Raw genomic sequence first — 288358 nt, 5'->3', positions numbered from 1 at the left:
TCCTGTCTGTTCCTATCCTACACTTCGCTCTGTTCTTCTGTCTCGGCACTGGGTCTGTCTTTCCTCCCTGCCGCCTTATGTACATACATTATTAAACAATCTAAGGAGTGAAAATGCTATAATAGAGTGTCTCAGCATCCAGCTGGACCACAGAGACATGTTATTTTTACCAATCTCCTTCGCCCCATTCAGATGGTTAAATAATGTATGTGTTAGCAGCACATCCACTCTGCTGGATGTAGGGGGATGCAGATGGGAATCATCAGTATGCCAAGTGTGTCATTAGGATGACACCATCCAGTGGCAGATTGCGGATTTCAGACAAATTTCACCATGGAATGCTTGCAGAGAAAATGAGATAGGGTGGGATAGGGAGTTGGTGCAAGTATCTGATTTCATTCCCTTTCTTCTAACCCCCCTCCCTAACTGTATATTTATTTTGTCTCCAGAGCTTGTAGTCATCGCCCTGTGCTTTTTAAAAAAATTTTATTGAATACTGTCAGGGTTGAGGTTGCTTCTCACCCAGGAATTGTTCCCTTTAAACAATAAGATTCTTCAACATCAATATAGAGGAATGTCATGCTTCTCTGCTTCACCCCATTTTACAGCAATAACGTTCGCTATCACTGTCACCACCCACTGTTATCCAGACTCAAAATGATTTTATCTCTGCACCTTCCATAAAATTGGCTGAATTTTCTCCCTGTCCCTTGCTCCAAAACACCTGCATTATGCTACATTTAAATGAGAAATGTTTGCAATATAAAGCATGTCACGCTTATTACTCTGCAATGTAAAGAATAAATGAATAGTAATGCTAAACTTGGCTATTCTCAATGATAAACATGTTTTACTTCTGTTTTAAGCATTGTGTTTACTATAACATACAGTCCAAAGGTATAATTTTCTAATATACTATGAGTCCCCAGTAAACTGTAATATGAGTTTTCCAACATATTTGATGTAAGAAAGACAAACTGCTTGTGTTGTTGTGGTCGTTTGATGTCCTTCCTATGAGTCTCCCTTAAAGGACAACGCTTCCTGATCTTGTGCTCTCTGGGTTTGTTTGTATTGTCTCATTAAAATGTTTGCTGAAATAGTCAAAACTGTTTCCCACCTTACTTCAGCATTTATTTGCCAGTGACATCAGTCTGTCAGTGTGTGCATGCAGTGTGCATACTAATTGAAAATTCACATTTTAATCACTATAATTATTTGTCTTTGTCGCCAATTATTATTTCCTGAAACAGGTGTGAAGCATTTGCTGACATAGTTGTGGAATGGTACCATTAATACTAAACAGTGTGATTAACACAGTAGAAAAAATCTAACCTTTTAAAAAAAAATCAATTTAGCGATTTCAAGTACTTTGCTCTATGCATGGCTCCTCATTTCAGAGAGAGAGAGCTTGTTTGTTTGTTTTTATGAAATGCCCCTTGACCCAGCAGATATCTTGAAACCCTATATGCTATAATAATAACACATATAGAACCATTACGCCAGTGCAAACTGAGTCCATCCATCCATCCTCTTGTCTAATTCAGGGTCACAGAGGGGCTGGAGCCTATCCCAGCTAGCATAGGGCACGAGGCAGGGGTACACCTGGACAAGTCGCCAACCTGTTGCAAGGCCAGCACACAGACAGAAAACCATTCACACTCACACCTAACAGCACTGTGTTTGTAATGTGGGAGGAAGCCAGAGTGCCCGGAAAGCCACGGGGAGAACATGCACACTCCACAAAGAAAAACTCCAGGCAGATGGTGGATTCAAACCCAGGACCACCTAAGGCGACAGTGCTAACCACCCCACCACCGTGCTCCAAAGTGGGATTTGGCATGACAAAAGTACTATCAATATTTAAAATGAGGTGGAAGCTCAGCTCTTTGGAATCGACCCTGTTGCATATGTATTCCAGGGTGTTCTTTCATCAACTTACAAAATATAGGGAGAAACTGTGCCTGTCTTTACAAAATGACCCGTAAAACTAACCATAGCTATGAGAGCTATTTGTGGATTGCGCTCACATGCTGTTTTGTCCTGTTTAGGAAATCTAGACCTCTATTTTTATTTGGGCTTCAGTCAAGCTAAAAAATTTGAAGCTTATACAACTTTCTATTTTTTCCTTACTTTACGACATAATGCTACAGTACCACAGTATAAAGCATTTCAGAAAATTAAATGAAAATGAATACAATTGAAAAAATCTTAGTGCCAATTAAACCAAATCCACAAGCAGATGACTGGCGTATAATTTTATAGGGATTGTATGTATCATAGATTTGTAATTTCATATTAGATGGGGGGGTTTTTTGGGTTTTTTTGGGTTTTTTTGTTTTTTTTTTGAGGGGGTAAAAAAAAATATTAAATACAAAAATATTGTTTTATAACCCTGTCAGACCAATGGCGCTGTAAGATTTTAAAAAAATCCACAACAGTGCAATAACACAATATAATTTGGCATATGCTAACAAAGACATTGATTTTCAAAAATATGCACCCCAGGCTTGTGGGATTTACAAAATTTGACTGAAGAGAAAAGCATTAAAAGTAAAGAAATGTCCTGTAAATGTTTATGTTAATTGATTTTTGTTGCCTTAAATTTTTTTATTTATTTGGGGATTTGTTAATTGATTAATTCAAATTGCCCATTGGTGTGAATGTGAGCACGAATGGTTGTCTGTCTCTCTGTGTTAACCCTGCGACAGACTGGCGACCTGTCCAGGGTGTACCCCGCCTCTCACCCTATGACAGCTGGGATAGGCTCCAGCGCCCCCGCGACCCTGAAAAGGATAAGCGGAAGCGAATGGATGGATAATTTTTATTTCATTTAATTAAATGAATCACACTCAGTCTAATAATCTTTCTACAGTATTATATACCTATTATATATCACGCCCTTTTAAATACATAATTAAATGCATTGTCCCTAGAAGTAATTTTGTTTAATAAATCTACAATAAGACTTGAGAGAGATGTCTTGACTTTCCAATCATAAACCTTTTTTAGGGGTAGTTGTGGCTCAGGAGAGCAGGTCGTCTACTAATCGGAAGTTTGGTTTTTCGATCCCTGCCTGCTCCAGTCTGCGTGCCAAAGTATCCTCGGGCGAGCTACTAAACTCTCTCGATGCGAGTTGCTCTCGATGTGTTCAACGGACTGTGAATGTTAGATAGGAAGCACTTAGAAAAAGGAAAAACATTCTCGGGTGAATGAGACATGTTTCGAGTGCTCGAGTAGAAAAGCACTATATAACAGCAAGTCCATTTACTAGTTTTGTTTAGGTCACTTTGCTGTTATTGGACAATGAAAAACGGGAAATGTGGGGCAAAAACAAAAACAGGGGTATTACTTGCAGTAAAGGTTCAGCTTGCCTGGAATTGAATGGGTCAGTCACTGGTCATGGCATTTGCACCCATGAGGTATGCTTTGGAGAAAACCACTCTCTGTTTTGGGTAGCTTCCAAAGCTCTTGTTTAAACAGCGTGCAGAGCATCACAATGAACACAATAATTTGTACTAACATGGGGATTGTCCTAACCCAGCTATTCATAGTGTCATAGCCCTCCAAATATTAATTAAAGGTATTTAAAACACAGACGAGCCCACTCATGACACTGCAGTATATACAGAGTAGGCTGTCAGTTTTTATTAATACCACTGATCAATCTATTCTTATTATTATACGTGTCGCTCTCTGACAAATACTCTTAGATACAATATAATTTGATTTGTATTTTTATTTTGAAAAGCTGTGTTCCCCTTTGAAGCGAAATGCACATCTTGAACAGTTGTTTGTGTACTAAAACTTCAGTCTGTCCAACACTGAGGTTCTTTGAAAGGCTATTTGGGGCATTTTGCACATAGTGTCCTTATCACAATTTACCCGGATCCAACTGTTATGACACTTTGGGCAAAAACTGAAAATGATAATGAAAATAATATTCTATTTAAATAGAATAAGTAGTAGACTTTATTAGTGTGTTTTGAAGCACTATAAATCTTAAACCCAACAGAATATAAACAACGATGAGCAAAAAAGGAGCAGTAATAAAGAAGAACTCTTCATGTGTTCCCTTATGTTTCAGAATCCAAACGAGCCTCAGGAAACTCAGCAATTCTAGCAGAGCGAGAGGAATAAGCTCTTTAATCGATGGTTCTCTGGCCTTTGTTGACAACGACAAGTGTCACATCAGGTGTCCTTTTGAGGAAGATTTATTCCTTATTCCAAAAGAATTGGACAGAAAAATCCAATTAAAATGGAATCTGTCAGGACCACAATCTCTTTAGATTGAATATAGGGATGCAGACTCCCTCCATATCTCAGACATGCCAGATAACTTGCAGATCACACAATTTCCTCACAAGACACGCAGGCGAACCATCCATTCTGTGTGTCCTCCCTTCCATTCCATTTATAAGTCGCGTCTAATGGCCGGCGGCCATCCACAGAAGTTCAAACACCAGAGTCTCTAAAAAACTTGTAGGAGTTATGCATTTCTAATGTTCATAATCATGTAAACCAGACAAATTTATTGGGTGACAGAGAGGGTGGGATGAGAAGTCAGAAATATGCACCTAATGCACTTTAAGCACTGCCATAAATTAGTTAGCATACATTTCATGGTTGATACATATTTAACTTCCCCTCCTATGTTGTCAGTGGGAGCAGAGTTTATTTTAAGGCAGATTCTTTCTGGGAGAGTCTCTCAGAATGATGATGGGGTAAAAATGATGTGACCACACTGATTACACAAAAGTTAAGTACAGCTGCATGCCTAATGAAGTTGACATGGTGTTAATGCTCTTGATACAGTTCCATTCACTTCAGCTGTCAATGTCATAACAAGCTTAAGTTCATTGTGCTACTGTATTCAACAGTCTAATTCAAACCCAAACTGCAAAGCAGTGTTTACATGTGTTGTGAAGGGTCAGTGTGGACGCTATACTGAGCCATTATGATCGTGTAATGAAGGCATGCTTTTGATTTAATACAAAATTTTCTTCTTTTTGTATACTGAATGTAATATTTTGTGCTTACCAGACTCTAAATTAACAATTAAATGTGCAACTGTGAGGTTTTTAAAGTTGTTTCTAACATTTCTTGACATTGCGAGTTACATTAGCCTTTTCTTCCACAATCATCAATTTCCTTCTGAGGATTTACAAATTGGACTGATAGATAATTAGATGTTTGCCTGAAAGCAGTGACAAAATTTCGCTTGAGGACAGTTTTAAGAATGTTTCTTCATTTGGCTTTTAGTGAGTTCTGTGGTGATTGTGTTACAGAAGCAATAAAAAAACAGTTTATTTTTCTGTGCTGAATGGATTGTTTTAAGAATGTGTTGCTACATGTGGTCGTATATAAAGGATAACATGATAATACCTCAGTGGAGTCTGTGTACCTTTGAGCTTAAATTTGTTTCTTTCTTAAAAAAAAAAAAAAAAAGGTTTAATCTGCGGTGTGTTAGTCTTCCCACCTAAACTTGCTGAAATGAAATGTCTGTTTGCCTGTTTGATTACAAAAAGCTGAAATAAGACAGATTGTCTACGCTGATTGCAGATTTTCATTGTGGCTGTAAATCAATGCTTTACAAAAACAAAACAACTTCACCCTCAAGCCTGTAACAAATCCACTATGTGAAGTCACACTTTTCCCCACAAAGATGTAATATTTCTCATTTCTAAGCCCCCACTCTCTTGTGTTGCGCATCTAAAAAAAGTGACAATAAAATCACAGCATCCAGTTGCAATGCTTAAAGAACAAGCAAAAGCAATTTGTGAATTAAGAGAGTTTTTACATTTTTTCCCCAAATGCTGAAAGTAAAACATAAGTGCACGTTTAGGTTCATCTAAGCATATATCCCTCGATTATTTGCATTTTAATATAGTGCCATATTTTTTAAAATCTCCCATTAGGATATGACAATGATCAAATACCAAAGAGTAGCACTTTTTAATGAAGAAATTAGATAGATAGATTAGATAGATATAAATTAGCAATAGAGGGAAAGTTTGCTCATTAATTACTTCAATAATGTAGATGACCTTAAAACATCCAGATTCATGAAGCAAGGTTGTAGGACAACATCCCCCTTCTCAAAAACAAACCTCAAAAGCTGAATATTTCAGGATTAATTTTGTGCTGATTGTAGTCAGAGTGGTGCATAGGTGTGCATAGTGGTGCACATTTGTAAAATATAGGAAGATATGTGATCGATTTGATTTAATAACGTGAAATGTTTGAATATTCAACTGACTGATTATTAGTTACAATGAACAGTTATCAAAGCTTAACTGCTAATCTTTCACTAGTAGAATTCCTGCAGACTGCTGAAGTATTTCTAATATTTCCTAGATTTCTGTGTATACTTCCAGGTTAGTTCAGATAGGTGTGGTCTTCTTTTAAGTTCCAAAGTTCACGTAGGCATCGGGGTGGCGAAGTGATTAGGGAGACCTCCCTTCAATGCAAAGTCAATATGAGCATGACCGGGTCCATGAGTGCAGCTGTGTAGAAGACAAAGCTTTGACCTCGTTGTTGAGGTGGGATGGTAGAAGGAGTTTCACACAGTGACGCATGTAGACGAGTGTGCTTATTACCACTGCTTGCTTGATTTTCTGTGCCATTTGAAGTGAACATAAATTCACTCCTCAATAAAAAGCCCTGTTCTCTAAACTTTGCTTTATAAAGCCTTTGAAAGATCAACATGCTAAACTAGCTCAGGCAGCAATTATTAATTGAACATTTTTAGCAGCCTGGAAATAATGAATGTACAGCTACAGAAGATAACCTCAGAGAATACTGCCACTTGATTAAATGCTGTTTCCAAGAACTGAGGGCTATGCTAAAGTTAAACAGAAATGGAATAGAGAAAACACAAGAGGACAAATTATTGTGCTAGTGTATATTTATATTTAATCATATATATAGTCATAAAGTCTTGGATAGTTCTTGATATTTTATTACATGAGAAGTAGTGGCAAAAGGAAAAACTTAAATTCAAAAATTATATTCAGAACCATGTGCCCGATTTAAACAAATGATTCTTTATTTTTTACAAATAATTTGACAACACAGCCAATAAAATTCTTCACATTAGGAAATGACGGTATATCTTCCAAAAACAGAACAAAGGGAGTATGTGGATTGTACCTTTTCTCCAGTTTTATTTATTGAACACACCATATTATTTTATAATTTTTATTTATATCACCAAATCAAAACAAAGGTCATATTAAGGAGCTTCATATTGTAAGGTAAAGACTGTAAAATAATGCAGAAAACCCCAACAATCTGGCAACCACATGCTTGCTCCCCCTATGAGTAAGAGTGACAAAGGGAGGAAAACCTTCCTTTTTTATGTGATTTTATGTGATACACTGCGCTCAAAAATCTGTTAAAATTTTTTCTAGTATGACTTTGGTAAGCTACGAAGCCGCACCGCTTGATGGATTGTCGGAGCAGTGTGGCTACCGTAGTCAGGAGCCTCGCGGAGTAATCAGCTTAGCTCACTAGTTTACACCTAAACATGATGTAGCATGTTCTGACTGAGGGATTTCTGAAAAAATTAAAACGTGAAGCTCTGCTATCACTCCCAACATAAATGAAGACAGAAAACTAAACAGCAGTGACGTTTGTAGGGTTACTGAAGTTGGACTAGCTGGTATATAATGATGTGCTACAGTATATCACTCACTGAGTGAGATGACAAATGTGCTTCAGGAACACAGCCCAGACATAGAGCTGGATTAAGGTCCCTCCATTGCAGCTAAAGGATATTGAAGTTGCAGCTGTGCATGAGTGACAGACAGTGTCTCAGTTGCGAGAACAAGTTCTATTTTTTGTGACCAGTATCGTCCATCTCCCAAGTGATACTTTGCAAAGGTGGCAAGAAAGTCATGTACTCTTACGATGTGTATGAATGTTTGAGATAAATATCCTTTTGTTAGAAGCTTTCATCATGGCAAGTTGTGCATGGTCAAATGGAAAGGTCCTAGTGGAAAGAATTAACAGGCCACTCTCAATTATGTATCTCAAGCAGCCAGTGTGGAATCCCCATCCATTATAAATCCAGAACCACATCCCAGAGGTTACAGCCTCTGTTTCTTAATATCTACTCTGACTCCTTATGTCATCAATGGATACATGAATGAGGGGTTCTTTGGTTTGCTTTTATGTCTGTGTCGGGATGATATTGAGAGTGCTTACAGAGAGCAGGGATTGTATCTGGTCCTTTGAGGCATGGTGTGAGGAATAAGCACAGAACTGGCCAGGGGCTGTAAAACAATTGCAAAAGATTCAATTGGATTTAAGGTTAGCCTCTGTTCATGGATCCTGCCATATCCAATCCCCTCTACAGGCTCAGTTTCATTCAGTGGACTATATAAGGCTGAGGCCTCTGTGTCTTGGTCACACGCCACGCGCTATTTTGCATGTATACATGGAAGTCATCCACAGTTTGCTATGAAAGTGCTATGTTTAGCAGATTTAAACACCCATATATCACTGTCAAGATAATTGCAGTACCTCTGTAAAATCACCCGTAACAAATGAGAGCATGTCTGAAAGAATTTCTCACACCGGCGGGGGCATTGTTAATCAGAATCAGAATCAGAATCAGAATACTTTATTGATCCCTGGGGGAAATTATTTTTTGTTACAGTGCTCCATTTTAAACCAACATTAAGACAAGACAGACAATACACTAACTAAGAATAGTACAATATATACATATATATACATACATACATACATACATAAGTCACTCATAAATAAATAGTTGGAAAAGAAACATGTGTAGCTGTAGCAGCAAACAGTGTGTTAAGTGGATGCGTTGTACAGGGAGATGGCCACAGGCAGGAATGATTTCCTGTGTCGTTCAGTGGTGCTTTTCGGTAATCTCAGTCTCTCACTGAACGTGCTCCTGTGACTGACCAGCATGTCATGGAGTGGGTGGGAGGTGTTATCCAACATTGTCTTTATCTTGGACAGCATCTGCCTCTCCGACACCACCTTGAGGGAGTCCAGCTCCATCCCCACAACATTGCTGGCCTTACGGATTAGTTTATTAAGTCTGTTGGCATCTGCGACCCTCAGCCTGCTCCCCCAGCATGCAACAGCATAGAGGATCGCACTGGCCACAACAGACTCATAGAAAATCCTCAGCATTTTCTGGCAGATGTTGAAGGACCTCAGTCGCCTCAAAAAATAGAGACGACTCTGGCCCTTCCTGTAAAGTGCTGTGGTGTTTTTAGCCCAGTCCAGTTTATTGTCAATGTGTACTCCAAGGTATTTATAGTCCTCCACAATGTCAACACTGACCCCCTGAATTGAAACAGGGGTCAAGTGTTTCCTGGTCTTCCTGAAGTCCACGATCAGTTCCTTGGTCTTTGCCACGTTGAGCTGCAGATGATTCTGCTCACACCACGTGACAAAGGAGTCGACCACAGCCCGGTACTCTGTCTCATCATCCCTGCTGATGCATCCAACCACCGCAGAGTCATCAGAAAACTTCTGAAGATGGCAGGTCTCTGTGCAGTGGCTGAAGTCTGTGGTGTAGAGGGTGAAGAGGAAGGGGGAGAGGACAGTCCCCTGTGGTGCCCCTGTGTTGCTGATCACCTTGTCAGACACACACTGTGGGAGACGTACATATTGTGGTCTTCCTGTCAGGTAATCAACAATCCAGGACACCAGAGAAGCATCCACCTGCATCGCTGCTAACTTATCACCCAGGAGGGTCGGCCTGATGGTGTTGAAAGCACTGGAAAAGTCAAAAAACATGACCCTCACAGTGCTCGCCGGCTGGTCCAGATGGGTGTAGACACGATTGAGCAGGTAGATGATGGCGTCCTCAGTTCCGAGACGAGGCTGATAAGCGAACTGAAGGGGATCCAGGTGTGGTCTTACTATGGGTCGCAGCTGGTCCAGGATGAGCCTTTCCAGGGTCTTCATGATGTGGGAGGTCAATGCCACGGGCCTGTAATCCTGGGGGCCACTGGGACGTGGCGTCTTTGGTACAGGGACGAGGCATGATGTCTTCCACATCACCGGGACCCTCTGCAGACTCAGACTCAGCATAAACAGTTTATGAAAGACTCCACACAGCTGGGGGGCACAGGTCTTGAGGACAAGGGGACTCACTCCGTCTGGTCCAGCAGACTTGCCTGAGTGAAGTCTCCTCATTTGCATCTCAAAACAAGTGAAAAAGGCTGCAAAGTGTGTAGATGCTCAGGGGAATCTCAGAGATTGGAATGTGTGCTCATCTTTTCAATGACATGTAGTGATCATTTTTTTAACACTAATGTGACATTCGTAGGTGGACTTGTAGCAATAAATTTTATATGATAACTTCAGTGTTCCAAAATGAAACGTATTCAATTTTAAATGCTATTCTGGCTCTAAGCTCTAACAGGAGTTGTGTTATCCTTCATGGACCAGTAGCCTCCTCATCTGAATTGTTGACAGTGGTTTAATGATCCGAGAGGCTTTTTTGGCAGCGACTGGTTTAGATTAACTTGCAGAAATTGAGTCAGCCAGAACTTCGCCTCGAGGCACCTCAAAGCCCCTTGGCTCCAGGATTGAGTGGTTATCGCCATCCATACTTAGACTAAAATATTCTCCAGATATAAATCACACTTTAATGTCTGCACAACAAATGTGTAAATCGGGGCCAGTTTTGAGCAGAAATCCGAAAACTCGTTCAAATGGGTCTATTACAACAACAGTTTGGAGAATCCAACATTTCAGTTTCTGAGAAACAAAATCGGCATGTTTCAGAAGCTCATACACTCCAAGTAGTAAACACAGTTATCACAATGACAAAATAAATTCTGTCAGTCTGCCAGAGGAGGACAGTATATGCCACAAATGAAAGGTGCAAAGAATGGCAGAGAATGAACAACGCCGATCTTTTCAGAGAGCTGGGAGCTGAGCTGACCCCTGTTTAAGACTTTATTCTTATCAGTCTAACCCACTCGTGCAGTGGATGGCCTTCCTTTATAAAGGACTGGCATTTTTGCTCACTTACTTCCTTTATGACTCTTTCCTGGCTGATTGTAGGCTATGCAGCGCAAGAGATATTTTCGCTAGGTGATCTTTAGGTCAACATAAATGGTAGTGTGTGATTTAATTGGTTCAAAAGCAGCTACAAAAGGTCTCAGGCACCTTACAGGAATGAGGGATGTATAAATTGTATAAATCAGAACCAACTGTGACACCATCTTCTTACAAGGTGAACTGCTATGCTTCAGAGATTATCATGACCAACACATTGATAGCTTCCTAGCACCTCTTACAAGTAGCTTCTTTGCTGACCAAAACTGATGTGAGCCACATATGTATATCACTCACTTTATTGGTTAAGAAAATAAGTAGGAGAACAAGAAAGACAGAAGAAATACAGCCTGCTTTACACAATGGGGATGATATCATTGAACCAAAAACAAAAACCAAAAAGAGCTGTTCATAAATTCTGTTTCCTACTCAGGATAGAATTCAGAAATATTGTGATATTTTCACTGTTATTCGTGTTCTTGAGCTTCACAGCAACGCAGTGGGACGTTTTCTTTGAAATATGAAACAAGGTGGTTCGTGCAGTACGTGATCTTCATTTAGAGAAACGCTAGCATTAAGTGAGTCCCCTTGTCCTCAAGACCTGTGCCCCCCAGCTGTGTGGAGTCTTTCATAAACTGTTTATGCTGAGTCTGAGTCTGCAGAGGGTCCCGGTGATGTGGAAGACATCATGCCTCGTCCCTGTACCAAAGACGCCACGTCCCAGTGGCCCCCAGGATTACAGGCCCGTGGCATTGACCTCCCACATCATGAAGACCCTGGAAAGGCTCATCCTGGACCAGCTGCGACCCATAGTAAGACCACACCTGGATCCCCTTCAGTTCGCTTATCAGCCTCGTCTCGGAACTGAGGACGCCATCATCTACCTGCTCAATCGTGTCTACACCCATCTGGACCAGCCGGCGAGCACTGTGAGAGTCATGTTTTTTGACTTTTCCAGTGCTTTCAACACCATCAGGCCGACCCTCCTGGGTGATAAGTTAGCAGCGATGCAGGTGGATGCTTCTCTGGTGTCCTGGATTGTTGATTACCTGACAGGAAGACCACAATATGTACGTCTCCCACAGTGTGTGTCTGACAAGGTGATCAGCAACACAGGGGCACCACAGGGGACTGTCCTCTCCCCCTTCCTCTTCACCCTCTACACCACAGACTTCAGCCACTGCACAGAGACATGCCATCTTCAGAAGTTTTCTGATGACTCTGCGGTGGTTGGATGCATCAGCAGGGATGATGAGACAGAGTACCGGGCTGTGGTCGACTCCTTTGTCACGTGGTGTGAGCAGAATCATCTGCAGCTCAACGTGGCAAAGACCAAGGAACTGATCGTGGACTTCAGGAAGACCAGGAAACACTTGACCCCTGTTTCAATTCAGGGGGTCAGTGTTGACATTGTGGAGGACTATAAATACCTTGGAGTACACATTGACAATAAACTGGACTGGGCTAAAAACACCACAGCACTTTACAGGAAGGGCCAGAGTCGTCTCTATTTTTTGAGGCGACTGAGGTCCTTCAACATCTGCCAGAAAATGCTGAGGATTTTCTATGAGTCTGTTGTGGCCAGTGCGATCCTCTATGCTGTTGCATGCTGGGGGAGCAGGCTGAGGGTCGCAGATGCCAACAGACTTAATAAACTAATCCGTAAGGCCAGCAATGTTGTGGGGATGGAGCTGGACTCCCTCAAGGTGGTGTCGGAGAGGCGGATGCTGTCCAAGATAAAGACAATGTTGGATAACACCTCCCACCCACTCCATGACATGCTGGTCAGTCACAGGAGCACGTTCAGTGAGAGACTGAGATTACCGAAAAGCACCACTGAACGACACAGGAAATCATTCCTGCCTGTGGCCATCTCCCTGTACAACGCATCCACTTAACACACTGTTTGCTGCTACAGCTACACATGTTTCTTTTCCAACTATTTATTTATGAGTGACTTATGTATGTATGTATGTATATATATGTATATATTGTACTATTCTTAGTTAGTGTATTGTCTGTCTTGTCTTAATGTTGGTTTAAAATGGAGCACTGTAACAAAAAATAATTTCCCCCAGGGATCAATAAAGTATTCTGATTCTGATTCTGATTCTGATTGTTGTATTGGCTGTGCAGAGCAAAAAGAAGAGTGAATGTTGGACTACCATTCGTCAGATATACAGAAACTTTCCTGCAACTCTCAGAACTTTGTAAATAGGCAATTGCTTTTCTGCTTTGGAAAGCAATTTCTTTCTTTAGCCAAGAAGCGAGTTACTGTAGATAAAGGATTTTACATCAAAACACAGAGTAGAGAAAACAATTGTTACTGTAGAGCCAGGATTTTGAGTGAAGTGTGAGCAATACTGGATTACAACCTGTGCACAGCAGCTAACTTTCATGCTGCCCCAGACACTGGGACCCGAAGAGGCTTGGAGCTCACAGTATTCCAATCAGTTTGTGCACATTTGATTAATTGCAAATTTGTTTGTAAATATGGCATGGAAAGTAAAAGGACGATATGATTGGAGGTGATGATAGGGAGCTTTAGGTGACACATTTTATTGCATTATCTCGGGCTGAAGGACAGTTAATAATAGTGTGAATAATTGCAGTGTGCATAATTTGACATAAACTGCATCCAGCCAGTGTAGACTTGCTACTTGGGCTTTGTAATAGCAAAACAAAACCTGGTGTACTGTGAGGAGCACAACCTTAGAACAAACAAGCAGTAAAAGAAGCTTATAGAATCAAGTTCTTTTGCTAGTAATGTTCCCTTTCGCACAGGTTTGATGTGAGATGCATTCAAACTCACTTTATGGCTTCAAACTGGAGCTTTACTGTAAACAAAATGGGGTCATGATTCAGTGAAAGATAAACTGAATGTGAACAGAGAGGGCAAAAAATATCTCAGTGGGATGCGCTGATTGTGTTTCCTTTTGAATGTGGACATGAGCGTGAAAAAATCTCTGTAAAAGAAGCACTTTGGCATTGTAAAGATTGTTTACACAAACTGCTGCTGTACTTGGTGTGTTGGTCTTTTCGCCATTAGTATGCGAGGGAGTATTCTGTAGCTCTGCAGTGATTATCAACTTGGTGAGATGCAGGGCCACTTCAGGGTCAAACAACGAAAGAAGACAGGGGTAGTGGTTTAACCCGTTTGGCCTCATTAGTTAATTAGGGTGCAGACCGGCAATTTCACTCATACTGGCCTTTGGACATACAGGCGCTTATGTAGATATTAGACGGACTCTTATTATCTGTCTAAGTTAAATGCATTTTTACATGTACAGTTAACCAGTGTTGGGAAGGTTACTTTTAAAATGTATTCCACGACAGATTACAGAATACATGCCCCAAAATGTATTTTTTTAATGTTCTCCATTACGTTACTCAATAAGTGTAACTCATTCTGAATACTTTGGATTACTTAATATATTATCATGCTTTTTACAACTTCATGAATGTAACATTGCTGTGTGATTTATTACTATTACTGAAGGCTATACCATACCAATAGCAACTAGATTTTTAAATCTTAATATAAAATGAGTAACAGTAGGGTGGACATTAGGTAAGGCTGCACTTTTTGCAGCGATCTCGTATAGTAAACTATTCCGCGCGTATATAAAACAGGGTCGTGGCTCCGAACTGTAGTAAAGGGACCTCTGGCTAATACATTGGGATTGTGTCGGGCTCGTAGCCGAAAACTAGCTTTACTTTGTTGTCTGGGTCAACTTTGCTAGCGAGAGAAAGAGAGAGGCGTTGAAAGGCTGCTCCAACGGAACTTGTTGTTTCGCAGGAAAACACGAACACAGTGTACAGCCGAGTCTTAATAGCTTACTTACAGCTGGGCTCGTCAGGCACTCTTTTTGGCTGCAGTGGTTATTATTATATTTACATGCTTCCATTTCCCGTTTCTGCTCGGTGACAACTTGTACTTTTCTACTCTTTATCTCCCTCATCACACTCTCAGACACATAACGGGTATGGCAGTCCATGCTCCCTGCAGCACGGACTACACTGCCCATGAGGCTAAAATTCGATGCCTGTAACAATTCGATGCCTGTAACACTCTGCCTATTGCCTTCATATTAAATAATTTTTGTGAATAATTTTTTAAAATATTTCTTCACGTCATTATGCGGGCCACAAGTCCAGGTCACATTTTGATTGAGACACAGGCATTAGAGCCTCTTAATGCGTGTTTTGTTTGGGTTTCCACCGGCGTGGAATTACATAAAATAGAGAGGGCATAGCCTTATGAAACAGGAAAATATGTCGTGTAATCCATTCATTTCAACAAAGTAACTGTAACGGAATACAGTTACTCATATTTTGTATTTTAAATACGTAATTTAAAGTTGAATCTTTTCCACATTTCGTCTTGGGTACCTGCCAATGATGCTAAATAAAAATGCAACAAATACTCAAATTTTGTCCTTTAGAAGGAATTTGTGAGTCCATTTTATGTTTGCTGTACTTTCCTGTAGACCAGTAGCTCTTCTTCTTCTGTTTCTTAAACTTTTACTCAATGCTGGCTCCAAAAGGAAGTTAATTTCTACATCTGTTAAGTATCTACATGTGCGCCATGCACCCATAAAGACTATGGATCCACCATGCTAACTGAGCTTGCTGGTGATAAAATGGTCACAGCCGTAGAGGTACAAACCAAGGGGTGTTGTCACAGTTACTAGTTGTAATTACAGGTGATGCCAAATTGAAATAGTAAGGGCTTTTTTAATTACTGGAGGGAACTTATGGCTTCCAGGAGTCAGGAAAAAACAGGTCACCAAAATTGCATTTGTTCTTGGGTTCTTGTGCGCTGATTGAATTTTATGTATCTGTTTTTTTTTCCAGAGGTTTAGTTTAAAAAAGTTACAGCGACTCAGTAGAACAGAAGTTATTGTAGGGATGGTGTGTTCAATAAAGGATATACAGTTTGAGAATACCTGGTAGAATTCTTGCTAGAAACATGGAGAGAAGTTTCTTCAACTTTGCAAGGGTCTCAATAGAGAGCACAGGTGTGATCCTGTGAGCTCTATAGAAACGTTATTCTCTTATCAAGCGATATAAGTAAACTTTGCTTGACTGACAACGCTTTAAGTTGGGAGAAGAAGGCTTTGTAGACAGACCAGAGATATGCGGGTGAGGTTTTATCTGACATTCGTACTTCCTCAGTGATTAACACTTTATTTTTTTCAAACCTTGGCAGGATCTCTGCTCAGGAATTCTGAGCCTGAACTCTTCTTTAAATCAAAGCAACATATCCACTACTTTAAAGGCATAAAAGCCTGTAGAAGTACCTCATACAGAGAACTAAAACCTGAAGGGACGAAAAGGCGTGCACGTCACTCCATGGCTCTTTTTTTTCCATTTTAATAAAGCTTGGATTTTTTTATTTTAACTTTGAAAGAAGACATTGCAAGATGCCAAAAGAAAGCACAGTAAGACTTCAGAATGGCCTAGAAAGACCAGCGCTAGTGCAGACAGAGTATTTTCCTTTTTCAAAAATGCTCTTTTGTTACTTGAACCCATTTTTTTATGCTAATGTAATTATTGTTTTGTTGAGAAAATCTGTTATAATTTCTGCCCTCCCTTCACCTAAAACATATTACATTTTCTTCTTCCGAATTAAAGCTTGGCCTCACTTGTATTGCTTTTAATTATATTGCACCAGGGGATTTGACCTTGTGACAGAAAGACCCTGCTGAAAGTTAATTGGTAGGAGCTGTGGCATATTCAGGTCAGGCCAGATTCAAATTACTTGGAAATACTTTTCATGATCTGCTTTAGCTGAGAAGTGCAATTGGTTGAGTGTGTGAAATGTAGGACAATAATCTGAAGCTTTGGAGAGCTAACCTTTGAATTCTGCCAGTCTCCACGTAATAATCGGGATGACCACTAGTAATGGTATATTGTGCGTGTTATAACAATTATAAACAAGCTACTAATAGTGTAATGGAATTATTACCATGTGAGACATCCAACTTTTTCCTATTCCTGATCCGATACAGAAATATTAGCTTAAAGTATGTACTGATGCTAATTATTGATCTGATATTATTATATATTATTAAGCTGTTTTCCTAAAATACCAGAAATCATTCCGGTTCAACTCAAACATACCCAATTTAATAAAAAAAAAATGTTGCAAAAAATCACAACTATAGCGTTTAAATTGACTGAATTTGTACTTATTAGTTAGAAAATAAATGTAAGCAGGACTAAATGGATAAAACTAAAAATGTATTTGTGTTATCCACCTGTCATCCAGCTCACTGTGAGTCATAGACTGCTGTGTACTGCTGTCATTTACGGTCACGCTACTTTCTCCTTTCCTCCTCAGTCTGCCACACACACGCACACACAGACACACACGTGTATCTAAGTGACTTCAAACTGGTGTCACTTTGCCATTAGCTTCCTCCGTGCTACGTTAGCTCTCCCAGTAGCAACCCACAGCTGATGATGCACGGTTGTTTCCTATCCAGCCTTTCGATTGGACCGATACCTGATTGCACAAGTCCAATATTTGGGTGCCTAACCATTACAGAGCTTTATTAATGCTGATCCAAGTTTGTTCTGTATGCACATATAGGTTTGTGTAAATATTCATGGCTCTTTAGGGGGGCATTGTCAACTTTGGTCAACCTGTATAAGTTCCTCTTCACCCGGTGAGGCGGATGTGCTGTGAATTTTCATGTTGCCCTTCAACATCCTGAGAGATTGACTCTAGATGAAAGAAACCTGCTGCTTTTTCTATAGCAAAATGTCAACGCTCAATAAATACATATTTAACCACAGCTATCAGAAGATGATCAGTTTCCTTTGTCGATCCTTGAAATCTTACTTTCCTACTTGTATGCCAGCATAAAGCTGAAATTCCAACTTTGTTCACACAATATTTATAAAAATGGTGGGGCACAATGCCAAGCAACTGCTGAGCACAGTCTTGCTCCTCAGTGAATGACCCCTTTCAGTGTTTTAAATGACCATATCTCCTTTCCTTAGGAACCACCCAAGAGCTCTTTAGACAAACTTTTTACACGTTTTTACTCCCACTGCGGGTGAGGCCAGCTACTCGGTGGTGTAATGCATACCGCAGCCTATAGCGTTGATACAGAACTGTAAATGTTTGCCTTGTGTTTTGTAATCTTTAGCCATTTCCCCTTTTATTACCACAGTCGGCTTTACATGTAATCTCTTCACAGCCAGACCTCTTGCCGTAGCCGTTTTCCCTTCGACTGCCCTCTCCAGCCTTTCAGCCTCTTGCACAGCATTCTCCTCACGATTTGTAATTAGGTCCTGTCAAAACGAGAAGGCTTAAATTAGTCAGATCAAAGAAGGACATACTGGCCTCTGTTTAATATCCAAATATTTATGAGGGAAGAAGAGCCTTTATTGGAAATGTATCACGGTGTTGTGTATTTTAAGGAGGACAGATTAGACTACGCATTTTTCATCAGAACTTGAGGGCAAATATAAAGTTTGAAGTTGGAAGTAGCCTTTGCTCACACAATAGTTTGCCTCAAACTTTAGTGCAAAAACAATCTGAAACGTGTGAATTCTGCAGCACACGTTTGTGCTCTTCCACAATGACTTTTCTCCACTTAAAATGCACTTGGAAGGCAACTCAAGTGCTGAAGGGTTGGAGGGGATGCTGGTAACAACCATAATCCCGACAAAGCTGATGCGGTGAATGACTGAAAGATGTGAGGAGAAGGAGCTTAGAAGGTAACACGTCTATGTCAATTTGATTAAGGCCTGACACCCACACGCAGCACATGGAAACAGCTGCTTAGTATTTTGTGCAGTGCCTCAAAGTGCAGCAGGTTAATGATAAGTGGAATGTGCGTCTGTAAGGCTAATTTATCTGCTACTGAAAAACAAATTAGAAGCATAATGTTCAAAGTTAGCTGAGGTAGGAAAATGGCTTTAACAACTGTTATGTATATTCATTGTTTACTTGCAAAACTCGTTTCCTTTTGAAGTTCCAGTAAGTGTTTAGAATTACTTCTGGGTTATACTTTTACTAATAGGAAGTTTAAGCTATAGCCTCAAACGTCAACAAATCAAAACACCAAAAGAGGGACTATATTTTATCAGAATATAAGAGACAACATGTACAACATCTGGCTTTAAGTTCTACATATATATTGATTAAATTTCATTTTACTAAAATGTAAAAGTACTGTAAACGCCAAGCTGACTGGAGTCTTGCAATAGAAATGCAGCTCGCTTAGGCTTTCTTTCAATCAGTATACACTGCAGGAAAGATCAGAGAGGTTGTGTTTTTCAGGGCAAGGAAAGGACAAAAACAAAACGACATTGATGGAAACTAATAACAGGCCACAACCCCCTTTGTGTAGACATCTTGTAAAGGTTATCAGGGTGAAAAACTGCTAGAAGTAGTGTGAGTTGTTTTTGTGGATTGATTGGCAAGTCAGAGAAAGTCAGAGAAGTAGAGTGAAAAAGTTTTAGAGTGTTTGAGGAACTGAAACTGAGAAGTAATTGTGGGAATGATGACTTAGATGGACTTATGGAAAGAATGTAGGTTTTGACAATTGCTGCTAGAACTCTTCTCGAATTTTGTAGAGAAGTTTCCTAAAGTTTGCAAAGGGGTTCAAAAGGGAGCTTAAGTGTGGGTTTGTGAGGTGTATAGAAATTCTATTCTCTCGTCAGGCAATACAAGCAGACTTGACTGATAAAGCTCTGAGATGGCAGAAGATTTTAGGCTAGATTTTATCTGACATTTATGCTTCATCATTTAATATTTTAGAAATTCACTGTTGCTGCTAAATATTGTGTGATGGATGAGAAGTATCATTGACCGATTTATGATGATGGCATGATGCTGTTATCAGCTGATATTAGCTATTTGCTGATCAATCACTATAGGCATTTAAAAATTGTATAAGGGGCAAGAGAAACACCCTTCAACCAAGCTGACGTTCCATACTTTATCCACCAGAGGGCACTATGCAACTTCCCTGTTGGTAACAACAACCAGCTAATCCAATCAGATTTAGGCTAAGCGTAAACAAGTAACTTAAAAAGATAAATTTGTTTGTTTTAGAAATATTAAAAATTAAATTATAATCATATTAATCTCTGACTGACAAAATAGTGGCTTAAATAATTAAACTCGCTATATAAATAATATAGCTATACTATAATATAGCAAATATAATCTTCCTCCAGTGTATCAAGAAGGATGCTGCAAAATGTTTTTTGCAAATTGCAGTTTGAAAAGCAACCAGAAATCCTTATGCCTTAGTTTAATAGGGCATATCCAATAACAGTTTCAAAATAGAGTTTGACACTTTCCTGTCTTCTTTCTCTTTCAAATGGAAAGAAAAAAGTGTCCCAAAATATTCATATAAAATGATGGAGCTCTAATTTGTGATCAGAATTGCCTCGTAATATCTCAAGAATTCAGCTATTTCCTCCTCCAAACAGCCAGATGGGAATTAAGGATTAACCTGTCTAACCAATTTAGTATTAAATTAAGGAATACAAAATCTCAGAGAAATGTGTTTCCAGTTGGAAAGCTTTGAGAGGGTAACATTATGTGGTTGGCGTGTGCTTGGAACCTTCATGGCTGACATTTTGACATTCTTCCAGCCGCAGGAAGAAAAGAGAAATGTAAATCTTGGACACAAATGACGACATTTTCATCTGTTCTTGTACGTCCCCAGCATATGTGCTATTGATGTGTAGCCCTACACAGCACTGTCTGCTCCATAGTGTGTGCTTACTCCGACATGACTTGCATGTTAAGCACCAACAGCTGACTGTTGTAGCCTCCTTGTAATGGAGCCAGTCACCACAGGCTGCCAGGCTGCAATTAGGCATGCAAACCTCCTGATCCAAGACGGGACAGAAGCTGCTTCAAACTTCAGGTTTTTTCCCAGCCAACCTGACAACTTCTTATTTGTTCTCTTTTCAAATTTGCACATCCTAAAATGAAGTAATGACAGCAATGTGGCCGTGTATAGATACTTGTGCTCTTACATAATTTGGCATTAAGGAACTCTGTGGTTTAGATGCTTAAAGAATGTTTACCAGCAACAGGCTGTAAACTCCATAATCCTCTTGCTAGAGAACAGTCAGCACTGCCATTTTAGTTTTGGTCATTGTTACTAAAGCCTCACAGGCATATTTGCTTCAAAGTATGGACAGCTTAGCAGTAGATTAATACACTATTACTAATCTCGCCTCTGAGCTTACCATAAGTAGCTCAGCTTTTTGGGCTCTTCCATCTAACTTCTTTTCTTACTTTGTCAAATTAATAGCATAAGTGGTCAGCACGGTTGGCAAGCTGTTCATGCGTGAATGGGCATTTGTCTATGTGTGGAAGTGTATGTCGCTAAAGAAAAGGTGTATAAATACTGTAACCCTCATGTATGGTCCATGACAAGGGAGTAACCTGCAACATGAGCACTGAGGTTTGAGTGTGGAAGCTGCCATGTGTGGTTAAACAGTTGGATACAGTAGAATAGAAAGGCTATGCTAAAGAGAGATGGGGTAATTTTTATTTATGCAAACTCAGAGGTCGAAGCTGAGCTGCTATGCTGTGGGTGATGTAAAGTGAGATATTCACCACCTGTGCACAAACTGTTCTAACGCATTACAAATATTTAAAACAGCAATTTGGCCATCGGTGCTTAAAGAAATGTTGTATTTTTGTTGTTATTTTCCTGTTTGTGCAAGAGAAACAAAGAAATCGAACATATGAAAAAGTTACTCAAGTCTTTTGACTCGCTGTAAACTAAAATACAGCCGTTGCAATCGATACATAGAATCTGATGACTGACTGAAGTTAAGCCCCTAACTTCTCTGGTCTGCTCATTAGCTACAACATGCTTCTCTAAAAAGGGACACAATGCTTAATTTAGCTCCGAGATAAAAGTTGTTGCTAGAATGGAAGACATGTGTGCATGCTGCAGTGCATCTGATTGCAACTGTGAAAATTATACAGCATCTTTCTGCCATCTGTGTTTCTCTGAAGTTTAAATTTACATTCATTTATAGAATTTTTTTCTGGCCCAGCTTACCTTCAGTATACTTTTATCTCTGTGAAAACATGCGGTTGCAGTGACAGTAAATTCTGTTTATCAAAAAGCAAGGTGATGTGGTTATTGTGCATGTGCGTTAGGAGTCGAAGGAAGACTAAAGGGAGACTCTTCAGAGTAGACAGAGAGGTTTATGAGTCTTTAGAGGACTGGAAGTGAGGGACAGGCTTAGAGGATGGGTATTAGATTGGTGTCATGAGAGAGCATGTTAGGGCAAAGATAGCTTCATCCTTTATCTGAGCTCTCTCCTCACAAAACCAAGCACTTCTTTCTTTCCTTGCTTTTAATCTACAACACATCACTTTTGCTTTTATGCTCCATGCTGTATATTTAGCTGTGAGATGCGTGAGGCAGATTTCTTTGTTTTTTTTACCTGCTATCTTATGCCACTAAATCATGCCTAAATATATAATTGTTCCCTTTTTCCATTGTGCTCATAATTGTAATGGAAGCTAATGTTGGATTATTTTAACATTAAAGTTTTTTATGAAGAATATCTTTTATGTTTTTACAGTCTTAGGGCATCTGGATCATATCATTAGATGCAAATTGCAAATGCAGTTAAAATTCCCAGGAGCATTTCATTTGAGCCCAAATTGCAGCAATCAGATACTTTTGAGTGTTCTGGGTGTGCTTTGCATTTGTCTCACCCCAGCATTGATTTAGCATTAAGTTACTTGTGTAATCTTTTGATCCTTGCAAAACGGTTTAATCTAGGAACCGCATCCAACCAAAATCCCTATCTGAAAACTCATTACACCTTTCAAAAACAAGATCTTTAAAAAAGCAGCTCTTCAAAATCACACCTTTTTATTTTTGTTTGTTTAAATAACATATTTCAATTCTTTCACAGTTAGTTTTGTATACTATAGATCACACCTGGAGTCATCCCCCTCACTTGAATTTCTTTGCCAGTAGATTCGTGACTGAAGCAGGGCTGCGCTGCTTTTTTATTACTCTGAGCAGAAGCTTAACATTACCCATCTGGCACCGGGGTAATCAAGTTTTGATTTCGATTCTGATTTGATTGATTCTCAGAGCTGGCTCTCATGGAATATTCAGCTTCTGCCTTATATTTTGATGCTGTTGAGATGAATATGAATAATCTTAGGTACGAACTGCTACAAAGAGAAATAATTCACTTTGTAGTTAGTTTGTCAGCAGCTTTATGTTTGTGTCTTTGACAACAATAGTGGGCCTGGGGAGATTCTTTACAATACTGCAAATGACAAGTGAGACAAATGATCAGCAAATCTTTGTTCTGTTGTGTGCAGCGCAAAGTGTTTGGTGTGTACTTACTGGTACCCACTTTTGAAAGTGCAATTTCCTCTCAGTCGATCTCATGTCACAACTCACATTTGTGCAGTGATTAAACCTGATGGCTTACCTTTACTAAATCTTTATTTTTAACTTCCATGGTTGGCTCTCATCAAAGAAACAGTCGCACTCGACACTTTCAGCCACCACTCCATCCTGGAGATACTGCACAAGTGCCCATGTAGACACACAGACTGAGAAAGTGGATCTGGGAATAGCTATCTTTCCCACACTGCCTGAACTCCTTTTTGTTGTCTTTAGTGTTGCAGATATGATCAGTTGGTTTTGGGCCAGTGTTTTTAGTCTTAGGAGGCATGGGTATAGCATGGTATCTGGGATCGTACTAGATGAGAGAAGGAAATGGATATGTTGTTGTCTTTGTATCTACCTCCAGCCTCTAAAAGCAAACATAGTGGTTTTTCATGCCTCTGCAGCCTGTGTGCTGGCTTGGAACAAAGGCTGGTTCATTCATGTGGCAGATGCAGTGTTTTACTGCAAATCAATATTTGTGTGAAGGGAATATTATTCACACTTTGAACACATGTATGAAATCAATACTTGTGACTGTCCTTGACCATGATGATTGCAGCATTTGTTTCCGGTTCAATTTAAGAACCAGTGTTTACATTTTTTTTGACGAGTAGCATAGTTATGCCAGTACCTCTCTACCGATCTATCTCATCTACACCATTGCCTAAATGCATCAAGTTGCTGCCATGTGATTGGCTGATTTGCGAACAGGTGTACCTAATAATTTAGCTGTTCTTATTTGTGGCTTTGCACTGTTCATGTGGACCATGCATTTCACAGTGTCTTACAATGTGTGTAAATATGATGAAAGGGACATTTTGGACCCTTAACAGCATTCCTGAAATGTTTTAGTCAAGCATAAAAAAAGAAGAAGAAAATACGGTTGGCCAAAACACTGAGAACCATATTGGTTTCAAAATGCTTCTAAACACAAAAGCACATTGTGTGTCTGGATGCGGTGTTCACTCTCCTCACTCCAGAATTATGGCTGGGGTAAAGCTTCACACCATAATGATGATGACTTTACACATAAAATGTGTATAGGAGAGAAAGAGCAGCAAAGGTCTTTGATGTGACATTATCTTCTTAGTCATGCAGGTTTTTCTGCAATGGCGAAACTGTAGCATTACGAAACAATGCCACATTGTGCTGTGATGATAGTTGGCTACCTGTCTATGAATGGCAAGTCCTCGCAAACCCATGAATCTCCTGGTGAGAATTGAGCTGAGACTGACTCACTCATTTGTGTGAAGTGGCGACATGCTGGAGACTCCGCGGGACTTCTCTGTCAAGCTCCGATCACGATTCTGTGGTATTTCTACTTCACAGGCTTTGCTTTAGTCCTGTGCCACATATCATTGAAGATAGGAGTCATATATTAAACCATGTCACTCTAAAAAGTCATGAGATCCCTTGTAGTACAGTGGAGCACTGGCGAGTTAGGATTAGCTGATCAAGCCTTTGAAAATCAATTCAAATTTGTTAGGGTGCATGCAAGCGTTTCTCTCTGCTCTTTTTAAATCTCATCTCTGTCACTGTAGCTTTAGCTGATGCTGAGAGAAGATGTGCATTAGAGCCTTTATGGTATTATGTATTCTTAAGCGTCTGTAAACAGAAGTCGGGATGCAAGAATGCTTCGGAGTGGCTTAGTTAGGTCGTTTTTATAAGGTGAGCAAACAAATGTTAAGTCCGCGTCTCGCCTAATTTAGTTAGGATTTGTCCTTCTTTAAGAGTTCAGTTTATCTTTCACTCTGCTACTTTTTCTTTTATGCTGCCTTCAGGTGCCAGCTTTGTGCTTTGAGTGTCAAGTGTCACAGAGGAAATCAGATACACAATTCACTAACAACAAAAATGGAAGTGTTGGTAGCAAAAGGTACAGTTTTGCTTCCTAGGGGTAAATCGCAAATTATAAATAAGGGAAAGCAAATTCCAGAACCAACGTGTCCTTGCTCAGCAGTGCAGGTTTCAGTTCACAACATGGTGCAAAATAAATACATACGCCACAAAAGACGCATATTATTTCTTCTGTGAGTTCCTTTGCTTTGTGGGTGCAACTTTAAACTCAAACACATTTGCACATTGAGATGTTGCACTCTAGTGAGCATAGAAATTACATACAAGTGTTTGCCTGAACATGGTTGTTCCTTTGAGCAGGCATGGCCATTTCACTTTGAGTCTTGCCTTATTGTGTCTCAGCCCCGTGTCACCGTTCCTTTCGATTGAACCAGAGACTAATTTATATTTTGTCCTGTCTTTTTTTCTTCGCCCAGCTGCCATTCAGGTGGAAATTACTCCACCACAAGGGGAGATCAGCGTAGGAGATTCCAAATTTTTCATCTGCGAAGGTAAGAGTGATCTTCCTACATCCCTCATTTAACACGGCTTGATGCAAATGTCACCTCATCTAGCAATATTGGCAGTATTTATTGAGGTAATTTGATGAAAGTAATACAAGTTAGGTTAAATAATGAGATTGGTGTACTGGTGGAGGAAAAAAGAGAAAAAGATCACAAGGATAAATTGACGGGCTTATTCTGTGGAGGTGGTGGGATGATGAGATCTGAGTCATGTAAGAAATAAGACATAGAAGAGGTGGGAGAGAGGTGCTGTATGAGAAGATAATGAGACAGAGGTCTTACATTCTCTCTGTGCATTTGTCAGCCTGTCTGTGATACAGATGCTGCTTACAAAAGACAGATCTGCAGTCTGCCATTACACAACATCTTCTTACATTTAAATAACGTCCTAATTTTCTGAATAGAGATTATTCATTCATTTGGTCTTATTAACCCAGGTTACTTCTACACTACAAAACAAAGCTGATGGGGACTGAATTAACAGCATACCCATAGCCCTTACGAGGGGTCGTCCAGTATGAAAATTCAAAGCATCTCTCTCGTTATCCCGTTGATGTGAGTTACAATCATGCTGGACAATGAATGAATTGCATTTTCTTGAATTTGAAATAGAAACTTCAAAACACTGCACAGCTACCTTCATAGGACTTATGAGTAAATAGTTTATTGAACCACCTGTAGCCGGACTAACTTGAAATAATCATTTCCTACATGACTTTGTCTCTCGACAGTTGTTCTGAGGTGTTTGTGCTGATAAGCTGCGGTGCATTATGTCAAAGCATCTCCACTTCTCAGTTCTCCAAAGAACACTTCCAAACATCCCATACTTGTACTGTCATGAACTTTAATATTTCTTATGTTGGCTGAGACCTGCTGAATCCGAGATGCAGTTTCTCTGAGCATTGCACGGTTTGATCTTGGGGTGAATTTGCTGAGATGTCTGCTCCTGGGAATATCATGGCAATGTGTTAATTTACAGCTGAATGCTCCAGAGCAGCAAAGTGACAAAACTTTTCCTTTTACAGAGGTGCTCACACTTGCACACATCCAAGTCAACAAGTCTATTTGATTTTCAGCACCAGGCAGCTACATACCCAATTGTTATGGAAGGAGTAGTGGTGGACTGTTTTTCACAGGAATTACAAAGTCCAGTCAAATTTTTCTTTTGCATACTACATGCAATCAATGTTTTTTTTTTCTTTTTGAAAAAATAACCACTTCTCTCCCACTAATGACCTGTTGTTTCACTGCTTTTAGCAGAATGTTTCTGTAAAAATGAAGCCCTAAAAGCAAAGATGGGTGTCTGTGTGTGGAATATGAAGCCTTGACATTAAGTACTAAGTGATTTCATTCTTTGTTCTATGAAGAAATTTTTGCATTCGTTTGAACTCGAATTCCTCCGTTTGAAAAGGGTGTCAAAATACATTTAGAGCTGTTTGTGCTCCTTGAGAGAAGAGATAGTATTAATAATTTTCAGGGAAACAAAAAACTGCCTCTGCTTGTACTACTGTTTATAAAAAGATGAATAATGTTGAAACGTTGTTTGATTTTTCTTTTAGTCAAAGTTTCCTCCTACTGAATAATCCTACTGAGGAAACAGAAATAATTCATATCTCCCTTTTTATGTTTTGCTGTGTCTGTTTAGTCTTTGGCTTTACATAACATACACTGGATGAAAACAGATTGTGATTTCACAGTAATGCTTCCAAACCATCTTCAAACCAAGAATTCTTAATTTCGTTTTGATATATTCTGTTCAAATTACGATTCATTTTTAACAATTTTTATTCACATTCTCTAATGAGAACAAAGTCTAGCTCAAACCTTAATCAGCTCCACATATGCATTCATCAGGGAAATAAGGAACTACAACTACTTTATTCCAACATGAACAGATGTGAAGAATATGAATGCCAGCAATGACAGTTCTTCCCCAGGTCATCACACAGTGCAGTGATCGTTGCAGTAAATTAAGTTTGAATTTTAAATTAAGATGCACACACTAGCTTTGTAATGTGATGTAACAGGCCCATGGCATCCTCTACAAGTTCATGCTCAGAGTCATATCTTTTCTTGCAAAGCGGGAGGCATATCTAAGCTATAGCAAAACATCAAAAGCACCAAACAAGATAACAGATTTCAGTTGCAATCCTATAGGTTCTGACTATTATTTACAGGCCACTTGTGAAATTCTTAAAAAAAAAAAGTTTTGCTTTTCTATCTCATTATTTACTTTGTTATTTTCAGTGGTAGGAGATGCTAAAGACATAGACTGGTACGCCCCCAGCGGTGAGAAGATCCTTCCCAACAGGGCAGACATTTTTGTGAGCCGCAGTGATGAAGCCACGTCGACTCTCACCATATACCACGCCACCGTGGACAGTGCTGGCATCTACAAGTGTGTGGCAAAGGATGGAGACAAGGAAGCCCAGGCCACTGTCCAAGTAAAGATCTTCCGTAAGTATGACCTGGTTTTGCAGTCTTTACAGACTTTACCAGTGAAGAGTGTTATTTTTTCACATGTTGGTAGTCAACATTACTGCATAAACTGTAGTAACTCAGCCACTATCAACGCTCTCTTTGAGTAATGCATTTCAAATAGAGAGAGCCAGTGTTTATGTTATTAAAGGTAACCTGATTTCCAGCTCCATACTGTTATTCTCAGTCTAGCTTGGCAAGCTGGACTTTGGTGAGTTTATCCACTGTATGAAACCAGCCGTTTAAGCACCGTCCCTTTAAGACAGCTTTCTTCCGACTGGCTGCCCCTCTCATAAACAGAAGATTTAAACAGCAGGTGTGAGGGGTTGCTGTTCTCCCAGCCAGGGCTGTGTGAAATGACCATAATAAGAACTGAACTATAACATACTGGAAACTGAGCATTTAGCTCACTCTGAAGTTTTTGGCTCATGGGGATTATTTCAAATATACTGACCTAATTATTGGAAACTTTGGTATGTGTAATATAAACACCAAAGTGAACCACTGAAATTGAAAATGTGTAAGTTTTCACCTTTACAAATGTCACTCTCTGTGTTAATACATATAAAAATGTGTAATATGTCCATTCCCCCACAGAAAAGATCACGTTCAAGAGTACTTCCAACCCGCAGGAGTTCATCGAGGGTGAGGATGCTGACATAGTCTGTGATGTTGTCAGTTCACCACCACCCACTATTATTTGGAAGCACAAGGGCTCCAAGATCCAACCTGCCAAAGATGGTGAGTCTGTTCAAAAAAAAGAAAAAGAGGGGAAAAAACACCCCACTGCTTAGCTGCTTTCTCACATCCAACCTGCCTTTCCATTCCATCTTCTTAACTCTGTGAGCAGCCACCTTACCTCCCTGCCAATGCTGTTTGCCAGTTCATGCTTTCCAATCAATTTGCCACACTATTCCTCATCTCCCTCTCCTGCTGCCCATCATCTATGAACAAAGCCAACCGTTTTCCATTGGAAAGTAGTTTTAGACCTCATAGATGATGCGTGAACATGAAAATTGTATTTTTAGGCCTAGCAAGAGGTGGTTATTGTCACTAGAAAATGTGTCTGAGGGCACACCTGAGTTTAATTTTGCCAAATAAAGGAAAACTATAGTTGGAAAAAAAAATCTGAAAAACTCAGCATGGTTTTTTTTTAAGGAAGGAAAGTGTAATCTAAGAAAGCTTCTGCTGTCACTAACAACAATAACAGCAAAAAAACCCTGTAATAAAACCTACCCAGATTTGCTAGTTTAGAATCAGATTTTTTTTGTTGCTTTGCAAATCGTAATCATAGCATCTGTTTCGGCAATGATGAAGTAAAGTTCAGCCACAAAAGCAAAAGTTGCTTAAGTCTGACCATCGTTGGTGCTCTGTGCATAAACAGTTTGCAAACCACCTCCATCTCATGTTCTGACTTCAGGTCATACCTGACACATTTGATGCCTTCTCTTTCAGCAGAGCTTCCCAAAGTGTGGGGCCCGCCCCATAGGGGGGGCACAGAGCCATTGCAGGGGGGGCGTGGTATGAAAAGGGAAAAAAAAAAAAACGCGTGGACACTGCTAGCATGGGGCGCCCACACAAACGCAAAGCAGGAGGTGAAGCATAGCTGAATAGGTTTCCAAACCAACCTCATTCTAAGCCAAAGACTAGAAAATATGGTGAAGCTTATCTTCCCTTTGGTTTCACCTGCACAAGTGCCAAGGTAGGTCTCCCCTGCAGAATTGGTTTTCCCTTCGTCGGGAGCAGCGCTGGGCTGTTTAGATCACGGACAAACAGTATCCCACAGTTGTTTATGTTTTTAAACCCATTTTGCACAGAGAGGCATTTTTTTGAAAAATGTATTGATAGCAATGTTGAATATTATTACAGAGGAAAAAAACAACTACATATAAAATAATTGCACCGTGACGCATCTGCCTTTGTAAATGGAGGGACAGTAACTGCGTGTGTATATGTAAGCGTGTAAAACCGGAAGATAGTCAGATTAACAATATTTTGTCTCTATCTGCCATTCTGCAATTCATCTCATGTAAACAATAACGTGCGCACAGCATGATGTGAAAAAAGGCGCATACCTTTGACGTTGCGTGACGAACTCTGTATTCCTCGTCCACAGGTAAACGCAAAAAGGAGTTTTTAAAAAAACATCTCCGTTTTCAGTGATTCGAAACGCCGTTTACGTGTGGACGAAAGGTCCAAACGCATAGAAACAGCTGCGTTTTTAAAAACACCCGTGTAGGTGTGGACGTACCGTAAAAGAGTTGTTTATTACTACCTGTAATTTATTGCAGTTTACTTGTATTTGCTTAATTGTTTACTAAATGTTTGAGGTATGAAATACATTTTCCTTGTAAAACAAAGGGGGGCCTAGCAAAAAAAGTTTGGGAACCACTGTCTTTCAGGGTGGTGAGATCTTACTATTGCTCCTCATGTCTCACTCTGATTTTGTATGGATTGCAGACTTAAGGACCCACACCTAGGACCCGCGAGAAAGAGATCTCAAACAAAAAGCGAGCTTTAATCACTTATGCTTTCATATAAACAACAACAGATAATGAAAGACGATTTAAAAGAAAAATGATGGAATCCAAAAAAGCCAGAGAATGAATCCAAAGAAGAAAACAGACAGCACGAGAGGAGAAAAAGAAGCATAAAAAACACAGGCAATGCAACAAAGAGAAGGAAAGGGCTCTTTATACACTGCACAGCGATTGCGGATCACACACACGGCAAAGGAAGGAAATGTAGATGAAAGTAATGCAGAAAAATCAAACAAACAGAGGCTCAAAACCGAATTGAAACACCAGAGAAAATTAACTGTTAAAGTAAAGCAGGAAACAACCCTAATCACACAGAAGAGACAACTAATAGTAAACACATTACAGAGGAACAGTGGGGAGGCAAGAACAATAATAATAATCATAAACCCACAACAATAGAAAAACTGGAAGCAGGAAATCCTGAAACGCATAAAAAAAGACCCTCCCCCCCCAGCTATCAGGATCCTCTTATCTTTATAAATACACACATACATTTTAACAACATTTTTAACCTCTAACTCTTTCTTAGTAAAGGAATTTTGTGTTTCGGGAGTTAGAGGTGTTTGATGTACACAATTGGGTCTCGTTCTCACTGCGCACGGGCGATCAGAGATGTAGCTTTGATGTAATTGAACATCTATTTTATCCATATGTCACATTAGTATATCAAAAAACACTATAAAAACTTTTCAAACTCTTCTTGTATTATAATCCCTTTATCTGTTGTTTGTCCTGGGTTTTGAACCATTTCTGCTTTGCCAGTAAGCACACAGAACAAAGGTGTTTAGCTCGGCTGTGGAGGAAACTGTGAGCGTGCACATACCGAACATATAAAACTGTAAGTGTTGCTGAACACTTTGCCAAAAAAATCTAATCTAATGTAGCTGCTGTGAATCCAAGCTGTCTTCTGTGTAAAATGAAATTATGAGCTTTTCAGCATTTGGTCTCTTCTGCCCAAAAATATGAGGAGGGCCTAAATTCATGTACAATATTTGGTAATCATTTAATCTGGCAATAGCTTCCTTCTTGGGAGGAGCATTGACCAAATTGGTCCAAAACAGCCATGGCTTAGCAAGTTCAGTGAAAAACTAGGATCTAGTGTGGGAGCTGGACATAAAACAGGAGTCTGGGTTTTGTTTCACACTTGAACCGGGGACTATTTTAACCTTGAAGTAACCCCTCCCTCGGTGACCGCTGGAGAGCCTGGAGTCACCACACTGTTGTGCTAAGCCTGCCTTTGTTCTTGGATTCTTGTCAAGGAATGTGTTTTTCACTGGAAAAGCCACTAATTGTAACCAACACTGAAAACTAAAAACTGCTTATGCAATTTTCTTCAGTGCAGTCGCTGACCTAACCCTGTGCTGCAAGCTGCAGAGTTAAAAATCCCAACAGCAACTCTTCCTTGTAAAATGTGTCACGGTGACCTGAATAAGAGCTGTTTAACAAAAGCGTTGTTTCTTCTTAACTTTTAGACTCCTGGATTAAACTTTAAAAGCTTTTCAACATTTCAGTCATTTATTTTTTGTACACTACGTAAATGTTTCACTCCCATGGATGGTGCGATGTGGTAGGAGTCACTGAGGTGGAATTGTTTGTTCAGTAAACTGTGTAACTCTTAAACTTGATAGGAAGAACACGTCACTTGATTGAGGCAACAGTCATTACTAAAATTAATGAGTCCCCTGTGTAAATTGTGGATTTTAATAAGTGCTGGATAGTTTTTCTCAATAATGTGTGAAAAATAACACCAGGTTTCTGTTAAGACAGCTCGCTGTGTTACTGTGCATTGTTTAATTAGAGCTGCAACTGTTTGTCAAGGATCTGGGTTTGATTAAAACATTGATAAAATATGTTTACTGTAGCCAGAGAGTCATGAAGCTCTCTCATCTAATAATTTGATTACCAGGAAGGATTTTCTCAATCTTGCCCCAACTGATCATCTCTTAATTCATAGAAGACTTATTAAATCACGTTTCTTTTGTTCCACTGTTTTGTTGAGAATGTAATCTTCACAATCTCGAACCTTTGTTCTTTTTTCCTTTTTTTGTAGTTCGATTTAAGATCATGGATAATGGCCACCTGCAGATCCGCAGCATTAAAAAGACAGATGAGGGCAACTACACTTGTGAGGCTCGTGTCATGGCCAGGGGAGAAATTGACTTCAAGACTATGAAGGTCATTGTTAACGGTAAGCAGTGTATACACCACCTTCTATGCTCTGCCTGCCCTGCTGTTTCTCAATGTGTGGCTTAACAGAGCAGGGTTCAGTAATGAGCCAGATGGCTCTAAAACCCTTAAAACTTTTTTGTTGCTCCAATGATAGTTAGATAGTTAGTCAGATCATCTAGCCATCTTTTTCAAGTTTCTGGTTTAGAGAAACACATTCAAACAACTACAGACCAGAATGACGAGAAATTGGTTTTAAATTTGTGGATTTCTCAGAAAATGTTGCAGATGCTCTGACCTTTAGTAGCAACATTATCCCCAAATTGCTTTTAAATATCAAAGTCCTTTAACTATCAGGATGAAGAATTTTGAAAAATCTATTTAAAAAAATGATTTTGGGCAATTTTCTTGAGGAAATATCACTTCTTAAAAGCTACTCTGTAGATTTTCAGGGATAATTGCATTTTTATTTTCGAACCCTTTGACTAAATTAAGAAATAGACGTGTAACTATGGGAAATATCGTTATATGTGTGTGAAATATGTTCATTTCAGCTATGTTGAAACATCCAGTCTGTTTTATCACGACTCAATGGAGGAAACTTGAAGTGCATTTTGGATAAACTTTACTACAATTACATTATCCCCATGTGGGTTCGGTAGTTGTTTAAAACAAGTCAAACCAAAAAGGTTTTGTTTTTTTTTGTGAACGTTTTTTCAGTGTTTGGTTAATTTTATATGGAATGTGCAAAAAGAAGTAATAAAATCATTTATAGGTTTTGAATCTACATATCTAGATTAAACCTCTTTAAATATAATTTATAAATACACATTAGTTACTTGAAATTCAAATTAATCTTGTATCTTTTTCAGTGCTTCCCAGCATCCGTGTCAGGCACCCAGAAGTCAACGCTACAGCAGACGTTGGTAAATCAGCTTTACTGGCTTGTGATGCAGATGGCTTCCCGGAACCCACCGTGACTTGGGCACAGTACGTCATTCAATCTTGTTATCTGGCTGTTGTGACGAGCAGAGTTCAGATTTACCCCGGATCACGTCAGGAGAAATTTTGAGCTTCCACAAAAAATGAAGCATTTTATTTATTCTTTTTTTCATCTTCAGATCCTCTTGTTCTTGACCTCGAAACAAGCAATATTAGTTAGAGCAATGAAATGAATAATTATGAATTACAAACTGTTATTCTTGGTGCACAGTAATCCTTCTCAGGTCCAAAACTTCAACGACAAACCAAAAAGAAACACTGACGTCAATACAAATGACCCCCCACCCCACCCCCCCCCCACCCCCCTAAGTGGCAATCTGCCAAGCAGGTAAAAGCAGCCTGATAAGATTAAGCTGAGATGAATGATATTTGCAGCAGAGCAATGGAAGACAAACTATGCACTATACAGTGTACTAGTACTTAAAGCACATAGAGGGCTTTTATTAATTCCAGCTTTTCAATAGAAACTCATTATAAGTCACACTCATTAGTATTCATTAGCGAGCGGGAGATTTATATACTGTCCATTTTATGACACAATGATATGGAGAGATATTCTGATGGCTTTTTACCTCAATGATCAAAATCCTTGTAATAACATCCACAGTAAAAGGGTAAATGAGTCATGTGTTTTTGCCTCTTACTAGATAAAGGGTTGATAGGATGGAGCTACATCTGCATAAAATTAGTCTTCCTGAAACTTCATTCCATGGCAATTAGGAATTTGTTATGCTACGCTAATGGCTGCAATTTATATTTACAGGTCAGTTCAATTAGTTACAAACATTCCTAATCAAAAAGTACCTCGGGGTTTTTTATCTTTTGTGCAGCAAGGAGCATCAATTTAACGGGGACATTTTTATAAGTTCGAGGCTACCCTTTAGCAGGATGTGCGCTACCCGAGGCAGCTGTCGGGGTATCTCTGTTGTTTTTTCTCCAGCTCTCCAGCTGCTGGACACAGTAATAATAAGGAAATAATACATCTCTGCATACAGTAGCGTGACCAGACCAGATTTGTGACTTTGCTGTTCATAGCTTACCAGTCAGTCCCCTTTATTCTTCTGTCCCTGACTCCTTTCATGCAGGCTTGCTTTTGATAAAGTTAATTTTTACATGACACTTGTTAATATATATTTATAGGGATTATGAATAGGTCAACAAGCAGAATAAACCAAAGTGAGAACAAGGTGCATATGCATCTTAGCAACCGCTAATTGGTAGTAGTTCAAAAATTGGTACCTGAAATGTGTTTAATTAAGTAAGTTCTGTTGATTAAAGAGGAGGTTTACTGAGTTAGTAATGATTTTAAACATTAACTTACCAATACACCAAGCATGTGCGTGCTGGAATAGGATATTTTTGTTTGACGACCACCGACTTGTGCAAATGTATGCTTTCGGGAGACGAAATCAAGGACGTCAGCCCGAACGTGTTTTTTTTCTTCATGCAGCTGTTTGCTCAGTGCACGTTAATATTCTTGGTGCATCATTCATGTCTGAATGCAGCAGTGAGGAGAAACCTTTAGACAAAGCATGATTGCTGCTGCATGAGTAAATAAGACGACTGAACTCAAATCCCGCTCACAGCTGTCTTTCATGCAGCAGATCTAATGTGTGATCCTGAGGAAGAAGCAGGCCCTGGCTAGAAGAGGGTTAAGATGGACAGGAAGGTTGTTGGGAGGATAGATGTGTGAGGCGGTGAAAAAAACATAGGGGTAAAGCTCTATTTGTTCTAGTCGCTGACAGGCCTGTCATTCACTGTCTGGCTGCTGGAGCAATGCTGCTACTCCAGGTCTACGAACACTTAATTCACTACAAAAGAAAAAAGAAAAAGAGAGAGATTCTAACCTCAAGTGAAAGTTTGGCTCCTGAGAGTAGGAGTGTTTTCTGAAATCTAAAAGAAGCATCGTCATCATACAATCGGTGTATGACCTTCTTAAAAACAAGGCTGAAGGAGACCAAAGGCAAACAGAATCTGAATGTTGGAGGTGTTCTTAGAAGCACTGAGCACAGGACAGCGTTTTTTGGTCTGCGAGGCTTTGTTGTCTGCGAGCTGCTTGCTTCAGTAGATAAAACCCCAACAGTTCTTTGTCAGTGAGTTTAGAAAATTATTCGTAGGCTCCTCAAGTTGTGCAAGTAAATACATGTGACGCGGACACTTCTCTTTTCCTCTTTTTTCCCCCTTGCTACAGTAACGGCGTTGTCCTTGAAGACGGCGATAAGTACAGCCTCAATGAGGATGGTTCAGAATTGTTAATAAAACATGTCACCAAAGTGGATGAAGGAGATTACACGTGCATCGCCAAGAACAAGGCGGGAGAGAAAGCGGAGGAAGTCAGCCTAAGCGTGTTTGGTAAGAAAATGACTCCATTTGCTGATGGTTTGCTTAGCATAAAGAACACGGCGGCTGGTTTTTTTGTATCATCTCTGACATTTCTTTGTTGTACTTTGTGCACTTTGCTGCACACTCTTACGCAGCGTATCCTTACGCAGCTGTGAAACATAAAGTGCAGTAACTCTTTATGAGGAAATTATGTAGTCCTGTGGCTCTGTTATAACTCAGTGGGGTATGAAACCACTCTGTATTCCTTGCCACAGTAATACTGAAACGTCTCTATCAGCCATGGATCAAATGGCCATGTCAAATGTGTCATTCACAGTGACGTGATCATTTGATCGCATATATTCATCTGTCAGCAGCTGATGAGTTTATGTGGTGATTTGAACCTAAGAATTTTTCCACCTCTACTATCAAACCCAGTTAATAGAAAAAAGGCAGGTGGATTAGTGGTAATAGCTGTTGATAAATGTCAAGCATCTATTAGCTGTTTAAAAAAGAATAAAGAAACAGATTAAATATTTGAAATTACCCCGCTGACTCTCGTTGGAGAAGGAGCTTTAAACCAAAGGTACCCACATTTATGTGTCTAGAAAACCAATTCTAATAACAGTTTCTGTCCTGCTTCTAGTCCAACCCAACATTACCTACTTGAGTAACCAAACTGCTTCGGAGTTTGATGATCAAGTCACCCTGACATGTCAGGCTTCCGGTGACCCAACACCTACAATTTCCTGGAGTTTTGGAAACAAGGTCTTCACTGAAGGAGAACAGGTAGAGTTGCTGTGTGGTCATGCACCAGAAACCATTTTTTTCCAGTTAATAGAAGTGTTTTAAAAAGCCAGTGTTTTTAGGAAAAGGGGTGCTAATGACAGAGAGGTACCAAAAATAAAACTACAGTTGTTTGAGAAATTTGCCTAAAACATTTCTGCTCTTAAGGAACAACATGGCAAACAACAAATTAAAAAAAAATGTCATTTAGAAAAGATAAAGTGGATGAAAGCTAGAACAGAGCCTCCACATAATTTGTACCACTTACATATTATGACCTGCACTGTAATATACAATACAGCACATGCTCTCCAGATTTGTTGGCAGCTGTTATTAAATACAATTTTCAGAAAAAGGCTTCAATTTCAATTTTCAAAAACTCACATGGACATTTTTAAGGAATTTTGTCAGCCATTCACTGACTTTCATTTTTTTAAATTCAGCCTTGAAATCCCACCAATTATTTTCACTTCCGTCACTTTTCATCTCATGGCATTAATAACTAATCAGCTGGCTATTCAACTCCACCCACGTGCTGGGAATGCAGCTAAAAGTGCTTCGTACATTTCTCATTGTTACATGAGTTTGAACTTTGCACAATGAGGTTTTGATGTTGCTTCACGATCTCTCTGAGCTTTTGACAGCCTTGTCTTATACAGCCCGAGTTGCTTTAATGCTTTTGTACATTTACATTGTGACTGATAGAGGAGAGAGAGTGCAGACTTCTTATGTCTCCCCACATGTTTTTAACAGCGCATCTGACACGCTACAACATCTTTTATTCATTGGCTTTTAATGGAAATTTCTTTCCTTTTTTTGTGAATTTACTATAAAAAGTGCTCTTTTAAAATTCACAGGAAATCAAACAAGAGTTTAAAAAACAAAGTGAAAATGATTTAATTGGCATTAGCTTAATTATTGCTATGAATCAGATTGTTGTGATTCCAGTTATGCCACTCTGGCAAACTACTGTGATAATCCACTTTGGGAACGAGTGGGCACTTTTTTCCCAGGATGAACACAATATGAGTAAAGCAGCCACATAAGGGTTATGCATCTTTGTCATGCTTTGGCGTATATCCTAGTTTTTCCTCTTCATGTCCTTCAGGAGCACTGGAGATAACGCTGGATTAAAGCTTTGCTTATAGGATATGGTAAACGGCTTCTTAGGATGTGTAAGCTATGAACACCATTCCTTTCCTTATTTTCTCCATTGCAGTGGTCACAGCATTCTGGCAGTTGCCAGCCTAGTGAGAGAGTCTCATCCGAAGTCTATTGTTATGCTCTTATCAGCTCATTAAAATTGTATAATTTTGAAAAATCCATCTTAACGGTCTATTCTGACAATGCACATGGTGCTAGCAGCAAACAGATTAGTCACTTCAGAGGGGTAATTTTCTGTGAATGCAGTAAACAGTATTAAGATAATTACCTCGCTGCCTCCACCAGGTTTTTGGATTCGGGAAAAACATTTCATGCACTGGTTTGTGATTCAGCTTGCGTTACATACTGCCACATGTTTATATTACTTCTAAAAGCACTAAAGTTGGACACTGCATATTTCCCTGATACACAGAACAGCTGGGTTGCAGACTGGTTGCTGGCCTCGGGACATTTGCTGTGGAATAACAGGAAAAAAGCACAATTTGGCATAAAACTTGTTCCTGCCAACAATATGCTGGCATTTAATTAGGCATAAGATAAGCTGTACCCTGTCACTACAAGCAGCATTTAGCATGAAAACCCTGAGTCCATTTTTTGTTTGACTGTTGAGAGGTATTGTAACTCCTGTGAAATATGTTCCCACACAAAAATAGTTCAACAGTGTTTGTTGTCCTGCCATAGCAGACACAGTTGTTCTTCAAATGACACAGGTGTGTAAGAACAATAGAAGAACTACTCTTGGAGCTACACACTGTAAATGCAATGAAAGCACCTGTCCTGTTATTTCCCACAGGGCATAAGAGAGTCAGCTGCACAGTATTTTGGGCCATGCTGGCCTACTTCATTTAACATGCTCTGTCAGCTGGTGCATTGTGATGAATTATGTCTGAAAGTTACCATGTAGCTCATTTTCACATTAAATATATCTCTGTGAAATGAACTATTGATTTTTGGTGGAATAATATAAAACTAAAAAGACCATGGTAATGACTGTCTGACAAACTCTCTTCTAGTCATATTGTAAACATTCTCTATACTAATAATTGTAAATATCGTTGATACAGTTGTTTAAGCATTCAGACGGCTAATTGGAGAAAATATAACATTATTGTGAGACTGTGCACCAAATGTGGCAGTTATATTTACAGCAGCAGGATGATTTAAATCAATTCAGTTTTATTTATAATGCACCGAATCCCGACAGTCACTTCAAGGTGCTTTTTATCATTATTTATCTATTACCCCACAGTAATAGAGTGAAAGCTCCAGCATTCAGATGACCCCATATGAGCGAGCACTTAGTGGCAGTGGGAAGGAAAAACTCATTTTTAGCAGGAAGAAAACTCCAGAACCAGGCTCAGGGAGGGGGCAGCCATCTGCTACGACTGGGGAGAGACATGGGACAAAAGACACACTGTGCAAGAGAGCCAGAGATTAATAATAACTAATGATTAGATGCAAACAAGAAACACTTGAGTCCTAATAGTTAAGCTTTATCAAAAACGGAACGTTTTAAGCTTTACTTTTTAAATTTAATTTAGAAGTTTACACAGTGTGTGTCCAAAATTTAAGCTGGGAGCTGGTTCGACAGACGAGGGGCCTGCAGCTGAAGCTCCCACTCTACTTTTATATCCTATGAAGTAAGCCTTCAATCCAAGAGCAAAGTGTTATAATGGGGGGGGGGGGGATATGGAACTATGAGGTCTTTAAGAATGGAAAAAACTGTAGGATATTGTTGTTTCTGAACAACATTGTACTAAAGAAGAATGTGTTATTTATTCAGTTCTTATAATGCAGACATCTCGTTAAGTTGTTCTTAAACTGAGACGGATTTTATTTTAGACTTAATGGCAAACTTGTGCAAATTATCCGTTCACCACTCCGGTTGTGCTGGAAAATGATCAGTCTGTACATTTGAGTCAGTTAAAATATTCTCATATTTTCCTATTAACTGTGCAATTCATCACTGCCAATCAGCTGCGGCAGCCGTGACTGTATTGCGACTTTCTGAATGTAATCTTCCACCTGCAAGACAGGACTTGCATGTCGTATTCACAGTTGCCAATGAATGTCTTCTATTCACAGGCTGTCATCATCCCTCTCCTCCCTATCTATCACTGTCAGATACATTTTGATTTAATGTTGCTGTAGTCAGAAAATCCCGCTGATCATTTGGTAATAGCTGTCACTAATTTTCATTGGATCTTCATTCATCATTACTTTCCTGTTTGCCACACTCTGTCTTCCATTCACATTCTAGTTCTACATTCATACCAGCCAGGGTACGAGAGCACAGACATATTCATAATGATGTGCAATGACAGAACAGGAATTTTTCTGTCTTCGGCTTCTTCTTTTGAATATTACTGGCTTGAGAAAAACACAGCTAATGGCGTCATTGTGTAATGTATGATTAAGACATCATCTCAGTTCAGCTGAAGGTCTTTGTGGTTTGAACGTTTATACCACATGATAGGAAACTGTACGTAGTTTATATTAATAGAGGATAAGTGGTGGAAGTCAATGTTCTGTACTTACATGAATGAGTTAATCAAGATACATACAGTGGGGCAAAAAAGTATTTAGTCAGCCACCGATTGTGCAAGTTCCCCCACTTAAAATGATGACAGAGGTCAGTAATTTGCACCAGAGGTACACTTCAACTGTGAGAGACAGAATGTGAAAAAAAAATCCATGAATCCACATGGTAGGATTTGTAAAGAATTTATTCGTAAATTAGGGTGGAAAATAAGTATTTGGTCACCTCAAACAAGGAAAATCTCTGGCTCTCACAGACCTGTAACGTCTTCTGTAAGAAGCTTTTCTGTCCCCCACTCGTTACCTATATGAATGGCACCTGTTTGAACTCATCATCTGTATAAAAGACACCTGTCCACAGCCTCAAACAGTCAGACTCCAAACTCCGCCATGGCCAAGACCAAAGAGCTTTGGAAGGACACCAGGAAAAGTATTGTAGACCTGCACCAGACTGGGAAGAGTGAATCTACAATAGGCAAGCAGCTTGGTGTGAAAAAATCAACTGTGGGAGCAATCATCAGAAAATGGAAGACATACAAGACCACTGATAATCTCCCTCGATCTGGGGCTCCACGCAAGATCTCATCCCGTGGGGTCAAAATGATCATGAGAACGGTGAGCAAAGATCCCAGAACCACACGGGGGGACCTGGTGAATGACCTGCAGAGAGCTGGGACCAAAGTAACAAAGGTCACCATCAGTAACACACTACAACGGCAGGGAATCAAATCCCGCAGTGCCAGACGTGTTCCGCTGCTGAAGCCAGTGCATGTCCAGGCCCGTCTGAAGTTTGCCAGAGAGCACATGGATGATACAGCAGAGGATTGGGAGAATGTCATGTGGTCAGATGAAACCAAAGTAGAACTTTCTGGTATAAACTCAACTCGTCGTGTTTGGAGGAAGAAGAATACTGAGTTGCATCCCAAGAACACCATACCTACTGTGAAGCATGGGGGTGGAAACATCATGCTATGGGGCTGTTTTTCTGCCAAGGGGACAGGACGACTGATCCGTGTTAAGGACAGAATGAATGGGGCCATGTATCGTGAGATTTTGAGCCAAAACCTCTTTCCATCAGTGAGAACTTTGGAGATGAAACGAGGCTGGGTCTTCCAATATGACAATGATCCAAAACACACTGCCCGGGCAACAAAGGAGTGGCTCCGTAAGAAGCATTTGAAAGTCCTGGAGTGGCCTAGCCAGTCTCCAGACCTCAACCCCATAGAAAATCTGTGGCGGGAGTTGAAAGTCCGTGTTGCTCGGCGACAGCCCCAAAACATCACTGCTCTCGAGAAGATCTGCATGGAAGAATGGGCCAAAATACCAGCTACTGTGTGTGCAAACCTGGTAAAGACCTATAGTAAACGTTTGACCTCTGTTATTGCCAACAAAGGTTATGTTACAAAGTATTGAGTTGTATTTTTGTTATTGACCAAATACTTATTTTCCACCCTGATTTACGAATAAATTCTTTACAAATCCTACCATGTGGATTCATGGATTTTTTTTTCACATTCTGTCTCTCACAGTTGAAGTGTACCTCTGGTGCAAATTACTGACCTCTGTCATCGTTTTAAGTGGGGGAACTTGCACAATCGGTGGCTGACTAAATACTTTTTTGCCCCACTGTAAGCCATGATGAGAAAATGTGCTGATTAGGAAACAAAGTCCCTAGGTGCCGGTAGTGGTTCTTGTATAATTAGTTGCAGTGCCTTGTTTTCCTTAGTGTGCCTCCAAATTCTCTCTTATTAGAGTACATTAATTAATAACTGGCCCCATGCAGCTCTAGGAAAATGTGCTCGAGTTTGGCATTTTGACCATTTCTGTTACTTCCTTGATTGCCAAGTTGGAAAGCCTGGCCCTCATCATAACAGTCATTTTCACATCAAGAAAACCTTGAACTAGACAATGCCAAATGTTCAGCTAGCCTTTAATACATCAACAGAGGGATATAATCTATTTATGACATCATTGGTCTTAATTGTTTAATTATAATAAATAAAGCTTTGAATGAAATTATTCAGCTGAATCCAATCTGTAGTTTTCATAAACAACATCAGAACAGTGCCAAGTCCCGCTTCTAGAAATCTTGTAAAAAATCACGGCTGTTTGCCTGAAAGGCAAATCGGTAACTACCCTTGATATTTGCATTTGGTATTCTATCTTTTTTTAAATTCTAGTTACATTACTGCAAGATGGCATCACCGATTTAATACAAATGCAGAAATCTTAGATGGTTTATAAAAGAGCGCCTAAGGTCTTTACCACTCTGATGTCAGCCACTGGTTTATTAAGTCCCATTTTGAGTATTTGGCTGTTCCCATTTGGCATTTTTGGAATCACATATGATTAAGCAAGAAGTAATCTGAGAAAATGAGGATACACGTTCATGCGTTTTTAACTTTTCTCCCACAAGTAGCTACACCTTTAATCCCTCATTCCTCTGTTACCTATTTTACTCAAAATGTGAATATTTTATGAGCATTTCTTATTAAGGACAGTGCTTACTGAAGTCATTATGTGCAATCTGCTTACCTCTTCATGCCTAGAGGCTACTTCCATCTTTAACATGTTGTGCGTTGCAAAAACAAAGTAAACTATGATTGATAGCATTTAAAAGACAGATAAAAACCAGAAACTACCAAGAACGGAGAAAACGCGCTTGTAGATATTCTGGAAATTAATTGGCAACAATGTATTTGCTTGAGTTTGCTTTAACAATCTAAAACAAAACCATGGAACGGTATTTAAAAGATTCAGTCATTGCACATTGAAGCCAGTCTGCATTCGTTCTATGTGGGTCATTTCCAAAAGCTCACTTTGTTCCACTGTGTCGCTGTTTGTCTTTGCCTCTTTGCTTCTGTCCTCTCTAGGCCTCTTGGACTCGACCAGACACATACGAGGTATGGCTACCAAATATCGTAGCCTGATTCTAGATGTACTAGCCCAGACTTGCATCATAGACTACCACTTTTACCCCCACCACCTTTTTTTGTTTTTGTTTGCAGAGCAGAAGTGTTATCACTCAGCCCACATTTAATATGCACCATATTTAGTTTTGCGCTTAATGTGTAGACTAATAGCCACGTAGTACAGTTCATTTAATACATTTAGTTCCAGTATGCATTTAGACTTGCTCCATTAGTTTATCACTGTTTATTTTTGTCAACAAATTTCCATGTGAGACGCAGGCATCTCGGTCTAGACCAAGTAGCTCCATTCTTTGTTTCCTGCTGCACAGTGTGGTGAATGCTCAGACTTTGCATGAAAAAAAGATAAATCCTGTATTGTTGATTGATCAGCAGCTGGACACCAAAAAAAAACACACTGTCTGCTCTGCTGTAAGCAAACTAACTCTAACTCACCAAACTCTAGCAAATAACAGAATGGATTTTAATGGTGTAGCCTTCTGTCATGGGCCAGGGGCCTGCATGTTTTTGTTTCAACTGTGCACTGAAGTAGCTGCCTCATTCAGTCACCTTGGGGCCTCATTTATACTGTGGTCTCACTAGGTCAGCTCACCCAAATGGGAAAAAAAGTCTTCCTTGCCCCTGATCATATGTAGCCAAGTAGAGAGTTTTGATTTTGTTTCTCCAGGATTTGAGAGGTTTTTTTTCAACCTCTAATACAAAGAAGGTTGACAGAATTCTGTTTGCATTGTCCACTTTTAAGGCTCATGTTTAGGTAGAACTCTTAGAATGGCATTAACAAGCATTTTTACAGGGTAAGCTTAAGGATGCCAAGTGTGTTTGCATTTTTAAAAAATCCCAAAGCACTTGAGCTTCCTGTTCTGTTGTTTGGCACAAAAGAAAAACATGCAAACTTTTGGCCTGCTGCAAAAACAATTACTACCTTTGGATAGAACTGACACAGTACAATCAGCTCACTTCACTCACCACTGTGACAAGGAACCAAGCTAAGAATTAACTGTCATATTCAGCATCCATAACACACAGATTCAGAGTTTTGACAAGTTTGTCCTAACTGGCTTCAATAACGTGCTTCAATCAGTCATAGCACTCATTTCCTGCTGATGTAATGCTGCAAAGTTTTTTCCCACACGCCTGTTTAACATAGCCTTATCCCAGCATGTGACAATAATCACGTCACCTTGTTGGGCTGTTGACTGGGTTTTAAGTTGCGTTTTATGGATCTACTGCTGTGACCTATGCACTTTCACATTTTTTCTTACCTCTCTGAGCCCAGTCTAATCCAAGGGTCACTACAGATTTTTCAGTACTTGACATCCTTGACTGTGCACTTCATTATAGAAGTTCAATTAAAGACTACTTCTTTGGTGTTTTTATTGTTGCTATTACTTTGTTCTAGTGATTTACTGATGCTTTTGCTTGCTTGCTTATGTAGGAATACATGTGAGCAAAGAGGTAAGGCTAAAGACTGCATCTCAGTTGAAAGAAGCTTTTTTTTGGCTTTGTATGATGTCAATGAGAGCAGCTATTCCTTACGACAGACCTATGCAAAGACCTATATGAAGAAAGCTATCCTAAAGGGAGGAGTAAGGGATCTACATTTGCCTGTTTTAGACTGAGGGGCTGCACCTAGGCCCAGGTACTTTGAACTGTGAATCATGCAGACTACTTCAATAAATTCCAAGAATAAAGCCATAGAGTTAGATGTGAACAAACGAGCCCATTAAATATTTTTCTTGTAGGCCCACACAGAAAGTCAGCTGTCAGCGAATGTACTTATTGCGGCACAGAATGGATCGAACAGATCTTCAGTAATAGCGTCGGCCTTGCTTTCATTGGACGTTAGGTGAACAGAGCTGACAGGTGTTAATCAGCAACCCTAAAAAGCAGTCATTAAACAATTAGTCATAGAAGACAATCGAACATGAAAGGTGAAATTATGCTAAGGACAACAGCAAAGCCTTTTCACTTTATCTTTATTTCATTAAGAAGTGCACTTTGGAAGACAGTTTGACACTTAAACCAGATAAAAGTCTGATTATTATAACCTGCCTACTGACTGATTTTCAACTCATAAGAAGATCATATGACCATGTTGTTGACTGCTTGTTTTTCTTTTAGCAACTCGATGCATGTTAAGTAAAGACAATTATAGATAAAGGAAATGGTTTAATAGAACTCTATTTACCATTTGCCTTTTGTTAACCGACGCCTTAAATTAACCGTTGTCTTAAAATCGTAACCTTTTTCCTGCCTCAACACTTTGGAGGGCTTGAGAATGCCAAGTAGAGAAATTGCACTTACTTTTCTTGGTATACTTCTCCTTGATGAAAGATTTGACAGTGGAGAAATTAAAAGAATTAAGGACAGAAATAGATGGGGAATGATAAGCAAGCAACACAAGTCCCAGGCTGGATTAAAAGTATGAATAGCCTACCCCTTTGTATATTCATGTTCTGTTCCTTAAACCCCTGGGCCATCAGGGTGCTCCATAAATCAACATTCTAGAAATTAAAGTTGACAAGGACCACTCCCAGTAGTTTCAAAGTTAAATTTTTGGAGGAGGCACAGGTTTGTCCTGTCCGTCAGGTGTTCTCTACAAATATATATCTTCATGTGCCACGTTGTGTTAAAGGATCCTGATACCAAATTGGGAGACAGTTACTCATGAGCTGAATTCTTGATGTAGCAGAGTTCATTTTTTTAAACTGTTGGCTCAGCTCGCCGACATCTGCTTTGTTAAAAAGTTCTATTTTTAGCTGCCTAAACTGCCTCATTTTTTTCAAAGGAGGAGGTGGTTATAAAATTTCAGCATGTTATTAATACAGCGCTAACATCGTTTTATTGAGCTAGTATTTTGGGAAGATAAAGCATAAATGGCTCTTGCACCGTGATTGCTGAGAATAGCAGATCTACATCTAATGAATACACAGACAGAGCCTGTGCATGTTATGCCTGACAGTCTCCCTCTTCATGTAACACTTGCCGGACAGAATGTACGACAAGCAAAACACGTGTACAAAGATTTGCTCTGCAGATCAAATCAGCAGTGACTGCAAAATACAAGACACTGAAAAAATCCTGTCCATACATCGCCTTACAAGTCTACCACCATAATTCATTTTTGTAATTAAAATGATTTGGTTAATGAATGAATCCTGTTCAAAGGTCTCCCCTCTCCCTGCTACCTGTGCTGTATCATTAAAGCATTATTCTCTATTAACCTTTTTTCCTGTTTATATTCCACCAGTGTACCCAGTACAGCTCTTTCCTGTGTTACTGCAGTAAGACAAGATTAATGCTGCCCTTTCAAAATGTTCCAGGACACTCCCTCAGATCTTCCGTAAACAGCAGAAATATTTCTGCCACATCTGCGTCACCCTGCTCTGCAAAGAAAAGCTGTTTTTGACGTAATACTTACTCAACAAATATGACTCGGTTATATACTACATCTATATTCTAGTTTACCGGCCAGAGCTTTGCACGCCGAAGCTCTAGCTAGAATGCCTAAAATAAAAAGCAAATACTATGGCACCTAGAACGAAGATGTATATCTCCTTTTTGTGTCGCCTGTGTCCCCCAAAGGGAAGATAAACTGTTACAGGTTTTTTTAACAGCCATGGGTTTTATAGGCTTGCAGTTTTGTTAATCATTTCATAGGGCTTCTCTTTATTACCGATGTTGTTTTTTTCACCTACTGACTTTCACCATGCGATTTCAAAACAAATATACTTTTTGTCTTCGCAAAAACGGTGCAGAACTTGAAGCCCCCCCTCTGCTTTGGGCTTGTATTTGCATCAGGTTACATGCACAACAGAGAGAAGCTAGGATCCACTGCATTTGTTAAAAAAAACAAATGAGGTCGTTGGGCCACTTTTGATGTCAGCTGCACAGCTGTTAAGAGATCACTCTAAGTAAGGCATAACACATGCTTGGAATAGCAGTATTAGCTCAGTAGGCAGGCTAATAAATGTGATCTCTTAATACAAATACAAACCAGATTTAACAAGCTGTTTGTTAAAAGTGCAGTTATACTGTTCCAAGTGCAATTAGACTGCCTGTAACCCTGCAACCAGACTGCTAAATGGTAAGGACAGCAATCGAGTTTGCAGGTTATTAGCCAGGGCTCTGACGCTGGTTTAATAGTTATCCCAGCAATAGTTTTTCAGAGGCCAGGATGTCCAGTCTGTTGCTGTTTATATATATATATATATATATATATGAGAAAAGAATAAATTTTAGCAGCATATTTGTAAGATTTTTATAACTAACGTTATTTTTTTTAGGATTTAAAGGAAGGATTTGTTTGCTCCTGTGGCACTCACTTCACACAAACAAAAAAAACATAGAATAAATTTAGCCTTATCAGCTAATAGCATCCAAGGAATACTAAATTCTCTCTCAGAAGAGTTCATTGCAGTTGTAGCTTTTATGTTGTCTCCATCCCGCTGTTCTTGTGGTATTTCTGCACTGCAGTTCACATGGCTCACCTGTCAGTCAGTCGTCACATTTTTTTTCTTTTTTTTAACTCTTGCTTTCTCAGTTTATAGTTCCCACTTTATCTTCTACTCATTTGTCCCATTTGCGCTAGCAAAACAACAAATACAGACTGACCCTTTAGCCCTGTTTTATATAAAACTACCTGTTTATAAGTGAGAATAATTTCTTTCTCTTCTTCTTTATAGAGCCTTGATAGAAATGTGGTGGTGCGCAGTCATGCACGGGTGTCCTCTCTCACCTTGAAAAATGTCCAGTTTACATATGCTGGACAGTACCTCTGCACCGCCAGCAACTCCATCGGCCAGGACGCCCGGCACATGTACCTGGAAGTCCGCTGTAAGTCACAAAACTCTGCCTGGCCGCACGCTCCAGTGGTTTATCTTTGCTGTCAACACAGATAACCATAAGTTTGCACTGTTATATGTACAAATATGAAACTGATAAGAGCTGCTGTTGCTGCTGACATCTGCTTAATAAAATGTCATCGTTTTAACGTTTCATTTTAGTCTGTTGGAAACGGGGTAGGAGTAGTGTCTAAAAGAATTCTTTTATGGAAACTCTGTTGCTACATTTATCTTTTATAAGTTGTTGCATCAGCCAAAAAACAGTCTTCAAAGAGCATGTTAAAAGTGTTAGTTACTATTGTTAAATTACGAAAATCTGTTAACCGTGATACAATATACTGATTTATCAGGCAGTGAAGGTCAGTTTGTTCCTGCAGTAATTCATTTCTTTCCATATATGGAGCCCAGATGTTTTTTTCGACTTCTATCTGTGCTCAGGCACTGGATCTTTTTTTTTCTCTGTCTCCAAAAATGGTTTCTGACAGCACCTAGAGAACTTTCTCGGGTTTTGTTCTTTAGCTGATGGTTTTAGCTGTAGGCAAGGAAATCTATAGCACTAGCAATTTAACAGTAAGAGCAAGAGAGCATGTCTCTCCAGTCAAGAATAACTTGATACTCATGACATCGATTTAAACCACTGCTGCCTTGTGGCTGCCTTGCATGTGGAAATCTTTTTCTCATCTCACACAGATATTTCTCCTCATATGCATGTTTAATGCTTATTCAAAAAGGTGTCTCTAGATGGAAGGTCTCAGTGTGACACCAAAACCTTGAGCTGGTTTCACAAAGAGAGGATAGAAAAGCATTTAGACATTAAAGAGGCAATGTGTGCTGTCAGGTGTAGCAAACATTAGATAAACTGTGCTTGGTTTGTCTAACATTACTTCATTATTATTTAATTTATACCAAGCTGTTGACAGTATCAATTTTCAATTCAATTCAGTTTTATTTATACAGCGGCAAATCACAACACCAGTCGCCTCAAGGCACTTTATTTTGTAAGGTAAACCCTACAATAATACATACAAAGAAAAACCCAACAATCATATGACCCCCTATGAGCAAGCACTTTGGCGACAGTGGGAAGGAAAAACTCCCTTTTGCAGGAAGGAACCTCCAACAGAACCAGGCTCAGGGAGGGGCGGGGCCATCTGCTGCGACCAGTTGGGGTGAGAGAAGGAAGACAGGATAAAAGACATGCTGTGGAAGAGAGCCAGAGATTAATAACAAGTATGATTCAATGCGGAGAGGTCTGTTAGCACATAGTGAGTGAGAAAGGTGACCAATGTTATCGCAGATAGTAACAAGATCAGTTAAAGTCCTTAAGGGTGAGGGTATCATCTTCAAGCCCATTCTCAAATTAGCTGATGCATTAAAAATGACTTAACAGCACAAAAGAAACAAAAGCAAACTTCCATACGTCTAAATTTAAAATAACATTCTTATAACATTGTGTCGTAAGTGTTTTTAAATGTACTACAGCAGTTACAGGTAATTAAGAACAACTCTTCAGGAAATCAGGTATCAACCCTGCTTTTGGATCCTAGTTCTTACTGATGTCTTTTTAATATCTATCTTCTTTTATTTCATATGAAGAAGCCTCTAAAAACAATCTATGGTCATTGTCAGCCTCTCTGGCTTTCCATTAGCACTACTCATGTGCAGTGTCCCTTTAAGCTCAGTTTTTAAAACCTTACAATGTAGCTACAGCCCATTGGCTCACAGTTTGCCACACATGAAGAATCAATCAGAGGCGAACTAAGATTTCAGTTCAGAATCATCCAGAGCGCACAGCAGCATATCAATGACTAACCTCGTGTTGTGGATGGATCATCTCAGATGTTCTCTTGACTGAAGTTTGGTCATTTTTCAGCATCTTCCTTCTGTCATATGGTTGCATTTGTCTCAGCCCATCAGGGACAGTCACATTACCTTTGATGGAGAGTTAACATTCATCATCCATCTTGGCATGGTACCAGTCAAAAGGTACACTCAGGGGTACACAGCAGATTTTAAACTTCCCTTTATTTTTGAGCAACAGTATTTGAATATACTCCATAGTGTAGCTGACGTTGTTTCACGTAGGACTAAAAATAAGTTCTGGATCTTAATCGTGGGCATTTTTCACATCTGTCTTTGCAGGACTGGACATGTTCTTTGAAGCTTGCAAGAAATGCTGTAAAGCCTAAATTGTACTTTCTGCAGCTGGTCAACCGTGAGAGTCTGTGACACTCCAAGTAAGGGTCAACAGTGCGAGACTGTTGGCCCCTTTGATCTTTAGGGCGGTGTACCAAGAGAATTACAATTTCAACAAGTTTGATTTTTTTATATAGACACTACAAAGCTCCAGTGTGCTACAGCAGCGGTCCGGTTTATGCCCGACAATATTTTTCACGGACCAGCCTTTAATGTGTCGCGGATAAATACAACAAAATAAAACTAGTACCGGTACCGAAAAAAAGAAGATTTATTCATAACACACTTGAAAAGACCCAGGAAAACAGAGTTAACGATCAAAACGATAACAAAATAACGCTGAAAACCGATAAAAACCCTGAAAACCATACATTTCACATCTGAGCCTCAACTCTCGCGGCCCGGTACCAAACGACTCACGGACCGGTACCGTTCCGAGGCCCGGGGGTTGGGGACCGCTGTGCTACAGCACCAAGAAAAAACAAAATGACCCTAATAGTACAGTGTATGTACCCTGGTGATGGTTTAATGCTCCATCAGCACCAAACTATAAACTAGTGCTTTGATGTGTATAAAATTATACTTGATCTCATTTTGACGCCTATCAAATGTTACTTAATTAACAAAAAAAAAGATAGAGAGAGAGAGAGAGAGAATGAGAGAGGGAAATAAGGCCAATGGATGCTTAATTGGATTAATATGCCCCTGTGCTCAGTGCGCTTGTAATTTGCTTAGAGATATAATCACAATTCAGCATTGATAGAGATGTTTAAGGGCTTGCTAGAGTAATCATCAAATTATCAGGTAGCTGATTTACTGTTGCCAAGCAATTATCGATAAGAAAAGGTGCTTTGTCGTGGGCACAGCTCTCACTCACTGTCCCCTCTATCACCGCTCACCCACTCACACAATGGAGACGTTATCGAAGCATGGAAGTTCCTATCTGCCTCACAGCATGATCCCATTAGCTAGGCTGAGCATGTCTAGGTTTGTTCCTGAAGGACTGATAGGAAAGTGTTAATGTCCTTTCTGTTTGACTTCCATTTTGTCAGAGGTTGAAGTTTGTTTAACATGAATGTCTAATGAAAACACTGTTTGAGCTCCAAGCAGGTCACCTGTTACATACTCTTTCTGATTCTCCTAGTCCTGCTGGATGGAGAATTAGAAATTGTAACTTTAGATTTTGCTTTTTATTACAGACTTATGCATGGCTTTTTTCCCCTGCGGTTGTTAAGAGCTGAATATCAGCAAGCATGATGATATTTTAGTATTGAAGCTGCACAGAGCCATTGTTGGCTGCCTGTAGTTCTATTGAAGAATAACCCCTGCAATAGCCAATTATTCATTCAAGTTAGGATGTCCTGATAGCCAAAGACAAGCTAATTCACCTACTTGGTGTATGGGCATAAGACAGCATTTCTTTCTGCGATACTGATATTGATTACATATTGTATGAAACTGACAGATCAATGAGAGAAAGAAAAACTAATTCATACTACAGATTAATTCCCCAAAGAAGCTGAACAGGAAACACTTTGAATGTAAAATAGTTCAGGGGTTTTTGGTTGGGAGTTTTATGGAGTATTATTTCAGTGTTCCACTAAAAAAGACTAAATTCCTTCTAATAGTAATGCAGTCTTTAATAGTAATGCAATTATGTGTAGTAAGTATCGCTGTTGCTGCCACTTTTGTATGAATGTACTAGTCATGCAAATGTGACGCTGTCATCTTTTTTGTATAACTATTGCATTTGTATGCACTTTGTTATATGATATCATTATGGGCACTGTGCAGTCTATTTAATATACATGAGCTCTATGCAGCCTACTTGATATGTATGAACCCTATGTGGCAGATGCATTCCTCCTATGTTCACCTATACCAGGCTAGCAGCCTGCAGAAATCAAACAGGCAAGTCGCAGGCCCTATAGAGTCAATGAGACCAAAAGCAGCACTGACAGAAAGAGTGAGAATCTAATCAGAGCTGCAGGAGATGGAACATCTATTGACTCAGCCTTGTCCATCAATCCCAGCCGCAGCATGCTGCAGACTTTTAAAGGATAGGGTCAGAAGTAAAGCCCTGGCAGTGTCAGGGGCCACTGCATTTTACGGCACTCGTGAAGCAAAGCATACTTCACTGAATTTAAAATCAATGCTCAGTGATTTGAGCAGGAGATTTTAAAAGGAAACAATGAAGGGAAGAATTAATTAACTTTACCGTCCGTTACCTTTACTCTTGTCTGTTTTCCTGTCAAAAATTGGGGTGCAGTGTAACAGGTTTGGCTATATGGTATCAACTCATTTCATGTAGGAAGTGAAAATAGCTTGGTCAAACTGTTGCTTGGTTTCAGTCGTTTATTTGATTTTTGCTGCATAATCCATAAGTATGCTACAGGCACATATAAGATTAAAGAAATCAAAGAAAAATAATCTGGTCATCAAACCCCGAGCAGTACTATTTCTTTAAACTAAGTGGTTGTGCTAATTTATAATTATTAGTTATAATGGTTTTTTTTTATTTGTAACACATTCATAAACTCTCTGAAGCATTTTCATGTCTTATAAAACCAGCACAAGTTGGCTGTAAAACATAAATCCATACCATAAAAGGCATTAAATTTATAGATCACAAGTAAAGCATTAGAATTCATTTAGCATCTGTTTACCATTCTGTAAAACTGTAGCTTTTGTCACCATTGCCACGACTGCTTTCTTTTCCGTAGTGAGTGTGTTTTACATGTCTTTTTTCTGCTGCCATGAATTCTAAATCGAGTATTTTTACTGGTAGCCTTGATTAAAGCTGCTAGAAATGTGGAGAAGAGCTTCAAGGATGAAAGGAAATACTGCCATTCGTGACAAGATATAATGGCCATATCCAACTGACTGATACCGTTCTGTCCTTTAGACTTTTCAACAGAGCTTGGAGTTTTTATTATACCGCACATACTTAAAAATCAGTGCTGCTTTTTACAAGCAGATTCCTGTTGGATTCAATTTAGACTGTTGTAAAAGTGAACGTTTTACTCACATACAGCTGATTATATGCAGTATTTACATCTTGGCTGTTTCATCTTGCAGATATTTTGGGTCATTATTGTGCTGTTTGATGAATCCTACATCACCCAGAATGTCTTCTTTTGTTTCATCTGTTTTTCTCCCCATTGAGTATCCAGTACTACTTTCTGCACTACCTAATAATGCATCACATGTGTAGTAAACGAGTTTGTTCCACGGGTTTGTCAGTCATCTGCATAAATTTGGCCAACCATAAGAGTTGTTTTCTTTAACTTGTCAGATTCAGTTTATTTCCACTGAGTAATTTCAGTAAACCTTTGACAATCTGCTTATCTGTTTCAAGTATCCTCACTCCCCTGTCTATTCCTTCAGATACTCCAAAGATCCTGGGTTCGGTGACAGTATATACATGGGAGGGAAACCCGGCCAACATCAGTTGTGAGGTGGAGGCTCATCCCGGAGCCTCGGTGGTTTGGTTCAGAGACGGCTTCCAGCTGCCCACTGCCAACAGCACTAATATGAAGATCTATAACACACCATCTGTCAGCTACCTTGAGGTGTGCTGCATCTGTCTTCTTAATGCTGATTTCTACTGACATAAAGAGGCACAAAATACACAAACATGCTCTGTATATTTGACATAGTTTGGCAGATTACTTAGAACGCAGCTCCGTTTTTTTTATTGTTTTTGAGAAGTATCCAAAAACGCACACACAAAAAAACAGTCGTAGCTCACAAAAGGCTTTCTGTTTGTTACACAAGAATGAATTGTGGCTAATATAAGCCACTGTTTTAGTGAGATTAAAGAGTAACGTGAAAGATTGCATTAGAAGCTAACAAGTAGTTCCAGACCAACTTTAAATGGACTATAATTATAGGCCTAGTGTTGAGCACACTCAACTGCTAGACACTGTGTTAATGAACCAATGGGTAATGATTAAAATCAAGAAATCTGTGCATCTGCATAACAACCAGGCTCCAGATCTAACACAAATGCTAAATAGCAGAAAAGCATTAAGTGAGACTACACCCTAATGATCTACACTGTGTTTAAGTTCGTCATGCATATAGTCAGAGTCTTTTTTTCTTTCTTTTTTTTTGTGTTCACATCCAAAAACTTGAGACATAACCTGATATTTCTCGGTGTTTTTGTCTCTTTTTGTTTCTTTTTGTCTTTCAGATTACCCCTGATTCTCAAAACGACTTTGGCAGTTACAACTGCACAGCGACCAATGTGATGGGTTCTGAATCCAAGGAATTCCTTCTTATCCAAGCAGGTTTGTTAACCAGAAATTACTCCCATTTAGGTGAATTTTTTAGTGTCTTGGGGAAACAAAAGAAACACTCTAAATAATGAAATGACGAGACTTCACGTTTCCAGGCTGGCCAGTGTCTTTTATGCAGAAGTGAAATAACAACTTCACAAACCACTGCCATGGACTGAATTTTAGAGTCATATTCCCAATATGGATCTAACCACCTAAAAACAAATGGTTTGACAACTCACCAGTAAAACCAAGAGAAAGGTCGATCAGTTTAGCAGTAAAAATGTAAAAGTAATTTCTGAATGCAATCAGAAGCTATTTTAGGAAGCAAAGGTATAAAAAAATCTCCATCAGAAGTTCTAGCAGAGCAGGAACAAATGGAACCACTGCTGTATGCAAGACAAGTGGTAATGAATGAGAAGTATGAATGAAAGATTTAGAATTTATGATGAACTAATTTATCTGCTTTGTCTGTATTTAGAGCAACAGTGCGCAGATCTGAAGCATCTACTTGTGAAAGTGTAGTCAGGATGGTGTGAATTGACTTCAGATGATTAAAAGACTTCTAGCAAAGATATGCGTGTATTGCCTGGATACAAATGAAAAGTGGCATTGTGTTTGTGTATGAGGAAGCACAAAGGCATCCTGCAGTATAAATAGGGAAGAAAAACAAACCAGGACTTGGAGACACTCAGAGCACAGGCTAGACAGGCAATGGAAGAAAATTGAAATCACAGCGGAACTGCCCTTTAAGTCTTATTTTCTCGCATTAGCTTCATTTGGTATGCAAATTGCTTTGGACCCATTAGAAGTAGAAGGTCGCTCAGGACCTTGTCTAAATGCAGGGTGGTCAAATTAATTATGGTAACACCCTGTGCTGACATTGTGTAATATCCTGTAGGCTTTTTGAGGTATTTTTTGTAATTTGCTGCATAACTCGTCTGTATGCCTAAAGTGACTGCTTCCAAACAGAGTTATCCTAAAAAGAACCCTGTAAATAAGTCTCCACACCTTTTCTCTGCAATTATGTCCGTGAGAACATTTTTGCATGTAATGTGAGGCAAAGAGCTCGACCAAACAAAGCTATTTGAGACACGGTACTCAGTCCAGAAAAGGCATCATTAAAGAAATCATTGGGTAAGCAGATCCAGGACGCGTGCAGACATATGCAGATGAGCTTATAATTAGTTTAATCCCTCTTGACAGTGACATAGTCATCCCAGTTTGCTTTTTTTTTTAATTATCAGCAGATTGATATCAAAGAAGATTAACGTGCTTCAGCCTCGCTAGTGAACCTGTTTCATTGCAATGTTCATTACACCAAACAAATGAATTAATAATAACGTGGAATAATTGTTTAAACACATATCTTAATCATGATTTTAGTATGTGGCGGCAAATGTCAGCAAAGTCAAAAGACTTCATCCCCCTGGATCCATGTGGGTTTATTTCCAGTAAGGCGATACTCTGTGCATTGACCTGATCATTTTTCTGTATCTAGATGTTTTACCTTGACATGAACATGCAACAAAAAGGCTAGAATAAAAGAAACTGTCACTTTTTAACCAGTGATTTACATGGGACACAAATAATAGACCAGTGTACCACAGAACTAATATACTGATTAGCATCGTAAAGGCTTCCTACTGAAAGATTAAAAACAGAATGACATCGTCCACAGAGGAAAGTTTCATTTTGTTATTAAATCAATCCCAGGGATGAGCTGAAGTTGTACTGTCCCTGCAAACTTTGAGTACCGGGCACACAGTTAGCACGGCTGCAACTTGGTGTCATAATTGTTAATTAATGAATGTGAAGCATTTTCTCTTAAGTTTGATAAAAAAGCCTCGCAAATGAAAACAGTTAATGCTGATGATGTCAGTGAGGACCTTTGTCATAGTACTCACAGAGGTGGGTGTGAGGACTCAAGTGAGGACTGAAATTGCACTGTGGTAAATACCATCCTATGTTTAGCCACAACGTGAGCACTTTTCCAGCATGGTAACATTTTTGTAGTAAGCTGAAATGAGTTTCATGAAAAGAGGGAGAGAGAGAGGATAGAGATGCAAATACAGCCAGAAATATAAAACCGCTATGATAAGAGCTGCTGCTGCTGCTGCTAGATTTCAAATTAGTCGATTGAAGAAGAGTTTATGAAGCTCTGAAACCTATTTTAAATTAATCAAACCGATTCCTAACATTAAATATTAGTCCTTTTTTTGTTGTTTTTCTTTTTCCCCACACTGCAGCAGAGCAAAGAACATAGTGTGCACAATGGAAGCTAAAAGCAGTTTATGAAAAGCTGTAATTTTTTTTTGCTTTTTAAAAAGCTTTTGAAAACTGAAAAAAGTATTAACACATTATTTTCCCTGCTTGCCGTTGCAGAGGTGCCGTCATCGCCTGTAATTCAACAAGTGGAGCCTTTCTCAAGCACAGCAGTGGTAAAGTTTGAGGAGCCTGATTCAATGGGTGGAGTGCCAATTATCAAGTATAGAGTGGAATGGCGTTTGCCTGGCCAGGACTGGACTGGCAAGGAGGAAGATGTTGAGGATGGTGAGTCGGTCATAACGCAAACTAAATTTGCTGGATTATCCCTCCTTGTGTATAACAAGCACATGTAGAAGTGGTAGCCTTTACAAAAAATGCCATTATGGAAGTTTAGGGCTCGTATAGCCTCATTTAGCCATTAGCAGGAGATTGAAAATGACTGCTGGGACAAAGATTTCTCTGTATGATTTAGGTTTGCTATGATTCCTGAGTAGTCATCTCTTCCATACATTTCCCCTTAGAGCCCTGAAAAACATACTTTCAGTGAAGCGCAGTGGATGGAAGGGTTGTTATTTACCACTTTCCGTGTCGGCATCAGCTGCATCATCCACACCTTAGTACCACTTAGGCCACTTTAATTCTTAGCATCCAACTGATGCATCATACTTTAAGAGCCATCCTGAAGGGGAGGACTCTAGAGTCCATCTTTGTCAGCAAATCTATGGAATTATTCATTTCTGCCGTTAGGTAAAAAAGGCTCAAGGCTTGAGATTTTCTTGTTAATCATAATATTTAAACATTAAATTCCAGTGTAATCCACTGTAAAGTTTGCGGTGCAAAGAGAAACACAGCACAGCGTTTCAGCTCCGCGACTGTTATGTGTTTATGTCTAGTTCCTACATGCCGAAAACAGTTCTGCGACAACATTTAATCCAAACATGACAGTAGCTGATGTCAAGAAGAGATGTGGAACACAGTATAGCCTAAATGACAGTCAGCTCCGACACTGACAGGCCCTAGATAATATCCCCGTCCCGCTGAGGGTTTGTGGCTCCTGCAAATCTGGATGGTTTTCGTCCTGTCTGCCACATGGGATGTATCAGTCAGTGGCTGACAGGCTGTGCTGTCAGCTCAAGGCCCATGAGCCGCCTGACATGTGAGCGTGTACACAAAACGAAACGCATGGACCCACACGCAAACAGTCAGTGTTGTCAGAAATATTTCATACAGCTAGTTAAACCACTCTGTGTCTAATAAATCTGAGCGATTTTGAAACACACATGCTGTGAAAGGACCTTGCAAAACACATCGTATTTCCTAAGATACTTGTAATATCATTTTTTAAAGGTCTAGCTACTGAAGCTACAATATGCCATGAAGGGAGGCAGTATATTGTTACTGATACTGAATTATCAAGTGGCTGAACTGTGTCAATAAAAAGGCTTTTGTGTCTGTCACAGTACTGTGACCCAGAGCTGCCATCACATGTTTAAAAGCAGTACTGCCAGATATAGATACCACACCCATATCACTGTGGGTCCATGCTATATAGGTACTGATGCTGCTGTGTGCACACACATAAAACAGCCTTACTTCTGCACTGTGTAAATATTTCTGCATGTACTAACAGATCATATGTAGCTTCATGCATTGTGTATCCATATAGTCTGTAGTAATTTCTGTGTAAATATAAAATACTCACATTTGCTTTCCCATAATGCATAAAATATACAGTGCAGAGTAGATCTTAATGGTAATCTACCTCAGTGCTTGACTGGTATTTCTCACTGATGTGTTTTTGATGGCAGTGGTTTTGGGGCCATGGAGCATTCAGTTCTATACATGAAAATACTCTTTTTCTTTTAGTGTTTTTGTCTTTAGTTTGGGATTTATTGAAGATATACGAGCTCGCACTATTGATAGGCTGATGTTACTGTCAATTCAAATAAGCATTAATTAAAAACACATCATTTTAGGACCTATTTCTAAAATCAGTGAGCATATCAAGTAATATTTCACATTATTTACCTACCTTTTGACTGAAAATTATTAATACTAATCGGTACCTGGATATTATACATTTTTATAATTAAATCTAATCACAAATCCTTAATACTAATAATCATTTTCTCAGATACCCAGTATCTGGATGTCCTTTTATATGTTTTTAACCAAATATTGAATTTTAGTCCTTACTGTTTATGGAAATAACAGTAAATTTTTCACATTGTACACGTAATTACAATATTAGTGCTGCAGTAATGTTGAAAGACACTGACTAAGATGCACCGAATTTAATAACGTTTTATTTGTGGAGAAAACCTTTTACATAAGCAGAGGCAACCAACATGCCCCCCCCCCACAGGTATATTACTTTGAGCTGGCTGTAAAAATTTTATCTGACCATTAATGGACTCAGCAAAGACATCAGTTTTATGCTGCTGCTAAAAGCCCAGTTCTCAATTCATCTGCTCTAATGCTTGAAAGCTGTATTCATGCAGTTTCCCCGAGCAGCCTTATGCTCAGCTCTTTCTGCAAGTCCGTCTCACTGATACATAAATTTGAGACATAAATGGTCACAGTAATGGAGAGATGTTTCTCAGTTGGTTTTCACAGCCTAAATTTGTACTCATCCATGAAATTACTATTCTTTGTATAGCACACTGAGAGATCAGCCAACTCAGTTTTATAACAAATGTCAAGACCGTGAATGTGTATCGTGACTGAAATCTCAACTGTTCCTTGGAAGGAACAACGTGACTGTCAAAAGCAAATTTTAAACTTAAAAAAATCTTAAAACTGAGTTTTAGAAAGTAATAATTTTATAAGATGTATTACACTTCAATGTAGATTATTGAATATAGATTGTTGTTGTTGTTGGGAGATTATTGGTTATATCAATGGAATTTACCCTGAAAAATGGCATTTAAAGATCACTGCAATGGCCTTTAAAAAAAATAATACACCTGAGAGCTCTTGTATAACAATAGATCTTTGATTCCCCCCCAACAATAGAACCTGAAATATAAAATCACAGAGCCCCTCTGCAATTACAATTTATGCCCTTCTTGGGATTTGTTTTTCACATATACAATTAAAATTAATAACCCCTCTATTGGTCATTGTGGTTGCTGTTTGTATGCAACTGAGTCATTTTTATAAACTCATTAAAATTGTAGTTCACCTGTGGGGTCCTGGCATCAAGTGTCATGTACATGTACAGCACTTTGTAACATGTACAGCACTTTGTGAAACTCTGGTTTTATGTTAAAGTGCTTTAGAAATAAAGTTGGTATGGTATGGTATGGTATGGTATGGTCAACAAAAAGCTTTCAGCATGGAATTACTGCCTCGGTTTTTTGTAGTTCCAAGGTTTCATGTAGGAAATATTCTTCTCCTAATATGGATCAGGCCACAGCAGGCATCCCGCTGAATCATTCTGAGCAACTTATAGGAGAAATACCCCATTTTTATTATATTGTGGTGAGCTTAAGCGAAAGGAGGAGACAGAGATCTCTACTTTGGGAAGCAGAGCAAAGTGTGAGTGTAAAAAACAAAATGAAAACAATCTTGAACGGGTGGACTAGTGCATTACTCTACTGCGGCCTATGAGAAGATAAGTAGCACGCAGGCAGCCACACTGACCAACCTCACATAAATTGGTAAAAGCCAACATGATTGGGTCACATATGAAATGTTCCCAGTCTCAGTTCTGAATTCCTCGGGTCACTGTACACCTTTATGGAATAACACCACCTTGCCTCCAACAGACATGACTGGGATCACCATCACTAATTTGAAACCAGAAACTACATACGAGGTCAGGATGTCCGCCATCAATGGGAAAGGTGAAGGCGAGAGCAGCCAGGCCAGCACTTTCAAGACTGAGCCAGTCCGTAAGTACTCCCCTCGCTTCTTGCTCCTGCTCTAAGTGCTCCTCTGACCCAAATGCTTTGAACCTAATGCCGTAGCTCACTCCGCTGCCTCCCCGTGTCTAGCTGTGCCCAGATGCTTTCACCCTTACGTTCCTCTATTCTCATGCCAAGCCCCCAGCGCAATCCTTTTCCATCCAGGCCAGAAGAAACGATAACTCACGACGACGCCGTCACTCCATGATCCAACTTTGTTAATAGGGTTAACGATGCAATGTGTAACCTACCTCTCCTTCATCACCTAGCACTTTTATGTACCTCTTTTTTTGGTGAATGTTTGCAGCGTGTAAGTCTGAATGAACCCTCGTCTTCATAGCCCACAGCTCAGGTGATTTACTGAAAGCTTTCTGCAAAGTACGTGCACATTCTTAAAGCTGATTTATACTTCAGTGTGAAGGAGTGTTGTCTCTGTATTTATAGTTCAGTGACAGCATGCATTTTTAATGTAGCAGCCACACATCGAGTCCTGCTGAGAATTGTTTATATTTTCTGATAGTGATGGCAGAGCATGATGAATTACTGGATATTTTAGAAGGTCAAGAACATTTTCTATTTAACGGCGTTAAAGCGGGTTTGGTGGATATTCTGGACATATTTGTCATTGCCCTTGGTGCTTCCTATATATCACAGCTTAGTTAGTTAGACATATGGGGCAAACTTTACATCAAAGAGCAGGTATGTGACACTTGTCATCACCAGGATGTGTCGGCCTGACATGAAATGTGACTTTGAGTGTATTTTTGTCACACGCTTCTCACTGAAGTATAAATTGGGCCAGATAGTAGTGTAAATACACGTACATTCTGCATTTTGATTCTCTTTCAAATCCAAATCATATAGCAAAAATGATCCAGTAACTGCTGTTTAACATGATAACAAGTGATTGCACATTGTAACATAGTAAAAAATAATAAGGATGTAAATTCACGGGAGAGGAAACAGAGCTTTTTATCAGTCAGCATTTCAAACCAAGGTCAGGAATAAATCTTTGTCTTATTTTGTGCCTGCCTTCATGTCACACTTCCATTTGTGTGCTTCTTCACCCCCCCCCCCTTTAGAAATAGCTCCTCAGCATCCTCTTATTTTGCTTGCAGTAAGAAAAAAACAAATCTCTTCCCTGTGTTCATTATGCTTATTTTGGAAACCCTTTTAACTTGAAGTTCAGCTCAGACGTTACAAAAATTGACTAAAATTTGATGGAGGAATCATATTAGATGCTGTAATCAGTTTGTTATATTGCATCAGAGTGGGGGGAGGGGGGGATTATCAGCCGCAAATCCAGATTCCTTACCTTGATCGACACCTTGAAGTCATTAAAAGTATTTTCTACTGTAGTTGCTGATACAGTACCAGTATTATCAACTGTAAAACAGAGAGAAGCAGAACTTTGTGTGAACAGAATACTCAGTAAGGCACAATAGACAGTGGGTTAACGATTTGACAGGGCAGCTGGCCTCTTTCATTGATCATATTTCTCATTTCATTGTTTTTTTCTTCTCTTTGTTTTATTGTTTTCTCATCTGGTTTTTCATCTGTTCTCTCTTCCATTGGACTTCTCAGGGTATTCTGTCACAAGTAAGTTTCTGTCCTCCATGTCTTGGCTGCTTTATATTCGTCTGCATTTTGTCTCCATCCTCCCGTTGTATTTTACCCTCACCGTTCTCTGTGTTAAAAAAAATGAGTGGTTACTAAATGATGCTACAGCCAACTGGATGTAAGAACTGATCACACAGTGTTCCACAGAATCATCATCCAGTGCCCCAGAACTATGAATTTTCTTTTTCCCCCCAACCAATCAGCATTAGTTTCTTCTTCTTTTTTTTTTCCTAATATAGCAAATGGAATACTTTTATGCAGTGTCAGGATCATTTTAGAGATATATGTGTGATGGTCTTAAAGAGCAGGTTGTTTTCTGCAACAGTCCTGCTTGTAATTCCTGTTTTTTTTAGTGTTTTTTGTCTCATGACGCCTTAAAGGTGGGGTTTTTTTTTTTCTTTAAAAAAAAATTATGTACTTCTGCATTGCAGTAGTTCAGTCAGGGAATGTTATATAAGGAATATACTCTCTTCAGACTATGACGTCGCCTAAATTAAAGACTATATATAGTTGCATTATCCGACGATGTATGGAATCATTTCTGGTAATTATTTTAAAAACCAGGTGTCTTTGCATATATTTTACTTATATTCCAGTCTTCAACTGCCCCAGATCTTTTGGGTTCCCATTCTTTTGATATTAGATGTTTTCAGACACAGAGATTAATATCTGGAAAGTAAGAAAATAAAAAAACTACTAGTTTGCAGTAGATTACTGGAGGAGGGAGGTGTAGCTTTCTTTGAGAAAAGACTGTGCTTACTGTTACACAGGAAGAGGTTTTAATATCTCGTATAATACAGAGACCCAGAAGCTCAATGCATTGTATCTTCCTTAATAGAAAAATACACACATACACACACAGAAAAACATTTCACCAGTTCACTTTATCTACAACCTTTAGAAGAATGTTGAAAAGTGAAAAAATACAACCAAATACTGAAACACTGCAGTGCAAGTAAACTTCAGCAGAAAAGTTTCCAGTCAGAACTAAAAAGTAGTGAAAACAGCTCGACATGCTTGCCAATTACATTTCAACACAATAGTGTTGAAATGTAAATCGGATTTGAACCTAGGACCTTTTTGTCCTGAGGCAATAGTGCTAACCACCAGTGCCTCATATTAAGAAGGTCCAGGGTTTGAATCCACCAGTCTGCTGGGACTTTTTTGTGTGGAGTTTGCTTGTTCACCGTTTGGGTTCTTGAGTATTTTGGCTTCCTCCCACGGTCTAAGGACATTCTAAGTTGGCCGTAGTTGTGAATGTGATTGTGTGAATGGTTGTCGGTCTCTCTGTGTTCGCCCTGCGATAAATAGGCGACCTGTCCAGGGTGTACCCTGCCTCTCGCCCCAACGTACCCAGCTAATCGTGATTCTAAATTAGATAATCAGAAGAAAGATGGATAGATTTTCTGATTACATTTTCTTCAACACAGTGCACTGACTTCATAGTACCACTGTCAAAAGCTTCAGTTCCAGAAGCATGACTGGGAAATGTGCAGCTGTTTACATTGTGTGTATGTTTTCTGCCGTATAATACTTTTAGGGACAAATAAGTTGCGTCTTTTTAAAAGAGAGTTAAAGAGAAGAATTTAATTAACTTGGTGTAAAGAGTGTAATAGTGCTGTAGCGCCTAAGTGTTTGGGTGAGTGTGTGTGTCTGATTGTTGTGCTTATAATTTTGTTAAGCGAGTAATTGTATGTTGTTGCTGTAAACAAAACAAAAGGCAGTTGCCATAGGTATAGTAAGAAATCAATATGACATGTTACAGTCACTACTGTACAAACAAGAATGCAGCTTTTTCCTCAAAAGTCTTACAAGCGCTGCAAAATTTTGGTAAATCTGGCCATAATTTTACTTTCATAAGAACTTAATTTAATGCTACAGGCCTGAGCTTTCAAAAGATAAAGGAGCATAATTTCTGTCAACTTATAAGTTGTTCATTTCAGCCTTTTATGCATTCTAAATATCGAGGCGCTATAAGCAGCCACGGTCTTAAACCCAGGTGGGCTGTCAAGACCTGAGCCCAGTATTTCAGGCAAGAAAATTCTAAATCTGTTTGCAAATATCTAAAATGCATGTATGCATGCAATGTGGGAGGAACCTAGGAAACCACAGTTGTGAACCATTTGGCTTCAGTTGGATCAGTGGGAGGACATGAACAAACCTATTCCTGTAAACTGCCTAAATGTTATGATTCTTAGTGTATTTGCAGCCCACTAGTTTACAATATCTAACACTTGAAGAACTATGAGCTTTTTAAACTCTTAGATGAATAGCTGTCAGTGGTTGTCAGCAAGAAGAAATGATGTCTTAGCAAGCGCTCACATTTCCATTGCTGTTAAAGAGCAAAGATCTGAGCTTAGTGAGCATGTAAATGCTACTGGTTGGGCCAGAATTACACAGTAAGTTTTGTGTTCTTATAAGTGGCACAATGCACCCTGAGAGAACCAGTATATAATCAGTATGAAAATATCAAATGGAAATATAAAATTGCATTTATTCATATCATTTCATGTCCATATTAACACATTAGATTTGATTTAGATTTGTCAGTGATCCAGGCAAATTCTTTATGACCAAGAGACAAAAAGAAACAGTCCCATCCTTGAGGGGGTTTTTTTCTGTTGAGGACTCCAGCGCCTCTCATTTTGTTTTCACCATCTTTCAGTTTCATCAGAGATACCACCCCCTATTGCTGCCACCAGTATGGCCCGTAGTGAGTATGCCAGTCCAGCAGTGTGCGCTGTGTCTCTTTACCTCTCTTACCTGCTTGGCATTGCATCTAGTTTTCATTTATATTTGTTGTGGGTCATAGGAGGGCTCATAATCCCTCTACAGAGTGAAAATTGACAAAGAAATCGAATAGCTTTGCTAATTGTCTCAAATACTTAAAAATTTAGATTTTTACTAACACTTAAAGGTTAACCATCTGACATAGTGTTGTGTTTGCAGAATTAACACAACTTGCCTGTTCATTAATATTCAAAATTAGATTCTTGAGACCGTTGTTGTGCAGTTGGAATATATGAGTTTGTTTTACCAGGCCTGCTTTATCTACTGAGCCGCTTACTTTGACAGGTGTAGAGGATACTTACTGTAGTTTAATTGCTATTTGTAGAGGTATCATGCTAACACCTTAGTATAAAGTTAGGTGGTTTATAGAAAACTCATACCACTACATCATACAAATTGTTTATGCTATTATTTGCTATAAACATTAAGGTAGTAGGGTCCATGCTAACACCTCATATTCTGTTTGTGTCATAACAGAATGCTGCAATTTCTATACTTTTACTGAGTAAAAACATTCGTAATTTAAGCAAATTCTAGTGTACTTACATATTTAGTTGATCTTAAAGTAGATTCAGTGAACATTTATTTTGCACCATTTTTTCTCCTAAAAACAAAGCTAAACATCAAATCAGCGTATGTTCAATGTGCCATTTGTTCACGCTAACGGGCATGGCTGCTAATGACAAATGAAAGCTAATTTTCAGATGTATCTGTTTATTTGTAAAAAAAATTAAATAAAATAAAAAGCGTGCAAAAAAAGGGAAGGCAACCGCCCAAAAAATGATCAAACAATTTACTATTAAGATCTCACATACTGAGAAGCTATTAAAGTATTGAAAGCTATTTCTGGTTCTTACCCTGTTATCTGTTTAGGTGAGACACAGCATATAGTTAAGCTGATCTGACAGTTGTTAAAGTACAGTTTGGTTGGTCCCGCAGTGTTGTTACATTCACAGTAGAGCTGGGCGATATGAGATTTTTTCATATCACGATATGTTTTTTTCCATTTCAGGCGATAACGATATCTATCACGATATAAGCCAAATAACTATTTGTAAGATTTAAATGTGCCGTTGCTCACAAGTAAAATGTGAAATAATCAGCAGCTTGTTTTTATTTAAATATTTATTTCCCATAATAAGTTCAACAGGGTAGATGTACTTAAGGAACATGAGACTTTTTCAGATAAATAAAGACAAATATTGCAAACTACACAAAAGGCAGCCGCTAAAGCGTTTAAGTTTCAAAATAGAACAAACGAAACAGACTAAATTGTCAATTCCACTTAGAAACAAAATATTAATTCTAAAAATAAATCTTAGTTTGTTTTACAGAAGAACAGACAAAACTGACTAACTTTTGTCAATATCAAATAAACTGAGAACAAAAAGGAAATTCTCAATCTCTCCTTCTTGTATAGCTTAGCTTTTCTAACAGTTTTAACAGTTACTTTAGTCTGACAAAAGCCGAATGACGAATTAGCGCTTCCAGTCAGAGACTGAGGCTACGTCCACACGTACACGGGTATTTTTGAAAACTGAGATTTTCCGTTTCCATTTTAAAAAATAATCCCGTCCACACATAAAGGGAGAAATGAAGGAAAACGCTGCTATGAACATGCCAAAGCAGCAGGTGGCGCTAGATTCCTAACCGTGCAGAAATGTTGGCCAATCAGAAGTCTAGAAGCCTCGGTGGGAAAAAGTAAACAAAGCTGCGGCATAGAAGCAGAACCGAGTCGTAAGTGTGGAGGGACAGTAACTGTGTGTATATGTAAGCATTTAAACACTGCAGAGAGTAGAATTAACAGTAACAGTATTGTAGAAATTCATTTCACCGAAACAATAACGTGGCGCACAGTGTGACGCATGCACCAGTTTATTGTATTTCCAGACTTGCTTTCGGCACAATTTACAGTGCACGCTACTCTGTTTTTTGTCAGACTTGAAATAGCCGAAATACCTTCACACTACGGAACTTCTATGGCTCTTCCGTTTGACAATCTCTCCGGCATTGGAACCATCATCTGTTTTCTCTTCGGTCACGCTCGGTTGATTTTTCTAGTCGGCACACTCATTTCCTCCATTACGCGCTGGCTCCATTACCCGCTGGCTGCTTCCCAAACAAACACACGTGCGGCTTGGCACTTGTGCTGTACGTAACAAGTCACGCGACGTGACGCTGCGGCTGTGATTGGTTCGGCTCTGCGCTACTTAATTTGGATTGGCTGACCTTTTTTTTTTTTTTTTTTAAGAGGACAAGAGCAGCGAGGTCTATCGCGATAGCTTAATTTCTCTATCGAGTAAAAGTTATATCGCGATACATATCGTTATCGTTCTATCGCCCAGCTCTAATTCACAGCTGAACGAACCATGAGGAGCCATTCTTTAAAATGACAGAAGGATATCTGTCTTTTCGGTGAATCTTTCAGTTGTTTCATCCACTCAATTTAATCACAACTTGTTTTCTCCCAGATCGCTCATGAGTTGAATCCTCCCCTTAGTGTGCATTCACTCCATTTCTCTCTGAAAAGCCAGACAGCAGCGTGTTAACAGCATCTCAAAATCATCCTTCATGTATTGACTGGCTACGCCAGAGCATGGATAGCCACTGCCAATTGTTCTTTATCTGACTGGGACTGAAAGCTGTGACTAAGTAGGAAGCAGAGACCAGGATTTTCTAATGAATGTTTTAAGGGAATGGACCAAAAATAACTTGCTCCTCCACAAATACTTTTTGTGAATACTTAGCCCGTTTTCTGAAAAACAAGAAAAAGGGAGATCGCTGACACTGATCAACAAAGCCCAAGCAGACCCGGGTTGAGGTTTTTAACGTCATTGTGTGCAGTAAAATTTTAACCAGTAGCACTGCTAAGTGACTAACCTGTCTGACTGCTTATTGCTGTCATTTGTGGTTTTCACAGACCTTAAAACGTCATTTTGGTTAACAGTGTGCAGTGTGTAAAGAAGCATAACATGTGTGTTTGGTCACTGGAGTATTTGCTGTGTAGTTGCTCCTTTTAAGTTCCTGATGTATGATGTGTCTGCTGTGTGAGATCTGTATGTCTCAATATTGTTCTTAACAAGTCTTTCCTTTTTGACACACCATTTTAATAACATTTGTCTAATGCAGTTGTGACTATTCATTAGCTTGAAATAGGATGCAGCTGATGGCAGTGTATCTGCTCAGTGCTTTTACAAATGCATTCCTCAGAACAAATGCCACATGTGCTTTTTTAGATTGTCGTAGAACTTATTTCTTCAGATTTTTCATGTGTTCCTATTGTTGTCTGCTGTGTTGTGTATCATACTTAGTTGGCATGGTTTTATTCCCAAAGCTGCAGAGTTTCCTCTGTTTTCATTTAAGCTCTATTGTTACCAAAAAAAACACAACAACAACTAAAATTGATTTGTATTGATTTTAAAATTGATTTTCTGTTCGACATGTCATTTATTTTCAAAGACAATCAGCCCTACTAGAATGGGTACAAGTTAAAATTCAGATCTGGCCAAATTGTTACCAAAATAAATAACAGAGGGAAAAAAATGCCAGAGGAAAAGCTGTCAACTGGATGCATGAGGCAATTCTGGGTGTATAGTTTTGGCTGAGTCTTCAATATCTTAATTAGTTTATTTGTTTGGTTATTTACTGATATTCTCAGTGTTGTTAACAGCCATAACTAAATATCCAGTACCTCATATATTCAATAACATATTTTTTATATGTTCAAAAACTTCTGTTTATCAATTTACGATTTGTTTTTGTTATTCTGTTTTGTCATTATGTCTTTAACATTCTTGTTTTTGTTTTTTTATTATTATTTTGACATGTTTTCATCATTTCAAAATGTTTTGTATGTTTCCCATATGCCCCCCACCTGTCCCTGCTACCCCCCACACTTTCCCTCTTTTTCTTCTTCTATGTTATCCTTTCAACCATTCATGTCCGTGACATCATGTGACTTTGTCATGTGGCTCTTGCATGGTGCTGATGATGTCGTCTTCGCTGACCAACAGAAGGTAAATTTCCTTTGTTTAGTTCGAGACCATTACATCAGCAATAATCATGCGCAAGGCCTTTGTTAAATTAGGCTCATAGAAGAGGCATTAAAACATTTTCAGTTTTATTCATTTAGCCATTTGTTTCATCTACGAGCCATTATGTAATTAAGTAACAAACATTCACTAACCATGACTTTCATAATCAAAGCGATTACTAATAATAATAACCACAATGATTATTTTCCCTTGCATTTATAGAGTAACACCAAATTTACTCTTGGTGCCTTGAGTATTTGTGTGTGGGTGTGTGTGTACAGAACTTTGTAGAATGTGTGTGTGTGTGTGTGTGTGTACATATATGAGTACATATATGAGAGTGTGTATATATATATATATATATATATATATATATATATATATATATATATATACATATATATGATGCCTGTCAGGCATCATATCGGCTAAGATGAACAGGCACATGGGTCAATACATGAGCGGGACACAGAAAGGAATTGGCAAGAATACCAGAGGCGCAAAACACCAGCTACTGGTAGACAGAACAATCAGCCGAGACTGCAAGACCAGACTGACAAACCTGTGCACTGCCTGGATTGATTACAAGAAGGCCTATGACTCAATGCCCCACAGCTGGATACTGGAATGCCTAGAATTGTACAAGATCAATGGGACCCTAAGAGCCTTCATCAGGAACTCAATGGGGATGTGGCGTACAACACTAGAGGCCAACTCCAAGCCCATAGCACAAGTCACCATCAAGTGCGGGATCTACCAAGGAGATGCTCTGTCCCCACTGCTGTTCTGCATAGGCCTGAACCCCCTCAGTGAGATCATTAACAAGACTGGCTATGGATACCGACTACGGAACGGAGCAGTTGTCAGCCACCTCCTGTACATGGATGACATCAAGCTGTATGCCAAGAGTGAACGAGACATCGATTCACTGACCCACACTACCAGACTATACAGCAATGACATTGGAATGTCGTTCGGACTGGAGAAGTGTAGTCGGATGGTATCAAAGAGAGGGAAGGTAGTCAGAACTGAGGGGATTGAACTACCAGAAGGCAACATTGCAGACATAGAGGACAGTTACAAGTACCTGGGGATCCCGCAGGCAAATGGGAACCATGAAGAGGCCGCTAGAAAGGCTGCAACCACCAAGTACCTGCAGAGGGTCAGGCAAGTCCTGAGGAGTCAGCTGAATGGTAAGAACAAGATCCGGGCCATCAACACGTACGCCCTACCCGTGATCAGGTACCCTGCTGGGGTAATAGGCTGGCCAAAGGAGGAGATAGAAGCCACTGACATAAAGACAGAAAGCTCCTTACCATGCATGGAGGGTTTCACCCCAAGTCCAGCACCCTGAGGCTGTACGCTAAGCGGAAGGAAGGGGGCCGGGGACTGGTGAGTGTCAGCACCACAGTCCAGGATGAGACAAGGAACATCCAAGAATACATTGGGAAGATGGCCCCAACTGACCGAGTGCTCAGTGAATACCTCAGGCAGCAGAAACCCAAGAAAGAGGAGGGAGACGAGGAACCATCATGGAAGGACAGGCCCCTGCACGGTATGTACCACCGGCAGATAGAGGAGGTGGCTGATATCCAGAAATCCTACCAGTGGCTGGACAAAGCTGGACTGAAAGACAGCACAGAGGCACTAATCATGGCAGCACAAGAACAAGCTCTGAGTACAAGATCCATAGAGGCTGGGGTCTATCACACCAGGCAAGACCCCAGGTGCAGGCTGTGTAAAGATGCCCCAGAGACAATCCAGCACATAACAGCAGGGTGCAAGATGCTAGCAGGCAAGGCATACATGGAACGCCATAACCAAGTGGCCGGCATAGTGTACAGGAACATCTGTGCCGAGTATAACCTGGAAGTCCCGAGGTCAAAATGGGAGATGCCCCCAAGGGTGGTGGAGAATGACCGAGCTAAGATCCTGTGGGACTTCCAGATACAGACGGACAAAATGGTGGTGGCTAACCAACCGGACATAGTGGTGGTAGACAAACAGAAGAAGACGGCCGTAGTGATCGATGTAGCGGTTCCGAATGACAGCAATATCAGGAAGAAGGAACACGAGAAGCTGGAGAAATACCAAGGGCTCAGAGAAGAGCTCGAGAGGATGTGGAGGGTGAAGGTAACGGTGGTCCCCGTGGTAATCGGAGCACTAGGTGCGGTGACTCCCAAGCTAGGCGAGTGGCTCCAGCAGATCCCGGGAACAACATCGGAGATCTCTGTCCAGAAGAGCGCAGTCCTGGGAACAGCTAAGATACTGCGCAGGACCCTCAAGCTCCCAGGCCTCTGGTAGAGGACCCGAGCTTGAAGGATAAACCGCCCGCAGGGGCGTGCTGGGTGTTTTTTATATATATGTATAGCTGAAGCTGAGCTTCAACTAAGCTAAAATTAACACCACAAACAACACTAATCTTCATAGAGCCAGCAATGCAAGAGTGATGTAAGTTTGAAGAATTAACATGTAGAATTTAGTTTTTTTCTCTGTAGTGCCAAATCACAGCACAACAGTCATCTTAAAGCACAATAAAACAGAGAAAATAGACAAAAGATTTTATACACACGCTAAATTGATGCATAAGATCAGGTTCAGATCTGTTAAACGCACTTAAACAGCCTATATCCTAAACTTGGATCAATAAGTAGACCACTGCGTAATAAATAATGACACGATTGTGATATTTTCTCTTTCTGTAAGTGTAAATAACTACATTCTGAATGTGAAACATTCACATTTACAAAACAGTCACAGCTTGAAATGTCTTTTGAAAAAAGTCAGTGCGTTTTCAACAATGCATGTTAAAATTTGTAGATAACGGTGGGCCATTACAGGCGCAAAATCATTCCACACCCAGTATTCTGGAAATAAAACTATAATAGCGTTTTACTTATTCCATTCAAACAGCAAGCTGCAGAAGTGCTCACATTTTTAAACTTTGCAGACAGTTTCGCTCCTGTGTAGTAATCCTGGTACAACTGCATCAGTAATACCAGTGCATTTTAGCAACAAATTCAAGATATTAGTGCAATTTTTAAACTTTGCAAAGCCATTGTGCAAATTTTCCAGCTATGTCTGACACCTAGGCACTATTGGATGTGCTGCAGAGCAAAGTGCTACTGGATGCATATGCTTAATTTCATCTTTCTTTTTAAACATAATTTTTGAGTTCTCACCCTGGTTAACATAGAAGTTATGACTATACTTATGACTAATTAGAAAAATCTTTAACAAAGTCACACATAATTGTGTCATATTATGTTTCATGTAAAATGTGTTGTTGTTAACATGATTTGCCTTTAATATGGCCAAATGCCTTCACAGATAGCATTGCAAAGCATTTTTTAAACCCCACTTTTCCGGTTTTGTAACAAACCATTTCATTATGAATTCTTTTTAAACATCATACGAGCAGCCCCACAAAGTGCCACTAACCACAATTTGCATTGCATGCATTGTTAAATATAGTCACCCACAAGGCTAATGTTTCATATTCTTCCCCTGGAGAGCTACATAGCTCACACTGTTTTACCGGTTGGACTCACAACAATCCTTTGCATTACTGCAGCATGCAAGTTTACTTCCTTTTTCTTGTTGCATCCTCTTTCTTGTTGTTCAGCTGTTCTTAAAGAAAATGTCTGTCCTACCTGCATGTCTCTGTATCTTTGATGTAATGTCTTTCTAGTAGTTTGCATATGCAGAAGTGCTAACATTGGGTACATCTTTTTAGTATTGGGAAGTCATTGAGACGATTGGGCAATGTTAAAAACATTTATCTTTTTTTTTTTTTCATTTGACCTGAACAAAGACTCCAACTTTGAGACATTTACTATTTTCAAAATTCACCTTTCTTTTGTATAATTCATACTGTTAATAATCGCTCACATACAGCACTTATGAGATGATTTTCCGTTATGATCTATGAACTCGTAAAACTTAAATGAATTTCTTTATTCTACAGAATGTTTTTAATAACTTTGTTGTATACTGTCTTTGTGATTAGCTTGGGCTGCATGTGGAACCACACCATCACATGCATGTTAGGCCATGGGTGGTGTTTCACACGATACCCTTCTGAATTTACAGCAGTGGGCCAAATTTCAAGCTTTGCATGTGTAGTTTTTTTCATTCTAATCTTCCACTTTCTCTGTTTTAGCCTTCAGAAATATTCACCTAACCCAGAATGATGCAATGCTGAATGTATCAATGTCTGCCTGTCACAGAGTTACTACTGCTGTAACTAATACCGTCTGATTCACTTTCAGCCTGTGTCATGCTCACTTCTGCCTGGTGGGATGCAGTTTTTAGAAAGTGTGCTTATTTGATTACTTCAAGAAAAAGTGCCTTCATGCATATCCATTTAATTAACTACAACCACTAACACTGATGTTTGAAATGTTAAATACTGAATACGTGACTTTTTTTTTCTTGTGACTATCACAAAATGTATATATATATATATATATATATATATATATATATATATATATATATATATATATATATATATATATATATGTAGAGAGAGAGAGAGAGATTTTTTGGTTTAACTCCTTATTGAATTTCTATCAGTAGCATGCATGTAGAAATTGCAGCACCACTGAGCCTTTCTGTTACCTGCTGGTGTGGCTGTTACTTTTAAGATTGTTAGCACAGGGCAAAGATTATAGCATCACAAGGTAGGGGATTTAATAACATATTAACAAGGCTAACTGTGTGTAACCAATATGCACATAATTGATGAGTTTGGGTTGTTAGTCTCCACCCTTATTGCCTTAACAGTGCCACGAAGAGCTACAGCACACACACACACACGCAAAAAACACATTGACCTCCTTTCGCACAAGACTATGTAAATGTTATTAAAAGTAATAGAGGAACATGTCCAATCAAGGCCTACAGGCTCATTATCCAGCGACCCAGCAGTCATTACTCAGGAGGACAGAGCAGATAATGAGGGCCTCAAGGAGAACAACACCTCCGCCTGTGGTTCTGAGGCAGCCACGTTGACCTCTGTTGCTTCTAGTCGTCCTGGAAGTAATATTCCACCTAAAGTCTGTCTTTAATTATCAGATACTCTTCTCATGGAGGTTATATTTCTTTCAGTGGGTCCTCCAAACTTAACACATAGATGTACTATTTTGCAAATCTTTTGATGGGTGTTCCAAAATTGTTGCAATTTTGTGTGCCCCCTGATCTGGCACTGCTGTGGTTAAAGTTTAAGTTTAGGCACAAAAATGAATGGCTTGGGTTAAACAAATAGTTCAAGGGTAATGAAAGATTTTGGTTGTTGAGAAATTAACATTAACTAAAACTTACTAACCAAGTTATTATTTGAGGTGAAGGCTTGAAAATTATTAATGTTATTGATCTGCTCCTGGTAGACACTGGTGAAAAAAATGTGTCTATTGTAGCGCAGTTTTCTTTTCTTTTAAGATAAAAAATTTCAGACATGTTAATTAATGTAGGCAGTTGGTTTTTAAAGGTAAACATGTGTTGATGCAGTAACCACCGTTTGTCATCTAATCATCATTCCTTGGTTTCCTGTTTAGGGGAACCCAGTGCTCCCAAACTGCAGGCCAAGGTGCACAGCCCGGGCAATTCTCTTAAGATCAACTGGATCACGCAAGATAACGGTGGTTCCAAGATTAAACATTACCTGATCAGATACAAGGCTGTGAGTATTTCTGGCAATGGGGGTAACTTTTTGCATTTGATATAAAAACAAAAACAACATAAAAAAAATAATAGCAGTTACAATAAAGTAGTCAAATCTGGCTACGGCTTTGAGCAGGGGTAAATCTACTGGAATCTGTCAAAATATGTGCCTGCTAATGACTCCAAAGCATTTTAAGCCACCTCATCATCCAAGTCATTTCCCCCTTTCAATTTGTATCTTCTACCTCTTTGGAATTAACAGTTGTCACTAGGAAGAAAGGGTGACTGTAATTAGACCAACCAACCCTTACAGCAGACTAGTTTTCCTGCAGTGGTGGTAATATAAAGTTATGTTCTCATGCAGCACTTGTCCACTGAATTATAACTATGTATTCAAAAAGAGTCATTACTAACCTGATGGAAAAGATAAATGCTTAAACACCACTTTCATTTATTCTTATAAGATCTACTTGTGTACAATTTGTGCATAATAATTGGTGAGTACTTTATACATTTCATTATTTTCTTGTTTTTCCCTCATTATTAACTGTTTCGGACCAGGTTAATCTCTTTGGAACGGAAAAACATGTTGAGAAAGAACATGTACTGCTTTTATGTCAGCTCAAGAACAGTTTGAGAAATCGAGACATTTGTAGATGATCTAAAATGAGCTTTTCCTTTGAGAGTGTTGAATTGTTCCTTTCTAAATCCATTTCTCAGAAGCGTGTATCTGACTGGAAACCAGAGCTCCGCCTTCCCAGTGACAGTACCTATATCGTCCTGAACAGCCTGGAATGGAACACGGAGTATGAGGTTCATGTGGTGGCAGAGAATGAGCAGGGCAAATCTAAGCCTGGCATCCTCACCTTCAAGACAGATACAGAGCCCACAACTGTCCCAGGTACTGTTCCCATCATACCTACCCTAAGCATCCACACACACCAGCCACAGTGCACATAGGCTTCTACCGTGACCAGAAAATCTATTATTTGGATCTTTGACTTTTGCTAGGTGCTTATTCAAAGCTTGCTGGCTGCAGGGTCGGTCATGAATAATCTATCTCTGTCTGTCGCATGGCAGAGGTGTATTGTTTTTACTGTTTTCATATCTGGTAACCAAAAGGAAATGCACGATGCAAACCCCATTGATGCGTAAAGCAAAGACTCTATTATAAGCCGAGGGGCACGTAGTGGTGTGGCCTATACAGAGTGTTTGAAATGAGCACAAACTCTAAATTTCATTCCCATTGGAAATGTGTTATTTTCTATTGTGAAAATATTTGCATATGTTTCAGTAAATCACACATTTTTCATTTTGGGGGGAAATTTTAAAGAAAAAGTGAACCTGGTGCTAAACGTTTGCACAGTAGTGTAACTGTAAGGTTTATAATCCAGGCATTATATATAATATCACACAAAGACTTGATCTAATGGTGTATTTTGAAGAGCTACTTTTTGGGAGTTGGGGATTTTTTAAAATGAGATTTACATTTAAGGAACTAAACTAACTTGCCCACAAAGTTTACTATAGTAGATAACCTTAAAATGCCCAGTGCAACTAATCTAACATTGTTCTACAATAGTTAATAAGCACAGGCTTTGTCCTTGTAGGCCAAAATGGGTTTTTAAATGATAAACCAAACACTGAACATGGCATGTGTGCACCAAAAGTTTGATGTCAGTAGAAATACACAAGTGACTGCAAGCTGGGTCATTTGAAATCTATTTTCATTTTACCCCCAGCCTACGCTCTTTGTTTCTAGTTCTCAGTCAGTGCCACACTTTTGTTTTCTTTAATAATGTCATCTCCACTAAATCCTCTTTTCCTGAAGGAATGAATTTCTATGCACAGAGCACCTTTTTAAAACACTGCACTCGCTTCAAAAAATGTTGAAGCCCAGGCAGCACAAGATCAAAAGTAGCTAATGAGTCCATATGACATGCAGAGGCATCCTCACTGCATTTCTCCTTGGATATCCGGCTCCTCCAAGTCTCATTACTTCTTATGAGGTGACTTCAACTCCTCAATCTTAATGTCCAATGATGTGAGAACAGACTACAGTCAGACCCAGAGAAAACAGAGTTTTGTCCATTTATTCCCAAATACATCGTCTACACAGGTGGTCACGGTCGGCCTTTGCTCTGTTGCTGTGTTGTGTGTAGAGTGCACTTTTTAACTTGGGCTGCCTCCCCACTTGAATTAGCTAACAGTTTAAAATTCTTTGACATCTTACACTCTGTCTGTGTTTCTTTTTTTTGTTTCATCCTGTTTTTCTTCCATTGTCACCCTCCCTTTCACTATTCGCCTGCCCTTTTCTTCTTTATGAAAGGAAGTGTTGATTGCCTCAGTCATATTTTCTTTTAACTGTCAAGTGCACACTGTGAAAAATATTTTACCTGAAAAATCGAAATCACTTATAAAATGGCCCAATCTTTAAACTAATGTGCCCGAAAACAGCCCACAAGTCATAAACACAAATTAAAATCTGTGCCTTGCTATAGATTCAAAAGTACTGACAGAACATTTTTATAAAATAATACACAAAATTAAGCCATCAAGTAGTAGGACAATGCTGTAATCATTTCCTACCAGTCAAAGCAGACAACTACACTCATCGGCTAGTTTTTTAAGTTCACTTTGAAAGTGCTGAGCTGAACCCTGTTTTGTCTCTAAGAGCATCTTAATTCTTTGTGGCACACAAAGTTATGTAAACTTTCCTCAGAGATTTTGTACGTATTGACATGATAGATATAGACATGATTTTAGTTTTGTGGCATTGGCATCCTGCTGGAAGCAACCATGATAAGATGGGTGCACTGTGCTCATAAAGGGATAGACACAGTGAGCAACAATATTCAGGTACGCTGTAGTGTTTCAATGATTCTCAGTTGGTACTAAAGGCTTTTCTCAGAATACATCCCCCCACCATCAGCAGCTTTTGATACAAGGAAGGACGAATCCATGTTTTTATGTTGTTCAGACAAAATTGTTACCCTACCATCCAAATCTCACAATCAAAACTCACAGACCAGGCAACGTTTTTCCAATTTTAAAAAAACGACCTTGCAAATTATAACCTCAACCTCCTGTTTAACTGACAGGAGTTGGCACCCAGTGCAGTCTTCTACTATTGTAGGGGAATCTGTTGTTTTTCTGAATAACTTGCTTGTAACGAGAGGTTATACTGTTGCTACTGTATCAGCTCGAAGGAGCGTAGCCATTCTCCTCTGACCTCTGGCATCAAGAAGGCATTTTCACCCAGAGAACTGCCGCTCACTGGATTTTCTCTTTTTTAAACTGTTTTCTGTAAACTCTGGAGATGGTTGTGTGGGAAAAATCCCAGCAGATCAGCAGTTTTTTGGAACAGTCTGACCAGCCTGTCTGGCACCAACAACCTTCTCACATTCAAAGTCACTTAAATCACCTTTGCTTCAACATTCTGACACTTGGGTTGAACTTTAGCAGATCGTCTTAACTTTGTCTGTTTGATATTTGCACCAACAAGCATTTGAACAGGTATACCTAACAAAGTGGCCAGTGAGTGTTTGTTCTTTAGAGAGCTATCATCACACACATAGCTACTCATTCAAAATTCTGTGGGTCATAGTCACTGTAGTTGAGCTTTATTATTAATCGGGATAGATTACTGACGTTTTACATCCAAAATACAAATGTTGAAGAAACTATTATATGCATGCAATCTAAATTTCATCACAGTTTCAGCTTTTGAAGTTGAGTAAGTCACTATTTATGAAAAAAATGAAGTTTAATGAAGCTTGCAGATTCAGTTTTTTCCTAAATCATTAATGACCATACTCCATAATTTCCTATCCTGCCACATTTTATACACCATTCATTGTTTTTTGATTTGTTTGCAGTCTCTCTCTGTTTGTATTACGATATCTGAGCCTCTATTGCCTCTATCTTTGTTTCACATTTTCTCTGATTTTCATTCTTTCTGTCAGCATCTGTCTTCCCTTCTGCTACCAGGTTTAGTAGGTCTCACAGTTCAGGCTCCAAGACTGACCTGAATTGAAATGTGTGGCCTAGTTAGGTGGGGATGCAGCCCATACAGTCTTTGCATGGTGCCTTTTCCAGCTGGATTAATGTTTTTCTGCTCTTTACTGGAGTTGTTAAAAGGCAACTGCTGCCAGTGCATGGCACATGAAAAAACCTGTTTGGTAGTTTGGTTGGTTTTTGGGAGTTTTCGTATGCTGTAATTGTTTTTTTTTTCTTTTTCATGTCCTTGCTGGGCAACAGCCATATAGCAGTGGGAGGTTTGGATCACATATAAATCTACCAGACTACAAGTTAACCTTAGTATCATCCGAGTCAGCCCCCCTTCAAGTCTTCTAATTACTTTTTCAAGTTTTTATTTTTATTTGTTTTGTTTTGAGATATTTTGGTATTACTTCCAAGCTGCTGTTGTTTTTCTTCACTTCAGGGAGCATGGGCTATTGCCGAGGTTTATTTTTAGCTACAACATCTGCATTTAATTCCACTATTCCCTTGCAGTCTCACAGCTGTTCTTTGTACTGCTTGATCAACAGCTGCTCCTTTTTTATATGCAGGACTCTGCATGCTCAATTTTATCTGAATCTCACATTGGGAGTCCAGTGCGGACGCAAGGTCGAGCTTCAGCCTGTTTAAATTTCTGTTTTATGTTCAAAAAAACAACCATACGCACAAGAATTCATTCAGCCCAGTAATGTGAATGCACTTCAGCATAAAAGATCTCTGAAAACATATTGGAGTTTGTTGTCCTTTGAATTTATTTGAATCGGACGTGTGAAAGGGTTTGTGTATAGCTAATTTTCTTTAGGTTTAATGCACACAGGTACAGCTGAGCGGCAATTGTTTGCCACAGTCTCACGGAAAGTCAAATGCTGCCCAAATGTGAAGAGATAATATAAAAAACAAAGTGGCACATCTTGATCCATCCAAATCTCCCCAGCTAAGGTTGACTTAGGACTAAAACTATAAAGCTAATAACATTTTGTAACATGAGGTCATCCATTCATCCATGTCACAGACTTTACCTTCATAACCAGCGTCTGCTTTGGATGTTTGGTTTTGCATGGGCCATTCCCCCAACCATGACCAGTGGTGTAATGCTAGATGAACAAGTGGTACTATTGTGAATATTTGCCTATGCTTTCTTTCCGTATGTGTCCATACAAACACAAAAAAGATGTCCATACATATTTGAACTTTGAACCACGAGGTCTGTCAACAAGATAATTTCCTTTTTATTTACCGACAAAAAAGCTGCCATATTGTTTTTAACATTTCTTTTAAGTAATTATCGGGTCCCTTTAGAACCCAAATTCAGAAGCCATTTACAATTGCAACATCCAATAGGATTTGAAGGTAATGTCTTACGTAATGTAGACAAAAAACATTTTAATTAATCCATCTACAATCTGCACTGCCTTTACTGATAAGTCAAGAGCAACAATAGTAGCTAAGGCTACGTGAGCAAAGCAGCCCAGCTTCTTTCCTCTGCAGGCTCAGAGAGCTGCTGATTGGAAACCCATGCGCCAGTTTTCTGGCCTTTAGCTCAAACTTTCCAAAGACACACATAATAAAATATAGAGACGCGTTGCTGTGTTTTTTTATTACTCCATTATTACCGAATCTGTGAATTAATGAGACTTTGGCATTCAGTTTATGCATCACTGGCAAGCAAGCTTGTGCTTGCATTTACTTTATATTACACCACTGGCCATTAGGAGTGAGAGATACTAGCCTGACTCATGTGGATGTGTTCTTGCATTCAGGCTGTCATCTATCTTACCCTAAACTTGGCCGCTGCTCTGCACCATGGCTGATTTAAAACTCCCCTTCTTTATACTGAACCTTAAGGTGAAAACAGAGACTGTGCTGCAGTGTGTTTGAAATGTCTTCCTTATCGATGTCATCCCCCATTACCTTCCTTTGTGTGACCCTCCACCCATGCCTGCCATGAACCATGTGTCATTTGCTGTGATACTAACATGCTATAACTTCTTTTTATTTTTACCCTTTAACTTAGACTTCCTTTTTTATTCTTCAAGTCAGTCTTGAAAAGAAAAAACAACCTTCCAGACTTGTATTTCTGTATTTCTGACCTATTTTTCTATCTCTCTCCCTCTTTTCCCTCTTTCTCTCCTGCTTCTTTTTTTTCTCCGTGTCCTTCCTGTCCCCATGTGTGATCTTCTTGGGCACCTATGGACCATGACATTGCCATACACACAAATTTCTTTCTCTGTTTGTGTTTTTACTGTGTGTGTGTGGTTTTTTTTTCTTGTCACACTTTATTGCTGTGATTATCACTCAAAATACTCTGTTGTGGATATTTATTTATTGTTGGTCTATAACTTCAGCTACCCTCGGTTGCCAATGTGTGACGTGCAGTCTGGCAGCTCTTCTTCTGTCCGTGCTGACTGTGCTCTGGCTCCCATAAACTGATTGCATTCAAGGAGAAAGAGGATAGTCTGAGCCGTTCAAATCTTTGGCTCCAGACCTTTGCTTTCTATGCCTTTTGACCCTTGTGCAGCCACACACAAGAAAAAAAAAGTTGAAGAGTCAAGACATTGGTTTCATGACGTTATTACAGGGTGCTCAGTACTTGCATCAATTTCAGTTTTCTGGTTTTTAGATTCTGTTAATATTTTTTTTGTCTGTTTTCACTGTAATGTCATCTTGTGTACGAATAGATTCCGAAGGAGAGAGATTTTTAGGGTTTTGTCAATGTTGCAAGTTGGACGTCGGGTGCTCTTTCAGGATACAATGTAGACAAAGTATTGTAGCTTTGTTTTTGATTTGATTAGTAACACATTCATAATGCCTTAATGTGATCTGAAGAGGGGGTGATAAATAGAATAATTACACTGTTTAATTTTGTGTCTGCAGTGGTTTAATCAGACACGGAAATTGTAAAGAGACTTTTATTTTGGACTTTACTGCCTATTAAACAAACACATCCATTCCACTGTTATGTCACAAATGACATAAAAGCATGAACACTGCATGAAAGCTGACACAAGGCATGATCCAGTATTCATGAATGTGCTATGCAGCTGCTTCAAAGCTCCCCAGTCAAGCATTATGAATGTGTTAACCAGGAGATGAGTACAAATGCTGTGCCTAAATTCTGGCTGTTTTTTTTTTTCTTCTTCTTCTTTTATACAAACTTGAAATGTCCTGCTGTACAAATTGAGGGGAAGATAACATTTGCAGAGAAATTTAATATCGGTTATGGTCAGAGAACTCATTTTTCCCAGACTCATTCTTAATTTTCAACATTATATTATGCTCATTTTCAAATACATTGTTATGTAACCGCCTTGTCAGGAGAGAACAGAAGGATGTGCAGAAAAACTAATGTTTTGTGAAGAAGTGTACATACTCTTTTCAAACTGATATTCGAGAAATCAGCTGTTATTTGGAGGATTCATGCTCTCTTTTTACCTGAAAGCAGTGAAATGTCTAAAAAAAGAAAAAAAAAAACCCCATAAAGAAACAGCTGTTAAACACTAAAAAATTTTGTTTAATTCAAAAATGTGGAATTATTTTCTTCTCTATTCCTGAGACATTTTTGTAAGTGCTTATCAGTGTATTTCCATGTAACCATTGTAGGGTTGAAATAAATTGTTTCTTTTTCTTTCATGAAAGTAATGACTTTGAGGCTTTGGCGACTAAACATACTAAGATATCTTTGTCTGACTCTTCTGGGAAGCTGATTGTTAAGCTGATTTTTGCCCTTTTTTTCTCTGGAGCTTTAACAAAATGTCTGTATTCTGCATTCAGTGTTGCTTTACATCAAACATGACTGTTGAACCCAGATGTTTTGAGGTCAGGGGCTTGGCTGTAGCCTAAGTGAAGAAGATAAAGTATGCATTTTGCATAAAAAAGGAACAAATGGTAAACTGTATATTGTATAGAGGCCTTGCAGCAGTGTAAAACAGCACAAAAATATGGATATTAATATGCAAACATTAGCTAAACATTAGAATGAAACCAATATGCAACCCTGATGGCGCCGAGTAGATTCTTTTGGCTGTTGTTAGCTGCTACGATCTAAGCAACAAAATAATGTATCCAGTGTTTACACAACAAAAAACACCGAAATTTGATTTCCTTATTAAATGGCCGACAACATTGTTTGTAAGTCTTTCCGGACCACCTTTAATTTTTGTTGACCTGGTAGCCAGGCAACCTAGTTTAAGCTATCAAAGATATGAAAATCCGCAGTTACAGAAGGATTCTTACTTGTGTTTTGTGATCTGACAACACTGTGGTTATGTTTTGCAAGGGTGGAGGTTATGTATTCTGTAGCAGTATTTTTTTTTTAAAATACTTCACTTGAAATATGGTACTTCATAATAGCATGTCTAATGGCTAGCTAGCTTATTGCTAGCTTCTGTTTCCACGCTCCTGTATGTTTAGTTTTTTTTTGTTGTTGTTATAGTTTTTCATGGAGGCCTGGTCTGATTGTAACACCATGGAGAACGGCCACACTAGCAACTCTACTGGAGTTTAAATGTTTTAACTCTCAGTAATGCCTCAGTGCTTATTAGCTCTTATTAACTAACGGAGCATTTGGCTAAGAAATTGCTAATTACTTGAGACTTAACAAGGGAATAACCTTAGGCCAATTTAAATGTCCGTCTTTAACAGTGGCAATGACAAGCTAAAGATTTTTTAAAAAGGCTGTCAGAGTTTGGGTTACTTAAAGTCCTCTATATAGTTTCCATTTGTTCCAACATTTGTTCATCACTCTGCTGTACAACTCATTAAAGTTTGCAGAGTCATGAGAGATGACAGATTGCAATGCATAACTTAAGAGATTAAAATCACCTGCAGCCATGATCAACAGCATTTTAGTGTGAGAGAATTAATAAAGCATTGATACATTTTCAGTAATCACACATATGTGAATGGTCATTGTTTTTATTCTGTCTTGATGAGCATTTTCCATCATAGAGGCCAGACATACAGAAAGTCAGTTTGCTGTAATGAATACAGCTAGCGTGTGTTTTAAAACCACTTTTCTCTGATTTATCACAAATTCCAGCTAAGTGGTACTAAGACTTGTGCTGCTGCTGGTAATTTGAGCCATATGGTCCTGATGGATTGGAGTTGATTATGTCTGTATTAAAAGTCAGATTCACACGGATATACACGCACTGTGTAAGTGCACGTTTCAGTAATACTAGAAATACGAAAAAATTTATCTTCCCATCAAGCGTGCTCTTGTGGCTAGTGAGTGCTTTAACATCCAGCACAACACGTACCTAACTAAAACTCATAAGAAATCATAGAAAAAGTGCAGAAAAGAGCACTTGAGTTCCAAGTAATCAAATGTCACAGGCTTTTCCACTGAACGTATGATCTTTGATGGCCTTTTGATGGGACGCTAAGGTGAATCTATCCCCATAAGCTCTCTGCCTGAGCCTTAGAATAGGCAGTATCATCAAACCTGAATAACATCAATATCTGTAACACCCCATTTCTCTGAACAGGAATGAAGGAGAATTAGTTGTGAGGAAGAGCAGAAGAATTATTAGCAAAGAAAAAATAAAAGTTAACAAGGTTAGTTTCAAATGTTATTGACTTTTTTTTCTCTGAGCAGTTTTCACTTTGGTAACGTGGCACCCCCGCTTTTTTATGAGTTGGGGTCTAAAATAAGATTTGTATTCCCTCCATTTATTATCCCTGGCACTGCGGTTTAATCTCAACTAAGTTCTGTCACAAGGAAAATAAGAGCTTACGACACCCTTGAGGTGTTCTTTGTCACTTTGTCCCCCCAGTTGTTCATCAGTGCCTACCGAGTAATGATAGTGCTGATCAGTGCTGAGTGATTTTCATTTTTGCTAATCAGGATCTCCATCTAAATGTCTGCATCAAACTTACTTGTGTTGCATATAAACAGAATATTTCTCTTCCCTGAAGCAAATGGTTCAGGTCGCCCACTGCATACAGATTAAAGGGAAAGCTGCCATCTCTCTTTCTATTGGATTTTTCCTTTTTTGTATAGCCTGAAACGTTTCTTCAGCTGGTTAGCTTGGTGTGATTAATGGCAGAAACTTCAAATCAAATGTTGGAGCTTAAAACAATCCACAGAAGCGTCATCGAAATCATCGCTGTGTCAAAATATCTATTGTGTTAAAATAGATGCATTTTTTTAAATGAATGATTCCCCTCTTTCCTCTATAAGCTTTACTCTATGGAAATGAGTCCAGAGTTCCTAACTTTCAAGCCAGCATGCACATCAGTTTGTAGCACTTGTTTTCATAGCATCTTAATTTAAAAAGGGCTGAAATCCCATCTAGCCACACACCGCTCTCTGCATGAAGAGTTTCCAAGGATCTTAAATCAGTCAGAGAGGGAGTCGGTCGCCGGTTGAGCGTCACCCTGCCTCCTTGTGCCCCAAAAGAAAACTGATTCTGGAGCCAATTTTATTTTTAATGGTGGTGCAGTGCCACACTGTGGCAGAGCTTTGATGGAGGACGCAGACATGGGAATTACTGAAGAAACTTTTTTAAAGCCAAATAAGGTCAATGCAGTATCCAGAAATGTGTCATAGGTGGAAAAATAGACCCAACGAAGGAAAGGAAAAGAAGAAAATAAGAGTCATGGGGAGTCTGTGATGGTGTTGTATGAACAATTGTAATGACAGTTGTTACATACAGTTGTAGTGCTGGTTGAAAAACGGTGACAGCTTACACATTTTTACACCTCAGTCAGACAGTCTGTATTCCCCGTCTACAGTATAAACAAATTTGTCCTCAACTGGGCTTCTTCCTTTACAGATGAGGGGGACTCTGTGTTTGCTTTTCTACAGTCTGTTGCATGCATATGGTTATTTTAATCACTGCAATGTTCAGCATTCCACTGAATCTCAAACACAAACTGTTCTGAGACTATTATGTGGGCCCTCTGGTGAAATAAATGTTGTTAAAATGTCTTAAACTGTATTTCTACTCTAAAATTAATATTTTTTTATTTAGATTTGGCTGTTTTACTTATGGCTGAACCAATCCATCAAATGTAAAGCAAGTGCTGGAAGATTTTTTTTATTGCATTTCTGCGTGTTTTACAGCACAAGTTTTTAAAGACACTGCAACCCATGGGCAGAGTTGCACGGTTGGACTCAAATCTAACTCCTGATATAAAGGTGTTTCATCAGAGTACAACTGCACATATCTGGCAGTCTTATTGATTTCTCAGAAATGTGTGTAGTGAAATATTTTATCACATGCGGTCTGTTTATCAGCAGTCGTCTGGAAACCTGTCTCAGTACTGTACCCGACAAGCCCGTAAAGAGAAATGTTTGTGTAGTCCACCCTGACAGGTAGATTTGTGCTTTCTCCCTCAGTGAGAGCACTCGGTAAGAAACCCCCCCTCAGCACTGAATACATGGCACATGATTTATTGTGCCTGTTAAAATGCAAATGAAGCAATGGGCAGAGAAAAAAACAAGTGTTTTCTGCACCACTGTAGTCACCTATAAGTACGCAGAACTCTGGCATGTTCTTGCTATTTTCATCACAACCATCAAAGAAATTGAAGGTTTACATACCGGGCCAGCCAGAAAGAGGAAGATAGTGGATTTGAATTAAACGTCTCAGTTGGCCCAGGGCAGTGCTTTCACTTGTGAATGCATCAGAGTGCAGTAAGCACAAACATAACATCTTTAAGAGGCATAAAATGTTTTTTTCCTGCAAAGTCTGCAGCATAGCTGTCCATGGGGTGTGCTCCCGTCAGCATTTAAAGAGTGTTATGTGTGTCAACAATTGTTTCTACTTCAAAGGCCAAGAGAATTGGAGCTTTCATTTGGTCTAATTTATGTGTTTCAGTCTCCTTTTAATGGCACATTTACACGGTGCTTTTATAAAATACTTACATTTGACATATTAGTGGCATAAACTGGCCCAATGAGGTTTCATCTTCGTTATGAGCATTCATCACTCTGTAGGCAATTTAAATCACTGGCAGAAAGTGTGATGTCATACTATGACATCTCATAAAGTAAAGCTGTATGTTAACAGTCAAAGATTAGCATGGCAGTTATTCGTTGCAGGGTTGCATACGAGTAAATTGGTTACCCCAAATGACTTATATGTGGTTTAAGATCCAGTGAATTTTTGTAAAGAGCGTGTTAACAGTTCTGCTCGCTCTTTACCTGTCACACACATTTAAGTATGATACTTCAGTGTGGCAGTTACTGCTTTGCTCCATTTGAAAAAGACATTGGCTTTTTATTATATATATATATATATATATATATATATATATATATATCCCCCACCCATGTGATTACTCAGCTGTACAAAATGACAGTTTTAGACGCCAGTGCACATGGATTTAATGGAAGTGACACTAAATCGTCACGTTCGTTGTGGTTACTTCAGATCAAAGTCTGTTTTGCTGGAGTAACTAGTGTATACTGATGTGGCAGTACATTATCTATATTTGGCCTTTTATCTAAAGAGTAGGGAATGTGTGAAACCACAAAATGGGCAGAAAACTGAAAGCGCAGCTCACAGTGCTTCCTTACAGTGGTAACGCTGCTGTCATTTATTTATACTTTAAGCTTTTAGAATACGCTGCAGGCTGTGCAGAGGCCATTATAAATAGGGGTTCGTTCCGTAGTTCCAGTGAATCACGACTGCAGAACATATTTGTCACTGGCTGATCCTTTCCCTTTTTCCCATATCCAAGGCTGAGGGTATAAACAGTTAACATAAAGATGGTCCTCAAATTGCACAGTGCTCACATTCTCCTCAGACACTTTGATGAGCCCTTGATCCTTATCAGACCCTGGCGAGCCATTACAGCAGTCTTTACTGCCTGAAGCAGAGCCAAATTGATACATGTAAGAGAGGCTTTAATTTAACTGAAGGTCTTCCAATTTGATTGCCTACTGGCACGGTAGACACCATAATAACAAACATAACAGGGTTGGAACTATAATTCTGACTTTACACGCTGAACACAAACAAACATCTTTTCAGCTTTGATTTTAAATCATCTTCATATTAAATGTAAGCCTTGATTGGGAAACATTGTGTTAATACATGGAGCCAATACAGGATGTTCTGATGTTATCAGATTTTTTTCCAGGTTCTCCAGTCCAGAGGTTGTTCATTTGAAATTTGCCTCAGGTATGGTTGTGAGGCTTTCACTAAACTTCGGTGTGAATGGGTGAATGTTACTTGTAGTGGTCAGTAAGGCTACAGTCACCCTGGGGAAAACCGTGGCTGGAGACTGTGTGCAAGGAATTTGTGATTTTGTTGCCTTTGAAATCATTGCTTCAAGGACGGAGGACGGGGTCTGCGACCGCTCACAGTCAGCTGTCATCTTCACAGTAGCTTTAGTGCATCGTGACAACTTTAAAATGGCAATAAGATGGAGTGAGTCTGTTATCAGGTTTGTCAGTGGGGTCAAGTTGGCAATTACATGCAAGCTGTCATAACACAGTAATTATATTTTTAACAAGTCAGCAAAAATGATCTGCGTGAACAGAAATTTAATTTAACATAATTTCAAACGAACTACTTAGATTCAAAGTCAAGCTAAGACGATAGAGATTTGAAACACAAGTTCAGAAACGTCTGAACAAATAGTGATGTAGCTGTGTAGGTGCTCGCAGCCTTGCTTTAGGAATAGAACCAGAATACAACCAGCTGAGTCGAGTCTCCTACTGCTAACAGACACATGGGAGACGAGGTTCATTCACTGGAGCAAACTGACTCAGATTAAGTACAACATGTTTGTAATCTGTCTGCATTTATAAATTAGACTGCGGTTATTTGCAAATTTTTCCTTGTCTGTCTGAGAGTGACTGCAGCCACTCCAGGCCAGACCAAGATTGCTTGGAGACACGTTGCCAGGTGACCTGTCTCAGAATCACCAGGCAACTACAAGTGTTTTGCAACACCAAGCTCCCTTACAGCTCACTCCAATGTGTGACTGACCCATAAGACTAGAAGTGGGCTGCAAAAATGATAAATACCACACCTTTCTGATGATAAAGTAGAAATAGGTCTGAGTTCGGATACACCTGAATGTTGTGTTTCCGTTGAACAACATTAAGTTCATTGGATGAACAAGCAGAGATTGCTTTTTGTTTCTCACAGTCTCAGTAAGAAGCCAAATGCGAGTTGAGGGAGGCCTGTCTTTATGTCTTTAAGTGTCCACTGACTATTACAAGAAATCTTGTTATACCTGGTTACCACGAATCCTGCTTACTGTGATTACCTCAGTCAAGGAAATATGTGGTTTTTTTTAAATTATTATTTTGTCTTTTCTGTTTTTTTCTGTTAGTTTAACTTATCCACATTTTTTCAGTGGAGTAGTGAATCCCTTTTATTCTTTATTCTTTTATTTATCCAAAGCATTACAGTTTATTCTTTTCTTAACAATTATACAGTTTCTCCATTATTCTGTTGCTGTTATCAATCAGATCTATTGTTTCTTCCAGAAGAACGTTGAAATCCAGTAAGTCATAGTGTGCAGTGAAGTTGCACTGGCATGAATTCTGTGGCTCTAAGTTGAATCTCTGAAACAATTGCAATTTACATAAAATGTCAATCAATTTGTTAATTATTAATTAAGCATTAATAAAAGGTGTGATGCGCTAATTCACAGACTGAGGTCACTAAGACAATGCATGCTCCGTGCTTTTTGCAGCAGGTTGCACACAATGATAAAAAAGGTAGTAAATGTAGCTGTCTAAGCTGGCCTTGACCTCCAAAATCCATCTTTATACCATTCTCTCTATAATCTGCATGTGCGTTTGTTTATTCAAATAATCTGTAGGAGAAAATGACTTGTATTTGTACTCTGCCTTCAGAGCTGAATTAGAAATGTGTTGGCTGCTCACACATGCTGCTCAGGTAACCCTTCATAACCTTCACATTTCCAAAGAAAGTTTGATTGAAACTGGTAAAATGATTGGGCGGGTGTTTAAAAAAAATGTGAATTGCTAAAACTATGAGTACACATAGAATATTCTGCTACAACATTGTTTTCCTGTGTTGTAATATATCCTAGTAGACTGTCATTGCAATTTATTTGCTCCTCATGCAGTTTTCGAGGCATTTTTTCTTATTGTAAAATATGTATGTAATGTAGTGTATTGCATTTATATTTATATTTAATGGTGCCATATTGACACCTCAGGCACAAATATTAATAGTCAGTCCACAAATGTCTATAAATGTGTTACAAGCCTATTATGAAACGCCTAGTGACAAGAACAAGAATATGCCTAGAAGCCCTTGAAAGGCTACCGATAGTTTTGTTTGTTTGCATTTGTTTTGATTTGTTTTTGTCTTTGCAATTTCTGTGATTCTGTATGAAATTGAACATAGTGTTTCGGCCACCGGGGATGTCAAGAACAGATATAAAGTTGTTAGAAATTATGTTGGTCCCTCTTGCACCATTTCAGCTTTCCTCTGAAAAGAGCGACACACATCTGAGGTTTTGACTGAAACCTGAAGCACTGTATTAAAAGCCTGATTGCATTCCTCATCATCTCTCTCTCCCTCTCTCTTTCTAACTTCCTTCCCATCCCCTCTTCTCTATATTTGAACCCTCTTCTCCTCTTCTGCCTGTTTTGCTTGTATATCCCCTCTACCTGTCTTTGTCCCTTCAGACGCCATGGGTGGTGGCTCAGGCATGGGCACCGGGGCCATCGTAGGCATCCTTATTGTTGTCTTTTTCCTGCTGCTGGTGGGCGTGGATGTCACCTGCTATTTCCTCAACAAGTGCGGGCTCCTCATGTGCATTGCTGTTAACTTCTGTGGGAAAGCTGGCCCAGGCGCAAAGAGCAAGGACATCGAGGAGGGCAAGGCGGCATTCACGTAAGCAAGCGTCATCTTTTGACTGGAACACAGATTATTTGTGGTGTGCCTACAGAGAATTAGCACATTTTCAAAAATACCCATCATCAGAGAACCTAAGTTAGAGTGTAGCTGTTGGACTTGCAGCAAATATCAACATATTTCTCAGGAGCTGACTGAGAAGAAGGCAGAGCTAAAAAACAGAATAAATACTTAAAGGGCTTAAAGTTATCTTTTGAACCATAAATACAAATCAATGCTTATTATTTATATAACTTTAGAATAAAGCCAGTAAAGATGTGCTTATTCAGCTCACTTTACTTTGGTCGGCATTGCTGGCATTTTCTCTTCACAAGGTAACCACTGGCTTCAGTGCCAAGTCCACCTGGTTACAGCAAAGATAAGAAAAGTCTCTGTTCCAATCACACGTGGATGCCTGTTTAAAAAAAAAAACCTCGACTATTGTTTTTTCAGGGTGAAGGATTCATTTTATTAAGGAGCAGAATAACTCTATGTTTTAGTAGTTTTGGGTCCTAAACCTTACCCAGCAAGTATTAAACTGAAATGGAATCAGCGGGTGAAAGCACAATAAAATGTCAGTTACAAAAGAAACCAGTAATGGAGTGATAACAAGGCAAAACAAAGCAGGACATGTCTCAGAGCTGAGAAACTTGTAGATTTTATCACTCTTTAACAGCTGGATTGTTAACCAGTGCACTGAACACCCATCCTAAAGCACCACTAATGTGTATTTCTGTGAGGCCAGCAGTATCTGACAGAACAACAGTATCTGATGTACTACGATGAAAAGACATTGGTTTAATCTAACTAAGCAGACTGAAACTACTTGTTTAAGTCAGCCAAATTTCTTTTTTTAACTTATACAAATCTGAAATAATAGTTTTATTTTGCGACCAGGTTATTAAAAGAGCTGTTAGTACAGGGAGTGCAGAATTATTAGGCAAGTTGTATTTTTGAGGAATAATTTTATTATTGAACAACAACCATGTTCTCAATGAACCCAAAAAACTCATTAATATCAAAGCTGAATGTTTCTGGAAGTGAAACCAATATAACATCTCCACATTCACAAATATACATTTCTGACATTCAAAAACAAAACAAATCAGCGACCAATATAGCCACCTTTCTTTGCAAGGACACTCAAAAGCCTGCCATCCATGGATTCTGTCAGTGTTTTGATCTGTTCACCATCAACATTGCGTGCAGCAGCAACCACAGCCTCCCAGACACTGTTCAGAGAGGTGTACTGTTTTCCCTCCTTGTAAATCTCACATTTGATGATGGACCACAGGTTCTCAATGGGGTTCAGATCAGGTGAACAAGGAGGCCATGTCATTAGTTTTTCTTCTTTTATACCCTTTCTTGCCAGCCACGCTGTGGAGTACTTGGACGTGTGTGATGGAGCATTGTCCTGCATGAAAATCATGTTTTTCTTGAAGGATGCAGACTTCTTCCTGTACCACTGCTTGAAGAAGGTGTCTTCCAGAAACTGGCAGTAGGACTGGGAGTTGAGCTTGACTCCATCCTCAACCCGAAAAGGCCCCACAAGCTCATTTTTGATGATACCAGCCCAAACCAGTACTCCACCTCCACCTTGCTGGCGTCTGAGTCGGACTGGATCTCTCTGCCCTTTACCAATCCGGCCACGGGCCCATCCATCTGGCCCATCAAGACTCACTCTCATTTCATCAGTCCATAAAACCTTAGAAAAACCAGTCTTGAGATATTTCTTGGCCCAGTCTTGACGTTTCAGCTTGTGTGTCTTGTTCAGTGGTGGTCGTCTTTCAGCCTTTCTTACCTTGGCCATGTCTCTGAGTATTGCACACCTTGTGCTTTTGGGCACTCCAGTGATGTTGCAGCTCTGAAATATGGCCAAACTGGTGGCAAGTGGCATCTTGGCAGCTGCACGCTTGACGTTCATGGGCAGTTATTTTGTGCCTTGGTTTTTCCACACGCTTCTTGCGACCCTGTTGACTATTTTGAATGAAACGCTTGATTGTTCGATGATCACGCTTCAGAAGCTTTGCAATTTTGAGACCGCTGCATCCCTCTGCAAGATATCTCACTATTTTTGACTTTTCTGAGCCTGTCAAGTCCTTCTTTTGACCCATTTTGCCAAAGGAAAGGACATTGCCTAATAATTATGCACACCTGATATAGGGTGTTGATGTCATTAGACCACACCCCTTCTCATTACAGAGATGCACATCACCTAATATGCTTAATTGGTAGTAGGCTTTCGAGCCTGTACAGCTTGGAGTAAGACAACATGCATGAAGAGGATGATGTGGACAAAATACTCATTTGCCTAATAATTCTGCACTCCCTGTATGAGGGCTTATTAGACTCCATTGATTCCTGGGTAGATGTATGTAAGTACACACTAAAAACATGTTTTTAAGTCTTTGCCCACGAGTTTGAGACAAAAGAGCAAATTCCCAAGGTGCTGAGCTAAAGTGAAAGCAGGCAAATCTTTATATTTTATCCTTAGGGAAATTCCCTCAATTATTCAGCACCAACTGCGTTATTTAGCACCCTGCGTTTAAACAGGTCAGTCCCAGCAATGCACACAGCTCAGCACAATCAGAGAGCAGTGTGATGATAACACAAGGCCTCAGGGAAAACCACCAATCAGAGCTTACAGGTCAGTGCAGGTGGAAGATGATCAAAGAGGATGATAGGGTGAGTGCGTTTGACGGGGTTTTGTATGTTTTAGTTGACTAAAATTAACCTGTTCATTTGACATTGTTACTGCCAGATTTTTCTCTTTGTAGGGTTGAAAAATAACACACCTAGTTAAGTGCACTTAATTCATTACCCTGGTAACAATATTTCCTTTGGATAACAGCAAAGATGAGTGTAAGGAGCCTATTGTTGAAGTGAGAACAGAGGAAGAAAACACTCCAAACCAAGAAGGAGGAGGTGCCACTGAGCCCAACGAGACCACGCCATTGACAGAACCTGAGTGAGTGTCAAGAGTACAGAGAGATTAAGCAAATCATTGGTTTGCTCTGAGCAGAAACATTTTACAAATATAATGTTGGTCCGGCCCAGCTTTCATTCAAATATTGACCCAGTTCTCTTGTAAGGACTGTTATACATACCACAGAGCAGTGCTGGTAATTTACACTGTAAGCATTTTTATGCAAGGCTAAAATGTCCCGCTGTCTATACAGTATGTATGACCATGTATGACGCATCACACTTAACTGCCTACGGTGAACACTCAATAGAAATTATTCTGCAAGTGCTGGTCTATATGCACGGCCACAGAACCATGATGCAGGCTGTAGGGCGCTGCATTTTTGGGTCATCTCTTAACTAAGACTTTCCAGATTTTGCCATTTTATATTGAAAGTAATACATTTGCTTGACTTCCTTTTTTTGGCACAATTTCAAACCATTCAAATGTTATTTTTGCAACAAGAAGCAACAAGCGCAACAACCAACTTAACAATTATCACAGTACATTGTCGTTGAAACTTCAGTCGTCTCATTTCAAAGCCGAGCGCTGTCGAATCTCCTTCTGAGTGAGTTTGCCAAGGTGCATAAATCATTCAGACACATTCAAAGCAAGAACAAACACCGCCTTCTGCTGGGAAAACTGCTTGTGAAAGACATCAGAGCATCTTAATCCTGAAACTCCCTCCATTCCCTTTATAGTTTATTGTTGGATTGTTTTATGTTTTCCCCTTACAAATATTTTGTTGCTAACATTTTGATTGTGTAGTCTCTTTTTTATTTTACTGCAGCACAATAGAAACCTAATCTGCTTTGTTTATCCCCCGACGTGCACTCTCCTTTTACCTCTTTTATTTTCCTTGTTGTCCTTGATTCCCTCACTTTTCTGCCCTCTGCTTCCTCCCCTGTGCCAACTCCCTATCTTTCCCTCTCCTACCTTGTTTTTCCCACTTCTCCCCACAAAACAGGCCTGCTGCTGCAGACACCACGCCGATGGTGGTAAATCTGCTGTCCTCCACAGCTGCTAACTCAGTTACTGAGAGCTTTAGCACGGCACAAAGCAGTCCTGCTAGTGAGAGAACCACACTAACAACCAACACCTCCAGCCCAACCCAAGTGGCCCATGCCAAGTCTCACCCTAAAAACAGCCCTACAGCCAATTCGCATAAATCTAACCCCCAACCTGATGTTGGACCTCTGGTTGACCTGAGCGACACCCCTAAAGTTGCCGCATCTTCCGACCCAACACCCCTTGTATCAGAGCTAGTCAGCCCACCCTCTGCTAATGCTGATGGGCCACAGAGTCCGCGGGACTCAGTCAAAGCCCCTGACAGCACCCAGAATAAGGACTCACAAGTAGACGGCCCGACCAAGGATGTTCCTAATGCCCCGTGCACAGACTCGACCACACCAGCCCAAAATGAGTATGAGCACCTCCATATCTGTATTTTTCCAAGTATCTCTTTGAGCCTGATAGCATCCCTTTAGCTCATAAGTCTTCCATTTCAAAGGAAAAATTCCACTTATGTATTATCAGACTTCCCCAAGCAGTTTTGCACTCATCAGGCATGTGGCAGAAAATAGCAGGCAGCTTTAGATCAAGATTTGATTCCTTAAAACTTGTTAATTAGTTTAAATTTATTTCCTGGTCTCGATATTTTCCTAAAGTCTTTCCATTGCTATTTATTTAATGACAATTCACAGTCATAAATATAAACTGTTAGAGGCCAAAGCACGGAGCCAAATAGCAGTCATAGTGGAAATGACTGTACTTGTGTTTATCTTAAAAACATTATTCTCAAAGCCTCAAACCATCATGTTTCTGAGATTAAAAACTTCTTTTTTTTTCTTTATTATATTGTGAAAGATCCCACATTTATTTATTTTTTTAAAAAAAAGGTAAATCTAAATGACTCAGTGCTTTTAAGTAGTTCTCCCCTACTGGAGGTTTTGATGGGTCTTTTTATTCCCTAAAAATATTCTGGGCTGTTGTCTGGTATCAGCTGAGGTTAAAAACATTTCCAGCAGCAACAGTTGCAGCACACCTAGATTTCAAGACAAAAACTGTTAAAATAATTATCCAATTTAAAGAAAGAAAACTGCTTTGGCTGTAAACATTTTCAAACATTGCATGAGTAGTAAACCTAAGTCTTTTTTAAAACATGTACCCATTGTTTTTAACACTATATTGCACATTATTCAAGAATATTATGAATTTTAGGAGTATGCAAGAGTGGAATTTTCCTTTAATGGTAGCAAGGATAATGATCTACTGGGATGCTACCAGTGTAGCATGCTACCAGCATGCCTGTCATCAATCAAGATCCACCACCTTCCTCCACCTGTTTGTTTATTCACGTAGTAGAGACAGATTTTCTCCTACCATACATCTAAGCCATCTCATATTCCTCATCATCATGGGCAGATTGTAGGAGAATGATGCATTTTGTTCACCTTCTGGGGCATCTAGCAACACCCACTGTCCTAATATACAAAAAATATATTCAGTCATTTTAATCAGTTCATTAAACCGGGCTTTTATTTTTATTGGTGCCGACTGCAGGTATTTGAAATATTCATAGCTGGACGATGGTAAATGGGTTAGATGGTTAAATTTACTTGAACATTGTAGGCACACGTCTTTCCTGCTTTAAGCTGCATGCACATGAGTTTCCCACTCCTTAGTGTTCTGGTTTTTGGCTTCTTCGTAAAAGCTGAGAAGCAGTGCACTCAACATGGGTGAAATGGAATCAAACAAGATCAAGGCTGGAACTTACATCTAATTCTTTTTGATGTACAGAAGATTACAACTTAAATTAAATTAGCTGATGATGTAAACATATTGCAAAATCTGTAAAATCACAGTATTTAAAATTGCTTTAAAAAGTTTATATTTTTAAATTAAAAGGTTTTCTTTGCTCTAAAGCCATTTGTGAAACAGCAAAATGCAAGTTTGAGTGAAAAAGACTTACAAGTACCAACTTACGAGTGCTAGACTCAGTTTAAAACAGGATTTAATTGTTTCCTTAGTTTTGTGCAAATATCGGGACTCTAAATCTAGCCCTGAGTGCTTGTTTTATCATAAGCAACAGAAAAATATGATCAAAAGCTTTAAATTCATCCCTACGGTGTTAAAATCATATATCACATGTCAGTCTTTGTAAGTAGTTTTTAATTGACCTCTTAAAACAAGCAGCAGTAGGTGAATGCCAGAGACTACAACCTAAGCTAGGTGCAATTAATAGACTGTAAGTGATACACTTAATGGTGCTTAGTTTGCCATAGCTGGGGTTCAAGTCCTGCTGCGCCATAAGAAATCTTCCTGTAGTGAACTCGGCAGAAGAATTTTCAGTTGAAATCGCTGAAGTAAATTAAAAAATTCACCAAGCAGCAGCTTTACTGTGCTCTGTCCTCTTCATTGTGATAAGATAATAGATGGTGAAGGCCAAAAGAAAACTGTCAGTCCCTCAAATTTCTCCCAGACACTTCTGTTTTCTGTCTCAATTCTTGTAGAAGCTGTCGTTTCAGTGGCGGTATGACAGGTTATTATTTGGAGTTTTGGCCCTACGAGTTTGCAGATTCTCCTGATTTTTCTGACAGTCTGAGTATGGCGAGGAAGCTGCAGAAGATAAATTACAGAGGCTTGCTGACAGCCACTCCTCTTTCTCTGCCTTCTTCATCTCATACTTTACTCACTTGGATGGCCAGAGGAAGATGTCAGTGATGAAGTATGGGGAGTTGAGAGGTAGTTGGAAGCAGGGCTCTTGTCAGCTCAACATCACCTTGATAAAACCAAACTTGTCATCAGGGGGATTTTTCTTCATAACTCTGACAGGACTGAAGCACAGCTCTCCCACTGATCTATGTGGTGATCCTTCTTCAGCATCCCAACACTAAAATGTCTTGTCAGACTTCTTGTGGGTTTATTGGATATCTGAGCGGTAGAGCCCTCCTCTGGACTTATTTTAACAGAAGAGACGAAATAAGAGCAGACTATAGAATATGTACCTTTAAGAATTCATTATTAATAGATGTTTTACACTCATTATTATTCCTAGATTTTAAATGTATCTTTAACATTGATCTAATGATGTGTCTAATGTGACCTTGACTCAACAGCCAATACAATTGTGCACTTGTGAGTAGTTTCTGATGATGTAAGAATGATTTTAAAAAGTGACTAATACCCTGCATAGCTCTTTAGAAGCTTGCACGTGCTTGAAATACAGTTAGACTCACAATGATCAGTAATTTGGTTCTCAGTGAAGTTGAGAGTAACTTGAAACTGGAGTAAGTGCATAAATGACTCACAGATGTGAATTCTACTGCATAAAGGTCAAAAGTTGAAGCAAGTTGATTATAGAAGAGAGGGTTTAAGTGGTTAGCATTGTCGCCTGTTACTAGGAAGGTCCTGGGTTCAATTACCGCAGCTGGCATGTCAAGCCTGTTGTCCCCGTCCCCACGTGGGTTCTCTCTGGATACTCCGGCTTCCTCCCAGAGTCTAAAGACACACTTGTTAGGTTAATTGGTCATTCTAATAGGATAGGCAGAATTTTGAATGAGCAACAGTACAGTGCTAATGTCAAACAATGGACTGCAGCTCTGTGTGGAATATTAGTATAGTGAAAATGTGGAAATAGATGGCAGAAAATACATCGTTGTTTAAACCTTTTATATAGTTAATTGCACAACGCAAACCTGTATAGTGCAGTGAAAAAGTATTTCCCCCTTCCTGATTTCTTCTTTTTTTGCATATTTGTCACATATTTAAAATCAAATACATTTCGATATTTGACAAAGATAAGCCAGAGTTTGCATGTTCTCCCCGTGTTTGCGTGGGTTCTCCAGCTTCCTCCCACAGTCCAAAGACATGCAGTCAGTGGGGTTAGGTTACTTGGAAATAGGGATGGGTATCGTTTAGGTTTTATCCGATACCGGTGCCAAATCGGTACTTTTGAAACGGTGCCGGTGCTCAAACGGTGCTCGAACCGGTGCTTAAAGAATGGAGAACACAAAATTGGTCCAAAAACCTCTCATGTTCAGCTGTTTTTTGTAAAAATATAACAATGTTAGCCTTTTCTGCAGCTATGGGGCATATATGGTATCACTCTTGGCTGGAAGCAGTGCTTAAACAATGGAAAACACACAAACTTTGTCCTAAACCTCTCATGTTTAACTGTTTTCCACTTTTTCTTTGGTCATTTTAGCCTTTTTAGCCAGGGTGAAGGGAGTATCTGCCATCAAACAAGAAGACAGCGGCATGTAGCTATGATGATGTTTGCTAGTTCACCTTACATGCATTAATGTAATAACGTGGTTAGCCTACTCAACGTAAATTACACGAACAACATTAAGCTACTCACGCAGAGAAGAACGGCTGCTGCTGCCACCATCATCCGTCATCATTTCTGCTACACTGGCAGGGCTAGGGGCCAGGACTCTCCTCTTCGTGTTTTTGGGGGATGTTGCATAACAGGCAACCCACCCGCAGTAGATGTGCTAGGTGTGAGGTCTCGCAGCAAGCTATCAAATACGGCGCATTTCTGGGCTTTTAAAAAAAACGCTATGCGTCGCCAGGTGTTTCATCGGATTTGAGGTGTTACCTCCTTTGACAGTATCACAGTATCAGCTTAAAGCACTTGTTGCTGCTGAGTTTGCATATTTTGCTGTGAAGTACAGCCAGACTTTTGACCGCTTCGCCTTGGGCATTTTTAATCTGTAGCTCTGCTCTAACAGAACGTACGTACCTGGCCCCGCCTACTATCCTCGGAAACGTAAAATGATTGGCTAGAATCTAAAGTGTATCACAGCTCAGGAAAAAAAAGCACCGAAATAAAGCACCGAAATGTGCGCTGCTTTTCGGTCTGGTTACTACCGTTTATGTCATGTTTATGGACACCGGTACCCATCCCTACTTGGAAACACTAAATTGCCCATAGGTGTGGGGGGGGGGGGGGTGAATGTGAGTGCGACTGGTTGTCTCTGTCTATGTGTTAGCCCTGCGACAGACTGGCGACCCATTCAGGGTGTACCCTACCTCTCGCACTATGACAGCTGGGATAGGCTCCAGCGCCCTCCGCGCGTACCCTGAAAAGGATAAGCGCTAGTGAATGGATGGACAAAGATAACCCAAGTAAACACAAAGTGCAGTTTTTTATAGGCTTGCTGGTGTGTCTAGGATCATTGTCCTGCTGAATAACCCGAACTCATTTGATGGCCAGACATTCTCCTTCAGGATTTAATGGTAGGGAGCAGAATTCATGGTTGCATCAATTACAGCAAGTGGTCCAGGTCCTGAAGCAACAAAGCAGCTCCAGATCGTCACACTACCACCACCATGTTTGATTGTTGCTCTGATGTTCTTTTGATTCCTTAGGGATCATCAAGATGTTTGGCGGGTTTTTCCTTCTTTTGTTCTTTTTGGTCAGCAGTGGTTTTCACCTTGGAACTTTCCCATGGATGCCATTTTTGCCCAGTGTTACGACCCGTCTAGGGCCAGGCAATAACATGAGTGAGGCACTCGCTTCCCCCCCAAGACCCAAGCAGCCACAAGAAACAAATCCGTTAGTTACAATGTGGTTTATTTACAATGTGAAATAAAGGAACCAAAACGGGAGTGTCAACACTTCAGGGTGAGCCAAGGCCAAAACAATAAACAAAACAAATCTACACAAATCCCGCACCCCTGACCTTACCAAAACAAAGTCAAAAATAAAGACAGAGTCTGACCTCCTTAACTAACTCAAAACAGGAGAAAACGGGTGATCAAAAGAAACAGCAGCTCACCCCTACCCACTCCACTTCCACAACTTCTAAGCGCACTGCAGCCAGCGGCTGCCACAGGAATACTGCTGGGTCATGAGGAGAAACGCGAGGACCTCTTCCGCTGTAGTACTCCAGCCTCCTTTTAATGGGCGGGTCCTCCAGCTGGAACCAGTCACGTCGAGGCAGTGTATTCACGCACCAATCGGAGCAGGGCCCTGGCACAGCTAAATTAACATAAAAAGACACAACACCTGCACAAACAAACACATGGACATGCAAGTTCGTAACACCAGTTTATTTTTTTATTTGTTTAATCGTGAAGACTGAACTTAACTCTTCAAGATGTTATTCTGGGTTCTTTTGTGACCCTATTTTGGTTGTCCAGCCAGTCCTGGGATTCTGTTATGTTGTCTCCATTGTGGACAATGGCTCTCACTGTGGTTCTCTGGAGTCCCAAAACCTTAGAAATTGCTTTTTAACCCTTTCCAAACCGATAGATGTCAATGACTTTGTTTCTCAGCTGTTTTTCTTTAGATTGTGGCATGAGGTGTTGCCTTTTGAGATTATTTTTTTTTAGCTGACCTTATTTTTTAAGCCACAGTCACACAGACACGCTGGATCCAACAGGTCTGGCAGTAATCTTTCCTGGGTGTAGCTAGTGAAATTGAACTCAGCTTTCCAAAAAATGTATTTAATCAAAGTTAATTCAGGATTTAACAAAGGGCCAAAATTACATTTTTCACATAAAACAAGGTAATACATGAAAGCATCATTAAAATACTATATCCTGGACTTACTCGGGTTGTCTTTGTCTAATATTATGTTTTGGTTTTAGGTTTTTGATGAGCATGTAAGTGCGAGAACTGTGCAAGAAAATGAAAACTCGGGAAGGGGAAAATACTTTATAAATTGATTTCACAATGCAGTTCTGGCTTCTACAACATAATAAATCTCTTTGGGGGAAAATAAGTCTTGATTCCACAAACACAAACAAGAAAAGATGCTTTTTGTTCTCCAGGAGTTGTCGGTATATTTTCATTGGTAACAAAAATGGAACAACTGAATGAATCATAAAAAGATGCCCAGGGATAAAGAGAGACAGAAAACAGGACCGAACTTCAATCGGACACTGACTCAGTGAAGAGAGCTCCAGAGAGGGTTTAAAGCAACGTCCAGCTGACTTTTTTCTAACAGACCGAAAAATTTTATAAACTGTTGCAATTCAGTTAAAAAATTGAATTGCAAAAATAGCTAAAAGAAAGATTCCCTGTGCAGTTTAAGACTGTTGAACCTGAGCCAAAAGAACTCAAAGCATCCAACAGCCTCATCTGCACCATTCACAGTTTCCCATCCCCATAACTCTTGAAAACTAACAGTAACATGAATTTAAACTGAACATTTCCCTGAAGCTTTTGGTCATCCCCCCAGGACACAAATAAAATGTAAATTCCTGTAATGTGCATTTATATTATTACATTAAAAAAGTTCTCCTTCTTGGAACACTGGGGGGAGAAAAGTGTCAAGTCTGCAAACATTTTTTTTCTTCATAATCTCACATCCTGCTGACAGCATTTATTAGCCCAAGAGGATACAGGCTATGTTTACCTTTTTGTACATTCTGAGTGACTGCTCAGCAAAAACTTAATTGTGTAATGTAATAAGCAGTTCAGCCACTGGGGGATGCTAGTGGAGCTTTACAGTTTATATGAATAATTACACCATATTTAAAGGAGTTGACACCAAAAATTTATAAGATGACATCTAAGAAGGCGGTCAGGTTTAGATATATTTACAGATCTTATATATTGCACTGTCCCTGCCTTATTTTTCTAAGGCACAGTAGGAGCACGGTACAGAAGACATAAAAGCAATGCCCTTAAAAAAGAAAAATCCAAGCCAGAACACCAGAAAGTTTTCAACTTAAATGATGTATGGCCCAAAAGTCTCTTTCCATTGTATCTCAGCTCAGTCCAGATGGCATGTAATCCTCTTGTGAATTGTAGTTTGTGTTGTAGGTTATGCCTCAGTCTTTCATTCCCTCATCCATTGTGGCTACTGTACCAGCCCTGTCTCATTCCACATCAGCATTCATTGTTCCTTGAAAGTAGCTGTGACATCCATGTACTCTTATTTGATGTCTGGCTAGGATAGTGAGCTTGATCCCATTATGTGTGAAATGCATTCAGTTCCAGGAGGGAAAACAAATTCCCTCAAAGCATCTTGCATGTTTTCCCCCAATTTCCCCCTCCCTTCTTTCTTTGAAAAATGATACAAAAGGCAGCTCAGAACAGACCGTTTAGCTGTGAAAGAGAGACTTAGTGATTTGCTGCTAACAGAATCTCCTCTCTTTTTGTCTTTCTGTGTCTCTCTCATTCTTACATTTGTGCCTGTAGTGGTAAGACTGTGAAGGATGATAGCACTAAAGGCGAGGCGGAGGTGAAGAATGCCACAGCCGAAGTGAAGACCGTTCCCAACGAGGCTCCTCAGATGAATGGCAACGAAAGTAAAGCGTAATCTTCTTGGCCGTGAGCAGCAAGAAGAAGAGGGCACGTAGGGTTGGGAGGGTTCGGGTTGTTGGGTTTTAAGGTTAAAAGGGGTTGGTCACAGTCACTGAAACCTCAAAGCAATTTCACACACCACCCCGTTGCATTAGAAAAACCAACAAGAAGCAACTGAAAAAAAAAATTAGAAAAAAAGAAAACCATTGGTCTCTTTCTCTTTCTGCAGTGTCTTCTGACCAGGAATATGTAAAGACCTCATGCACTTGCCTTAGTTCCTTTACATAAGTTTACCTGTTTATTTGTCACAGAAAAAAATTGATCTCTTGTAATTCACCTTCTTTCTTTGACTTAATATTAAATTGATCAGCGGAGAAGAATCGACATTTTCCTGTAGATAAACATGGTTGGACTGTAGCTTTACTTCACTGATTACTGCCTTCATGATGTACACACATGTAAGTCATGTACATTACCGATGCTACTATTCTTTATGCAGTATGGTCATCATCATGGTAATGCATTATGAAAAAATGGGTCTTTTTTTTCTTCTGTCGATATTTTTTGTGTTTGAATAATATGCAGATAAACTGCCTATTTAGCTTTTTTTATGTGTTATTTCCAGTGCTAGAGATTAGAACATTAGCATGCCTGATTTTGCAAGTTTACTGTATTTCTGTATGTGTTGCTGTCATTTGGTTCATATTCAGACTTTTTTTTTGTTGTCTCTGTGTGTTTCTGGTCCAGATGTATCCTAAGCCATGATAAATGAAAGAAAACACCAGTGAAAAATGTATCATGCTATAAGTACTACTATTAATTGGTTTCAACCCTGTTGTCCTAAAAATGACATTTATATACAGCAATCTAATGGTTTTTTACAAGACACGTAGCTAATGCATGCTTACAAATTATTTTATAGATTTGCTCCGAGTTAAGGGCAAGTCTATAAACAGTGCATTATTTGAATTACACGCATCAACACGTTTGGGGTAAAACACAGAGAAGGTGATCATGCATACATTTTGACTGAATGTATTTGTGCAACCTATTATTATGTTGCTTATTAAGTGTATATAAACTTAAGTTTCAGGAGACAAGTTGGGTTTAAATTAAGTGGTGACAGTGAAGAATACCGAAGAGTACAAATGTGTTTCTTTGCAGTGATTACATCTCTTAAAGTCCAGCTTTCAAGGCTGGATGAAGTCTTGTTTCAAAGAAGAATTGCTACCTTATTTTTGTCTGAATTTGGTGAAAACTTCTGTTACATACTCGATATCATCAGTATCCTAAAACCCACTAGTCATTTATTAATACTGTTTTCGCTCTTCACCAGCTCAAGCAAGTTAACATGTGACCAAATGTAATAGACGGATTGATCATTGATTATATATTAAATAAATGGGACCAATGAAATGGGATGCTACAGGATGTAAATAATGGAAATCTGACTTATGGCCACTATTTCTTCTGGGTAGTACTTCGGTAAATTAAGCTATATAGATAGATCTGCAACTAATATTTGACACTGTCTGCTCTCTACCTTACATTGAAAATAATGCAACTTCCTGTGTATAATTTTTGGTCTCACTGTTTGACTACAGCAAACCATTAGTTTTAGTCCTTGTGAGTTTACCTTGGAAGCAGTATATAACAACACAAACCCATTAACGTTTTTAGATTAATGGAGGAAATTTACCTTTACCTCCTTTTCTCTCACATGCTGTCACCTCAAAGTCTCCTTCTAGAGGTCTCCTTTAAGCATTCTTGACCAGCTGTTTACATGACAGCTTTGGGCTTAAATGTGAATCAGAGGCCAGATGTGTTCAGTTCAGTTTGTTTGTTTGAACTTTAGCTTAGGGTTGTTGAATATTTGACACAGATTTGTCTTGACTGGGCTAACCTCCATCACTCACCGGGAGATTCAAAAGCTCAGCTTGTTTAGATTCGCTTACCTGTCAGTGATTTAACCGTCTAATCGTCTCAGCTGTTGTTTTTACACTTGCACCACAGCTGCACTCAGTGTGAGCTTGTGTTACCACTGCATTTACCAACAAAGTCTAGTTGCTGGAAACTTTATTAAAAATGTCCGAAAGTTTGTAGATGAGTTGGTTAAGTGATCATCTTGAGCTTTTTGTGTAACCAGTCTATAATTGTAACTGCTTCTTTCTATTAGGAAACCTAATATCAACCATTCTCTGATCATTACAGAAATTTGTGAGCATGTACAGTACAAAGACATAAGCTGCTTGTGCATAGAAACCCATACCATAAAGCTCCCGGTGCACAGATTTTGCGTTAATGCCAGAGGAGGTTTTAAATTCTGCAGTTATTGAGTCAGCAGAGCATTGGCAGCATTTACACTCTATGCGTCTCAGCACTCAGCCACTCTGCTCTATAACTTCATAGGGTCTGCCAAGTCATGGCTGAGTGGCTGTGGTTGCTAAACCTTTCCACTTTGTAATACCACTTACAGCTCATTGGGGGAAAGGGAAGAAATTTCGCAAACTGACTTGTTGCAACGGTGGCATCCTATTACAATACCACGTTCAAATTGAGTGAGCGCTTTAGAACGACCCATTTTTTCACAAATGTTTCTAAAACCAGACTGTGTGGCCAAGATGCTTGATTTTATACATCTGCAGCAGTGGGTCTGAAAACCCCTAAATTCACAGATTTTTTTTGAACCAATAAAAATATCCAATCTGTCACAGACCATAAGGATTTCTAAAGAAAAATGTGATTAAAAACCTGGATTAGTGACTTGAAATGAATGTACACTCTAACCTTTTCAGCAAATCTTAACGAACTTGGCCTCTTTTAAGCAGGAATTAAACGTATCCTTGGAAATGAAAGATCTCGTCATATGTTTAGAAGTTCACCGAAAACATTTTTTCCACACTGCTATGGATTTGAAAGGTAATGAGACTATGTGTGACCTTTTTTTGTACAGTGTTCCTCCTACTTTAGGCTGCAAGCTAGTACACTGAATGTGTGAAGCCATTGAGTCCTTTGTCATAGAGTTGAAATAGCTTGTGAAACATGTAGCTGATAGTATGCGACAGAATTAGCAACACCGATGTACAGAAGTCTGACAGCAGCAAACTGGAAAGACACAGTGCCTTTAAATATGAAAATGTTGGCATGCGATCAGTTTCTTTCAGTGTCTGCATTAAACATTTCACATCTCCATTTCCCTGCTGATTTGCTTTTTCATTTACTGCATTTGATTTGTTAATTAAGCCGAGCTTTGTTGTCTCATATAAGTCTTAAATGGCTGTATCATTGTGTTATTATGAGTGCTTGCAGTGTCCTTGCTGAAGGAGAATTCTGGTTTATTATAATTTGGTCTTGTATACAGTATTTATGTTTGGTCATCACTTCTGTCATAATAAATGGAAATTTTAAATGCCTAAATACACACGTGGTGTAGATCTTTATAGTTAACCTCTTGTCATAACTAATACAAGTCAAAACTGTAATAAACTGAACTGGGGGGCAAACCATATTACAAAGATGTTTCGAAAACACTGACATTGGAGTACAAGGCACATTGACGCTCAGGTCTCACATTCTCTATAATATTTGAAACACATTTGTCTAAAGCAAGCATGCAACATATATTAGAAGGATACTACCACGTAATCACTTTTGCTATGTAAAAACTATTTATGGCTTAATGAATTGTATTGACCCTGTGTTGTGTAACTTTGTCCTGTTTGCGCAATTTTGCTTCAAAAGAAACGTGATTTCCTTGCACAGCTCTGAATTGTAATTTTTTTTTAAAGGGTGCGGTCTCATGACCAAACCTCACTGTTTCCCCTGTGAAAGTATTGTACATGAAAACTTTTTCCACTCCAGTCACACCTCCTAAAATTCATTTGTGAAGTCACATCGGGTGAGCCAGAGGCCTTTGTTCAAAGCCTCAAAAATTCAAGAACGACACAGAAGCAGCCTTGGATTTTTCCTTTGACTCCACCACTTGATTCAGTAAGAATAAAGACATCTAGTTCTACTCGAGGAGTTTTTCAGGTTTTCAAAAAGATGAAAAGCATCCTTTCAAGGTTCTCTATCTCACAGAGAATAGAATAAATCCCCTGCACACAAATGTCTAACCCCAAACTTCTTCCTATTCAGTCAGACAGGAGCCTTCAGCTTCCACTGCCAACACTGGTCACTCTCTTTGCTCCAGAGCTCCCCATTCTTTTTTTTCTTATGCTTTGTGTGTGTGTGTGTGTAAACATCAGCTCTATGCTGCAGGTAAAAAAATCTGTAGGCTGCCACTCTTCTGTCTGTCTGCCCACTGTCGCAATTGTAAATACTGAATACTAACTGAGGCAAAAAGAACATTCTGACCTTGCATTCTGCCGGAAATTTTGTGTTCAATAAAATTAAAGGAAAAATGCATCTTGTTAAGGTTTTTTCTTTCATACCAAGAATTGTGCAGACACACATGATGGGATGCTTACTACCTCGTTTGCATATTTAAACATGCATTTCAGAAAACTTGCAATGAAAAAATTGTTCTTTATGTAAGTAACCTAGAAAAGTTCACCGGTGATATCTGTTAGTCAAATGTTTGTCAAAGAAGACTGAAAGCTACAGTTAAGATTAGTTATCACATTCATTATTTGAAGGTAAATACCTTCAAAGCAGTGGCCTGTATTTTAAGGCAATAATTTATCGAGCAAAATTTCTTTTGATCTTTTAAAGAAGGAAAATGTGGCTATTCAGCGACAGTACCTTGAATTTTATTCTTATTAAACATTCTGAGAATTGTATTAAAGTATTTTCATAGTAGGAAAAAATAACTAGACATATAAGGGATCGCCACAGCAGATGGTTCCGCGTGTTTACGCTGGGAATGTTTTTTTACGATGCCCTTTCTTGACGCAGCCACAGAGGGATCTGCGTCTTCTCCAAGCATCAGACTGGGGATATTTGACTTGTAAGGCAAAAATGCAAACCATTATTGTAGCCAGATGCCATGTTCATGGTCAAGAAATTCACTACTACTGCAACTGATTTCAAAACACTTACCTAGACTTAAAAAAAAAGAAAAATAAGCTTTTTGTTGTTGTAAATAATTATATTAATTATTAATTATATTTAATATATAACATATAAAGTGAATATTTGTGTTAAAGTATTAATATTTTTAAATACTGTATGTTTATATACTAGACTTGTCGCAGTAACATGTTAAATACTGGATTAACAGAACATAAATGTTGAGTAAATAAAATACATTTACAGAGTATGACCTTAAAATTCAGTTTGCCACCTCTTTAAATTGCTTACATTACTAATGTTTGTTTTTTGGGTTTGTTTTATTTTTTACCTAAAAAGAAATATCCACTCATTTATGAACATAAAAACAGCATTTTTACTTAACACCTTATATTAGCTGGGAGTTTTTACATGGATGAAACAGAAACATTAGTATTTTTTTTCTTTTTCTTCTCCTCTTTGACGTATGAAACACTCATGCTGATAAACTTCTTGTTACAAGAAGAAATACCCATTGACATACATTTATACACTGCATCAGACCCTATGCAGTTCTCTATAATGACCATTAGAGAGCAGTATGCTCCCAAGCTTGAAAATGGACCTGACGCTAAACAACTAAATCACAGGATGATTTAGTTGTTACAAGATTAGTGACACTACATTATTTTCTGTAATTAACATAATATTACTCTATTATCTTTTAATGTCTTTATAAACTAAATAACTAGATATTGTCGATTTCTGACAACAATAGAACATCTAATGTTAAACTCTGTTCCATTTTAGTACTAAATTAACAGCAGACACATTTTAATGAATGCTTGTGGGACTAATTAGACCCTTGCCGTCTAAATAATCAGACTTTCCTCAGTAGTTCTTATGGATATTAAATGATCCTATGTTTTCCAAAAGGTGGCAGGCTAACTCAAGAAATGTTGAGCAAAAGCAATCAATACATGATTAGATTGTCTTTAAATCAGAAATGTTGAAGCACTGTAGAAGGAATACAAATCGCTGTAAATAAAATCAGTTCACTAACACTAATGAGGTTTATGTTAGACTGGTAAAAGATGTGAAGTTGAGCTGTTTTTGTATTTTACACTTGAGGTATGTTTAACTACCCTAATATATGTGTGTGTGTGTGTGTGTGTGTGTATACATACATACACACACACACACACACACACACACACACACACACACACACACACACACACACACACACACACACACACACACACACACAAGTCTAGTACAAGTTTACTTGTACTAGATTATTTGTGCTCTGTGGAAGCGCTAGTTACACCCTAGTAAAAAAGAGCATTTAAACAAAGTTGTGGAGCTGTGATTCACAGCAGTATGCAGGTCCCATTTTCATGCGGTTTATCAGAACCAAGTATCAGCTACATAAGTAATATGACTCTTCAAAGCTCCATATCATCCCATTTCTCCTTTTCTGTAGAGATCATTCCACTCATCTGCTCAACTTTGCACTCACCAGATTAGGGTGCTTTTCAAGGGCTCTGTCCCTCCCCCCTTTCTATAACAATGGTCCAGTGTGGTTTTCGTTGGCCTGGGATTGATCCCATACACAGATAACTACAAGCACATAGCCTAACCTCGTGGCTACTACCTGTCTGAACACACATTTAATTCTGCCGTCGCGCACACACAGCCTTATAATAGTGAAGCCATGTGTTACGCTGATTGGTACACACCACACCTATCTCTTGTTTAGAGAGGACATTAGTCAACGTGTGGTAATGAGTTAATTAGTAAAGTGGTTGAGTCATTTATGTAGATTTTTGTCTACCTTTTGTCATTGTCAAAGTTTCCATTTGCAGCATGTTTTAAGCATTAATTGCTGTCCGAATGGCACAAGTGAGAAAATATACAACTGTGGAGATGACCACACATTGTAAAAGGTCTACCTGGATGATTGAGCGTGCATCAAGATACTCGGGCCTGTGTTGAACTGAGATGGGGACAGCAAATGAGTTAACACTAAAGACTGAGCACATAAACATCTTACCGTATAAGCTTGAGAAATTGAATAGTGGTCATCAACAACCCAGTTTTGGGGTAATTTTCTTACAAACCTTAGGAACTTTTTCCTTCTGGTTCTTTTTAGAAGAGTTTATTGTTAGGATACCTGGTGTCTCTGTGATTTAAGGCACAATTTCACAGTGAACTCACTTGCCACACAGAGTCAGAGCAATCAGCTTCTTCTCTCTTTGTGAGATTTCCTGGCATTTTTCTGCGTGTGACTAATTTCGATTTATTCTAAAGTGCAAACAGAAATTAACCACAAGAAACAAGAAATTTCACATTCAGATATGCGCATATATGTGAGAAGCGTCTGAAAGTGTTCAAATGTTTCCCTGATTGCTTCTGACAGTGCCTGTCTGCTGTAGCGATTTGAGCACGATCTGGGTCTTTGAACTGCCTTGGAGCCCACCCTCGGCATAAGCATCAATATAATGTTCCCAAACAGAATGCCGGTAATATTTTGTGCCAAACGATAGAATAATTTTCCAAATTAAAAGCCTGTAAATTGTTGTAAACAATCAAATGTATTCACTGGAGATGGAATGATTTGATGAAACAGAAGGCCACGCTTCTCATCATAGTCAGCTTTGTTGAGCAGATTAGAATGCAGTCTGAATGTACCAGACACTGAGCCTCGGTTTGTTCTTGAAATATACAGAAGCAGATGTTTGCACAGCAGATTCTCTCTCTCTTTTCTCATAGCTTTCCTTTCAGATTTTTGAGACGTATTTGTTTTTTGTCATGCAGAGCCACGTTTTGGTCTTCTCATTTCCAGGCTGTTCCTGTCTTGTTCCTTTTTCTTTTGCCTCAGCACAGGGTCAGCCAGCCATGAATTCCTATCCAGAACACTCTGCTTCATCTCTGCTTCCCAACCTCTAAATCACATCAGTGTTACATCATAGCACACACAGACACACGCACATAGACACACACGCACACAAACTCACACACTGTGGCCACCATGCCAAGAACTTTTCTTCTCATACAATTCCCCCTCCCTTCTCCCAAACTTTCCTTGTGAAGAGTCATCTACATTTTTAAGCCAATCTTTAACCAAGAAGAACCTGTTTTTATTGTGCTATAATTTTTGGATGGACATCGAGTACTTTTGGTTTAGATGTGTTTCTGAGAAGGCAGTACAGGGCAATAGGCATCTGTTTAATTAATCTTTTGAGTTAAATAGTAACAAATAGGAATCAACAATTGGGGGGGGGGAAAGAAAAAGAAAAGTTCTCCAAAATTCAGTTTTTATTTCATTCTTGAGTAATCGTAAAATGTTTAAAAGCAGGAAAAAGTATTTTTTTATTTGTTTAGATGTGAGCTAATCTTTATATTTTTATTTATTTCAGTCTTTGAATTTGGCCAAACCAAATCAAAATACAATATTCTAGGAGCTGAGTAAAGTAGCAGAATATACAGTAGATGGACAACAGATTTCATCATTTAATGCTATTTGTACTGCCGTAAGTCGCTTCCAGTATGCACGCATGCTGGAAGGGAAAAAAGCCATTCTTTACAGTAAGATCTTGTAAACTTTATTTCTTTATTTTGTTTTTTAGTAGCATTCAGCAGACAGACAGCTGGCACAAAAGATGTTTGATATGCAGACATGGATACATTGTGCACAAATAATCAGTTTTTATCAGTTTTTTTGCACTGGGGAATAAAGCGTGACTGATACTCTGACACTGGGAAAATAACATGCTAAAAAGAAAAAATGACAAACGACCCAAAGAGCTTTCCAGATCTCTTTCAGCAACTTTCTCTTTTTGCTATGAACTCTTTATGTATAGACGACATTTATATTTTCCTCTACATGAGCTTATTTTCCTAGTATTATGTTTGGTTTTGCATTTTTTTGCAGCAGGGCTGAAATTTAATAATAATAATGATAATAATAACAATAGTTTTGTGTTACACAACTATTCTGTGTTTGATATATTAATAAATAGGTTTTTTATGTGTAAAGGTGAAATGAGGCCAATAATAACACAAAAGTTTAGATTTTAAAAGAAAATCTACATTTTGCAAATCGTTGTTTAAGTTAATATTTGTACCATGTGAAAGACTTATACTACATAAATGAAAAGCACCATTCCTACACAGTGTTGTACTTTTTTCTTTTTCTTTTGTGGCTGAATTCCATTATTACAAGAGGATTAGTGTTATTGTGCTTTGGTATTTGGCACTGACCCAGCTTATAGTACATTAATAATTCAACTTCACAGACTTCTGCTTTTTATCTCAATTTCAAGACTCCTTATAAGCATTTTTAAATACAGAAAGTGCAGTCATCAAGGGGCTTATCACTAACCATAAGTGATAACTAAACTTAAAAATATGTATGTAGAAAATAATGTAATTTGGGTAGTTTGTTGATTTGTTTTTAAAGTCACACATATATATGTAGAAAATTTTCAGTGTATTCACATACTTTTTACAGAAAATCAGACTGCCCATTTTCTTTTCCTGTTTTGGTATTCTCTTAGTGTACTGGACCTTTCACAGGAATGCACCAGGAGTTCCGGCAAATTACAGAACCTTCGGTTTTTTATCAGCAAATCTTCAGAAGGGGGCTTCTTCAAAGAAATAACTTCCCACTTCACTTCTTAAGCTGAACAAAAACTCCTTTTAAATGAATGGCTTTTGCTCACAGCTTGTGGCCGCAGCTGGCAGTATTGTTGCCCACTCTCGTCCTCTGGTCACAGAACAGACAGACAGAGGATGAAGGGGGTTGACACAACAGGTACACACATGAAACAACTGCAATTATTGCACCCCCCCCCCCCTTCTCACCATCTCGCTTGACGAAGCCGATTTATTATAATTTGTTTTATTTCGTTTTATTCTCCTCCGATGTGTTTGTTGTCTGGAATGTCTAGGAAAAGTGTAACCAAGACAATCTTTGATTCTCTGGTTTGGTTTAATGAAGATCACTGAAGATCTGAAAAGCACTGCAGGCCACGTATTGTTAACACAAAACTGGAACTGGACAATACAGATTTCCAAAAGAATGATTACATTGGATTGGAGATGGATGGATGGATGGATGGATGGATGGATGGATGGATGGATGGATGTCCTGAGAAAAAGATATGATGGGGAAGTGCAATAAATGCCCCTCGTGTGTTATCAGTTCATGTGTGTAAAATAGCTAAAGCACTGTGTATGCGTGGGTGTGTGTGGGTGTGCCTTGTACAGTAAAATGCTTAAAGTGCTCAACAAAAATAGAAAAGCCCTACATAGATCTGTTCCATCCACCAACAATCTAAAGAACTCTATCCGCATCGCTTTGTGTGTAATGACCACAAGCATGCGATTTCTACGATATCGACCTGCTCTGCTCTTTTATGAAAACATATCCAAATGCCTCAAATTAAACCATGTGTTTGACAACTGTAAACTGTTCTTCAGTCGCTGATTTATCTGTTCTTCGATTCTTCGCGCGTGAAGACGTGCAGTATTTCCTCTGACCTTAATCTTCCATGCTACCTCAATTTGTTCCACTCTGGGCATATTAACTCAGATGAATCTAAAGTCAAGAGCTTTTTTTCCTTTAAGTCTGAAATAGATTTGCGTTACTTAACCCATTGTATAAAACTGAACCCTGTTTTACATCCTCTTCCACAACTACACAAACTTTTGAGAAAGGTAGAATTGGTCAAGAAATCTGGATGAAGGAAAGCCCTGACCTTGCTGACTATCATACTCTGCTCTTGGAGTGATCTGACCTTAAGGAGGACCCTTAAGGACAATGCGGTACCTGGCAGGTCAACACGTACTGGGGTAAGTGATGGGGCGGGGGGGACAAAAGAACTAACTGAAATACATGAAGGTGGGTAAACTAACTGGAGCCAAAAACTAGAACCAAAGCACTAAGGTGGTTTCATCTTTAAGCTTTAGTTAACAGGAAACACTATCTACATATGCTAAGTGTCAGCAAGAAACTCCTTTTTTCATTTTTATTTTGTCCATCATCTCCGTCTGCTTTGCTAAAACTGTACTTATAGTTTATTTGAAGGCAAAGTGAAAAGTCCACACATTAGCAGATAATCTGTGTTGAACATCAGTATTAGTTAGAGGATAAACAAATCAAGGTTATCCTGAATGATTCATTTACAGATACTGGAATCTAGATGGAAGAGAGAATAGGGAGAAAAGAAAGAGAGAGATGTGCTAAAGGATTAGCTGTGAGAAGCTTTCCTGCGGTGAGTAGGCCTTCTTTTTTCCGGGAACACCAGGAACACTGTAAGGTGATTACTGTGTCGTTTGCCATCGGTCCAGTGGTTAAGCACTATGGACACAAGAGCTTGACTGGCTCTACTCAGCACAATGGGAATCAGAGCAAGACTTTTTACTCCCTCCCCCCCCCCCCCTTTTTTTTTTTTTTACCTGCCTTTCATCAACCAATGTGCAAACAAAAAAAAAGTGTGTTTACTCTTTAAATTAAATATTGTCGACTGAGAATCTGGCAACTAAAAAAAGGAGCAGGGAAATCTGGCAAATTGAGCCAGGAAATATATCGGAGAGATGTTTGTAATTCTGCTTTGCTGGGGAGAGCTTGGTTTTTACACTTTGTATAAGTGTGTGTGTGTGTGTGTGTGTGTGTGTGTGTGTGTGTGTGTGTGTGTGTGTGTGTGTGTGTGTGTGTGTGTGTGTGTTAGGTTGGAGATAGGATGAAAAAATGGGTGATGAGGAGAGGAGAGGTGGTTCTTTTCTTTCCTCTCAATGAAAGGCAGATGTGGTCTTTCCACAGGAAGTAGACAAGACGTGGTAAATGGTGGAGACAAGGAGTCAGCTCACATACACTCACCTAAACACATACGGCTCTTTAAAGTGTAATTAATAATGTATATTTTTATGCTTTACAAACACCCACACCATATGCATATTAATAAAACCAGTAATCATTTTTGTGTATGTGCATATATGTAGTGTGAGTATCACAGTTATGATAACAGCTTATGTTATTATTGTTGGGCAGATCATGTTTAAATAGAGAAAACACTTGAAGAGAATTAAAACTGCACTGGTGGATGCATATTAAAAATATTTACATTAACAATTTATTTCTTGACGGACTATTGATGAACTCGATGGAACCTGACTGCTGCTGATTAGTTGCAATCATACAACAAGACTGTGGAAGATAATGAATTAATGAGTTTCATGCAAAGGGTACCTGGGGGCACCAGTGCTATCAGACATCCAGAATGAGCTCAGAGTGGAGCTACAGCTTATTCTTGTTGCTTCTTCAGTTTAGTGGATTTATGCATCTGATCAGGATTTTCCAAGAGCTTCCAGCTGGTGGGAGACCCCAGCATAGGCAGTGAGATTATACACTATATGGAAAAGTAAAACTCTTTGGTGTTTCCAGTCCTGGAAACACCAAAGAGTTTGCACATAGTTGTATAGTCTAGCTTTATAAACATTTGTGAATTAAAGGGGTCGTCCTGAAGCACACGTTAAATTCACATATCATAAAAGGATGCCACCACTGCAACAAGTCAGTTTGTGAAATTCCTTCCCTCCTAGATATTCCACAATTAACTGTAAGTGGCATCATTACAAAGTGGAAGAGTTTAGGAACCACAGCAACTTGTGCGCACTGAGACACACAGTGTGTAAATGTTGCCAACACTCTGCTAAATCAGTGACTGCTAACTTCTAGACCTCCTGTGGCATTAACCTCAGCACAAAAACTGTGCATCACAAGCTTTATGACCTTTGTTTCAATGCTAAGCCACTGAAATGGCATAAATGGCGTAATAGTTCTGTCTGTATATGTACTCTTTTTTTTTTTTTAGGATAGCTCTGGGAATCCCCCAGGTAGGGCTGAAGAATGTTGCTAGGACAACTGGACTACTTTGTCTAACCTGCTCAACCACTGTGAGCTGACTTGGGATATGTGTCAAAAATGATCGTGTCTTTGAAGTCAGAATGCACCAGCAATGCAGCTCACGCGGAATCAAAGTTATCCTTGAATTATCATTCAAAAACAGACACAACATTTACATAAACGAAGCAGATAATAAAAAATATTCCGCATCTAGCAGTAAGCTTATACTACATATTTAAAAGCTGAAACTAGATAGGGCTTCTCACATTATTCTTTAAATGTTGCCAATATCAGATTCCAGAATGAACTAGTTACTCTGCTCAAATGACCTGGATGGCCAAAAGGACCACAACAATGATGTCACCGTTGTTGAGACCACTACAGTGCAGTGAAATGAGTCGAATTTATATGAATGATTGTGTGTTTGTGTGATGATGCAAAGTTGAAGCCGGGAGTTGTTGAAGCATGAAATGAACGGCTTCACTCAAAGAGATTTCTTACAAAATTTCAGGATTTAAAGGACCGGTGCCGCTTTCAGCTCCTCTTCACAAGAGCAAGACACACAGGTTATGCGAGTGATGTAAAAGTTGCAGTGCACCAGTGATGCCCTTTCATCTGAGCAAGTCTGATCCTGTGCAAAATCCCAGTACAATGGACAGATATGCTTTGTCACAGCAGTGTGTTTGAAAAAGGTCGTGTGGGGGATAGCGGTGGAGATAGTAAAGAGGCTTTCAAGCCACAGTAAATTACACATTTTTAAATTTATTAATAGAAAGAAAAAACTTTGTGTACATTTCATCTCATACACTCAGTTAACCATACATTCAAGGCAAACATTAAAATTCATACTTTTTTAATACAGCAAAATGTAGCTGTACTCATTGCCTTCATCGAGGTATTCACCATATGCCTTAATGAACTGTGAGTTGCAAGGAGCAAACAAACAGAATGAAAGCATTGGCGAGGCTGTCAGAAAGGCTGAAAACCTGGGCTATAGTATCTTTAAAAGTGCAACCGCAATAAAAAAAAAGACAACTACAAAGCTTAGCCTTGATGCCAGTCGAGCTTGTGAGTCTGAAATCTGTAACTTTTAGAAAGTAATTTCTGCATCGCATTGTCTAAGTCTTTCTAAGATAACTGGGAGGCGACTCTTTGAATGGGCAACCCAGATTTCGGTAATACAAGGACGCTGCTCAACTGTTCAGTCACAAAGGTAGGCCTTTGGATCAGTTTGTGTTGACAGGCTGCCTCAAGATCTGCAGAATTATCACCTGTTAGGAACCTCAGCAGCTGTGAACATGTGTGACTTTCACAAATTTCTTTTGATCAATAGAGTCATTGTGACTGAAATAAAAAGATCACTATGACACATGCTTTAGTCTACTCCATTCTGCTCTTGTTTAGTGAAATAATGACACGAGCACAGCGTCTCAAAATCATGTTCCGTGGTGCACTGCAAAAAAAATCATTCCAGAGTTCTGACAGAACAACTCTCAAAACACCTCCGTAGCCCACAGCCTTTTAAAGCCTTCAGATTCACCTGCAATTGAATGTCTTCTGCCAAGATCATCCTTCAGATGTACATATTTTTTTAAAAAAAAAATCTACGTTCACTAAGAGGTTTTGCAAGTTCCTGAAGAATCTTTAATGAGGAACAAAAAATATTCTTGACTCGCTTTTTCTGGTGATTGTTTCCTGTAATATTTCCACAGAAAGAGGCAAATTCACGTATATTCTTCAAAGCATCCACGCCGAGTACTGCTGCATGTAAAAATATTTCAAAAATACACGGGTATTTTTCAAAACGCAGATTTTTCTATGCGTTTGCACCTTTCGTCCACACATAAACGGCGTTTTCGGTCACTGAAAACAGAGATTTCTAAAAAACGCCTGCCAGGGTGGATAATTTCGAAAACTCAGTTTTTTAGGAATATATCGCCACCTGTTGCTTTGGCATGTTCCTAGCAGCGTTTTCCTTCATTTCTGCGTTTACGTGTGGACGGGATTATTTTTTAAAACGAAAATGGAAAATCTCCGTTTTCAAAAATACCCGTGTACGCGTGGACGTATCAGCTGGGTTAAAAAAAAAAAAGAAAACCAGAAACTCACACCTTTCACCTGCAAATGCTGCTCTGCTTCTAACGTAGCATGACATCACAAGTAGCTATCTCTGCAGGTATTCTGGGAGTATAATAACAAATGTCAAGTGTGTCATGTGTCTCTTCACTTTATTGTGCGGTTGTGACTCTGTTCAGCTCTGAATGTTTGTCAGCAGAGGTGTCTGTCCTACTGGATGTTAAACAGAAAGGTAAGACCGGTAACTTTCTTATTTGGAATTTCTGAAAACTACATTTATTTTACTCCATTCACTCCTTTTCCCATGTTATATTTTTTTTTCAATTTTTCTGAACCTTGTTTTATTGGAGATGCAAAACCTTCAAATAGCAAACAGAATACATGCACGTCATTTTAAAGAAAGAGGTTACTTTGAGGCAGTTCTTGCTGTTGCTCTGATAACAGCTTAACACTTAATCAAAGCTCCATCTTCTATTATCTTGTATTGCGCTGCAAAATGTTGTGCTGGGACTTTACTTTTGAAACTTGAATCCCTAAAAGCAGTTGCAACATGTCCAATAACAGCAATAGCATGTCAGTGACAAATATGACAGGAATTAAAAAAAAAAAAAAAAAACCCGTTTCCCAAATGTTTTTATTTGCTATTTAACCCAGATTTTATTTGAAGATATAGGACCAGAGGCTATTTTACTGACTCTTATCGTGGTTTTATTTTGTGTGTTTTAATTTAAAAATATTTTTTGCATGCTTTTATTATTTCCTACCAACATCTTCCTAATCAAAAAAGTTATCAACACCTCCGCAGTCACTGTGTAGAAACGACAGGAAGTCAGCACAGACAGAGAGGAGACGCACAGCAGACACGCAGCGGAGCTTCAGCAGAGCAAGAGGGAAGTAACAAGATGGACATTGCAGACAGATGGGATGCAAAACAAGACCTGGGATTGGCCATGAAGTTGTGTTTGTGGAACTGGCGTCTGATGTGGAGGAGATGGACCCAGTAAAAGGTGCTTGCAGTGAGACACAAATCCAGTGAAAATAATGCCAGAGCATTTGTGTTGAGACTGTTGCATGCACATTATATCTAAGACTGGCCTGCTAATATAATTGGTTTTAGTTGTGTGTGTGTGTGTGTGTGTGTGTGTGTGTGTGTGTGTGTGTGTGTGTGTGTGTGTGTGTGTGTGTGTGTGTGTGTGTGTGTTTTAAGGCCCTCTGCATGTTTTAATTGTATATATTTTTTATTATTTTCTAAAATCTCTTACACTGGGTATTGCACTCCTTGGCTAAAATCCCCCCTTTCCCCCCCTAGCTGCCCACCAACTAATGAAAAAGAACCTTATTTTCCTTTAGGAGGTACAACAGACTAACAAAAAGGTGCTTTATCGTTTTCCTTTTATCCTAAATTTAAAACAGATATGTAGATTTTCCAAATTATAATAATTGTTTTACATTTATGTAAAACTTCTAGATCTCATGATATGATTCACTCATTAGAGCAGCTGCCGTTCATGTTTTTTCATGCATCATAATGTTTACTCGATTCAAACTTAATTCCCGTAGTCATGTTGCCTCATAGTATTTATCAGTGGCTTGTGTGAGTCTTATGACACAATACATTTAAATCATAAATAGTAATTGTAATATTTATGTAAACACTTCAACCACACATCGGATATTTATGAACAAAACATTAAAGTTGAAAAACTTTGTTAACATTGATTGCTTTGTGCAACAGTGACTGGAAACTAAACTAATCCCTGTTTTGAGGGTTGGATTCAAAATGATGTTAAAAGTCAAAGATAAAAGTTACAGTCTAATCCAACTTGCTTCATAATCTGGCTCATTAGTATGTATGGCCCCCATTTGCCCATATGTACTCCCAACATCTGGTCATTCTCCTGATGAGACAGTGGATGGTTTACTGGGGGATCTCCTTCCAGACCTGGATCAGGGTTCCTGGACAGTCTGTGGTGTTATTTGGCAGCAATACATAAAGTCCCTGAGGCTGTAAATTGGATTCAAGTCTTTGAGGAATGTGAGGGCCAGCCAGTGGTATCAATGCCCTCATCATCCAGGACACTTTAGCCACACGAGGCCAAGCATTGTCCAGCACAGGAGGAACCCAGGGCTCATGGCACCAGCATAAGGTCTGACAATGGGCCTGAAGATTTTATCTCAGTACCCAACAGCTGTCAGGTTACTATTGGCGAGCACGTAGAGACCCTCCCAGGATCTGCCTCCACAGATCACCACTGCCCCACTGCCAAACCGGTCATGCTGGACGGTACTGCAGGCAGCATATCAGTCACCATGATGTCTCCAGACTCTTTCACATCTGTCACATGTGCTCGGAATGAACCTGCTCTCATCTGTGAAGACAACAGAATGCCAATGGTGGGCCTGCTAGCTCTGATGTTGTCTGGCAAATGGCAATCTAGATGCATGATGCTGGTCTGTGAACACAGGTACCACCCTCATGCCACTCCCATAGAGCCTGACTATGACAGTTTGATCAGAAATATACATGAGTACCCCTCTGGAGGTCATTTTGTAGTGCTCCTCCTGCAGTGCTCCTCCTGTTCCTCCATACACATAGGACTAAATGTCATTCCCACTGTTGGGCTGATGCCCTACAATGGCCCTATCCCATCTCCTGGTATCTCTTCCACACTCTTGAGATTGTGTTGGGAGGCACAGCAAACATTCTTGCAACAGCAAATATGGATGTACCATGCTGGAAGAGCTGGATGGGCTGCGCAACCTGAATGAGCTGCTTCACGCTGCCAGGAAATGCCAAGGGCACTAACCAAAACCAAAACTAGAAAAAAAAAGAAATAACAGAGAAAGCTGACTCTGTGTTTCCCTTATTCTTTTTCCGAGTTTTATTTCGTTTGCTGATAGGTATAATTGTTTTGTTCCCCTGCTGCTTCTTTTACCAGCGCAGGTGTATATCCACTACTCTAACTGCACCTCACGGATTACTGTGCATCGCATTTCTGGATGAAGTAGAAACTTTACTGTATGCTATTAAGCACTACACCGGATCTACCAATCACTGAACCTGTGCTTTAATCTCCTTCATTTTGTCTCACTCTTTAGCCTGTCTCTTTTCTCCTTACTGCCTGTCCTTCTGCATTTATTTCTTCACCCACCATTTCACCATTGAGTTCTTCTCTTACTCATTACAGTGATGTGAGATTAATTTAAGTACACGGACTAGGCGCTAAACTAGTCTATCTGTGGGCTTTTTGGCCCTTCCAAGATGTCCATGCAATCTCCTCTGAAAGGAAAGGGGCTATTAAGCAGCGCATCAAAAAAGGATGGAGAGAATCAAACCGAGGGCAATTGAACACAGGTAGACAAACAAATTCACACAGTGACACCGGGAAGAAATTGAGGTGTGCATGTGCGTGTGTGTTTGTAGGTCTTTGTTCTATTGTCAAGTATTTAACAAATACCCTGAGTGTACGGTTGCAGCGTCTGTGAATACAGCAAACATATGTTGGTGTTTCAGGCTCAAAAGAAAACTGAGCATATGTAGGTTACATCTCTGTATAAAGTCTCAAAGAAAGGCTGTTTAGATGTCAAGATGTTTTTGATAGCATGTACAGTATCCAAAAGACAGTCATAAAAACAAGAGTGCAGTAAGTATAAGACAGGGAAGTCACTGAAAATGTTCACTACCACTTCAAATTTACATGCACCAAATGCATTCAATCCAACAATCGCCTAATTCCACATGCTCCCTCAACTCAAATGATCCATCAAAAAGCAACAAATGAGTCCTTCTTATGCAAAGGAACAATAAGGAGATCCCATGCATCAGCATTACTTTGAGTGGGATCGTTATAATATTCGACATTAGCACCACTTTACCAACAGAGCAGCTGAAAGTGCAGAAGAGAGCACAGTTCAGGGTGTCTTAACAAAATACAGAAGAGGCTGTTCTGTACAGGTTACTGGGCAGAGTTACTTTGCTTGATTTATTCATGAAATACTTTTTTTAAAATTGTTTTTAAATGCGACTTCTTGCCCAGTGATGTCTATGTATGCAGCATATTGATCATAAAGACATTTATTGAATTAGTTTGTCAAGATTGTCCAGGTTTTTCAGTGCCCTGATGAATAATGCACAGCCCACAAACTTGTAACATTCAATTTCTGGCTGCCTAAGCCTTTAATGCATCATACGCCCTTCTTTTTCTTCTCATTCCCCAGCTGTATCTCCTCAAATGCTTGAAAAATGCACAAATGGAAAGTTGTCTGAAACCTCTTAGCTCAGGTTTCATTTCCAAGGCAGGCATTTCACCAGGCATGGTTTGACAAACCGGTAACAAAAATATATGAAATAGCAAGCTAGCTGAGGCACAAAGCTCGATCCATTTGAGACAAACGGTGAAAGTAAACCAAAGGCTTTCTGCCAGACCTCTCACAAAGGTCTCGTCTGTTATCGGGCTTAATAAACTCCATTTAATGGAAAAATGAAAAAAGAAGCCCCTACTTTGCTATTTAGGGATGTCATAATACAAAAGAGTATGAATTCTACTGTATGATATTCAATGGCATCGAGTTTATAAAAAAATATGGAAAAAAAATTTATCTATTTAAATTCACAAAAGCACATCTGCACACAGTGTGTGTTAGCTCACATACATACACAACATTGTACTCAGACAGTAGAAACAGCAATTACCTAAAAAAAAAAGTATAAGCGCTGCCCCAGTAAACAAAGAAAATGTTCAATAAACACAAAACTAAACTAAACTTTTTTTAGTTTTGAAAATAAAGTCAACAGATTGAAGTTGTATGGAACACTGGACTGTTTATGCTACTTTTAGACAGTGACATGATGTGTATTATTTGATAGAAGTTATGGGAAAAAAGTGGCATCAAGTCAAGTAGAAAGATCGTGCACAAAGTACAGATTCAATCCAAGAAGTAGATTAACATAAAAGGTATCCCTGATTAGCCAGAAGTGCTTATTTCCTATTTATTTAATGTATCAATCTTATATCTTTAAGGGTTTATAAAAAGTGCAAAGACCACATGTCCATGTGCTTCCCACAGGCTTGAACCAATGTGGTTCTGGAATGGGATTTCCCTGAAGAAAGAATGCATTCAACATACAGTGAAAATCCCTCTGATTTATTTGGTCAATGTCTGCCTCATCCACTCTCACTGTACAATGCATAAGGACTACCTAAGGCATGAGAGGGAATTGATCTCCTGTCAGACTGTGAGTCGGGCTCTCTCCTCTCAGATCACCACTTTTCTGCTGTGATTTCTTCAACCGGGGATCAGCTGACATTGGCGAAGAGTTTAAATGGGTTCAAATATGTTAATTATTAATGAGAAAATTACCCCACCAAAGTCCATGTGGGGTTTTGTGTTTGTCTGCCCACCTTTTCTTTTTTTTCTGTGTATCACCTGTCTAAACCAAAATAGATCCAGATCTCAAAGCTTTGTTGCAGAATTTAAATTCTAGAATTCAAAAAGAAACTGAATAGGAAGGATTATATAAAACGGATCTCTAAACAATACCTGGGGTGATCTCCTTATTTCGCTTACAATTAGCCTTATCAGTGTTCATTTAGCTTAAAAATAATATGGTGAAAAAGCGATGAGTAGACGCTGCGCTCGCAGATATCAGAGTCGGAGAAATACATAAAGCTTCAAGATAAAAGAGGTTTTCTCTGCTGTCTGCCTTTCCTTCTCCTTTAAAAAATGCTTTTGTTCTTTTTGTTGTTCTAATTTTGTTGTTTTGTTCTGAATAATTTGCACTCGTGTTTGAAAATACAATGAATCATCACAGTAATGCTGCCTTCCCCTGAAAAATAGCAGGGCCGCAGTGACAGTTTGTCACACATAGACATACCAACGGTTTTTTGTTTTCTTCAGCAGTATGGCCGCTCGCGATGCCGGGTCATAAATTTCTTCAATAACTTAGCTAGACATCACACACCGACATCACAAGGGCACATCCATTATTTTAGGGTAGATGCTATAAATGACCCAAAGTCTCACTGCAAGGATAAAGCCACTTGTTTCACCGAAGTTAGCGTTGTTCGCTTTGATTGCTTGCATTTTGGATTTTGTGCTGCTCGTTTTTCATTTTCTGTTTGTTTTTTCTGCCCCCACGCATGGCAATACGTCAAATATGCGCACAGGACATTGGAATAATCTGACACCATACATTTACTATAAGCACAAAAGTTATATCAGTGAATAATCATGAGACAAAACGCAGACTCATCAGTTTTCTTAAGTGCTCTTTTTTGATAGCTAGTGCTACAGAAGTGTTCTAATACATGAAGGAGTACAAATAAATACTATTTTGTAAATTTGATTAAAAAAAGTTGGGTGGGTTTTCCCCCCGTAGCTATGTGAGAGATAATACATTTAATATTTTATCAGATTTGATGTTTAGCCAGTGAACACAGAACCAGTATGAATTATTTGATTTTTTTAACGGCTTTTTGAGGTGAAAAGTGCATTCTGTTTTACAACGGAAAAATGTTATCTACAGATGATAATTTATTGCCTTTTCACTAGCAACCTTATCGCCTTTGTAATAACCATCCTTTCAACACAGCCAATGGTCTGTCAATGGTTGGTTAAGAAATGATTGCAGAGTCTTAGATCAAGGGGCTCCTCACCTGAAACTGACCAAACAAGTCCTGTTTGTGGGGCTGCCATTCTTTTGCCATTCAAGAAAAGAGAAGTATTGATCCGGGGGATTCTCTTAAGCGCTGTAGTTTGTCCTCTGAGGGTGCAGCTGAAGGCTTGGAATGGAGAAGTAAACAGGCACTTGGTAAATAAAACACCTAGGTCAACATAGCCATTTCACCCATTAACCTGTTGCAGGTTCGAGCATTCTGTCTGTGGAAGTGGACAAACCTGTAACTTGGTAAACAGAGAAGAGCTGGTCATTCAGGGGTCAGAAAAATGAAGTGCACTCGTTTTGGACGAGTGAACTACTTTAGATTCATGCTTTTCACTTTTGCTCTAATTCGCTTACATTTGTTATTTCTGTTCTAATAGTTACTTTCCTTGGATTTTGTGTTTTATGAAAAAAAGTTATTTTGGTTACACAAATGTTGTCATATTAGTATAAAATGCTTGAACTACAGTCTGCAGGAGATTGTGTGTCTGTGGGATCAAACTAAAATCCACAGTGAAAGATTTTTGGCTTTCACCATAAGCACATGGCAACCAAAAAAAGTACCTCCTGACCAAATCCAGCAAGGCCAGAGGTGAGGGTCAGGGGTCAGAGAGGTGTGGCCTCAGTGCCGGAGACGCCCCCAGGTTTACACAAGTGTAAAAAGAGTCCATTCAGTTTGGCTGCATGGGCAGAGTTTCACAAAGGTCCACTGTGTGGGGCCTATACACACACCCCCCACCCACAGACACTCATACACAGGCGCGCACACACATCACCTCCAAGCGCCGTGGCTACACAGGATACAGACAATGGGGGGTTTCTGGTCAGCAGAGCCTCAAAGATCTTAACCTGAAATATTTTCCTTCGTGACAGAACCATTAACCAGGTTTTCCTGTCACCTCTGTCTATGCTTGAGAATTTAGTCTGAATCGAAGCCTAAAACTTTGTGTTCGTTAGAAGGTAGGAGAGTAAATAACTACTAAGAAACTGTAAGATTGACACAGTACAGCTACAGTTTAAATAATGCAGTCATAAAAAACTTTGGCTGAGCAAATACACGCCGAAGATCATCAAACATTATTATGTTAGGTTATTCTAACAGTCAGCATGCGTTATAATATGATACCAAAATGTTCAAATGGCTACCACCATTACCCTGAAAATAACTTTTGACCTTATATCTGTCTGGGGGTCTAAAAAGCTGATTTGGTGAGACCCAACCAAACACTAATACTGAAGACGAAGGCCTTGAAAAATGGGTCGCACAGCTTAATTTTGATATGAGTTTAGTAAGCTGTAGGTTTTAGGAAATGCTGTCCAGATAGCAGTAAAAATGTTGTTTACTTTTAGTGGTTTAATAGCACGGATATGATGTCTTGGTGGGTATTTACACGAGTACAACAGTTTAAGTGTGATTGACCTGAAATGAATTTCACAATCTGTGGTCATGGTAATGAGGCAAAATAATGCCATGTTTCCCAGCAACAACATGGCTCCATTATTTTTTAATATTCAATATATAGACATAATATTTAATTTATTTTGGGGAACTGCAAAGCTCTGTGGCACAGACAAATTAAAAAAATATCAGACTTTGACCGCCTCTCGTCCTGTGGTTTGTAAGGACGTCTTTCTCTTAATAAACTGCACGTGCCCAGTCTGACTTGTTTTCTGAGTTTCCCCTGAATCTGTGACATATTTTGTTTTTAATTTGGATCGGATTGCTCTAATTATTTTCAAGATTATGGGCCTGATCACATTCCTGAGTATGGTTTTGAACAAGAAAACTGATAATTAGCCAATCGGATTCAGGAGAACTTTAATCATCCCCAGGGGGAAACTGCAGTCGCTTAAGATTGTGAAGTTGTAAAATTTAGTAATAAGTTTTAATAATTGAAAATGAATGTAAAAAAAAAATTTACAATTTAATTCAGCAGCAAGAGGATGAAATGTGTGGATGGCCAAAGTGTTTAGTCATTATAACTCTGGGGGTGAACACACTTCTCTGGCTGGCCAGAACAGCGTGTGAAGTGTGGGAGAGGTTGTCCATGATGGAGAGGACTTCTGACATCTTTCTCTGTGCAGACTGGAGATTGTCCAGCTCCACCCCAGCGACTGACCCAGCCTTCCTGAAATGTTTTGGTTTCGTCCGTCATCAGGCTTTTGTCCAAGCAGACTACAGTGTAGGAAACGGACACCACAAACTCACAGGAGATCTGCAGCATGGTGCCACTTAAAATGAAAGTGTGGAGCCTTCACAGAAAAACAATCTTAGCCTTAGTGTACTGAAAAAATGAGTAATACTGCTTGTATTTGTTATTTTATTTCCATTTGTCTGTTTTTGCTGTTTTAACTGGTTACTTTTCTCATTTTATTTCACTGTGCTCTGTAAATCTCTCTGTAAATGTGCATATATACAAAAACTATTACTCTTACTCATGATTATATTAATCCTGGATCTCCTCGCCTCCTTTATTTGCTGATGTGGAGTTGCACAGAACTGTGCACCATCCTTTGATATTTCCAAAAAGCATACCATATGTGTATATTATCTGTGCACATGCATTTATTTTTATTGAAAAGCACTACATAAGGATTTTCATTATTACTGATCACCTTCTTTTAGCAAAGAAAACAACGGTAGAGTGAGCTGCAGTATATATCTGTGGGAATGCAATGGAAACCTGTGCAGCCCAGATAACCTGCCACTGAATCACACCGGAGCTCCTATTAACTCAGTGACATTTAATGATCCCATTCGGAACCAAAACTTCCTCCAGGCAGCCCATCTTTTTCCAACTCTTGGTATTTTTTTTAAAGTGTAGTGATGATCTGGTTTTTATAATTTAGCCCACATCTTCCTTCCCCTCAGTAAAATGGTGGATTATTGCCAGATTAAGGGAGTGCCTTTTTCTTTATCCCTGGGTAAGCCTGCACAGCACGCAGCTCAGAGGTAATGAAGCACTCTGTGATCCGTGCCCGGATGAATCTAAAAATTCCCAGAGCACCACTGTATTTTAAAGGAAATGAGATTTCCCTGAAAGCCTCCGAACCTATGCTTCCCATTTTGAAATGGCTATAAACCGCAGGCCTGCTTACAACCTGGTGCAAGAACCTCGACTTGTTGCTGTTTTTAAAATCATTTCAATAAGCACAAAGAGAAAGCTTGACATTGTAACAAATACTGCCGAGGAAGTGTTTGCTTTCTTTGCCTGAGAAAATGATAGCGATTACTAATTCCAATTGAGCCCGCTTATTTTTCAGTCTGACATTTAAATCTACGATTGCCGTGACCTTTACTGACCACCTGGCCAGTCACTACTAAAAGATTTCTGACAGGCGGTTTATTAAAGCATCCTGGTGTTTTTACAGTCCAGCGGCTGATCCGTGAGGGTGACTGTCACAGGTACTGAGTCATTTATGTGAGTAGGAAACAAAACTCATGAGAGAAAAACAGAAATTAGAAAAAAAAACAAAAACTGGTTGAGCAATACAAAGCAAAAGTCATCAGCTGTCTGGGAGTTTGAACAGGAATAAAGTTTCTATGTTACCCAAGACTGTCATGCAGAACTGAAATGCTTGTCTGTTGCTGGTGGCTCTGAATGACAGTCCAAAGACATTTTAGTCAAATGTATCATCTATTAAAAAAAACTAAAGAACACTCTTGATCAGTTTTTATGCCTTGGCTATGAGGCATCTTTTGTCATTTTTGTAAATATTAATGATTATCTTTTTCTTTCCTCTGGAAACCATAAGGCTGCTGTCAGACACTGACTGATAGAGCATGCCGAGTGATCTGTTGCAGACACTGAGCAACCCCGGTCTCCCTGAGAAAGTCTACTCTGACCTGACTCGTCCATTGCTTCAATTTTATCAGCTTCAGTCAGTTGAGTGTTGATGTGAGCCTGAGGTGCGAAGGTGTTCGAACTCATCACGCTGGATGATTTGGCCCTCCCAGCTTTTTTGGCCTTACAGCCGTTGTGTTGTAAATGGTTCTTCTTTAAACTGCACCACTTTGCAAAGGTTCAGTTTTGTAGGATTTTAAACTGCCGGACTTTTACTGGTAAAAATATTCCATTCTACCTCAAACAATATGCATTCCTTAACCACTGAACAGATATATATAAATGTCAACTCATTTAACCCCCAAGGCATTATATTTATGCACTTTGTTAACAGAATAGCTGATAATAAATGTTTGCCATTCAAAATAACAATTACAGTTATTTTGGAATCACACAGATTACATATGTCTGTATAGATTTATGTGCCATGATGGTGAAATATTTCATTTGTTGCTTGTAATCTTTAACCCTCTTAAAGCAGTAGATAAAAAGTTTGCTTAACAATAAAAGAGAAAACAAAGCAGGAGCTGGGGAACATAAATGTTTGCACAAATGGATAACTTGGATAAGGATTTATGTACACATCATGTCCATTCTCTCAACTTCCTTCTGAGTTACGGGCAATTTTTATTTGTGACTTTAGGAAAGTAAGAGCTCTCAAGAAGCACTTAAAGGCAACGTAACAGCAAAAATGAAAATGTAGTGACATAAAACCGAGGGTAAAGGATCGCCACTAGACAGTGATCATCATTAGGCCAAAACCATCTATCAAATTTATATCCAGAAAAGAGCCAAATTATGCTTTTACAATAGAGAGTTTTATCAAGCCAAACAATTATGAGGTGAGCTGCCCATTGCATCGCTTGTTATAGGTCAATGGAAAAAAAAGAGGAGGATAAAAACAATCCAGGGCTGGTAATGCACTACAAAACCATTTGGCTGAAAGTCATTCACTGCACTGATCATTTGGATGGATTTTTATAAAACAAGAAATTAGTTGGCCCACAGCTGCATGCGTAGCTTTGTTTCTCCAGTAGTTTCCTTCCTTCCTGTTGTCAGTATTTTAAAACGAGGGACCTAAGACTCAAGCGAATGAAAATTACTTCTATGAAATCAGTGAAATCAGATGCAGATCTTGGATATATTTAATCACACTGAATTGTGAGCTCATTCAGAGTTTTGTTGGCAGTGACTGACACTTCCATGTCTATTAACCCTTTTTTAACATAACATTTGAACCATGTTGTGGTTAAAGGTATTAGATTCTGATTTAGGTATACCCATTTTTCAGTCCATCATTTACTTTGGATGGTTATAAACTTTATTCTAGCCATTACACAGTTAAATCGCGAGTATTATAATTTTGCACTGACCTAAAAATCCCCCTAGTTTCTTGAATATTCCACTGTAAAATCTGTTAATGACAGCAATAGTGGTGTAGCGGTTTGAATTTAGGATTTAAAATAATAATAATTTAATGCGTAGTTCGTAAAATGATAGAAGTGGGAGGATAGGATAGGAAGCTGGAAGCACTAATATCACAGAATATCGATGTGAAACTACATCATTGCCAGGAACACAAATAATGAAATTATAATGTGTTTTGCTTTCTGATTGTAGGACATCAAGTCATGGAACACGATGTTACTTTTTAAGAAGATAGAAAGAGAGCCTTTTTTTAATTGAATAATTTCTCCATTTGTTTTTTGGGTACGCTAATTATGTGCCAGACAGCACAGCTACACAGCTTCATCGCTCCTTTGCACTAAGTCATACCTGTCCCTCTGCTACACCAATTTTTGAACCGATATGAATGGAGTGAAAATATTAGAGGGTTTTTTTTATGAGCCCCTCTTCTTGAGTTTCCCTCCTGTAACGCCGAACCCATAAGTCAGCTCCTGGCTCGAGTTAAAGAACAACCGCAGGCTGTGTGTGCGTTCAGGAAGCTGGAGAGAGGGCAGTGTCGCTCACCTTTCACTGCCATACTGTAACACAGGCGTTTGACATGAGACAGCCCCCTAGGTGTCTCACTTTCTCAGTGTTTGTATGGACTGGAGCGCAGCGCCGGCTGCCCGCCTGCCTGCTTCTCGTCTGGCTGCGTTGACGTCAGCGCCGTGTTGATTTGCTAAGGCGAGAGAAGAAAGGAGTTAGAGCATGTTCTGAGAGCGGGTACTGCGAACTGCCTTACTATGCTGTAGCCCCAATCGCCCTGCACTATCCGGAATCAAAACGTGCAACTTAGGTGAGTACCAATCCGGGCTAAATGCAGCTGCAGTTTCCCGGCGACAAGTGCCAGACCCGCTACTCTGCATGTATCTAGTACTGTTTTCTTCGCGTACTTTCATTCACCATATGGATGTTTTGATGTGTTTATAGTGCTGAGGATCGGCTTTTTTATGCGTGTCCCCATTCAACCTCACGCTGAAGTTGACTGCAAACGCGACTTTGGCATGCGAGTTGGACTTGCGCACCGGAGTTCTGGATGAAAACAAGTGTTTACCTGATTGCGCTGCAAGGTGTTGAAGTTTGCATTAACGCACTGTAGCTCAGTGTAGAGATGTTAAGGTTGACGTAACCCCCCCTTCTTCTTCTCGGGCTCGTTAGTATTCTGGAGATCGCAGTCAGAGGACGTGAGGTCTGGCTGTTTCACGGGGAGCCAGACAACATATGACGCCTCGCTGCGTGTGACTTTGAAATCGCGTTAGCTTGTTTTGGTGGAAATTTTGCCCATATTTTTTTTTTTTAAGGACGGCGACACTCATGCTTGTCCTTGTGTCTCCAGACGCACCAGCGTGGCTTATTTAGCCGTGATGACATCATGATGGGGGACTAGAGACACTGGTTTTTACACACGAAACAACCGTAAATCCAGTCACTGTACAGGCGCACTGCCATTGATTGACAGCCAGCTAAATGTTTGATTGGTTACCAATAATCGGCTCGCCGTAGCACGCGCAGCACACTGTGAGGTGGGGGAACTGGTAACAGATGGCAAATTGATTTGTTATCGAGTGTGTCTGATCTCTCTCTTCCCCTTTCACTCTTTTTTTCCTCTTTATCCCTTAGGCAGCTTTCCCGAGACCAAACCCCCCTTCTTTCTCCTTCACTGTTACAAGGTAGCGCTACAGTGTTCATCATGCCTCAAAGTCCACCTGTGCGTTGATCAAATGAGAGCTGGCTCAAATCGGAGACCCTTGCCTGCCGTCTGTGTCGCGTGTACTTTTTTAGCAGGCACCGGTATCTGATTGCCCCCCCTCCCCGTACCATTTTGATCTCTCCGCGTTTGTGTCTGTCAGTGTGGCTCATGGTCTGGAATATTGAACGCTGTTTATTCTTGTTGTGGCTGGCTCGTCAAGGCGCGCTATGGCAGACAACTCGTGATCAGATTGATTATGCTGCCTCTCTGTGAAGTCGGCGTGATGTGGTTATTGTCAGCGGTCCATATCGTCCTCCTGGGAGGAAATCTCTCCAGGCTTAATGTACTTAATGTAGTACGTGATGTTTTGCTTAACGCATAATGTTGTGTATAATTTGTCTGGTGCGTCTGGCTAAAATTAACGCCGTCTAGACCCACGCAGCCTTTTTCCTTTATTAATAGAAAACAGACAAAGTCCCCAGACAGCAACTTTACATCCCAGTGAAGCCACAGTTTAGTTGATAACCCACAGAGCGCAACAAGCATTGATCATTTACGGGGCCATAAATCGGCGCTATTGGCATACCTGCAATAAAGATAATGTCGGATTTCAGGCATGATCTCTGTTTACTGAGAGGCTAATTTCAGTTAGAGGAGAACCTGTGGTTTTTATCATTACCTACATTCTACATCTATTTTTGTCAAGGTACGGAAAAGACAAACCGCCCAGTGCCCCAAAAGCCGGGAGAATTATTTTCCGTTACTCTCAGCACTAACAATAGGTGCAGCATCATTTACCCCCTGAATATTCAGATTCAGTGTGTTTAGATGATCTTATTTATATATTATAGAAGGTTTGGCAAGAAAAAGAAACCTTATCATTTTTTCAAGGTTTATTTTTCCTTTCTTCTTTTCTTCTTTCTTCCTTTTCTTTTCTTTTTTTACAGGTGTGAAGGGAGGGAAAGAGCTGCCCAAGTTGTCTGTTTCATAATCTTTAAAAATTAATTTGAAGATTATTATTAATAAAATCAATAATAATATTACAAATTTAGACAGCGTGTCACTTCTCACCAGACTTCATCTGACACACTTTGTCATTTGTCATAAGCCTGACTTATTCACTCTTCCGAAAACCTAAAAATTGGCCCTGAGTGAGCTTTTGTAGGTCAAAGGCGACACTAATCTGGTGACCATTCCTGCTTCACTTGGAGTAGGTGCAGTGGCAAATAACTGTTTAGTTAATTGGGACAATGAAGAAGCAGCATAGTTCAGTGTTAAACTGAATGTAGTGGTGAATCTGTGTATTCAATCTAAGCCAGCTTTAATTATTTTTTTGGTGCAGGTCAAAGTATAGGGTTGTGGGAGCGTGTTGCGTTGTTAACTTCAGTAATCAGGTTAACAGGAGTAGGAGGAGGACAAATTTGCGATTTTCAACATTAGCGACTGAGAGCTGTGTTTGGTACAGCAGTGTTGTGTGCTTTTGCCTCATCCTGCTTTCCTTTCCACCCATTTCTGGCCGCTGCTCTCTGCTCCCGTCTGTGATGAGAATACTGAGTAAGATGCTATTTAATTTCAGAAAGGCTGCTGATGGTCTTTGTGAACCGAGCGGCAGTGAAAACCCACAATTCACACTTGTTTAACTGGTGTACATACCGATTAGATAACTAAATGAAGACATCTTTGTAACGTAACATATGTTGGACTGATTGATATGCAGGTTGAGCATGTTGGCTCACAAATTGTTTCCCTTCAGAAATCTACAGTCAATACTCTCTGCTGAATTTAAGAACAATGCCACTGAGCGGAGTGTTTACCACACTGGCAGGATATTTGCAATTGCCTCACACTTGCCATTTAGAGAGAGAAAGAGGTGGTATGTTTTAAATAAGTGTAACAAATTCATCACATTTATTTGCAGCGTGATTGCAATAATGAAAGGCACTTGTATTTTATGATAAACTGGAATTTAAAAAAATTTTCAAAAGAGAAAGCCCTTTCATTCATTCAGATTCTGAAGGGAAGAAAAAAAAAAACGCAGACTGAGCATGTTGGATTTAAATGTGTAAAGACTAATATCTTTTTAACTCATGATACTTTGTACTCATGATACTCTACCAGAGCTGATTTTTCTTCTCCCCTCTTGTCTTCCATACAGGTTTCATCTTGTTTACAAAGATAGCTAAAAACATTGTTGATCGGGGAAGGAGAGCCTCATGAGTCGGCCTCGTGGTTTGCATCGACATCATGGATTTAACTAAAATGGGTATGATCCAGCTTCAGAACCCCAACCACCCCAATTCCCTGCTGCAGAAGGCCAACCAGATGCGTCTGGCTGGAACTCTGTGTGACGTGGTCATCATGGTAGACAGCCAGGAGTTTCACGCTCACAGGACTGTGCTAGCCTGCACCAGCAAAATGTTTGAAATCCTCTTTCACCGCAGCAGCCAGCATTATACCCTGGACTTTCTATCACCAAAGACTTTTCAGCAGATTTTGGAGTATGCTTACACTGCCACGCTCCAGGCCAAGGTGGAAGACTTGGATGACCTTCTGTATGCAGCCGAGATACTTGAGATTGAGTACTTAGAAGAGCAATGCCTGAAGATCCTGGAAACCATCCAGTCCTCAGATGAAAATGATGCTGAGGTCAACGCTAACGATGGAAGCACAGAGGAAGACGATGAGCGCAAAGGTCACAATGGAGCCAAAAACTCAAAAAAGCATTCCATGGGGAGCCCCTATCTGTCAGGTACACAGCAAGTCTCTAACATGCCCGGGGTCGTCGACCAGAGTCCCTCCGTCTCCACTTCCTTTGGTGTCTCCACCCTGAGTCCCACCAAAGCTGCTGTGGACAGTCTGATGAGCATCGGCCAGTCTCTGCTCCAGCAGGGCTTTGGTGGTGAACAACTAGTTCACGGCAACTCCAACCAACTGATGACTGAGATCAAGACTGAGATGATGCAAGTGGATATGGGTGGCAATGGCCACGAAAGCCCACAGAACATGGAGTCCAGTGCCTCCAGCAATGGAGAACGAAGTGGGGAGGACAGGAACAGAGATGGTCCCGGAACGCCAACCAGGAGCAGCGTGATCACCAGTGCCCGTGAGCTGCATTACGTCCGTGACGAAGGCATGGGCGACTCTCAAGCTGAAGTCAGTCAGATGGGGATGGAAGCAATGGCTGGAATGACTGAGAAACATCTGGCCTCTCTCTACTCCTTACCTGTCAATCATAAATCAGATGCCATGATGTCCATGCCAGTATCCATGGCGTCCGCTCTGCCCATGTCCCCAGCCCTGGCTATGTCTATGGACTTCAGTGCCTATGGGGGACTCCTGCCTCAGAGTTTCATCCAGAGAGAATTCTTCAGCAAGCTTGGGGAGCTGGCAGTGGGCATGAAACCAGACGGCAGGAACCAGCATGAACGTTGCAATGTTTGCGGTGCAGAGCTACCAGATAATGAAGCTGTGGAGCAGCACAGGTAAGACAACTTTTCTTCTGAAGATAGTTGCTTAAAAAAATTTTTTTTAAATTGTTTTGTTCTTGAAATTTGTGTCCCTTTTTTAGCATTTCAACTACCCTTAATTTGACTGAAATTTTGAATGTTTATTTATGAATTCTTGATGTGCATCAGAATGTGAAATTAAGTCACTTGGCTTCATTTTACTAATTCATGATCCACATAGTAACTTAATTCCTATTGTTAATAATTTAAAGTGGACAGCTTTTTGCTTTGAAATTATGAGAAATAGCAAATAGTAACATCCTTTTATAATCACAGAAACCTTAGTTTTGTGTGGCTGACAGCTCAAACTTGGAGATTTGCTCCTTCAGTAACTACCAGGCCTGTCCAGGTGACCGCTGAAGGAGTGCTGTCTTAACATTGTCCAAGACCATTAGTCACACCTTACAAGATGTGGGCGGCAGCTATCACACACACTTACCAAAGTGGAACCCCCTCATCCTGGAACCAATTCCCCTCCCCTTTCCCATAACTGCACAAGGGGGGCCTTTATTAGCTTGATAATTGGAGTAGATGGTCAGTCCAGGAAATGAGTGCTGAACCTGGGCTTTGAGACAAGGAGGTAGCTCTTGGACAGGAGAGTGACAGTAAACCAGAAAAACCCCCAGAGTTTTTGCCCCGAAACCTCACTTGAATTACTGAAAGTTTTTCAAATCTCTCTATCCCTTTTTTCTGACATAATACCCTGCTCAATTTGATATATTTCACTGGATTTCTGTCATATTTGGATTGACCCTGGTTGAGCAAGCAAACTGAATATTAATCTTGCATGACCTCTCTTTCGTGCTGTCGTAATGTTTAAGAAATTTTACTTTGAAGGCCACCTTCTCACCCTGCAGTGTTTGCTTGAATCAATGCAAAGGAATGCACAGTGGTTAAAGTTCACCGGAGGATTTGAACCTTATCACCCGTCCCATCATTCTTGAGCTGGTATCTTGGCATACATGGCTAAGCACTGAAGTGATTCAGTCCAGACTTTCAAGTTAAAGAAATATTACCGAATAGGTTTGACTCTATTAAAGACATACAGGAAGTCACAGTGTATATATTTGTGTGACCTTCATGATCAGAGCTAATTTTTCATTAAGTTAAAGAGGATTTTTGCATTGACTCATATTACACGTCTAAAAATCATAAGGAGAGAAAAAGAAGTGGCTTTTGCGCATATGATTAGTTCATCCTAAGCAGGCTTTTACAGCCACTTTTTAAAAAGAAAAGAAGCACAATAGCCTCTTCTTTAGCTGCATTAATGTAGCCGAACTGCGTTAACGGACAGGCTACGCTCGTCTCTGTCTTGAGAAAAAGTGTGGCGTGTGAAATGGTTGCCTGTGTTTCAAGAGGAATTTCATCAATTCACTCAAGCTGGGAAATCTTGTATCAAAGGAGATTTCCAAACCGTTTCATGCATTGATCTCACCGCCTCACCCCATAGCATACTAATGGGTTAATTTACACTGGTTGATACACCGACACGACACTGTTTAATATTGTATGTGCTGTCCTGACAGCCTCCTGAAGTGTAGAAATCAAACATTGCATCATCCGCTGTCTGCTCTGCCATTTTGACATGAAAGGTCCGCTTCGCCTGAGATGCTTGATAATTCGGACGCTTCTCGTGTCCTCACAAACTCCACTGTGGGTCATTTGGTATCATATCCAGTCCCTGCTTCTTCTTTTTTTTCTTTATTTATTGCTTATTTTTTATGGCTATCCTGTCACACTTCTTAATCGTCCTGATGGGTATGCAAGATGTTTTATTTCAGACAAGTGGAGTCGTGTTCCCTCTGACTAATTACGCATCATTCCCCCGGAGCAACTGTGTCAGGGTCAGCACTGCCTCTGCAACAAACGCATAAAAAAGTTGGCAAAGTTCACTTAGGTGCGGGCAGGTCAAGTCAAACATGAGTCTAATTGTTTCCAGATGTGGCACAGGTCAGTGGTGTGAGGTGTCAATGTGGGCTTCTATGTTTAAATGAATGCACCGAAAAGTGCCCACTTCCTGTATAAATCTAGTTTCTGCAACCTTTCATAAAAACACTGAATTCATTATGTATTGGCAAAACAAGTGTAAGGAGTTGCTTATTGACTGTGTTTGCTTCTTTTTAAGCAGCAGAGATGCTACCTTGATATTAGGTTAATGAAAGCCTTATAATGTACATCAGTTTAGAATAAATTATTATAATTGAAGGGAAAAAGCTTATATTGAATGTTATGTCAGAAGTAGATTTTTGCCTGCTTTTTCTGATCTGATAGCTGATCAATTAACTTAACTTTAGACTAATTCCTTTAATGATTGACTATCTTAAGATAACTATAGATATTTGAGGATTTTGCCTTCTTTGAACTACTTTATAAGTAGTTGTGTTATCTGTATTTTACCTTGGGTATTGTAAAAGCACTGATGTTGAAAGTTTAACTTATTGTGCAAACAAAAATGAGCTTAATGAAAGGTTTACTCTGACTTATAAGTGCCTGAGTTTCCTTGTATTTAATCTAAGTCTATCTGACCATGGCAACTTTTCCCCTCCACCTTCCCTCCATCAGGCCACCAGCTCACGTCCCCACTGACAAGCCCTAGATTTATTTAGCCCACGGTGTGCATTGTTGGGGCTTTAGGCAGACAGGATTACAGCAATATTTTAGCAACCCTTGCACTGAGAAAATAATCAACACAGGAAGGGCCTGAGTGATTATTTAGAAAATAAATGCATGATGCAGGGGGCTAATTCTGCAGAGGCAGTGGGGGTAGTTGGGGGGGGGCTCCTCTGCTTGGTATTCCAAACACAGCATCCAATTCACGGGAACTAGCCTTGGGTTTATCTCTTTCACTTAATCGTCCATTCTCATGCAAATGATTGACCCTCGCTGTAATGTACATCACATAAGTGAAAAAAAAGAGCCTGTTTGAAAGGAGCTTTTCCAGCATATAGCCGTTAAACATTACTGATAAGTATCAATGCTATAGCAGTGTCTTTTCATAGTACAGCCTGGGTTTATTTTTGGAGGGGCACAGGGGCGATGAATGAACGGGATAAGTCAATGAATTCCTTTTTGTCTGCTCTGTTTTCGCTCCTGTTATTTTTATTATTGATGGCAGTGTTTGGGGCAGAGGCTGGCAGCGGTGGAAATAATCACCCTCGCATTAACCTCCGCACGCGCACACACTTGTGTTCATTACTTTTCACATACACTCCCCTCAGCAGTAGCAGGCAGCGCTCACTCTTCCATTTCCTCCTCTTTTGTGGCAAAGGGGACGGAGGGCGCTCTAATACCCCAGGCCGCAGGTGTTTAAACAGCAGGCCCAAGGCCCTTATCTGTGCATATCAGAGTGGGACAGATAACCCTTGGCGCTCCTTCTTAGTAAACCAAGAGCAGATTGAGTTCAGATAGCGGTCCAATGCATTTGTTGCAGGTGATAACAATGTATGCACATACACACACGTATGTAACCTGCACACTAAGGGGAAGCTGTTGGAAGGTATAGATGTTGTTTCCTTACACAATGACATTCGGTTGCTTTGGTCACTAGCAACAATTAACCACCACTAGGGCTGGGCCATATTATACTGTTCACGGTAATACCGGTATAATGTTAGGCAACGATAGGAAAATGAAATATCGCGATAGAATGGGAGTAAAACGCGCATGCGCAGTGCCTTTGTTTTCATACGCACATGGCCGATTGTTGAGTGAAACAAATGAACCAGAATTGGTTTGTAAAAATGGTGCAACTTCAGTGATGTGGAACTGGTTTGGCGTTTGTCCGTCAGATACACGACAAAGCACATTTTTTTGCAGAACATGCAAGCGGCCGTCGTTATTGTCGTATTTGTCGGACTAAGATGCTCTTAAATCTGGGAGTAATCTGGGTCCTAAACTCCGTAAACCTTCAGGTCAAACAACACTGCAGCATCACTGAGAGTTTAAAAACTGTCTAAATTCTTTCATCTTTAATAAAACGATCAGCATTGCTGCTTTACCAGGTGTAACTATGAAGTTTAACTTCCAGGCATCCATGAAAACAAAATTTATTACATTTAACGGAGTTAGAAGTTAGCAGGAAGCTAGCGGAAGTTAGCTCGCTAGTTTCGCTAGTTACCTAAGCATGATATAGCATGTTCTGACTGAGAGATTTCTGAATAAATTCAAACGTACAGCTCTGCTATCACTTCCAACATAAATGAAGACGGGAAACTAAACAGCAGTGACGTTTGTAGGGTTACTGAAGTTGGGCTAGCTGGTATATAATGATGTGCTACGTGATCGCTAGCGACACAGCTATGTTAGCATAACATAAACAGTGAAGCTGGAGGACGAACACTAACACTTTTCCACTTATAAAAGTTAACGTGCCTGATAGTTAGAGACAAATGCAATCGCATGGCAGGATGCTGTAAACGGACCAAACTTCAGTCAGGAGAACAACTGAGATAATCCATAACAACTGAGATAATCCATCCACAATACGAGGTTAGTCATTAATATACTGCAACAACATGGGAATAGAGCAGCTGCCAGAGAATTCAACATTAATGAATCAATGGTACAGAAGTGGAGGAAGCAAGAAGAATGAGTTTAATAAAGTTTGATTTATCTGACTGCCTTGTTTCGCTTAATGTGCCTTATAATCCCGTGCACCTTATGGTCCGAAAAATACGTACTGCACACTGCAGTTTAATGTTGCAAAGCACCTCTTTTTAACTTCAGTGGATATTATACATGGTTATGCTCAGGATATGTCAGCCCATTTCTACTGGAAATGCCTTTTGGTTAAACTTTCAGCAAGGAATTTGTATTCGCACTGTTAAATTTTTATATAGCTTTAATGTACATAAAAACCAGCTTCTTGTTTAAGTGAAAATAAAAGGAAGGTTGTCTTTTTGCACTAGTAATGTTGTGGAGTTGTATTTTGTCTTGCATCAATTATATCGTCAGTTATATCGTTATCGCAAATTTTCAAATATATATCGTGATAAATATTTTTGGCCATATCGCCCTGCTCTAACCACCACCCCCATCCCCAGTGAGCTCCAATAAGCATAAAGGATGCCTGCAAGACAGTTGAAGGGACTCAATGGTACCAAATGTCAACTAATAAATACACCTGTTTCATGACAACAAAAACACACATTTTTTGTAAATACAGTATGTCTATATACTCATATATGTATATATATATATATATGTGTGTGTGTGTATATGTATATATATATATATATATATATATATATATATATATATATATATATAAAATACTTCCTTTGATATATTTTTTTCCGCACTTCACCAATTTTTCCAGTTGTAACTGTCTGGGTTAGGATTTACAGGAATACGTGTGATGGCATCCAGTGATGAAAACCACTGACAAAAATATAAATCGAACAGCATGCAAATGTGGAGATGCACCAAAATAAACCCCCAAAACCTTTCGATGTCTTTATAAGATGCATATATATGTATGTGTATATATAAGTCCCTTATGGTGTTGTCATGTTGTTATGGTTAGATAAAGTTATTTGAATACATATAATAAAAACTGTAAAAGCATTTAAAATTAAACTAACTTATCTTTTTAACTATTCGGATCTTTGTGATTGGTGGTCAAACTGACAATTCAGAAACACGGAATAACATCCTCTGTGATATAGTCGACAATCCAGTCATAGTCACCAGTCTTTTCACTCGTGGTGATTGATAGTGCCTGTCATAAAATTGCAAAAGGACCTGTCAAAAATTTCAAACCAGCACAGCACTGCGCCCATTTTGCAACCACAGCAGTTGTAGCTTAATGTGGTAGCCAACTACCTCGGGCCATGTCGTTTTAACTCTCACGATTAGATATATTAATATTATCTCATAAGTTCCATAGCTCTTATTTCTATTAGCAGCTGGACTGAAGACTCTACAACACTGAGCAGTGTTGTTCTTTCGACATACAACAAAACCACAAGGTTCTGATGCCGTAAGAAAACTGTCTGTGCCGATCACAGTGCATAACCTCACAAATAGAGTGTGTGTGTGTGTGTGTGTGTATAAAAAATCAGACTGTTGCTGTTGTTTGAGAGGTGACATCCGGTATAGTTTGTGCAAAATCCCCAGACAGCAGTCCAGAGTGTTTGTTGACCTCAAAATAAGAGCCCTTCTGTATCCTGCTCATCTTAAATGTAAAAAGTAGGGGAAAAAACTACATGTGCTAACAATAAAGGATAAATATCTGTGCTTTGAAGTAGGTAGTCAGATATTTGCTTCATTGTCAGTCTTACTCACTGAATACAGTATGTCGCCTTTGATCTTAAATAAGAATGACTAAGGGAGCAGCAGACTTTTGATTCTAACCTGTAAAACTGTGCAAGCATTTTCCTGCTTCCTGAAAGTAGCTGGGCAACAAAGCATCCATTACATGGCAGTGGATTACCTTCTATTTGAAATCACTCAGTGAGTTAAGTCTCCCCTGCTTGCACTCAGAGGTACAGTACATGTTGGTGTAATAATCCAATAGCACAAAAAGCCTCACTCAACGAAAAACACCTCTCCAAGAAACACCTAAGCCACAGACAACAGCAGAGGGCTTATTCAAGTCTGGCTGCCACATCATTTCCCTTTTATCCTCGCACAGGTGCTTTCTTTTTTTGCCCCTATTGGAGGTGCGGTGTTTGTTTGTGCCCCTAAGGAACTGCTGCTTTGACCAGGCCCGTGGTGATAGCCAGAGCCGAGGCAGCTGCTGGCTGAGTCCCAATTATAGACAGGCTTTAAAAGGCTCTGGTTGAACCGTAAAGATTTACACCGCCATCGCTGTGATCTCAGATCTGGGCTCTGTCCTCACTGTCAGGATAGGGAGATGTATCGATTAAAGACTTAACTCAGGGGGCTGCATCTTGTGGAATATACTACACGCACACAAGCGTGCAGATCAAGCGTCTTATTGTCCTACACTGCGATGTCATCAGGTGGCACAGGAAAGTAGTCTTTTTAGAGAGGGCGGGGGGAAAAGATGCTTTTTTGGAAACGGTGTGGTGGTGGTGGTAAGAAATAAGATAAGTAAGAGAAGGGCAGCACCAAGATAGGGGTTGGGGGATACCAATATGCAGACAGTGGCTGTGGCAATGGAGAGAGGCGATCTAATCAAGCAGCAGATTAGATCGCCTTCCTCCCTGAGATAAGAGTGGAGGGAGTGTGCTTGTGCAATAAAAGTTAGCAGCTTGACTCGGTGTGACCAGCTGCCTCTGTGTGGCTAACAGCGCTCAGCAGACGTGGCCTTTGCTGATGCGGTCTGGCTTGGAGTGCTATGAAGCAAATACACTGAGGCCCCCATCTTTTGTCTATGTGGGGGAACTTGTGGTTTGGAGAGAGGGTTAATGATAACATACTGTACTCTAAGTTGGCCTTCTTTGTAACCATGCAAGCTTGTGGATTTTTTTCTCTTGTATTTTTTTGAGAGGCCAGGGTGGGGACTCAAGGGGAGTGCTAATTACTGCTAGTTATCAGGTGACATGCAAATGCATTATCACCCCTAACTTCCTGATGTGTATCTCTAGTCCCAGAAGCTGCAGTGCGAGTGTTGGCAGGAGGAGAGGCTGTGGCACAAAGGCTGTGTGTAAATTACCGCACAGATAAATGCATAAGCAGAGTTTCTCTATTTTACAATCTGCCTTTTGGCAGACTTTTCTTACTGTATTAAGGTCCATGCATCCATTGTCAGCTTTCCCATTAAATAAGAAAAAGTCAATAGAATTAGAATGATCTGACCTTAAAGCTCAGTGGGTTTTAGTTCTGGTTCATGGAGCCCTTCCTCTGTTCTCCTGGACCTGAACGCTGTGGGTTCTAATCCCATCGATATCCCATTAGCATCCCCTCTCCGGGTCCCCGCCACATGAAAGAAGATGTGCCGGTTCCCTCTCTCTGATTCTATCACTCTGGCGGACCGTAGGGAGGACGGCCACAATGAGTAAATGTGCTGAAGCCAAAGGGCCAACCCAAGTGTGCTCACAAATGTCCTGTGAGTATGCGCCTGTGTGTATGTGTGTGAAATAGCTGCCACCGCCACCTCGGAGGCCCCCTAGCCTCCCTGGGAAGTATCAAACCGGAGCCCTTCGCAGCTTCAAGCGAGAGAGCTACTAATTAGCCTCTTTGTTGCCACTTGAATGGTTTGCCAGAGATTGGCAAGGGGCCCCAATGGAGTGATACCAGCACACTAAGAAGCTGGTCATAAAAATTACCCCCCATTCTCTCCACCATCACCTGTCACAAAGGAGCTCTCAGGTAGGAAAATGAGGCCAGAACAGCACAATGTGAGCTTTTTATCCTTCTCTTTAGAGACTGACGGATGATGTTTGCTCAACAGGTTGATTCTGGGTTCGTGCTAGCTATCTGCTCATAAGCTGGAGGGCAAGGCCACATATAATTGCAACAGCTTTAATGTTATTGATAGCATAAGCTCAGCGTTCTCCTCTTTAAATTGCTGAGTGAGAAGTCGAGTTAACATCGAGTAACAAATCGATATGCAAAATCAGATTATTTTAGAAGTGCTGCTGATGTAAGCCAGGTTATTGGCTTGTTTAAGTGAACGCACAACCACTTTTCTCTATAGGTGAAAAAAAAAGTAAAAACAGTGTGGGTGAGTTTCACAATTATGTACCCTGAACAAGAACTAATATGGCATAAAGAACCACCAAATCAATACTTTGCACAAAAGAGTTGTTTGCTACAATAACATTATCAGATTTTGTGGGTTATGAGATTTATTTGTTTTCTTAGTGTTCCTTGAGACAGTTATCCAAACAAAAGTTAATAGTTCCATACTCCCTAATTTATGCTTTAGTATTAAAATACATCAACCCCCCCCCCCCCCCCGAAAGTTATTTATTTCAACACACTAATTGGAAGAACAAGAATTTGAGTAAATAATGTTAGAGGTGGTGCTTTTTATGTTTTTTAGATTACATCATTGATTAACCTCTAAAAACATTATTACTATAATAATTTACATTGAGTATTTCTTCACGGGTTTGTCAGGAATCTCAGCCCTGACCCTGAACCTTAAATAAGAGGCTACAAGAGTTAAATGTTTTCTTAAAAGTTGTATTACTAAAGATGAATGTGATTATGTTATAACAAAGCAGCCTGTCTGACTGTCAGACTATTCAAAATGCTCTCCGATCCATATTTCTGGCAACTGACATGCTGCTCGGTGAGCGCCGTGGCAGGAGTGCAATGAATGTCAAGGCGACTTGCAGCTTTAGCCCTGACCGACACATTTTAAGCTCCGCTGTAATCCAGGAGGGATCAGTTGGGTAAATCATGGCATAAAGCTTAAAACCATAATTGATTTATGTATTTGCTGACCGAAGACGCCCAGAGAGATTAACGGAGGGAGAGAGCCGATGATGGATATGCCGACCCCCTCGTGCAGCCTGCGTGCTAGGTGGGGGGATGAATTCAATTGAAGGGAGATTTGTCAGCTTGAAAAGGAAGAATGTCTAAAAACAGAGTGAGAGTCTGAGAATAGTCTCACTGGAGTTGCATTTAAAACTTCAATCTGTATGTAAGTGTCTGTATTTGTTGTTGTTGTCAGCTTTAGTAGCTGATTAAATTAAACTTGTGCCAAAACAGGCTTGGTGTGATCAGTAGATTTGATTAGCCTCCAGTTCGTTCACATATTTTAATGTTGTCCTGATAAGTGCTGACACACATGATAGCCACTGTAGAAATATTATCATATCATGAATCCAATTTCTTTCTCTTTTTTTTTTTTTTTTGAGAAATGAGAAAATTTCTCATGTTAATTTTTCTGTTACTTTAAGTATTATATTTAAAATCAAATTTAAATTTTTCTTTCTTTAAGGCAGCCAAATTATTCTTCATTTAATGTTAATCTAATTTAATATTCCTGTCACAGCCAACAGTATTTTTACTGATTACATGACCTTGGTGTGATAGCTGCTGTTACCCACTGTTGATTTATTTTTATACATTTATAAAAATGACAATAAGGATATATAGTATGCAACTCTATGTAGCATTTACATTCCTGTGCTGATCATAGACATGTCTTCGTAAAAAGACATCATCAATCTCACATTAATTGGCATTATAATTTCCAGATTGTCACTGATGAGCTACTTGACACTCATTTAATTGGTCAGATGGCGACCCTGGTGTAGCCAGCACGTGAATTTCTCTGACACCTTATGAATCCTCTCTTTCTTGTTTACTGCCCGACTGTCAGACATCTCCAAGGTCTTTCTTGACCATTTCCAGATTGTTTCGTGTTTGTCTGTTTGTCCCTGGGCCCCGAAAGGCGAGAGTGGGATAGTAAAAAGAAGGAGGGAGAAAAAAAAGCCATTCCATTTCCTGGACTGATCGCTGAAGCGGATTGCTCTGACATGTCATGACTCAAACAGCATCATTTCTGCCACTCCTGTCTCGGTGCTGACCTTACAAATGATGCTATAGGCTCCCGCCATATGCCATTAAGCATGCTGTAAAACGGGATGGGGTTTTATCCCCCTTCAAGCGTGCAACAGCTTTCACTCTCTGTTCTCACCTCTCGGAAAACAAAAAGGAGATTACAGGAGTGTTTTTCTCTCTCATAGTTTTGTCCATATACTTTTTTCTCCTCTTCCATTCCCAGCTTGTGTTTTATTGCCTCCTGTGAGTGTTGGTCTGAGGCAAGGAGCTGAAGCTTCCCTAACAGGTGTTTGGGTGCTTATCACACACGTCTGTGCCCTTATCTCTAGCCCTCAGCTTCCTGCATCCTCTCTCTTGCATGCCTCAGAGTGGGGATATATTTCACTTAGCCTCTGACCCAAAACCTTCCTCTCTATCTCTTTGGGTCTCTCTTCCTCCTTCGCTCGCTTGCTCTTGCTAACACACTCTCTCTCTCACACACACACTCTCACTCACACACACACACACACACACACTGTGTGATAGACGAAACGAGACTATGAAGACATTTCATCATTTTAACGCAACTTGACTTTCTTTGATCATTTCGTTTTCTTCATATTAATCATAGCCCGCAGTATGCTCCTTAAATTGAAGATTCTTGGGAATAAGTAAGAGTGCAGCAACAATTACTTTAGTTATCAGCATCTCTTCTTGTTTATTTTCTGTAATAATTGATCAGCGGTGAAGGATGTGAGACGTCAAGAAATGGTGAAGAATTCCAGCTTTTGGCCGAGGCGATGTTCTTAAAAAAGTTTCGGTTTTTCCAAGTTACATGTTTTGTTAATTACGAAAAAATTGTGTTGCCCCACCAAAATCAAATGGTATCCTCCAACTGGCATAGGCTGTTATAGAGAGGGAGGAAAAAACCTTGAATTACAGCGTAAATATTTTAGTGGCTTTGGCACAGGGGCAGCTTTGATGTTGTTCAGACCCGTGAGTTTGATGCAGCATTTTGTCAGAGTGATTGGTCTCAGGCTTTAGCCCTTCCTCCACATTCCCTCCATCCTTCCCTACTCCCAAGCCCCACACAGGGACAAAGGCTAAAGTGTCTGTGGGATGGGGTTGTGATGGTGGTTTGGAGGGGGTTGACCCCATCCAAGGACCTGACAGGGGCCCTTCTTTTTTTTTTTTTTTTTTCCATAATCCCCATTCTGAGTGGGTACAGAGGGGAGAGAACCCGCACTCTAACACCCATGAGAGACTCTATTGTGAGTAGCAGGCTCTGTTACAGTAGGACGGATGCAGGGGTCTAAGGCCCAGATAAACGCTGGGGTCAGCCAGGCCCCCGTTATTTACAGTAGACCCTTTCATTGGCCGCCTGAAACAGGAGCCTGTGGTGGAGGTGGTGGCGGCGGGGCTTCAGGGGACGATCACTGTTTGTGCTCAGCCAGGCCTCCACTATAGGTCAAAGAGCACGGGGGGGTGGGGCCACAGGGGTTACAGACCTGACTTTTGTCTGTGCGTTGGGGGAGTTGCTGCTTCATCGAGGAGAAGAAAAGGTGTTGGGGGTGGGAAGGGTTGTGTCCGTCCAAAAACGGCAGCCAAGATGACTTCCATGAACACTTTTCTATAATGTGACATAACTAGATTTAGATCTAAAGGAAAAAAGAGCAAAACTGTGTGTCAAAGGTATGTTATTAATGTGTGTACATTTTTTTTCATACATTATATTTCTTATACAACAAAGTCCAGCACTGTACATGAAGCTTAATAATTCTAAAATCAAGGAATTATTTTTATTTATTTTACATTATTTCAAGACAATTGGATTAAAGTGTAGATATTTTTGCACAACAATATGTAAGTTAGTATTTAACCTCATTGTACAGCAAATTATTTATCACAACAATTAATTCTGCCCCAGAACTAACAGTTTTAGAGTCTTCATCATGTCAAATTGCAGTTTGGTTCAACATTTGTCGTCTGGGTTGAAGATATTGTTAGTACCAACTCAAACTGGCATTTATATTTCAAGTTTTACTTTATTTTAGGCAAAGAATATTTTATTTTTGATGTCATTCTTTCAAAAACTAATCAATTAATACGTTTTGAAGTTTCTCAGATTATTAAAGACATGTTTATTTTTGCCCATTTTCTTTTTATTCCTGGACAATAATAACACTTTGCTAGAAAACAAGATGAAATTCTGCAGAACTGTCCAACACAAAGAGCAATGGCAGCAGTATAAAAGCAAAATATTTTATTTTAATTTTTTTATCGTTTTTGCCAGGTGAAAAAAACTGAAAATTCAGCACCGTCACAAATAACCGCATGCCTGTTTCAATTGTCCTGCAGTGACTCAGTGACCTAAAAACACGTCCTGCCATAGAAGGTAAAGAAACATAGCCTTTAAAAGAAAACAAAGGTGTTAGCTACTTGCTGTAACCCGATGCTTCAGATTTAGTTAGGTCATCTTCATTGTCCCGTGACATTCAATTCTCTGTAATAATCCCTTTTTTGTGACAAATCCAAAGTCCAAATGGTCAAAGCAAGTCTCCTCTACACTTAAAATAGTTGCTGTCAAGTGCATTTATTAACCTTAATCTGATCCGATCCATTATCAACCTAATTCCTGTTTGCTGTCTGTCATTAAGAAATGAGAACTTGCCAATGTCCAACATAGCACGAGAAAGTAAACTGGTACCATCTGCCAGAAGACTCGGGCGTAATCTTACCATAATCTTAGTGTCAACCCTTCCACGTTATGAGGCTAGGATGGAGGGAAAGCCAAGCGGAGACATACAATAAGGACAGCCGTCTCTCAGGCATTCATTTGGCGGAACAGATTTAGTTATTTTTTCTTGGACAAAGACAGGAGGGGTTAAAGGTCAGCAGGCGAGAACTTTACAGATGAAGTGGGGTGTGGTGGGGGGGTGTAGAAGTTTTATTTGACCCTGCACTTCTCACCCCTATTGTCCTGTAAGAACACAATAGGTTCTGTCAAACTCAAGCGGTCAGCGTTTCGGCCAAGCCTGCTGAGCCACAGAAGTGCAATCAGAGATTTTAAATATGGCTGAAGGACGCTACAGATGACCAGTCAGGAGACAAAGATAAAGAAGAGATTTGTCTTCTCAAAAGTATTTTTCTTACGTGTAAGAAGGAACATTTGTGAGTGTTTAATATTTGTTTTACTACAGTACGACTACTCCGGAACATTTTTTGAAACATTGGTAATTAATAGTTTCACATTCCTATTTTACATATAGAAATGTAACGGGTGATAAAAATGAGTTATTACAAATGAGAATGCTATAATACATGATTAAAACATCCTGTGAAAATGCATCAGTGTTCCATAATTAAATAATGTGAATTTTCCTGATATTTAAAAGTGCAATTTACTGAGAGCTGCCTAAACTAATAATCAGATGAAGTAAAAATAATAATAATAATAATAATTGTCTTATAATTGTTTTGCTTAAATCATTGTCTTAGTCATCTGACAAGTTACAGTTTTCAGTAATATCTATTGTGTATTTTTCATCAAAAGAGTTTTACAATATAATGGGGAATAATAATGCTGTGAAAATATGGGAAATAATAGTAGGTCCAAAAAAATAGTTAAAAAATCATATATTTCTTTCAGAGTGATAAAAGGCAGTTGGTTGCGTTCTGATTGGCCATAAAAAGCCGCATTTTAACACAGAGCTCTGGTGCAACTAGGCTATATGTCAACAGCTACTTTTCTGTAACAGTGACTGTGGCAGCTTGCGTTGTAAATGCCAAAGTCTTGCTGACATTTTTCACCTCAAAAGAAAGGGGGAAGAATGCAAAAAAGTAAAAATATATAGGATCAGAGAGCAGAACTGCAGCGTGAAAAGGGCTCTCTGGCCTTACATTCTCTCTGCTTATGTCTTGCTTTCTGTCCTCTAAATACCCTTGACATATGGAGGAGATCAAAAGAAAGGGAGGGATGAGGGTTGCATGTGTGTGTCAAGGTACAATGCAGGCCATAGCGAGGCCTTACAAACAGAGGATGTGGTGTGGAGTTTGAGTTCTCACCGTCTCTTTTTTGATTTGCTTTGGTTGTTGTCATTGATGGGTTTTTTTTTTTAGGTTTTTTTTTTTTTACTGGAAGTATCTGGATAGGGTGTCATTTTAATTAAACCTTTGCCAAAAATCCAAAAAATTGTTTTTTTTGTTTATTTTTTTAAGGAATTTCAAGCACCTAATATCTTTTTTCTCTTAATGCTAACAAGGGTCCATTGAATTCGCAGCTCTTTGTGATTGATAGCTGCATATTCAATTGTGAGGGAAGCAGCAAAATATATATATAAATAAATATATATTTTTTTTCTGTACGTATATACCTGCGATACCGGAACAGGGATTTAACAGGGAAAAAAGCCCAGAGTATTTCCGTTCACCGTTCCACGCTGGTGGTAGGTAACTGTTGTCAGGAAGGAGCTTCATTAAATGGTCCATTAATGAAGGCTTTATGGAATACAACAGTAAACACCACTTCGCTCACAAACATAATTTTTTGACTGGCTTTTCTTTTGAGATGTCAAGCCTGGCATCGTCTTTCTCCTAAACTCTCAAAGCTGTAAAGGCTGGTCAGTTTGCTGTAATAGCCTGCAATATGGCGAATGGGCCTGTACAGGCGTTCAGAGGTCAGTGGACATGGTACAGCTTTCACATGGCCCTGAGGTCCTGACCCCCACCTTTGTTGGCCGTAGTTACCCCCCTCTTCCCAGCAAGGACCGAAGCCCTTTGAGCCAAGCCCTCAACCCCCTGCAGTGCGCGCCCCTTCAGCACATTAATAGTGGCACTGGAACTAATTGCCCAACCTTAGATGTGCTTGAGACCCAGATTGCCTCAGCTGCCAGCGCGCCACAAACCCCCCAACCCCAAACAGAAGAAAACCTTCAAAAGAAGAATTGCAAAATTGCTGGTTTCTCTGCCCAGTCCTTTGGTAAAACACAGCTCTTCTCCTCAAAGGGTTTCATTTATTTCTTTGTGTTACTGTAAATGTGCATCCATTCAAGCTTGTTTTGAAAACATCGCCCTCCCTTTTTGCGCCGCACTCTCGATTTTTGTCTCGCCATTCACTGATGGCTTGGTTTTGCTTTTATTCCTGCGAGAGGACTGACAAGTACTCACTATGTACCTCGCGCCTTGGCGAGACCTTCCCACACATGCCATCCACCGCCATTTTGTTGCTAACCCCGTCAGGCACGATAAAGCGCCAAATCACCCTTTTGTATTCGGCACACGTATCGGTAATCCATCCCATCATTCTAAAATATTTTCTTTCAGGCGTGCGCTTTGAACTGTGAATTGCAGTACTGGTGTAAAGTGGTGTCTAGCACCAGACTGTTGCTGTTCACACTGTCACGTCTGCCGTCTCCTCCGCTGCAGTCAGCCTCACCCGAGTTCAAAGAGACACTGAAAGAGAGGGAAGCAGTCTGATGGGCGTTTTATGATTTTATTGGGTCAGAGGAAGAATTGTTGGGAAGGTGTTGGTTCGTTGTCTGTGCTCAATCTTTCGTAATGTGTCTACAGACTGGTGGTCTGCTTGTTTTTGGATGCATTTGCCTATAAGATATGTTCTCACGGCATTAAGTGCTGCTTTATTGGCATGGAAATGTGCGTTTCTGGCTCATCTAATGTCTCTTTGTCAGTTGCAGCAGAGAGACGGCAAAGGAATATGGTACCTTTTTATCAGGTAAATGGAAACATCAAAGCGGATCATTTCTAATGGATGGTCAGATTAACTGCACACAAGAGAACGTGTGTCATGGCCATATGTAGATAATAATAATAATAATAATAAATAAAGCTTTCTAACTCTATCATGTTATGTTCAGTGTGTCTACACGAAAAAAATAGATTCTGGTAATAAAGCAAAGAAAAACCTTTCAGCTATTGTTGGTTTTGAGCACATGGAACAAAACAAAATGCAAACATGCTCACTGTTAAGGGCTTAAACTGTTAGATTTTCCAAAAAATACTAGCTGCCTTACACAAAGAGTCACCTTTGTACTGTGCAAACACATTGAGGGATAGGTTTCAGTCAGGGTGTGACTGGCAAAAACATGAATGATATTGTTTGACAGCCTTACTTCAACTTTATATATTCTGATGGTCTATTAATCCCAGTTTAAGGATCACGATGTTTGCCAAGTCCCAAAGCAGAAAAAACAAATACTTTTAATCACGCAATGTCAAGTCACAAATAAATTAATACAGGACATATTAGCAGTGTTGGTAATGACAGCGTGTTTTCTGCTGAAATATCCAGCTTCTAAGTAAGGTGTAATTTGAGTGCCTTGTTGACTGGTGCAGTTCAGACAGCACAACATTTCATCAACTACTATTTAGCCTGTTTAACCTTATCGGCGGAGCCATCTAGACCTTTGGCTATGATGTTAGTTACATAGCACAGACAGGAACAGTAAAGGCTGGGCTTTTTAGATGTAGAACATTTTTAAACAAAACCAGATTCAAGCATTGAATCTTACAGAAAAGGCTTTATAGCACTTCATGGAAGTCATGAGCATCAATAAAAATAGTAGTAGCCTTTTAATGCGGGAGATGGTGTCATAGCAAAACTTTATTTTCTCTATAAAAGACTTCCTTTCTCTTAATTAATCGAGTTTTTAATGTAGCTAGTGAAAGTGCACGGGTGGAAAGTAGTGCTATATTGAATTTTTAACCATAATTTCAAATGTCCATGTGCGATAAGGCACTGGTTTGGCAACCTCGCTGTGGTTGTCGTGTAACGTGTATATACACACCAAACATGCTGTGTTTTTGTGGAAATTTGTCCTGAAAACACAGTATGAAAAAAGCTGACATGAAGCAATGAGGAGCTGGTCCTTATGGTCAAAGAAAAGGAAGAAACAGAAATACTGGGTTCTCACGAGAAGGCAGGAGCAGGGAGAAATTTCATGGTTTGAGCCATGAGTTGAAGCTGTATCACGACCGCTTTCGTACGTATTTCAGGATGTCGGCGGGGCCGTTTTGAGCTCTTGTTTGTGGAGTTGAGACCAGATCTGAGGAGGCAGAGAAATAATTTCAAAGAGTTGATTGACCCAGAGCAGAATCTGGTTTTGTGTCGAAAAATTGAACTTGCAAAAAACATAAACGCCAATGGATTCAGCAAAATCATATGGTGTGAACTGCCTGTATTAAGAATAAGTGAGTTTGAAAAATATTTTTAATGCATTAACAGCCTTAAGACTCAAAATATAGAGCGGTGAATCTGAAAAAGTTGATTCTGTTCAACTGGACGTCACATGGATGAGTGACAAAACGTTTCTCCCACTGAAACCGCTACGTCCATATGAACAGAATTAACTTTTTGGGATTTCCTTGCTGTCGAAAATACAGTTTGTTGGCACATGTTGCGACAATGATACTCTGTATTTGATTTAATACAAAACAAGAAAAAATGAATCGGCATTAGCTCTCCAACTTAAGCTTCCATATGGAAAAATCCCAGAAATCCCAGCTACGGCACAAAGAGATTTCATGTCGCCGGCCACTAGCTAGCTTTTGTTCACCTGCTAGAGCAGCAATGGATTGACATAGCAAATTGAACACAAAGGAGCAATGGCAACAGATTATTGCATTGCAGACCAAGAATGTTTGTACTTTGCAGATATAATGCCAGTTCATGTGTGACCTAAGTCTCAGGCCATAGTGTTAAATAAAACTCTCCACTGAAACCAAAAGTGATTGAATTCTTTGAGCCTTAGCAACTCTTTAAAGACCTAGTAGCAGGTCCTTTCACAAGTATTCAAGTTATGTCCTTGCTTTTCAGAGCTAGTATTTCATAATCTACACTTTGACTGAACCAAGGTAACTGTTCCCATACCATCAATCTACATTGATTAAAAAAATATATATCCATGGACACATTGTGACTGAATATATATTTTAAAATGGCTACATTTCGTAATCTTTAAACTTTGCTTCAATGCCACAGCTTTTCAGCGTTATTCCATTCAAAGCATAAGATAAGATAAGATAACCTTTATTAGTCCCACACGTGGGAAATTTGTTTTGTCACAGCAGGAAGTGGACAGTGCAAAAGTTATGAGGCAAAAATTAGAATACAATAAGAATAAATACAGTACACAACTGTACAGAATAGAATAAAATAAAATACTATATACAGTAGAATAAAATAAAATAAATATACAATAAGATAAAAATAGAATACAAATACAAATACTATATACAACTGAGTAAATTCCAGACATTTATGTAGGTTGTATTCATATCCAACCTCCATCAGTGACATACATTGATATACAGCTGTATCCAAAAAAAACAAGCATTGCAGACCACATATTTCTCCCTGAAACACTCAGACCCTTTTGGCTTTTCTAGGACAGCGTCTGCCCACTGAGGCCCAACACTCCCTGCTCTTTATGAAATATTGCATGTCATACTTCAGTCTCCATGTTTCCATCACATATCTTCTTCCTTCTTTAAATAAACTCTACTACGGCAGCAGAAGTAGTAGCAGCGTGTCTGCCGGCCAGTATGATAATCCTCCAAGGAAACGTAGCCACTGACAGATGTGTGTGTTGCTATCAAGAATTACAGCTGTGATAAGAAAGATTGAACTTTATCCTCTTGTAGAAATGATACAGTGATGGAGCTCTACAGTGTTATTATATGGTAAATATCCTGTACATACCATGCCCACTCTAATCCAATGACCATGCGCTTTAAATCTCTTTTTGCTGTGTATGTGGGTATGTTGTGAATCTGTGTTGTGTTAAGAGCATATACAGGTGTTCAGTTTTGGCTGACCTGTTAATCAGCCTTTGATTATGTGAGGTCTGAACAGAAAGAAGTTTGAATGATGGAAGTTTATCAGCAACAAAAAGCTTCTACTAGTATTTGCATAATGAGTAAGAGAGAAAGAGGAGGTTGGTTCCTAAAAGGCCCAAAACATCGATATCTTGGACTTTATGACATGATATTTGAGCTTTGTTATAAAATGTAGGTTTGCACATGTGCTGTTCTGGGACACTAATCATACAACATAAATGCGTGCATTATATTGTTCATGTCTGTAACAGTAGCAGGTGTAGATTTGCTAGTAATGACCAGTTTGGATGGGGTCCACCTTCTGGAGGCTGTTTTCTTTTAATTTTTCAGAGGTTCTAACCTGTACATTGCATCTGCACAGCATCTACAGTATTTCTAATTACTGCAGCCACTCTGCCACTCCACCACTGTCTGCAAGAGTAGATAAAGTAAATCCTCTATTTTATGTCAGGCATGTGATGAAAAACTTGAAATAATGCCACTTTATTGAATTACATTGTTTGAGGCTCTGAAACTCTTGATGATTGAGTATAATAAAAGAAATATACTCACAGAAAATAAGGTTTAGTTTAATGTCTATCCATGAGCTGTGTTACATAGAAGACTAGAAGAAGGATAACATCAAGATCACCACTTATTGCATCAGAAAAGAAACATCCTCCATTCAGTATTATACAAATGAAGCTGTCAGAAGCTGTTTTAAATATTGTGAATCGGGCTCTCAAGTATGTGAGACAAGCTTATGACCTTGTAGAGAGTCATTCTTGCTGAAGGGGAGTGCACAATCACTGTAAAAAAAGGAAAAAACAGTAAAGACTTTGCTGCTAACGCTGAATATGCCACACCTGTTTTTTCTCCGCACTGCTTTTTCACAACTAAATGAACGTTTTCTCCTTTTTGTTAATGCTACAGTTTGCTATTCAAAGTGAAGTGCTAAAGCTCAAGTACCTTATCTCTCCCTTCAGGCTGAGGTATATGTTTATTTATTGGACTGTCAGTCGGTCTGTCTCAACATTTTTGTCCAATGTAAAGTATCTCGGCAACAGCTAGATTGCCACTGAATTATCAGCATAACTTAATCATAATAGGCAGATTCTTAATAGGTTTGATGGCTCACTGAATCTGTTGGAATGTGACATTAAAGTTCATTACCAAGGCTTTGATTAGTAGCAAGGTATCTCAGAAATATGCAGCATATTTACAGCTTTTCTTTTCTTCTTTTTTTACTGTACAATACTGGAGTTTGAAACTTTAATATAACACCTTGAAAAATGTTGATACTCTACACAGTTCTTATTACCACAAAGATGTATCCCTGACATTTGGGGCAAAATATTTATTTATTTATTTTCCTAAAAATTAATTAAGCTACATAATGAAATGGCATTGTTCTGCTTTCTTCCTGAGATGTAAGGATTTAATGGCACAACATGCTGAAACTGTGACGAATTCACATTTGTTTAGCCGAGATTTCAAAACTGAGCCACTTACACAATGGGAATACAGCCACTTCAGATGTGCTCATTGCTATCAAGAATCACAGCTTTCGTAAGAAAAGACTGAACTTTATCCTCTTGTAGTAATGAAACATTAATGGCTCTACACTCTTATTATATGGAAAATATCCTGGACGTAGCGAGCTCGCTCTAATCCAATTACTGTGCACTTTAAATCTCTCCTCCTGTATGTTGAGAACTCACACCAAAACAATCTAGATGGATTATGTACCTTGACATGGCAGAGGAAATATGGGTAAATTTGATTTTTGTCTTCCCTGCTGTCGTGAAAATCTGGCTCCCAAACCGAGGTTCATGGCAAACCGTGGATTTTGTGTAAATTCATTCAAAAATCCATTAAAAATATCAATGTTCTATTCATGTGTTGGACTTAAAATCCTGTTACTTCAATATAAATATTTCAGGCAACTTATAAATCATAATTATGGTTCGTTGTTAAGCAAACTCGAGCAGTGTCTCGGATGTGAGACAGCGTCAGTTGTTTCAGCAAATTAAATCATGTTTACATTCAAGGACCGAAGCCCTCTGGTAGGCATAGTAATGTAGAGAGCGTGGGTGACGTTGTTATAGAGCCACATGTTTGCGCAGGATAGACTTGGGCGGATGAATGGGTTAACAAAACATTTGACTTAACACGGGAGACTGCCTAACCGTATTCTCATTCAGATTAGATTACTTAATGCCTCATTTATTATAAAGTTAAAAGTGATGAAATGGCAATTTAAAAAAAAATCTTGGAAATGGAAAATTTTGTTTGTGATTCTACTCTAGTTTTACTTTTGCAAAATGAGGAAATGGATGGAGAGAGTTAGCAGCTTTGGTTATTTTACCATCCATTAAATTTGATGAGCAGTTGTTGATGGAGTTTGGTGAGGCTGCATAGCAAAAAAAGGCAGCCTGTAATGTGGAAATCATCAGTGCAGCAATAGTGTTATTTTCTCACCCAGTTTTTCTGACCTTGCTGCAAAGTCTTAGTTAACATTTTTTTTCCAGGCAGCTAGCTGATTATTATGTATTTGACTAGAGCTTGGTTAGTTTTTCCTCTCCCCAGATACTCAAAATACATATTTGAGAATAGAGCAGGGCGATATGGCCAAAAATATTTATCACGATATATATTTGAAAATTTGTGATAACGATATAACTGACGATATAATTGATGCAAGACAAAATACAACTCCACAACATTACTAGTGCAAAAAGACAACCTTCCTTTTATTTTCACTTAAACAAGAAGCTGGTTTTTATGTACATTAAAGCTATATAAAAATTTAACAGTGCGAATACAAATTCCTTGCTGAAAGTTTAACCAAAAGGCATTTCCAGTAGAAATGGGCTGACATATCCTGAGCATAACCATGTATAATATCCACTGAAGTTAAAAAGAGGTGCTTTGCAACATTAAACTGCAGTGTGCAGTACGTATTTTTCGGACCATAAGGTGCACGGGATTATAAGGCACATTAAGCGAAACAAGGCAGTCAGATAAATCAAACTTTATTAAACTCATTCTTCTTGCTTCCTCCACTTCTGTACCATTGATTCATTAATGTTGAATTCTCTGGCAGCTGCTCTATTCCCATGTTGTTGCAGTATATTAATGACTAACCTCGTATTGTGGATGGATTATCTCAGTTGTTATGGATTATCTCAGTTGTTCTCCTGACTGAAGTTTGGTCCGTTTACAGCATCCTGCCATGCGATTGCATTTGTCTCTAACTATCAGGCACGTTAACTTTTATAAGTGGAAAAGTGTTAGTGTTCGTCCTCCAGCTTCACTGTTTATGTCATGCTAACATAGCTGTGTCGCTAGCGATCACGTAGCACATCATTATATAGCAGCTAGCCCAACTTCAGTAACCCTACAAACGTCACTGCTGTTTAGTTTCCTGTCTTCATTTATGTTGGAAGTGATAGCAGAGCTGTACGTTTGAATTTATTCAGAAATCTCTCAGTCAGAACATGCTATATCATGCTTGGGTAACTAGCAAAACTAGCGAGCTAACTTCCGCTAGCTTCCTGCTAACTTCTAACTCCGTTAAATGTAATAAATTTTGTTTTCATGGATGCCTGGAAGTTAAACTTCATAGTTACACCTGGTAAAGCAGCAATGCTGATCGTTTTATTAAAGATGAAAGAATTTAGACAGTTTTTAAACTCTCAGTGATGCTGCAGTGTTGTTTGACCTGAAGGTTTACGGAGTTTAGGACCCAGATTACTCCCAGATTTAAGAGCATCTTAGTCCGACAAATACGACAATAACGACGGCCGCTTGCATGTTCTGCAAAAAAATGTACTTTGTCGTGTATCTGACGGACAAACGCCAAACCAGTTCCACATCACTGAAGTTGCACCATTTTTACAAACCAATTCTGGTTCATTTGTTTCACTCAACAATCAGCCATGTGCGTATGAAAACAAAGGCACTGCGCATGCGCGTTTTACTCCCATTCTATCGCGATATTTCATTTTCCTATCGTTGCCTAACATTATACCGGTATTACCGTGAACGGTATAATATGGCCCAGCCCTATTTGACAATCAGTCTAACTCTTAGCCGCAGCTTCCAAAATGTGGCAATACAGAATTTAGTGATTTCTATTGGGTTTATTCTTTCTTTATGTACTCGTTATAAACTCCTTATAAACGACTTTATTTTATATAACGTGTTTTTTCTAAAACAGATTACTGGTGTTAGGTTTAAGCTTTCCAAAATAAAATACCACAGCACCACTAATCTCACGAGTTAATTCCAAGCCTGTTTGTACCTCACGGTTTTCATAATCAATGCTACAGAAGTTCAAGTCAATCATAAAAAAATCTTCTTTTCAGCAAAAATTAGTCTCAGAAAAGCTACTGGCTGTTTACAGAAGTGCACCTTTTCATTATGTCAAGCACCAGCATAAATGACTTTATTAACAAGAGTAAGCAGAACTTGGTAGCAAACCTGCACTTAGCTTGTTTTTGCCCTGCGAGTCAGCTACATCTTTGCCAAAAATCTCTTTATTTATTTATTTTTTACTACAACAATCTTATTTTGTAAAATAAGCAGCATCACGACAGTTTTGTCAGTAACAGTAGTGATATCATAACAGTTTATTTTCCTACCATCTCCTAATTTGTTGACGGGTGTTTTTCCCAAAATATGGAACTAATGAGATCAGCTCTTTACATCTCACAGTATCTATTTAAAACAAGCAGGCTGTGGATTTCACCAAAAACAAACACGAGTGCAGAAGAGCAGCTCAGGAGAGCAAACAGGGCCTCAGTCAGTGACTCTTTTTTCCAGCCCCCCGCTTGCGATTTTGGAGATCATTTGGCCATGCCACCATGTCACTGTCACCGTCTAATCTCATTGGTAAGCCCCAGGCATGCCACACTGTCCCGGCAGCCCACATCTGAACAAACACCCTCAGAGAGAAAGACACCAACCTTTCTGTGAGGTGACAGAGAAATGATGAGCGAGGGAGGGAAGCGTTAGCAAGGGGGAAATGTACAGTGCAGTCACCAGCACCTGTCTCGATATTCATCTTGGTAGTGCAAGAACAGAATCCCCTGTCCGCCTACAAATGATAGCAGTGAGTGGCTTTAGGTAAAAGGAGGAGTGTACAGCAACACGGTACCTGTCAGGATGTATATACCAGGAGCTTTTTATGTTGTATAGCTCTTGAAAGTTGTGGCGCTGAAGAATGCTAGAAATTCCAATGGAGATTAAAATTATCATCAGTTAAAAAAGAATTGGCTACTCTCTTTAATAGAAGCGTACATATTGTAGCAATAAACACAGTATGATGCTGCTTTTAAGCTTGTGTTACTTTCAGATATCTGTTACTTGGTTTTTAACATTTCATGAGAGAATAATAGCAATGCAGCTCACATTTAGACTGCAAAATGGCACAACGCACAAGATGGGCTTGGAAAGAATGGGCAGATGCGAGCTTCTAAAGATGATGAGCAACTGCAATACAGTGATGGGAGTCAATAATTGAGTTTTGGGAAACAACATTTATTTTGCAAGTTGACATAGCCACACTAAAAGAACCAATTAAGGTGGTCAGATGTGTTCTCTTATTGTGCTTCCTCCACCATCCCCTATTTTGTAACAAAGCTAATTAAAAATGGCGTGTTTTGTCTGAACGGCCAGTGCCAGTCACAGTGTTGACTTTGTTTGGAGGACCGGGATGTTGCCAACAGGAATGGTTCCAGCAGAGACTATTGAAAAGAAGGCTCATTTTCACGCTTCAAAATAACACCAGGGAACAATCAAGGTCGTGTTTATTAAAACACATCAGAGAGGTGGACTCCCCGCCAAAAGCCCTGCTCAGCCAAATGCAACACCCGCTCTGTGATCACAGAGAGAAAAATGCATCCGGCATCATTTTAATAAAATGATAAGGTGGCTGGATCCACATGGCCGTGCTGGGCTTTTTTTTTTGTTTGTTTGTTTGTTTTTACAGCCTTTCGGGGGACTGTTCAGAGTTAATCCTTTTTTGTAATCAATTCCTTTTTGCATCACTTTCAACAATAAAGCGGCCCGGGCTGCAAACAAAGCAGAAGAAACATATGACAAAGAAATATTTCAGTGCTCGTGCACACGTGTGTGCAAGTGTGCGTTTAAGCAGCTACTTCCCTCAACAAAAACACAGGCATGCAATATTTGAACTTATTCAGCACTTGGTAAAATAAGTGCAGACCTCAAAATGAGGAAGTGATAGTGACATGGAGGAGCTGCTTCCAGCTCTGTTTAGGATCGCTCACGAGTCCTGCTTTATTATTAGCACAGACATCACTGAGTTTACTACAGTGCACTGGGCAGCCGTGAGGGACGCCAGTTAAAGAAAGTTTGTTTGTATTTTGTTTTATTTTAATTCAGGTCAAACGATTTTAGAACAACTTTGTGTTAGAAGATTTTTTGTGTGGCCACTTTCAATATTATCTAATTGTAAAGCTCTTTCCGATAATCTAGCTAAATTGCCTACAGACTGCCTTGTGAATGCAAAACCAAAAACTCTAACTAAATACTTTGTTGTGACTGCACTTTACCCTGTGAGATTTTTGTAGAGTTAAGCCGCTTCACTGTCTCCTGTCTTTTCACGTAAGCCCAGACTAACTCAGGGCTGTGTGGGGGCCGTATCAGTTCTTGCAGAATGCCTTGTTCATCTTGTTCCTCAAGTTTTGACTCTGCAGTATGTTTGGAGTCATTGTCATGCACTGTAGAATCAGTTTCAGACTCAGCAGATCCCTCCTTAATGTTATTGCCTGATGCAGAACGATACAAATGTTAAATATCTACATTGTTTGGCATTTAGTTATGGTAGCAGTGGATGTGCAACACATGGGAAATGTGGGGAGTTGAGAGATATGGTTTGTTTGGATGTCACTGTTATGTGTTACATTAATTCACCGAAAGGTCTAAATATCCTGTCACAGGACGTTCATTGTCTAAATATCCTGTCATTTAAAATTCAGAATGCAGTTTTTGAGCGTATCCTTTGCTCATTTATTGATTTCTATCCCAGCTCTGCTCCATGCAGGACCATAATATATTTCTTCTGGACTAGGGAGAATTCTTTTTGGCTAGTAGTCTTGTTAAGCATGGAAAAGCTTTTCTTTTAATCTTGCCTGGATTTTATAACTGTAATAATAAAAAAAAAAAACTTTGTATAGAGATTTAAATGAGCACTTCTGTCTCGATCTTCCTCTACTGTACACCTCCATGTGTGGGCGGTGGAGCTACATTTCAAACATTTTTGAAGTTTTTTTTCATCCTTTTTCTTTTCTTGTCTTCTCGTCACACCTGATTTTTTTGGGGGGGGGAGAGCCACTGTCGCGAAACATTACTGGAACACTACCCAATACAATTGAGTATCTACTTCTCCCCCAGGACTGGTCTAACGTTAAACTGGTTTCACAGAGTCTGAGCCTGAATGCTTTCCAGTGCAATTACGAGGCTGGACAGGAATGAAAAGCCTACTAGACAAAGCAGGCCTAAACAAGACCTTGTAACCACCTGTGAGCCACAGTAGAGGCTCACGGCCTCACTTCTTCATGTCATCTTAGAGCTGGAAATAAGCAATCACCCTGAGCATACACACAAACCTTTTACAGCTACGTTTAACACACACAAACACACAACACACGGATGCTTCCTTCAGACCTTGATTGACAAGTGCGGAATGGACGCCTTTGCCGATGCCATTGTCTTGTGGTTAAGCTTTGCGTCATTTCCCTCTTGGACAAAGGTCATTCATCATGACAGCATAAAGCACTGGCCATTAGTGGTTGATGAATGACCTGGCCTACCGGTCAAGCCTTGACCTCCCTCCTCTTTCACTCCCTCACTGGTGTAATCTGCTCTTTTTCTCAGGACACAAGGCAGAGTTTGAGGAGTGTTGGAGTTGTAAGATTGCTGTTGGTCAGGCTTTACTGTATGTATTTGCCCAGCGGCTGGTATTAGTCACACAGCACATATATATACACACAGGATGCTTTCGGTCCTTATCTCTGCTGCTTTTAGGACAGCTGTTGAGTGCAAGAAGCTGACCTCTGACCTCTAGCACCACTAGGCTCCTTCCCTCCCTTCACCACCGGTACAACCAGCATGACAACCCCCACCCTCTATAAATTCCTTCCCCTTCCAGCTCTGCAGTACTTTGTTGTCTGTCTGGTGTTTGTCCAAATAAGAGTTTTGAAACATCCTGTCTTTAGTACATTCCTTTGTACTAAAGACATAAATGCGCACCCCCAGTTATGTGTATTATTGAAAGAAATTAAGGTCTAAACCATATTTCTTCACTGTGTCTCTTTGTGCACATTGTTTTAACCACACCATGTGTAAGGAGTTGGCATCTACATGGTCGTTCACTTCTTGCATAAATTCCTTTCCTCCCCTCCTCTCTGTGTCTGAAAACATATGTGAGGGGCAGAGGGTCTGTTAAGGTCATGCATACACCTGAAAAAAATAACAACAGAGGGTCTCTACTTTTCATCTGTGCATTGCGCCTCTCTCTCCCTCTCTCACTGACCACATTAAACCCATATGCTCTCTGAGTTTGGTTTGGTTTTCGCCTAGAGGGCACTACTGCGTTTAACAGGAGCTTCCACGGCAACCTGAACACATATATGCACACATACACACACGTACGGGGAAAGAGAGCTGGACTGAACAGCCCAAACTGCTCTTTAACTCAGAAAGTGATCAGATGGACTCTCTGAGAGCTTAAAAGGTGCCAGTCAACACTTGCTAAGACTGGAATTTTGGATTGAAAAGCAATTAAATTGTACTTTATTCTGTCAGAGGGATAATTCAAGCCAGAAGAGTCACTGTACTGAGGGCAGTGTTTTTTTTCTTTTTCTTTCATATACTCATTTTGAGTACTTTGCAACTACAACAGTAACTTTTATAAGCAGTCCTAGCAGAAATTACCTCATCTTTTCAGTGTGAAATGTTAATCAAGTAACAACACAGCTGTCAGTGAAGTAAAGCTCTATATATCCTCTGAAAGTGACAATATTGACCTGAATTGGTGCTCTATTTAATTTAATTTATCCATCCTTTACATACCAGTGCATAGGAAATCATTGCTGCTGTGTAAGGTGTACTCATATCCTATATGTAGGTAAAAGTAATATTACCAAAAAAGATATTGATAATGATCAGGAAGAACATCCCACAGGTTAAGTGAAATAGTATCAGAGCATAAAGGGAATACGCTGCAGCTTCAAAATTCTATACAAATATCTTTTACTCAGTTTCACTAAAACGAATTGCGGCATATTCGCCGCTTCAAACACATGCTTTAGTGATTGCTCGTGCTGGTGGTGAGTGTGCTGTCAATTATTGCTTCAAGATGCACCGCAAGACTGTGTTCTGTAAACCCTCAAGCTGCGCTCATTTATATTGAAACCTAGCCTGTTTAAACGCTGCAGTTAAAATGACAGAATAATAGTCCGCTTGTAGTATGCATACTTGCAGCTCATTCCAACTCATGCATGTGTTCTTTTCAGTGTCGGTGCAGAGCACATATGCTTGTATCGCTAAATACAACGCACAAAAGATGATAATCTTACAACAAGCAGTCTCCCATTGGCGAGCGGGTCAGTCATTACAAACTTGTGCTGTTCGAACACACACTGTTGAACTGTCGTTTGACTGGATCGATTGATCAGATTCAAGTTTCTTCTTTCGCTGCATTTCAATTATCTGAATCCAGTGGAGCAAAGTTTTGCAGAAAGGTGCCGTGCTATTTTCAGCAAAGATTAGCGGCAGCGCGCATCCTCGTGCACACATTCTGATTTCGCTGCTCACTCAGACTTAATTGTTCTCCTCTCACTCTTTGCAGTGTGAAAATTTGCTGAGTGCCAAATTGAAATCAACTTAAATGTTAAGCAATGAGCATGGAATAAAGAGAAGCCCAGTAAACTACACTTGACCGCTCTTGACAATAGTGCTTGCTCCCACCAAATTCGCATTGATTAATTAATTAGAATCCCTTATTAGCAAATTGACTGTCTCAGCTGATTATCAAATTCAGTTTCTTTATTAGACGCAGCTGGCGCGCCGCTGCCCTGATGCTCAATCTTTGCTCTCGGGCCACTCGGCTCCAGAGCGGCACTCACCCTGCCGTCTGAAGCTGTCCTCTGTGAACTAATGATCAGACCCGACTCTGCAACGTTGCCAGAGTGTAAATGTAAATTTATGGTCTGTCGAAAGCAGTTCTTTTTGTATTTGCGGTGTCAGATCAATACGTGGGTGTGAGGTCTTGCAGTGCATGTTTGCAATTCATCTGCATGTCATGTGCCCTGGTACCACTTAAGTCATATGACTATGATGGAAAGTTTTTCCATCTCTGTCCTGTTTTGGAGATTTTCTGATCTGAATTTGATCAAATAAACTCATGCAGAAACACTGAATCTGTGTTATTGTATCAAAATGTTTGGATTTGGATTTTTTTAGTAGTACTTCTGTTTGTTCAAACATAACTCCAAGTCTCTTGTAGTGATCAGAAAGGTGGTCGGTATATTGAATATGCTTGTGGAAATGTGGGAATGGAAATGAGCCTCTAGAAAACCCTTTTCTATCAGAGTGAATTTTATTCAGGTCCTGGTCAGGGATGTAGTTTTTTTTTGTCAGGGACTAAAGGAATTGGCTAAACTCAGCATTTTGCCATACAACGAAATGGTGAACAGGCATTTGGTTTGTCTGTTGCCCATTCATAGCTGGTATGTATGGTGTTTTTGCAAGCTGGAGTCATATGATGATTTGAAATGGTGATAAAATAAGTGAATAAGGAAACAATCATCTCATTGACCCTTTGGCTAATGATATGTTGACCTTAGGCAGCATTCTTTACATCCACACAGTTGTGCGGGCATCGCAGCAGGCATCTCAAATGACCCTTTTCACCCTAGCCGAGCCACGAGGAAGGAACCATGGGGCAAACACACACACACACACACACACACACACACACACACACACACACACACACACACACACACACACACACACACACACTCACTCAGTGGAAGTGATGGCTGTCCCCTACTGGAGCCGATGGATGTGTAAGCCTGTGCCTCCAGCGCCAGTAGGAATGAAAAAGCCAACAGTGTGAGTCCTGACTGGCCATTGGACCACATGGACGGGCCTGTGTAGAGCCATTGTGGCCAGTGTCTTTGTCCAGATGGTTCACATACCTTTAGTCGTGCACTGGGTGAGGAATGTACTCCCTCGGGACGGTTCCCGACCCTGGAAACAAGGGCCAACGTAAACACCCATCCCCAACCCCCACTATGGCCCTCACCTAAAAATCCCTTCAATCCCTGATAATAAGGTTGCGGCAGGAAGAGGATAACAGGAAAAACAGAAAAAAAAATGCCAGTGCTGGCTGTTATTTTCAGAGTTTTATTTAATTTATTTATTTATTTTTACTTCAGAAGTATTTCCATCATTCTCCTGGAGGTTTGTGTATGACACAGTCTGAGCAGAATTAAGAGTGACAAAAGTATTTTGTCACATGATAGTATTAGGATGCAGTGTTCTAAAAAAGCGCGAGTGTGTGTGAGAATGGGAGAGAGGGAGACTAAGAAAGAAACCGAGAGAATAAATGTGAGATTACTGCCTGACTAATTACCTTGTAAAATGCCGTTCCTTCCATTTAAAACACAGCAATGCCACAATTCCAATAAACAAGCATTATTCCAAACAAAAAGCAGAGCGAGCGTGGCCTGGAACCCTCTGTTCCAGCTGTCTTGTAAACAGCGGTTGTCATGGCAGGATGATTTTGTTCCATTTTTATCAGCGAACATATAAAAAGCAAGTATTTATATTTTCCTATCTTTCTCTAGGAGAAAAATTCAGCATAAGTCTACTCATCTGTTCCCAGAGATAAGTGTTTATTCTGACATATTTGTACAGGGAGAAATTAGACACTGTTTAGAGCACTACTCTGCTCTTTGTGCCTCTTCTCCTACCGCTGATGCTTTTCAGGTTAGTAAAAATGTTCCTGTGCTGTATACAGAAGAGAAATGAGAGACTGAGCAAAATGTATTGACACAGAATTAAAGGAAGCCTCCTGCTCTTGGCTGTTATAGATTTATCCTAACAGAGTATACTTGGAGACAACAGCAGCAGTAGATGAATGACATGTGATGCGAGTGTCCCTGCTGTTTTTCTTTAAACTCCTTCTATTCTGAGTTTTGCTTTAAGGGTTTCTCCAAAAGTTGGAGGACGACTGGTGTACCCTGACTGTAGCCAAAAAGGATTAAGGCAGGCCGAGCAAGTCTTTTGGTTTGTTAATTTCTCCCTAATCAATATTTATAGCAGACAAATTTATAACCCCCAATAAGAATTTGTTAAGGTTTTGTCCTAAAACTATTAAAAAAATCATTTAGCTGGCACTGCTTATCTTGTAGTATCAAATAACTGGATTGCAGGGTTTCACGAAAGCCAGCAGGGATGCCAATAACTGTCAGGTCTAAATCTATCTATATATTTAAAAAAAATAAGCGCGTACGCAAACAGTCCTCAGGTTTAAGATGGCTTAAAGGCAGGCAGGCTACCATTTTCTATCCTCTACTCCTCCTCCGTCTCTTCCTCCTCTGCAGGTATCGAGGCCCGCACTCTCTCGCACATCTGTCGGCATGTATCCGCCGCTCAATCGCTCTCGCTGGGCCACGGCGGGTTCCCTAACAGCTCAGTATGGCTCTTCCATTAATCAAAGACACTTCCAGTGTCCCATTACAGAAACACTGCTACTCGGCCTGTCTGAAGCTGACAGCTCACCAATTCATCTTCTGTGAGGGGGAAAAAAAAGCTATTGTGGCACGCCAGTCGCCTTTACCTGTTCAAACGAAGGGCTGTTAAGAGCGCAGGAAGACCCCTCTGAAATTGTTTTCTCTAGGTCAGGCAAACAACAAAAAAGGTAAATTGCTTGTCTCAGGTAACACACACAGGGGGAGTCTGGCGGTGGCAGTTGGCGTGAGGGGGAAGTTGGGGTCGGATGGAGGAGTGGGTCAGAGACAAAATAAGAGGATGGAGATGTGTTTGTTAAGAAGCTGATTTCAATGAGGCTACAGGGGATGAAATGCACCGATGCATTTTACCAAAACGGTCTAAACACTGTCCTGACACCACATTGGACCCTCCGCAGGGGCTTGCTGCCACTAAGTACATCTCTTTATACATCCCCTGTCGCCTGAGGACGGCAGGTCGGGGTGTTTAGTTCTTCTAGTGGCGATGGAGAACATAGCGAGGGGAAAATCTGCACCTTTCATGTTATTTCGGGAGGAAAAAATATGTGAGAAATGGAAGTCTTTGCCAAGTTCTGTATGCAAAACCCCCATCTCTTACTTTTCAGTCATGTTGTCTCCCTACATTTAACATTGTGAAAACTATTACTAGAGCATCAACAAAATTTTAATATCCGTTCCAATTTCCTTCGAGATCAAGTATTTGAATGAGAGTTTACATGATACGCATGGTATCGTTTTAGCTTTTCTGGGAGCAAACCAAATCACATGCCTGTTAAAACTGAACACTAAGTGCAAGCAGAAGTGCGCTTTGCAGGCATCATTCTCAGTTCATTCTGAAGCGATTGGCATAAAGGTCAAAAATGAAAAGGAGTAATTCGTGTGAACTCCCAGCACTGAAATTGTAAGAGGCAGATATGTGCTTTAAGAGAGTGAGAAGATGTTGACAGCAAAGTTTCAGTTTCAGCCTAAATCACAGTTATTATTTTGAAGGACTTTGCTGGCACGCAGACTGTAAATAGTTTACTCTGTACAGTTTAGAGGGAAAAGGAAAAGTGAAAACTCAAAACTCGGCTCCGGGTGTGCGGCACGGCTGGCAGATCCAACATTTTTATTTTTTTAGATTTTTTGTAGGGGAAGGAGTGGTGAGAGTGACTAAACTAGGATAAAATCTGAGAATAAAAAAAATACCAGGCTTGGCCATTTCTTGGGCGCTCATTGCGATGACGTTGTTGCTCTCATTAGGATCAGATCGTTCTATTATCACGAACACATGGACACTGAACGGGAGAGAGGCAGAATGCGAGAGGACAGCTCGTTCCCTCCTTTTTCCACTCCCAATCATCCACCCCACCCCACCCCAACCCCCCCTCTGGTCGATTTGATTGGCATAATGAGGTGAAGGCTAGTTGGCACAAAGCTGCTCTGGGGGGCAAATGGAGACATTATTTTGTGTGTGTGCGTGTGTGTGTGTGTAAAAGGGTGTCTGTCTTGGCAATCACACCCAGGCCCCACTGGGCTATTAATTACCTTCTCTGTAACATGGCATCTGCTGAGAGAAAACGATAGAGCGAGCACTGCCAACATGGACATCGCTGCTCTCTCTCCGTCTCTTGTCTCAGTGGACCCCAGCTGCAGGCTTGCTCTGTGCTTATTGGATTCTATCTACATGTATGATTGATTCAACACCTGAACTGTGCTTTTCATGACAAGCGGGCCAAGCACACAAACACAGAGTCAGACACACACACACACACACACACACACGTTCTACAGAGAAAAGCACCCCAGCTGGCAAATATTTAACCAACCATGAGACTCGCTAAGATGCCCGCTCTGTTCAAGTAGGTTGGGACATTTTCTGAGCAGCTGTTGGATTTGCTGTTCTGGAAGAGAAAAAAAGATATGGGTTTTCTTTTCTTTTAAAAGACGAGTCAAACATGTGCGTCTGTGTGCGTCTGTGTTTGAGTGTGCCTGGCTTTGTTTTCTTATATTTCTCACAATTTTGATTTAAAGGGAAGAAGGACATTGAAATCGTCAGTGTACCGAAAGATACTTTTCCCGTTAGTGCTCCCGCCAAATTCATCCTTGTTCAACTTTCCCTATACCCAGGTTATTCTAGAATACAAGGGGTCCAAGTTGCCTTTAAGTGCCGTAAACACGTTATAAAGGACCCATGCCTTAAACCGGTGCTTCTGAAAGTTGGGTGCGATGACTCCCACAGGTCTGTGACCCACTGGCTCTGCAAAATGATTCATAATCAACGTGGGGACTATTACAGCCATAAAACAAACATATTGTGTCCATTACTCACACCTACATTATCTGTGTACATATGCAAACTCTGATATCACTGTGACACATCAATTTGTCATGAAATTAGTCACTTCACTCAGTTTGCACAGCATGGCTTATTAGCCAGCAGAGAAAAAAAATGAATTAAAAATGATTTATGAAGCACGCCTGATATTAAGCATATACACTTTAGGTGTTGGGATTATGATGAGGGCCATTTAAAATCATTTTAAGTTGGACCTGGCCACAAAAAGTCTGGCAATCGCTGTCCAAGGTAATCGCGTCGTGAGCTGTGAGCCTGTTATATATTCACAATGATGCATTTTCTTTTGTTCATTAGGAGACATTCAGTTGGATGTCCCTCGCAAACAATACAAATGAATCTTATTTTGAGGTTTGCAGCCTTTCCTTGCTTGCAAGTGATGTTCTTCCCCTTTCAAGAACACAGATCATGTTCTCAGTATGTTTTTTTTTTTTTCCCCTTTTTTAGGAATTTAGTGATTTTTAGTGAACTAAAGTGGAGTTGAGGTCATTGTGGAAAAAATTAGGATCCATGGACTAATTTATGACAATGCTGATTGCATATACTGCAATATTAGGGACTGTCCATATTATGTAGTATACATGTACACCTGTGTGCTGCTTTTGCTATGGAGGACATTTAAAGGTCTTGTTTATTGTTTAAATCACCATCCTGCTCCCTGTCTTCCCCCACTACCACATCTGCACACAACCACACGCAGACACAAGGGTCTGGTGAGTCACAGCATTAGCAGTCATATCGATTTCTTCCTTTATGCTCTCTCTAACCTGTTGTAAAGAAAAGGTACACCCACACCCCTCTCTCTGCCAGCCAAACCACCAAAACACATCAGAGCCACTGCAGAAGCCAGAAGTATAATAAATTGTCTAATAAATTGTGTTTTGTTTTTTTGTTTTTTTTTATTATCCGCGATTCCTTCAAAAGTACAGTGTAAAATCTCATTATGTAACAATTCCATTAAGCGACAAAGCACTAATTCGGAGTGTTTTTATACATCCCACTCCTAATGTTTCACCACGTTGCACAAGCAGCCCCTGCTTTTTGTAATGAATAACACGGTTTTGTTGATCTGACAGCTCTTTCTGTAGTTACACGTGTCACATGTGGACGAGTTAGTACATTATCTGTCAGATACTACATTATCGGTTGACTGTAGTGTTGTGTGATGTTTTCCTAGCTGGGGTCAGGGAAAGTCTGCTCTCGAGTGAAGGGAGCGACCCCGGCCTGACACTCAGACGCTACTATTTCAGTGTTCTAGCCCTCCGGCCAAAAAGCTGTCAGCACATATTTTATCCTTTCGCTCATACAATATAGTTCCTCTCTCTCCTTATTTTCTTGTTAGAGCTCTTGACTCATGCTCCTGACTCTTTTCTGTGTACATAGGCTCAATGCAAGTGTTGATTAAAACCATGTGAGTTCAGAGTCCTTAAAGCCCCAATTTGTTAAGTCCTGTTATTAAAGTTGCCTTCCACAGTTTCTGTGCAGATTTTTTTTGTACTTGTGACAGTAATATGTATGTTGAGCTAGCAGTGCATTACTTTGCTCTCCTTTTTTTGTATACTTCAGTGTGGTTTAACTCTATTAATAACATCTGAATAGATGACAGTCTGTTTTCTTAGCTGTATTTTTCGTCAGTGGCTCTTAAATTTTGACCCTGCTGGCTTCAAAAGCTTCTAGCATAGGCTGTTTTGAAATCTAACAGTTTACCTGATGCATAGATGACACTTACTCTTTTGTGATTTCTGGATTACTCCAATGTTATTAATTGAACTGCCACAGACAGCACAAACTGCCCCAATACAACTTAATCGCTGGCAGCAAAAAAAAAGGTGTGTGGGGGGGGTGTTAAAAGCCACCGATCACTTTGTTATTAGCTATATTTCACACTCGCAAACCAAACTCACACATGACCCTCCTCTGTGCAGGCAAAGGCACTGATTCAAGCTGACAGAAATTCTTGGCACAGACCGCCCACTCTATTCACTGGCTGCTCTTCAGCTGTCATACTCACTCGTCTAAGTTTTCTCCCCTTAATGGGGGTGCCGTGGAGAGATGAAGGTACTAATATAAGCAATATGTTTATCCATAGTTAACTGCATGTTATAGGTCAGATATGATGGGCCTGAGTGGAATGCTATGTCACAGCAGCGAAGAAGAGACATCAGGTATAAATAAGAGCAGAACAAGCTCTGCTTACATAATATACACCAATGATTCCCAAAGTCAGGTTAAGGAACCTCCAGGGAACATCAGCGGGGCTTCCAGAAATAGGAGCAATTGTCATGCTTCATTATCTTTTTGCTTCCTTTGAGCTAGCTTAGTCTGTGGTAAGTCATATTTAATGCAGTTCGTTTCCCATAAGGATGACGCGATTTCATTTTATTTATTTGACTAAATGAAAGTTAGGGGTAAAATCTGGATCCCAGATTTAGTAATGCATGCAAAAATTATATATATATATAAAAAGGCTAGGACTGTGTGATTTATGCTGTGATTTTCTTAACCGCTTGTCCAATTCATGGCCACGGGACGGCTTAAGCCAAACCCAGCGGTCACCAGGCAAGAAGCGGGGTACAACCCTGGATAATTAGATATGAATTTAAGATATAGCAGCCAGCATTTCCTCCTAAATGACATTTAGTGATAATCAAACATGGAGTTGATTAAACTAATCAGTAAAGGCTAATCGGTAAAGAGCAAATTACTGCAAAGGTCTAAATAAGCAGCTGTCTTATGTTGTTCGTCACATAGTTTATTGATGCATTGGGTGCAGTTTTTATAAATAGATGACTTTCTGTTGCCTACATTGTGTCTGTAACATGTTCAAGTTGGTGGAAGTACTGGGTGCCCATCAAAAAGGGAAAAAACACTCTGCTATTACAAGCACTCTGTCTGCAGGAAAAAAGCAGAGTATCACAGAGCCTAACCCCCCCTCCACACACGCACACACACACACTGTCTGAGATGAGAGCGACTTGTTTACTGCAGCCCCGCAGAGCTCCGGCTGGGGCTGTTTGGGACGCCCGTGGGTGCTGTGCAACTCTTGGAAGGCGGACGTGCGGCGAATGACAGTGCAGATGGCCCAGCGCCACCGCTGCCACCTGAACCTCCCCAAGCTGCCGCACATACTCTTAAGTTTCTAAGGTCCGGCACATCAAAACAACCTGCCTGCGCCCCTCTCGAGTATCAAAATAAGACCCTGCAATCTTATTTTTCTCCCAACCCTTTTTTCTTCTTCTTAAAAAAGCTCTTTTATTTCTTCTGTGGAAACCCACTATCTTTTTCCCAGAACGTCCTGCGTAACGTGGTATACAGTAAATCAATCCCCCAGGTATTGCATAATAGTTTGAGAGCGGTATCCAAATACCAAAAGAATCACCTTGTCAACTGGTCTGCTCTGGCTCACGCTGGCTACAAATAATAAAATCACAAGGTCCCTTTCCTGTTTCCAGACAAACAAGAGTGTTTACACTGGGCAGCATTATGAAGTTGGAGCTCTGCTTTTGATGAAATAGGCTTTGTGACAGTGTGCCAGGATTTTCTAAGATAAGCAACATCTGCTCAGTGGTAGCAGTAATAATTCTGAAGCTATGCGAATGCACATCTGGAAATACAGTTTGTGTACTGCAACGTAGCGATTGTCTGATTTAGACTGTCAGGTCTGAATTCTACACATATTAAATTTACTGCTGTATTTTTTTTTCTTTTATTTTTCTTACAATCCACAGGTCGGTGTGTGTTCCTTCCTTCTAAATCTATTTGTAAAAGAATACAGTATTTTTTCACTCTTATATACTTGTTTTTGTTGGTACAAAAAAGTATGGGTGTAAATTTTTGTTAATTAGTGGAACAAAGCCAAAGGAAAAACACAAAGCCATTTTAAAAAACTGTTAAAATTGATTTTATTTGCCTTTTACACAGACCGGTCACGCTGACCTGCAGAGACTATTGAATTGACCTAGGTGAAAGACTGATTTTAGATACAGTACATTGTCTTGTCAATATTTCAATACGACATGATATGATCTTTCGATTTCATTTACTTCAATCCTGTCTTGTCTTGCTCTAAAGATTGTATTTTCTTTCCCAATTCCTTTCCATTTTCCTTTTCTCTCCTTTCCAAGTGGCCTTATTTTCCCTAAATAAAATGTTTCTTTAGCTCGTGAGCTGCCATAAGCCTCTCAAGTTTCTCCCTTTTTGTTTTAAACTGCCAAAGAACAGACAAACCTTCTCTACAAGGTCAAAGTTTGATTCTGTGTCATATAATTTATTTCAACCCTTTCCCGCATTACATACTCCTCGCTATCTGCATTTAACTGTTTTTGTTTCTTTCTTTCTTTTTTTTGTGAGTGCTGTGCCATCACACAGGTTGTTGTTGTCGTTCTTGTTGCGAAATGCAGCTTTTATTGATGTAACAGGTGCTTAGCTCGACTGTGGCAGTCAAAATAACACATCTCCTCCTCTGTTTGGCTTTCAGAGTGGAAGCTAAAGTTAGACATCTTTGAGGTTTTTCTGCCACTTGATGGAAGGTGATGCCAATGCATAATGCATGAGGAGAGAGGGAAGACTTTGTCTGGCTGCTTTTTATAGACCACCAAAGCTCTGCTACTACACACACACACACACACACACACACACACACACACACACACACACACACACACACACACACACACACACACACAAAGAGACGCACACGCCTGAGCCAACCGTCTCACTCGATGCGCTCTAACCTCTCACACATCAAGAAAGCAGGAGCAGAGGAAAAACAGGATTCGAGCAAACTGGCAACATTGTCGAGAGTCACAAAAAAAAAAACTGAAAAGAAATAAGAAGAAACAAAAATGTTGACGTGCTATTTTCAGACGACAGGGTCTTTTGATGCGCAAACCCAAAGAGAAGCGAGTGGAAGAGGAGCAGCGGGGCTGGTGTTTGTCTCAGAGATGGGCTTTAACAGAAATACTTTATACATGTGATCTTACATGCTCTCCCTCGTCTTTGTTCCCACTGTTTCAACGCTTGAGTGAAAGTGTCTTTGGGTCTAGTTAAAATGAGAAAAATAAGGGGGGGAAAGGGGGTGTGAAATTATTTGCAGGCAAAGCCAAGCTCCTACTTCAGCTCGCAGACTTTGCAAACACCATTTGCTGCCCTCAAAAGTGTGAAGTTATTTTCTCCTTATCCCTCTAATCCTTATATAACCAGGCTGGTTGACTAAGAGCACACTGTCATTTATAGTAATGACCTGGGGAAGAAAACTGCAGAGAGTTGCACATATACACACACTCACACCTGTGTGCTGCCCAGTACCTACAGACAGTGACAGGTCACAGCCTCTGTACTTGGCTCCATTCATCTTCTGAATTATTTGGCAGAGTTTTTGGGTCAGTGTGCGCATTCAAAGAAAAAAGGCTGTGTGTTACTCGTGTCTCTCGGTTTTCTCTTAACTGAACAAATTTCGTTTATTGTCACTTTAGCCAACGCGTTTTACGAGTTAGGTGGTTGATAACTAGCTAAACGCTCGCACATGTGCTCTTCCTGCAGCAGCGCACTTGCCTTGTGAACGGTTTTTTGTGTGTTTGTAGGCTGCTGCAAAGTTTAAATATAACATCCTGTGCATTTGAGGTGTCTTGTCACGTGTGCCTTTAACAGTCTTTGATCATTTTTTTTTCTGTCTCCACTGAAATTTCTTTCTCCCAGCCTGGGGATTTGAATTTCAACCTCCAGGTCATATTCTCTCTTCATTGTCACCCATTATTGAATAAAAGGGCTTCGTCGGAAGGGGTTGGGTGGGGGGCACTTTAAATTGAGTGGAACAGTAGAAAAGAGGTTGAAATGGTATTCTGAGTAACACTGAGGGTATTAGAGAGTGAATCCTACTTTCTGCGCTTTGGGGGAATCCAGGTATCTAACTAGGATTAGGTTGAACAGTGTCTTACTGCCCGGGAAGCACAATTAGAAGTTCCTTGTTATTGTCCTCTTACCTTAAAACCAAGGCTTTCTGAACTGTGCGTGCATAGCAGTCATGCCTGGGTGGTAATAATTAGTTTGCATTTAAGCTGATGCTTTAATTTTTTTTTGTTTTGTCTTTCTTTCTTTTTAACTTGTGCTCCCGTACAGCTGTTGAAACACACAAGCTGAGAAACAGCACTGCATGCTGCTGCTCTCGGTAGACTCTAGCAGGCTCTGCAACTGCATTTTGAAACTGATCTCACCCGAAACGTCACTGCAGTAATTTCATTTTGGGGTCTGAGGGGTCATTCTTAGTGGTCGTAATGCAATTCACTTGTAAATTTTCAAAACGGTTAACTCATAATGTTTGAAATCACAAAATTAGTATATTTGAGCAAAAGAGGCAAAAATGTAAATTGTGTATCACACAGAACAGTTATGGAAGTGGAAAACAAATGAGATTCCTCATTAATGTACCTCTACACCTGTGCTCTGTCTGGCTTTTATAAAATAAGCACTAGAATCTTTCTACTAATAAATAATGGAAATGGTGACAGCATTTATTAAGGGGACTCACTGAGAGGCAGGATGAGTGTCTGTCACACTCCAAACAGTCATTAATTAAGGCTTCAATATCAAAAATATATATATATATTTATTTGAACTGACAGTATTCTTTCACATCATTTAATTTATCAAAGCATTTGCCTCACCCGCCAGTGCCGTCATATCCAAACTAAACCATGAGGAGCATTAAGGCAAAGGGCGCCTAATGTATGTCTATATGACTGGAAGCCAGCAGTTCGACATCCTCCACGTCTCAAAGTGGTTTAAAGTCCTTTAGCATGTTTACATTAGTTTGCATCATTAGTATCAGCTTTAACGAGAACCTTATTACTGCCATTGTGTGAAATAATGCATGACTTTACTCAGAATGTCTGATTTTAATTGCACTATTTCACCTTGGCAGTAGCTTACTAAGGCCAGAATAGAGTGAGAGAGGTGTTTTTGAAAAAATACGCAACAGGTTGTATTGGAAGCTTGGTCATTACAGACAGAAAATGATGAGCATACAACCTTAAAGCAACGTCTGTCCCCACTAATAGCTTGTGCGGTACATAAATTAGTGCTTCAGGTTAGACCACTTCTTGTAGGCTAACTAAGACATGACTGATTGGACTTTAATAACACATATGGCTATCATTAATCTAACTCTTTAAAGCCAGCTGTAAAAAATCACACCCATAATGAAAAATGCACTGATCAGATTTGATGGATGTTAAGAAAAATGTCACATCTCACAACCAGGCAAAAGTTGACGAGACATTTACAGGTCACATACAGGCCGAGAAGTAGGCCGTGCGGTGAAGGGAATATCTTTACTGTTATTGTTTTTTTCTTTTTACCCGACGATGTGGTATAGCGTTTTTCTCTCGAGACGCCCTCAGGGCAAATTTGGGGGTGGTAGTGTCTGAGATATTATAAATAACACAATGAGGATGAAAGGCAGTGGCATTCTCCCTCCCCATCCTTCTGTCTCGCCTCTTTTCCTCTTGCCCTGCTGCTCATCTATGCTCAACACGAGTGCCTCGGCGTTCGCGTGTGTGGCTTGAATTTATATGAACGTCTCCCCCGCGGGGGGACAACGGGGGCCAAGTCATTGATATGTGCAGGAGGACTCAGGATAAACAGCCCACGCCGACCGATGTTACGCCAGCCTGCCTGATACATTTTGATTGAGCAAAGACAGAGGTGTGAGATGGGGATGGCAGGGCAATGGAACTGGGGAAGCTTAAAAGCAGGGATAAAATGATAGAGAGCTTTTTTCCTTTCTCTTTCTCTCTCTACCTGCTTCTCCAGACTGCAACAAAATGGATGTATGTAAATGTTAAGAACTGCACATTGCTCATGAACAGCTCACTAGACCAGATATGTGTTTGCCACTGTGCTTTGGAGGACAACAAACAAATGGATGAGGCGTTATATCCTATCATTGTTTTTTTCTGTTTGTTTTTTTTAAACACGCGCTGTAATTTATCTGACTATCAAGTTCCTTTTATTTCCTCTCTGATGGTCCTTTTGTTTCACGGAACACCACTACCATGATTATACTCTTACATCTCCCAGCCATGTTTGTTTGCATGACATGGTCATCCCTTTAATGGACTGGAAATTCATGTTTAAAAAAGTCTCTTGTTCCTCCTCCTCTATCTCTCTCTGTCAGGGAACCAAAATAAGAGGTGGCGGCAGCACACTGCGCCACTTATGGCCGCATTAGGATCAGCCACCAAAGTGTCACTGAATTGCCTCGTGCATCATTTTGGCTTTGTTCACCATGACAGAAACTTGTGTGTGTGTGGCAGTGGTCCTTGTCCACCCTGTGCTTTTATCCCCAAATGGATATAGCATTGGCTAGGCTTTTACGTCTGGAGTGCATTATCCCACTTATATCACGGATAATTTTTAAAGTCTTTTTATTGACCTGTGTTTGCAGTGTAATGCTTATTGACCTGTCTTTTAAATAAATGTCATGTTAATAGATAAAGCCACTGTCTTTTTTTTTTTTCTGCAACCAAACAGTGGTGATAAATCCAGAGAAACGCTGAACCGAACAGAAGAGCAACCACAAATGTAACGACTAAGAAAAAAACTTTGAACAAAAGGATGTAATATGAAAGCCTATTAAGATGATTACGGGATACGGAATGATCAAATCTGTTTATGATAAAAGAAAACTGAAGGGGCCCACTGACGTAGGGGTGCATGTATGGTTATATCTTTGTTTATAATACGTATTTTGTTACAGTATCTATTAAAACTATCTCTGTTATTGTTTTTAAGTGCCACTTGTCTTTCCTTGCAGTGTAATCTGATAGTAAGTGGTGCCGCTGAGATGTTTTTTTTCTGTTTCTTAGAGTCAATGTGACCCATATGGGTTGCTCATATTTCTGCAACGGTTAAAATGATGTAAGATTTCCAAGCGGACAAACGGATGGAGAGGCTGGAATGCTGCAACATGAGGCTGAGAATGATGTTTGTGAGATCTCCAAAAAGTTGATTCTGTTCATCTGGACGTAGCGTTTTGTGGGAGAAACGTTTTGTCACTCATCCAAGTGACGACTGAAGAAGAAATTTACTTCCCTGGATGGTTGAGAATACATCAAGATGTTTGTGAGATGTTTAGCCAGAATAATAAAATGGGTGGGCGGAGCCAGGTGGCATGAAGGTAGAATCATCTGTAGTGGTTAATGTGCAATATGCACAGGAGTCCAAAACTCAGTCCTATTTAATGTAGCTTGTGTAGTTTTGTATTGAATGACTTTTGAAAGAATGTGTCGTGTCCACTGATTGCTGTTGAAACTGGCAGGTCTTTTTCCCAGTCTTGAAGCTTTTGTGGAGGAATATATTCAGCTTTTAGTAGAAGTTTATATAATTTTGAGAATTATCTTTTCTAAGTGAATATGGGTTTGAGTTCAGTAATCAGTGGAGGTTGTTGAAGGGTTGGCTGAAATTTTGATTTTTCCTTTTAAACTGTTTTTTTCAGATTTGAATATTATAATAGGAAAAAAAACCTGCTATTACCAATGTCACTGACTGTTTTAGTGTTTTCATACCCTAATGAATGTTCCAAGTGAGTGATTCTTGCTTTTTTCCATGAGTGGAATATAAGGGGTCTATTTTTGGTTATGCCAAAATGGCGTAATTTTATTTATTTTTTATTTTTTACAAGACATTGTGAGCCCGGCGGTTTGTTTTTCACCAAGCTATCATGGTTCTACATGGTTTTTAAAGCAGTTGTTGTGTTTAATTGACTCCTGCAAACATGTATGTATTTGAGATCATTTGCTAGGTATTTGTGTCTGAGAGCTAGGTCTCCACACTCTTTTGGTTTCTGTAAAGTAGATTCCTTAATCTTTTTACTTTCTTAAGTTTACAGTAAAATTTTGTTATAATGAGTAGAAGAGAATTATTTTTAAAATTATTTTAGTGAATATGGACAATTTTATTGCTGTTTTCCTTCCAAATAATGAGTTCTTCCAGTTATTGAGATCGTATTCTAAGATTTTGAGAACTGATGAATAGTTTAGAGGTAATCATCCTGACAGCTAGAAGGAAACGTGGTTTATCCCTTCCTCACAGTGTGGTAGACATTTAGATTTGGCCTGATTCATTAATTTTATCATTATGGATACTAGGTTAAAAACTTGTGGAAGGTCCAGTGGAGAATTTAAATAAATATAATCTGTATATAAACTGATTTCATGATGAAAGTGCCCTGTTTGTGCGTGTTTTGTTGAATACCTGCTGTGAGGGGCTCAGTTAAAATAGCAAAGTGGACGACCTTGTCTTGTACCTCACTCTAACGTCTTCTTCGAGAGGTCCGGGTATTAGTTACAACTAGTGCAGAGTGTGAGCGGTAAAGAGGTTTGATCCAATGAAGGAACCAGCGCCCAAACCAAAATGTCCTTGGGATCGCAAAGAGGAAAGTCTTAACTTTATCAAAAGGTTTTTTGTGCATTCGGTGCCGTTATGGTTTTGAAGCGGTCTCTGAGATTAACAGGCGGCGCGTGTTGGTTGTCTATGTTTAATAAAGCCTGTTTGGTCTGAGTGAGTTAATGAAGATATAACTGTCTCTAATCTATTGGCTGGTGTTTTACTGATTATTTTTAGGTCATAGTTGGTAAGACTTAATGGTCTGTAGCTGGAAGTGAGGTCTTTGTCGGTCATTGGTAATAGTGTAATAAGAGCCGTGTGTTTATGTGCGCGGGTGTGAGTCCTGATAATTTGATTCCTTTGACCATTATGTTGAATAAGGGAGAGATGACTTGCCAGAAGTGTTTAAAGAATTCCAGTGGATAGCCATCAAACCGAGAGATTTCTTGTTGGGCAATGAAGAGATGGAATTTCTTCTGAAGTTTGGGTTGGTCTGGTATGTCAGGCTGTGCTTTGGATAATTTTGAAAGTTCAGGAATGTCAAGGAAGTTGTGAATGTTGAGGATAATTGGTACTTTTTGCGAGTAATAGTCTCTCTCATAGTAATCATAGAACATCCTGTGATGAGGATGTTTTGCTTTGTTTTTTTCCAAGTTTTCCATTTTTTTTCTGCTCGTCCCACAGAAACAGGGGGATGGGATTTGTTTTCTAATTCTTGTTGCTTTGTCAAATATGACTATGATTTGCCACCTAAGAAATGTTGTTGCTATTTTAATTATGATGGTGAGATTTCTGGAGAATGTATTTGGAAAAGAAGAGAAGTGCTGTTTTATGTTGCTAAGGTTATGGTAGCTTTTCAGATGTATCTGTACTTTGAATAGTATAGTAGGAAAAAAATGCTTCCAATCTGCTAACCGATTTCTGTAGCGGAGAGCATTCAGTTTTATCTGACCCGCTGATTCCCAAACTACAACCTGTAGACTCCTGTTAGGCTTTGAAGGTTCTGCAAATGAGCAGGTTGTGTTTACAATAAATAAAAAGTACTATAAATACCTGATGACGTCAAACTAACCTGCGTTTTAATCTGTTTTGTCTCTGCTTAACCCAGAGAAAAAGACTTTTCTTGCTCAATGTTTACCACAATTGTTTCCTCCACATATTGGCAAACTTTGTCATTTTGGTGCCAGACATGCAGTTTACATTTGGTATTTTGAAGCATTTCCATTGAAAACAGCTGCCTGGTGTGGTTAAGTGGCGTTTACCACCTGGTATAATAAAACGGTGACGTCAAGCATGCATAACGCGAAGAGGATTGTAAAGTCAGACGATGATTGTCTGCAGGATTGTTAAGAGTGATTCTTTTTCACTGCTTTGATCCATTCTTACTTATGATGATATTGATTAGTGCTGCTTTGAGAATAAAGAGAACAGAAGGTGGAAAGGAATGAAAACACTTTACAGAAAGAATGGGTTCCATTTTGTTTGTGTTTTAAGCTAACACATGAGATAAATGGGATTCGCAACTCTATTTTTTTTCCCTTAATCATCAACAAATGTCTCAGATGCCCACATGAGATCCCTCTGGTATTTAAGTCCGAGCTCTATTCATTGGCCTTCCTTTTTCCCAATTATCAGTTCTTTTTCTTCTGACCCTCAGAACTAATGAACAAACAGCCACAGACACACTGCACAGCCCTTCCTCAATTTACCACCTCCTATCAGTTGCCTCCCTTTATCTTTTAGTGCTTTCTTCTTTCCATCTTAACACCCACATTTTTTTTCCTGCAAAGCTTTTATTTACAAACATCATTTTCGGGTGTTTTATGGCTCCCTTTAGGAATGGAGGGTGGAAGAAAAAAATGGAAAAATAAAAGATGAAAGGATGTACGAGGATCGAGAACAACACTTAAGGTTGCCGAGGGAGAAATAGATTTCAGACGAGCAATGATAAATAAGTGCAAGTCATCAAGCATGGTTCTGCTTCTCTCCTCTTCTTCTTTTTTTTTTTTTTTTGTAGAATAGTTTGAATGTGGTGATATAAAATGGTTATCTGAGCTTGAGAGGATATCAGCATGAGTTTCAAGCAGAGTCATTTGATTTAACAGGGTTTGGCAGTAGTTCTGCTGCCTCTGTCAAAGCTCAATTGTATGAAATCTGGATGACCCAAAGCCATCAAAGAACCATGGAGTATAGTATTAGTATCTTGTGTGTATTAATAGTGTGTCACCTTATTTTGACTTTTAAAATCTGTTACAAGTTGATAGCAGGTGGAAAGCTTGGGTCTTTACAGCGCAAGTTATGATATATGGCGAGCCAAGACTGGCGGCAAAATAGGAAAGGAGAGCTCAGAAACTACATAAGGCAAGCTGTTACGGCTCAATAACACAGGCCTGTAATCGACTCACGTTTCAAACATACACACATGAAGTGAAACAGCCCTTGGTTGGGCTGCTTTTTATGAGGAAGCACTCTGCACGAGGTGATCAGCATATGTTTTGTTGACATAAATTTAAAATTTATTGTCGTTGTCAAAAGTGACTGTTGGACAAAGTCGATTATTAACTGAGTAAATGGCCTGAGAGAGTTTTATGTGAACTTCCTTAATGGGTACAGTCAGTCTGTTTCAAATCACCCTCCCTCCCTGGACTGCCACCCACCACACACCCTCGTTTAGACACGCACACACCTCATCATCTATTTCAGTAGCACAACATGAAAGCAGACAGTTACGATGGGATTTGAGAAAGGGTGTGCGCAGAGGGGGGTCTATCTCAAGTAAATCACTAAGCTGAGACAATATTTTAGTATCCTTATGCAAACCATTAAACCTTGTTAAAGCACTGAAGTGTGTGAAACAGAATTACTGAATAGCCATTATCAGCTCTACTTAAGCACACGGAGCATTTCAAGGCATATAAAGTATGCCTTAAGTACTAACTGTTTTCTAATGATGCATACTATTCTGCTGTACTGCACTGTCCCCAAAGAAGTAGGGTTCATAAATACTTGAATGTTGTGATTAGTTTGTCTAATAACAGCATCTTCATAAAGGTATTTTTTTTCACCCTGTCTCGTGTATATAACGGGTAAACCTTTCTTTATGATCATCATCACGGGCGACCATGGCTCAGGGGGTTGGGAAGCGTATCTGTAACCGGAAGGTCGCCGGTTTGATCCCCGGGCTCTCTGTCCTGGTCGTTGTGTCCTTGGGCAAGACACTTTACCCTACCGCCTACTGGTATTGGCCAATGGCGCAATATGGCAGCCTCGCTTCTGTCAGTCTGCCCCAGGGCAGCTGTGGCTACAACTGTAGCTGACTCCACCAGTGTGTGAATGCGAGAGTGAATGAATAGTGGCATTGTAAAGCGCTTTGGGTGCCTTGAAAAGCGCTATATAAATCCCATCCATTATTATTATTATTATTATTATTATTATTATTATAATCATGGTATCCAGTCAAGGTGGATAGACTGACTGAAACAACGTTACACATGGATTATACTCTGATACAGATAAAGACATCTGTCGACGACATGGATGAGTAGTCATTCCCGTTATACGTCTTTGAAATCCTCCCAAAGGGCGCATGCATTGAGGTGCGTTGTAGTCCCGTGTCCCCATGGACCAGTCCACCAAGTGACAAGAAAAAGCAGAGAGCCTTGCGCTCACTGATGACGGAGTTTTTCCCACTAGGATCCAAGTGGACTCCTAGATAAACTAAACTAACACACCAATTAATGAGTCATGTGCTGGCTTAATTATGGCAGCTGTACAGATAAAGCTGCTTATACTGCATCAGGTTAGCTTGTGGAAGTCATCAGCAGTTTGAATTTTTACCGCTGCCGGAGCCCGAGGTGACCGTATTTGGATCAGAGAGTAGAACAATAAAGTTACGTCCACGGTGGAAGCAATTCGTAGTGACGTGGCAAATAGAGAACATAGAAAGTGAATGACCTTGCATGACTTCAAGTAACTGTGAGCACTAACTGCTGGCAACAGGAAGTGGGTAGGACCTCAGGTAAACTTTTCTCAACTTCCAGGCAAGCAACTGAAGTGCCTACCAATGAGAGTGAAGAATACCAATTATTGACATATGACCTGGGAGTAAACATATTAGAGGTTTCACCTAGGCAACTGTAGCCTGGAATGTCCACAAGAAAACCTAGCCGTCGGCTTGAAATACGAGTATTTCACTGACCAAAACTGGAGCACAGATTCAGACCAGCAGCTAGCACAATCAACCAGATTAAGCTACACTGTGTCTTACATAACTGCTAATACACCAAAACATGGCCGAGAGGTCCAGTTCCGTTAGACGGTTTAGAGAACAAGAAGCAGACGGCTAGCAGACAGCTGTCAGCTACAGCTTCCTGTGTTGCCATTCACCTGTCAGTGTTCATGTCTCTACACTTAAGCCTTAATCAGAATCAGAATCAGAATCAGAATACTTTATTGATCCCTGGGGGAAATTATTTTTTGTTACAGTGCTCCATTTTAAACCAACATTAAGACAAGACAGACAATACGCTAACTAAGAATAGTACAATATATACATATATATACATACATACATACATACATACATACATACATACATACATACATACATACATACATACATACATACATAAGTCACTCATAAATAAATAGTTGGAAAAGAAACATGTGTAGTTGTAGCAGCAAACAGTGTGTTAAGTGGATGCGTTGTACAGGGAGATGGCCACAGGCAGGAATGATTTCCTGTGTCGTTCAGTGGTGCTTTTCGGTAATCTCAGTCTCTCACTGAACGTGCTCCTGTGACTGACCAACATGTCATGGAGTGGGTGGGAGGTGTTATCCAACATTGTCTTTATCTTGGACAGCATCCGCCTCTCCGACACCACCTTGAGGGAGTCCAGCTCCATCCCCACAACATTGCTGGCCTTACGGATCAGTTTATTAAGTCTGTTGGCATCTGCGACCCTCAGCCTGCTCCCCCAGCATGCAACAGCATAGAGGATCGCACTGGCCACCACAGACTCATAGAAAATCCTCAGCATTTTCTGGCAGATGTTGAAGGACCTCAGTCGCCTCAAAAAATAGAGACGACTCTGGCCCTTCCTGTAAAGTGCTGTGGTGTTTTTAGCCCAGTCCAGTTTATTGTCAATGTGTACTCCAAGGTATTTATAGTCCTCCACAATGTCAACACTGACCCCCTGGATTGAAACAGGGGTCAAGTGTTTCCTGGTCTTCCTGAAGTCCACGATCAGTTCCTTGGTCTTTGCCACGTTGAGCTGCAGATGATTCTGCTCACACCACATGACAAAGGAGTCGACCACAGCCCGGTACTCTGTCTCATCATCCCTGCTGATGCATCCAACCACCGCAGAGTCATCAGAAAACTTCTGAAGATGGCAGGTCTCTGTGCAGTGGCTGAAGTCTGTGGTGTAGAGGGTGAAGAGGAAGGGGGAGAGGACAGTCCCCTGTGGTGCCCCTGTGTTGCTAATCACCTTGTCAGACACACACTGTGGGAGACGTACATATTGTGGTCTTCCTGTCAGGTAATCAACAATCCAGGACACCAGAGAAGCATCCACCTGCATCGCTGCTAACTTATCACCCAGGAGGGTCGGCCTGATGGTGTTGAAAGCACTGGAAAAGTCAAAAAACATGACCCTCACAGTGCTCGCCGGCTGGTCCAGATGGGTGTAGACACGATTGAGCAGGTAGATGATGGCGTCCTCTGTTCCGAGACGAGGCTGATAAGCGAACTGAAGGGGATCCAGATGTGGTCTTAATAAATAAAGGGAGTTCTAAAAAAAATCATCTAAAAAAATCATCCACCATGCAAACTGTAATAAAGAGAGAAATAGGACAAAATAATTTTTCGAGCCTGTAAATATTCTTTTATCTGCTGTCTAGTTGGGCCTTTAAACATTTCAGTTAGCCTCAAGTGGCCTGTAGAGAATCTGCAGTTTTTGCCAAAAGAAATGCGTTTTTAAAAAGGCGGTCTTCTAAAATTCCCAACCCTTCCCTTTAACACACAGAATCACTTTAACAGGTGCTGTTGCCATTCTGTTGAACATCAAGTAATGTGCTTTTTCAGTAGGTAGTGCTAGCCATTGCAGTTAAAGTTAACACAGCCCCAGCTACAGACGTGCACACCACCCTTTGCTCATCAATGCTACATTTACGGTGAAAATACATGGCATTGGTTCCGCTTTGAGTGCCCTTAATAAGTCCATCCATACCGTTTCAGTGCTCTGTCTGGGGGGCACAATGGCCAGATTGAGGAGGGACACAAAAGGCCTTTGAAAGGCTTTGTCCTCTGTGTATGTTGTGGCTTACCACGTACGTGTGTTTTCTCCTTATCTCATTCAGAGCGTGTGAGTACATCACATATGACTCTTACAGGAAAGAAAAACCCTTTTCCATAGCTTTTTCCAGTTGGTCTTTTGTCAAATATTTTTTCAGTTTTTAAAATTGTAAATTTTGTTTTTAATATTTCTAAAACAATAGGAATAAACGCTAGTCTTTGATGCCCTCGAGTAAAAGAAAAGGTCATTTTTAAGGGTTACTGTTTTGAAACCAGTCACAGAGGAACTCTATTATAGAAGCGGAGAAAAAGAGTTGACAGTTTGTCCATTGGCGGTTGCCTCAATAGAACTGAATACAATGCAGCTCTACTGCACTTGAGCAATTTGGAGTTTGAGCAATTGCTTTAGAGTTTTTCAAATATTTGTGCAACAAAACAACATCCTGATATCATTTTGATGCCATGTTGTCATGCCTGTTTGCCAAGTTTTTCAAATTAGATTAAGATGTTTGTTTTATGCTACTCTTATGATGTGCAGCTGCTAAATATAACATCGGTATCTGGAGCGTTATTGCCCTTTAACGATATGTAACACTCTATGACACTTTGTTTCTCCTATTTTGTTGTTTTTAAGTGTCCTCTTCCCTTTTGGGGGCAGTTAGCATTTAGAGGACCTTTTAATTGCTGACTGCATGCCAAAGGGCTGTCATTCTGCCCTTGATTTCCAGGGTCTCTTCACAACTTCTAACCTCTCTTTAATTTCATACTTCTCTGGTTTTTACCCTGCTCGTGTCAGGTTTGGGGGATATTTTGCAGCAATTAATTGTAAGTGAAGTCATACTAGACTTGATAGCTTAATAACTCCCAAAGCCATTGCCATAGCATACGCTATAATCTCTTTCTGTCTGTCCTGGTCTCAATCCTCGCTTTGTCTCTTCCTTTCCCTCTCGAGGCACAAAAGAGAGCTGTAAATCAATTTGCATTCGACATCTGACATCAATCAGTCATGTTTTGGGAAAGTGGCACCACCTCCTCCTCTGTAGCTTTGTTGAGCCGCTAAGATGGATGGCTGTCATCTCACCCAAGTTGAGCAGAACTCTCATCAAGGGCATTGTTTCCCCAAGAATGCACTTGGCTGATCACTTTTTGCCACCTGACTAGTCAGTGGAGAGCGTGAGCTGTATTTGATGTTGTCTTTTTTTGCCTGCTTGAAGCATACACTCACCTGAGTATAGAATCATGTCTTTTTCCTGTGCACTTTGGTATGATTTTTTTTTTTCAGCTAAAGGCTTTTTCACAACCTGTCACTTCTTTTTTCTCCCCCACAATCTAGTATTACCATCAAAAAAGTAATGCTTCATTTTTGGAGCTGTGTTGTATGAAAGAGCAACAGTTGTAGAAGACTAAACGTGCCAAATCAGAAACAGCACAAACTTGACGATGATTACAATCATGGGTGTGTCTGTGGCTTTGTGTACCTCTCTCAAGGCGAGGTATTTGAAGTTCTCAAGATGCTTAAGGCACTGTGGCAGTTGTTTGGCAATTCGTGTCACTTTAATTGCTTTAGAGCACTTTCAGATATCTCTCAAGAATAATATGCTTTGTACTGAGCCGTGGGGTCTTTGAGGATTTGAGGAACAGAGAGAGCCGTAAGACTAGACTTTTCTGTTGTCAGATGTTATTTACTTAGCTAACCTTCAAGGCCTTTACTTCATAATCAAATATTGACCCTTAGTCTTGTCTGACCTTGTGTGCTTAAACTACGTTACAGCTTAATGACTGTCCATTTGGAAATAGACAATTTATTGCAAATCTGATTTGGCTTCAAGCTACGCAACAGCTCATAGCTCTGAGAGCAGTCATCAAAAACTGTTCCATAAATGGTTCGTAACAGTAAGTAGAGGTTTTGCGTGTTTCTGTTTCACTATTTATTTTAGTCTATTTCACTTTACAGCATCGTATCCCTCTGCAGCGCTCTAGATGTAGGTAGCTGATAATGCCGCCTCTGCTTGAATAGCACCTTGTGATTTACAGCGGCAAGTCATGGTCTACTGGTCCCTGCAGATAATATGTGTGGTAGATGGATGACTTGTTACACTCATGGTTACTGTTTTGTGCTGATGTTAAGACTGATGGAGTGTGACATATTCTCTCAAAATGCACAAGGCCAAACTTTCTCTGTTCTGGAAGTTTTTAGTTATGAGCTGTAAAAAGCCGCTTTGTTAGAGACACAAACGTCTATCGGTGGTACATTAAGCGCTGGCTGGTCTCACTGAAAGATGGTAAAATATTTCTTTTTGCTCTTTGTCAACAGAAAGATGCACAGTGGAATGAAGACCTACAGCTGTGAGCTGTGTGGGAAGAGCTTCCTGGACAGCCTCCGTCTACGAATGCATTTGCTGTCTCATTCAGGTAAGGAAATCAAACTAACCCCAAAACCACAACCCCTCGCTGTGATCACTGTTGAGCTAGCAGTAACAGTCTTTAAAGAAAACAGCATTCATTGCTGCCACTTTGTACAGAAAAGCGCTACTGGCAGATTTTACTGCTGTCCAAAAATTCAAACTATGACTCCAAATTAAGTGAAAAGTAGTCATTTGGAACCCCACTGATAACCCACGGAGCCTGGGCCTGAAATGTCTCATATGTTTGGATCCATGCATTGAAAATTATACATTTTTAATATATCTGGTGATGCCTTTCATAGAAACCAGAGTATTCTTTAATTCATTGAAATATATTTTGCATAATGAATGTAATTATGTAATATGTGTGTAAAAAAAGTAGTTGACTTGGCAATACAATGGTGTTAAGATGAGGAGTCAAAATCTCTGTCAAATAAATTTTGGATAAGCTGCTCAAAAGGGAAAATTATTTAGTCATTGTGACTGAGTAAGGTAGCAAAATGTTGGTAAAGTGTATCACCTGCTGATGAAGCATGCCATGTTAATTCATGTGAAGTATTTCCAGGTTAAAAGCTCTGAAATGAGTTGGGGTTTTTAAGTACGCACAGAAAGTGCAACTTGTCAGTCACCTTGGCACTTACCGCTACAAACAAAACGAGACAATGATCATTTTCACCATTTTCGGTGCATCAAAAGCTGCAAAGTAATAGAACAAGAATGAGCAGCCACAGCGAGCCGTTAGATAAGGAGCTGCAGGCGACAGGCTGTACTCCACCAACTTCTCAACGAGGTAACCAACTCCTCTGACTGTGCCCTGCTGTTTGCAGACTCGTGCCATGTGCAGCATTAAATCAGATCGCAGTTGCTCACAGGGTGATAGAAAAAGGCCAATTAGTGTCTGACTTCTTTAATAAAATGACAGTAGTTTGTTTTGCTGCTCCATAATTTTTTGACCTGAGGTACTTTCATCCGCTACAGACGTCACCAAATCAGTAGTAAAAAATACCAGAACAATACTGTAAGAAAGGTTAGAGGACAAATATTTAGGAACCACAAGCTTGACATGTGACTAAACGTAGTTAGTTAGTTTGGCTCCCCCCCCCCCCCCCCCCCCCCCCCCTCCTCTGCATTTACTTCCTTTATTATGTATTTCTCCCAGTGACACCACCTCACTGTCATACATAGTAGTTAGAGCCTTGGAGTTAACTCATAAAACTGTTTTATGTTCCTGAAAGTAGGTGGTGTTGTAGTTATTATAGTTAGTGATAGTTAATTAGGACTAATAGAATCCAAATACACTGTAACAGGCTTTCAGTATGATCAGTGATACAAAAATACATATGACCTAATGGGCTAAACATGCATTTTAGCTTTAAACTTCATACTCTTAAGTTGTCATAATCATGCTAGCATCTGTTAACAGATACAAAGACTGATTTGTCACTATAGACCATAAATGCACTGTGCAGAATATATTTGTTGCAAGCTGATTTTTACATTTAAGCATTTACAATAGACTCCAGTACTGAAGTTGCTGCTGCCTGAAATTGGAATAGAGGGAAAAGTTGACTTACATTTGCTTTGTCCTACTATAAATATTCTATATTGAACATGTGAATGTGGAGCATAACCTAGTTGCAGTGATTTGTGGATTAAATGACTCTTCAAGCTGAGCAGCTCTGGGAAACTTAACCCAAGAGGTGCCTGCACATCATCATCCTGTCATCCTACACCTCTGTGACATTAGAGGTCTGAAAGGTAGTACAAGTCAGAACAGTGGACACATTGATTGGTGGAGTCTGACACTATTACACCCACCCACTTGCACACATACACACACACACCCACACCCTAGCAGTCTGGGTGCTCTGAGCCTACTGCTTTAATGGAATGAACCGTCTTTTATAGGCGGCAAAGAGTTCCCCACTGCTAAGGCCCTAAGTGCAGATGGTTTATTGAGACACCGTAAAAGCCATGGAACCTCATGAGGCAACACCTCCTGCACACATACACAAAACCCCAAATTTGTGTTAATGTTGGCCCAAGGATGGAGCCATTTGTCCAGAACTCTGTTTATAATGGGACACGCTGAATTTTCTACTTAGCGCCACCTTTATCACTAACAACCACGCTGACAGAAACGGAGAAAAAGAGTGAGAGATAGATGTGTGTTTGAGATTTTATGATCATAATTACTTCCTGAATAAAGCAGGGCCTCTTGTTTAAAAAGGAATCTTTTTCTTAATTAGAAGAAAGTAGCAGAGTATAAATAAAGTCTTCTAACGGGTTGTTTTGTAGACGCTGAAGTAATATTTGAATAGATTTCCAACAGAAAGCGGTTTTATCAACAGGTTAATAAAAACTCACAATTTGTACCCATTATCATGAGGTGAAAACTCTGCTGATAGGAGATCAAATGGAAAAAAAGAGCGAGAGAGATGACTGAAAACTCTAGGAAGAACCACACACTCCACCTTGAAAATGGCAACTGAGCGGAAGATATGGGCAGTGTATTTTTAGCAACTGTGGCAGCAAGTGCACAAACTTTTTTTCTTCTTCTTTCTTTCTCTTTTTTCCTCTTTCCATGCGAGGCAGCCTTGACGCACGACATCAACCTGTACTGTTACACACATCAGTGTTGATTCATAGCCGCTTTGGTCTGGTGTAAAAGGCAAGACGAGCGCTTCTGTCGAGACGGGCGACGGTTAGGGAAGAGACAGCGCTGAGGCAAAGCTTCTTTGATAGTTTTTGTTGTCTTTTTTTATTTTTTGCACTTTTTCAGTTTCTTTTTTTTCTCCTACACCTCCGCCTCCACCGTTTGACTTTCAAGGCTTTTTCTCGGTCTGACACCACGTCTGGATTTTTTTTTTTTTGGTCGTGTTTCTCTGTAATGATGACACTTTACAAAGTCCCAAAACCCTTAACCTCAGCCCCTCCACCCTTCCTCCTCCTCCTCCTCCACCGCTGCCGCCATCATCCTTCAGCTCGCTTCATAAAAGGCAGAATATCAGGGAGATGAAGCAAGAGAGTGGAGAGGCTTTTTGGGATGCACAGCGTGTCGTGGATGTGGAGCATTTCAGACATTGCTGCTGCTGCTGCCGCCTCCTCCCTCCCCTCTGCTTTCCACTCTGTCTCTCACTCTCTGCCTGTCTATCTGCCCGTCTGTCTGTCTCTGTGCTTGTTGTACGGAGGACTTGGCAGCTCGCCAGTCTGGGCTGCCTGCCACCACTGAGGGTACAGTATGTACAGTCTACCTTGTGCCAGCTATTTATTTTTTCTTCTCGTCTTGTTCTGTCTCAGTCCGTTCCACGTTGTTGTTTTCTTTTCTTTTTTTTCCTTTTTTCTAATCTCGGCCTGACGTTTACTGTTTGACAGCCTTTGCTGAGCCAAGGCCTGCAGATGGAGGCTTGAACAGGGTGGGGAACTCTGACTCAGCCACTTTTGGGCGCATTTAAAGGACCATAATGTTATTGTTCATGAAATTGTAGCAGCACCTTTTATAGTATCAATGCCTCAACTTAAAAGTACTGCTGAACTTTTGCAGTAAATTAGTTCATCAATAGACCATCAATGTATTAAATCTGTCATCTCATATGCTGCCCCCAGTCCCCCCCCCCATTGAGCCTGAGATTCTTGGACTCAGTCTCAGTGGTCTCTTAAAAAACCAAATACCGAACAAAGGTTTACTTATTTAACCTACATTTACTCACATATATCCAAATCTACTGTGTCCCATTAACCAAAATGTGCAATTAGTCAAAAGCAGATTCAGCATTTCATTCATCAGCTGCCCATTTCTGGTTTCAGTGATTGTTCCACTTTTAAGATTAAAATTATTTTTCTTTATTTTTAATACATTCAGTTTACTTTTTTTTCATTGATAACTGGTTGATTTTACTACACAGTTAAAGTAATTAGCTTTTACATTTGATTTATGTATTTCTTGTAAATTATGTTACATTAAAAAAAAGTATCAGCATCAGTAGTAGTGGAGAAAATGCAATACAGTGATGCACAGCAGTTTCTTTAAACAGGTAAGCCCATTTAAAAATGGTATCGTTTCTACTAATTACCCCTCAAAAAAACAAAAAAACAAGACAGTGAAAATGCATTGCATTGTTTCAACCATGTCAAAAATAGTCTGGCTTTCAGACAGCACCCAGTTGTGTGCGCATGTGCATGTGTGAGTATTGTCACACACCAACCAAGACCAGACCAGACTGATATGATTCACAGTTTGTTTTCCAAGTGAGATTGCAGTATAATAAGATTACCAAAAAGACTCTTCCTGAGCACCCATATTGCCATCTCTGTTACCACCAACTTTTCATCTCACTGCCTTTATAGCTTAAGAGACTTAATCTTCACTTTATGTTATGTGTACATAGTAGAGAGCTCCTGGATTAGCCGGCCGAGTATGTGTATGAGAGAGAGAGGGGAAGAAAGACTTGATGCACATCGTACTGTAAAGTGTTTTGCTAAAGGGCACAATGTGAAGATGTATGAATGGAGAGATGGTATCAGTAATATGTTTCTTGCTAGTAAGAGAATCAGGAAAACCACGCTGCATGTTTACTTCTTGTAAGTGCCTGTTACCTCTGTCTGTTTCCTTTAAATCAATGTTTATCCATGATTACGATACAGTATGTAGTCTTTTTGTTAACAGAAAATGGAGGTCTTTCAGGTTAAATTTGTTTTCGCCATTTCTCAACTTGAATCTATTATGGTACTTCATAGAAGAGAACTACATAGCGTACACTATGTATTTACTAGTTATCTTCCAACAGAGCAGTGTCTCCAATCAAACACAGTATGTTGTGCACTTATTGGAAATGGGATAATTGCATTTGGCTGTGATTGACACGCCAGCTGCTGCTTTATATAAATATTTACAACTTGTCCAGCCTCCGACTACACATTTTAAAGGCTTCTGTGTTAAAGATGACAATTTAATACTAACCAACATCAAACAGTAGCGCCACACAATGCCTGAAAAAACATGTAGCACTGTTAGCTAGCTATCTGGAATTGGTATCTTCCCTTATGTAGCCAAAATAAAAACAACTGAGTCTTGTTTTTGACACCACTCAGTTGTTTTTGACTGTTATGAGTTATGACTGTTATGAGTACACCATCTGGACACAGAATTTATTTACTGAAAATAGCAAGTGTAATGGAACTATAGAGTTTGAGTCATGGCTAACATTTCTAGTGTTTCTTCATGTTAGCTCATTAGATGAACAGGCAGAACTCGATTTCCCATTGGAGTTTAGTTGAGTCAGTTATTTTAGTTGTTTACCAGTTGCTGTGGTGAATCCAGTTTGAGCAACCACTTAAATGTCTCCATTCACTAATTATAAAGACGGGGGAAATAACTTTTTTAACATAACTGAGAGTGGCACAAATTCAGGAAACTCTTCTATCTTCTTCAAAAGTGATATGCTGAGAAGTTTGGTGATTTAATTTATTTTTATAAAAATCATTAGAACATTCAACAAATAATCTTACTAAAATAAATATTGTTTTAGTTCTTATAACTGGAACAGATGTTTATTACTTAAACAGTGGAAACTTTTGAAACCTAAGCACAAAATGATGATATTAAAAACACTTGACAGTATTTTGTTTTAGTGTGAATTCAATATCTCAATATGCACTTAGTTTCTGACATGCTGTCAAAAACTTTGTGGAGATGAACCAGCACAGTATTTGGTGTTTGCCCTTTGTGCAAGATTGTAAGAGTTCTTGCAGTACTACAAAATAACGAGCACGAAATAATGAACTTTTTATATGGAGCAAACTAGTTCTGATACAGCTGGTGTTTACCCATCATGCTCTCGAGCTTAATTACAGTTTACCCACAAACACATATTATCTCAGAGCATCACATTATTGATGGAAACATAACTTTACATGATAATCTCTTGGCATTTTGGGGTCATGTGTTCTCATTGTGTGGTGTTTCACACTGGCCTCATCAGTTTGGTATGCTTGTGTTTGGCTTGTGCATTAGTCAGCCTGTACAGCCAGTACAGTGTTATTTCCCGTGTGAGGTTTACTGTTTAGAGATGTGTTTCTAACCAGCCTGAAGGGAATTTATCTTTTGTTGGTTGATCTTTTAGGGTTGCGTGCAGAAAAACAAAACCAGTGTGTTGTGTTTATCACATAAAGCCAATGTGTGGAGAAATTGACGATATCACATGATGAAGCTGCCCAAGTGGTAATGGAATGATGTTGCATGAAACTGGAAAAAGTATATATTTACCGCATTATTCAGATGCTTGACTACTTCTTTTTTTTTTTTAAACAGAAGTAATCGATGAAAGAATAACGATGTAAATGTCTGTTTTAAATACCTTGCTCTGCAACTCATTGGATTAGGACAGTACGCATTAACATTGCAGAAAAATCTGGCAGAGTTATTCAAAACACTAGTTTTCCTGTTGTGCTTGACCAGCTGTTTAAGTTGCCTCCCTTAAATTGAAAGCTTTGTTCCAAGCCGATCCCAATCTGAGTGTGGGAGTAAGATGCCCACGTAAATGTCTAGAACATTTAGGTGAGGAAAAATGCAAAGAATTTGGATATGAATGTGGCGAGGCGGGAGGGCTGCTTTCCCATTGCTCTTTGTCTGTGTTTCTATCTCCGTGGCGTTTGGTTGTTTGGCAGTCAACTGGTCGGCTGTTTTGGCTTTGTGCCGGTTCTTCCCTCAGAGTGATGACGACATATTTGTGCCGGCAGGTCTGGATGTTCTGCCAGCATTCCAGCATTTATGATCGCTCGCAGATGTGAGTCCAGGAACACACTGTACTGTACCCAAACCCAGAAATTAATGAAACTTGACTGCCTTCCAGGCCAAAAATTCCTAAATGTGTATGTGTCTGACTGTGTGTGTATGCATGAGTGAGAAGAGAGACAGGAGACACAAGGGAGGGAGGGGTGGCAGGGGGGGAAGTGCTATTAAAAGCAAGTAGCAGGAAAAGAAGTAGTTCAGGAAAAAAAAAGTATGACCCAAAGTGTCGAGCTTTTTGCATGTACATTTTTCTTTTACCACAGCTGATGTTCTGTCCTGCATGCACACACACAAATGCATGCACACACACATTGTTTTCTCGGGTGGGTTAACACAAGATGACAGACAAAGCAAACAGCAGTAGCTTATTTTGTAGTGCCATAACATTACTCCTGTGCAACTTAAAACTTCCCCTGCAATTCTTGCAATACTTCCCCCAACCTGTTGATTTACTGTTCCGAGCACGACTGGGATTATGCAGCTGGAGAAATCTCAGCTGGGTTATATTACATGAGAGGGCACATGGGGGACAGGCAGAAGGTGACACAGCACAGGGGTCTACTTGGAATACTATAGCATCAGGCGCTGCTGTCAGTATTTTTATTTCCCTTCCAGGGGCAGGGGAGGGGAGTATGTGAAAGGAGAACTTGTTAGACCACTGTCACGAGCAAATGTGGCTTCATTAAAAACGTGTTGGTCTGTGCAGCTGCGATCCTTAGTGAGAACTCGGTGTACCTGTGCTCTGGGCTTCTTGGAAAGGCAGTGGTTTAAAGAAATAAATCATAAAAATAGCCTGGCTGAACAGAGTAAGAGATGATCTTTTCTGACAATATGGCCGGTTGGCAGCTCTGTGTCTGGAACCTCCCTTAAAGTCAATAGCCAGTGCCTTAAATGTCATTTTAGTCAGCGTGGCTTTACCTGACACCTGTAGCTGTCTTCCTGGAAGCAATTGACAGGGTATTACCCGTATCGCTTACTTCCATGAGTGTCTCACTGTCTAATAATATGTTTTGTATTATGATATGTTTTCCAACAGAGCTGGAAATTATATTGCAAAGCAATATAATTAATGCTCTGGTATAAACATAGGTGGTATGTAGGCATGTGGAGCATTTTTGCATCAGACTTGATGATATGAAATTCTGTCCTCATGTTAATCCTCTAGTTAGTTTTTTTGTTGTTTGTTCAGTCCAAACCTTTTACGCTGCTATTTCAACTTTAGATATTTAGACTTGCAAAATATTTTTTTCAGTTTTTCTATTTTACTCTTCACTCATTCAAAAAAAAAAAAAAAAACTTCCCACAGAAAAAATAGCTCTCTTCCAATTTTGTCATTCTGGCAGAACTGTATAGCAGAACTGTAAAAACAGATTTGCAACTGGAAAAGGCTGCCAGTCTTCTTTTGACAGCTGTTTTTTCTGCCAAAGAAGTCTCAATAGTAATTTGTCTAACAAGTTAAATATGAATATCTTTTCAAACTGCCTATCATTTTACAGTTATATACAGTGATGCAAATGTTTGAAAAACTCATAACTGTAAGTAAAGCAAGAAGATGGTTTTGAGTCAATTACGCGCAGTTGTTGAAATTACAATACTTGCTTAAGGTAAAGTGGTACTGTGCAGATTTGTTTTCATGTGTCCTCACAAATAACCACCAGTGATGAAGCAGTTGCAGCGTATTAGCCCATAATATAATGATTATGTTACTTCAGAGAGCTCTGGTATAGGTTACTCCTAAAGACCGTCATTCAAAAAAGTTGGACAAAAAGTTAAAAGTTGACTTTTCAGCCCTCTCTATTTTCAGACAGGAAGAAAAAACATGAGGACTTGATCTTATTCCTTTTATTACAGGGATATTGCAGCTTTAAATCCTTTTGGTTGCTAAGTAGCGAGTGCCCCTGTGCTCCCTTAATGGGCCTGATTTGGTATTCCGCTCTGATGCCAAGTCTTATTTTTGTATGCGAGACAAAGTGTTTTGATGGTAAGTGATTGCTGAAATGTCTGTGTCTACCAAAGGCTGTTTTTTTCTTCTTTTCTTTTTTTTGGTTGAGAGTGAGAGTTTTATGGCCTCTCACAGTACAGTACACTGTGTGCCTTCTGCTCAAAACAAGAACACAGTCGATTGAATTTTGGATTCGCTTCATCATCCCTCCCTCCTCCCAGCAGCTTTGTTGTCAGCGAGCAGCATGTGTGTATGTGTCTAAGAGAGAGATGTGAGCGCTCTGTCTGTCTGTGTGTGTGTGTGTGTGTGTGTGTGTGTGTGTGTGTGTGTGTGTGTGTGTGTGTGTGTGTGTGTGTGTGTGTGGTAAAAGTCAATTATTGCAAAAGGCTGCCAATTAATTTGCTCTCCTGGAAATTCAAATGATACTGTAGAATGCACATAAACACACATGCAAATCAAGCACGCGCGCACACTCACATGCACACAAACATGTGGTGAGCGACACATACATGCATGTGTGCACACACACACGCACAGTGCTCACCATTAAGTCAAAAGGAGGGAGAAGATACAGAGGCTGCAGACATTTGTTTGCTCCAGAGTGTGATGTTAAATTAGGTCGTCTGTGTGTGTGTGTGTATGTGTGTTTGGTGAGCTCTTACTGGCTGAATAGTGAGCATTGCTCAAGGGGGCTAAAGCAGGATCAGGTGGAATTTCTCAGTCTAGTTTCCAGGTATTCTGAGAGTGTCTTTTTTTAGGCAAAGGGTCCTTCAGACTGTCTTGGGGCATTTGGATGACAGAGTGGCGGAGCTGATTGAATCCTCAGTGGTACTTGTCTGGACACAATAAGTCTTCACTTTAAGCTTCTTGCCTAACATTATCATCATCGTCATCATCATAAAAAATGCAGTTATATATATATATATATATATATATATATATATATATATATATATATATATATATATATATATATATATATATGTATATGTGTATGTATATATATATATATGTATATGTGTATGTATATATATACACTCTTAAAATCCCCAGTAATGCAAAATGTAGTCCACTGGGATTAAAAAAAAGAATAAAATGTGTAGAGAAGTAGTAAAACTCCTCTTTGAAAAACCAGATTCTTTTCCTCTGTGATTTGAATTTGGTCCTACAAACGCTACATACCACACTACGAACAGTGCATAACGAGAAATGCAGTGGCAATAGCTTCCTGTCGGGTAGAATCAAAACAAAAGGATGACCAAGTGAAACCAAAATTGACCAAGAAAAGCTTTCAGTTATGTAAAAACTTAAAAGTGCACTGTAAAAAAAAACGTGCTGTTTTTACAGGAAACCCTGGCAGCTGGGGTTACCAGGGACTTCCTGTAAAAACGCTTTACAGATGCAACTTGTAAATTGATTTACAGTGAATGAATCTCAGATTAAAACTGTTAAATCTACAGGAAAAAGAAGTTAATTTCACACATAGATGTAAAAGATACAGGAAATAGTGTATTTATATATCACAAGTAATAAATGCTTTTTGTGGATCCATAAACTGCAAAATTAACAGGGAAATATCGTACAAAGAACTAATTTAAAATGGTAGAACTACAGTGAAACTGTGCATATTAAATGGAGCTGCTCTGTAAATTATACATAAAATCTATGCTGAATATTATATGTTTTAATGTAAAATTTTAACCATAACCCAGCAAATTTCTTACTGCTACGCCTACACCCAAACATGCAAAAATACATCTTGAGAAAACACAAGAGAGGAAAATATCACTTTTGGGAAATTTATTTTGCAGCCACATTAGCAAAATGACAGCAAATGGATCCATTTTTCCAACTAACACAATATGCAAGGCACACAGCAACTACACAATTCAATCAAAATATAGGCTATAAAAGCTGTGGAACATTCCTGCAAAGCAAGAACCATGTTCATGAAACAAGCATTTGTTAGACCCTCCACCAGAAAAAGTTAAATAACCTGTTAAGACTTTAAAACAAAAAACACATATTGTGCCAAAAATGATCATAATCACCGTGCAACGCAACACGCACCCTGCTGTCACCACAACCATGGCCCTGGTCAGAAAACATCAGCAAAACCACGTGGTGAAACAAACCTACACATGTGGTCTAGAAACACTGCAGTAGCAGCATGTTGTTTTTTTCTTTTCTTATGTAAATAAAGAACATTCCTACAAAGAAAGAACATCTTCATGAATTGGCTTCATGCATTCGACCAGTAAAAGGTTCCAGTACACATTGTGGAACAAAATTAACAAAGTAAAACTAACAGTCCACAGAGAGTCAAGATTTAGGCTTAGCGCCACTCGTGGTCGGCGAGATCCTGAATCAGGGTGAGGACTCGAGGGTTCACACTGAGACGACGCTTTGAGTTTTTGTTCTCTACTTTGGTTCCTTTTTCTGGGTTTATGGAGAAGAAACACCTGTAGAATAACAATCATATAAAAGTTTATTAAGCATTTTTATAATTGATCAGTTAAAATACACGTACAAAGTAAGTAAAAATTAAGTATATACATATATATACACAGTCATGGCCATGACCACGTTCAAGACAAAGTATAACCAAAATGCTGTGGGGAAGTGAACAATGCATGGTCAAAAGTATTGGCACCCTTCACGAGTGTCTTCTGCAGTGATATGTCACACTTTAGCATTGTTAAAATCCAAAGCAAAGGTTATAGGTAGTCAGACGTCAGTTGACGCTTGGTCTAGCCCTGAGTCTCGGCCAGGCTTGGACCCGGATTCAGACTGTTAATGTATTTAAAAAAAACAAACAAACAAAAAAAAACAACAACAAAAAACAGAAAAAAACCAACTGAAACCGGCTCCAAAGCCGACCGAGACTCAGAGCCAGACCTGGACTCGAACCACATCAAAGCCAGACTCCAGATCCCAGAGTCTCAGTTATGAGAAATAACAAAGCCATATTTGTTCACCTCTGAAGAAACTCTAAAGTGGAAGCCAGCTCAGATGGATAATGGATGTTGAAATTGTAGTAGCTCCCGAACATGAGGCACAGTGCAGAAATGAAGGAGGATATGTTTGTGCTGACGAGGTTCCGATCAACACTCAGCATGTATCTTCTTGAGGAATAGCAGGACTGTCCTGTGAACAAATTATTTAACAGGTTATATCAATAAACACGGCAGTCACATGACATTCTATAAAAAGTGCACTTAAAAAAAAAAAGAGAGAGAGCTATGAAACAGACTTACCACACACGATAATAGTGGGTGTCAGAGGCACTTGCTCCAGTTGTACTCATCTGCCAGACATGTATCTTCAACACAGAGAAGCATGGACTCCTCCTTCTCTTCAAAGTAGCTGAGCAGAAGCAGGACCATCTCTTTCACATCATCTGAGCAGCCACTCTGCGGTCCCCGCATCCTCTGAAGCCTTGCATAAGTCTGAAGGAACACCTTGCTTTTGCTGACAGCAACTGTGGTCAAGTAGTCCAGTAGCCTTTTCCCCTTCAAATCCAAATTACGTGTGAATGTCTCTTTGAGGTCAATCCCAGTAAGTTCCTTGAAGTGGACAGACATGCCAAGTTCATCAAACCAAAACGGCCACTCCTCCCTAAGGCATTTGATACTTTTCCCCTGATTGACATGCAGACGTTGTGTGTAGAAAGTGGACTTCATTAGACTTTTTACCTCTTCTGGATTGGTGTCAGCTTGCTGGAACATCACCTTGAGTTTTTCCATCTTTTGCTGTTGGCTCTCTGGAGTTTCTTCAAGAGGCAGAAATTCTACATTCCATTTAATGCACCCGTATGTATCCTGCATGGCTGCTCTTTCTTCTAAAGGGATCTCGTCTGTGTGGTCTGAGTCAGTCTGATGTTTTCTTTTTCTTATTTTGGGTGTTGAAGTGCGCCTTACATTTTCAATTCTGTTCTGCAACTGTTTGACAAGTGAAAGGTAGCCTGCGCCAACAATCTCACCCTCTATTAAATCTTGCAGAGAATTGGGATATTTTGCCACCATTTTTCTTGCAACGTCAATTGAATGTTTTCTACCTACATGAGGGCATTTTTCCATCATCTCAGTCACAACAATCCGGACCATTTGCCTCCTCAGTTTTGGGCGAGGCCTTTTCCCCCTCTCAAGAAAATGCATCACTTCTGCAGGAAGTTTACTCCATGGAATTTCAAAGTTGTCATCCCATTGTGTGTCACATCCTGGGCTGCTGGAAGAGGTCGACGATAGACTTTGGGGTGAAAGTGAGAGCAATGACAGCGACTGGGTTGATGAGGCTTCCACAGATGATAGCGAGCTGTTCTCTGGAGTTTGGTCTTTAAATTACAAAACAAATACAATTATGATTCACACTGTATGTCTGTTCATGACCATCTCTGCTTTTGAGTTTGAATAGTTGTTTGTTGTTTTTACTTACATTTCTGTTTCCAAGCAGAAAGAAGCTTTCTTGCTTGTACAGGTCTTAATGCTGTCATCAAATCTGCCTCCGTTACGAAGCGTAGATCATCACTTGTCTCAACTCCAATGGACTGCAAGTGCTCCTCCAGGATGTTTTTGTTCACAGCTTGACTAAACTGACTAAAACTGTGATTTTTACAGTATTTGCATGTCAAATTAACATGATTGTTTGGTTATGAGTATTACGGTGTTTCACTGTTTTTATTCACAGTATTTGTAGTTTTAACCAATAAATTTGATTATAATCACACATTCATGTTGTAAATATAACAGGAACATTCTGTTTAAAGGTTTACAATAATTCACTGTGATCGAAACAGGAAAGTTGTGTTTTGGGGTTTACTATACATTTCTGTAGGGGTTTTACATGGTTTTTATGTCAATTTCACTGCCCTTTTTTACAGTGTGTGTTTTTGAGAGTGTGTATATGTGGGACTGGCAAGGTCCAGTTGTGCACTTCTGAATAGCAATTAGTGGTATTTGCCACATTTGGACGAGGTTCTGCTATGTGTGTCTGGCCTGCACATGTTGATATAAACCCAGTTACATTTTTATTTTCATTTTTATCTTTGTCTTTGATATGTAATTATTCTTGGCCAAATTATTCACAAGGATCGTTAAGTTCCTGACTTCTTGCACGTTCGTGGTAGGCCTGTATGTATGTAATGGTCATTTGAGATGTGTGTGTGTGTGTGTGTGTGTGTGTGTGTGTGTGTGTGAGTGAAAGTGAAGGGACTCTTAAAGGATTCCCAAATGCATTACAAACACCCCACTCCCACAAGAAAAGAGGGGGGAAAAAAATCAGAGGCAGTGATGAGAGGTTGGTTGTATGAGGGGTGGGGGGGAGATAAGGTTGTGAGAGCAGGAGGCTAAATTTAAATCGTAATTGGCCGACTTCCACAAGCTTGTGGGCATTTTAATGAGTCATAATAACTTCATTTAAAACCAGCTGAGCAGAAAATAGATTGGAGAGGAGCCTGTGGCTAGTATGGATTTGTGTTGCTTTGTGCGAGTGTGTGCGCAGGCATGGGTGTATTGAGCTCGACTGTAAAACCTACAAACATGCACGTACACACGCTTGTGCACACAGACACAGAGACACACACGTATGTACACATCCCAGTGCAGAAAGTAACCAGCGCGACATTTACACAGGACAGCTCACAGGACAGCGCCAAGCTCGTTTTCACGCGGTGTTTGTTTGTCTGTCGATAGACTGTAACGACACGATCGATGCATTTGTAATGTGGTGGCCATGACGTTGTTTGCCACATACTAACTCTACGGTTCCAACTAATTCTCTCCACCTAATAGTCAAATTGTGTTGAGTGTGAGGATGGAAACAATCTGCAGAAGAGAAGAAAAAATGCCTTTTTCAGCAGAAAACACAAGCTCAAAGGAAGAACATGAGCCCATCAATTTAAATATATTTATATAATATGTAGTAACTTTTCTATGCAAAAAAGTTTCTATGTTATAGTTGCTGTAGGACTCATTTAAAACCAAAGGGTTGTGTGTAGTTAAAACAGGCCTATACTTTAATAGTCTATTGTATGACCACAGTCTTTTAGTCATGTGTGCTAATATCCAAGCATGAAATGTGCTTTATGTCTAAGGGTGGTATGTCATGTAAACTGCCTGTGGTGAGTGCTGCTGAGACTCTGTAGCTGTCAGCCAGCTGAACACTTGCTGTCGTATCAAATCAGAGCTTGCTCTGACAACCCTCTCTGTGTATTGTTACCATCATCTTCTCACAAGCTGGATAGGGAGTCACACCTGGAAGTGAAGTGAGAGTTATCCATGAGATAGACGGCGTGTGACCAATTCCTGCCGGGGACGGGGGTAAAATCGTTGTTCTCATTTAAAAAATGCCTCAGATTGCTTCAGCATTATGTCCAACAGTAAAACATTGTTCCTGTAATGATATAACAGTGTGTCATACATTCACGCTGGCTATTAGATTTTCACTAGCACTTGTCGCACTTTCTCTAATGAGCCCCTGGTATGCACTGACATCGGCAGAAATGGAAGTTAGCCAATCAAATTTGACAGCTCCTTCATTGTGTCATGACAGTGTGTGTAATTAGGCAGGTTTCACGTCAGCGTAGACAGTCACACTCTCTGTTCGCATGTCCTGCCCAGTTGTTCTTCTCTTAGATTATCATCACGCCCGTGCCTCATATCGAGGCGGTTTTTAAGGGATTGGCATTTCTGGGGCCAGACAAATGCTTTTTGTGTGTGTGTGTGTGTCTGTGTGCGTGCGTGTGTCTTGACCTCGCCATGTGACAGTCTCATGAATTATGCAAGTGTCATTGTCTTTGCCCACTTCACACAGCATCCAGGCTGCGCACCGTTTAAATTTTGCTGTTTAATTTTGCCCGCTTTTATATTATTAAATCAAATCCATCAGTGCTGTTTTAGTTTTTGACAGCTGGCTCCAAATTTGCTTTATATTCCCAAAAAAGAAAAAAGGAAAAGAGTTTGTAAGTTTGTATGAGATGTTTTAAAGACTTTTTTCTTTTGCAAAGCATCAAAATTCTGTTACAGCCCCAACTGAGAAAGCTGAGTGAGGGGTTTGTTTGTGACACAAATGGTAATAAAAGTAAATATTCTCTCAGGCGCGACCTTTTATTGCATTATGTAAGTTGGCCAATAGCTCTGGGAAACTTTTTAGATCAATTTCGCAGCACAGATTAGAAAGCTATGAATCCCATTTATGGAAGAGCTCCCTCATGAAATGCTCTTTGAAACTTTTATATTTTCGGATGAAGAGAGAATGAACCCGGCTAAGCAAAGATCTGCCGACGGCACTTTCATGTGGGGGGAAGAAAGAAAGCAAGAGAAAGTGAAAGGAGACGGAGCGAGCGAGGCAGAGGGAAAAGATAAAAGCACTCCCAAAGCCATCTGGAAGTAGCCAGGACACACAAGGATTGCTTTTATGCTACTAATTCCACTGGGAGGTGCGACATAAAAGCAAAGCATGGATATTGTGTTGTAACTGTTGAAAACAAGCGAGTGGTCACGGAATACTAATACGACTGGTCAGAAGGAAAAGCAGTTCAATCCGGGAGTAAACAGGCTTTTGGTTGGATGCCCCCCACCACCATGCCCCCGAGGATTTCAGGGGGGCTTAGGTGGTACAGAGTATATTGATTTGGAACTATCAGTCCAGTGTCTTATAGACCGATTCGGAAACAATTTGCACAGACTTTTAGGCACCGCCATATCTATAACAGCGTATATTATATGTCTGTCTTATACAAGTTGTGCTTTAAATTCTGATTTAAATATATAACTCCTCAGGTTTTCAACATATCAAATAGACAAAGATGCCAGTCGATCCAGAGGTCACAACATTATTGTCCGTTATCTTTCTCTTCTTAGCTCAAACAGAATAGTGAAGTGTCTGCTGCCTGAACTGCCTGACGCCAAAGCAGGCAGGACTGGAACCTTTAGAATAATAAACTCTTGGAGAACTAAAGGCTGCTATGATCTGTGCGAGCATGCCACAGACAACAAAATAAATACAACACAACAGAAACAACGTTATCCTGACAGCACTGTTTGTCCAGTTATGCCTGTGGCAGTCTGTGTGATATGACATTGCGCTGCTGCTTCTGATTACCTTGTAATGTCTGCATCCATTGGCCCAAAACATCTTTGGCTTACTCGATGGTTTTAAAAAGGCATTGCGTGGAAATGTTCCCAGCCATGACATTATCACCAGCAACCTGTTTTACAGTCGTTGTACTCAGAAACAATGATGAACAAGGGAGCCACACTCGAAAGTTCACTTCAGGCAATATTAGGGGAAGAGACAAAACTACTTGGTTAGTATTACATAACAATTTATTCATGTGAGCTCCCGCAACAGTCCCAGCACCTCTCATGCTCTCTACTGTAGATTACTCGTCTACAGGGCTACCCTCCAAATTGAAAAATTACCTTAAATGAGTACCCATTGACTAAAATGTGCTGAGATTCCGCACGAGCCTCAGCATGTGCCGAGCTGGAAATGAGACCACAGCGCTAATTCCTCAGAAACTTTACTACAAATGCGCGTTAAATAAATAAAGAAATATCTGTGGGTTAAACTGAAAGACAAAAGAGTACAAAGACATAATGAGCGCACCCAGCATGAGAGCAGCACATCATCACCAACACAGATGTTTCTGTCAAACTGTCACCTACTTTCAGACTTAAACCAAACCTTTAAAAAAAGAAAAGAAACTCTTCTGTATGTAAACTGAGGATGTTTCCATCCGTTTGGTTGAAGTGAGGAAATCGGCTCCTGAAAGATCAAAAAGCACAAAGAAAACCTTCTATATTCTGTCACTTTTGCGGCACAGTTAAACACAGGCCATTAAAGTTTCATCTTTTTAATGTTACACGCTCTAGAAGGTGACAAAATCTTAACTGGTTGTTAAATGATGCAGAAAGCTTTCGTTTTATTGTTCAAAAACTTTACAACTAATGGAAATGTCACAACCTTACTGACTTTGCATGGTTGCAGAAAAAAATGTCAAAATGTGTTGATTTAAAAAAAAATAACTAAATCAGGTTTTTAGTCATTAGATCAGATATGTGATTGCCCTTTGCATTTAGCATTATTCGGGTGGTTTAGCAAGTCTAAAGAGATTCGGACGGCACATCCCAGTGCACAAATTCGTTGCATGTTATAAATAAATAAAATAAAATTGAATGCTTGCCCAGAAAAGAATTTATTTCATAGCGCTTTAAGTAATAGCAGGAAAAGAGGGGAAAAGCCCTACTCAGAGAGCAGCTAGAGAGGACAGACGAACCTTTTGAACCATACAGTCACCATTTGGCCTATTTCTGCCTCAGCTGATTGTATCCCCCCACCACCACCACCGCCACCTCCACCCACACATATATACACACACTTCCCTACTTTTGGCTGCCTGCCAAGAGCTGTCATTGCCTCTACAGTATCAGTTCTGCTGTATCTATATCCAGAGCTGTGCGGTTGCCCGTGCACAATGTGGTGGGTCTGCAGACGGAGAAGCGCTGGCAACTCCTCACTTGAAAACTTCAAAACTTTAGTAAAAAGTGGAAAATGATTAACTACTTTTTTTTTTCCACAAGAGCTCATTTTCAAATTTATCCATGCATTTATTTATATAGCATTCAATCATACCATAGTGCCTTCTCGCACTTTATGTAATGAGTGCAAGATCCGAGGTAGATTACCTTGGACTATATTAAATGTAGAGTAAAACTAGAATTGCTTTCAGTCAGAAACTACAATTAACGGAACGTTTCTCCTTCTTTTTTTTTAATCTATGAAAAAACATATACGTAATTAAACTTGCTTGTCTTTTAACTTTATTGTCTCACAAAATGAAAGCAGCTGAGGAAGGCAGTGAGAAAAGTAATCTCAGGCTTGCGTAAATGATAACTAATTGGAAATCGGTGTCATCTGTGGTGTTCGTCTGGACAGGATCTTAGCATGGGGATTTTCTTAATCATTTCTTGAGTTCACTCAACAAATAATATCCTCATTCTGACACCCCATTCAGGGAAAAACAGATGACCTAATGGAAAAGCGCTACTAACCTCTGTATGGTGTCATTTGGCAGATAATGCAGGCTTGATGACTTCAAGTTCTGTGGTATTTTGAGGTAAGTTTATTCGCCTAAATAGCTCTTGTTGTGAGATTTCCCTAATTGATCCAATTTGTCCGTTTGAAGTCAGTACTTATTAAGTTTTATGTGGAAGATTTAACAGGGTGGAAGAGAGGATTTTGGAATCAAACAAAATAAACAAGTATGTAAATCAATGCACCTGAGTGCAGTAAAAAAAAACTGCATGCTTCAAGTATTTCCTGTTGCTTAGCCATTCTTATCTTCTGCATTTCTTTCTCCAGTTGTTTCTTTGGCTCAGCTTGGCCTCTTAGCAATAACACATGTGTAGCAATTAAATAATCTTCACACTGTGGTATGGGAACAGGTAGAAGACTGGAGAGCGTAACTAAAATGTTGAAATATTTGAAATTATCTTTTCAAAATGCTTTTTTTTCATGAGCACATTTTTTTTTTTTTACATTTTGCTCTGAGCGTATACACTTCCTGTAAAATTTCACAACAGAAATCAGAGTTCCCCTTCTTTCTTACAGTTTTACTACCCAGTCAACTCTGTATTCCCTGATTTCCACTCATGTCTCCAACCTTAATAAACTCAGTGTTACCTTTGACAATGTCTGACTTGAAAGCAGAAAATAATGGGCCCTAAGCACTAAATCTTTACAGGGTATTGACTGTGAGACGGGGAGGGACATTGGGATGGCCACCAACCAACTTCTGCCGCAAGTTCTCATCTCGTGTATCATTTTGATTTATCATATAAAAGAGCAGAGACAAACGAGCAGGATAACAGTGATAGGATTTTGAAGTACAAAATGCAGAGGTGGCATAGTGCAGATAGTAGTGTTAAAAAATACTCCAGTAACAGCTGAACTACTGATTCAGCTCTATTCAAGTAAAAGTGAAAAAGTATTGGTATGGGCTCAAACTCAAAGAAAATAATAGGTAACTCTTTCAAGAGCAGTTTTTGTGCAACATTAACTGAACCTTGTGTTATGTTAATGTTATGTTGATAAATTAATATTAGTACATATTATAATTTTAATTACAATAAAGGCACTCAGTGTTAAATAGTTAAGTAGAACATGAACATAGAAAAAGATGGAATATAGAAACAACAGCTCTGTTTTTTCTTTCCTCCTCTGTAGAGTGACTTTGGCTCTAAACAGGAAAATTAATAGGGAAGAGGCTACAATGGGATTCAGCAGTCGGGAGAACCTTTAAATGCATCACAGTGTAGCCAAGCTAACCTGTTTATCCTGCACTAAACTGCTGAGTATTTTCATGCAACCTTTAAATAACACAGTTAGTCTACCTCAGTTTCACAATATGAAAAAAAGCATAATGTCACATGTACAGACGCAATATCTGATTTAAAAACACGAGGACTTACATGTAAGCTTTAAATTTGCAGTTTATCAAATACTACTGAGCAGTCCTTACCTTTACATCTAACTTCTCTTCTTCCTCTCCTTATCTTTCTCCATCTCTGAGTGAAGTTAGCTCTTTTTCTCTGTCCCTGTGAAATGCAGCAGCCGAACCTTTAGCTAGCAACACACTGTTTGACAACATGCACACAAACAGTTTGTGTGTCTGCTGATATTTGTTGAGCTGATAGAAACGTTGCATTTGAACCTACCTGCCACTTAAAAAATGATACTGTCTTCATGCTTTTTGCTCGTCTTTTGTAGCGGTAGCTAGTTGCCCAAGTTGCAACAGCAACTTATTGGCACCTGCAGTCGTTTATTTATATCGATAAATAAAAACACCGGCCCACTTTAACCCCTGACTTTGGCACACAGGTTTGCCTCCTTCATCTCTTTTTACCTGGTGATTAATCCACAAAGAGGACTGCCTTTCATGTGTTACTGTTTAGACTCAGCAAATCCATTATACGTAAAGCAAGGAGCTCATTTTGAAAATGTAAGGAGTAGAAAGTACAGATATTTGGTTTAAAATGTAGAGAGGAAAAGTATAAAAGTATTCAAGTACAGATACATGAAAATGTTTGTTTGTTCCACATGCATGTATATATATCAGCCCTGCAATGCTCTCTCCTATTCCACCAGTAAAATTCCAGGAAAGCCCGGTCTTCTTTTTTTTCCCTTTAAAAAACCCCAAAAACTTTTTGCCTGTTACCAAAAAAGAAGGAAATAAAAAAGCAGGGTATCAAGTGTCAATTCTATGTCTAGATTTTTTTGTTTAGCAATTACCTTAAACCTCAGTCTACCAGTCGCACCCCCCGGGCAGCAAACTACAGCTAAAATGAGTTTTCCTGCTACAGTCCAGCAGCATTCTTATCTCTTCCTCTCTTAAACTATAAATGCATTTACAGCACTGTAAAAAGGATGTCAATTGCTGGATTCCCAGCAGCTGGCTGAGCAACAGTGTGTGGTGGTCGCAGGGGTAAGAGTTCAACTGCTGGTCGAAGTTGCAGGATTGTTGCCCTGTGCTTGTTTTCTCTTCCCAGCACACAGGGACTAAAGCTAATATAGTATGTAAATGAGCTAGCTGGCAGTGGCATGTCCTTAGCCAGGTGATGCCCCTCTGTCAGCTTGTCCAACATTTTCTTCAAGACCAAGGTGCCTTAACACTGCAGGCCCAGTAAACTGAGTCTGTTCTCACTGGTTATTTCTCTGAAGTCAAGGAGAGAGCGTGCTTGGGTGTTATCTTTTTAAAGCCAGACTGGTCTTTTCCTAGCCCGTACCACAGAGGTGTTCAATGGGGAAATACTAAATTACTGGTTTTGTAAGCAAATGGACAAAGATTGTGTTGGAAAATTAAGGAAAAAAATCTTTATTTTCTAGTACAGTTTGACAGACTTGTTGCTACCAGCTGATTCTAGTGAAGTTTCCTTGATTCCTTGGACTTGTGACAAGTGTTAAATATAGACATTCTTTAGCTATATTGTTTAGCCTATTACAATGCCAAGTTGACATTAACATTGTTGCAGTCTTGTAATTTATATACAGAACCTGTCAAATTCTGCATTTCCATAAATGTGTTTACCGCTTACACTGTGGCCACACTGGAAAGATCCAGACTCCTGGGTGGCTATTTGACAAACTCTGCCAGCTTCTGTTTTATGTTGGACTGATTTGGAAAACTTGTCACGGGTGAAGGAGCTAGTTTGAAGTTTTTAGGCAGTGGAAATTTAACAGTAACAGTCTCTAGCCTCAGATGCAGATGAAATAAGTCTTAGAATTGAGCTCCCTTAGAAGAATTAAAAGAGCAAGAAAAAAGAAAACGTTGCTTTTGCAGCCACCTTTTACATTACATTTACCACATAATGCTCGTGAATTATTGTGACCGTATGCTTGCTTAACAATATCATTTTTAAAAAACTACTGTTAGTCTAATTTAGAATGCATGGTGACTGATTCTCAGTGGATGGGTGGACTGCTTCTGTAGCCTTGGAGTTCTTTGGTAAATCTTTTAGTTGCTCTTCTGTGAGTCATTTTGAGTTACACATTAACTTAATCCAGCATCGTACTTACAAGTTGCTATAGGCTGACCTTGAACTGAATGCCATATTGATTATATTTAGAAGTCTGACCTCACATGTAGTTCTGGTATGAGGTGTGGTTACTGATAAGACTGATAATTGCTACTTGATGGTTAGTAATCAGTAGTAAAATCCAAACATTTTAACATTGTCATGATATAATTGTCTGCAATTAACACTTTAACATCCAGCACTGATATACTTTGTTTAGGCTGAATGCCGCATAGTAGTGGTAGTCTTGAAATCTCTAACAGCTAAACAATGTAGGCTATTTGGATGTAACAAAAATAAAAATTAAAAAAATAATGTTGTTTTTTTTTTTTCAACATAATATTCATGGATCTCATCTGAAATTGCTCATATGTATTTTAATTCAGATCTGGCTTAGGTTATTTATCCAAGCTGCATCTTTGTGAGCGTTTTTAACCAAAAAAAAAAAAGAAAAAAAAAGAACATGAGTTAAACTTCTTTATTTAGGCTGAAAATGCTAATTTAATCCTAATGGGTTTTTTTCTATTGATCAATATATATTCTTAGGCTACAGAAGAAGATTGTTTACATAAGCACATATTAACTCAGCGGTCCCCAACCCCCGGGCCTCGGATCGGTACCGGTCCGTGAGTCGTTTGGTACCGGGCTGCGAGAGTTGAGGCTCAGGTGTGAAATGTATAGTTTTCAGGGTTTTTATCGGTTTTCAGCGTTAAAATCGTTAACTCAGTTTTCCTGGGTCTTTTCACGTGTGTTATGAGTAAATCTTATTTTTTTCGGTACCAGTACTAGTTTTATTTTGTTGTATTTATCCGCGACACCTTAAAGGCCGGTCCGTGAAAATATTGTCGGGCACAAACCGGTCCGTGGCGCAAAAAAGGTTGGGGACCACTGTATTAACTGATCACTTTGGTTGTTTTAAAAGAATCTTGCTTAGAAAACACACACGTATATAAATGAGCCATAGGCTCATTTTCATGTGTTTTTCTTTGTCATGTTCTTTGCTTCATACATTTGTATGCTTTTTCAGGATGGACACGGACAGATCTTTTGTTTCTGTCCAAACAGTGTCTATTAAAACCGGATCCAGTACTTGTACGAAAAGCCCTACTTTGGCATTTTTGTGGCAACCTAATTCACTTCCTGCCACTTCACACCAAAATAGCCTCCAGTGGTTCCTCTGTGCATCCAGCTCTTGCTTCCCGTCCTGCACTTTTTTATCCTCTTCCACGTATCCCGACACAAGCACACATCATCCACCCAAGACCCTGAAGATAGCCTCATTTCTAAGGATTTCAGGAAACATGGGTACATGTCAAAACCTCATTTTCTTTTCTCATTTTGAAAATGTACAGGGGTTGAAAGCAACATTGAAAACCCTCAACATCTTTCACCTCTAGGATCAACCTGAATCGTATTTTCTTTAGTTTCCTGATAACTTTTTACTTTTCCTTACACACAAATATCTTCACTTTCTACTCCTTACATTTTCAAAACAGCCTGGTTACTTCAGGTTTAACACATTTGAGGGGAATTAATTGATTATATTACATCGGTGGTGGGAACAATAATGCATACAAGACAGTCCTGTTGGTATTTCCATCACCAGTGCTTATGGCACACAGTGAGTTTATAGTGCTATACTCAGTGGTTAAAGTGGGCTGGAGCATCTGGAATGGTAATTTTGGTGCACGTGTCAATAAGTTGTGGTTGTGGTACTTCAGTATCTCGTTCAGGACAGAGAAGAGGAGCGAGCTCAAAGAGTAACATTTTTTAAGTGGCAGGTAATTTCAAATGCAACATTTTAAACACCTCAACAAATATCAACACACACACAAACTGTATCTGTGGAGTTTATGATAAAACCGCTAGCTACGTTTGCTTTATACCCCAGAGAGAGAAAAGAATGAGCTAACTTCACTCAGAGGTGGAGAAAGATCTAAGTGAGACAGGACATTAAAGTAGTTTTAAAGGTAAGAACTAATCAATGACATTTGATAAAGTGGAAATTTAAATCTTACACAAAATATCACAATTAATTTCAGATTGGTTCAGATTGGTTCTCTGCTTGATGATTTTTCATATTGTGAAAATCTTTAAAAACGAATTTAAATGCTGTACTATTACTATACAAAAATACAATACTAACTGTTATTGTTCAAAGTTTGTATGGAAATATCAGAGTTTTTTGCAGGCTACACTGGTTAATTAGCAGTACTGTGGTGAAGTTTACATTAAAGCAGTACGTTAGAGTGGTGCAGTGCAGCTTTTGTGTTGATGGTCAGTGTTGGGTTACACCAGGGTATGCAGACAGCAGTTGAATAAAATCATTTGGTGAATTTTAACAATAAGCTAGCTTTCTACTGTCTAGGGGGTGGAATTACGTCGTGATGGGCCATGAAATATCTCCTAATACAGTGTTATTGTCATTAAAATTAGAATTTAAGTTGAAATTAAGTTTTTATTCCCTTCTCTAGTAATTTTATTTCATTTTTAGATTAATATGGCAGGTGGCGGATTAGTTAGCTTTTCACAAAACAGCTGGTAGAAGAGCTACTTTTTGCTTTTATACTTGGAGCACATTTCAGAGTCTACACTTTTTCCACGTCAGTAAAGAAGTTGTATCAGTACTTCAACTTTAACCAGAGCATTTTCTTAACACAGGTATCTGCACTTCTACTTAAGTGAACAATGTGTGTACTTTTGCCACCTCTGGGCGTTCGCCAAGGTGCGCTCAACAGGAATCAAGTGAACATAATGGGCTTTAAAATTTGAATAAGGTAATATGTTTTCCAGTAAGATACACAGAAACAAACTTCATGGCGGTGTCTCTGTAAAAACAAAAAATAATAAGATATCAGTTGTCAGGATGTTAATACTAGCTACCCTTTGACACGTTGACTAAAAATCTGATGGTACTAAATGAAAAAGAAACACTCTTAAGTTATACTTGTGTTGATCTCCTCTTGTTTCAGTGCACACTTCAAGCCAGCTTTCTCTGTTGTCAAGACAATTTGAAAGTAGAGGGAACTGGTCAGAAAGAAATACAAGGAAGGAAGCAAATACGGGAAAGGCGAACTAACATGCCCAGAATCTCCTAAGAAGCAGAAAGCTCTGGAAAAGACTTCATCATTCAGAGAAAGTAATACAAAGGCGAGGGAGAAATAAACAGTACATGAGAACAGGGAACAGTTAGGGCAGGAAACTGTCTATGACCTACTGGACAAACAAATTGGTTTGCAGGCAGAATGGATTAAGAGGTTGAGCTTGGCTAAAAAAAACAAAACAAGGGTGACTGATGTTGCAATGTGAGCTCATCCATTTTGAAGGGGGGCTGAATTTAGAGGCTTCGTGTGGACGTGTATTGTGTATTTTCCCAGTCTGTGTGTGCGTGCGCTTGTGTACGTGTGTGCATGCGAACGCTCTGCAAGTCAATATTTGTCTGCTTTGCCACGTCCCTAGACATCCCATTCGGCGCAACAGACCGTAAAGCTGTCAAATGCGACCTGAATATTCTCTGTCTTCATCTGCTTCCTTTTTCTCTCCCTCTCTCTTCCTCGTGCTCTCTCGCTTCCCTTTGATTTCTTTTTCCCTTCCGTCGATAACAATATCATCGAGAGCAAACATGTTCGCTTTTGCGCTTTTGATGGCTTGTCTACCCCTCCACCTCCCATAGAATATCTCGTCTTATCTATATTGCCATGTTTGCTCACACCATAAAGTCATTTCTGCCTGTGTAAGTCTGTTTGATACTTGTGAGAACCAGTGCATGTTTTATGGGTAGTGCAATATCATCTACTAGGACATTAAGTTTTTCCGTGTACAGCTACTTTGTTTTTGCTAGGTACACTTTGTAATTACACCATATCAGTTCGTTTTACTACTATAGCTATTTGTCTCCTCATGTCCTGTTACAGATTCCACACTTCTTATTTGCCCCATTAGCAAACAAGAGGGCTTCAAGACTTGAGGGTAATTTAGGCCATATAGCCCATGAATCTGCAAGTTTATCTAGCTAATGGCATTTCTGTCCTAACTTTAGTACTTTGCCACTCTGCTACAATTGGATTAGCATTCCTTTATGGGAGCTGTCACTTCCTCATAGGTGAAACCAAAGTTTTGCTCTTCTACTCGGCTCTCTGTGGAGCACATCACCTGCCATGACTACCAGTCCATCAGTCGATCTCACGCTCTACATTAGAGATTTGCAAATTCCAGCATTTAAGGCAACTCAACCAAGAAGGAGCAATCCATTATTTTCAAAAAACAAAACGTGAAGGTGGAGAGGGTGGAGAACTTCCTCCATGCTGCTTCACATATGCCTGCAAACTGCCCCAGTGCATGCTGTTAATCATGTTTGATGAGGCAAACAGAATCACATCATCTGCAAAACTCAGGGTTTCAGTTCTGACTGTACTGTAAGTGATGACAATTCTACAATTTCTTGTGTTTACATCTTTTTCACCTCGAGGCCTTCAGATAGATATTTAATATTTATGTAGCATAATGCCTGCATCTGAAAAAGATTGTTAAAAGGACTTAAATCCCTTTTAGCTGTACTCGTGCTGTGTGACCTGTGTACTGTTGTGCTTGTAGTCGTGGTGCGTTATTGCCAACTCATCCTGTTTCTGTGTGCCTGCGTGTGAGTGTGTTTTATTATTTTGAGAGGCAGCCTGGCGCAAGCCCAGACTTTTTCCAAGCCTTGATAAAAACGTGCTGGGGGCATGGCGATATACACCTACTCCACTACAGGGTACAGGCAGTACTGTGGCCTGTCCTCTCCAATTGGCAGCCTCTGTGCTGCTGTACTGCTGATAAGAGGTTGGTGTAAATAAAACTGTACAGCAGAGCTCGTTATAACGCTGAAGGTAGAGGGTGCAAGGGAGGGAGTGGGGGATGAGAGAGCGTGTGGTGTCTGTACTCATTGTTCTGACAGCATACTGCGTCTGTGTGTGTTCCCATGAATGCGTGTATACTTGTTGTGCTATTTGTGTGTGTGTGTGAGAACCAGATTGAGTTTTAGATGCTGCAAATAAATCTCCTTTTTTTTCTCTTGTTGATATTTTGTCATTTTGGCCAACGTTTCGGTTTATTTTTAAAGGTCAAGATTAACAGTGTAAATCTAAAAATACAAAGCAGAAATATTTTTTTGTGGTTGTGATAATAAATGTAAGTCCTCAGAAGTGTGGTGAGACCAATATGTGTGTATGAATGTGTTTATGTGTGTGTGCGGGAGTGGGGGGAGGGGGCGAATGGGGCTGTCTGTGTGTGTTTATGGATTTTTGCTGTTTTTTGGTACTGAGAGTACTTTCTTACGTAAGCCATTTATGTAGGCTCAGTGAACAGCCAGGCTATGTTTTTGTTGGTGACTGTGCTTGTCTGCCTCCCTCCCTCTGTCACACACACACACACACACACACACATTCTGCCTCCCTAATCTGCCTCTCTGCTCTCTAGCCTGCCCTGTTTACACTGCTAAAAAAACCCACTGAGTGTGATATTGGCCGGCCATCGACATATACACTGTAATTAGCCTTTTTAATTTCCCATTTAGCCTCTCTGACTCTTGAGAAAAGATCCTTCAGACACTTCCAGCAGAAATATGTGCGCATACAGAAAAGTATGTCATGCAAACAAATGTTGCACCAGGGGGATTAAAGTGGGTGAAAAAATCATGTGTAAGATTATGTCATGTCAAGTTAACTTTCCTACAGCTATTTGTGTGTGTGTGTGTGTGTGGGGGGGGAGTCATCCATCCTAGAAGAATTTCTGGGCACTGCAACGTCTCAGTGGGCTTTTAATATCTGACCTAACTTCTGTTATGTCAAACATTAGTACAATTTTTCAGGTCACTGTGGTCCGTTCTATGTGTGCTCTAATGGGGATTTTTTACTTGAGACACCTTTTTAGGCCAGATGGCAATACCTGCTTAACAGAGCATACAAAATAGATTTCCAGATTAAGCTTCTGTCGTTAGAATTCAGCAGATCATTTTCATATTAAAACTTGAGAAAACCTGAACATGTTCCTTTGACATTTTCAATAAACTATTATAGTTGTGGTAAGCTGAAAAAAAATTCTCAAATTAGAAGGTAGTTTCACAAAGTCTGACAAACAGGCCATTGTCTAAAGGGCAACAGTTATGCTTAAAGTCAGTAAAACCACGATAAAGTTTAGAGAATTGTGGTGTAAAGTCAGGGAACTCCAAAATTGTTACATGCCTAGCTAACACGAAGCTTGGTATATTATCTCCGTTGTCACCCTTGCACACGGTAGTGCACGCCAAAAGTGAAGTCATAGCTGATGGCACACAGTGCACTTTGGTAGTGCTTCAGCTGGTCGCCCATCACCAAATTTTTGTAACGTGGCATGCACAGTGAGGCTGGTGCGTATGCATATTGGACGAGCTGGATTGTGTGTGCAGATCGCTCTCTACAGGCTTCCATGCAATCAGTGCGGGAGTATAGGGATTCCCAGTTGGCTCAAAATTCTTAAAGGGAGGTTGTTGCAACAGACTGCAGCCTCTTACACTCGACCTAGTGTGCATCATCTCTTCTATTGTTTTCCAGGGATGTAGCCATGTCTTTTCCTGCTCAGTGACACCTCTAATTTGAAAGGAGACGTTAACAAGTGTTGATATAATTTGCGCACGCGGTGACCAACGTGTGTACAATTACCACAGGTTAGGCTATTTTTTGCAAGTCTGCACTATTAATACAACTGCTGATACTACTGTCTTTACTGCAGTTAAGTTAAAAAAGACATCTGGTAAATTATTCATAGCTGAACAGTTTGTTTATTGTGGCTTTGTTTTAGTTGTCTGTTTCTACATGTAATGGATTGTACAGAACTCTCTGTGCACAGCTCCACTGTTAAACTGTTAAGTATGTGTTGTGTGCGTCTGTCTGTGTGCATGCTAAATAGTGTCATGCCAACTCATGCAAGTGGCCATGTAAGGCCTTTTGACAAGATATTCTCATGACTGTGTTGCAGGAAACAGATGGACTTGGCATGACTTTGCCGATTTTTAAACACTTGCTCGTTTAATCCTGTTTTTGTATTTAGGTAGGAAAGAAAAAAATAGATAAACTGTTTCATGTGTTGCAACGGGCAGATTGATGGCTCAATCATGTTACAAAATGGCCAGTGGTTGTTACAGAAGAAAAATATTTGTTTCTTTATCTCCCATACAGGATGAAATGTTAAACTTTGGTATCAACATTGTGGCCTAGTTTTTTGTTTTTTTGTTTTTTTCGTACATTGCTATGAGCACAGACAGACTCTCTAACTCTTATGTTTAATTCTGTGATTGTCTTTGATGAAAGATTCTGTTTAGACTGTGATCCCCAAAGGGGGGGCCATCTGTTGCAATCTTAGCATATATGATCTACCTGTGAAAGTGGGTTGGGACAACAAGTAAGTGTCAAGTGTGGGAATGTAGTTTTTTTTTTAAAAAACAAAAACAAAAAGCTCCTCTGCTGCTGCAGGAAAAACAGAACTATCAGCCCAAACAAACAAGGCCTTTCTGTGTCTGACAAATTCTTTTGAATGAGAAGAGCTTCTGAATGGTGGCATTATGAGATCACATTGCTGAACTAGATGATGCGAGCGTGGCGATGTGCGTTGTGTGTGTGCTGCTGTACCCAAATACGTTAATCACACCCATAAATACCCAGATGGGCAGTGGGGTTACTTTCCTCCGCCTCAGCATCATAAGAGAACGATGGTTTTCATATTAGACTCAGATTTCATGCTCACATGGAATGAGTGTAATAGCAAATAAAACATTACACCATCACCACATTATTTAGGGAAATTGGAGAATGAGCACTTAGCATGTCAGGGGAAATTACAGGCAAGGGAACGCACCATCGCTTTCTTGGAAAGGCTGTGGGCTTATCCACGGTCTTCAACACATCTACTTGTGATGAAGACCGTGTCACTGCTACGGAAACCCATAACCACTAAGTTTACTGTAGGTGAAACACCCTTAAGTACCTACAGTCAACTAGGCACAACGGTAACCACAATTTTAAAGTGTAGAACACAACAGAGAAACAGTGAAGAAAAATTTGAATGAGAAGATTTGTGAAATTGTTTTTGCAAGCATTATGGGAACATTAAGCCGACTCAGGATGTTTATTTTTGTGTGTTTTTGCACGTGCTTGCTTGAAAAAAGGCTTTTGAGATACAGATAAACTCTTTGATATATATAAATATATATATTTTTTATTTTCCTTGACTTGACTTTCATGTTGGGCCCAACTTTCTGTTTTTTGTTATTTTTGTTTTTTTTAATAAAAATATATTTTTACCCAGTGCTCTTGACCATCTAAAATACCAATCTAATAGAAGGTGGGCTCTAACTTAACCTCCTCAGCAAGGACAAAGACACCTTAAATACCCAGTAATGCACCAGCAAGGAAGAATACATTGAAATAAAGTGGCACGGTTTTCAGCCTGTAAATGTACATTCCTCTAATTAGAATATGCATTTACAGAAACAATAGCCAATTTAATGTGCCCAGCGTACCAAGAGGTTATTGGAAAACACCAAAGCACTACCTGAAGGGAAGTCTCCTTTATCTGTGGGATAAGATGGATCAGGCGTATAGTGTATGTGGAACCATTACTTTAGTATTTGCTGCTGGGCACTGTAGGATGCTTACTTGTTGGGCACGGAGCTCTGTTCTCTTGTTCTCTTTTACTGTATTTTATTATGAAATAACTGAGCCAAACTGCTCTGCAACAGCAGTTGTGCAATATTGACAAAGGAGAAGTGAAAAAGGAAGTGGCTTCAGCGGCATGTGGCACCTGATCACCACTCTATCCCCATCTCCCAACACACATGTACACACACACACCAACTCATCATGCATTGTGCAACTTTTATTATGTCAGCAAAGGCCTGAATCTGTGGAAAAGTAACATGGGAGTCCCCGCTAACAGCAGATTAGGCATTTGGAGATTCCTTTATTTTTTTCTTCCTCTTTTCATCTTTTAGATTTTCTGACAGATAACTTGTATTTACATCATGTTATTTTGTGAGTGCTCATTCATTTACATGTTCCCCGTTGAGCTTCTCTACGATGCCATCATTTTTGTTAGTTTTGTGAGAATTAAAATATGACTCATTTAAATGAAAGCTCAAGATCATTTCAGTGGTAAAAGAATTTTCCTTTAGACTCTACAGTGAGGATTTGAATGGGCCCCCCTGGTAAGGCAGTAGTTTATTATTTTAGGACACAAATCACAAGGGTAACAGTGTGTGTCTCCTCTATCCCAGCTCCCTTCTCCCTCTAACTAACAAGTTCACTCTCTTGTGATCAAAGGGGGCCTCAAGATTTATCACTTTAATTTGGCACCAAAAATGGCTAATGGAGGCTGTTACCAAGTGGAGAGGCCCCCCGTTAGCACTCAGCTGGCTAACTAGAGTGATGGTCATCTGGCTGGGTGGCTGCCTGGCGGTGTGTACCCTGGATTCTTGTGCTTCCACTTTTCCACCCCCTTTGCCCTACATTGACCTCGCACAAGTCCATTCTCCTTGAAGCAAGGCACCATGCAGGCATTTCCTGACAATTTATGTCCTTGTGCCACAAGCAGGGGCATGCCCTGCACTAAAATCCTATCCCTGGCCCATTTAGCACACGCCTCTTGGCCTCCCAGAAGAGTGGTTATAGTGCTGCACCACTGTCTCTCAGGCGAAATCGTTACTTACTGGTTACTATGCAAGTGTAAAGCTGAGTACCTTGCAGACATCAGTGAACACCAAATTTCACATTTCCTATGAAATAACAGGTTTTACAGTAGATCTACAGGAACATGCAGCAGCACAGTTACACATACTCGCATCTGGAAGCTGCAGCGCACAATCACACTTTGGTCTGATGGCATCTGAGAAGCCCATTGGCCGTTGAGGGGCACCTGGTAATGAATGTAGGGAGTTTGTAAACTGAAACTGTGCCGCTTACTTACTTATCTTACTTCTTAGATAAGGGGAATTAATTTAGCCTCGTTGCTACCTGGAAGAAAATCCACGTTTAAAACCTAAGACCTCAATTGAAATGACAATAACTAATGTAATGTATGCATGTGGTGGACAGGCTTCTATATCTAATGTAAAAATGTGAATGTGTATTTACTTTGAGCTCTGTTTAGACTCTCAACAGCATATGATAGAATTGGAGTCAGAAGTTGCCTTCATAAAATTGTCTCAGTTGCTCGCTGCAAGGGCAATCGATGAGCTCAAATCAATAGAGGAAAAAGTCCAAGGAAGGTTAACAGAGCAACCGCAGCCTGTAAAAATAATAATTACAGTTTCCATGATAATGAATCAGAAGTTAAAGAAGCAAAAGAGGCACTATCCGATTAATGCAAATCAGGGACATCAGTGGGGGTGTTTGGGGGGTGGGGAGTGTTCTGCCTACACCTCCACTACATGTCTTATTCCTCAAAGGTTAAGTGGATGCTTTTGCCGGCTAATTCGGCCATATGCTCATCTGTGCATTCGACACCAGCGCACCATACGCTCAAACAGCAAATTACGCCTCTTGAATATGCAGCCAATTAAAGAAGACATTGCTCCGCGGCTCACTCTCTTTAGTCACAAGTAGTTAAATGGAAATATATCTTGTGATGCTGCAGATGAATGCAGGATATGCTAGCGTTTATAGGTCGCATTACAGTGGCTTATGATCTTGTCACGCTCAGTGTACCATCTTTTGCATAACTTGTTGCATAAGCATGTTCTGGCAGGCACACTCTGTCGTGTACGGTCCGTGTTATTTCTCCTTTTTTTTAGGGTTCATTACAGTACAGGCCGTTCCCTAGTGCCACTGTGGTTGCAAAACCACATAAGCCATCTTTCCCTGACTTTTTTTTCTGTCATCTAAGAATTGGCTTCCTGTTTTCATTGTGTTCTCTTTCTCTCTCTCTCTCTCTCTGGAGGTGTCGTAACCCAGGAGGCTGTGCCAAGAACAAACCAAGGTCTAGTCAGTAGAGATTGCTCTGTGCTTGCACTGGAAACAGGCACACACCCACACACACGTAGAGTCATTTTGTACACACAACATCCAGATGTTAAACTGCGTGTGTGTGCATGTGTGTGCTGGTGAAAAGTGTGTTGCATGTATGGTGCTCATTGCCAAGCAATAAAAATTCATTTGCTGGAGCCTGATCTGATTTGCCCTTCAACAAAACACTGGATGTGTACATGCCAGCTTCCTGTTTTTTTTTCTTTCCTTTTTTTTTTAAAGTTGTTGTAAAAGGTTGTACACATTCACAAAGTGTAGGTGAACATGATAATTTAGACTACGGCTCAAGGGCTACTTATTTGATCTACTTGAATTAACAGCACGGAGCAACAAAAGTGCAAGAGCACATGACAACAACTTTATGATTTTGAGTCAATAGCCTACTTCAAGTTAATGGCAGGTGTGTCTACTAAGCCAATGCGATTTGTATGTGTGTGCACAACCACTGTTGATACGTAAGTTAGCTTATACGATAATTGATGTATGACAGTTACAGTGACAGTTTCATCAATGTGTTAAACCTAAACATGGACTGTTAGCCATGTTTCTAATGTAATGTAATGGCAGGGATAGCTCCGTAGGTAGAGTGGTGGCCCCATGATTGGAATGTCGGGGATTGAATCCCCTGAACAGCTACCCTGGGGTACCCTTGAGCAAGGTACCGTCCCTCCACACTGCTCCCCGGGTGCTAGATTTGTGGCTGCCCACTGCTTCACTAAGTGAGGTTAAATGCAGAGAGAAATTTCCCCGTGGGGATCAATAAAGTATACATAAATATGCTTAAAAAAAAAAAGACTGACCTCAAAAGAAAAACAACAATAGTAGCTGATTTTTCAAAAGGTTAAAATGATTGTCATCTCTGTCAGTGACCTCGCACATGGAATGTCCATCTTTTTCAGAAAGGCCCCTGGGTGGGATTTGTAACCAGGAAAATTTAGAGTAAGCTTGTTACAGATGGGAGAGTTTGCCTTTTGAACATATGGCTGTGAAAGGCTCTATTTCACAAGAACCATTATGTTTCTCTAACCCTACTCAAACCGTATGATCCAGACACCACCTCACCTCTCTCCTCCAAATATGGGTTCTGTCAGTGTTTTTGCTGCTTTGGTACAGGACGCTAGTGTTACAGTTTCGACAATCGCTGCCAATCGACTTAATTTGTTGCTTAGAAATGAGGATGTGTTGGTCCTCACGTATGTGAGGATGCTGTTTGTAGATTACAGCTCAGCATTCAATACCATCGTTCCCTCGAAGCTGGACAGGAAACTGCAGGATCTAGGACTGAGCAGCTCCCTCTGCAGCTGGATCCTTAGCTTCCTGTCTGACAGACGCCAGGTGGTCAGACTGGGCAGCATCACCTCATCCCCCGTCACACTGAACACTGGTGCTCCACAGGGGTGTGTACTGAGCCCTCTCCTGTACTCACTCTACACCTACGACTGCACAGCCACTAACAGCTCCAACATCATTGTGAAGTTTGCGGACGACACTACAGTGGTGGGTCTTATCACCAACGGTGATGAGACGGCTTACAGGGAGGAGGTCAGTGCCCTGACCCACTGGTGTCAAGACAACCATCTCACCCTCAACGTCGCAAAGACAAAGGAGTTGATAGTGGACTTCCGGAGGTGCAGAGAAGTACACACCCCCATCACCATCAACGGCGCTGCTGTGGAGAGAGTGAGCAGCTTCCGGTTCCTTGGCGTACACCTGGCTGAGGATCTTACGTGGTCAGTACACACAAACAAAACAGTGAAGAAGGCGCAGCAGCGCCTCTTCTTTCTCAGGAGACTGAAAAGATTCGGCATGAGCCCCCGCATCCTCAGGACCTTCTACCACTGTGCCATTGAGAGCATCCTCACTGGATGCATCACCACCTGGTATGGCAACAGCACCGCCTACAACTGCAAAGCTCTCCAGCGAGTAGTGCGGTGCTCTGAACGGATAATTGGAGGTGAGCTTCCCTCCCTCCAAGACATCTACAGGAAGCGGTGCCTGAGGAAAGCGGGGAGGATCATCAAGGACTCCAGTCACCCCAGCCATAAACTGTTCAGACTGCTTCCATCAGGAAGGAGGTTCTGCAGCATCCGGTCCCGTACCAGCAGACTGAGAGACAGCTTCGTCCATCAGGCCATCAGACTGCTGAACACGTCATAGACACCTCAGCTTCACTACTGGAACTTCAACATTATGCACTCCACACTGTATATAAATGCCACTTGTTTTGCACATATTCAACTCTGTATATTTTATATATTTTATTATTATTATTATTATTTTATTTTATTTTTTTACTATTTAATTTGTAAAAATGTGTATACACACACACACACACACACACACACACACACACACACACACACGTAGGAAAATATTTAGTATACACATCCAGAAATGCATACACTATTATATATTGTACATATATTTATTAGTTTCAGGTTGGCCATTCTTGTATTTTGCTCGTTTGTGTTGTTGTGTTTGCACATCTCTGTTGCTTGTGGGGCTCGCACACAAGAATTTCACTCGCATGTGCTGTGCCAGTGTGCCTGCACATGTGATGTGACAATAAAAGTGATTTGATTTGATTTGATTTGACAGATGCTGGGCTCGCTTTCTTTTCTTCTTTTCTTTTAGCGTTTGAATTTTGGGGGGAAATTAGACTACATTAGTCAGAAAAGGATATGACACCTTCTGTTGCATATTCATTAAATTTGGACCAGAAGCTGACCATTGTGAAAGTGGATAGATTGACTCATCAAGTTATAGCGCTAATTGTACTGCAGGCTTAATTATATTGTACAATCCACTCATTAATCAATCAGATGTGGAAAAAATATGAATCTAAATTCTGAAAAAAAAAAGACAGGCTGAAATAATGACAGTCAGGTCTTTATAGAATAATGTGGAAAAAAACATTATCAGTCATTTTTCAGCATCTATAGCCAAATCATATAGATATCATTTGTAACCTGAAAATAAAACTAAGTAATTCTCTCACAGGATATGCATCAAGGTGAATGTAATTAAAATGAGTTTAAACCAATATTCATTCATTCAAGTCCTCTCCACTTCCTCAGTAAACTTAAAACCTGATTATTTGAGCCTCACCAATGCTTTCTCAGGCCAGTTATTAATGTTTTACTAGTTGAAATACCTTTTATTAGTATATTAGCAAATATATGGTCAAACATAATTTGGAAATCTTTTAATTAATTACTGGAATAAAGTGCTCCCTGGTGGACAAAACAAAGCTTTTACATTGCTGACATATCTTAATGTGTTTAAGTGTAAAGCAACAAAAAAATATAAGAGTAAATAAACAAGTCAGAGTTTTGAGTGAAATGTATTTCTTTAATTTGTCTCATCTGAGCTTTAACCCTGTTTTCCCCTCACCAGTTCATATACATATTTTTTCATTGTGTGTAATAAGCATCCACTTTCTGTCTCTTGTCCAGCTGGCGAGAAGGCCATAGTTTGTGACCAGTGTGGCGCCCAGTTCCAGACAGAAGAATCCCTGGAGGCTCACCGGCAGATCCACACCGGTATGAACGCGCACACGCAGACATGTCATCATGACTGTGCACATAAACAGAAAGATTATGAGCTTCTCTGCTTGATTTTTGTCCTGAAAGCTCCAGCTGATTGTGTTCTCCATGGTAATTCATGGAGGGAGTGAAATTCTTTTTAAATGGCGATGGAAGAAGGAAGTCAAGTAATCAGATCAAATTTAAAAAATGAGAAAAACTGAGATCACGTTGAATTTTCTGATCCTCGTGATTCACACTCCCAGTCTATTTATTGTGTATTTTCACAAATCTGCATGCATGTCATGGCGAGGTGTGTTTAGATGCTCATTCAACCTTCACAGGTAAAAACAGTCTTTTTCTAGATGATCACTTTTTAGCACAGTCTCAGAAATAATCCCCATCTATACTAAGATGCATGTAAGGGAACATCACATTTACACATTTGTCATGTGTGTGTAAACATGAAGCAGAGGGTTGTTGGAAGATACTGCCTAGGTAGAACAGCAGTGGTTAAAAGAAAAAAGGCCATAATAAGGTGGAATTGTTTCTGAGAAACTATTTCAACTGTTTCAAACCAAAAAGCATTCATGTGGACAAACTCTCTTCCAGCCATCTCTGGCTAACTGGAGCCATGGATTGAGAGATAGGATAGTTCACATCAGCTTGGATTAGTCCTACTTGCCCTAAATTAAGACAGACCCAACAGTAATCAACAAACCGCGAAAACTTGGCAGGCCAAAGTTGTTTATCAGTGCTCAGCTATGAAGATGGCAAGATGGGGATGATGTAGGTGCCAAGATGTAAATGGGAAGAAGTAAATCCCCCTTCAGCAGATGTGTGATGGCCCAAGATGGTTTTACTGCTAGTGATGAACTCTTTAATCTGGAAGCTGGATTGTCTCGAATGACCTCCACTTTGTTTTGGACATGATGCGCCTTGAGCATCATGCAGCGTGCATCGTGCTCGGATGAATGTGAGGTCTTTGTTTGTTTATTTATACCTTTTTTTTAAATTTCATGTTTTTTTTTTGTCCAGATATTCAAAACATTTTAGAAAACCACTCCAGGTCCATAATAATTAGACCCCATCCTCGAGTGCCTCACAGCTGCTAATTTGAGGGTTGTTGGAAAATATTGGCGCATAATATTACTCACAATGGATATGGAGGACTAATTTGCAGCTAAAAACAAAACAAAAAAAGCAAGGTGGTGCAAAGAGGTTAGCTTTGACTCATGTCTGTCAGTATATGCTTCATAACTTAGAAAGCAGTACTTAAATTGTTTCTGATTATTTTACACTCAGCCTTTATTAGATTTAAACCCTGTGAATAAGTGTGCACTTTGTGTTAAATATGGTGTAGCTGTGTGTTGTGGCATGTTGTCCACATAAATGTCAACAGCAGGTTTTATGCCAAAGCAGGAATTTGTCTGTGATAATTGAGTTGTAAGAGGACATTATATGCTAAGGGCATTGTTACAGGAAAACTCATGAAGTACAAAAATGAAAAAATGTCCATTGGCTGCAGTCTCTCTGAATGTGCTCAGTGGATTTTATGGCAATCTGCTCAGCAGATTTTGCTGTCTTTTCTACATGTAGACACTTTGGCCTAATGGGTGCATTGAATGAAAGGGGAAGGGATTACCAATAAACCAATCAACCTGACCACGTCAGCCTTTCTCAGATTTGTCAAACAAAAGGAAATGAGAGACAAGAGAGCTGCTAGCACACTGAGACCAGAAGCGGATCTCAAAAATAGCCACACTTTATCATTATCATCTTGTGTTTTGTCCTTCATCTGAAGCCGTGACCCCCAAGCTCCCAGTAGAAGCTCCCTTCGAGTGGCTCTACTTTTTCTTTGCTCTGCCACACACACACATGCAGGGACCTCCTCAACATTTGACAGGGGAAGGTGGGGCAGTGTAGTCAGGAATTGGTGGCGGTGGGGAGAACTACTCCTAAGGGGCATGCCCTCAGCCAATCAGCCCATTGGAAGTAAAGAAGGGTTAAACGAGGCTAATGATTCAACAGCCATAACAGCGGAAAGGAGCACTCTAAATATAGGCATTCCAGTCTGGAACGAATGGAAGGGGTTGCGGGGGGGCAGCCGCAGCTCGAGCCAGACGTGTCTTCCAGCCAGACAACTGGAGCAGCAGCACCAGTAATAGTATAGTAATCATCCATGTGCTGGACCTCTGCGTGGAATAAGAGTGTGGAAAATCGGCTCTGGTGAAATGATGAGCCGGTTTAACTGCACCCTCTGATTTTCAGTTTCACTTTCTCTTTCCTTATACTCTGGTAGCCAGTATACACTTACATTATGGAACACACTGCACCGAATTTGAACACCTGACCTTTGACATCCCTGTTCTAAAAGCAACCCCCCCCCCTTCTTTTTTAGCATGAATTTCTATGAGTCTTGTCAATGCAAATGACATATATCTGCATTTGACATCAGACTCAGTCAAGAATAAATTAGTTAACTCAGAAATGAAAAAAATAATAATAATAATTTGGTCTAAATGGGATTTGGGCACAAAAAGGTTAATTGTAGTTCCCTGTTGTAATTTCTACTACGTATGTACATTGTTTCCTTATGTTTCTAGTGCGATTGCTGATTTCATATGCATATAATGACATTCAAAGGTTAATTAGTCATGTCCAGGTTGACAGCGTGTAGCAAGTTGGTCCACAGTGACAGAATGAGAGACGTAAAAAAGTGTTTTCTCTGACTTGTATTACAAGAGTTCTTCTTGTATTCAGGAGAGCTCTATATATATCCAGTTTTAAAAGTTCCTAGAATAGGCAAGAATACATGAGATGCTACAGTATAGAGCTGGAGCCCCAAAATGTAACATTCATAAGGTACTCATCAGACAAGCAGCAGCTACAACCTGATAGAAGTCAGTAACATCTTTAAGCTTTTCTTTTAACTGTTTGGAAATGATCAATCAGGATACATACCAGAATGCTATACTTTTATGGCTTGTCTGTAAGATATGCTAAATGATTTTTTTTCTTCAGACAATTTAAAAATGTATTATTTTATTAATTTAGTTCTGTTAACGTCCTTCAGCCCTAGAATTTTGGTGCGTTAGGATTTATATTAAGTGAAAAAGGCTCTGACTCTCTTAATGTTGTGCTGCAATGGTTTGAGATGCTGATTGTTGTAATTCAATGCTAATTTTAAACGAGAAGAATAGAAAAGAAAAAGCAAATCAGTTTGAACTTGAAAGCCAATGTGGAGAAATTTATACAAAAATCAGTGTACAGTAGCCAAGACACAAAATATTAGAGAGTGCATGTGGTGGAAGCAGGGGGTTACTGAGGGCCATCAAAGCTAGTTTTGATCTCTGCCTGCCTCTTGGCAGTGCTTCAGCCCTTGGCTAATGTTCTCTGATGACAATATTTGGCCTCTGAAACTGTGGCTTTTTCTTGCTGCTTTGAATGGGAACCATTGTGGCATCTCTTCTGCTGGCCTGATCAGCTGCAGTCTGACTCAACCTCTGTCTCTTTCTCACTTTGTCTGTCCATGCCTTATTAAACAGCTGCCCATGCGCACACACCTCTATCCTTACTCAAGTCTTATGTGACCCTAAATTTGGCAAGTCATCATCCAAAACCATGTGACAGTTTGGAGGCTGCTAAAGCATTCCTGAAGTTGTCAACATTGGCAAGCTTTTTTGCATGTGTGTGTAAGTGGGTGTGGGGGCTGGATGCCAGGGGATGTAGCATCAAAACATCATGTGGTTGAACTTGTGCAAATCCACATGTACAGATACAAAACACAAACTATGGCCTGCTTGGCTGTGTTGTGAAATACACGCACATTCACACAAATCCAGGAATGTCAGTGTTCAGGAGATGAATCCACTTGTGATTTGTATTACGTCCACTGATGGCTAATTTTTGTCCCCAAACTGGATGCTATTGCATCAAAGTCGGTCTCTTTCTAAACTGGGACTCGCTTCATGGCATTTGTAGGCAAAGAACATCATCTGTCGGGCTTTCATGGAACTCTTTCTTTAACAAAAAACCCCTGCTGCCATTTATTTTGGTAATCCACTGACAGGTCTTATGCAGCATATGGAAACGCAAATCTTTCACGAGTCAAAATGTTGCGATGTTAACCAGCTTCCAAGCAAACGTAACATATAGACACGCTTTTTTATGTTGAAAACTTTTATCAGGTGGCTGTCAGGTGATTGAAAGGAAGCAGGTAGCAACATGATGTGGAGCAATCACAAACCCCTATTTTTAAGCTGTGTTTGGCAGGTAGGAATTATTTTTAAAAAACCCAGAAATCTCAATGACTCATTCATTTAATCAAAGTTTCTAAATAACACTTTTTGTATAAACTTTGTTATTCATATTGCTCCATGGGTGACTGACATATTAAGACAGTTCAGACATAAGCAGTAAATCTGTTTCAGACATCAGTAGTGACTGCTACAGCAGTAGCAGTTGCTGCACTGCTAATTTTAACCTTGAAAAATGTCAAGCAAAGATTTCATAATATCTAGCTGGCATTTTCATATTTCTTACAAAATGTTTATTCTTTTTTTTTTTAATGTGGTCGGGCTGTTGTGCAAGCAAATTTGAAACCATGTAGGTAGCCTCCAAAATGTTAAAAAGAAAACCCTATAGAGATTTCACTTGGTGTTATGCCAGACTGTAGCCTACTCAGTCAGTATTGTTTCTTTCAGAGACTTCTTTTTCTTCACAATGCAAATTAACATTACAAGCAGGTGCATCCTCTTTTCCACTGGAAACATATACAGGCGTAGAGGGCAGCTTATTTTATTTAATGTAAAACAATTATGTCAATGTCAGCATGAGCTTCAAATTTTGCTGTTCCACTGGTAATGTGGTTTTTCGAATAGCCCAGGCTGTGCCAAAAACATTTGGCTACAATCAGCCAGTGTATCTGGCAGAAAAGCTGTAGCGGTCCATCAGTGCTGTATACAGTATCATTTCCTCTTTGTGATCAGCTGTAGGCTTTTTCCAAAGCTATTTTAATTTGGATTTTGTTCCACACCATAATATCACATGGTGAAACTGTTGTGCTCATTTAAACACGACCGCTTCCAACGTGTCATTTTCAGTTTGCATTTCCAGTAAAGCCGCTCCCTTTCGGTCTGTACAAGATTATTCTCAGCTCTGAGCTGCTGCTTTTCACTCGATCTGTTTCGATGTCTTTACTTTAGCTATCTTTATCTCACTTTTTTTTTTCATGGGATTGTTTGATCTCCCCCATAACTTGTATACGTATTCTATTGATAACCCCACCGCACTCCCGTTCCACATGATTAAATTGTGGCTTGTTGCTGAAAAGCAAAAGGTCATAAGATGCGCACACAGAAAGTGTCTCGCAAACAAGAAAAAACAAGCAATAAATTCAAATTAAAGTAGATTTTACTGCTGCGGATTCATTTTACAAGCCCTGCAGCTCATTCGGGCCATATATTCACAAATGCACACTTTGTAATTTGCACTGGAATCAGCACATTCAAGTGCCAAATTAGGGCTACATTCAGTATGAACAGTCGCCTGTTATTCAGAGTGAACTGCGAGTAGCACCAGAAACAACAGGGACTGAATCTCTCATGTGACTTGTGTAGAAATTAGTTTGGAGTCCACAGGCCTCAGAAGAATTTGTTGTCCGACTGTTGGTGTTCCTGTTTATACATGAATCATCTGTATGTGTCCCCACACACAAACACACATACAGACACGGCAGCACCAGAGAAAATCCACGCATAATAGGAGGGGGAGGCTCTTATTCTTTTCACTTTCCTTCTTTCTCTTTTTCTTTTTTATCTGTCCTTTTTTAACGTCTTGTAATACAGGGAAAATATGCAAACCATGGAGTGGCAATAGTGGGTTTAGCCAGTGGGAACACAGCGTGATTCCAGCAGGCCCCGGCCGCAGAGTAAACACTTTCTTTTCTCAAGCCAGAAATAGTTTGGCTGGATAGAGTGTGCTGGAAAGGGAGGGAGTGAGGATAGGAGGAGAGAGAGAGAGAGAGAGAAGTGGGGGGAGTATAACAAGGATATGATGGTCAGAAAGGAGCGCTTTTAAGCCACATTATTTCTTTTCGTTCTTATCTTTTTTTTCCTAGTAAATTGTTCACACTGGTGGCCTTGCAATCATTTACTCCAGATACAGAAAGACACACTCAAACACACAGACACACATACACAGTCCAGTCGTGTCACTCAAGCAAATTAGGCCAATGGCAGCGCTACACAGGGGTCACGTCAAAAGTGCCGATTGTCTCAATCACATTAGTCCAGCACTGGCATCTGTTTAGCATTTAGTTAATTGTGATGTTATTAAGTTGTCAGTGAGCATTAGGGTGGCAATAAGCAAAGCAAATATTCTTCCAGCCGATGCAGGCAGTGCTACACATGTGCTGCTGTTACCGCTGACAAACAGGCGCATACAGCAAACAAGCAGGCAGCCTCCATGGACGCTGCAAGCGTGGATGGTTTTGCACTCAACCTTCTGATCTCTCTTAGCCATTGTTTGCTATTTAAATGAAATGATCACTAAGCAGACCCAATAAGAGTGTTTATGAGTCATTTCAGTTTAGTGCGGCTCTTCGTCAAAGGGCAGATGTGCATTAGCATTATGACTTCTGATCACAAAATGCTGGCATGTTGAGCTTCCTGTCTGTGTCATCTGGTGAGTCAAAATGCTGATTAGCACCATGCTAATGCTTGGGTTTTTTTTTTTTCAGCATCCCACTCATAATTGAGCAAGCTGTCCATGGTCTGCAGCAGATTATCCGTCTGTCTGTCTGTGCGCGGCTGGCGAGACAGCTCACGCGAGGCATTTTGGGTCACAGTGGCTATCAGGTGCCATATTCACCATGGCAGGCCAGCAGCATGACTCCCAGGGACACCATGTTGATTGTACTGCAACAAAATGCTGTGGTGTTTGATGGAGGGTCATATAGATGAGTGGAGGGTATTTTTTATTTATTTTAATTTATTTTAGTCTATGATATGTATAAAGATATTTTTCCATATTGCTAGTTTAGTAAAAAAACTAAACAAAAAAAACCCCCAACTCAGATATATTAGTTTATTGGCTTTTTCTTCAGATAATTATTCAGATAATTAACAGATAATTAAGTTTCTGTGTAGCTATATTCACTGAGGATGTCCTCATCTTTTGGATCTGTGTTCACTCTTTGTTCGCCCAGCTCTATTTACCATTAAAACGTCTCTAAGCTGATCATTTAAGACCCCACAGTTCACTTTACCAGTGCACCCGTAAACAAATACCTCTTTCTTGCTGCTTTCCTCGATCTCCCCCTCCTTGGCACTCAGTCTCTCCCACCTTCCAAAATGAGAAGAGTACAAGTGGTCAGAGACACTATCGGTTGCTAAATTAAATCAAGCAGCACTAGCCTAGACTACAGTCACTTCTGCTACTAACCTCCTCCCTCTCCCTCAGCAAACAAATTTTTCCTCAGATAAGATCTAAATGAGTTTTTCCAGGCGGAGGAAGATCCTCTCTTTGGCTGATGGATACTGAGCAGGGCTGCAGTGTGACCAGCACCCGGTAGTAATCATCCGCCACGATCATAGGGCGCTGTGCATAACACTTATGTGAATAGAGGATGTGTGGCTTGTGTGTAAATGAGATAAAATGTGTGAATGAGAGTTGGCACTGCTACATTTCCCTGCACCCAGCTTCATTCATTGAGAAATACCCAACTGGGCCCCTGTACTGCAGAGCTTCAGTGCCGAGGCTTAATGTCATGGTGGGCACAGTCGCATTGAGGCATCGCCACAGGAAACCATGGGACAACAGCATGTCAGACAGGGAGGTAGTATTCTTATAAGGGGAATATAGGTGGGTGGGATCCAGTAGCAAATTGGGATGTCCATAGTGGTGCAACAGTCTAGCTGCGAGAGAATCCCCACATGGATGGATCATTGTAAACCACGGACAGCAGCCACACATCCAGAGAGACCAATAAAATGATGTGGTATGGGCAGAGGGAGGGTGGGCAGTGGGGGCGGATTATAGACTCCCAGAGGGCTCTGCGATTCACGACCCATAAAATGGAAGTCAGCAGGACACGCTGCAAATCTGGCCAGCCAATATCCACCATCCCCTTCTTCGCTCGTTCGACCCCAAGGATGCGTCTTAGCTGTACGTCACAATGCAACCCCAGTGAGCATGTCCCGTTGTCGGACAATCTTAACTCCCTTGGACGCCGCCATTCTCCCTGTTACATTTGCATGTCAGCCGCTGCGGCTTTGTTCAAGATCTGCTTGGTTAAGGGGAAAAAAAGGATAGATAAGGAAAGAGACAGAACAGTGGAAATCAACGAAGGCCTTTGCCATCCGGAGAATTAAAAGGCCGCTTTTGTTAGGAGGTTCCCTACTTTCAGATATCCCATCGCATTTTAACCTTGGCAAGGCGAGGACTTTGAATATAAAAGGATTCGCCCAAGAGAGTGAAAGAGAGAAAGAGATGTGGAACAGTGGCCCAACGTCAACAATAGCCAGGCCTCTTTTGTCCACAGAGTTATTTGAAGTAAATCTCCCTTTGTAATTAGATTGGAACTGTTTGTGGACATCTTAGGAGAGCGCGTCAGTGTTAAAACAGCAACGCGCGAGGGCCATTTTAATTTACAGTGCAAATACCTTTCGATTAGCGTGGAGAGAGGTGGGGGGGGGGAGCAGGGACTGAGAAGGAGGGACAATAGAAGAGTCTTTCAAGCCTTTTCTTTTTGTTGTTGTTGTTTGAGAGCGGGAAGAGGTTTGAGCAGCTCTCCTGTGTTCGTTAATTGTGAAGCAAGGAGATTAGTACGAGTGCTTCCAACCTTTCACCCCAAACAAAGGAGCCATCAGATCCAGTTGCCTAGTGACACGGGGTTTCACACCGGCAAATTTAGCCACTGCCTTCATCACTCCAGCTCCTTGTGGTACATCTTATGAGAAGGAATGAAATCTCCAGACTTTGCCTGTGCACCCCATGCAAACCATTTCTGTCCCTGTCCATCTGACAGCACCCTTAATGGCAAGAAGCAGCCACTCTAATGAAAATGGCTGTTCATCCTCACTCCAAGTCTGTCTCTCAGACTCATATAAAAGTTAATGTACCCGTGACAATGACATTCAGAAGACCGTTTAGCTTTGGACAAATGCTGCATTTCTTGGTGGCAAGAGCAGCCAGGCACACAGAAATGTCCTTTTACACTACGTGCAGCTCAATCAAAGGGCACTTAGCGGTGTCATATTGATTATGGGAGCTTAACCCCCGTCAATCTCTGATGGGTCATTTTGGCAGTCTTCCCATAGCTTCAGTGAATATGCCTGGCTCAAAAGGAAGAAAGGGGTTCCCTCGTCTTCAGTCGATGATTGTGACCTCTCACAAACAATATCCATAAATACGTGTTTGTCAGAAGCAGGTAGTATGTATGTGTAACCTATGGGCTTTGTGTCTTTCTCTGACTGTGGCTTGAGTCAGGAGAATATTTAGTTAAAAAAAAGAAGCTAACTTTGACCGTATTTCATTCCTTTAAATTATCTTATCTGTAGTCTCTGTATATTCCAGGGATATCTTTCAGGGAAACTAATGTACAAACACACAGTTTCCCAACGTATCCCATAAACTCTTGCTGTTACTCAGAGTAAACCCCAGGATTTCATTAGATTTCATCGACCTGTCGAAAGAAAGCACATTTGTTTTTTATTTCTATACATTTCACTAATTAAAATGTATTTAATTAGATTTTGCTTAAAAAAAAACTTGTAACGCTGAATTTTTGGTAATATTTCAAGTTAAATATTTGTATTAATAACTATTATGTTCCCAGAAAATATGTCATTTTACATTCTTTTCAGGAATTAGTCTTTTCTTCCAAAAACCTGGACTTGAACTCAACAGTCTTTCTAGTTTTGTTCCTTTTTATGTTTTTTTTTCAAAGGGAATATTTCATATATCATTCAGAGCTTAATTTACTACAACTTTTTCTTTTAAATGTAGTGAAAAAATATATTATTTTTATTTTTTAAATTCCTGTTGATGATTGAATTTTCTGACTTGCAAAGTGAAAAAAGAAATAGCCCCATCTGTAAAAAACTACAACCCACACATTACCTCACACTAATGTGCAGTGAAAATTAAACAATGAAACCAACCTTTTGCAATATTTCTGGTATTGGGCACAAATCACAACATAAGTAAATAATACCTCCTTTGCACCTCCGAAGACAATAATTTTCAAAATATATGAAACAAAAACTATTTCTTTGAGAGAATGTAATGAAGTGGTGAAGTGATACATGTAAGGTAAAAACTTCTAACCTATTCACCATTGCAAGAACAGCTTTGAGGACCTGTGGTGGAAGTCTTTGTTAATACTTTTTAAGTAGTACTTTTTGTTTTACTTTCACAGGCAGGTATTATTGTCATTATAAGTATATTAAATTACTAAAATCTTACTCTTTGAATTATTTAAATCAATTCAAACCATTCTTTACTGTGTGGTTTTATTAATATAAAAAACACATCAAAATTACAAACTATGTTTTTGCTTTAAGAAAAAAATCTCACACACACTGTAGGCTAAAACAGTGCCCACATGATAATATATTTCACCAACATAAGCTGATATGGATATGTAAATAAGAGAATTAATCTGTATAAAAACAGACTTTAGTGTGGTGGCTGCAGGAAATGAAGGATAACTTCATCTCAGCTGTTCTGGGTGACGTTCAGGCCATATGTGAGTATGGGGCAACTACCATACTTTAAGACAGTTAGTAGTAAAACGGAGAGCAGTGACTGGGTTGGGATTGTCTTGATGGTGGCCAGCTAGGACAATACTCCAAAAAGGAACTCAAGTGGGACCCATTACACCCCACTGAGGGCAGACTCTTATCACTTAATAGCAGGTTTCCCTCTGAGAGCAGATTGTTTTGATAGATGGCACCAAGTCAGGCCTTTGCAACCAGCTGCAAAAGAGAGAAAAAAAGAAAAGAAAAACCTAACAGAGTACGCTAGATAAGCTCTTTGAGTGGGTGAAAAATTAAAAAGGGCATCGTATAAGAGTTAATTTGTACACCGATGCAGAGAAGAAGTGGAGTAAACTTTATTGTTTAACTTCTTGGATTCTTTGCTCATAGTAACAATGAGTCCTTGCAAAGTTGCCACGATAAAAGAGAACCAGCAGTTCACCTTGCACCTTACAACATTCTTGCTACACATTACACATCTCCTGCACCTGGAATGCTTTGATCTTAGTAGTTTGATGATGCAGTTGAGTCTTATACGGCCTATTTTAATTGATGTGTAAATTGATTTTTATAATTTCCGGGAGGCACTTTGCAATGCAGGTTTTGATACGCGCTATACAAACAGACTTTATTTATTCATATTATTGGATGTGCATCAGTTGCTATTCTGCCAGTATGTTCATCTTGTTTTCAGTAACAAAAGCTGTAATTTGACCTCCATAATCTCTGCTGCTTTTTATGACTTATAATCTTTACTGCCAGCAACAGAGTGGATGATGAGTTATTGTGAAGTGGGTTTCCCACCGTGTGAATGCATGAACCAAACAAGTTAACACTGTAGATCAGCTGTTAAACGTGTCATTTCCAACTAATTTACAAATATAACATGATACAAATAGCTGCTAAACAATCCCTGTCAAGAAAAATTCACATGACTTGGAAACATTCACACCCTTTTATACACACCCACTCACTTTATACTGACTAGCAAAGAGAGACAGCTAACATACAGCCAAGTATTGTATTATATAGTACACTTAAAAAAAAGGGTTTTAGCCTTCCTTATTTTTGTTTTTGGAATGGAATGATGATGTTTGCCTTGACATGCAATCAGCACAGAGTGAACAGTAAATCTCGATGTCATTACTTATCAGCAACACTATCATAATCTTGCAGGAGGCGACAGTGGGCAAAGAAGCTGTATTCCATTAATATACATGTTAAAATGAAATACAAAGGTATGCCTTATTTAAAAGTATTAAGAACAAATTAACCCTGTTACCAGTAACTGGTGTCTGTGATCACCATGTGGCCCTTTCCTTATTTTATTTGCTTCATTCCTGTTCTTTTGCTTCTAATATTTAAATGTTCTATTGAAATTTAATTTAAGATTTAATTGTGTATTTATTTATTGAAAAGAAAAGCTCAATTCAATATAATATTCCCTGACCTTGACTAACGTTTGTAGCAACAGTGTCATTTCACTGGAGAAACATTTGTTTTATAGTGTACTGATGACATGTGTAGTAAAAGTGCAATTAGTTTTGTTCAAATCTTTGTTTTTTTAAATTCAGTCTCATACTGAAACCTCTAAAAATTGCAGTAAACATTAAATAAATGCATTACCTGGTTTCCATTATGAATGGATTAATAATAATAATAATGAAAATCTGTATTTTCAAAACTCGAGCGAAACCTTTAAAGAATGCTCAGCACAGCATGAAAAAAGTTTAACAGTAATACACTTAAAATTGAATCCAGTATTTTATGTGAGGTAAACGAGATAAAGAGGCTATCACATAATATTATATTTACACTATAGGTCTATTTTGTAAAGCCTGTTGGACTTGAGTGCATTTACTGTAGTCTTGAGGGACACTTAAAGAACGCTTCTTTAGTCAAGGCCAGTGTTCCATTTCAAATTTCAAATCCAGTCACAGCAGAACTGAAGCAGGTCTTGCTTTGCACATAATCAACAAAGTTTGATGAAATTTCACTTTGTAGTTTTTGCTTTAATTACACACAAAAAAAGCCAATTGATAAATAAGACATAAGTCCACCTTGGCTTTTTTTGTTTTGCTAAAGAAAATATTCAGCTAATCTTTGCGGTCATGTTCAAATACCAAAAAGTATCAGCATTTATCGAGAATAAAATGAGTGGAATTTAGAAGGAATAAGAAAATGTGTAGAGAAATGTTATTTTAAAACATCGGTGTAATTTCTCCATCATTTATTGTGTGTGTTTCTTTTTTGCAGCTATTTGTTGTTGGTTTAATTAATTTATTTTTTACTTATTTGAAATTCTCTTCATTTTTGAAATCCTTTTTCATTGGCAAAGCATATTCTGAGCGTTTGTCAATAGGAGACGTTTTCAGCGTAAACAGCAGTGGAAAATTCGAGAACTATCTGATCCCTGAAAGGATAAAATCTCGTGGAAGTCTGTTTCCAGATGCTTTGAGTGCTTTCATAATTTGAAAAAAATGAAAATCAGTAAAGACTAAATGAAGAGCTTTATTTGTAGGCCACTGCGGTGAAGAGGTTCAGTTTCTTTTGGCACTTGTTTACTGCAGACAAATAATTACTCATAACCACATTTCTCACAGTAAAATTAAATTTGGCAGGATAACGTTGAGAACTTGGATAAGCTGAAATAAGCCCTTTTGGGTTTTTTTTTAAAGAAAATATCTTGACCAGCTAAACATTCATTTCTGAATCCCCCCCTACCTTAACAAAAAAAAGGAAAAAAAATTCCACCTAGGAATGCTTAAGGGTTGGTCCGCTGGTCCGACTGCGGTGTCCTCTTACAGTCCAGCTGACCAACGGGCTCTAGGAGTTGATTGATTGGGTGGTGCTGGGGCCACCAAGGACCCTTTCTGCAGCTTTAGAGGTTAGAGGTCATCTCTTCTGCAAATCTGCTTCCTTTTGTACAGTCGCAATACCGGGAGAGCAGTGTCACATCACCCCCTCCTCTTTTCTCCCCCATCCCTCCTCCCTCTCATCTTCACCCTGGGAAAATGGGGGAAGCGTCAATTAAACCTTTTCTCTCTTTCGCTTCACTTCTCTCTATCTTCTGAAGTTGCTCTTTAAAAAAAAAGAGCAAATTCTTTAGGTTTAAATGCAAAGAGGCGCTCAGGGCCAAGCCACGGCGCTGTTAAAAATGGTTTGTTAAGGTTTCCTGAGAATAAAACTAATGATAATGGCGCATACAAGCTGTTGTTGGAACACTCTTTAATGGATTACTTAAGCAAGCAATTAGCAGTACACTAGCAGCTAGATATCAGCATCTGAATGGTCTAAAATATGTGTTAGTTGTAATGATGCTATGTGGCAATTACTCTTGTTAATAGATTGTTGTGAAATTGGTTGGACTGAGGCATTGATACAATGACAAAAAACCCTGCTTTTTTTTCCTGCTGTCTCTGGCGCTTTTGACAAGCTCTCAAACTAGACTCAAAGTTTAAGCTGTATTGTACAATCTTCACCCCCACACAATCAAGAGCCAAACCAGAATCTAAAAGCATAACTGACTGATTTGGAGTGCTTGATTGGGAGGGAAAGCGGAATAAAAGTTTGGGCTGTGCGGCAGTCTTTACACACCAGAGCAGAGAAGACCGCTGCAATATATAATCCTTTGATATGCAGTCAGTCCGAAGGTTTTGCTGAGGGATAACGCTGCAATTCGGAAAATGTGGCTGGTCCTTGGCCCTCAGGGGCCAAGCCTTTGTGGTCACAGGACCAGGATTACACTTTAACCTCCACCACCACAAGCAACCAGCTCCCCCACCCCTCTAGCTAAGGCCCGAGGTCAGGTGAAAGGCCAGGAATCTTAAACAGGGTAGGAGAGAAGGAAAAAGAGGGTGGGGCGGGGACTAGAAAGTCCGTCTTTCTACCGTCCCAATGTGCAGCTCTTTGACTCAGTCCTGCATTTCATTTGAATTCCACAATTCAATACCAAAGCTTGTGCTTAGAGTCCAATTAGTACATGCAGGATGTTTTTCTAGACATATTTACATCTTCATTCAAGCAAATGTTAGGAACCTTTTATTTGATCTCAAAGAACTCACTTTCAATCTTACTCTGAGAGAAATAATATTGATCTCTTACTATGAGGGCTGAAAGAAATGAGACTGAGAAATTGGTATGGCTGCAACATATTTTGTCAAAGTAAGGTACAAGTATTGAACTATAATGGAGAGGAATTTAATTTGTTGGAGCCCTTAAATTGGTCCACAACAGCCATTCGCAAACGTTGCTAACCTTGCCTATTCAATATATAGAAATAAAGTCCCTGTGTCTAAATTTAGAGTTGATCACATCTTCTACTGGCAAAGCATGTCTTGATTAGATTACAGTCTGACTCATGATGAGAAAGTTGAACATATAGGAAATGTGTTACTTCACTAAGCGTGGTCGTCATCCATCAGGAGGAGGAAAATCAGGAGGAACTGGAGTTTGTGTGGTGGCCAAAGAGGCTCTTCCACTGTATATGTTAGTTTTGAGTTTCTTCTTTCTGACGTTTTGCTGCAAACAAAGGTCTCTTTGCACGCATCTAACATTCTCTTTTATTTACTTCTTCCAACATGTTGGAAGATTCTGGTAAAATGTGATGAAAACAGGACAATAGGGATGCCGAGCTGTTTTTCTTAAGTTCTCCAGTTACTCTGTTTGATGTTAAAATTGTCCTGGGGAGCCAGATAACAAAAATTATGCCCGGCCAGAGAAATGGTCTTATGAACCAGTTTGAAAACGTAACTTTTCCTGTCAACAACGCATGATCAGAAATCTGAGCGTGTGTTTGCTCCGCGGACAAACTCTTTGTTGCAAAACTCATTGTGGCTGCGCTGGTATTCCACTTTCACATGCATCCAGGCAAAAAGGCCGTCTCTGTTTGTAGCCACTGCATGTTTTCTCTCCTGCCCACCCAAGTGTGTGAGCGGAGGCTGTGTTTGCGTCTGGTGTGTGTTGCTGTTGAGTGTGTCTGTCAGCTAGTTCGCAGGCCAGATACACTGAGGAAATGGTGGGGTCAAGGTGGGAGACCCCCGCACCTTTACCCAACACACACACACACTAAAAAGCGTGGATTTATAGCAACAAGTCTGGGTCAGAGAGCTAGTGGTCTCTCCTTCCCACACCGCACTATAATTTCCTATTCTCCGACAACGGAGAAATATGGCCTAGAGACATAGAGGTAGAGGAAGAGCTAAAGATAGAGATGACAGAGCAGATGCAAAGTGGGGAGAGGAGGAAGATGTCAACAAGCTGCATGTTGTGCTTTCTGAATTTCCAACTTTTTTACGTCGCTTTGTTCTGCGGGTAGTGTTAGCCTAATTTAAACAAACACGCAAACAAATTTTTCTTCTTCCAGGTGTTTCCAGGTATGCCCAAGTGCCCTTTTCCCCCTTCTTTTTTATAATCCCGTTAGGGTGTATTGTTACTTATTCTTACCTTTAGGATCTTTCCTTGTGCAGGATTTCCTAAATGAACTCCCTTTAGAGTTAATGAAGGCCACATTTCCTATATATTCAACTTTCTCGTCATGAGTCAGACTGTAATCTAGTCGTGACACGCTTCACCAGCAGAAGACGTGATAACGGATCCTCTCCAAACGCTAAACTGTGACTCTTAAAACATTCTGAAAGGGATTTGTGTACTTAGAATTCTTGCAAAATCCATTAAAATGTTTGAATCATCAGACAAAAACAAAAATTATTTTTATTTTATTATGCACTTCATTGTAAAGTGTAGATGTATGTCTCACTTTTTAAAATCAACTACCACAAAAGGGCCATTTCGTCAATATATATATGCAGTGGAAAAGGAAAAATATCTATATAACACTCCAGTGACTTCGGTTAATCTAGCATTTTTTAGGCACAAACATGCAAACATTTCACGGAGTCTTCAGCAGAGTTGAAGTTGAAGTGGTAAGAAGTAGCAGAACCCAAAGTCATCAAGGTTTCTATTTGTAGATAAATGTATCCATATGAATCAAAGACGGTATACCCTCTGTGAACCCCCCGCCCTCCCAAGTGCTACGTAAGTAACACCTGACCCTCTAAACTACCTTCTAATCTCCATTCTCAGTCATTAAGTGTCTCAGCAGTGGACACTGAGGCTGTTAAGTCTTACCATATACCATATAAGAGGCTTTTTCTCTGAAGGCAAACTCCTGTGAACTAGAAGGTCATGTGAGGACTTCTCCCCTTCCCTGTTGCTCTGGCTCTGCCTTGTGAAGCAGCGTGTGCATATGTAGAAAGATGGAGCTCCCCCTGCTGGCCATAGGCAGCACCGAGCCCTGCAGACAGATGTCTCGCACATGCTACCCCAGCACTAGCACTTTGCTGTTTTATTCCCACTCATCTGTATCGCCTGTTCTTTATTCAGAGGTGACTTTATGGGGCCGTTTTGTTGCGATCGGCGCTATCATCGCCATTATATGATTATCTTCCACTAATCTCTCCAATGTAATAGTCCTGCAGGACCAATTTCTGGAGCAGGATCGTTTCTTATCTGCATTTTTAGGCAATCTGGGGCAGCAGGCTTCACACTTCTCTCCAGAGATGGGGGCTTAAGATGATGGTCTTTTAGTAATGATTTCATTTCTGCCTTCAGTGAATCCCAATTCGATCATCATGAGTGAGTGTATTCAGCATAGCTCCACAGAATTTTGCAGTGTTTTGGATTAATGTATGAATTTTCAGCAGTATACAATCAATGCACATGACTGTAAGAATTACAAATCTGTGTCACTGCAAAGTTGTATTTTCTTTATTCTTTCTTTGGAAGATCATTTTAGGATTAGTTTTCAATCCTCCGGGGTATCAGGCTCTTTGTGCGAGCTATTTTAGAAACCACAGGTGGGCTCATGCAGGTGGTTGTTAACAGTCCTGGCACTGAATACACTTGTTTTCGTTCCTGTCTCTTTCTGTCTGCGAAGCTTTTGAGCCTCGCCGAGTTCCTCGTCTGCCTTTGATTCATCCATACAAATGTGCAAAACATGAACCTCCTCTGCTCTCATCTGCCTGAGCAATGCACGCTGCACAGTGACTAAATCTACAAGCTGCTCATTGATATTGTGATAAGTGAAGTTCCCTGGTGCAAAAAAAGATGAAGATAGGAATTAAATCAAAGCCACAATTTAGATGTGTAGCTGGACTGTCATCTTTTTCCCCCCTCTCCTCCTCTGTCATACAAAAATTAAATATTGGCTTCGTGTGAAGAGCAGATGAGCATGTATTAATATTTGGATATCTGGGTTTTTTTCTTTTCTCTGCTTTTTCAGTAGTTCAGATTTCACACTGGATGAATTATAGAGTTTAGGCAGTAACTTTATAATTTTTTTAAATATGGTTTAGTGGTATGTTATTCAATATGCACAGTGTGCTAACAGCCTGCTTCTTTTTCAATGCAATTCACTCTAATGAATAAAATATAGGTCATCATAATGATACAAAATTTTCTAAAACCATTAAAGCAAAAACTGATCAATATTTATTCAAAATTTTCCTTTTCTTATCATCATCCAATTCACTTAAATGTGAATAAATAATAAGTTTCCAATCGTCTTAGAGTTCATTTGTTAATATTTAGGACTGCTGAAAACAAAAACTGGTCAAGTCCTGTGTTAAAAACCCTGTGTTGATGCTCTGGTTGACAATGTTCTGCTTCTAAAAGTTCAAGTGTTGGAATTTTAATTGAATCTGATTAACTTTTAGATTTAAAACAAAATGTATAAAAATAGTTATAAACAAGTTTAATTTGCTGCCTAAAGATGAATTCCTCCAGTTTAATTTAACCGCCTAAGTCCCGAACTCTTTGATGGCATGCATTTTTTATTTCTCTTTGCTATTTGTGCTGATTTGGACCTGATGAATGTAAAAACAAAGAATTACGTGATTTATTTATTTATTTTTTTTAATCTGATTTTTGTTTCTGAGAAGAATGAGATCCACATAAGAGGACATTCGCTTTAAATTTTGATAGAACAGTGGCAGTTTAATTTCCTCTTAAGTGGATATCAGGCCCTTGTAGAGCAAAATTTAGTATTTTGATCTAGACAACCCAAAATGTGATGTCCACATATGTGGACGCCAGGTCCTAGGAGGTTAAAATATTATCTAAAAAAATATCACAGATGCTGATCCAAACTCCAAATCTCTAAAAAATAAATATAAAAACACCTTGGAAACATAACTAGGAAGAATTTTAGCAGATGTATGTTTCCATGCCGCTGGAGTGGTGGCTGTTCTGCAGCAAGAAATCTTACATTCAGTCTTTCTCCCGTGGTCTTCAAGCATGTTTCAGTGTTGATAATAACAATGGTGTGTATTCACATGCTGCATAACCCATTCAGCTGTAATCCTTATTTATATTCTGTTTTAATATTTATATTCCTTTTCTTTCCCCCCCTTGCTACTTGTTGCTGCAGTGAGCCACTTCCCCCCACAGGGATCATTAAAGTTTCATCTCTTTTTTTTAACCCCCTTATTACTGTATATCATAGAACAACAGCACACTACTGTATGTAGTACCACCACAAGAATTGCAAATAAATGCAACAAGCCCATGACTTCATCACAATTGTAATAGAAAGAGAGAAGTACCCTGAGCACTTCCCCTCCACCCCCACACCCCAATCATCCCCACAACCTCAAAATCAATTTCCTTTAAATGGAATTAAGTGAGATTGAGGCACACCACTGTATTAGTTCTTCAAAAAGCAACCCTCCGAGCAACCCAGGCGCGCACACGCACACTCTTTTCCTGCTCGCTCTAACGGCCGCCGCTTTCCCCTCGATGGAGTTTGATCGACACACAGCTGATCTATAAATAAAGGCTTTTCTTCCAACCCACAAAGTCACGTCGGCCGCTTGCAGTTCAGCTCCAAGGTCACAGCTGCCTCCACTACCCTTTATTGCGTTCATTCCCCACTTGTTTGGGAAACGAGTTTAAATGCGCTTCGAGCTAATGTAACTCTTGTTTGATGGAAATGGACACATAAAAAGAACTAATGAATGCATATTTAAAAGTGCTTAGAGTTTTAAATTTAGCCTCTGATGCGATGCTTGTAAGCTTACCTGAATGCTTTTTTAATACCTATAATCACAAATTTTCCCTTGAATGCATCACCATAAGTGAGCATCATCTTCTAAAGGCTGCGTAGGAATTGGGTCTTATGAATGAAGCGATTAGTTTTTGTGTTTAAACTGTTTGTTTTTTTTGTTTTTAAGACAACGCACCGGGAACTACATAATTTCTAATGAATAATTCACTTGCCCAACACCATTTAATACATCTAATGAAATTACTCTTTTTGCCACCTCACTCAACAAATTACTTTGTGGTGCAGTATTGTTACTTTCCTATTTACCGTTTCCTCATCATTACTTAAGTTTTTCCACAGCTTCTCAGTCTGTCCGTGCCCTCGCTGCTCATGTTGTGTGCAATTTGCCGCACAGTTGCATTTCTTGTGATCTGTAGCTTTCAGTGCACTGCTGAGGTGTTTGCTGCCGTCTTTCGCTTACTTTCTGTGACTTGTTTAGTTCGCTACGATGACGGCACGTTGGGTGATTCTGTCGAGCCTTTTTGCAGCGTCTTGATCTCATTGAGAAGAACTTGAGTGTCAGGCGAGTATTTTTTCCCATTATATTGTTGTGCCTTTCATTCCTGGTGATGGCTCAGATGTCATGGCCCCTGCCGCTTCCTTGCGGCATGCCGATGACTGCTTTGCAGCACAAGAAGGGCACAGCCTTCACCTTCTCTCTTCTCCCTGTGTTTCCTCGGAAGGAAAAACTTTCAGTATGTATGTTTAATGTGAACCTCCCCAACAATGGAGGCTTGTAGTGCACTGTGACTTTTCTCTCAAACCTCCACCCCTGGACTCATCCTCTGCTATTAACAACAAAAGGCCTATGTTAACTACATTAAGCTGCCCTAGAAGCATGCCATCCCCATTGTAGTTAATACCTTTATAATTCAGTAGCGATTTGGCTATGGTTTTCCCTGTGTTACATTCATCAGATAGCCTCCTATTACCAATTCCAATACCTCTCACTCCTGCTTCTTTTTGTTTCACCCTTCCCTTCCTTTACCCTCTTCCCAGGCCGTCTGAGAAAACAAAACAAACACTCCATCCTGTCCAGCATGTATGTGTTGCAAAGGATGTGTGTGTGTATGCGCGCTAAGGTTTGGACAGTAGAGTGAGGTGCTAAAAGCCTTTTGTCCAGCAGGAAAGACGGTGTCAGCAGCCACAGTGAGGGGGGGGGAAAGTAAGGGGGAGCTGGGGTCATTTGGCTTCAGCTTCTTGTGTGTGTATAAGTGTGTATGGGTCGAAGAACCTAAGAGCCTGTGACTAATGTGGGTTTGCAACCCCGTCACCCAGCCCCCTTTTCCTTTTACATTGTCTGCCCCCACTGTCCAGATGGCCGGTGAGAAGAATAAATCCTGGGAAGGCGAGGAGAGATTTGGGATTCCATTGCAGGACACGGGGTAAAGGTGGGGGGGTGATGGGAGTTTGACAGGGTTTGGATGGAGTTGGGTAAGTCGCTACCAGTCCATCTCTCCCATGAACCTTTTATACTCTAGGGGAGCGGAGCATGTCCTGTGAATTGAAAAGCTTTTCATACCTTTAATTAAGTTTAGATAATAAACAGACAAAACAGTTAGTTTAAAGGGGAAAAAAAGAAATAAAACTCTCATACACAAAGCCTGTGTTATAACAGCACTTGTTAGGAGACACACAGAATGGAAGTGATGATGGTCAAGAGGGTATAAGAAATTAGCAGCAATAGCACAGGTCTATATCCACCGTGAGCTTTTGGCGGAGGCTTAAGGAGACTTTGGTGGCCTCTGAAAGCCATTATGAAAATACTTATTGCAAAGCAGACCACCCCTAATGGACTGTACCTTTAATTTTATGAGCCCCCTGATGCTGTATGGCTGCAGTGATCTGAGCAGCTACTTGCTTTGTTTGCATTTACCTGATTGTTTGCTGTGGAGCTGTAAATAAACTGAGAAATAGGATTACTGTACAGTATATGCAATACAAAAAATACACATGTTGTTCATATGGAACCCAATTGATAGCAAAAAATTAAAAAAAAATTAGAAAAAAAAGAAAATTAAAGATATGAGTAGTTATTTTTTTAACTGAATTAATGTAAAGGGAACAAAGCAACATCTACAGACTGAATACCTAAAACTTCTAAAGCCTTATGTTTAATTTACACTGTGCTACATAATTGTGTTTAACACCAATCAGCGACCAAAAGGAGTTTTTCCAGTCTTGTAGCAGGATATTTCCAACATTAATTGAATAAATATCTACGAAAAAAACACAAAAACTGAAGCTATATGACATCATGTCAATGTGATCCAAAAATATGATGCTCAGTCCAAGATCGCTCTCTGTAGCTACATCTTCCATTCACATTTTTACATTTTGATGTTTCAGCCTTGACAATGAACACCTAATAACACCATTCCTAATTTATTAGCTGAAAAATCTTCTGTGAATATCTGTATTTCTATTTAGCACGTAGAGGGTGATGTTGTATTTAATTTAATATCTGGAGAACTGGCTAAAAATAATCTTTCATGAAAATCAGATAATGCTCCTGCTTTCTTTTAATTAATTATACATGTAAATGGATTCACTGTTTTGGTATACACCAACGAGTCTGGCTGTGGAGACTGCTTGGGTATACTGACTTGTTTGTACTGGTTATAAGGGGTTCAAGGAGAAAGGATAGTTGACCTTGCATTTCCATGTGTGCAGAAACTGGGCACACATGGAAATGAGACGGCATTATGGTAACTGTTTTTGTCTTTGTTTGCATGTTCTGTAAAGTTTTAGGACTTTTTGTATTCTTATCCATCACGCAATCAGGAAGACATCCGAGCCGTCTCAGATCTTTCTGTAGTCCATGACAATGAGCCCAAACATAGTCTTAAAAAGAAAACATCTTCAGGGATAAGTGGAAGGAGGAGTCCTGGAGCTGATAGTATAACCACCAAAGACCCCTGATCTCAACAACAAAACAAAGCAGCAGCATACACTGAAGAGTACCATGTATATGGATTTGATTTGAATGTTTTTACATTGTATAAGGTTCATTCATAAATTTATAATTCTGGGAATTTCCTTAACCCTCCTCTCCTTTCCCTCCTTGCTCGAAACTGCTGCGCAGCTGCTGTTTTCTGTCTTCAGCTCTAAATAAAGCCTTTGTTTCTCATCAGCTATTAAATGTAGTTATTTTGTTTTTATTCATCATTTTACAGTACAAACGTGAACTCTTTTAATATACTCGTTTGACAATTGTGTTAAGGTGCTTTTTTAAAAAGGGGGGGAAGGTGGCATGTTTTTTCTCCTCTTATTCAAGATCATTAATCTTGGTGACAGGGATTTACATCAGCCGACAGACTCACTGATATATTTAGAGTGAAAATGTCTCCATTTCCTGTTAAAGAGAAAAATAGAGCTGCACTCAAATGCGGTACTTCATCTGTAAACACACAATTGAGTATTCTATGTGGAGAAAACAGAGTATACAAATGACCGAGCTGCGCAAATTTCTCTCTGGGATACTCGAACCTCCTACTGAATGCTGTCATTTATTTTCATTGGTTTCATGCAGTAATGGACTTCGCTTGAACAGCATCTTTGTATTTAACCTTGAGACTGAAACATTTGAGTGCATATGTGCATTTATGTAGAGGCACAAACACACGGAGACACACACTTTACTATGATAATGATCATCTCCCTATTTTTTCCTCCTAATGGCACATTTCACTTTTGTAATTACCGAGGAGTTGCGGTAAAAATGAAGTTCAGTGTTTCTATTTAATGCAGAGTCCATAAGGCTTTACTGGCTAACAGCGTTACATGTACAGGTCTCTGCTGCTGGAGCAAACATTGCGTACCGCTATATAGCGTAAAAGAAATAAAACTCAGGCGTGTAACCAAATATTTAATAGGAAGCAGCTCCGTCAAAGAGATCAAGTCTGTTTTTAAATTCAAAATTAACAGTTTTAAACTTACAGAGGTTATTTTCTCAATTTACTCAGATGTGATGATCCAGATCCAGATGACACAGTAAAGAATTGGCTGATTTATTTTAACCATGTTTGAGTTCTGATCATTAAATATTGTCTTACAATATATTTTCTTTGTTCTGTGAAAAGCTTCCCAACATAACATGCACCTACATTAAAGTCCCAAATGTTAATATTAAGACTTGACAAGCTCCCATGCCCAGACTCCAATTCTCTGTTTGGTTTATTTGTCACATTTTCATCAAATATGATGAAATTAAAATATGGAGTTAGAGCCTTCTCACTGGCCCCTGCTGGCTGTTTACTAGTTTTACACCCCAAGCTGTTGAAAATGGGCCCTTGCTTGACTGAAGGAGAGGGGAGTGGAGAGCCAGTTGTCATGGTCAGGCTGGCTGAAAGTTGCTGGGGCCAGCTGTAGCACAGGAGCCATTCCCTCTCATTTCCACTTCATTTATCTGCTCCTGCTCTTTCCTCCATCCATCCATCTATTCCTCCTTCTTTTCCTCTGCCAGTGGACCAACACTCTCTCCATGCTGAGCTCCACTGTGCCCAGTCAACTGTGGCAGAGCAAATGGCATCTCTTTGTTTCTTGTCTGTCTCCCTCAGAGTTTTATTTGCTAAAATAACACAGTGTACTTCATGTATGTCCAAACCCTTCGATATTAAATACACTAACAGGTTTATGTTTATTTCCTTAATTATGTTTCACTCTTTTGTTCGTTTTCTCAGCCTCGAATTTTGAAGGAATATTTATCACTTCATTGCTTCAGGTAAAAAAGAAAAATAATACTAATAATTGCAAGTAGTCGGGGTTGTATATTTGTTTTACTTATAAAAAAAAACGATAACTGGAGTCATGCAGGAAATAAACAAACATAAAGGAAAGCAAATCACTTCCAGATCTGACCCACTGTAGAGCAGAGCCAGGTCCAGACAGAGCATTCTCTCTGTTTCCTTTTCTCTCCCTCCCTCCTCTTCTTGGTATGAATCTGCCGTATCTCATTCCCCAGCGCTAATTCCAATTTAATTGCCAGTAGCCTGAAGCCTCCTCAATAGGAGTAACAAATGGTTTGATTCTGTAGACTTCATCAGACTGCATTTTAAATGCGACACAGTAACCCGGTGCGAATGCCAATGAAGCCTGGCGAGTAGCTCCTCTGTTTACTAATTATCCTTTTTCTTACTCCAAGCCACACTGCACAAGTTGTCTGATTAAATCGGATTTGTGGGGATTGGAGGGTGGGGTAGGTGGGTGCTCCGGTGGTGGTGGTGGTGGTTGGGGCCGGGTGGATTGGATGGCAACCGTTGTCCATCTTTGCAAATTATCCCCACGTCCACAACACCAAGGGCCCGCTGGTGCGACTGTAAATCATGTTAAAGGGCTGTGCCACTGTTCTTCACATTGACATTAATTCCCAGCTTGTGCCGTTGATGATCTTTACAGTCAGCATGGTGGTGAGGAAAAAAACAAACACACGCTGGCAAGTGTATTCTAATGACATTTCGGAATTGATATCCACCGCAGTCACGCAGGGAACAGGCTTTGAAATTTGAGATTTCTTGAATGTGGGTGAGATGTGCAGTTAAGATCTGAAAACTTTTAAAGAGCCATGTTATATGAGGGTAGATTCACAACAGCAGCTCTTAGCCACAAGCTTATTTGTTTCCAATGAACAAGTAAATCTTTTTTTTTAATTGGGTCACTGTAGTATTTTGGCTCAAACCAGAGTAAATAGTACATTTGAATGAGATTATTAGAGCTCAGTGAAATTAAGTAAACAACAGAGTGGGGCAGTGTATTTGTACATAGTATAGTAACTATTTCTCTCATTATCTAACATATCTCTAATTCACTTTTTCTTCCTGTCTCTTGTGCTGCAGTAACAAGTGAATTTCCCCCAGTGTTGGATTAAATAAACTCTGTCTATGTCTAAAAAAGGCAAAACAGATCTTTTAATATATACGCATAAGATGTTTTACATTTATTTGTCTGTTCTGGCTTTATTGGCACTTTGTACTTGGAAGTAGGGTAAATTCAATACAGAGTTAGCTGTTTTCATTTGTTCATAATGAGGAAAATATGGATATTATTACCAACCTTATCAATTTAGCAAACCTTAATCACAGCTACGTTTCTAAAATGAAGTAACAACGGATCGCTGGAAAACATTCACTTATTAAGCCTCCCTCTCAATGTATTGTCCATCATAGCGCACCGCAGACACCGAGCTAACACTACAAATTTGAGCAATAATGTGCAGCAGTAATGAAGTGCTCCAGTTGCTACAGTAGAGAGAGAATATGGCGGGGCTCTGAACGCTGTGCAGATGAGGAAATTTGCACCGCTATAAAGACCTCTCCCTGTCAACTAAATGGGCAGTTGAGCTGCCATATGGTTGTGCTGACATTATCTCTGGGTAATTAATATGGCATCTCGCCTGGCATCTGGTGGCATTAATCTAGCTGGGAGCAGTTCATCTTACAATGTCAGCGCTGCTGCGGGCCCGACGTGAATTATCACTGCCCGATGGAACAGGGAGGAAGGGACGAAACAAAACAAAACACAGCGGGGCAGGGTCTGTTGACTGCGTGGCGTTGCATCTTCTTATAATAGCGGTTGCCTTTTTACTTTGATTTCTTGTTTATTTCATCTGCATGAATAATGTGAGCGAGTTATTGGTTCTTTGAACTGACTCCTTGGCAGTCCCGTGTCATTACTGAAATGCTCGTATGAGTGCGATAATGTCTTCAGTGAGTCGTTTTGTTGTATTTAATTGCAATTGTGCCAAACTATTGTAGCTCTAGTTTTGTATTTTTCCCAATTATTAAGTTGCATGCTATTATATTGTAATTTTTCCAAGTTTCCTTATATTCTTTAGAGGTAGCGTAGTATAAAAACAATGTATAGTATAATTACGATTATAAATGTTGGTGTGATGTAAAGCATTTCCTTCCAACGTTGTCATATAATATTTTGCCATCCATCTTGCGTCTAGTGTCAAGACGGAGGTGATTATTTTTTTTGGACTGCCTCGATGCCTCCTCTTTTATTAATCACCCTTTTGCTGATCGACAGCCTCTCAGTTTCCTAATCCCGAGTTAAGAGTCACTGAAATAAGGTTTGTCCAGACAGATCTTAGTTTAGCAGCCTGCTTCTCCCGTATGTTTTTAGAGGCTTAAATAAATTGATTTTGTGTGACCAGCTATGACATTGCACTTGGGTGAAGCAGAAGTGTCCATCAGAACTAACTGCCACAGGCTAATTTCAATTAATAAAAGGGTTGTTTTTCCACGCACGAGGGAAAATCTCGTTTTTTTTCAAAGTATGCTCATGACCTCGGATAACCCACCCCCCCTAAAAACATGAAATCTCTGCCTGGTTAGAAGTAACCACTTTAAAATCTGTTGCCTCAATCCAGGGGTTTTATTCAGATGTAGAGCTCCCTTTCTCTGTTACCCCTGAAGCCTCATTTCAGCAGTCATTCCAGCCTCCCCCAGTTTGATCAATAAATAATTCTGTGGAGGTGTTTTAAATAAATTAGCAGAAGCGCAAACATTCCATCTTATTTTCTTTCTCGTGCCGAATACACAAACGCGCTACAACACAGGGTGCCTCAGTAGATGCCAGACCCCTGTGTTTATTTTTCTCGTGTTATGCATCTGCGTTTTGAAGCACAAGGGAGGAACTATACTGATAATGTGAGTTGAGAAAAGAGGATTTATGGGAGTGCTGCGCCTGGTTGGATAACAGGATACTCTGATTGAAAAGCGCATATCAAACGTGGCATTCACCTACAGGTTATTATTCTGAAAAGCTGCGTCTGTTGAAGTTGAGGTAAACATGAGATGTCTCCAGCAGCAACAGGTTCAACGCTAAAATCCTTAACACGTCGAATAAACAGCTCTTTGAGGGGAAATCTGAGGAGATTTCAGGATGTAGTACAGACCACAGGGGATGAAAATCTCATAAAGTAGTCCTAACTTACACCAGGAATGTTTTCTTGCCAAATTGAAACTGTTTGCATGCAACAAACAGATCATTTGCTAAGGGTGTGCAGAGTGATGTAATTCAGATGCAATGCACAATATGTAAACCACTTGAACAGAATGCTTATTTCCCCATTTCTGCATCTGCGTTGGCAGTTCTTTGGCTTCTACTTAGCACCATGTGGTAGCTTTACTGCACAATCACTTTAAATGTACAGTTCTCCACGATGCAATGAAAAGCTCTCAAACAGTTTTCCACATGAATATCGATCCCCTGAACATTTTCTGAAGATTTAGTTGGCAGAACAAACCCCAGCCATTTTTCTCTTCAGTGTTAAAAACAAATTTGTTTTCTTGAGCATCTGTCGGAGCGATCGTTATCATACCGAGGAGCATATGTCTAACAGTTTGTTTCAGTGGCTACGACTGAATGAGGCTAAGAGTCTGTCACTCTTTTGATTATGTTACGTGGTAATGAGGAAATCCCTGAGACAGTGGAAAGGACCGCACACTGTAAAGAAATCCACTGGCGTTAGCAGTAAGATCTTCTAGTATTGCACATTCTTACATCTTTTTCCCTGATGCTTTTTTTCCCTGCTTATCCTTTTTTGTTGTTGTGTTTTGGAAGAAACTTTGTGTGGTGGTGCTACAGACAGGCAACTGTTGCCCACAGTGGAAAGGATATCCCTTATAATCAATTTAAAGACTCCTTTCAGTCCATAAAAAAGTAAATTAAAGAAGGCGTTTATTTACTTATTTATTTATTCATTCACTGTGAGATGCATATCTCTGATGACACCCCATGGAGGCGGCGGTAAAAAGGTGCTCTGCGACCTTTTCAGAAAGACTCTGGCTTGATATGCGATGAAGCCTGATTGCAGATGAACAACAAACACTTGACAAAGCTAAAGAGCAGCAGGAACATCGCTGTTTCTTTGATTTCTCACACCTTGTCCTGCCAGCACAGGCGGGGATGTTGTGACTGGTGTTTGTGGAGACTGTCAGTTACATGGTGGGAGATAGGAGAGCAGCCAGTAGGACGGATGTTGTTGTGACTGAATGCTGTTGTACTGTAGAGCAGCGATAGTTCAAGGCAAGAAAATGAAAGAAGACGCTGAGATTTGCGTACTAATAATCTAAACATTCAGCTGCGATGGTCACTCCAACTAAACAGGACATGCCGAGAATAATTCGCCTACCGCTGATTTCCTGTAAGGAAACGGACTGAAAAGGTCTAGTTCGACAAACCAAACCAGCACGTCCCGGGGAAGTGTCAGCGATCGGTTGTACTGCTGCCAATGGCTTAGTCAGGTTGAGTCATTTGCGGTTGATTTTTGATTGTCACTATTCAAATGCGCTTGTCCATGTGGCAGAGGCGCTAAAAGGGGGGTAAAGTTAAAATCTGTGACTCTGAATCTAAGACAGCAAATGCTTCTGAGAATAGTGTGGTTTCCTTTTGACCAGGCCACAAAAAAGAAGTCACTTGAAGGTAAACGAAGTAAATAAAGCAAGGGTATATTCACTGGCCTTTCAGGATTTAAGCCTCATGTTTGACAGCTGGGTGCATTCATTTTTCAAACTTCTATTTCCACATCAGGTATGAACGCTCCTTATCAAGATGAATCACATTTAGGTAACTTATCAAGGCAGCAGCTCAGAAAAGAACTCAGATTTCACATGATGCGGTGACTTTGGGATCATGTTTCTGTTATTACGCCTCAAATTGGGACATCTCCAATTAACCAACTACAAACCTGGCAATACCACGTTGACTGAGGGTAACGCGGAGCTTGCAGAGGAGCTGAACCACTTCTTCGCACGCTTTGAGGTGAAGGGACCAGAGGCAGCAGCAGCAAAAACATCGGACAGCAGCAGCCCAAGCCTCATAGTGCAGGAATATGAGGTGAGGCGCACACTGAGGGCAGTGAACCCCAGGAAGGCCACCGGACCAGATGGGGTAACCGCAAAGGTCCTAAAAGAGTGTGCAGACCAGCTGGCTGGGGTCTTCACTAAGATCTTCAACACTTCACTGTCCCAGTCCTGCATCCCGCCGTGCCTAAAGTCAGCCACAATTGTCCCACTGCCAAAGCGTACTAACATTAGCAGCCTCAACGACTACCGACCAGTTGCTCTAACACCTGTTATAATGAAGTGCTTTGAGAAACTGGTCCGACGTCACATCATGTCCTGCCTGCCACCCACACTCGACCCGCTCCAGTTTGCATACAGAGCTAACAGATCAACTGAAGATGCCATTGCTACAACGCTCCACACCACCATCTCTCACCTGGAAGTGCAGGGCCGTTACGCCAGGCTGCTCTTTGTTGACTTTAGCTCTGCTTTCAATACGATACTCCCGGACAGACTAATAGATAAACTGCTGGAAATTGGACTTCCTTCCACCACCTGCCGCTGGATCAGAGACTTCCTCTCAGACCGTGTACAGAGAGTTAGAGTGGGGCCTCATCTTTCCTCAGCCCTCAGCCTCAACACCGGCTCTCCACAAGGCTGTGTACTGAGTCCCCTACTGTACACTCTGTACACACATGACTGTGTTAGTTCCCACCCAGACAACACAGTCATCAAGTTTGCAGATGATACCACTGTGGTGGGGCTCATCTCAGGGGGAGATGAGACTGCATACAGAGCTGAAGTTCAGAGGCTGTCAGATTGGTGTGCAGACAACAACCTGGACCTCAATACCACCAAAACAAAAGAACTGGTAGTTGACTTCAGAAGGAGGAAGTCCGAGCTGCAGCCTGTCAGCATCAACGGGGAGTGCGTGGAAAGGGTCTCCAGTTTCAAGTTTCTGGGTGTGCACATAGACACAGACCTCCAATGGAGCTCTAACACTTCTGCGGTCTTAAAGAAGGCCCAACAGCGTCTCCACTTTCTGAGAATCCTCAGAAAAATGGACCTGAAGAAGGAGCTGCTGACCGTCTTCTACCGCTGCTCCATTGAAAGTGTGCTGACATATTGCATCGGTGTGTGGTTCTCCAGCTGCACCACAGCACACAGAAAGGCACTCCAGAGGGTCATCAACATGGCCCAAAAAATCATTGGACATCCTCTTCCCTCCCTGAAGGACCTGTACAGCACTCGCTGTCTCAAGAGGGCACGCAGCATCCTACGGGACTGCACACACCCAGGACACCGGGTGTTTAAGCTGCTGCCGTCTGGCAGGAGGTTCAGGCTGCTGAGGTCCCGAACAAATAGACTCAAGGACAGCTTTTACAACAGGGCAATAGCCCTGATCAATGTAAATAGCTGACCTGACTGGATACCTCCCTGGACTTTTTAGGGGGAGGTAACAATGTTTAAAACGATAACAATAATATTTATATTTATAACAAGGTGCAATAATAATTAATGTGCAATAATAACAGTGTGCAATACACATACACTTATTCTTCTTTTTTATACTAAGTTAATATACTGTGTTGTGTTGTTTGTTACGTTGTGATGTGTCATATCGTGTCGTGTTGTGTTATATGTAGTGCCGACGTAGGACAGTTTTTCCAATTTCATTGTACTACTGTACTATGTATGACTGTGCAATGACAATAAAGAGTTATCTTATCTTATCTTATCTTATCTTATCTATCTTATCTTAATACTAGCACACTAGGATGCAGACACCTACATTTAGTCACTATTCTGCCCTCTGTATAGATAAAGTATAGCTTGCTATAGATTGCTATTGACAAGAGCAAGCAGTAACAGAGGTTGAGGGCTGCGGTAATGGCCTGTGATTGAACACCTTGTGCTGAGGTCCCGCTGCTCTCTGCCTCATTAACTCTGGCAGTTCCTCTGTTCAGCACGCTGCATTGCAGGCCACAGTCAGGACGCATTTAACTCTCTCAGCTACAGTCCTGGAAACGTGCATTCAGAAAGGATTTAAACCAGCATAAGGACTTTTAATGCTTCGTCTCGAAAAACGCCTGCGAGTCGTTGCAAATATCCCAGGTAGCTGTTAAGCTTCTAATCGAGGAGCATAGGCTGCTGTTATGTAGAGTATGTGAGTGGCAGCACCTTGAGGTGTACGTGGAGATTTTCAGGTGTGTAGTTACATTTTACCACTCATCAAAATCCATTTCTTCAAGCTTTAGAGTCCTCAAAATGTTCTGAGATCCTGATGGTCCTCAGTCGTGCTGCATTCTGTCACTTCCACATTTAATTCAAATGGCCACCGTGGTGGAACCTATAACCTAGAATTATAGGAACAGTCTTAAGCTGTTTTCATACATGCACTTCAGATCTGAACTTTTCTAGACGTTACCCAACGGAGCTGCAGAGCTGTGAGAATGCAAATGTCCCTTTTATCCGGATCAGACATTAAAACTGCCTTTAACCTGCCAGATCCTCTGATGCAAAGTCAGTGTGATGTCTGCACGTGTGAGACAAGTGCAGCAAACTCTGAAGAGAATGAATGAGCACCATGTGTCCAGTATCAAACACTCAAACCACCCTTGCCTAATCCAGAGTATTTCCAGTAGAGGCCACATGTCTGAAGCAGATTTCCTGTGGTTTGCTAAATGTATGGAGAAAAGGAAACTTCATACAATGTCCCAGCCAGAGTCTCCTATAAATAGACTGATTCGTATATAGTGTTTCACTGCTCGAGCACTGAAAGTATTTTATACAACATGTGTCATTCGCCTATTTGCACCCATTCATGCAAGCACTGTTTTCAACACACTGAAACAATTAAAACTAAGATAACGCACACTGGAGAGCAACTAGGGGTTCAGCGTCTTGCCCAAGGATACATTGCCACACAGAGTGGAGCAGCCAGGGTTAGAACGAGCAACCTTCCGACCTTCAGATTACTACAGCTCAGTTCACCTGTGATAACGGCTCTTGTTGATTTATGCAGATTTATGCAGGTGACAACTGTAAGAATTTCTGATAATTTTTGAAGCCATTAATCAAGATGGATAATTTTTCTGAATAGGTGCGTGAGTGGTGGGTGGTTACCCTGCTGCTGGAAGCGCCAGCCTCAATGGCAAGCATCTAGCTACAGGCCATTTCTCTGCTCCTTGCCCATCCGGCCACTGTCACCTCCCATCGCGGGGTATTCCTCTCCATTACCAGCCTGTGTCCATCCCCCACTTAAATAACAGCAGCCCTGCCACTCCAGACCCATTAAGATACTACCGGCACTGCTGCGGCCCCGCACACAAACAGCCACAAACTGCCCAAGCCTTTATAAATAGATGGCACGAGAAGTGTAGAGAGGCTGGTTAAAGGAGGTAAATTATTCCAAAACAGCCAAACAGGACTGAGACTAAGAACCCTCCACCGCTCTGGCTCCACAGCTCCTCCTTTCAGGTGTCACTTTGGGCTGACTCAATTTTACACTGTAATGGACCTCCTGGGTCAACTACCTTTCTCCCACCTTTCCTTCCTTTTTTATCTCTCCACTGCTCTCTTCATCTATCAGCAGCTGACAAGCCTTTTACTCACTTTACTGCAACACACAATTATTCCCTGTTCTGAAGTTTGGACCGCTTAATTTTATCTAACAGTAATCAATGTTAGCACTTTGCTACAAACTGTGCTTTGCAGACAAGGAGGGCAAACGATAGCAAGGAGGAAGCAATTTCCTACAGTACATAGACTCAGCAGCATAGGTGAAAGATCTGGGATGTAACGTGCAGTTTGTGGAAAAAGTCTTAAAGACTTTTTTTACTTACTGGTGTCAGATGGACTTTCTGTACTGGCTGGTTAGTCAAACCATTTATTTCTATGATGTTATTTGTACTGTTATTAAAGTTCTGGAACTAGTTGGACTTTTTCCCACATTTAATTAAACATAGGATGTAGAAAGTCTTACTGTAGTTGGTGTATTCCTACACTCCAATGAGATCCATAGAAACATATTAACAGGAAAATTAATCATTTCTGTGCTCGTTAGCTAGTTTGCTAACATTGCTAACCTTTGGTTAGGTTTAAGCACAAAACACCACATGGTTTGGCTTAAAATAATTAGTTTGTTAAGGTCTAGGGGCCTTGCGTGATCCCGCAGTAGTAAATATGCAGTTGTTATGCAGGATTCTAGGAATGGTCGTGGTTAGAAGAAACGGCATTAACTAAGCAACAAATATCGATCTGCAATGCAAGTGTATGTAATCTTATCAATTCATCTACCCAACACAACATCCGCCCTGCAAAAATAATTGGACTTCCTCCTTTGCTGCTGTCGGAGCTACAACAGGCACTAAAGTGCTTTGTATCTTAAAATGAATAGAGATGGCAATTACATGTAAATGTGGGTTGTAATAAGATGCTTTAGTGTTGGCAAAATGCCTGAAACATTAGTTAATAGCAGCTCTTCGAGGCTCAGAAAGTCAAAAACTGCATAAATATGTGGTCATTTTTGATTATTTACTTGTGTGGTGTTTAGAGAGCAGCATGTTTAAACGTCCATCACTTTCTGGTGGTTTGCTTGTACTAACCATCTTTGTTCCAGTGTTCTCAGCTAGATTGTATTGCTTTTGATAAAAGCAGTCACTGTCAGAGCTCTTTTAAAGTTGATACACACTTTGGTGATGCATATTGTTCACCATAATGCGCCGCGCCACTGTAACTGCCCTGACTTCAAAGTCGTGTTTTTCATGCGGTGCTTCCACTTTTTTGTTCCACTGCTTTGTTTTTCTGTGTGTGTCTGTCTGCGTGTGTGTTGGTATCTGGGTTTCAGATTTCCACCATGCCTTGGCCTAAACCTGAGGTCAGAGGTCTGCTGACCTTTTACATTCCAAAACCTTTTTTTTTCCCCTCTAATTCTTGATCTTTGGCCAAAGTCTCCACCCAACCCTACCCCCAAGTCCACTATTCTCTCATTTTCTCTGATGCCCATTTCACCTCTTGTGCACTTACACCATTGTTAGTTTCTTCTTTCAATAATAGAACTTTATTTTTACATATTCAGTCCAACTCTGAATGTTGTGATTGATCTGATATAGCCTAAAGGAAGAAGTATTGTGCTTATGGAGGATCACTGAGTTAGCCAGACCTTAGATGGATTACAAGCTAAAGAAGGAGGAGTGAGGTAGAAAAAGGTGAGAAGTGACTAAAACCTGGATTGTCAGTCAAAGCTATTATCGTACCTGAAATGTCCTGAAGGGATTCTAAAAGCAATAATAGGCATTCATTGGCCTCTTCAGTGGCCTTTTCAATGATAAACGCAGAGAGGACAAGAAGACAGAATTGAAAAAAGAGCAAGCAAGTTTAGATGTAAGTTTAGATGTAGATGTAGGAAATAGATAGATAGATAAATAGATGTTCTGAGCTAAGAAGTGGCTAATTTCCAAAGGGTGATCCTCAAGGTGGCATGAATATGCTCGGAAAAATTAAAAAGCAAAAGGTTGCAAAAACGCTGCCCTGTGTTTGGGGGGGAATAAGTTGGTCAGCAGCACATTTGGAGTTATCCTCCAAGGAGCATGAATATAACTGACATCACATGTAGGGCTGGAAGATTAGTACCTCGGGCTTTCAGTCATGAGTGCTCACCACGGTGTTAATGAAAACTCTACACTCCTGTAGACAAGCCTGATTCCTTTCATGTACAAGAAAAAATGAGAAATAGAGACAGTCCGAAAGTCAGAAGGGAAAGGTTTGTCAATATTTATTTTTTCTCCACTACTTGCAACAAAGTGAGAATTTTTTTTCCTCGTTTCGCTCTTCAGCATCACTTTCTTCTGCTACAAACCGAAATCTCCTCTCTTTACCTGCTTTCCAGCAACTCTTTTCTATCCTTCCTCCTATCATCATTCTCCAGCAATATACTCCCTCCCTTCATCCCGGTTCTTTAGCGTGTAGAGCAGCAGAGACAGTGATTGATCTGGTGTGGAGGCTGTCGTGGGCCCGCCTCCTCCTCCAGTGGTTATGAACATGAGGCGGGCTGCTCTTCATAGATTTTTAAATTAGTGTCAGCTTTGCCCCAAAGATGTGTTATTGACTGATGAAATAGAAACTGAGCTCCAAACACTCAGTCCTTCCCCAGAGTTTTCCCCAGCCTGGTAATTGAAAAAGTGTGAAGGGAGTGTGTTCAAAGGAGCGTGCAGTTGGGTGTGTGTGTGCGTGTTTGTGTGTGTGTGCGTGTGTTCTGCTGTGTTTGTGGGCTCTTTATCTCTGCTGGAGAAAAATGCACAGTGCTCGCTGGAGTCAAGATTCGATTGAAGTATTGCATAGGAGATCTTTATCTTTCTACACACCCACCCTAAAACATGAATGCTGCATGCAACTTTAATCCTATAAATACAGTATTTTTTTACATGCACTTGTGAAAAAGTTTTTTGTTTTCCTGGGTTCTTTTCTTTTTCTTCATTCAAATTTGATGTGCTAAAGTTCTCGACATCATACCTGTGTTGTTATCCTGTATTTTAATCACTGTAAGGATACACAGCCGTGTGTGATTGGTTTGAGAAAAGCTGGCTTTGGCTGTCACTCTGGATCTACATTGAAGTGCTACTGAATAGCTCCGTAGTGACAGTGCTTTATTCTTCCTGAAATAACCACTGCACAACTTGGATCTAAGTTTTTTTTTTTTAACACAAGCACCTATAAGGTCATATTCATCCCTTTAATTGCAAAAGAATGGATACACAAAAAGACATGCGACAAGTCAAGAAACGTGAGGTCGGATGACTTTTAATAAATAATGTTTGCCTCGAATTAACTTGCGGTGTTTTTTGCTCCGCAGGCTCGGACATGGCCATCTTTTGCCTGCTTTGTGGGAAGCGCTTCCAGACCCAGACAGCATTGCAGCAGCACATGGAAGTCCATGCCGGAGTTCGCAGCTACATTTGCAGCGAATGCAACCGGACTTTCCCCAGCCATACTGCACTCAAGCGTCACCTACGCTCACACACAGGTCAGTGAAAGCCGCCTGTGGTGATAAGGCGGCGATATCATTTCACCGAGGTGTTCCATGGGGAGTTATCTGTCTATTCATATCCAGCCTTTTCTCTTGGTCTGGAATATGCGAATGCTGTAACAAATTAAGTGCAGTAGTCCATAATACATTCTCTGTTTGATCTTGGGCGACCCGCATGTACCCACACCAGGTCGGAAAGGTAATCCCTTTGCTCTTTTTTTCTGTATCCTAGAGTCTGCTTTGATTTTAATTCAAAATACCTCCAAAAGTAGGATTCATCATAATTAGATGTCTGAACCACCTCCTTCCTAATGCTAAGGAAGCACATCCAGAACTAGTCCCTGTAATTCCTAGCTGAGTAACAGTCACCTTCCAAAACTTTGAGTATATAGTAGATGAAACACGAAGACCTGACAACTGCAGCCATTTGTTTTGTTAAATCAGTGCACTTATACAGCTTAGCCTTTTGATTCATTTCCTTAGCGTATTTAACAAAAACAACTCAAATCCTTCTAATAAAATGGATGGCATTGCGCACTAACAAGTAGTTGATATCTTTAACTTCTAAGTAGTTTCCATGAATGACATGCTAACTCATGTGCACAGAGTCTGTATTTTTTACTTTTTAAGGTTTCTTCAAGTCCAAAAGCTGCTGTGTGTTTACTTTAGGATGGGAGTTTTAACTTTCACTGTCCAGGACAACTGGGTGTGATAAGAGAGAGTAAAAGAAGTGATGCCACTGCCTTTATTTCCTTTTCTTTAGGGCAACAAATACGATACATACATGAACTCTCATACAACTTACACATATTTAAGCTCGTCATACAACAAAGGACCTTCATCACATATAGGATGCCTGAATGAAAAGGTACATAGACCCATATGAATGGTAGTGACAGTATCACTCCCTATCAGATATCCAGTTCTCTTATCAGTTAGCCAGGAGCAGAGCACGTGTATGTAGATAAAGGACTTTCAGGTGGAAGCCTTAGTAATCACCAAAGTATTGACTATTGGAGAAATGATTAGTAGGAATTAATAATGGCAGAATACATTTTCCACCCAGCTCATACTGATGCCAGATTTCCGTTTTATTTATCGTGCATGCCCACACCTACTAGACCACAGACGTGCAGTCCCTGTGGTTCCATAAAATCTACATTTATTATTATTCCAGCTGATGCTCTACCTAAACGGTACATATTCTTAATTTTTGTGTGTGTTTAATGGAGGCTAGTATAATGTCCAGCAGTGTCCCATAATTCAGGTCATCTGAGTTCATTTTTAGCATAAAATAAAATATAATTCATTCTCAAACAACACGTAGGGATAGGGTGGCTAGTACAGCACAGCCAGCGTAGGGTTGCCATCGACAAATATAGGTATACAAATAAAGAATTCATGTTTTGTTTGTAGCAAATTTGAGTGAATTATGTTACCACTTTCCTGTTACGCTGCTGTTTTTGCTCATCTGAATAAACAGTATTAATTCAGGTCAACACAAAATGAATTCTGCAGCAGTCACAAAAAGCGTATTTACAGCAACTATTTTTTTCTTGTTGTTGCTGTTGTTGGGTTTTTTGGTTTGTTTGTTTGTTTTTTCCCCCCCTTTTTGTCAACTTGTAATACTCACGGTGTTGGCTCTCTACTGAGATGAGGCCAGGATACTAATACATTTTTGCGAGGGAGCAGAGGTAGCCTGACGGATGCGGCTATTCAGAGTAAAGAGAAAAAAGCCGTAGCCATGACAGAATATGAACACATGGAAATGAATCCCATTTCACTGGCAAGGGGATGGACGCTTTTTTCCTTCCCCCTCTCTCTCTCTGACTCTTAGCCAGCCGCCTGTCTGCGACCTTAAATAACAGTCTCACTGTCAGAGCCGATTTAGCTCACCGGCTCACGGATAAATATTTGAAACGAAAGGCAGTGAGATGAGAGCAGTCGGCCCTATTTACAAGTCAGGCGAATACACCATTAGTGTGTGATGGTGGCAGAAGCCGGGGGGGGGTTGAGGTGGCGGAGGAGGGAGGGGGGGGAGGCGGACGTGGCTGCTTGAGCCGCCTGTACAGTAGCGGTGCACACATCTGTTCTATCTACCAGACATTGGAGGGGACACATGCAGCGTCTCTGATCCACCTGCCCACCCGGGCGACGCAAATGTCACCTCAGCTCGTCAGTGGAGCTGCAGATGAGACTTTGCAGCCTCCTGCCACTTTGAACCTCATCCCACTGTGGGCGTGTGTTAAATCACAATGAGCCAGCCATGAAAGCAATCGTTTAAATATGATGCAGAGCCTTTTGTCAGGGGATTATAAAGTCAGCAACTCGCACAGCCATCATAGGCGCCAGAAATAGGTCTAATTTACCCTCCAAAAAAAAAAGTAGAGGCATGGTGTTCCTCTGCATTTACACTTTGATGTTAATAATCTCATTCACACTTTGCTTGGTAACGAGGCAAAAATAGTGCTTAAAAACAGACAGCTAGACAGCGTATCCACCTTAGAGAATCAGCCTTATAACTTTACCTTCATGTGATGCAGAGACACGTGCACTCTCACCTAGCAAAGTTCAAGTTCGGATTTTTGTCTAATTCTTTTCTTTATATTTTGTTATTTGTTCCTTAATGTATCAATGTTGTGTTTTCAAGTTTTATCGGATGCATCAAACATGCAGAACCCATAAAAGGGTTGGTTGGGTTAAGATGTGGAAACGATTCAATTAATAACGCCCTAATTAACTTATTTTCACTTGTATCAAACGTTAGATCTACACCTTAACTAAAGTGCCATCCTCGCTTGTTTTGTGCATGTATTTTCTAGGAGAATATTCCATTCAAAAAGAAATATAGATTAAGTGAGCATGCAAAGGGGTGTATCTGTAAAGATAAATTAGACGTTAAGCCTGTCTGAATGTAGCCCTAGAGGCAAAGCTGCAGTAATGTAAGTCTGTAAATGTAAATAAATTATGTCCGTCTGTATGTTCTTATCAGCTAGGATCTTTTCTCGTCTGGATTCTGTAAGTCAGCTCAGCTCAAGACATTTGAGTGATTAAAAGCAAATTGCATAAAGAAAGCTGCCATGTATTGGAAAGGAAATCTTTAAACCAACCAAAGTTTCTGCAGTAATGTGCATTTGTTTTATTTATTTACTTCTAGTTAAGTTTATGCAAGCGCCAAAAAGCAGATAAAATGGGAACCATTGGCTCTTCCTTCTATAGTTTTAGTTCTGGTCCTAAAAACATCAAAACCGTTGTCATTAATGCTGATTAATGGCATACGCTATCAAAGACAGTTTATCCATATTGAAAAAGCTAACAGTGCTTAGTAATTGCTAACTAATTACTTTGATAAATGGAAGTAGTGACTAAGAGATGTTTCCATTTGGTGTCATATTTTGTCTGGATTAATAAAGACTCATCACTGAACACATTTAAATTTAAGATCTGAGATATGTGTAAATTACTTTTTGAATGAAGGTTCAGCTCTATAGGTTTTCTCTCGATTTAAAAATGATTCCTTAAAAAACTGTGCTTTAAAATAAAAAACCAAAATGAATTTTTGTTTCATGTAAACTCCAAAATTTAAATCTAAAAAAGCATATATTATAATAATTGTGACATCATTGTATATTTTCATGTAAGTATTATATTATATTATATTACACTTGCATTATATATTAAAGCAGCACAACAGTGTCCCTGTTGACAAAACCTGCTTTGCAAAGGGAGGAGAAAAACCTTTCACATGCCGCCATTTTTTTCTCTTTGTTTTTCTAATTTTGGGAAAAGCAGTTAGTTATATGCCAAGTTAAATCACAAAATTAATTCATTCTTCTTGTCTGTTCTCTTATTCTGATTTAGTGATGGTTGATCTGTTTTTGTTGTTTTCGGAGGGTGTGCTGTTCTTACAGATTTAGCCTTCCACTTCATTCAGACCTGGAAAAATTGTATTTCCTCTCATCTGGACTTAAGGCAGACACTGAAACATGGAAAGTAATTGAAAACAAAACACTGCAGGAGAAACGCTGATCCATATTATATTACCGTAATAATGGCTTTTCAGTGACAGACTTTGGCGTTTAGGTGTGACAGTTGTGTGGTAAATGAGGTTTGGATGAGGTGTCTTTGTTCCAGTGCGCGCAGTTGTTTCCAGCACACAAATGTATCATGGATGCACTGGTTCCTGGCAGGTATTTTCCCAGAAGCACGGCTCAGTTTTGACAAAAAATCCCCAGTAAATACCAAAACCTCAATTCCTGGTATTCAACCTTAATTTTTATGGACAGACAATGGCAGCTCATCTTCCATACAAAGCATTCTAGATATTGCTTGGTTATTGGTTGACTCACTATTCGGTTGTATCAGCTGACAGCAGAAAGCAGCAAAAGCACTTTTATGGACATTCATTACGCGTGCTTCATTTTACCTGTCTGCAGCTTTATCTTTTGAACGCAGCCTTGCTGGTGCGGGCTTTGACACTGGATCACCGTTTAGGACGAGGAAGCAGGAAAAAAAAAACAACCTGATTTAATGGTGTTTATTTCAGCATCTTAATCTTGCCATCTCTCTTTCGCCTCCATCACTGTGTTTTCATTTTCTTCCATCCACCTGCGGTTTCATTACCTCCCCTTAACATCCTATTGCACATTCTTACTGCGATGTTGCCTATCTGTTAAATTTATTTTTGTCTTTATTTCGCGCATGTAGTACAGTATAGGTTCGAGCACTCACGCACAAATGCACAATGTTGGCTCATAAAAAGTGGCAGTCATAGCAGCTGTGTTATTTTTCTTCCCCGGCACCACATGCACACAGACATACACACTCTCTCTTTACAGACCAGACCTTCATTAATATTCTGTTGTTGTGCACTGTCTGTGTGTAAGTGTCTGTTTTTTTTTTTCCCTTTTTTTTTTTTTTTTTTTAACTCTGGGCCAATTTGCTGTCTGCTGTGGCGGGGTGTTTTGTGTTCGCAGCTGTATTTGATAGTGCTACAGCCAGAAAGAGAGAGAGAGCGAGAGAGGGCTGAATTGAATTTAGAGAGAGAGAGAATGAGGCAGTTTCTGGTCCTGGCAGTGATGGAGCCTGGTGATTTACAGCCTCTTACCGTATATAATGAACACGCACCGTGTGCCCATGGGCACAGGAACCCTCAGCAGTCCTTTGGGGTGTCAAAGGAGGTGATGAGGAGGGGTCAGGAGACGCAGGTGGTGATGCTCGGGGGCACCCTTGGGTTCAGTCACCATGCTGTGGTTCCACCTCACTTTGCCGGGTCCTCATCTGTCGCGTCCCTGCCATGTGGTCACACCACAGAGGGATGGAGAAATGGAGAGAAAATAAAGAGGAAAGCAAGAATGGAAGGATGGAGAGATGGGGGAAGTAATAGTAGCAGATTTGGGATGGACGGAGGACGTGTTCCTATTATTCTCCGCCTCCCATGAGAATATATCCTGACAAAATGAAGCCTTGTCTGCTCCTTTACATTCTCACAATGTGATTACAGAATTGTGTCCGACTTATATAAAACTCTGCAGTGCAACTTTGCACTTTGGCGTCCCCGAGTGGCAATGGGAGATAACATGCGTGATGAGCATCCAGCAACAGGGTGCTTGAGTGAGACCGAACCCCCTCTGTATGTTATACCACGGTTATTTTTTAGCTTCTGTTGATACCAGAAGCTCCTTAATTAGATTTACACTGGGTCTCTAAGCCTGAATATTATATATTTGTTGTCTATTCATTATATATAGCTAAAGCAGTTGTAGCCAGCACAGACTAACAGAGGCACCCTTACTTTAGCGCAGTAACTGTAGCATTGATTTGTGTGTTTGGGTATAGGAAAACTATTTTTTTTGTTTTGCATTGTTGTCAAATATGATTTTGAGGTTGTTTTCTTCTTGCTTTTTGTTTATTGCTGTTATTTCTTGTAAGATTTGCATAAATGTCTACAGTAACTTGAGATAAAGTCAGTGTAAATGGGTTAAATTGAAGTGATTTATAAACCAAATCTAAGCTTCAGATCATTTACAAAGCTATAAGAGAGATCATGGACACTCTCCAAAACTCTTTATTGTGTTTTCCAATTTAATTTAAATAGCACTAACTCACCATCACAAACATACAGAATACATATTGTGTAGAAATCTGTATTGTGCAGAAATCCTTTATTATATTATCAAATGAATCAAGTTCTTTCCTACTAATGGAAGATTTTTGATGTTTGCCAACAGCACACGTTAGCACAGAAACATGCATCTAAACGTAAATAGCCCTCCACAGACATTCTTCGAGTATTAGCATCCCACTTGCTGGTTTGATCGGAGGCCTTAATTAAAGGCAGGTGAATCTGAGCTCAATTATTATTCTTGCAGCATCGTGCAAGCCCACCGAGCTCTGTGATGGATTGTGATCTCTGCTGTGGTTGAAACGCTAGAAAGAGCATAATGTCTTACAGCGGGAGCCACTGATAACTTCATGCAGACAAATAAAGACTGTCACTTTTATTGATTTTTGCCCAGCCCCCACCACTGCCACCATATACACCCACATCCCCTGCTCCATCCCTGTCTCAGTTTTATCCCTCCCCCTTTACCCCCTCCAATCCCCAGCATTCTCTTTAATGGGAATGCATCCAGCATCAGAAGGCTTTGAAAACATTTCCCTCCCCAAAAGTATAACATAGCCGACACGTGATCAACATTTAAAGAGTATCCAGTTTACATTCCTTTCCCATCCTTTCTTTGTCTCTCCTTCTAAATAAACCAGTTACATGTGTGCATACTCTATGTGCATACATAAAATCTCAAATAAAATATGCAGGATGGAAGTGAAATAGTCTCTTAACAGCGGGGCAGTGGTAGCAGCACATAACGAGAAATGCAATTTATTCTCTGGCACGTTGCTACTTGGACAGGCAGATAATGAAAGGCATAGGTCACTGATGGTGACTTAAACCTGCAGCGGTAGAGTGAAATACATTAATAAATATCCACAACATTACGTGGATGGAGAGTGTAACACTGGGGGGAAGCAAATGACGCAAGAAGCAGCCCCTCATCAAACACGGAAATACAATTAGTCTTTGGACTGCTGGTGAGAGGCTCCTGCAAATCATAATATCCCTGATCACTGACATCTGAATATGCATTACAGCAGCCCTGTGGGGACCTGTGCAGTGGCAGCATGAGGGGGAGAATGTTATCATTTTCATTTCTGAAAGCATGCATGCTATACAACCGCCAGCAGTCTGATGCCTACAATAACTGCGATGTCTCAGGAAGGAAATATGATGCTATCTAAGGAAAAATTAAGGAAGGGTGGAGACGGGGCGTAAGGAGGCTAATATAAGCCAGTCAACATGCTGCCAGTGAATGTCAAGACATGGTACATTTATCTTCATTTACATTTTTAGGCATTGTCATTTAACCGTGATGATGACACACTGTCTAAAATACAAATATTGTGTTTTAGGACCGGCTACATGGCAGTGATCGAGGATGCAGAGTAATTTGGACTCTACGACTAGACCAGTTAAAGACAAATGCCTGAATTTGGGTCTGCTTAAACACTAGAGCTGGGCGATAGAACGATAACGATATGTATCGCGATATAACTTTTACTCGATAGAGAAATTAAGCTATCGCGATAGACCTCGCCGCTCTTGTCGTCTTAAAAAAAAAAAAAAAAAAAGGTCAGCCGATCCAAATTCAGTAGCGCAGAGCCGAACCAATCATAGCCGCAGCGTCACGTCGCGTGACTTGTTACGTACAGCACAAGTGCCAAGCCGCACGTGTGTTTGTTTGGGAAGCAGCCAGCGGGTAATGGAGGAAATGAGTGTGCCGACTAGAAAAATCAACCGAGCGTGACCGAAGAGAAAACAGATGATGGTTCCAATGCCGGAGAGATTGTCGAACGGAAGAGCCATAGAAGTTCCGTAGTGTGAAGGTATTTCGGCTATTTCAAGTCTGACAAAAAACAGAGTAGCGTGCACTGTAAATTGTGCCGAAAGCAAGTCTGGAAATACAATAAACTGGTGCATGCGTCACACTGTGCGCCACGTTATTGTTTCGGTGAAATGAATTTCTACAATACTGTTAATTCTACTCTCTGCAGTGTTTAAATGCTTACATATACACACAGTTACTGTCCGTCCACACATACGACTCTGTTCTGCTTCTATGCCGCAGCTTTGTTTACTTTTTCCCACCGAGGCTTCTAGACTTCTGATTGGCCAACATTTCTGCACGGTTAGGAATCTAGCGCCACCTGCTGCTTTGGCATGTTCATAGCAGCGTTTTCCTTCATTTCTGCCTTTATGTGTGGACGGGATTATTTTTTAAAACGAAAACGGAAAATCTCCGTTTTCAAAAATACCCGTGTACGTGTGGACGTAGCCTCAGTCTCTGACTGGAAGCGCTAATTCGTCATTCGGCTTTTGTCAGACTAAAGTAACTGTTAAAACTGTTTGAAAAGCTAAGCTATACAAGAAGGAGAGATTGAGAATTTCCTTTTAGTTCTCAGTTTATTTGATACTGACAAAAGTTAGTCAGTTTTGTCTGTTCTTCTGTAAAACAAACTAAGATTTATTTTTAGAATTAATATTTTATTTCTAAGTGGAATTGACAATTTAGTCTGTTTCATTTGTTCTATTTTGAAACTTAAACGCTTTAGCGGCTGCCTTTTGTGTAGTTTGCAATATTTGCCTTTATTTATCTGAAAAAGTCTCATGTTCCTTAAGTACATCTACCCTGTTGAACTTATTATGGGAAATAAATATTTAAATAAAAACAAGCTGCTGATAATTTCACATTTTACTTGTGAGCAACGGCACATTTAAATCTTACAAATATAGTTATTTGGCTTATATCGTGATAGATATCGTTATCGCCTGAAATGGAAAAAAACATATCGTGATATGAAAAAATCTCATATCGCCCAGCTCTATTAAACACATATATATCCAAGGATAATAGATTCTGTGATGACAAACTCACTTCTTTATCCTAGGTTTGCACATTAGTTAGGTGATCCATTAGTGCATTGTGACACTGGGTCTGCATGGTCAATAATACATCTCGAGGCTGGTGAGCAGCCATGACAGGCTACAATTATTTAAGGGTTTGGACAAAGCAAAACAACAGCGCAGGTGATTTGTAGACAAAGACAACAGATGGGTTATACTTGTCTGCTGTTATTAAAGGCTTTATGTAGCTACGCATTGGAAGATACTGCATGCTGCTCTTGCATTGTGCACAACCCCGACAAAATAATCAGATAAAGTAAAACATTTTGCAATGCGGCTTCCTTCACAGTAGCTTTCTAATTTTTTTTGAAGGTGGAAGCTATTTTCAGACATTTGACGTTCTTCTTTGTCACAATTACTAGAGTAACACTTGAATTGTACATGTAAATAAAGACAAAACCTAAGCTTCTTGGTGCTGTCATTTGCACTGAGTTGTCATTAACCCTTCGAGCTATCTTTTCACGAGCTCAACCAGTGCAGTCTTTAGCCTTTTTATGATACAATGTCATCAGCAGTTTGTGTGAATGTGTCCTATTTTTTCTTTCCACATTTTAGCCGGGGACCACCCATTTGAGTGTGAGTTCTGCGGGAGCTGCTTCCGAGATGAGAGCACGCTGAAGGGCCACAAGCGCATCCACACCGGAGAGAAGCCCTATGAATGTAACGGGTGTGGGAAGAAGTTCAGCCTCAAGCACCAGCTGGAAACCCACTACCGTGTGCACACAGGTACTGTGACCAAAATAAGTAAAGGCTTTAGCGATAATGGATAACAATCAAAGCATTCGGAACTATTTATTCTCACTTGATTCTGTGTTGTTTGCGGTAGAAAATGAAAATCTATCGTGTGCAACACAGTGTAGCATCACAACAACTTTAGCTTTTTGTTTCAGAGCAAAAAACTGTAGAACTTCCTGTTCAACATTTTTCATATATACTCAGTTAACAAATGTTTTGGTGTCTGTAGAGGCCCAGTGACCCCCAAACTTGGGCAGGACAAAAATGGATGCCAGATCATTTCAGATACAATATGTTAACAAATTAATTTTGCAGGTGATAGCAGCTATGTGAAAAAGGCCAGACTAGTGTTTTACACTTGCTTTTGAGTCTTTTACTGTACTAAGTTCTTCTCACCTCACTTGCAGAAAGAGCATAAACTGCAGTAATGAGGTGTTCTAAAACATATGGTGCATGATGGGGGAGCCTGTTAAGGGACTCTCTTCTAGAAAATCCAAGTTGCAAGGCGCAGACCAAACCAGATGAATATCTTTGTTGCTGAGATACAGTAGATGAATGTCTCAGAAGACTTTGTATTGATCTTAGTATATTTAGAGCCCCATAAAGATGTTGACACAGTAATAAGCTAGGTGCCCTGGAGAATGAGTGCGTGCTACGTAGCAGAGTGAGCGAGGATACCACAAGTGCTCACCAGGATGGCACACAGCCAAAGGTTTATGCTTCCTCACCATCCCTTTTTCTCAAACACACACATAGCAGCACCCTCCCATCTCCCATTCAATAAACCAGCTGTTAAGCCACACTATCAAGGCAGCCTGTCCAATAATTGGCTTCCCCCCCCATCCACCCTTTCGCCTTTTGTGTTGGGGAGGGGGGCTTTGCGTTAAGCTGGAGAGCAACAGCAGATAACAAGAGCAAGTGACAAGCTCACAGTCAAAGGCCACCTCGCACAAAAGGGAGCTGCTTGATGAATCATCGACATTGGCAACCCAACCCCTCCCCGACCCGTCCTCTCCACACATTCCAAATGCCAATGGCGGATCAATACCTGGGCCCTATTTGCAATTCATTATTAGCTGGTTATTTGAAGCGACCCTGTTTACAGTCTGGTTATCAATATCAACATCATGCAGGTGTCCACACTGCTACAAAGAAGCGCGGGGCCTGCAACACTGTGTTTATGCTTATTGGCTCAATGGAAGCGTAACCCGGGCCCTGTGGAGGTCAAGGTTAACCGGGGATTCAAAGGAGCAGACGGGCTGGGCAGCAGAGGCACAAAGTCGGACGTTTCGCAGCACACATGCGCAAAGATCTAGCTGAAAGGTGACAGCGAGCGCTGGGCCAGATCACTTCCGACAGCCCATTTCAAATGCCATTGGTAAAGGTCAGCATTTACATGTCTAATTTGCGTCTGCCGGCTTGAGCGCTGGTGGATTATCCCGTGCCATCACTCAAATCATTAGCACATTTAGGCTGGCCGCTGTTGCTGAATTGAAATGTGCCTCTGGAATATAGCAGCCCCCACAGCAAGAAAGCAGTGTTGCACTATGATTTATGACACTTGCAGGAGTTCTCGGTGTCGTCAGCTGTATTTTCTTGTAATGTGCTGTAGATTAGTTGATTAGATCATATTCTATAAAAGTAAATACGCCTGGAATTTCTTTCTTCTTCTGATTGTACTGACTGGTTCTTATCACAGGTAAACAGGTGATATGATTTAGAGAGTCTCTTATAACTCTTGTATTCTCTAATTTGGGTCATTTTGAGCATATTTCTACCGCTACTCACTCTAATAAGTACTAAGAGCTGAATTTTGAATTTTACAGTTTTTACAAGTAATAACAAATAAAGTATATGTTAAATTATCCTCTGCATGTACTTTAAAACTGCTGGCATAATATTCCATGTATATTAGTTTTAATAGCAGAACATCTCCTTTTCTTTTTCTTCTGTTGCACAGCCTGATGTAACTAAAACCTTGATCCTTCAAAAATCTCTTTACACAGGGGTATTTTAATAAAATAATGACATGGAAACAGTTCTATCCCTTTAAAGTAAGAATAATTAGTAAACAAATCATCATGTGCGCTGCTGCTGTGGGGGGATACTTTGACTGGACCTGACGGGTATTCTATTTATTTCTCAGAGGTGAGAAAACTGCACTAATGTACTTGGAGCTTTTTATTCTCCTCTCACTTCTGATTTGTATCAATTATCGAAGGCTGTTGAGAATGACTTTAAAGAGTTACCATTATCTTTTACTGGTGCACAGTGTCGTCTGGAAGACATTTGGGATTTCACCTCTGGGTTTTGACTTGTCACTTTTTAGATGCATCGTTCAATTATCATAATAGCGTCAATGTTTCTTGTGAGCCACACAGAGAAAAAAATCTCTTAGTGGTGATGGGATTTTTTTTCTCTCCCACAACTTTTACTTCTTTGGTGCAAAAGACACCATGTTTAAACTGTCGGTAGATTTGGGTTGATTACATCTTGGGTCTGGCTGTTGTCCAAAGACATAAAGATGGCAACACAAGGTCAAAACAGACCATGTAGTGAAACCTAACTGACAGGGATGAACCACCTTCACCTTAGCTCCTCTTTTGAGGCAATGTTTAACTTGAAAATCTGTAAGATTTTTCTGACATCCAGATATTCAAAATAACCTAGTATACCTTTGACTGCTGCGGCCTTGGTGATTGAAGACACAGAACAGTAGCTGAATCCTCAGAAGCAGCTCAGACAGTTGCTAACCTGTTGGTCCATTTGCTGTTTGTGTGTTTATCTGACTTATGTTAGAAAAAAAAAAAAAATATATATATATATATAACTCAAATGTAATTTAAAATCGTTGGCTGTAGAAATACACACATTTTTTACTGCATTTTGAACAGCAAGGATTTTTCTCATTGCATTAAATAAAGTTAATAAGTTTTAAGGCAAAGAAGCAGAAGTCATGCACTTATCAGTAACATCTTACAGACTAGTACAGTTTTTCCATCCCTCTAATGGATTTCAGTACTGAATTCCTTTATTTGCTGTTTAACGTCACACTTAGGCTAACACTGTTGTCTTCATCTTTAGGTGAGAAGCCATTCGAGTGCAAGCTGTGCCACCAGCGATCCAGGGACTACTCGGCCATGATCAAGCACCTGCGCACCCACAATGGCGCCTCGCCCTACCAATGCACCATCTGCCTGGAGTACTGCCCCAGCCTGTCAGCCATGCAGAAGCACATGAAAGGCCACAAGCCCGAAGACATCCCCCCAGACTGGCGTATAGAGAAGACCTACCTGTACCTCTGCTATGTCTGAGTCTAGGAAAGTGAATGAAGAGGGTAGGGGATGGGTTGAGAGGTAAGGGGAATGTAACAAAGCGGATAGGAGGCATGAGTGTTGACGATCGAGGAATGTCAACGAGAAGTGACTGGAAAGCAAGAGGGTTTGTTTTCTGTTTTTTGTTTTCATGCAAAGGCAAGCGATGAGGGCGGGGTGGGGGGAAAGGGTGGTGATGGTGGGGCAAACGTGCTAAGAAGAGGAAGTCTTGGACACGGAGATCAATTCTCCACCATTGTTCGGATTCACCGGGTCATTCACTACATCTGCAACTGTGTTATTGTTTCAGGTCATTTCATGCAGCGCCATAAAGTGAGCAAGCTGCAAGGAAGTGACTTCTTGGATGCTGCTGAGTTGAGAAAGCAGATTCTCAAGGGCTATCTGAACCTCTACATCCATGCTGTCGGGAGCCTTCACTGCGTTTTGAGGTCTTGTTTTGCTCAAAAAATGGAAAACTTTTTGGGGGGGTTTTGTTCTGCAGTGGTACTTTGTGCTTTCATGCTCAAAGTATCACTGCAAACCTACATCTTTCTGGTTACGAACTACATAAAAAAATATCTCAGAAGAAGACTGAGACATGTTTTTTAACATGCATGCATCCTGAAGAAACTAATACTGTGGAGTAAATGAACAGCTTTGGGGGGAACATACACGCAACCTTCTCCTTTTCCAGTAGAGGATGTATAGGTTTTGTCACCTTTTTTGTTTTATGCATGAGCAGTTTTCACAGAAATCTGCCCGTTATCCTGTCCATGTCTGAAAAACCTTCAGATCCCAATGGTGGCAGTGAGATAGCCCCTGAGAATCAGCAGCAGAGCCGGTAGGCTTATGCAGTAGATGAAAACAGTTGAACTGGACGAGTAGAAGCATTAATTTAATGCTGCAAACCAAGCACCCATTTGGTTGTGAGTGGGGAAAATGCTAGCGCTGCTCTTTGTCGGAAGTGTCGAAAGTGTTCTCAGTAGTCTTCCTCGTTCTGCATCTCTTTCAGATGAGGGCTGGAGAAGGTTGAGTCACAACTGGCCACTCACGGTTCTCCCCAGAGAGCCACAGGCTAACTTGTGTTACTTTTTCATCATATATATACATACATATATATATATTTTTATTTTTTATCTTTTTTGCTCTGCATCGTAGTTTATTACGGCTTAATTGCACAAGTAAAACAAACTACGACAACAGTCTCTGTTTGACGTCAGCAAGGTATATACTTTTTTTTTCATCCGCTCATAACTCGCTACAATATTTCACATTAAACCCTGCCTATTCACTTATTGAGCAATAGATAACTGGACTGCTTGTATCCATGTACGTTTAACCAGATGACTATCATTTTTCCCACACTAACAAGAAAGTACATAAACTGACTGACACGCAAACACTTCAACTGCAAGAGATCTGTCAGTTCACCGGAGTGATTTGAAATCCAAGCAGCGGAAAGTGACTTGGGAAAAGGTTGCTGTCTGTGAGAGTCCTGTGACTTTACCTGCTAGTTGTAAATGTTGAGGATGCCTTAGCTGCACACCTTAATGTTTGTCATAGGTGGTGTGGCAGTTTGAAGACTGTTATATGGCATAGTGACATGAATGTGAACGCTTGTAAGCCCGGCTTCTACTACCATGTAAGCATACATACTGTAGCAGGTTAATGCTGCCTTTCAGTCAGTAATTCCCAGGTTATGATTAGTTTCCAGTGGGTCACACTGGAAGACTTTCTCCATCCAACATTAACAGCATGCATGCTTACGTTCCAGCAGGCAAGACTTGCTGGGCTACGCACCTTTTCATCCACGAGCCCCAGGTCATTGTGTGGAAGTGAGGTTTATTTTGGAATGTGCACCACTTGAGTACTGGCAGGTCCTGCGTTATGTTACAGATATTGTATTCAGATGATGCATATTCCCAAATGTAGTTGCACTGATTTGAATTACCACTGAGGCTTTTGGCAAAGATATAGCTAAAAGGATGTGTGTTGGATACCTGTTTACAACACAGCATAGGGAAAAGGGTAACAGCTGTAAAGCAGGCGTGATATTTCATGCTAAGCTGTAACACTGACCTTGGTTCTCTTGGGGGGGGGAAAAAACACATAACCTGAGAAACTCCTGCTCCAACATTTTCTCTGACTACAAGTCGGCAAAGTCTTTTCTTACACCTTTGAAATGCAGCATTAGACCTTTACGGTATACGCAGTCAGGTATTATGGTTGAACCTTGGGAGTTTTGATGAATATCACTGCACGTCACAGCGTTGTATCTGGTTGATCACATATCCAAGAAGGGGGAGATCACTGATTGGACGAGACACAGCCCAGCAGCTTAGGGGGCGACCAGTAAGATGACAGAATAAATCAACTCTTTCTCTGTGGTTTTTGTCCCTGCACTTCGTCTCTCTCTCTCTCGTCTTGTTTTGTTGTTGTGGGTTTTGTTTTTTTCTTATGATTTACCTTGAGTTTGATCTCAACACATTGTACTTGAATTACCTCGTTTTTGTGACCTCATGTTCCTTTTGTGTATTTTAATTTTCCCTTTTGTTTCATTCGTTTTGTTTTGTTGTTTTTTGGGGGAGTTCTTCTTTTGTTTTTATTTGTTAGTTAGCGTGTGTTGGAAAGGTGCATTGCGAACATGATTGAAGCAATGCGTACACGGAAAAAAAAAATAAGTGCCACGGCGAAGAGATTTGTTTGTTTTTTTCTTATGTTGCGTATTTCTTTGTGCATTACTCGTTACCAAACTTGGTATTATTAACCCTGCTTGTTAAAGAGCTGGAAGGTTTGGTCATTTGTTATAAAAGCTACCTCTAAGTTGTCGTGTTGGTTTTTTTTTTTTCTTTTTCTTGTTTTTTTCTTGGTAAAAGCACATTTTTTGCATTTGTGTTTTGCATTGTTTCATCTCATGCTTTTTTTTTTTAAGTTGATTTATGATTGTCTGTTTTTTTAAGCAAAATGTATATAAAAGGATGAGAGATAACAAAGTAGAGGCTGATAGGATGAGAAATGCCAAATGATGTTTATTCTTCTCTTATAGTCCCCCCAAACCTGCACCTCCAACCACAGAAGAGCAGAGAGAATGGAGGGGAAAAAAAGCAATTTTGAAGCCTTAAGTGATGAGGGATACAGCAAATAAGAGGAAGTACTATTGCTTTTAAGAGGGTTTAAAAACAAGAATCTAAACTTGAACATATGTGAATAGAATTGTAGTTTTGTAATGTGAAAAAAACAAAAAAAAAACCAGAAAGTTCGTCTAAAAAACGCTGAACCACCCAGGACAGGTCATTTTTGCAGTGATGCAGAGTGCGTTGGACAATTGGAACTGGAAGTGGTAATCAAAAAAGGAGGGAGAAAAAACCACACATAAAACAAAAGGTTAAAAATAGAGATTCTCTCAGCAGACAAGCTCTCTTGAGAAATGAGTGTATTCCTGAACAAGAGCCAATAGAGGCAATTTGATATATAAAAATTGTGATATTTTTGTATTCAGTGTCAGTCCTTTTTCCATTTGTGGAGGGTTATAGCAGGGCACAAATATTTGTATTTCTTTTTTTTTTTTTTTAACCTGTTTTTTTTTTCTCTTTTTGGGTGTGAATCATTTTATTTGCCTTGCTCCTCTTTGATATTGTTGAACAAAAAAACATGTGTGTGAACATATTGTAATAATAAGTGTTGCTTTCTGGATGTCAATTGCATTGTAGGTGAAGGACTAAATCTATCCGCCACAAATTTTACGAGTGTGTGTGTGTGTGTGTGTGTATGTGACAAAGTTAAGAGAGAAAAAAAAAAAGAAGAAAAAAAAAGATGATAATATGCGGGGCGGCAGGGGGACGCGGCCAAACCGACCAATTAGTACTTGTCATTCATGATTTTTCAATCAAACTTGACTGTCGACATGTTTTTTTGTTTTGTTTTTGTACTTGAAAAAAAAAGAAAAAAGAAGGGATGGCATGTCCCGTGGTGTCTTGCCATTTTATTCTCTAACACTGTGATTTGAGGGAGCTTTTTTTCACCCTCGCATAATATCCACCCACTATAATATACCCAGTCACGGTTCAGTCTGAACACCACAATGCAAGACCTGTTCAGTCACATTATTCCTATCATTGTCCTCTGAATGTTTTCTACTTTCTTGTGCAGGTGAAAGAGTGCATGAAAGAGTGTGTAACTGTGTGTGTGCGTGTGGGTGTGTATTAGTGGAAAAATGCACTAAACAGATCAGATACAAAATAAATGATATTCTATGCCACTTTTTTTCTGTGGGAAAAATATATATATACATTGGCATTGATATAGTTCTTCCCTCAGTGTTTCTCCGATGTTTCTGTACTATCTTTGTGCCTAAAAATGGAAATTGTTCAACAAAAATATCCATCTATATCTGCTTAGTTTCTGTATTTTCAGAAGAAAATAAAAATGGTGTCTCCAGCGCCCTAGGGATGTCATGACGCTCTAAAATGACCTGATTTTCTTTCTTTTTTTCCTTTTTAATCCTGAATAGAGCAGTGCCTCTTCTTTTCTTGTTTTTTTTCAAGGACTGCAATAAACCCTTAATGCTATTGAAATAGCAACTAGGATTGTGCATTCGCTTCTGTTCTTTGGCTCTGCTCTATGATTGGCTCCCAGAAGCATTTATTTAGCAACACAAAACAAAACATGGGGAAAATTTACTGAAATTTGTGCTGCAGTCGTGAAACTATTAGAGACTTTTGGGGACGAGATCTGCTTTGTGATTTATTTTTCTGTTTTCTTGCGAGCAAACGAGGCCCCGAGTCTGCTTCTCTAATTCTAATTTTCTCTTTTTGTCAGCAACAGGTTTGCTGAGCAGAACATTTTATTGTTCTGGAAAAAATGTAAAAAAAAAAATGATAAAGAAACCTCCATTTGGGTAGGTTAGCACCGGGGTATTACCCTTCTGTTGCTTCAGTTTTGTTTGTTTTTTAAGTACTTTTTCTTTGCTACAAAAAAGCATTTAAGAGGGGATGTTCAATTCGTCAGAGAGGAATCATGGCATCCCTGGACCTGGCACTCTGTGTTTGGGTGTGGTGTTTCTAGAACAAAGTAGCCATTTCATGCAGTGTTGCAATGCATGTGTCATCGAGGTCTAGACTAAACTTGTTTGAGTAACAAAGCACCAAGACATTGTATTTTTTTATATTAGCACTGAGGACCAATTGCCCTGTCGGACCAAGCATAACAAAGCTTTTTATGTAACAAAGCTTTTCTCTCTCTGTCTTTCCCTGGCTTGTCTGTGCTACTTCTTTCCTCCATTGTTGTGACAGCACAAGTGCCAGTCAAGTTGCTCTATATTAAGAAAATAGTGTTTTTATTATGATTTGAATGGTTATAGTTTTTGTCTACCTCAGCACCTAATCTTAGCCTAATCTTAGAAGGTGCCCAATTATTATTTTTTATTTTCTTTATTTTGGTCTCTTATTGTTGTCAGGTATATAATTTTTTTTTTTTTTTTGGAGAAAATTGGCATTAGAGCTTTGCAAAGGTCCTTTGTCTTTTCCAGCGACAACGTGCTATTTCTTTCTGTGGCAGTACGTTTCCTGTTGAGCTGTGCCACCAATCTATAGCCACTGTCTGTTGATATAGAAGTTGTTCTTTTTCGTTTCTTTCCATGTAGAATCAGACACATCTCTTTGTAACATTTCAGTGTTCTCTGATGGAGTGTGAAAAAAATAAAAAGGAAAATTAAAAGAATTATGCTGCAGGTTTTCTTCTCCATGTTGTCGATAAAGTCAATGTTGTGCCTTTGATAGTGAAAATATAACGATTTTTTGTTTTGTTTTTTTACATCCTACTAACAGTAGATTGTTTTTGTTTGTTTTTTTGTAGTGAAATTTTTTTGTAATTTTATTTATGAGTCTCATAACAGAAATCAAATCATGATGTTCAGTTGTATACTTTCAAACTGCAGTTAGAAAAAAAAATAAAAAATGGACTTCATGTTGTCTGTGTTAGCCCTCTTTCTGGCTCACTATTTTATTTACAGTAGTGGAAACCCTGTTTCACAAGAGACAAAGACTCACAACTTTTGAATCGTTGTTAAAGTTACATACAAACTTTGGCAAAAGTAGGAAAAAGTCTGCGTGGAATAGCTGCAGACATCTATCAGGGTAGATGGACAGTACTTCCACATTCAGTATTATCCTAAAAACTAAAGGCATTAAATAAAAGAGCAAGGTATTATATATCTCAAAGAAAATAACTATTATACTGCAGATATGAAAATACCAAATAAATAAACGCCAAAGACGACCGGTTACATTTAAAGGACCAGTGAATATGAGAGATTTTATCTTTATCTCATTTTATCTCAACACAACTCACCATATGCTGTACTTTTATTTTCAGAATGACTATATCAATAATATTATTGTATAACTAGTATTTAATCTGGTGAAAAGACATTATTTTTACTCATTTTTAAAACTAAGATTTCGTCCACTCTTGCTTTACTTTATTGTAATGTGGGCAGGGTCATGTTTACGAGCAGCAAGACCTACTTAAAGCAAAAAATAAATATCCACATTAAGTAACCGGAATCAACGTTTTATAACCATTTCAAAGTATCTGACTGATGCCACCATCAGTTTTCTGTGAATCTGCTTTATTTTTCAACAAATGCTCAGAGCTGAAGTGCATTCAGTTGTCTAGCTTTGCACTCAGCATCTGGCTGTTTGCCACCAGTTCTCACTCATAATGTACTAACGGTAACTGTTGCACCACTTCAAGCCTGACTGCCTTTTGTCTGTTCAGTCGCTAATGCCATAGAGGTCATAAATGCTATCATTAGATATGCAGGGGCATGTTTATCTGCGCACCTGTGCTCTCACACAGGCATGATTGTCATTAGAGAGGAAGCGAAGCAAGACAAAAAATGTTCCGATTTTGCACAAAGATAGACGACCCCAAACAGGGGGTTTTTCTGTGGCAAGTTATAGCTGATGTTTATCACCTGTTATCATTTTGCATCGTTGGTCAAGCTCACATCAAAACATCAAATATTTTGATATAGCATTTAAATTTATACAGCAGGTATTGAATAATTGTTCCACGGTTTTAGAGCAGTAGATCATTGTGAAGCTAAAGAAACAGCCAGTATTTAGAGAGGCTTAATCCCTGTCTTTAAAAGTAAAAAGAGAAGATCAGTCTATGAGTCCAATATCTGTTTCAATGCAGCGAAGTCTTCTTTAATTAGGAGAACTTTTAACAAAAGGATCACAATGAAACTTTTGATCACTTAAGACAAGTTTAAGACAAATTTGGAAGTTCGATTCTGCACATGAGCCATATTTTAGTATTTCTAGTAGTCATAAACTATATTTAACTGTCCACTATTAAAGGTTTTTATTAAGAGATAACACAGTGAAATTTTCCTTTTTTTTAATTCCAAGTTTTCTGAAACTGTTCACCGTAATTAAACAAATGAGGTATCTCATTACTTATTTAGCAATTTGCAGACACTGACAGGAGAAATAGAGGAAAATGAACACAGAAATCTGTGCTTGGTTATTTTGTGAACCCTAGTTTGACCAAATATAACAAGCCAGAAATCACCTTTGCATTGCTCATTGGATTTGTAACCACTGCTATTGCAGGGACTCTCTGCCATTTGGTCTTAGAGCTGAAAAAGCTTGTCGGGTGAGAGGTGAAGCATCTTCAAGAAACTTAAAGAAGTCCCATCAGTTTTCCTTCGAATCTCCTTAGATTATCATGAGCTGGATAACTGAGAACCTACACTGCTATTGTTTCTACACATGCTTCACTAATAATATTTTGTCACTTCGTCACTGATGCATATCTCATCTGAATTCGACAGCCAATTAAAACAGTTACTACTTTTGTCAGTCAGACTTTTCTCTCCTTAATATTGTCCAGCATGACGTTTTTTGGTTGGTTTTTTTTTTTTAGTCAAATCAAATATGTATGAAAAAGTAAAGAAAGCACTTTCTATTTTACTGGAGCACTCAAAGTGCTTTATACAACATGCTTCATTCACCCCTTCATGCTTTTTTTCCAGTACAGCATTTTTCCAGTCTTCTGATATCTAGTTTGAAATGTAGCCTCGGTTTTCTGACCTTAGCTGACAGGAGTGGCATCCTGTATGGTGTTCTGGTGCTGCAGCTCATCTGCATCAAGTTCCAGTGTGTTGTGAGTGTTCTGCATACCTTCGTTGTAATGAATCATTATTTGAGTTGCTGTGACCTTCCTATCAGCTCAAAGTAGTCTTCTCCTTTAACCTCCGCTATCAACAAGGCTTTTTGTTTTCTCTTTTCTGACCGTTCATTGTAAACGTAAGAGATAATTGTGTAGGAAAATTCCAGTAGATCAGCAGTTCTGACCAGCCCATCTGGCATCAACAACCATGCCACACTGAGTCACCTTTCTTCCTAATTCTGATACTTGGCTTGAGTTTCAGCAGCTCATCTTGATCATGTCTGTGTGCCTAAGTGTTTTGAGATAATGCCATGTGATTGGCTGTAACATTTGAGTCAGTTTTTCCTCAGCTGGTTTGATGCAGCAGAAAAGTCTCTCTTAATGCAGTTCTCACAACACTTCAGACATTTTTCATAACGCAGAATCAGCTGTGCAAAAGACACTGAAAGATTCAAAATACCCTTTTCACATTTATCAAAACACGAATAGTGAGTCAATCACTTCAACTCTGTGATGAAAGAATCAAACCCTTTCACCACTCTTTAAAGAATTAGTCATTGAAATGTTTAGTTGTTTCTTTGTCTTAAACCCTTAGTGACTTTGAGAGATTTCTGCAAAAATGTGAAGGATTTTTTGACACTTTACAAAATTGCTGAAATTGAGAAAAGCTAAATAATACCCATTAAATTCTATGCATCAGAAAACGGACAAGTCAAATATATATAATCTGAGACCTGAACACCAACTACTGTGTGGGCCAGAAAAGTCACGCTACATACATTTAGCAACCACTTTATTAGATATGCTTGTTCCAATGCTTGTTACAGTAATCCAAATATCTAATCAGCCTTTAACATCAGCAGCAACTCAAAGTATTTAGGCATGTAGACATGATTAACTTAAATAACCACTCATTAGAAACAGGCTAGGCAGAAGAGCATCCCTGAAAGTACAACATGTCTGGCCTTGAAGGAGATCTGTACTTCAGATGGGTACAGAAGACCACACTGGGGGCTACACCCATCAGCTAATAACAGAAATACCTAATGTAACCAGTATGTAACAAAATATATAAACAATGGGCAAATCAGAAGATTTCAGGAACGACAGGAGCCCAGAGGATGGGTAACCACAATGAAAACACAACTGCAAATGATGAAGCAATAGTTCAACTGTATTTGAAATTTGTGCACTGTATTGCCTTTACAATAACAACCAAAATTGTGTGTGCGCGCACAGATACCCAAAATAAAAAAAGAAAAGAATGTTAGACCCGGGTCTTTTAAAGTGTCAATAGGATCCAGATCAGGCCTGTTTGGTGATCTGGTGAGTTATTGGTGTGAGTTCAGTCCACGATCGATGTATGGTTTGCACTGTCCTGTCCTACCACAGTTCAGGCAACCAGACTTCAAGATTCAATTCCAAATGGGCTGTGGCTCGCCATCCATTGCAATGGAAAATTATTCCTCTTCTGCGGATTTCCACAAAGTCTGTAATCCAATGTTCTCCGAGGAGTCTCGGCTCCTTTCTCCAACTCAAAAAACCTGACCTAAGAGTGAGGTCAGAATTACTTCAAATGAACATGGTTCACACTTAACTAACACTTCTGTTTAAAGTATAAATCATGAACAAAATGTGTTTCAATTTCTAATGTTGTACAACTAATCAAATTCTAAACGTTTTCATTACATGGCAATGTAGCTATCACCAATCATTAAAGCAATTCACACTGCTCATTAAAAGCAGCAAACTCAATATACTCTGCTCACGGTCAAGTAACAACAGTGATGAATAAAAGTAACACAATAAAACATTTCAATACAACAGATAGACATACTGTTTTTTCCTTAACCTAACAACAGCTAATAAGTTCTCAACTAACGCTTAACAACGGGAGTGAGCGTTTAGCACACTCGCTAGCTACTTGCATAGTACCGTCACCATTAGCGTTTGTTTTTTGAAGCGAACAACATTAACATTTCAGGATGCCGATCAGCGGCTATAACAGTTTCGTTACTCACCAGTGCAAAGCACTTCGTATTCATAAAACTAGCTTCGGCTATCCAAATCTGGCGGCTAATCAAGCAGACACCAACAGCTTCGCTGTTTCAACAGCTACCACGTTTTCCCCACAGGTACTGCTATGGCGCGTGTGGTCTAAGCAGCCTTAGCAGCGCAACCAAACATGAAAAACAAGGCGGGACAAACAATCCCATTGGTTGGACTGCATTTGTATCCAGGTCAAAAAATAACCTTTGAGAAACAAAATAAATAAATAAATAACACAAATAATGCAATTCCATACAAAATAATTTGGATTTTTTCTTTAGAGTCTCTCTCCAATCATGAGTGCTTTTAACTGAACAAAATAAAACACCTTTAATAATAATTACAATAAACAGTCTCTAATTCCATCTGTTTGCCACTGGGCTACACTCTCCCCTCCTAAATTCATGCAAGTCCCTTTGCATGGGAGATGGCTGTGACCTCACCACTTGAGAGAGTGGCTCCTGGTAAGTTCCAACCTCCTTACTCTCTTGCAAAGCATCAGTAAAAGCTAAGCTCAAGCCTTGGAATAAGGATTGCACAATAGATATCAGTGGATTACCCAACTGGGTGTACTGCAGTCTTTCTGGCGGACCTCTATTCCTCACTGAACGTCGAAGAGTGTCCGTTTTATCACCTTCCACGCTCTGTTGTGAATCTTCTTTGTTAAAGGCCTCAGGCTCACTGTCAGAGTCTTCTCTGCTTAGAAGAACATCTCCCTGAAAGGTGGATGTGTCTGCTAAGTCATTTCCACTTCCAGGTACATCAGCAGCTGAGCGTTTTTCACTCACGGCATCCAAGGCAGTATCCTCCAAAATGATTTCTGCATTTCCATGAGACAAGTCTTCTCTGACTACCGTATCATTAACAGCTAAGCAGTCTTCAGTTAAATTTATCTGTGCTGCCTCACCATCATCGGTGTCAGGGGATGATTTTGGAATCTCGTACAATGTGGTGAATCGAATGGTTTCTCTGGGACGCCTCTCACGAAACCAAACGGTATCCTCCTCTGTCTCAGAAGGTTCAGTCTCATCATACTGTTTAGCTGATTGCCGTGTTACAGGCTTGCGTGTGGAGTTTGTCATAACAGGCTTCTCCTTAGTGGGTGTGACAAAACCACAAGGGAGTAGGAGATCTCGATGGACAGTTCGCCAAGGAGCGTCTCTGTTCTCAGGTTTTATTGTGTAAACTGGGAGATCTCCCGCCTGCTTTACCACCACATAAACATCTGACTCCCACTTATCAGCAAGCTTATGTTTCCCTCTTAGGCGTACAGCACGCACTAAAACTCTGTCTCCTTCTTCCAATTTAGAAGCGGTTACACGCAAGTCAAATCTGGTCTTATTCTTGTCAGCAATCCTGTAACTCTCTTCCAGACGTGACTTCAAACTTTGCACATATTGCGAATGTGACTTGTAGCCGTCGTCTCTGAGGGGAAGACCAAAAGCCAGGTCAATGGGCAATCTGGGTTTACGGCCATACATTAATTCATAAGGTGAGTACCCTGTAACGTCGTTCTTTGTACAATTGTACGCATGAACCAATGGTTTCACAAAGCTATGCCACTGTGATTTGTCCTTGTTTTCCCAATGTGCCAAGCATGCTCAACAGCGTCCTATTAAAACGCTCTACAGGGTTTCCCCTAGGATGGTAGGGCGTAGTACGAATCTTGTGAACACCCAGGATGTTGCATAGTTCTTTGATGATGTGTGACTCAAAGTCAGGCCCTTGGTCACTATGCAAACGTTCAGGAATGCCGTAATGGACAATGAAATTATCCCACAGGCACTTGGCAACTGTTTGAGTTGGGACGGCAATGGCATACTTAGTAAAGTGGTCTGTAAGTACGAGGACGTCCTTAATATTGCTCCTATCAGGCTCAATGGACAAAAAGTCCATACAAACAAGCTCAAGAGGTCTGGTGGACTTTATGGTGACCAAAGGAGCAGCTTTTTCAGGAAGGGATTTTCTCAGAACACAGCGATCACAGGTTTTAACCTTTTTCTCAACATCTGCAGCCATCCTTGGCCAGTAAAACCTTGTTCTCACCAGGTCGAGAGTGCGTTCAATCCCTAAGTGGCCCATATCATCATGGAGGCTATGGAGGACTGTGTCTCGAAACTGCTCTGGAAGAACAAGTTGCCAGGTTACACAACCTCCATCTTGTCGTGTTCGGTACAGTATTTGATTGTGTAGCTCAAGGCGACTGAATTCCCTGATTAGTAAGGGAATATCGGGCAGTTGCTTTCTAACGGTGGGTGGAACCTTGTCCCCAGTCTCGAGTTGAGCTATAATTTCCCTCAAACACGGGTCAGCTCGTTGTTCTGCCCTTAGCTGCTCTACTGGCATATGGGGAATAACTGGTAACCCACCACACTGATCTTCATTCACAAACTCATCTGGTATAGCAGATACAGACATGGCCAAAGAGTCTACCAGGGTGAAAGCACAATCCATCTCTTTGTTTTCACTTGGGCTACAGCCAATGAGGTGCCTCTCACAGATAGCTG

At 39.9% G+C, this 288358-nt stretch overlaps 2 protein-coding genes, 1 long non-coding RNA gene and 1 pseudogene across 10 annotated transcripts in view; 2 read left to right on the top strand and 2 right to left on the bottom strand.

The window, feature by feature from the left end:
- The window catches only part of ncam1a (neural cell adhesion molecule 1a), a 274256-nt gene extending 166412 nt beyond the window's left edge, over positions 1-107844 (top strand). Inside the window, exons 2-22 of one of the 7 annotated variants that reach the window (XM_086309412.1) lie at positions 25742-25816; positions 28076-28285; positions 28904-29047; positions 32897-33034; positions 33885-34002; positions 36206-36366; positions 36983-37125; positions 43698-43727; positions 48440-48590; positions 54182-54366; positions 54990-55086; positions 57460-57627; positions 61113-61238; positions 62835-62849; positions 65536-65583; positions 75253-75377; positions 76079-76259; positions 91005-91212; positions 94064-94180; positions 95145-95600; positions 103335-107844. In XM_086309412.1, the coding sequence (XP_086165538.1) occupies positions 25742-25816; positions 28076-28285; positions 28904-29047; positions 32897-33034; positions 33885-34002; positions 36206-36366; positions 36983-37125; positions 43698-43727; positions 48440-48590; positions 54182-54366; positions 54990-55086; positions 57460-57627; positions 61113-61238; positions 62835-62849; positions 65536-65583; positions 75253-75377; positions 76079-76259; positions 91005-91212; positions 94064-94180; positions 95145-95600; positions 103335-103455 (3017 nt within the window). In that variant the 3' untranslated portion in view covers positions 103456-107844. The remainder of the gene's footprint in view (positions 1-25741; positions 25817-28075; positions 28286-28903; positions 29048-32896; positions 33035-33884; positions 34003-36205; positions 36367-36982; positions 37126-43697; positions 43728-48439; positions 48591-54181; positions 54367-54989; positions 55087-57459; positions 57628-61112; positions 61239-62834; positions 62850-65535; positions 65584-75252; positions 75378-76078; positions 76260-91004; positions 91213-94063; positions 94181-95144; positions 95601-103334) is intronic. The other 6 variants (XM_086309413.1, XM_086309414.1, XM_086309418.1 and 3 more) reach the window with 6 other exon arrangements.
- An 11947-nt stretch (positions 107845-119791) lies between these two features.
- Positions 119792-132088, bottom strand: LOC147321130 (uncharacterized). The gene is made up of 3 exons (XR_015131310.1): positions 131423-132088; positions 130894-131047; positions 119792-125198 (listed from the first exon to the last, which is right to left on the bottom strand). It is a non-coding gene; the product is annotated as an uncharacterized LOC147321130 (long non-coding RNA).
- On the top strand, positions 130934-281342 carry zbtb16a (zinc finger and BTB domain containing 16a). The gene is made up of 7 exons (XM_086309411.1): positions 130934-131164; positions 134214-135540; positions 188919-189016; positions 225801-225887; positions 262380-262550; positions 272131-272301; positions 275395-281342. The coding sequence occupies exons 2-7, from the start codon at positions 134303-134305 to the stop codon at positions 275622-275624; spliced, it is 1995 nt and encodes a 664-aa protein (XP_086165537.1). The 5' UTR covers positions 130934-131164; positions 134214-134302; the 3' UTR covers positions 275625-281342.
- On the bottom strand, positions 199527-202610 carry LOC147321129 (uncharacterized; annotated as a pseudogene). The gene is made up of 4 exons (XR_015131309.1): positions 202176-202610; positions 200999-202074; positions 200720-200888; positions 199527-200203 (listed from the first exon to the last, which is right to left on the bottom strand). The product of XR_015131309.1 is annotated as an uncharacterized LOC147321129 (transcript).
- Positions 281343-288358: the final 7016 nt, after the last annotated feature.

Source organism: Aulonocara sp. 'chitande type north' Nkhata Bay, linkage group LG10 (assembly GCF_057382095.1).
Source record: "Aulonocara sp. 'chitande type north' Nkhata Bay isolate Kocher_YH1m ecotype deep benthic linkage group LG10, A_spYH_male_GT1.1, whole genome shotgun sequence".
Taxonomy (NCBI): domain Eukaryota; kingdom Metazoa; phylum Chordata; class Actinopteri; order Cichliformes; family Cichlidae; genus Aulonocara; species Aulonocara sp. 'chitande type north' Nkhata Bay.
Note: the sequence above shows the minus strand (reverse complement) of the source record. Positions and strands in the feature narration are given on the sequence as shown.

Coding starts and splice junctions, on each gene's coding strand:
- zbtb16a (XM_086309411.1), top strand. CDS start 134,303: ATGGATTTAACTAAAATGGGTATGATCCAGCTTCAGAACCCCAACCAC. Junction 135,541..188,918: donor GAAGCTGTGGAGCAGCACAG/GTAAGACAACTT, acceptor CTTTGTCAACAG/AAAGATGCACAGTGGAATGA. Junction 189,017..225,800: donor GCATTTGCTGTCTCATTCAG/GTAAGGAAATCA, acceptor TCTCTTGTCCAG/CTGGCGAGAAGGCCATAGTT.